General features: G+C 41.4%; 2 protein-coding genes, 1 long non-coding RNA gene, 3 other non-coding genes and 1 pseudogene across 16 annotated transcripts; 3 read left to right on the top strand and 4 right to left on the bottom strand.

Annotated features, from left to right (window-relative positions):
* Nucleotides 1–6,705: 6,705 nt before the first annotated feature.
* On the bottom strand, nt 6,706–9,918 carry Lbx1 (ladybird homeobox 1). Its single transcript, XM_020171257.2, has 2 exons — nt 8,997–9,918; nt 6,706–8,304 (listed from the first exon to the last, which is right to left on the bottom strand). The coding sequence occupies exons 1-2, from the start codon at nt 9,319–9,321 to the stop codon at nt 7,784–7,786; spliced, it is 846 nt and encodes a 281-aa protein (XP_020026846.1). The 5' UTR covers nt 9,322–9,918; the 3' UTR covers nt 6,706–7,783.
* Nucleotides 9,919–45,691: 35,773 nt separating this feature from the next.
* Nucleotides 45,692–46,034, top strand: LOC109691341 (ATP synthase peripheral stalk subunit F6, mitochondrial pseudogene; annotated as a pseudogene).
* Nucleotides 46,035–46,588: 554 nt separating this feature from the next.
* LOC141424615 (uncharacterized) lies at nt 46,589–64,202 on the bottom strand. The gene is made up of 3 exons (XR_012449489.1): nt 64,141–64,202; nt 46,848–46,918; nt 46,589–46,749 (listed from the first exon to the last, which is right to left on the bottom strand). It is a non-coding gene; the product is annotated as an uncharacterized lncRNA (long non-coding RNA).
* A 3,086-nt stretch (nt 64,203–67,288) lies between these two features.
* On the top strand, nt 67,289–67,392 carry LOC141425174 (U6 spliceosomal RNA). Its single transcript, XR_012450266.1, has one exon. It is a non-coding gene; the product is annotated as a U6 spliceosomal RNA (small nuclear RNA).
* Nucleotides 67,393–115,226: 47,834 nt separating this feature from the next.
* Nucleotides 115,227–283,638, top strand: Btrc (beta-transducin repeat containing E3 ubiquitin protein ligase). 11 transcript variants are annotated; one of them, XM_074078473.1, is made up of 17 exons: nt 115,368–115,382; nt 151,553–151,680; nt 153,056–153,114; nt 164,835–164,942; nt 198,101–198,178; nt 212,277–212,366; nt 246,376–246,607; nt 249,776–249,962; nt 254,534–254,630; nt 255,136–255,273; nt 255,743–255,861; nt 257,789–258,038; nt 259,387–259,505; nt 260,863–260,973; nt 263,986–264,064; nt 276,734–276,926; nt 279,118–283,638. In XM_074078473.1, the coding sequence occupies exons 4-16, from the start codon at nt 164,841–164,843 to the stop codon at nt 276,893–276,895; spliced, it is 1,764 nt and encodes a 587-aa protein (XP_073934574.1). In that variant the 5' UTR covers nt 115,368–115,382; nt 151,553–151,680; nt 153,056–153,114; nt 164,835–164,840; the 3' UTR covers nt 276,896–276,926; nt 279,118–283,638. The 11 variants fall into 11 exon arrangements, with proteins under 11 accessions (XP_073934581.1, XP_073934573.1, XP_020026839.1 ...); XM_074078480.1 differs by lacking the exon at nt 151,553–151,680 and having other exon boundaries at nt 115,227–115,382; XM_074078477.1 differs by lacking the exon at nt 198,101–198,178 and having other exon boundaries at nt 115,367–115,382.
* LOC141425252 (U6 spliceosomal RNA) lies at nt 160,573–160,683 on the bottom strand. The gene has a single exon (XR_012450332.1). It is a non-coding gene; the product is annotated as a U6 spliceosomal RNA (small nuclear RNA).
* LOC141425389 (small nucleolar RNA U13) lies at nt 181,915–182,017 on the bottom strand. Its single transcript, XR_012450440.1, has one exon. It is a non-coding gene; the product is annotated as a small nucleolar RNA U13 (small nucleolar RNA).
* Nucleotides 283,639–288,358: the final 4,720 nt, after the last annotated feature.

The following is a 288,358-nucleotide window of genomic DNA, read 5'->3' as shown; positions in this document are numbered from 1 at the left end:
TGCATCTTTGGTTTTAATGCACTAAACTGGCAGCTAAGCAGGGAGCGAGCAAAGGAGGGGGGTGGGAAGCCCCCCCCATACATCGGCGGACACACCGGCACACAGCACAAACACCCCTTCAACACCCTGTGCCCCACGCCCCGCCCTGCCCCCCCCACCGGCGGAATTATCAACTAGAATTTGATTAATATGCAAATCGCAAGCAAACAGCTCCATATAATTCTTTCAGTGGAGAGTAATTAATCACCAGTTAAAGCAAATTAATACATATATCAATTTTGTCAGAAACATGCTTAGTTCAATCGCCCGTAAAATTGAAGTTTGAAGTATTAAGAGGCTCTGCAGAAACGCCAGGACTAAAACTTTCAAATTGATCCTATTTAGTAATCAATCAGGCTCTCCCCTCAGGTTAATCTGCCTAATTTTTCATCTCAAATCATACACTTTACTGACACGCCATCTAGCAAACAGTCGATAAAAAGTTAACAAAAATGATAACGACTCCAGCCAGAGCCATTGTGCTGGGCGGGTGGGCAGCAGAAGGCTTTGATTGCATTTCTGGGGTGGTTGGGGGTTTGGTTTTTTTTTTTTTCCCTGGGCCAAGGGCTGGGAGCTGCCCCAGACAGCCAAGTTTCCCTATCCTACCACCCTTGTCTGCTGTCAGCTGCGCTCTCAGCTGCTGGACTCCCTTCAAAACACCAGCATCATTTCCATCGAAGTCCTCTCAGACAGCTAGCTCCCTCCCCACTCCTGTGCTTACTGTCAGGAAGCCTGTGCCTTGAGTGCTTCCAGTAACTGTGTCCTGTGCCTCTGTCCCTGTGCCTGTATTGTATGTAGAACCGTGGTGACAGCGTGTGTCTAACAGCGAAGGTTTGTCTGTTTAATTCCTGTGTATGTGATCAGCTGTCTGCATTTGGATCAGTGTGCTGTGTCAGTGTACACAGGATGGCACTGTGTCCAGGCATCCTGCGTGTCTGTGTCATTTGGGATGCATATAACTGGGTATCTGCCTTGTAGGTGTCTGCCTTGTGTGAGAGCCTGTAGGATTGTGTTGTGAATACTGTTGTTTGGCTGTGGGCCTGCCTGGGCCCTCCCATCATCTACATGTGGATCTCCAGCAGCAGGATCGATATGCTCTGTCACAGACATCAGGAGAGGAGACAGTCCCTATGGAGACCCAGACTCTTTACCTTGAACAGCCTCTGGGAAATGGAAGGGGTCACCTCTTTCCCATCTAACCCTCCAGCTCAACCTCTGTGTTGGGGGGATAAGGAAGAGGAAGGAAAGATCTCCATTTCTGAGCAGAGGGGACTCAGGCCTGGATCCCCTCTCCATAGAGCCCTAGATCCACTGCTTCTGATATGGGCCCCTGAATTTGGGAGTGCAGACACTCGGGGGTGCCACATCCACACCCAGATGTTCAGCTCATCTTGAAACCCTGTATACACATGCTGATAACTAAACCTGTCAGGTCCCAGGATACATACAGGTAACCAATCTTCCTTCCACACAGCCTCCACCACACTCAAAGATAGCTAGCAACATCCAGTACTCCATGGCCATGTCCACATGCCAAAACTGATTCCAAAGTAGGCAGGACTCATTCACTCCCAGTCTGCTGGGAGCATGACCCATTCCACATGGACAGCTATGCAATTGCCATGTCTCCCCCAGTTTGGGCACAGCTGAGCCCCCACAAGGAAGAGGAACTTCCCTTGAGTGAGGTGGGGGAAGCTAGGCCACCTAAGACTGGTGTTTTCAAGAATTGAGCCACTGATCGCTCCAGAGATATGAGGTCAGCCTTGTGAACAACTTGAATGAAAGGGGGCAGCAGGGCAGCCAGGGGACAGCAGAGGATACCAGCTCCTCCCCAACCCATTCCTTAAGAAGAAGAGCCCACACCTTCATAGTTTGCTGCCCCCAAAGTAGACTCACACCCCTGTCCAAAGTTCTCTGTCTCACCACTCACTCCTCTTGTAAACCACCTTCTCTTCAAGTCAGGTGCCTTTTGTCCCTGCTCCCCAGGTGGCACGAGTAAATTTGAGTAGCCAGCTTGGTCAAGCCGTTTGGAGCTAAGATTCCTGTTGTTTGTAGCTTCAGTTCCACATCAATGTTCACTCTCCCAGTTATCTGCCCACACCAGCTCCCTGAACACAGCACACACCTCAGCATTGCTCACCCACCGGTCACATCTACCCCAGTGACAGCCCGATTCTTTTCCTCTCCATTGCACAAATTTAGTCACACCTAGTTGCACACATTAGTTTGAGACAATCGGCTACACAGAATACAGCAGCATACACCTAGTCGCCCCCAGTTGCAGTGCTCTGTTTCCATCAATAGCTGCACATGCTCAATCTCTCAGTTGCACACACTCAAGAAATGCACCCTTGTTGGTCCCCACTAAGCTCACAAACATACCCTCAGCTCCATGCCTCTCCCAGGCCTGGCAACTGTGGGGAAGAGAAAGAGTGAGTTACTGATGGCAGCTGGGAGCCTGGGAGGGCAGAGGTGATACCCCTACTGGAAACTGAAGGTGGGAATTCTTCTTCCAGGTTTTACCTTTCCGTGCCCACAGGCAATAAAGCCCAGGAACCCTCAGTTCCTTTACTCTGGTCCCAAGAACCTGTCTTTTGGGAAACTGAGCCTGTGGATATGCCCAGAATCCAGGCTCTTAGGCCTGCCAATGTTTGCCCCAGCCCTCCCTACCTGCTCACCATCAGTCTTGAGATGCACCCATTTCCCATAGGATCCCTCACCTTTACAGCTAGCCCAGTCACCAGCACCTAGCTCACCCAGCTCACTCACCACACACACCTGGAGCCACACATGCTTCTTCATTTTCCCCCAGTAACCCTCCTCACCTCAGCTCCCTCAGGTTCCCTGTTCCTCTTCCCACATGCCTTGCAGTCCCACCCTGACCCCTTATCTGACTGCTCCCCTTACATCTCCAAGATTCCTTTATATCCTCTCCTAGGTGCCAGTGTTTGGGGAGCATGCATATTGTAGGCACAGACTACTTCCTGCGCACCAAGAAAAGGGGGCTGTTTGTTGGGGATGGGGAGCGAAGCCTAGGCACGCCTGGGTTCCCATAACTGGGAAGTGGCAGGACGGAGTGAGTGGACTTTCCTGGACCCGGCGGCTCAGAAGGGTGGGGAGGAGGGGGTCCCCGCGGCGTCGGGCAGGGGCGGAGGGGAGGCATGCGGCCCCAGCCCGTCCCTTTCAGGGGGGACTCATGCATCAAACTTCAATTTTCCGGACGATTGAATTAGTGATTTTTTTTCTCCTGAACTAAAATACACTTAAGTCTTTGGGATTAATTACCACGTTCTGGTCCCTCAGACTGGAGTATTACTTATCGGAGCTGCGTCTGACACCAGCCCGACACCTCGTAAAATAAGGAACTGCGCCTCCTGGCCTCACCCGGCGCCGCCCGCCAGGCCGCCGAGCCGGGAAGGCGGAGCGGAGAAAGCCGAGGCAGCCGGCCCCAGCCGCACTGCTCGGCCTGTCCGCGCAGAGTAGTGACCAGCTCTGAGAGCAGAGACCAGTTGTGTCCTGGGACTTGGCAAGCTGCGCCGAAGCCCCGGGACCCAATAGGTAAGGGTGAGAACAAAGCCTAGCCGTCTCCCCTGGGCGGCCGGGAACCGAAAGTGGGTCCGTAGAGAAGCCAGATTCCTGGGGAAACTTATCAACAATGGCCCTGGGCAGTGATGGAACTCTGGCTAAAGGGACGAGTTTAACGAACTTCGCCCAAAGAGTGGGCGTGGGGCCTACAGCCCCTCACTCAATTCATGCCACATTCAAATTTACACTCAGATGCAAAGAAGAGACACCAGTGCATATGCCCCGCTTCCACGGAACCCACTCATGGGCACACACACTACACACAGCCAAGACAAGGCCTAGCAGGCACCCGATAAGACCAAGGCCCTAACTTTGAGTTCCATGCCCTTCTCGCATCACGAGTCCCAGCGGCAGCACCAGAGGCCCAAGGGCATTGGGCAAACCTTGACCGCGAGCGGGTATCAGCCGTCATCAGAGCTCGTAGAGCTAAGGAGAGATGGGCTAGAACTCAGGCCTCCCTGGATCCTAGCCCCTCGCTTCCGCCTATGGCCAAGCCTCTCAGCTCTAACTCTCAGTTGCCCACTTCCTACTGCCCCTTGCTTAATAGAGCCTGGAGGTGAGCCCCAAACTGCACTTCTTGGGCCTCAATCACCTCAAGGGGTCGGTGGGGGTCCTGAAGCCCAAGGGCATCCTGTCGAGGCATCGAAATAAGCAGAGTAGAGGTGACTGTGGCTCGGGTCCACTCCCAAAATTGTGCGGGGACCCAGCGTCTTCCCCCGCTGGGGCTCAGCCTAAATAAGATCCTTTTGTACACCTTCCGTCCACCACGGCCAGGTCCTCCTTCCACTTGTCCTTCTTTCTAGCCTATAGAAACAACGGATCACTTCTGTCTTTCAAGGCCAAGCGAGGTCCCATGCCACCTCCTCCATGAAGCCATCGCCACCCTGGGACCCCAAGCAGTCGCTCCGAATTTTTCCTTTAGCTCTGCTCTGCCCCGAAGCCATGGTCTCCTAGTAGAGACCAGGGTGCTTCCGGGCCTGCCCACTAGACTGGGAGCTCCTTGAGGGCAGGAACTTGATTTGGTTCGTTTCAATTTCCCTAGCTACCTGCGCATAATAAATATTTGCTGAATTGAATTGATTTCTCTGTTTATTTCATTAATCTTTTTCTTTCATTTTTTCCTCTTTCTTTCCTCCTTCCTTCCTCCCTCGTTATTTTTTATTTCTTGGTTATATTCAATTGTCATGTTTTTCAGGCTCATTAAATCCATTTAGAGACAAAAGAATAAAAGGCAGAAGGGGAAGGGAGGGGGAGGAGGAAAGGGGGAGGGGAGGGGAGGGGGAGGCCAGAGAAGCAAACAAATAACCCGCTTTAACTAGACGGGCGGATAAATGGCCCCGTTTCTCCTCAGCCCCGATGCGCCTGCTTAGCTGCGCGCCCCGCGGGCGCCGCAGCTCGGGTGGGCTCAGCCCCGAGGCCGCCGCCCCCAGCCCGAAGGGACCCAGCAGGGCCCAGCCCAGGGCCGCGAAGCCGGGAGCGGCCGGAGGTGCCAGGGCCGCTTCATTGGGATTCATGGGCGTGTTGGGCGGGCGGCCCGGGGCTCCGGGCGCGGGGCGGGGGCCGGGCGGGGGGTGGTGCGCACGGCGGGCGCAGATGCCCGGGTGACCGCCGCGCCGCGATCCCTGCGCCGCCTTTGTGCCGGGGAGGCGCGCGCGGGGACCTAATCCATCAAATTGTCTACAAATTGTGAAGAAAATTCAAAAACCATATGGTCGCCAGCGCCGGCGCGCTCTGGGCTGCGGAGGGCCACGGCCGTGCCCGCACCGGGAGCCGCGGGGGGCTGGGCCCGGCTATTGTCGCCTGTCAGCGGCCGCCCGGGCCCATTCGTCCCGGCCTTCATGGTCCGCGCTCCGAATTACAGACCCATCCATCCTGAGAGAGGGCGATTTATGTCGCCCGGGAGGAACCGGCCGCACACCCGCGCGGCTGCCCCGCAGCCTCCTTCCTTCTCCAGTCCTCTTCTCTCTCTAATCTCTCTTTCTATTCTCTTTTGCTCCCCTCTGTCTCTGTCTCCCTATCTCTTTTCTCTTTTGGTGTTTATAAATTGTCCTTTCCCCCTCTCTCCTCCCTGTGTCTTTGTGGCTCTCACAGGCTCGGCTCTGGACTGTTTTTCTGTGCTACCGTGTTTTTTCTGTTTCTGGCTGTCTCTTAGTTTTCTCTCGGACACGCACGTTCCTGACTCAGGCCCGGGGGCCCCATCGCCTGCCTGAGACCAGATGCGCATTTCTCACATCAATTTTGAGGAGAAAGAGAGCCGAGCGGCCCGGAGGCGGGACCCTACTCTGGTGACAGCGGCCACTCGCCAGCTCAACGACAACAAAAGCTCAGAGAGAAACCCTCTCTGTCCTGGAAAGTGAAAGCGGCCTGAGTCCCCACCCCCGTCCAGTCACTCTCCCAACGCTGCAAAAATCCAGAATTCCTGAGAGATCCATTTCTCTGTCTGGGGCCCAGAATTTGTGAATGTTACTAGAAATTCACCCTAAATTCCAAGCTCTTTGGGTTCACACACTCAGTGCCCATGTGTGCAATTCAGCCTGCTCTTGTTGCCTTCATCTTCGTTCTTCTTCACTGCCCCCCCGCCCCGCCCCACCTCCACCAAGGATGAGGCTCTCAGGATGCGACCAAAACTTGGAAGCCCCCAAGCTCCACCCTGATGTCCCACTGAGTGACACCTGCCTGTGCACCCCGGGCTTAACCTGTGTATGTGGGAACACAGGTAGAATGCAGAGTCAGGAGTGGGGCACAGAAACGCAGGACAAATTTCCTCTTCACCCTTTGCCCACAGGAATTAATTTTGTGCCATGACGCCCCCCACGTACACACGCGTTTTCTGCCAGTATTGCAAACCTTGAGTTTTACCCGGACCTGGCGAAGCCTGCTTCTCCCCGCCATTTAATAGCTGCTGGGTGATTAGGGACAAGAAGCACCTCCTCCCATTGCTTCTCTTTTGCACCTCCTTCTCATGCCTGCCCTGAAATTCCCCCCAAATCTCCAAGGCTGGGGTGACCGGTTTGAGGAGAAGCTCAGCCTACCTCTGCTTCCATGAATTGAGCCTACTCACTCAGACACGTTGTTCACCGGTTGTAATAAAATGGCAAAGACTTTATTTATCGGAGAAAGAGGCCTCGGGTACAGTCCGGGGAGGAGAGGGCAAGGCAGGAGCAGGGAAGGGACATACAAGACCCACCTTCAACGGGCCACCTTTGTCTAGCCAGGTTGAGCTAGGAGCAGGGCGTTGAAGATGGCAAGACAGACCCAGAATTGCAAAGGGAGGTGGGGGTGAGGGATTGGGTCGGCCTCCTCTCTGTCTCTGTCACATGCAAAAAAATTCTAAAAAGAGTAAAAAATAATTCTAGGGCTTTGGGTTCTGTTTTCGATGGTTGGTTGGTTGGATGTCCCCCTGCTTTGTCCCTAAGAGCCGGACTCCAGCAGTCAGTCTGAGAAAAGGCGGAAGGGATGGAGGAATCTTAAAAATAATGTTAGTGGGCATTGGGAGGCAGAAATGGCATCGAAAACAGACTTCTCTCGCTGGGGGAAGGAAAGATCGATTTTGAAACTTGCAAGTCAGGACCCGGCTGTTCCCCTCACTCCCTTCCCACGCAGGGAAAAAAAAAGGCATAAGGAAATAAAAGAAGTCAACTGTGATGGGCCTAGCGAGATGAGGAGGGAGCGGGCCGGTACATTCGCCACATGCAGAGAAAAATCAAAACAGCCAAGCTGCCCCCTTTTCTAACCGCGAGGTTAGTGTTCGCGGGTCTCGATTCTGCCTCACCCCGGGCCAACCCGGCAGCCCGGGAGCCTTGAAATCATCGAAATCTCTGAGATTTATATTTTTTAAAGAACGAAAAAGATCAGGCTGCAATGGGATGGACCTGCTATGCAGGTCTAAATATACAGAAGCCATACAGAATTGCACGGCCAGGGCTCCCAGGCGGCGGAGGCCGCGTATGGCGGCCGGCTCGGCCGGCCAGACCGGGTTTATTGCTTCGAGAGGGAAGAGGAGGCTGCCATGGGGCCGAGTCCGCGCCCGGGGACGTGGGAGGAGGCGGGAGTTGCAGAGGAGGTCCCAGCTCCCCTCAGCGGTCGGGTCCGAGATCCAGGAGGCGACGAGCGTGCGGGCGCTAGGGGCACCGGGCCGGCGCAAGATTCTGAGAGCCGCTCAATCGTCCACGTCGATCTCTTCGTCTTCCTCATCCTCCGAGCAGTCCTGGCTGCTGGCCCGCTGGTCCGTGAGAGGAGAAGCGGGAGAGAGCTGCAAGGGCCCGGCGCCCGGGGCCTGCGGTGCGCCTGGGGGGAGCGTCGGAGAACCGGGCCTCGACTTGGCCCTGCCACAGCCGCCGCCACCGCCGCCTGCGGCCTCCGAGTTCTGCTCGAGTTCCGCCAGTGCCACGATGTCCATCTGCCCGCTGGGGCCCAGTTTCTTGGCGGACTCCACGTCGGCCTTCATCTCCTCCAGGTCCCGTTTGAGCTTGGCACGACGATTCTGGAACCAAGTGATGACCTGTGCGTTGGTGAGGCCCAGCTGCTGCGCGATTTGGTCACGATCTGCCGGGGACAGGTACTTCTGGTATAGGAAGCGCTTTTCCAACTCGTAGATCTGGTGGTTAGTGAAGGCTGTGCGCGACTTTCGCCGTTTCTTGGGTGTCTGCCGCTGCCCAAAGATGGTCATCCCATCACGGCCTGGAATGAAAATGACAGTGTAGGTTCGCATCAGGAGAGAGCAAACCCCACCCTGGTTCTGGCCGGTAACTCCCCACCCCACCCAGGCCCAAATCGCCTTCAGTCTACAGCTGTTGCCTTTCCAATTTGATTTCGCCTCCCAGACCAGAGGAAATCTGGGCAACTGCAAATCTCCTTTTTCTGGTCTCCTGGAAATCCGAAGGAAAATTTGTTTTGGTCTCTGCCCCTAGGTATCTAAGAGTTGGTTTGAAAGATCCAAAGTCTCTGAGAACAGGAGAAAGCCAAGTCAGTGAATCCCCGATTGTGGTGCGAACTGTTGGTTCTCCATCCCTTTCCAAATGCCAGACTCTATCCTACCTGGAAGGTCCCAGCAAAAGATTCCCCACACACCAGGAGTAAGCCTGGGAGCACCCAGGCCGCTGGGAACCAGACTGAGCCTGGCAGAGCACGCAAACTGCGGAAAGAGCTTGGGTTCCCACAAACCTCAGATCATCCCGACTCTGGCCTACCCACAGGTCCCTAGATAGCAAGGACTGGGTCCTGTCCCGCCTAACTCCACTCCAGCGGCTCAGGCTGGAGGGCCCTGACAGCCGACGTGAGCAGGGGCGGGCACAGGCTTAGGACACTAACTGCACTGAGCAGGGCACTGAGCGCGAGGCACTGGGGCAGGGGAACCTAGCGGCGGTGCCTACCTTCGGCTGCCTGCAGGACGCTGACCTCCAGCCCCTTAAAGGTCTTGCTGGCGAGCTCCTCCAGCGCGCATAGCGGCGAGGTCTGCGAGAGCAGAGCGCGGCCAGCCAGGGGCAAGCCGCCCGGCGCGTGCTTGTCCGCGGCGGCCAGCAGGTGCGCCGCCCCGCACAGCGAGTAACTTCTCCGTACAGACGGCTTGTTGAGGATGTCCTCAATGCTGAATGGCGTCAGCGGCTTGTTGGAGTTGGCGGGCGGCGGCAGGTGGTCCAGCGGGCTGCGCCGCCGCTCCTCCCCCGGCGCCGCCTTGCCGTCCTCCTTGGAAGTCATCTGGGCCTCGTTTGGGGGCCCGGCCGGGGAGGCTCGGGCCACGGGGACCCAGCCCGCGGGCAGTTCGGACGCGGGAGGGTGCGGGAGAGCGACGAGGGGAGGGAAGGAGGCCGCGTCCGGCAGGGCGCGGGTGGGCACGGGGCTGATTAGCGCGGTTGCTGAGCCAGGCAGAGCCGCGCGGGGCCCCGGGAGGAGAGCGCTGACGCGGGCGCCGCCGCCGGGGCTTCCAGCAGTCCGGGGCCGGAGTCGGGGCGCGCTGTGCTGGGCTCCAGTTTCGCCAGCCCCGGTGCTATTTAAAGGTGTCAGGTGGCTCCGCGGCGGCTCCTGGCCCCGGGTCCTGGCGGCGGCAGTTGGAAGAGCCGAGGCGAGGGCGCCGATCCCGGACTGCGAGGGGAGGTAGAGAGACGGGGCAATTGACTATTGCTAACAAGTTAGCCTTGATCGAGGAGTAATCAATTATCTGCAGCCTCACTTCTCTCTTTCTCCTTTCTCCCTGCTCTCTCTTCTTTCTCTCTGTTCTCGCTCCCCCTATCCTCTTTCTTTCCCTCCCTCCCTCTCTTCTCTCCTCTCAGCTCCCCCCGTCTCTCTCCTTCTCTACCTCTCCCTCGCTCTCTCTTTCACTCTCTGTCTGTCCAATGCAAGCGGCTCTAAGTTGGGAAGCTCATTAATTAGCGGGCCGGGGGTAGGAGGAGCCGGCTGGAATTAGCCTGCCTAATGCGCCTGTCAGTCCGGGCTCCGCGCCGCACTCGGCCCGAGCTGTTTGTAAATTACATTAGCTGCTCCTTTATTGCACCCGAACCTCGGGCGACTGAAAAGCCACCGCCCCCACCCCAAACTGAGAGCCGCGCTCCCTGCGCACCCGCCTCCCGCCGGCCTGGCTGGGATGCCAGCGCCAGCCCGGAGGTCTCAGGATCGCCAGCCCGGAGGTCTCAGGATCTCCAACCCGGGATTTGGAGCCCGAGAAGGGTGGCAGGAACTCCAACCGGGTAGGGACTTGGTCGCCGCGCGGGCCAGGTAAGAACAGGAGCCGGGGTGGGCCCCACTGCTGCCCAGCATGGACTTCTTCGCTCAGTCGAAATCAAGAACCCAGCACCCCTGTTTCCGGACCTTCTTGCCCCTCACCCCAGCCTTGAGCCATGCTCCTGCGAAAGGGGAATCTGAAGTTCCCCCGGGCTGGCCCGCGGGAGATCAGAGCCAGCTTCACAGCCCTGGGTGGGAGACTTGGGGCCCCGGGTGAGGATCCCAGCGGATGGGGGAGGTGGGCAGTCGGATGGCTTCAGTTTGCCCTACGCTGAGAGCGAGGACTAGTTGGTGGCTCTGCGCGCTTCTCCCTTGGCCTGAGCACGAAGCGACCGTCCTACCTTCTTCCGCAATCTTGCACACTCTCTCCTCGGGTCACGGCTCTCGGGGCCCGATAGGGCCACCGCTCATCTGATGACTGGCGTCCGAAAGCTACCCGACCGGGTGCCGGGACTACCGGGGCCGACTTGGGCTTTCCCGCTGCGCTCCGCTGGGGCGAGGGACGAAGCCGGGTTGCCGGCCCCGCCCAACCCAGCGCCGGGCTAAAGTGTACCGGCCGGCCGACTCCAGCTGTTCCGGATGCGGGGTGGGGGCCGAGATGGGGCCTGGCCACCGCTGGGGCTGAGCTCTCAGAAACTCGCAGGGAGGCCCGAGTTCCAGTGAAGCTGGCGACTGAGGACCCCGTGGCCTGGAATCTGTGAATATAAGGCGAGCATTTTGTGTGCATCGTTATTTGGAGAGGTTTATGTTTTTGAATATGTGTATTTGTGTGCGGTTCTCATGTGGGATTTATGAAAACGTATGTGAACCTCTGGGCATAAAGGCAGGTTTGAACCTCAGCAATGTCTTCCGTTTACCTGAGGCACGTCAGCGGGACTGTACCTTCTTTCTCCATACCCTATCTGGTTTGGGTGGAGGCCCTAATTTTCCATTTCTGCCCCTGGAGAACGGAGAGGGCTAGAGTCAGGGGAAGAAGAGCTCTTTCAACATTCGGCAGACACAGACCTCACGGCTTTGTTTGTAAACTCCTGGGTGACAGTGTAGTCTGGCCTCTCAGTCTGGACCAAAGAGGCCAGTTGGAGGACTTGTAACCCAGGGTAGAGGTTGGAATGTGATGAATGGGACTTCTTGCCTCCCCCTACCCCATCCCACCCCATACCTGCCCCGGAGAGGGAGTGAACTCAGTTGGGTTATGGGGCAGGGAGCAAATTCTGTCTCCTCTCCATGCCTCCAGCAGAGGGGTCTCTGCATATCAGAGATAGGTTTCTTTATCTCACATTTAGTTGTGTTTAGAATCATGGCTTGCAGCTCTCAGGAGTAAAAGAGACCGATAAGAAGAAAGAAGAAAGGATTCTTGTGTGTGGGCCCCAGTGCTGACCCAGTCCTGCTTGGGAATGTTGGAAGAGAGTAGGATACTCTTTGCCCTGAATTTTTTTTGGGTGGTGTTGGGGGTGGGGACAGGTGCTCAGGGGATCTCAGTTCCCTCAGAACTGCAGATCTATCCCTAGGGCAGGTGGCATCCCTGTTTCAGATGCATCCTGGCTGCTCTGGAAGCCATGAGGGGATGCTGGGACTGGTGGAGAGGAGAGGGTGCCAGGGAAGGCTTGGTAGTCAGGGAAGGATGGGTCTGTTCTCTCCTGTTACTTCCTGCCATCAGGATCCTGCTTCAGCCTTCTCCTACCATAACCCCAAGCTCCCCACACGAGCTCAAGGCCAGGCACCTGTCCCCCCATGCTAGCCAGGAGGCTTCTATAGGTAAGCGAAATGGGTCCTGAGAAGGAGGGACAGAGGGATAGAGAGAGGGACAGAGGGATGGATGGATGGATGGAGGGAGGGAGGGAGAGAGAGAGAGAGAGAGGCTTCCTCCAATATACCCCCCTTTCCTGTCCTCCTCATTCTCAGCACCTATCACTAGCCTGCAGGACTGGACCTTAAGTGCATGCCCAGCTTCTGCTGTTGTTCACCTCCTAGCCCCTGAAGGCCAGTGTAGTTTAGGGTTACAGGGAGGCTACCAGGAAGGGGTGGCATGTGAATTGGGGAGCAAAAGGGTGCTGTTCCCTGGAAACTTTAGTTTTTGGTCACCCAATGTCAAAGAGGGGGACAACATTCCATGATCATTTATGGTATGGTATTATGTCTACCCATCTCCCCTTCCATGCCTTGCCTGTACCCATCCCTTTGCTGCTTTGGCTTCTTTAGCTGACCTCTTCTCTATGCTCAGGAGCACAGCATGTTTAGGAGCGCATGGTGCCCCTGGTGTTTTGTTGTTTCAGTTGCCTTTGCTGGAATCAGCTGGTCCAGGCCATCTTCAGAAACCAGCCCAACTGTCCCAACAACCTTTTCCCACCCTATGGCCCTACCCCATCCCCACCCCCAAAAAACTATGTGTAGCTGTAGGATCTTCTGGATTCCTAAAAGCCCACATCTACTGGCCTCCCGTACCACTCCTTTAGAGCAATAAGCTATATTTTGGATTTTTGGTTGGACTCCTTCTTCCTCCCACAAGACTTTGAGATCCTCGCAGGCAGGAACCTGGACCTAGGGATTCCTTGCAGCCCAGATCTATCCAGGCCCTGGGGGGACACCCAGCTCTTACCTACCAAATATTGGTTGAACGAGTTTCCATTGAGCAAATAGGGTATAAATGATTATGTAATATAGAGCAAGATGGCTCAGGCCCAGACTCTGCCCCCTCAGAGGAGTTTAGGGATCTTGAGAGAAAGAGGAGGAAGCCTGAAGGAAGATAGAGGTAAGTTGGAAGGAAACCAGCCATCTAGATTTTCTGCCCAGCCCTCTGCTGGGACTACCACACCTGGTGAGGGAGACTCTTGGGCACTTCCCACCCTGAGTCTGCTGGGCCAGTGTCTTTTTCAGTTGGGGCTGGAGGCAGCTCCGCTAGTCTTCTCCAGAGAGAGAATATCTGCCCTCAGAGCCTGACTCCTGGATTCTGCTTCACTGCCTGTTAAGGCTAGGTTCTATTCTCATTCCATCTCCAGTGAAAGGAGGAGGGACTATTCTACCAAAAATCTACTTGCCCTCCCCCCCAGTTTTAGGAATATTCCAGACAAAGTGGAGGAAAAGAACATTGTATGAATTGCCATAATGAGGACCCTGCACACCCAAACAAAATGAGTTATTCCTTCGCACAGAATAATTCACTTGAACCCTCCAGAGGCTCCATCGGATTCAATCCAGATTGTTTGGACAGCCCCATTTGTTTCTAGGTTCTTTGTGTAAGTACCATCATTGGTCCTCAAGCTAGAGTTCCTTCAGAGGAAAGGATCTGACACCTCTTAAAAGGAGTTAACTTGACCAGCAGTCCGGATCGCTTTTGTCCCATGGAGACTGCTACTGTGACAGTCCACATGGAATTCAGAAAATATTTCTTCTGCTATAGAAGTGGATTGCGATAGATGGCCTCCTGCCACTCTGGCTGAGCCAGGACTGCCCATTTGGTTTTTACGTTCTGCCCTGGGCCACTGTCTGTAGTAACAACAATAACTTTGACAATAAATACCATAAGTCCTTACCTTGCCTGACTCCAGGCTGTATTATTCATTTTATTTGTTACTCAGAATCTTTTGAGGAAGCTGCTGCCGTTATCTCTATTTTACACATTAAAAAAAATGGGGCACAGAGAAGTTCAGTAACCTACCCAGAATCACACAGCTTGTATTGAAGTAGTTCAGATTGCAACACTTTTTTTTTTCTGTCTCAAGTCTGCACCCTTAATCCCTGAACTAGGAGGTTCTTAACCAGAGGCCTCCACTTTAAATGGCCTTCTGTTCTACCAACCCAGGATATTGTATGTACTCCAGTACATTTTTCTGGAGTTAGTGTTACCTAACACATTGGATTCTCAAAAGGATTAGAGATTCAGAAAAGGCAAAGGCCAGAATCAGGCCAATGGGGAATGGGAGGGAAGCTGCCTCCTCCCAGGTCTGGGGGAGCAAGGAGCCAGCAGCTCCAAAATTCAGGCTGGGCTCCAAACCTCCTTCTGAACCTGCTTCTGAACCGGCCAGGCCCAGCTTTCCAGACCTGTGCTGGTGTCAGGAGAGGTGGGAGCAGGGTCTGAGGCCAGGCCACTCTTGAAAGAGCCCTACTCCTGGCTCCTCCTCTCCCTACTTCTATTGAATTGAAAGACTTCAAAACACAATGTCAAGGTGGCTTACCACGTGGATCATCCTCTTTCAGGCACTTGAGCCCTGCACAGAAGAAGGGATTGACTATCCTTTGGAAGAGGGGGAGGGAGTGACAGAGACAGGCAGGGCTGGGAAGAGTTCTTGGGAGGTGCTCAAGGTCTGGGTGCCTCCTTCAGATCAGCCTCTTTTTTGCCCCCCTCATCCTAGGCAGAATGGTCTTCCCTTCTCTTCCTGGTGCCTCTTGCCCTGCACTTAGTGCACGACTTGTCTCCTTGGGGAAACCTTCCCTGTCCTATCCAAGTCCTCAGCACATCCCCCTTGGAATCACTGTCACATTGTCAGGAATGCACTGGTTTGTCTGTTGGCCCTTTTGCCTCTCCATCTGGTTTTGAACTTGCGGAGTATGGGACCTCAGTCTCCTCTCTATGCCCCTATGTCGCATGTATCAAGGACTCCCCAAGCATTTGTTGAATGAATAAGTTAAGTGGATAAAGAAAAGACAAAGAGAGAGAGCCAGGAAGAGAATTTAGCCTGTGCCTCAGAGAGAAGCCTAGAGGCCCAAACCAGGCTAGGTGTATTGTTTTTGCCAGCTGTATGTGTGAGGCACCCTGCTGCTCACATCACATACAGAGGCACACACAGACCTCATTCTTTAATGCTTTTTTGGCTTTGGGATGGGAGCTGGGTTCTGGATCCAGTTGGGGTGCTGTGATCTGACTTAGAAATGGGCTTTGCTAGCTGGGTGTAGTGGCTCATACCTGTAATCCTAGCTACCCCAGAGGCAGAGATTGGTTCAAGACCAGCCTAGGCAAAAAAAAGTTTTCAAGATCCCATCTTAACCAATACAAGCTGGGCACTGTGGTATGTATCTGTCATCCCAGTTTCACAGGATAGATTCCCAGTTGTATAGTTAAAAGGAGGATGGCGATTCAGGACACCTGGGCAAAAACCTAAGACTCTATTTATAAAATATGTAAAGCAAAAGGGCTAGGGTCATGGCTTATGTGGTAGAACACCTGCCTCAAGACCCCAGCACCACCAAAGAAAGGGGGAGGGGTTCTTTTTTTTTTCTTGGCAGTACTGGGAATTGAACTCAGGACTTCACACTTGCTAGGCAGGCATGCTACCATTTGAGCCACTCCACCTGCCCTTTTTTTGTGTTAGGTATTTTTGAGATAGGGTCTCATGAACTATTTGCCCAGGCTGACTTCGAACTGCATTCCTCCTAATTTCTGCCACCTGAGGAGCTAGGATTGCAGGTATGAGCATGGCTGTTCTTTTGTTTTTGTTTTTTTTTTAATTGTGGTACTGGGGTTTGAACTCAGGGGCTTGCATTTGCTGGGCTCGGGTCTCACTTTTTTGTTTTATTAGGTTTTTGTTGTTTTGTTTTTGTTGGGGCTGGAGTTTGGACTCAGGGCTTCATGCTTGCAAAGTAGGTGCTCCACCGCTTCAGCCACACCTCCAGTTCATTTTGCTGTGGTTATTTTGGAGATGGGGGTCATTTGAACTACTTGCCTGGACTGGCCTCAAACTGAGGCCCTCCTGATCTCAGCCTCCCAGGTATCTAGGATTACAGGCAAGAGGCACTGGGTGCCTGGCTAGGTTTTTTGTTCGTTTGGTTTTTGGTGGTAATGGGGTTTGGACTCAGGACCTTGCTCTTGCTAGGCAGGCACTCTATCACTAAGCCATGACCCAGCCTTTTTTTTTTTTTTTGAGAGAAGGTCTCCACTCTCCTCCTCCTCCTCTTCCTCCTTCTCCTTTGAAAACAGGATTGATATGCTGGAGTAGTGGCTCAAGCAATAGAGTTGCCTGCCTTGAAAGCGCAAAGCCCTGAATTCAAACCCCAGTACTACCACCAAATTAAAAAAAAAAGGAGGGGGGGACAGAATTGATTCCTCATCATGTGTTGGCCAGAGCAGACAGAAAGAAACTGCAAACATGGTGGTGGTAAAGGGCAGGCAGGAATAGCAAAACAGATACCCATCCCACCCTAATAGCCTAGGGGGATCTGTGAAGAGGGTAAAGGAGCCTGAGTGTGGGTGCATGGATCTTGGTTCTGTTCCTTAGTGGAGGTGCATTTGAGTTTAACTTTGAAAAGCCAGAGCATTTGGGTGAGTGCAGAAGCAGGGACCATTTTGAAGGCAGGAGAATAGCCAAGTAAGAAATGCCAGGCCAGAAGGAGTCAGGGTGTCCCTCTGTCGCCTGGGTGATGAGCTGCTGGGGTCAGGATGAAACCAAGTCCCTTGTGCACTCCCAGCATGTCTGCAGCCTGGGGACAGGAGCTGTTTAGGGCTTGAGGGAAGGGTTTAAGAGAGGATGCAACCAGACCTGTGAGTGGACAAGCAATGGGGGCTCCCTTCTCCTTGTTGCCTAAGAGCTCCAAGAACTGACCTTCACTCTTACTAATCCAGGCTGCCCAGGAACTCTGGTTCGGTGCAAAACTGCCAATAGTGTGGGCGCCCTCCATTCTGCAGACACCTCCCTGCCTTTGGGAGGACTCTAGGCAGCAGGGACTGGGCTGGGCCAGGTGGAAAGGCAGAGGGACCGAAGGTGGAGAGGCCAGGAGACTGAGGAGCGGGCCGCCTGCCTAGGCGGGCACGGGAAAGGCCTGAGTCAGGCTTCTGGTAATAAACTGCACGTGAATAATTCAGCAGCTGCGCACAGGCTCATTGCATTAGCGCCTCAACCGCCCTGCCTACCCGCCAGTCCCAGCCAAGCGCCTAGCGGAGGGGGCCACTAAGGGGCATGAGAAAAGCAGGCGGGTAGAAGACCCCCTGCCTTCTGATGTGGAGAGCCTCAGGCTCCAGGTCAGAGGCCTCCTGGGCAGTGCTGTCCCAGCAGAGGCGCTCGTAAGCCCCAAGACCCTGGGCAAGAGATGACAGGAACGACTGAGGCCAGAATAGGGAAAAGAGAGATGCGGGGTATCTGACCTGTCGAAAGCCTGCCACCCGAAGTGCCCAACCGCAGGGCGATCGTTGGCCAGCGTGGCACTAAACAAAGTGAAGACCGGGTGGGTCCTGTGCTGGGAGGCGGGATGTCTTGACGCTGCTTCGTTCTGGCCGGGATTTTCCTTGCGATCGAAACGAGGCGTGCACTAGGGAAGGCGCAGGGTCCTCCACCTGCCCTGGACCCAGGTTTCCTGACCTGTGCTCCCGCCTCTCCCAGGCCAATTTCGGACGTGTCAGACGTGTCTACCTGTACCGCGGCACTGGTCCTGATGCGGGGAGGGAGCCACGTAAGTCCTGGTTCCGTTCCCAGTGGGGGTGACATTTTGAGTTGAACTTTGAAAAACGTTAGGCTGTTGGGCCTGGGAGAGAGGTTAAATGCTTCACGCCTGCAACCTTATTTCGTTTGAGTGCAACCAGCTCCCTTTGGCCCTTCCTGCTTCCTACATGCCCTAGGGGTTCCTGATCTCGAGGGATCATATACATCTCATCTCACATACACCAACGCCTCCAATTCCTCCAGTTTCACCGATTCCTCCAGTTCCTGTCCACTTCTTTCACTTCCATTAGTCAACCCCACCCGATCTTCCGCTGCCGGATCCTTTCCCACGCAGCTGCAATTCTGCAACTTGGTGAGTCTCTGGCCGAGATCCTCCCAAGAAGCGCGGAGTTGGGCCCTACCCTGGTCTTCCTTGTATCCTGTCATTAGGAAGGCAGCCGTCCCCCGCCTCTGTCCCCATCTTCCTCCTCTGTCGCTGCCTCCTCCTCTTCCTCTTCCCTGGACCACTACGTATTTATTTTGGGGGGCCGGTACTGGGGTTTTAACTCAAGGCCTCACACTAGCTAGGCAGGCACTCTGCCACTCGAGCCACTCCGCCAGCCGGACTTACTCCTTTCGTAGTGATTTTTCTTCGTTGCATGAGGTACCGCCGGGGCAGCCCTGGACTGGGGAGAGCCTGGATTTACCCTTGCGCTGTTGGCGTTGGGTTCTCTGCCAAGCTCCAATGACTTCTGGGAGAATCAGCAGGGCAGCCCAGGTACTTCTCAGACACAAGTGAAGTAGGCTGATGGCAACTTGACCTCAGCAGACCGCAGCACAGCTGGCTGGCTGTGTGATCTTGGGTGTTCTTAACCTCTCTGAGCCTCAACTGTGGCAAAGAGCGTGAGAGCTAGGGAGGGTGAGCAGAAAACTATGCTTTTGCTAGGAGTTGGGGCCTAAGGAGGAAATGGGGAGAGAATTCTAGGTCTGAAATGGCCATTTACTTTAAGGAATAATTTTGGGAACTGCTTCTTATTTGTTCTTATTTATCTTTTACAGCTGACAGAGTGCCAGGCATTTGAATCCTTCTCTTCAATCTTCGCCACGTCTCCATTTTGCCAAAAGGAAAAGGAAACTGAGATTAAGGTCGAGTGCTTTGGTCAACTCCACAAGGGAGATTGGAGCCCAGATCCCGTTGGGAACCTCTCTGCAGTTTAAGCCACGCAGTCTCGGGTGAATTGAGTCCTGGCAGGACATGGGCCAACTAAGCAGAGAGAGAGTGGGCTTGAATCTCCCAGTGTTCCTTTGTTTCGACCCCGGGAAAGCTTTGAAATTCTTATTTTCAAGTAAATGATTTTGGCAGCGCTTAGAGAAAGACGGAAGTAAGACTCAAGGAGGGACTTGTAGCAAGTTATGGGAGAACCCCCAGGGAGGTGTCGGGCCCAAGATCACTCCTGGATTTGTCCTTAGAGTCGATCCATCTGCTCATGAGTTTGGAGGTCCTGTAGGACCTATGTCCCGGGCATTCTTGGATTGAGAGAGAGAAGGGGCGCAGGGCCAGTGGCTGTCCCAAATTATCCCACCCCACACACACACACACTTTCTCTCCAGGGGCTCCATTTTGAGGACCCCTCCACCCAAGTGGCTGTAAGGGAGCAGAGTGGAAGCTGGAGCCTGGGAACCTCTGGGCTGGCAGGGAGGGGCTGGAGCCCAACTCCCCGACGACCCCGTCCTGGGCCCCAGCCGCGGGATCGCCCCGTGGCAGCCCCTACAGGCCACAAGTCCCTCCCCACAAGTCCCATTATGTTGTATTTATGTTTCTCTTTATTGTTTTTCCCCCTCTCTTATTATGGTCTCACTCTGGGGGAGGCAAAGGATATAATATATTCATCTTTATTATACGAAATCTGTGTGAAGCATTTAATAAAACGCTGTTTCCACACAGTCAGGGATATTAGTGAGAGCCATTCTTAAGTTAATGCTCCTGTACAGAGGGGGCCTCCGTCACAGCGCCTGCTGCTGGCGGAGCGTGGGAAGCGCAAGCCCTGGTCGGCTTGCGCACCTTGCCCACCCTGGGTGGCTCTTCTCACTGGCCTGTCCCAGCCCCTTTGCCCATCCCAGGGCATCTCTCTGTGAACCCTCGGGCTCCAGCTTGTCAGGGGGGTTCAGAGCAGCCGAGATCAAGCCCCGTACATTCTTAACTCTCTGTGAGCCGTGGTTTGTGCCTATGAAAAATGGGAAGAAGTCCATCGTTCCCTCCCTCTTGGGAGTCTGAAAACACTGTGAATTGAGTCCCAGCACTGTGAGGGTGAACAGGATTTTATAACAGGAAAGAAAAGTTCGAGGATCTGTGTGGAGGGGATATATGAGGGCCAGAGAGAAACCAGGGGGCTGCAGGAGTGGTTCCAGGCAACTTAGACTAAACTAGACCCCAGGGGAGCAAACAGGGCAACTCCAGTTTGAGGGGAGACCAAAAGGTTTCCCAATGCCCACCTGGGCCTCACTCCCAGTGAGTGAAGACTGCCAAACCTAGAAAGGATTTTCATCTGTCACCCTTGGCTCTCAAATAGTCTTTTTTGTGAACAGAAAAATAGTCTTAAGTTCCATTTACAGCTAGTAAATTGAGGCTCAGAAAGATCAGGTAGCTTGTTTGAGGTGTCCCATCCAGGAAGTAGTATAGCAGCTCATGCCTTCTGCCAAACTCAGTGTCCCTCTCCCCCCAGCCCTCCTGCTCCCTTCCCCTACCTCCACATCCATCCTCCAGGGTTTTTCATGGCCTGTAAACTTTACATTCTGCCTTCTACACACACACACACTCCTAGGGATGTCCATGGTAAGGAGAATCAATCTCATAATTTTCCAGATCCAGGCCCATTGCCCTTTAGAGATTACTGGCTGGTGCTTTTAGGGCCCAGATTTAGTCTGACTTAGGCTGCTTGTGCCAATGCATCAGGGAGAACCGGTGGCCAGGTCAGACCAACAGAATTTGGGCAGGAAAGGATTGAAGGGGGCATTGAGCCTCTATGGTTAGGATTAATTCCCTCCCCCAAGTCTCAGTCCTCTCTGCCCTTGTCACCCATCATTGGGGTAGAGGCTAAACCAGATCACCCACATCCTAAGGGCTGCTGGGGGAGCTTACTGGAGGCTGAAAATACTTGAAGAATCTGACAGCTCCCACCTGGGGCTGGCTGGGAGAGGAGGATACAAGACTAATTTCATCATAGGGCTAGGACTAAGATGAGACAAGTGAGGTGCCTGGGACCCCAAACTTAAGGAGGCACTTTCTCTCTGTGTTGCTCCCCTTAAGTTTTGTGCCTTAGACATCTCATCACCCACCCTTATCCCAGCTCTGTTGTGTGGTCCCAGGAGATAGAATCATGACCCATGAATTGCTGAGAGGTGACTGAGAGGATGAATTCAGCTCATCTTTGTGGTTTTCTGAAAGGTAGAATTATAAACAATGGAAGGACCCACCTTGTGTGGGAGTGAGCTTCTGCCACTACATGGAGTGTGCAAGCAGAACTTAGAACTTGCTGAAAAGGGTCCAGATATGGTAACTCATACCTATAATCCCAGCTACTTAGGAGATGGCAATCAGGAGGATTAAGGTTCAAGACCAGCCCAGGGAAAAAATTACTGAAACCCCATCTCAACCAATAGCTGGACATGGTAGTACATATCTATCATCCCTGCTATGAGGGAGGTATAAATAGGAGGATAAAGGTTCAGGCCAGCTCAGGCATAAACATGAAACCCAATCCCCAAAATAACTAAAGCAAAAAAGGATGGGGACATGGTTCAAGTGGTTGAGTGCCTGCCTAGCAAGTGCAAGGCCCTGAGTTCAAATACTATTACTGCCAAAAAAAACCCCCAAAACTTGCTGAAAGGATAATAACTCAGGTTTATCATCATCTTCCCCATTCTGCTATCACTTACTTCAAGTCAAGTAAGAGCTGTACCTACATTATCTCATGTAATGTAGGATTACAAGATATCAGTCTCTGACCTTTGAGGCCTTTCCAGCTCTAAGAGTCTATGAGAGCATATTGGGTAATTTGGTTGGTCCATGGACTTGTTTCATGACCTGTACCAATGGGTAAGCTCTTCAAAGGCAGGACCTGAGTCAAATCTCATTTTTTATATCATGGCCTCTCCAATTCCATGCCAAACACAGGACTGGATGCATAACAGGTATTTAATGTATGTGTTTTGAACAAAACTATGAGTCAATGTCTAAAAGCTGTCTGTCTACCTGGCCATCTGCTTTCCAGGTTATGATCATCAGAGCCACCAGGGTGGCCACTTGGGGAGCCAATATTAACTTTTGTAGTCATTGTTCTTCCTCTACAGATAAGCTGAGTTCAACTAGTCTCCCCTTATCTTGTACACCCAGCTGTATGCTTGCATGTGGGTAAGACAAGGGCCAGCCCAGATTCTGTCTGGTCAGAAATACATCAGGGCTCAAATTGGGAAGAATTCATGAGAAGCTATTCAGAAGAGGATGAGGCTTCTGAGAGATCATGGTGGGGAAGGGCTAGAGCCACAAAGTCTGCCTGGAAGAGCTTGGTCTAGAGCTAATCCTCAAAGGATGGGACTGAGTGGTGGGAGGGGAGAAATAGAGAGTTCTGAGTGTGGGGCCAGCAAAGCAGCAGAGGCAGGAGCGTTCACAATAGTTTGGGGGGACAGGCATGCTGACCTGATTAGAGTGCTGAAGGATAACTGGGAAAAGACATTTGTAGAATAAAGCTAGAGACTAGAAAATGGAATCCAGAAATTAGAGTTCACATCATAAAATCCAGAAATCAGGATCTAGAATTCAGAATCCAAGGCCAAAATCCAGGACCCAGTTTTGTCCAAAGCTGTTTCCTCAGTTGGTGTAAGAAGCCACCGTGGGAACTCCAAACTCATGGGGTATGATCTTACTAGAAAACAAGATGGACTCTTAACCAGGAAACCCAAGCCCAGTGCCAAGAGCCAGCCCAGGTTCACCTGAGTCATTCCCTCTCCTCCCCACCCCAGGACTAGCACAAGTAATTGTGTGGGGTCCCCCAAATCATAGTCGGAAGTCTGCAGCCCAGGCACCCTGAGCTGGGGAAGGAGTGCCCACTACTATACATACCCACAAGCCTCCCTCCTCCCTCCACCCTCTGGTTAAGGTGGGATCTGAGATTCTAGCTGGACCCAGCTGGGCCAGGCCGCTGGAGGGTGGAGCTGTGGTGCCTGTGGCGGTGCCAGCCGAGGCAGCGTGTAGGCGTCGCTGTGCCGGCCTGTCGCGGAACACGAGCCTGCCAAGGAGCCGGAGCGCTGTGCCGCGTGGAGGGTGTCAGGGGTGGTATTGTCGGCGCACAAATGCTCAACTTTATGTACTTTTAACTAGAGGTGTAACAGATGGCCCCGTTTCTGTCCAAGCCAGGGAGACTGGTGCCCATTCCGGCTGCAGCCAATCAATCGCGCCACTCTGGGGGGAGCTACAAGCTGGGCTGGGAGGCCTGGAGCCAGCAATCGCACAAGGCTGTCTGCTCGGGCTGGCCCAGCGCTGCCTCCGCCAGCCGCTCAGCCACGGCCCGGGAGGTAGGAGGGCAGGCAAGTGGCATCTCTTTCTGGAGCCTGATCAGAAGCCTGTCTGGGAGGGAGAACCTGAACCCACTTGTCAAGCCCCAAACGGCCAATGAGGATAGTCAAGTCCCTAACAAGTCCCTCTTAGTCCTCATTCTACTGGGGTCCCTGCTCAGCCCCAGCACCCCCCCTCCCCCCCCCATCTCTATACTTGAGATGTTCCAGCTCCTCTGCAGTGTCTCCTCTACGTTTTGGAGGCCAGGCACTATTTGACACTGTGGGCTAGGTGTGGGCTCTGGTATCATGGGGAGAAGTAGTCCTCCACCGTGGAGGACTTCAAGAAATGCCCAAGAAAGTGAGAGAAGAGAAAACAACAGGCTCGGTGATCCCAGAGCTGGAAAAAGCAGAGTTAATACATTCTTACATTCACATTCAGTCAACAAATACTTAGTGAAAGCCTACTATGGGCCAAGTCCTTTGTTAAGCATCAATAAGACATAATTCCTGTCTTGATACCTTCTAGTGTAGGGGGGAAGCCAGACAAATATACAGGTGATTGGAGCAATGAGATAACTCACAAATCTGCGAAAGACCTGTGGAAGCACAGAACTAGAGCATTTAACCTTGCCAGGGGGATCTGGGGTAGATGCCAGCAGCAGGTTGACTCTGAGGTGGCCCTGGTAGGAGTTTTCACAGAGGTGAAGGCAGAGAATGGCACCTCAGGGAGAAGGAACAGCATTCACAGAAAGCATGGTGAAGATAAGAAAGAGTCTGAAAAGATGCGGTTTGGAGCACAGGAGGGGGAGTAAAGGGGATGAGGCTGAACAGAGGAGGGGACAGTCCTGGTCTCCTTTCCACAGCCTGGCAACAGGACCCAGTGGGTCTCTTCTCTCAGTTGCTCTCCTGTCACTGTACCCTTTATCCTGGGTCCAGAAAGAATGAAGAAAGGAATAGGCTAGGCCTAGAATCACATAGGCAAGGCCAGAACTCATGAGAGGACACTGCTCCATCAGTCCCTCAGGGCTACCCTAGTTCTGCCTTCCTCTTTTCCTGTGCTGAGGAACATACAGTGAGCCCCTCTTCCCTAACCACTGGACTTCTGGCCTCCTAAAAGCAGCCTCTCCAAAGGTTCCCTAGAAAAGATTTGGACTCTATTCATTTATTCAGTCAGTCATTCATTTACTGAGTAATGTGTAGCAGCTGTGTTCAAGGCCAGGTGGGAAACTGAGGCAGACAGTGTAAAGGGCACAAATCCAGACTTAAGAAGATGACAAGCACTCTGGGCGGGCTCTTTCCCTTTACAAGAAACAGGTGTTCTCCCATAATTGCAAGGAGAGCTGTTTGTATCAAAGCACATAGTTTTTCATTGGAACTGGGCCTGAAAAGCACTCAGAGACAGAGGATGCCCTGGGAACTTCTCTCTCATGGAAAGGCCCAAAGGCATGGAGCCTCTGTTTTCCGTGTGTCTCTTTCCTCATTACTACTAACAAAATAAATAATAATTGTTGTTAAGGATAAGGAATAATCATATACCAGTTCTGAGTCAGGCCCACTGGTGTCCTTGTTCATCTCAGTTCTCTCACGATGAGGCTAGCTAATGTCATCATCCCCATTTTACATAAGAGAACACCGAGACTCTAGGAGGTTAGGTCACCTGCCCCACGTGCAAGCCAGGAAGTGGCAGACTCAGGATTCTCCCTCAGGTTGGCCTCCTGAGCCCCAGCTCATAACTGCTGCTGACCCTGGTGCAGCAGCAAGAGCTTCCTGGGTTTCCTCATAATTTCTCATAACTGTGACTTGCATTTGACCAGCCGGCCTCTCTGAGTCTCACTCTACATCACCTCTGCTAACTGCTCTGGTCTCTCAGTATTTCACAGTTCAAATTCCCAGGAGAGGAAATCAGACTGTCCCAGCTCATCTTTTAATGCCAGGCCACGTCGTAAGCAGCTGCCCAGCCAAAGAGCTGGCTAGGAGTGGAGCACCATGTGCACTCAGATCAGTTACTTGGAGGGAGAAAAGTGTAGAAGTAATTCATACTAAGAAGGAAATGCAACGTGCAAGAGAAGGATGAGGGGAGCCTTCATGGAGGACAGTGTGGTTGGGTCTTGAAATAAGGATGGGGTTTAAAGAGCAGAGTTGGAGCCAAGGAGCTCCCGAGGGAAGAACCATCATGAATATATAGGCAGAGGAAGGCATGCATCACAGTCAAGGGCAATGCATAGTTTGGTTTGTTAGGAGAGTGGGTGCAGGGAAGGAGCAGTAGAGGAGAGGCTGGAAAGGCAGGACTTGGAGCCAGCATGAGAAGTTCTAACCTAATTCAGTGGGATTCACTGAAGGTCTTTGAGGCAGAACAGGGATGTGATGGAATGTGCTTTAGGAAGGGTAACCAAAAGCCCAGGGAAGTTACAGGTTAAGCCTCTTGTCTCATTGTAACTATATATTTTAATCTTAAATTATTGTTATGACTTTACAGAGCCTTCTTTCATTCTCAAAAGCTGAGGCAGGAGGATGGAGAGTTCAAGGTCAGCCTAGTCTACATAGCAAGACCTGTCTCAAAAAAATAAATCAATAAAAGGACAATTCAAAAGCCTCCTGGTTTGAATAACAAAGTTTACAGTCACCCCAGCTTTAGGGCTGATGCTATGGTAGGATCAATATGAGTGTGGCATGATGGATGTGGATGAGGAAGTGTCACAGTTTGGCAAAGAACAGACCAGAGGGGCAGAAAGGATAGAACTAAAGAGAATGTGGGTAAGAGACAGGGCCAGTATAGACCTGGTTGGTGGAATTGATTAGGGAGAGAAGGAAAGAGGAAGGTGGTGCCCAGTGAAGTCCAATTTTATTGAAAGAATATGGAAGTCTGAGGCAAGGGTTGTTGGAAATAGTGGATGGGGGTACTGATTAAAGTTACGATAGTTTAAGGTATTCCTTAGACACTCCAAAATGTTTAGCAGGAAGTTGAATATTCCAGGCCAGAACTCAGAGCTGTCAGAAATTCTTCCAAGCAGATGGCTACTTGTAGCCAGTGAAATGGTGAGCTTGCCAGAGAGAAGGCAGGGTAAGATCAGACTGAATCCTGGGAGATTCCTTCTGTTGGAGGAAGGACAGAAGTCAGAGAAGACTAATTAGGAAGTTAGGAGGAAAATGAAGAGAGTAATGGCCCAAAGATCATGGAGGACTCTTAGGGAGAGAGTTGGTATCAAATTTTGCAGAGGACTTGGGGCATAGCTCAAGTGGTGGAGCTCTTGCCTAGCAAGCATAAGGCCCTGAGAAAATCTTGCAGAGCCATTAGTGAAGAGGACAGGGTGAATGGCCAATGGGCTTGGATATTTGCAGTAATAGGCTACAGTGTGGCGAAGTTATGGAATGAAGAGTGAGTGGCAAAGAATTAGAGATGGTTAGAGTGACCACAAGTTGTCTGTCTAGGAGAAAACTGGGAGGGAGAACCAAGAGAGACAAGATGTGGAAGATACTGCTGGAGAAAGTTCTGGGAAGATTCTTTAATAAGAAGGAACTTCTCAGAGACAGCAGGGAAGGAGATCAGGTAAGATCAGGTAAGAGTCAGAGATCCTTAGGCAGGCTGGCAGGAACCACAGGGCTGAAGTGGCTGATATGGGCCTGGGTCGGAAGGAAGGAAGTCAGGCCAGCAAGGGGGTGACGGTGGGGAGAAGGCAGATGGTTTAAGGGCCTAAAGAACAAGTGAGTAGGAATAAGAGAGTGAATGAGGTAGGAGTGTAAGAGATTGGGCTCAAAGAAGAGATTTCAGACCCCGAAATTCTAGAGTTTCCAGGAAGAGAAAGATCCTGACTACAAAAACTGGACTTAGCACTGTGGGCTCCTCACCCCATGCCGGAGACTGTGGAGGCTGGGTGGAATGGCTGGGGATTAAGTTGCTCTCAGCCTCCTTGGTGACAATTAAGTTTTGTTTTTTTTTTTTAAATCACACAAGCGGTGTGTGTTTGTTTGTTTTTTAAAAAAGAACATTCAAATAATCAAAATAAAATAATCCATAATTCCATCTCTCAGAAATCACCAGTAATAACATGTTGGTGACTGCTATCCAAGTTCTTGATAGAAACATTCTTTTTATTAACTTTTTAGCCTATAAATGACAGAAATTTACTTCTCAGTTCTGGACGCTGAGAAGTCCAAGGTCAAGCTCTGCTGATTTAGTGTCTGGTGAGGGCCTCCTTCCTCATAGATGGTGCCATCCAGCTGTGTCCTTATATGGTGAAAGGGCTATATATTCTTTTAAAAAAACAAAATAGGAGCTGGGCAGTGGTGGCTCATGCCTGTAATCCTGGCTACTCAGGAGGCAGAGATCAGGAAGATCGAGGTTTGAGGCCAGCCCAGGCAAATAGTTCATGAGACCCTATCTTGAAAAAACAAATCACGGGGGGGGGGGGGGGGGAAGGGGGGAGAAATGACCCAAAAATTGTATGCACATACAAATAAAAGAAAAAAAAAAGACCCTGAGATTTAAATAAATAAATAAATAAAATAACAACAAAAAAAACAAAAAAGAAAAGAAAAAAACAATCACAAAAAAGGGCTGGTGGAGTGGCTCAAGGTGTAGGCTCTGAGTTCAAACCCTAGCACCACAAAACAAAAAAGGAGATCACATTATATACAGATAATGCTTTTAAAAATAAATTTTAATTTTGGAATAATTTTGGGTTCACAGAAAACTTGCAAAGACACTGCAGGGAGTTTCCATATACCTTTTGCCTGTTGTTAAAACATCTTACACACCTGTAATCCTAGCTACTCAGGAGGGAGAGGTCAGGAGGATTGTGGCTCCATGCCAGCCCCAGCAAATAGTGAGGCCCTATCTCGAAAAAACCCATCACAAGGGAAAAAAAAAAAAAAAGGGCTGGTGGAGTGGCTCAAGGTGTAGGCCCTGAATTCAAACCCTAATACCACAATAAATAAATAAATAAAACATCTTACATTACCATGTGCATTTGTCAGAGCTAAGAAACCAGTTTGGGTACGTTATTATTAACTGAACTCCAGACTTCATTTGCCTGTCACTAGTTTTCCATTTACATCCTTTCTTCTTCCAGGATCCAATCCAGAACACCACATTGAATTTAGTATACACACTGCTTTGCAACTGCTTGTTTTATTCAGTGTTCCGCGGCAAATGCCTTTCAATGATGTTAAACATCCTTTCACACCATCCTTTTAAAGGCTACATTGTATTCTGTTGACCCTGTGCCATTGCCAATCCCTACTGTGGGACATTTAGTTTGCTTCCACTTTCTCACTCTTACAAACAAGGCTGGGATGAGCCCCTTGAAGCTACATCGTCTGGACTGTCCCAGTTTATGTTCTTGTAATAAATTCTGAGGCATAGCATTTTTGGAGCAAAGAGGATACACCTTGTGAAGGCTGTGGTTGTATCTTACCCAACTTTCCTTCTAAAAGGTTATACAAACTCACCCTCATGCCAGCCTCACTCAGAACTTTTTTTCTTTTTCCTTTTGTGTTTCTGGGGATTCAACCCAGGACCTTACACATGGTAGGCAACTTTTTCTTTTAAGTTTTTTGACAGGGAGGGGTGTGGGTGAAGACGGATCCCTAAGAGGGGCTGTGTTTTGATACATGTCTACCCTCTGCTTTTCTCCAGGACACCAGCTCGATTGGCATTGAATGCAGATAGAAGCCAGAGTTGGGGGGGTTGGGTACCCAGCTATGCCTTGGGCTCTATGGATACTTCCTGATCTGGGAGCTGGGGAGGGGGCCTTGAAAGCTGCCTGGGCTTTGTTCTTTTACCAGGAGTTGAGCTGGCGGGGAGGAAAGGGATAAGGAGGGGCTGTAAGGGGAGAGGGAGCCCTCCTCTCCCCCCTGAAAGCTGAGAGGCAGGAGGGCAGCTCCCTGAGCCAGCCAGTGGCGGGGGTGGGGGGGTTGGGGGGGTGCAGCAGACGGATTGGGAGAAATGTAACCTCATGGAGACGCATGCTCCAGTTCAAGCGGGAGGCATTAAGGATGAAATATCTCCTGAGCAACAATTCATCTCTAACTGGGAGGAGAGGGACTCGCTGACATTTAGTTGTGATCAGGGGCTGCACACGCCTGTCTCTAGAAGCCTAACAGGAGCGTGGCTGCTGTGTGTACAAGGGACTCTGCAAGGGGGTTGTGTGCACATGCACGTGAGATCGAGGAACTGAGTGCAGCTGTACTGAAGCAGTAGATGTGTGAAAAAACATGTGTGAGATGGGATATAAAAGATTACAGGTGACAGTCCTAAGGCTGTGTGTGCACGTGTGACAGTACACATGGGAGAAGCTTTGCATGATGAAGTGTGTGGAAGTCATGTCTGTAACAGGGTGTTAGAGTTTCTGTGAGCCTGTGTGTGATGTTGAGTACATGTGATGATTGTGCAAGTGTGTGAGAGGGTGTTGTGTGACACTCTATTGTGACTAAAATGGATGCTGAAATTGGCCTTGAGCCACCATGAAACTGGGTATGAGATGGCAGGTAGGAAACTGGCCCGCTGACTAGGTTGGCTGTCAGCCACTGCCAGTCCACGAGGGGCTTTTGTGAGAATTACAATAGAAAAGCACACCAGTGCTTGCTTAGGCAGCACAGATACTAGAAAAATCACCTCCCCTTCGCCACCAATACTTAGCCCTCACCATGTTCTCAAGGAACTTCCCAGACAGCACACAATCTGCATGACTACCTGAACCCACCCCTCTCCCCACCAACTTTTGAGGCAGGGTCCCACTATATAGCTCAGGCTGGTCTCAAACTTACCACCCTCCTGCCTCAGCCTCCTGAGTACTGGAATTTCGGGTGTGGGCCATGAAGCCTTGCCTATCCACTCTCTTTTCTTATCATCCAGTGGAGTTTTGTTTCACTGTGGCACTTATTATAATTTTAATATCACATTTTATGTCAATATTTGTTTGAGACTCCTCTCCTCTGCTAAGATGTAGTCCCCATGTCCTCCCTAGTATATGCCAGTCCTGCTTGGGTGTTCACATGACTCACTCAGGTAGTCATAGGATTCCTTTGCCTTTCTGAAGACAACAGTTCCTTAGCCTAGTCCTAGTCATGGCTAAGTGAGAAGGAGAATTCTGTGACCCTGGATTTTGAGGAGATAAGCATGGGAGGATACAGAGATGAAAAGAATTGATTTGGAATAGAGGAGATCTGGCAGGGAGGTTGGCAGGAAAGTAAAGAGAAAATGAGCTAAGAAGGCATGAAAGGGGCAGAAAATAAAAGTGTTGATGGCTGAACAGATTCCAAGTACGGCAAGAGGCAAATGGCTAGGGACAAAGGCCTTACCATGCCCTTAGTGAGAACTGGCGAAGGATGAGAGGAGTCTGGAATTCACCAGGGCCTCTAGGTGGCCATCAACTCAGTCAACCTTACTTCTGCCCCTGAAAAGCTGAAACTGTCCCTGAGGCCCACTCACACTGTCACTCTCAGGACTGAGGCAGGAATTTGCTCAGCTGGGGAAGCATGCTCAGGGAGTCCCTTAGGAGAGAGATGCTCTGTCTCAGAGCAACTCAAGGTACCACAGGAAGGGTGATTAGGAGAGATCCAAGCTAGTGACTGTCCTTGTGTGACCCTGGCCTCAGTTTTCCCCTCTAAATGAGAGAGGACCAAGTGCTCTGCCAGGTTTCTTCAAGTTCAGACTGTGCTAGTAGAACTCTAATTATTATAGCAATACCTGAGGGTTTTGTCCCCTCTGTAGCTGTCCCTGGCCTCCACTTTCCCAGCAAAGGCTCAGACAGAGGTGCTGGGGGTGTTGTCAGGCTCTTGAAGCCCCCTCCCCTAGCCCACAGGGATTCTAACCTTTTACCCTCCCCTCCAGCTCCCACCCCCATCATTTCCAATCAGAAAAGGCAGGCAGCTTGCTGTTTGCTCTGGAATCTGACCTGAGGAGCAAGCAATCCCCTGCCTCTGGCCTCTGCCCTCTGTCCTAGGGCCCTCAGTGCTTCCTGTCTGGGGGTTCCTATCCTCTGCAGAGACCTGCCCAGTCAAGCAAAGAAGCAAAATGTATTATCTGCTATGCTCATGGCCTTAGGAATTGACACCTATCTACCCCCAGGGGAATCAAGATAGGTCCCTAGGCCCAGACTAGAGATGGAGGGGCTGGGCCTATTCTCCCCTGACACTGTCCTCCCTCAGTTTTCAAATCTATTTGGCTCCATATATGACTGGAACCAATTGCAGGTAATGTCCTGTCAGGGCATAGCTGGGATCATCCATTACCTGCTGAGATCTTGCCTGCAGCCCTCTCAGGGGACTGGCTCAGGCATTCAGTTGACCCTTGACAAGCAGAAGGACCACTTTCTTTTCCTTCCTTTCTTTTTAGCAACAACGACTTGATCAGATTGTAGTCTCCTTAAGGATAAGAAGCAGTTCTTGTTCATGGAGGGTCTCTGTGGTTCAGTCAGTTCTCAGCATATGGTAGTCACTCAGTAAAAACTAGAATAAACGAATGAAAAAAAGAAAGAAGGAGAAGAGGACGGTATCCCTTCGCTCTGTGGTGGCAGCAAGGAGGAGATTGCACTTGTTAACTACTATATCTATGCCATGAGGTCTTCTAAAGGCGGCCAGGGAAAACTACCTCCTTTCCTCCCACCTTGCCTTCCCTGAGTCACTTCATAATCCATTTGCCCTGCACTGGGTTGAGGTCACTATTAATGAGCACTGGACCATCACAAAAGTCTAAGCAGCCTGTCCACATGTCATAAAGCCACAAATCGCATTCTCTCTGCAGACAGGCCAGGCATTGGTCTCAAAACTAAGATCTAGTTCCCTTTTTCATCTTAGCTCTCAACCCTCTCAATTTTATTCAGATTTAGGGGTTAAGAAACTCATTACTTTTGGGTTACATGATCAGTTCAAGAGATGCACTTTGGCATCTGAACCCAATCCAAATGCACATCTCAGGACACATCTGGGTCTTTTCCCTCCCTATACAGGGAAGAGAGCCATGTGCAGCTGGAGGAATTGACTGCTTGCCAAAAACCTGGGTGCTGGGTTGGGGTGTGGCTCAATTGGTAGAGGGCTTGCGTAGCAAGTGCAAGGCCCTAGTTTTTTCAATTCCTAGTACAGAAAGAGAGAGAGAGAGAGAGAAGGAGGGAAGGAGGGAGGGAGAGGGAGAAGAGATCTATGTGTATCTGGGCACCCCTGGGTCAGTAAAAGGGTGACAGGAGTGACTGTGGCCACAGTGCAGGAGAGGTAAGAGGTGACAGCTCCTGCTGCCTCTGACACAGCCATGCCATCAGTAAGAATAAAGGAGGACCCTCTCCCCAAGGCATATTCAGACCCCAAGATCTCACTGTCCATGGAAAAGCATAGGCTATCAAGAATCTCTACTAAGGAGCAAAGTGTCTCTTTATTCTTTCCAGGAACAACTTGAGAAATATATGGGCAAGAACAAGACTGTCATGCTCTCCACTAGACAAAATGCTTGACTCCTGCCCCCAGCTTTTCTCCTTCCTCTGTACTTTCTATGTACCAGGTTTATTATAGTGGTAAGTCTTGCCAGGAAATACCCTTTCCCAGTTTCCTTTGGGCTTGAGAGTTCCAAATCACCCTTCAGAGACCAACTATACAAACCTAGCGTGTTTTTGCTCAGCAAAAATCCAAGAAAAGATGTTGGCAGGATGTTAGTTCCCTTCAGAGGGCCTGGCACTGCTGAGCTCCCTGGGCCTAGCCAGGCAGACCACTGTAACTGATGGCAGAATGGCCAGGGTTAAGTAGCCAGAAGTTAAATATAAGCCAGGAGTCTAAAAGAGCATTCAAGAAGGATCATACATTTTAATAGATACTGGTCAGGACATGCATGAGTCCAAAGTCCAAAAGGTCAAATAGGACAATGGAAAATTGATCTGAGGCAAGAAGGATTAAGTGAGGAGGATGCTGGTGGACAAGGGATGCAACAGGTTATTTTGACCAGAAATTATGGGTATACTCTATGACTTCTAGACAGAAAAAGGACAGCTAGGGGAGGGGTGTCCAAGGTGGTAGAGATGTCAGATGTTCTAATACTTCTTATTATGGGATGATAGATGTGAGGTATGGAATGTTGTAGTGAGGCTGATAATTAAAGGGATTGTGGTGATTATTGTAATAGTAGAATGAGGTGGTGAGTGGACATGGTGCTGTTGTAAGTGAGTGTTGCCATGGTGATAAAAGGAGTAAGTAGTAATGACTATCATCAAGGGGAGTGGTGATATTGAAGCTCAGAGCAGCAGAAAATTTGGGGATTGAGATAATATTGGCGGATGATAGTGACAATAATTATGGTCACAAGTGAAGTTTGCCTGAGGTTGTGGTGATGAGAAAGATGTTAAATTTTTGTTCAAATGAAGGCATTAGTGATAGGATTATGTTGTTAAACATGAGTGCTTTGTACTGTATTGTTCCTTCTTTAAATTCCCAAGTGTCTGCAATTAGCCTGATCCTTTAGATGAGCTCAAAAGTAACATGTCCTAGCTCCAAGTTCCCCTGAGTGAAATTCTTCTGTGATCAGACAGGTACTACCTTTCCTGATCCACTCTGTTCTGATTAAAGGCAAAGAGGAGGTTGGAGAATAACCCACATTCTAGCTTTCCCTTCTCTTTCTCCATCTACTTGCTTCCTGAGATAGTCCTGTCCCAGGGTCCAATATGGGAAACTAAGGCATAGAGGGGTCTCCTCATGGGCTGAAGCCAGAGCACTCCGGGTGTGCCAAGCATCTGACTAGAGATGGGCTAACTCTGCCAAAGGCCCTCCTTGCAGCAGTAGGAACATTGGTTACATAGCTGTTACTCTTAACTCAGGCTGGCCCTCAGTCCTTAATTGGTTTCAGCCTCTAGCAGTTCCCTTAGATCTGTGCTGTCACTACCAGCCAAATGTGGCTCTTGAGCACTTAAATGCCTCTAGCCCTATTGAGATGTTAGTGTAAAAGATACATTGATTTTGAAGACTTAGTACGAAAGAATGTAAGCTAACCCTTTATTAATTTTATATATTGTTCACATGTTGAAATATTTTGTTAATATGAAGTTAAATAAAATAAACATATTATTAAAATTAGTCCCACCTGTTCTTTTTCTTTTCTCTATTTATTTATTTAATTTTTATTTTTGAGACAGGGTCTTGCTATATAGCCATGGCTGGCCTAGAACTCACTATTTAGCCCAGGTTGGCCTCAAATTCAAAATTCTCTTGCCTCAGTCTCCTGAGTGCTGGGATTACAGGTATGCACCACTATGTCTAGCTTCTTTTTCATTTTAGAATTTGTTTACTAGATTTTTTATGATACAAAAGAAAACAAAGTAAGATGGAGCTATCCTTTATTTTTGCACATTTTGATGAAGAGGTTTCCAAAGAACAACCTTTCAGTGGAACACAGACAACTTGAAAATTTGCCTCTAATCGTCAGTGCCCGTTCTGTTCAGGGTCTGGGCTCCCCCTTGCCTACATGGTGAGGTCGGGGGGAGGTGTGCTTCCCTTATTTTATTAACTTCTCCTGCTTCTGGATGGTCTGCATGCATTTTATCATTTTCCACTGAAGCAAACATTCTTTGAGATCATCAAGTTCTGTACTGCACTCTTTTTGTGCTCATATACCACCAATTCTATGTGTGCATTCTGTCCTTTTTCAAAAGCCTGGCAAATAAATTTGGAATCTTGAAGGGTTGATCAGCATTCTGGATTAGTAAGTGACGATCTAGACTAATGCTAAGCCTTTTTTTCCTCTCAGTGCCCTTGTCTTCTCCCCAGACGCAGCTTCAGGACAACCAGCAAGCGACACCATTGCCTGCCGCCTGTCTACTAGATTTTAAATATTATATGTGGTTCATGTTATACTGTTCAGTGCTACCTTTGCTCATTTGCTTTTCCTTTGCCCTGGGAAGAAAAAGGAAAGAAATTAAGTATATTCCAAAATAACAGTGGGAATTGGACATGGTGGCAGCTGTTATTCCAGCACTTGGGAGGCTAAGGCAGAAGGATCATGAGTTTGAGGCCAGCCTGGGCTACATAGTAAGTTCCAGATCAGCTGTGGCTACTTAACAAGACCCTATTTCAAAAAACAACAGCAAATATAAAATAAAATAAAAATATACACAAAATAACAATGGGTTAACTATATAAGTTTATTTCTCTTTATAATAAGTTTGTTTCTCCCCCAGAAACACTTGGGGGTAGATTATGGCAACTCTACCCCAGTGTCAAGGGCCCCAGTCTCCTTCTTTATAATGGCTCTACCATTCCTTAACACAAAGCTTCTGTCTTGAGCTCTAAGATGGCTGTTTTTTAATATCCAGTGAAAAGAGGGAGAAGAGGATATAGAAGCTCGGCTCCTTCTCTGCAGGAAAGAGTACAGAAAAATAAACATAATTCTGCTAGCCTTTCATTGGTCAGAATCTAGTTACCTGGACATATCTAGCTGCAAGGGAGTCTGGGAAATGTAGTCCTAAACTGAATGGCCATGTTCTAGCTAACAGTAGGGGATTTTAATTATTGAAGGAAGAAAAGAAGAATGAATACTGGGGAACAACCAGCAGTATCTTCAACACCCAAAGAAGGGCTATCACCCAAGACTCATACCTCCTCCGAATCTGAGGAACAGCTGGCATCACTGGCAGTAGAGTAGGTAATCATGGAAAGCCTGCTCCTTTTAGAGAGAAGTCTTTAATAAATAGAGCTCAAATCTCAGCATATTTCCAGATGTTCTTGGACAGGAAGGTTTATAAGGGAGGAAAGAACAAAGACAAGAAAGAGAAAGAGGGAGGAAGAGTGCATAACTTGGAATTGTTTGAGATCTATGCTCTCTTGCTGGACAATAACTATGATTCCAATATTTTGGACATTTATATTCAAAGTTTTCATTGGTCATATGGCATAGGAACAATGGCTCCAAGCATTTGTTAAGTAGGTTCTGCTTGCTAAATTCCATTTACCCGTCTTCTTTCCTTCTACCTCTGACCTTTGTCATCTCTATTGGGTGCCTAGCACTGACAGGGAGTGGACCCTGGAGCTATACAAGGCCTGTATTTTAAGGGAATGGTATGACTAGGGAGTCATGAATCAACCAGGGACAATTGTCCAAACAACCACTAAGTGTGCAACAGCTGGGCCAGACACACTGGGCATAGCTCTGGCTTTCTCTTTGATCCAGATCATCTCAAGAAAAGTAAACTTGGTCTCCATGAAGAGATATACCATGTTCACTGATGTAAACCTTTTGCCTGGCACACAGTAAGAGTCTGAAGAGCATTTGTTAAATAGATGAATGAACAGGGTTTGGTTTACTCTGGAGTCAAATTCAAAGTGGAGCTGTGAGGGGAGCCTATTAGGAAATTATTTGGGTTTGAAAGTTGGGGACTCCATAGTTGCCCCCCATCTCTACCTACCCTTCCTCTTCAGTAGCCCAGACTCTGGGGCTTCAGCCCCATCATTCCCAGGATCTTTGCATCCACTGCAGCTGAGCTGATGTTTTAATTTCAGGCTGAGCTGCTCATAGGGACTGGATATGTCAGGCAAAGAGTGGACAACTGTGGGCATTTTCTAGGAGACTGGCTTCCCTCAGAATCCATCTCCTTAGTTGACCCAGCTTTGTTCCTGGACTCACACAAGGCTTCCCTGACTGCCGCCTGCTCTATGCAGCACCTTCTCTCTCAGCTAGGGTCAGATAAGGAGACCACAATCAGCCCTAGGACAAAGCCTGACCTGGTAGAGGGGCCTGCAGCCTGGACTTCCCCTCCTCCCATACATCTTGGTGTCAAACACATTTTATTTCCTCACGTCTGGAGACCCAGGGGCTTCCCCTCCAGGATTATTTCCTCCTCCGGTTTATTTTCCAGCTGGAGATTCTAGAAGCCCCACGGCAGGGGGTGGCTCTTCAACTGTGGCCCAGAAGGCTTCAAAGGGCCTGGAGTGGAATGCCAGCTGGGAGACTGCTGGCCTAGGAGGAAGGGGCATTACCAGCCCAAGGAATAAGGGCTCTGGATGGAGTCCCCTACTCATTTTCAAGCTGCCCCTCTCCCCCATTGGCTAAGGAGCTATATCTATGGGCAGAAGTTGACTTCAAAGGTCAGGAATATGGGACTTCTTGCCACCCCTTCCCCCAAGGCTCAGAGGGGGCCAGGAAATGCCCCCCACCCCCACCCCATGATGGATTAGGTGCATAAGAGCCATGGCAAGCTCATAGATGGAGAGACCTTCTCCCTTTTCATGGGGCTCAGATTTCACGATTTTGGAAGGGAGGTGGTGGGTGAAATAATTAGTAATTTGTGATTAAGTCTTTTCATGGATATTTTGTTTCTTTGTTCTGTGATGTCGCCTGGAGCCATTTAAAAAATGACTTAATGACAAAAAAAAATAATTGCTCTTTGTAACTAATGACTGTGTCAGAACTTAGAAATCACCAAAGCCTCGGAAAGTAGAAACTGAGACACGCACGGGGGTGGGGTGCTGTTCTCCAAGGAATTGAATCAGCAATCGTAAAGTAGCCCAGGATCTGTTTGCACCAGGATGGCCCCCTGATCTCCTCTGGAGTCAGCCAGCACCCCCATGCTTGCCCTCAGTTTAAGGGCTACAGGCCTCAAGGACCTTAGGAGCCTTTGCCTTTGGCTAGCAGGGAATAGTCAAAACACCCAAGGCCAGCTACAGGGTCCCAGCTTGGCCTAGCCTTGTAGGTACCCCTTCTTCCATAAATGCCTCCTGGAGAGAGTCATCTCTACTCCAGGGCTGGGGGACAGGGGAGTACTTCTCCCTTCCATCCCTGCAGCAGCCTCACATGGAATCTCATAGTTGCCCTGGCATTCTGAATTCTTCTGGGTCTTTTAAAATAATGTTCAATTGTCAAATAAAGATCAAATATATTAAAGGTGTACCATGTGACAATTTGATAGACTCTTCTGGATCTTTATTACTCTTGTCTCTCCAACTATTCTGGGCACTTCTTGGGACAGAAAAAAGCCTTCCTCTCCAGATGCTACTGCCCCTCCTCCCCTCCAGGTGAGAGGCAAGTGGCTTCTCACCTACAGGTTCACCTTGGGCCTCAGACCTACGGACTCTGGGTCTCCAAGTAGGGAGCTGCCAGGGCCTACACCCCAAGGGCTCAGTGCATCTCCCTGCCTCCTGCCACCCCCAGTGCCTCCTGCAGCCTCTGGGGACCGGGCCAGGAGATGGGGAATTGCTCACGCAGCAGATTCCTCTCCTGTTCCCTTCCCAGCCCTCGCTCAGATCTCTCCCAGGGGGAAATGCTAGGGGGGGAAAACCCGTTAACTTGTGCCTTCTATTTGGTTTTCCTCTGGTTATTGTTTAAAATGCAGAGATTATGAGGTCAAACTCTCCCAGCCAATATTTTTCTAATGAAAAATGTAGTAAGGCACGACTGAGTAATCTAATCTATAAGTTAAGCGTTCCACACAGCAGCGATTTTCACCGACAGAACTTCAATAAATCTTGTTTTGAGAAAAATGATATGAGGCTGATGTTCTATTTTTGTCAATTTGAATGGAGTCCCCTGCCCCCCAGTCCCCAGAAACACTGCATTGCACCTAGCCAATCTCCTCCTTCCATCCCCCAGAGCTGGCAGGATGAAGGGGGACAAGAATGATAGGTGGAGAGGTGAGTTCTGATCTAGCTCAGCTCTGGAGGATCTGGGGCTGGAGGCATGTGCTTCAGCCCACCTGGTCTCTGCAGCTCCCATCTTGGGTAGGGAGGTGGTGAAGGGGTTAGGGTACTAATGTCTTTTTTCTAAGGCAAGGAGTCAGTAGCCAGGCAAGTCTGTCTCCTCTAGCTGTCTAAACGCTAAGCAAAGAACAAACAGTAGATCTCAAACCTTCCTCAACTCCCAACAAGCCATTGATAGATTTTGCAAGAAATGCCTCACTAGAGGCAGAAATATTTAAATCTATCCTTAAAACTGCTGCTTCCCCTTAGTCTGACTTGAACATGGTGGAGGACACAGAATGTGATACTCACTCAACAAAGTGTGGTGTGTGTGTGTGTGTGTGTATGTGTGTGTACCTGTATGTACCTGTGTGCACCCACGTGCAGGACTCTGGGAAAGAAGCAGGGCCCTCTTGATGAACATGTGGGGTGGAAGGTGCTCATGGGTAAAGGCTTCCATGACTAAAATCCAGAAAGATACTTCCAGCCCCGGGAATATGCAGGAGTCCAGGAGAGAGAATATGGGGAGGCTGTTTGAAGAAACTGGCACTGCTATAAGGACAGCCAAGAACCCCTCATCAGTGAGAAATCAATTAGGAGAGGTAGAGGTTTGGAAATGAGGCACTCTTCTTTCCTCCTCCTGACAACAAGCCACCCCGGGAAGCCATCAGTAGACAGAAGTGCCCAGGAGAGGCGGAAGTTGTATTGGGCAGAGGAAGAGCCAGAGGCTACCTCAGTCTAAAACCTGCAGGTGTGGAAAATCAAGACATGGGAATTTTGGTCTTTCAAGGTCCAGGAAAAGGCTGGAGTTGAGTTCCAAGACTAGAAGACCTAGGTTCTGTTATTACCAACCATCTGACTTTAGGCCTCAGTTTTCTTATCTGTACAATGAGGAAAATAAGACCCATCCTACCTATCTGTTAGCAATGTTAGCAGTCAGATGAGAAGATATTTGTGAAAAGGCACTGATTAAAGTACTGCACAAGATGAGCTGTGATAGAATCGTGACTGCGTTGGACCAAGGAAGGAAACCTAGCAGCAAGGCTCAAAGCCTCATTAGTCTCCAGGCAGATCAAGCTAAGTGGCAAGGTTGGGCACCTGACCTTGGCCTGCCTCCAGGATCTGGGCTTAGAGATTTCCTCCTTCAGAAAATAAGGAGTTTGCATGTTTTATCATTGCCCAAGTGTGCCAAGGATCTATGACATGGAGATGACTCTGGGGAAGGCTTTGAGTGCATGGAGGTGAACAGTCAAGACAGGGACCTTGGGGCTGAGAAGAGGGCCTGGGACAGGAGAAGTTCTTGAGGGGGAGGTAGAAGGAGAAAGGAAGAGCCGCAGCTCATGTCTGCTAAATCAAGTCTGGATACCAAGGTGTGCCCCTTTTTTCCCAAGCCTCACCAATCCTTCCTCCCCCAGGTGTCATTGCAGGGGCCATTCTGAGGCTTCCAACAGCAACCTAGGTGGGTTTTCAAAACCTCAAACAGCAAGCATTAGCTCCAAGTCTTCTTCCATTTGCTGACCCCAATCTTTCATTCCCTTATTTGATCACCTAACTGTTCCCAGGAAAGGCAGCCAGAGCCAAGGGGAAGCAGGGAGGTAGTTGGGAGATGGTGGGGGCTGGTTAAAGTGACAGAAGCTGCCTTAGCAGGCTCAGAAACTCTGGCTTCTCACTTCCCAAGGAAAATGGGAGGTGAGACAGGGTAATGACTTTGTGTATAACTAGTATGAGAGGATGAACCCAAAGCAAAGATTCCCCTCTAACTTAAGTGTTTGGGTGTAGGATCTAGCTAGAGCTAAAGAGGTCTGCTCCAGGGTGAGTTTGAGAGTCACAGTGGCCTGGCCTGGTCCTCCTCTTGCCCCTAGAGAGGTCCCAAGTCCCCAGCTGGAATAGTAGCTGAGTTATAGTTCTATAGATCATGTACTAGAACCCCTTGAAAACAAGGGGGAGGTGTCATGGTTGGGAGGAGAGGTGAGTTTGTGGACCTAATAGTACCTCATATTCATTAAAAATCAGCTTTTCCAAAGAACATTTAATCACCCAGGAACAGTATTCAGGACAGAATAAGAAAAAAAAAATACAAAGCACTAAATCTAGAATGATCCCATTTATGGAGCAAAATAAAGCTATAGATTAAAAGAAAAGCAAGAATAAGACTAACAAAATATGGACAGTGACTATTTTTGGCTGTATATGATTTTATTTTCTTTATACTTCTCTAGTTTTCAAAGTTTCTACCATCAACTTTCATATTTAGAATTAAGACATTATGAAAACAGTAAAGAAGGTGATTCTAGGATTATTATGCTGACCTCAAAGGTAGATCCAGAACTTTTGCAGGCCCCAGGCCCACGGCCTACACTCCAGTCAGTTTTGATGATCCCTGGCTGGCCCCCTTGATGGCAGCCCATGGGAGTGAGGGAGGTCAGCAGCTGGGAGTCAGCTGTGCCTGGAGACAATCCGTGTCCAATGGGAGGTGGAGCTCATTTCCGAGCTGGATGGGGGCCAGGCTTAGGAACTAAGTTTGTCAAACAGCAACCTGGAGAGCGGTGTTCACTGATTTCCCAACCTCTGCCCCTAAAAAGAGGGCCAAGACCCCAGAGTAAGCCTCTGCCCAAAGGGTGACAGGTCCTGGCCTGTGAATACAGAAGAGAGGCTAAAAGTAGCCTTGCCTCCAGTTCTGGGATTAAGTGGAGATTTATGGAGAGACATTCAGGTTTGTAGTAGACCCCTGCCTGCCTACCTCTAACCCAGGGCTCCTGAGACCATGGACACTGTCAAGGGAAGAAAGCGGCTAATGTGAGTGGGGAACCACCTCCCGCCCTCCATGCCAGGGTTGGACCAAGGGGTTGGACCAAAGAGTCTCAGTTAATCCCAACTGGGAGTTAGTAAAAATACAGCTAAGAAATTCTAGCCTACCTTCAAGTGTTCAGTTGTGTTAAAGAAAAAATTTACACATAAAAAAAGCTCTTTACTTATGAGCACATGTCAGAGTTTTATTCCAATCTTGCTGCAAATGAAGAGACCTATAGGAGGCAAAGTGAAGATGTCCTCTCCGGAGACAAATTTCAAGTCAGAATCATTATTAAAGTGGACACACAAAAATAACGTCTGGATAAAATTCATCAAACTCTTACAGTCGGTAGGGCAGGTGGGAAATGTGTCTCTGAGAAGAAATCTGAATCTATTTCAGAAGTTTTTCAGAAATTGGGCCAGCCAGGTAACTAGTGGCTCACACCTATAATCCTAGCTACTCAGGAGGCAGAGATCAGGAGGATCGTAGTTTGAGGCCAGCCTGGGTGAATAGTTTGTAAGACCCTATCTCAAAAAAACCCTTCACAAAAATAAGGGTTAGTGGAGTGGCTGAAGAAAGGAAGGAAAGAGAGAGAGAGAGAGAGAGAGAGAGAGAGAGAGAGAGAGAGAGAGAGAAAAGGAGGAGGAGGAGGAGGAAGAGCAGGAGGAGGAAGAAAGAAAGAAAGAAAGAAAGAAAGAAAGAAAGAAAGAAAGAAAGAAAGAAAGAAAGAAAGAAAGAAAGAAAGAAAGAAAGAGAAAGAAACAAGAAAAGAAAAGAAAAGAAATTTGGCCAATCTGGTGGTTCACATCTGTAATCCCCGCTACATGGAAGGAGGAAGGTCTGAGGCCAGCCTTAGCAAAAGCCTCAAGACTATCTGAAAACAAACTAAAGCAAAAAAGACTGGGGCATGGTTCAAGTGGTAGAGAGCTTGTCTAGCAATTCTGAGGCCCTGAATTCATTGCCCAGTATTCCTCCCCAAAAAGAAGAATATCATTTTAGCATTTTTATCAAGAATACTGATTTCCTTCCAGAAGAAAAAAAATGGGATTATATTTGGCATAAAGATTCTATCTCATACAAGTTTGGGATACTTGCCTTGGGTTGAAAATTCTGCCCTTGACTCCCGCTCCAAGGCAGAGACTCAAGTGTGAAGTGATCGGTATGCAAATTCCAGGCTTCTGTGGCCTAGCCTGAGCCAGGCACCAAGAGAAGAGCAAGGTGGGGGACAAAAGGTGCATGGAGGCAGAATCAGCACCACACCAGGGACTCCTGACAAAAGGATCCATCCAAGCCAGTGCCTCCAGCATTTCTGAGCTCCCTTGTGTTGGAGGTAAGCAAGATGGCAGAGGAGGAAGGCAGCCTCTAGTTTAGAGCTGTTTAATCTAAGTGGACTCTGGCAGAATGCCAGGTGATCCCCAATGGTTGTTGACAAAATGCTAAACCACACTGGATCTCACAGCAAGAAAGTTTTTTCCTTGTCAACTCTTTCTTTCCCTCTTTTCTTCCATTAGAACTTAGGTCCGCAGAACTGGGTTAATCACGTCATGACACTCTCACCATTTGTTTTTGCACGGAATACTTTATTATATATTTAGTTACTTCTCTTTATTATTTGTTTAAAAATAATAATAAATGCAAACCATGAATTTATCACCCAAAGCAAAAGCTGAGCGATTGACAATGATTGACAACTAACTAAATGGTCCCCTATCCTGTCCCTGCTTCCACAACCTGAGGTAGCTGACATCTTAAATCCTGTATTCACTACTCCAACTTGCTTGCATTTTAATATAATTTTCTTGGGCCTATACTTATTTTTAAAAATTATATTTTAAAATTTTAATTGTTTTAGCTAGGCATGGTGGTACATGCCTATAATCCCAGCACTTGAGAGGCTGAGGCAGGAGGATTTCAAGTTCAAAGCCAGTTCAGGCTACACGAAGAATTAGAGGCTTGCCAGGCACTGGTGGCTCACGCCTGCAATCCTAGCTACTCAGGAGACAGAGATCAGGAGGATTGCTGTTTGAAGCCAGCCTGGGCAAATAGTTCAAGAGCTCCTATCTTGAAAAAGCCCAAAAAAAAAAGGGCTGGTGAAGTGACTCAAGTGATAGAGTGCCTGCCTAGTAAATGTGAATTCAAACCCCAGTACAAACAAAATAATTTGTGGACAGCCTGGGCTACACAATGCTAACTGATGGGGAAGTGCTATCTTTTTTTTTTTTTTTTTTTTTTGGTAAAATACACACAGCATAAAATTTTACCATGTTAACAATATTTAAGTGTACAGTGGGGTTAATTACATTCTCATTGTTGTGGCAGTTACCATCATCTACCTCCAGCATCTTCCTCTTCCAAAACTAAAGTTCAGAACCCATGAAATGACAATCCCCTCTGCTGCCCACTTCATCCTCTGACAAAATCAAAACATTTAACCCTTTTTAATTTTATTCAAAATGGCACCAGGCTGCATATAACTTTTTTGGACTGTCTCACATATTGTTAGGTTGCTAAAAGTCATCTGCATTGCTGCATGTTTTGTTTGTTTTGTTTTTTAGTGGGACTGGGGTTTGAACTCAGGGATTTGCGCTTGCAAAGCAGGCACTCTACTGTTGAGCCAGGACTCCAGTCCATTTTGTTCTGGTTATTTTGGAGATGGGGGTCTCATCAACTATTTGCCTAGGATGGCCTTAAACCTTGATCTTCCAATCTCAGTCTTCCAAATAGGTAGGATTACAGGTATGAGTAACCAGTACCCGGAAAGTCCTTTGTTTTGATTACAGTATATATTTCATTGTGTGAGGTTACCTCAGGCTATTGTAAAAATATCGCTTTCTCTACCCCCTTAATTGCAGTATCCAAGGTGGAAGCAACCCAAGTGCCCCCCAGGAGATTAATAGATATACCAAAAAATGGTACATGTCCATGTGGAATATTATTCAACATGGATGAGTCTTGAGGATATTATGCTAATTTTTGAACCATCAAGAGGATAAGCACATCAGGTACCTAGAATAGTCAATTCAAAGAGACAGAGTAGAGAGGTGGTTGTCAGAGGATGAAGTGGGGAGCAGAGGGGATTGTCATTTCATGGGTTCTGAACTTTAGTTTGGAAAGAGGAAGATGCTGGAGGTAGATGATGGTAACAGTCCCACAAAAATGAGAATGTAATTAACCCCACTGTACACTTAAATATTGTCAACATGGTAAAATTTTATGCTGTGTGTATTTTACCTCCAAAAAAAAAGATAGCACTTCCCCATCAGTTAGCATTTGGGTTGTTTGATTCTTCCAGTTTTATCAAAGAGAATATATCAGTTTGGTACAAGTGTATTTTTCTTTTTTGAGATATTGAGGTTTGAATTCAGGGCCTTGAACTTGCAAGGTAGGCACTCTACCACTTTGGCCACTCTCCCAGCCTGGTACTAATATATCTTTAACACCTAACACACATTTCTTTTCCCCTTTTTAACAAAGACAGAGGAGGTCTTAACCTAAGCAAGCAGTGACTATTCGACTAGAAAAAATTTTAAAACCTCATTGTTTTACTTATTTTTATAATTACTTTCTCTTTTTTGGAAAATTATAGTTGGTTTTGCTGTTACTGTAGTGTTATAAAGTATCTTTTAATAACACATACTGGAGTAAAAATAGTACATTGATTTAAAGAAAACTACCTAGTAAATAACATAGGTAGAATATGGATGTACCATGAACTGTGAAGCAGTCAATTGACACTGGAGTTTGGGAAACACGATTTTAGTGACTGCTCAAATACTGGTTGAACCAGAGAACACTGTGGTCCTTCCAAGGTTAACAGTCCCAGGTCTGGCGATGTGGCTCCGTGGTTCAGTGCTTGGTAGCCTTTGAGTAAGGCCCTGGATTTCATTCCCAACACTGTAAAAACAAATAAGGTTAGCAGTCTCTGATATTCTGGATGAACAAAGGTCACAGGAGTGCAGCAGGTGCTGGGTGGTTAGGGAAGGCTTGGTGTAAGAATTGGGACATGGGCAGCTTGGGCTGAATGCAAGTACATAGAATCACCACGACTCTGCAAAGCCTCGTCAGGTTCTCCTCAGTCATCCGGTCAGCAGTCTCTGTCCACATTTGGAGGAGTGTTGGGGTTACAGCAGTTGCATTTAATAAGGAACTTGATCCTGTACAGAAGCTCTTCATGGACAAGATCAGAGTGTACACATCAAAGTGATAGACACCTGGAGGACCTGTTGATACTGGCCAGAATATCAGCAAGGGGTGGAGAGACAGCTTTTTAAACTCAAATGGATGATAAAGGGGACATGCCTATGTTCCCGAACTTCAAATTTGAAGATTCCCAATTTGAAGTCATTGAAAAACCCCAGTCCTGAAGAAATAGTGTAAAACTAATCAGGCAATTTGTCAAAAATTAATCTGTTAATCTGGTAGTTGTACAACTAATGAGAAACATTGTAATAAACATTTCACAACTGTCAAATGTTCTAGAAAATTATTTGGTAATGTTGACTATATGCTTGAATGCATTAAATTCTGTGTTTAAAAAAATTAAATGAATTGGGATATGACCTTGGCCTTCCAAGATGGAGTGAGGAATTTGAGGGACAATGAAGAACAAGGAGAGCTCTTGCAGGTACAGGGAAGGTGTGAAGGTCACACTGCGCAAGGTGTGTGTATGGGCAAAGGCTAGTGATAGAAAATAAAATAAATCCGGAAATCCTGAGAGATCCAGGAGAGGATTTCAGTCTTAGATTGTGGAGTCATAGGGAGCCACAGAAAGTTCTTTTTTTAAAAAAAATAACATCTTATTAGCATATATTAATTATACAAAATAATGGGTTTCATTGTGACATTTTCATGCACACAGAGCACACTTTGATCACATTCACTACCCTCTTACCCTCTTTTATCCTCCCTCACAGAAAGTTCTGGAACAGGTAACTGACATGCTGAAAGAACACTGACCTTTAGCAGGTAGTACCTGGCTTTTGGTGAAAATTCTCTTCTAGCCCAGCCAGAGACTGCTGAGTACTTCATTCATCCCTTAAATATTCAGTGATGCACACGAACTCCGCACCCTCTAGTACTCTAATGGGTGGGCCAGACATTAAATGAAATAATCACATCGATATAAAAGTACAAGCATAGTAAATCCAACAAGGAGGTGTTCCTGAGGACATACATACGGAAAGGAGGAGGCTTATCTGTTTCGGAATCCAGGCAAGGCTGTTCTGAGGAAGCAACTTCCAAGCTGATACTGGAAGGATAAGAAGGAAATAAATGGGTGAAGAGCAGAGGAACATCCTCTCAGATAGCTGAGGCAGGAACCAAGGCCTTGAGGCCTGTAGAGGAGACTTGGAGAGTCCAGGAGTAGAAGATCCCTGTGTCTGGGACTCTGGGCATGTAGGAGAATGTGGTAAGACAGGAGGTGGGAAGTCAGCAAAGCCCAGAGCAGTCTGGAGCCCAGCAGGCTGTAGAAGGTTTGGGCCTTCATCCTAGAGGAGAAGGGTGTGGTGGACCCGGCTGTGATATAAGCAGAGCAGCATTCTAGAAACAAACAAACAAGCATTCTGGCACTTATGAAAGGGTGGGCTGGTTGTGAGCGGCTCTTTCTGAGGCAGCCCCAAAGTTTCCCAGACTCTGGTGACTGGAAGCCTGAGTAAGGAGAATGTGGAGGAGGGTTTGGTGGGGGGAGTGGCAAAGGGAGGGATGGTTGTAAGGGTCAGACAAAGGATAAATCAAGAAGGGAGAACAAATGGAACTTGCACAACTGTGGGAGGGAACCAGAGAACACTCATGGGCAGGTCCCTGCTGGCAGCTGGAGACAGGCCTTCCCTTAGAGGATAAGGCTGAGCCCAAGTCCCTCACAGAGGCATGAAGCTGCAGCAGTAACAAAATTTGCCCAGAAGAGGGCTCCACCTTGGGAAAATGGCTAATTCTTAAGGATTCAAATGATCCCTTAGGTGTCCCCAGAGAAAATATGTCCAAGGATAAGGGGTTTGGGAAAGCCCTGACATGCCTGGAGGAAAGGGACAATGACAAAAAGCAGGCCAGATGGTGATACTTGAGCCAAGACATCCAGTTAAAAGTGAGAAGGGGACCAGGAAGAGCACCGAGCTGCAGTGACCAGGGTGAATGTGGGTGTCAGCAAGCCAGGGAAACCCTGGAGGTGTGGGCTCACCCTTCCCTGGGGGAAGACACTTTGGTGTGATTTGCTTGCTCCTGGATATGGGTGTGGGGACAAAGTGTAGAGGGAGGTGGAAGCAGGTAGAATATTAATCAGAATGATGGGAGCTGACCCGGAAGTGGGAGTTCCTGCCCTTCCCTCCCAATCCTCCTCCACCCCAACTTCCTTCAAACCACCCTTGGCTGAAGAAAAATAGGGAGACTGAAAACTTCTCTCTTAAATGAGCCAAACTGTAGAGTAGGACAGAGAACAGAACCCCGTGATGCTTTTATGTTTAGGAGTGTGGAGAATAAGGTGTTTGGGGGAACAGAAGGCTTGTGTGTTCAAATCATATACATGTGAGCACACACATACATGCTCCACTCAGACACCTTTCTCTACACATGCCTTCTTCTACACGTGTATACACACAGCATTCATTCACACACTTACATGCTAATCTTGTAGCACATTCAGACACTCACCCACATATCTTATCCACACATTCACCCACGTTCAACACATGTTCCCACCTCCCCCACACTCAGCCCAGGAGAATCCCAGACAGCTGTTCACAATGGTCCATGGGCTCCCTGAGTGTGTCATGAGTACCCATTAGCAGAGGCAAGTGGCTCCATCATGTCCTTGTGTCTTTGTAAATAAAAGATGAATTTCGGAGGGGCAATTTGTGGGTAGGTAGGGATCAGAGCTATCCCAAGATGTGACATATGTCTCTGAGGGGTGTGTATAGTAATTTGTATGCTTTCCCATTCAATCATTCACTCAGCAAGGTTTGGGAGACGCCACCATGTCCCAAGTCCTGTGCTTGGCTAATCAGTGCACTACTCCTGCTTACAATCTATTGGGCTTCAGAAAATACAGGCCTTTAAGACACAGCTGGTAAATGCCAAGGTAAAATGACAGGGGAGTGCCCCACGTGCTGTGGGAGTTGGGAGCAAGCTGGATGGCCAGAGAATGGGGTGTCTCCCTTAGTGGAGCAAGCAAGGATGGTGAGCTGGAGAGCATCCTCAGAACATGAGCTGCATGGCAGCAGACAGGAACATGTTTGCATGGGGTGTAGGTTGAGAGGTTGGGGTGTGATGTGTGCATGCGTGGAAGGCCATGTGTGTGCATGGGAAAGGGTGAGGTGTGTATCATTATCAGAATTACCAGAGCAAACCGGCTCTTTATTGCGTGTATAATTTCCCCGAGTCCCATCGGGTCCCTCCATGCAGGGGGAGCTGGAGTGGAACTAAACCAAATAGGGGCTTTAGCAACTTCGAGGGACTTGCAGCAGAGCTCAAAGTGCTGCTGGTGGATGGTGATGGCAGGCAGGGAGTGGGGGGATTGTCAGAAGCCATAGTGACAGAAGAGAGAAGGGAATGTTGATTGGGCTGAGGGCAGGGTTTAATGCAAGGAGGAAGTCTGGGGATGACCCTAGGGACTAACAGTCCCCTACAATACCTGGGGGGAAAAAAAGGATGGAGAGAGAGGGGCCCAGCACAGCCAGGTCCTGCCTGGGTAGGAGGTTCAGGCCCGCACACATGGCTGCACACCATGCTGGAGTATTTCCTGTACCTCACAGGAGTGAGAAAACGTCTAATCCCACCATCAGAATCAATTATAAAAATTGCTAACATTTCTTGAGTGCTACTATTGTGGATGCTTTGGGTGCTTTATTTCAACCTGGGAAACAGGGACTGGCATTATCTCCACGTATAGAAGCAGCACAGAAGATAGCTTGCCCAAGACTGCAGGTTAGGAAGTAGTATAGGAAGGAGGCAAATTCAGGCAAATGACCTTTGCCTTCCCATCTTTTAGCGATTCTGTTTTCTGAGGACTTTCCTCTGAGCTTTCTATAGCCACCTGCTGTCTTAGTTGAACATGACCTCTGTCCTTCACTTTTCACATACTTAATACATTTTTCCTTTGTCTCCAGCACAGTGCTGGGCCCTGCTGGATGCCCAAGGCAGGTGGAGAAAGGCATGTTCCAGGGCCCAGCTTCCAGCAGTCCTGCAGCAAGGGCCAGAGCTCAACTCCCTTGCCCAAGATAAGGCAAGGCAGAAGGACACATGTGCCCAGCAGGGCTTGGGAAAGAGCCTGCACCCCTTCTCCTGCCCACCCCCATCACAGCACTCTGGCTCCTCCTAGAGCACAGTCCTGTCACCCAAAGGGCCTGAGACCCAGCATTTCAGAGCCCTGAGGATGCAGCAGGAGCATAGAGTCTCGCCCCAAGTTCATCATCACAGTCTAAATGGCAATCCACTATCTGCTATATGACTTGCCTAAAGCACACTCTATGACATCCTGTGCTGCTCAAAACTGTGACACCAGTTATACACAAACTTCTCAGCTGGCATTGGGAGGTACTTGATGATCTAATCTCAAACCTGCCTTGTGGCCTTCTTTCACCTGCCACCCTTCATGCAGTGACACCCAGCTGGAAAACTCCCTTGTTCTCAACAGCTTTTCCTTCTCTGCCTGTCCCTCCAGTCCTGTACGAAAGGCCTCTTCTTACCAAACCTATCCTGATCACCCTCCCAAATGGAAGGTCTACCAGGTGTACCCCTCCTTTTGAGTCCCATAGGACTTTCACTCCTCTCAGGCTCCCTGGTAGAATAATGATTTTTGGTGGAGGGGGTGGGGTGTGTGTGTGTGTGTGTGTATGTGTGTGTATGTGTGTGTGTTTCTGGGATTTGAACTTGGGGCCTTACACTTGCTAGGCAGGCACTGTACCACTAGAGCCATGCCCTCAGCCTGCACAATAATTTTTAAGATTGAAGTGCAACTTACATATAGTCAAGCCCAGTAACATTAAGTAAATTTTAAATGAATTTTTACACACACACACACACACACACAGTTTCCTCTAACTAGTTGAAAACATATATATTTTCTAGCATACCAGATGATCCTTTGTGCCTCTTTCCCCAGTACCTCCTAGCCTAACATATCATCATGGATTAATTTTGCTTGTTATTAAAACATAAATGAATCATAAAATATATACTCTGTTTTTGTCCGAGATGGGGTATAGTCAAGTAGCCCAGGCTGGCTTTGAACTCAAGATTCTCCTGCCTCAGCCTTCCAAGTGCTGAGATTACAGACATGAACCACCATGTCCAATACACACACACACACACACACACACACACACACACACACACTGTTTTATGTCCAGCTTATTTCATGAAACAATGCATCTGTGAGATTTACCTATATTATTGTATTTTTCAGTTTTCTATTCTTTTCCATTGCTTTGTAGTATTCCATTGTAAGAATATACCAAAACATATTTGCCTGTTCTGTTGTTGATGGACAAATTGGGCTGTCCTGGCTTGGGGTGATTACAAAGTCAGATGCTGTAGGTGTTGTTTTACATGACTTTTGCTGAACATAACCACTCATTTGTCGAGATGCCCATGCAGGTGTGCTGAGGAGTAGGATATGCTTACCTCTAGTAGCACTGTCACCTATTTGTCCAAAGTGACTCTACCAACTTACACTCCAGCAATGCTTGTGAGTTCTAGTTGTTTCAGTCCTGTCAGCCTTTTAGTCATTCTAGCCAAGTGTGATAGTTATTTCTTTGTATTTCACAATAATATTTGCCACCATTTGATCAAATATGGTGCTAGAAACATTCATTGCCTTTAATCCCAACAACTCTAGAAAGTAGGTGTTTTTTTCCTTTTTTACTCCCGCCCTCTGAAAGTAGGCATTATTGAATTTTTAGACATTTCTTTTGGTGCTAGAAATCAAACCTAGGCCCGTTTGCATGCTAAGCATGTGCTCTACCACTGAGCTACGCCCAAGCCCCCCCCAAAAGTAGGTATTACTGTCTCCACTTTACAAGTAAAGCTCTGGGTGACTAATGAGTTGAACAAGATGACATGGATGATAAGTGGTAGAACCAGTATGAACGCAGAACTGTTCCAAATGTGCTATGTTGCCTCTCTCTTGCCACATAGTAGGGAGCAAGAGCCTCATCTTACTCCTCTAGAGATGCTCTGTAGTGCCTAAGCACGAGCTTAATGAAGGACTGCTGAGTTAAATGAACTGATACACCCAATTCATTGAGGCTGTGCTCAGTGCAAAGGAGAGAGTTCTTGCACCAGGGATGTGCATTGAGGTATTCTAATGCCAGTCACTGACTACAAGCAGATTAAATCAGGTGACATGTTCTTTGAGAAAGAAAAAAAGAAAGGAGAGGGGAAGAAGGAAGGAAGGAAGGAAGAACAGACACTGGCCTTAATCAACTTGAGTCTCAGTTTTCCCATCTGTAAAATGGAGATAATAATACCGCTCTGGCTAAATGAGAGTATGAGAGGCAGTGCATTGTCATTTGTAAATTATAAGAATTTTTTTCCAGACAGGGTCTCACTATGTAGCCCAGGCTGACCTTGAACTCACAGTCCTCCTGCCTCAGCCTCCCAAGTGCTAGCAAATTATAATTTTTTTCTGGTACAGGGGTTTGAATTCAGGGCCTCATGCTTGCTAGGCAGGCACCTCATCCTTGAGCCACACCTCCAGGCCTATTTTGTGTTTTGTTTTGGGTTTTTTTTGAGATAGGGTCTTGCTTTTGTTTTCCAGGCTGCCCTCAAACCTTGATTCTCCTGATCTCTGCCTCCCAAGTAGCTAGGATTACATGGTGCCTGGCAGTTATAATTTTAAAATTGATAGAGGTTTCTAATGATAGCCATCACTTGTGGAGTTTATAAGACATATTGGATTCCAGAGGCTCATTTCTGGAGACCCAGGTTGGCTTGATCTGGGTGAGCCTGGGTGTATGTATCTTTTAAGAACTCTAGATTAATTCAGTGCTCTGCTAAGGCTAAGGCTGAGGCTGAGAACTGCTGGGGTGAAGATTGAGGATATCCCCATTATGTTTCTGGGGTTGGAAGACTTTCAGGGAAGCCTTCTGTAAAGAATTTAGATTCAAGCCAGGTGCCGCCAATGGCTCATGCCTATAATCCTAGCTATTCAGGAGGCAGAGATCAGGAGGATCTTGGTTTGAAGCCAGCCTGGGCAAACAGTTCACGAGAGCCTATCTCAGAAAAGCCCTTCACAAAAAAGGACTGGTGGAGTGGCTCAAGTTGTAGGTAAGCCCCAAGTTCAAACCCCAGTACTGAAAAACAAAACAAAAAAACCACTTAGATTCACCAGAAGTCCTTAAATAAGGACTACTGCCAATGTCTTCATACCCTGCCCACCTCTGACCTGGAGTCTCAGAGGCAGGTTCAGGAGTGTGTGTGTATGTGTGTGTGTGTGTGTGTGTGTAGAGGGGGGGACTAGGGACAGGAAGAGTAAGCAGTCTGGTCCCTGGGAGCTCCGGTCTATGAACTTCATCTCAAAAACCAGCAAAAGGGTCCCCAGGCTTGGTTCCTTGAGGAACAGTGGCTACTCCTGTCACCCAATTTGACCAAAGCTGCAGGTGGGATAGTCAGTTCTCACCTGCCTTGCCCTGCCCTGCCCTGACTGCTGACTGAGATGAGGGGCAGGGACACACCTAGGAATCTGGCCTGAAAACCCAGAGCCAACTCTCTTCTTCCTGTTAGTGCCCCCCCCCCACTTCTGATCACCCCAGGACAGAGACCTTCTCTAAGAAACCAGAGAGGCTCAGAGCAGGGCAAAGACCACCCCACCTACTCCTTTTCTGCCCAGGCCCTCTGGCCCTCTGGGCTGTTCCCTATCCAAGACATAAGACCAGGCTCTTGGTCTCTCCTACTCTTTATACACAGTGTGGGGGAAGGGGTGGGGGGGTGGGAGCCTGTATTAGGGCTCCAGCATTCCTGGAGTGGGAGGGAGTAAAGGTCCTACTTCAGCTCAGAAAAGCCCATGGGAAGAGAAAAGTAGAAATAAAATAGGGGGCAGGATTAATGAAGTAGCTTCAAAAGCTAATAGTGCATTTACCAACATCTCCTCCTCTGACTCTCCTATCCCAGGGGAAACTGGCCACAGCCCCCGTGGCAGCCAGTCCAGCTCCCAGTCTGCCTCTTAGGGATCCCAGGGCTGGAAAGAGGCAGGAAGTCTCTCAGGATCATCCTGAGACCATCTCCTTTTACACCCTGGAGTTAAAACCCAGATGTCCACCACTTCTGTGAAACACAGGCCCATTCTCAGAGCTGCCCAGCTCAAAGTAACCAATGGGAGGTGCCTTATCTGCTGGTGCTTTGAGGACAGTCTCCCCCAGCCTTGGCACCTTCCATAGTTTCTTTTAGCTCCTCCTCCTCACATACCCTCCTCTCTCCCAGGGCTCCCTGGAAGCTGACCTGAAGCTGGATTCCCAAATAAACAGTAACTAATTGGATTAGGAGCTGATAATATTGTTGACCTTTCTTAATGTCTGCTGGCTGTCTTTCCACCACACTGAGGCTTAATTGTATGGGGTGGGGAGGAGGGTGGGGGACTTCCAGGAGTGAAGCGTGACCCCTGTTAACCTCAGATAAAATGGGCTCAGCGTCTTCCCAACTGTCTGTCATCCCCCATGGAGCAGGAAGACACACATGCTCCCACTCTCATCAAATAATTACACAGATGATACACACATGCATAGGCATGCACGCAGAGATGCAAACACTCCCAGAGGCACTCAGAAGTCACGCATGCGCACACATGACTTTGACTCTGGATCCTGTATGTGTACATGACACACTGAATGATATACATGCAAAATTACATCTGCATATGCATAAACACAGAGATAAACAGTTGCAAACATGTAAGTGCAGAGATACATATAGACAAATGTAACTGTACTGATGATGCAAATACATAATGCACACAGATAAATACACAAGAAAGTAAAGATACGCTGACAGGCACACACATACTTTATACATCATGTCTGAATAAATGAGCATACAAAATACATGACACATGTGCATGCACACCTATGTATGCACATACCTTTGCACATTGGTGGACATCAGAGCCCTCCCCCTCCCATATACATAGGCAGTTTACCCCATCCCACCCTCCAATTCTTTCACAATTTCTGCTGCTTCGGTTTTCGATTTGTTCCCGAGTTCCCTGGCTGTGTTTCTGGGATCCTGAGTTTATGGGTCTCTTGGAATTCTGGCCCAGCCCCTCTGAATGTCTCCATCTCTCGCTCTCTCTGGGGCCCTGTCTCTGTGCAGATGAATCTCTCTCATCCTGGGATACTGACGTTGAAAAGGATGGTGGGAGGGGACATAAAAAGAGAGATTCGAAGGGGAGGATTGAAGAAGGGAGCCAGCGAGGGTGGATTGGAGGGTCGGGGGTGTGTGGGGGAGTTAAGGACCGGGAAAGGGGGGAGCGGCGAGGGGCGGGGGAGGGGCGCCTGCCTGCGCACAGCAGATGTTGCCGCTCCTCGGATGGAGCTGTTAATGTAAGTGGAGTTTCTGCAATGGTAATTAGGAGGGCCCTCATTACCCTGGCGGAGCCGGCTGAGAGCCGATAAAGCCGAGGGGGAGAGAGGCCGACATCAGGGTAATGGGGGAGTAGGGCCATTGAGGAGCTGGAGCCGAGCCGGGGACCGCTCCGAGCGCAGCTGGAGCCCGGCAAGAGGGCCGCGGAAGGGGGGCGCGGACCCGGCCCGAAGCCCAGGGAGGAGCCGGGCAGAGAGCGAGGGGCGCGCGGCTGGGTCCGCCCTGTGGCTTCAGAGGGCCTGGGAAGATCAGGCACCGCGAGGTGGCCCCTACTGTCTGCCTCGCGTGCGCCATGGTGGGGAAATCACTTAGGCTTCTGCACCTAAAGTCACCTTGATGGCCGGATAGAGACAGGGCCAGAGGAGGGGAAATATGGAAGGGACACCTTCCCCCCTACAAATCCTGCCCCTTGTGCAAGCGTGAGAAACCAGTACTCTGGTCTAGGGTGGCCAGAGCATGGACTAAAATAGTCAAGATGGAAGTTAATGTCCAAATGGAAGGCTCCAGAATGTTAAGTCAGATTCTGGAGGAGACCAGCACACAGAGGTAGAGGCATAAACCCTAAACTCTTGCATCCTTGGGGTTAAAGGTTAGTCCCTTGTCCTCACTTTAGGGGTCATTTCTCCTTCTCCTTTCTCTGCACACACACACACACACACACACACACACACACACACACACACACACACACACACACATATGAGTCCTAAGCACCTTGCTTTCTCCAGGATTTAGAAGGGAGAGGAAAGGCAGGCAGGAGCACACACCTGCAGCTCTGCTCCCCAGCCAGAATGCAGAAGCCCTTTCCAGAATGGGGTTCAGGGTGGGAGCTCATTTTGCTGCCTGTACCGGACACCCCATATCTTTCATGGCTGAGAGCCAAGCCCTGTTTCTGCAGTCAACTGAGAGCCCTCTCTACAGAACAGACTGTGCCCACTTCCCCTCCTACTCCTACTGCCCCAGGCCAGAGAACCCTGGGAGACTTCCAGGAGGCAATGAATCTGCAACCCCAGGCGGAGAGGGGAATTGTGGGGGATCTTTGCATTCAACCTGCAGCAGAGGACCCATTGCCCCCTTTTAAAGTTCTTCTTCTCACAGCTCCCCCCACCACCTGCAGTGCCTTCAAAAGTCCAAGGTTATCAGCCCCACTGCTCTGGCTGGCCAACCTCTCCAGGACCACCTAAGCCCCTCCATCATGGAAAGGGTAGAATAGAGAGAGGGGCTGCTGTTCCTTCAGGCAATGGGGAGGGCAAAGGAAAATCCTGCAGTTGCCCACTACAAAGATAGCCGCATCTCCCAGAAGACTGAAGGAAATGTGGTATATCTGAAGAGACCAGAGCTGGAGGGGGGACTCCGGGACCTGGGGACAGCCCCCAATCTCCCCCCTCCACACACACACACACACACACACACACACAGTTGCAATGGGAGAGCAGGGGTTAATGGGAGAGGCTTCAAGGCTGGAGCAGGCGGTGGCTCCCGCCTTCCCTCCCCACCCCCACCCCCCACCCCAGAGTTGCTGACTCTTCTTTTTTGTTCGGGCTGACAGCAAGCACCTGGTGTGCTCCTGCTACAATATTGCTCCTGCCTCCTCCCCCCCAGGCCCCAGGCTCCTTTTCCCCCCTCCCGCCAGCATCCTTCCCCTCTGCCTCCTCTTCCCCTGGCCCTCCTGCCTGTGGCCTCCCAGGCACTACCCCCCCCAACCACCACAAGCACCGACCCTGCGGTGTCAATAAACACAACATATGCTGCCATTAATGTGAAAATCGTGCCCTCTACTCCATTCATCCCCTCAGCCTGCCTGCCCGCTGAGGTGGGGGGTAGGAGGTAGGGGGAGAAAGGTCAAGTGGGAGCCATTAACTACCCTCCTTTTTGATCTGCTCTGTCCTTATCCCCACCCCAGCCCTGAAAGAGGAAGAGGACTTAGGAGAGCCTGGATGATGGGGTAAGGTAAGGAGTTCTGAAACCCATCAGACAGGCCCTCCAAGCCTCCCTTAGGGAGACAGGTGTCTACTACAGGGGCTGGTAAGAGCCAGGCAAGTGACCCTCCCACAGACAGCCATGTTGCTGACTGCTTCTCTTTGGGGGATGGGGGAGGTTCCCATTCTCTTCCAAGTCCAGCAGTTAGTTCAGCTTCTGAGGACTTCTGTCTGTCTGTCCACTGGATTATAAAAGAAGAGCCAGAAGCTTTCTCCAGATGGGCCTGGGCTTCAGGAAGCTCTTAGGAAAGGAACTCCATGCTTTAGGTGGCCAAGGAGGGAGTGGCCTGGCCTTAGTCTCCTCAACTAAATCACTCGTTCCAAGACAGCAGGGAACAATAAAGATAAAAATAATAGAATAACACCAGCTAACATGTATTGAGGGCTTATTTATGTACCAGGCACGTTACAGACTTGATCTAATTTGCTCCCCACAAGACCCCTATGGGGAAGTTACAACGGATATCCCCATTTCACAGCTGAGGCAAACAGGCTTAATAGGGATAGCTAGCTTGCACTGCATGCTTCCTGCATACTAGACCCTGTACCCAGTTCTCTTAAGTACAATGTCAATGACCCAAGAAGGTCAGCAGCACTATTAGTGCCATCTTACAAAACAGGAAACTAAGGCTTGGAGAGGTTCAGTAACTTGCCCAAAGTCACACAGCAGGGCCCAGCACAGTGACTCACACCTGTAATCCTAGCTACGTAAGAGGCAGAGATTGGAAGGATGGAAGTTTGAGCCCAGTCCAGGTAAAAAATTAATGAGACTCCATCTCAACAAAAAAGCCAGGGATGTTGGTGCGTGCCTGTAATCCCAGCTACATGGGAGGCATAGGTAGGGGGATTCCAGACCGAGGCTGGCCCTGGGCAAAAAACACAAGACCCTATCTGAAAAATAACCTAAAGCAAAAAGGACTGGAGGTGTGGCTCAACTGGTATAGCACTTGCAAGTATTAGAATTTAAACTCTAATACCACCACCACCAACAACAAAAAAAAAGTCATACAGTCAATAAGCAGAACTTGGCCAGGAAGAGAGATCTGTCTAACATCAAAGCTTGTGACCTTCCCCCCTACACTTTCCTGCCTCCTTTTCCTATTTTTTCTCTATCTCCTGTAACCTCACAACACCACACCTCTCGAAGCCATACTTCGTGGGGTTGGACACACAATAGGACAATGGGGAACAGAAAGCCAGTGAGTGGCCTGAACATAAGACAGAGTGGACTCTCATTCTCTCTGCCCAGCTCCTCCCTTGTTCCGTTGTCACTCTTTGCTTCCACAGAGCTGCGCCCGCCCAGCCTGTGTGCTTGCTGTACCCCTGTGTCTTGCTCAGCCCCATTCTGAGGGTTCATTGTGAACAAGCAAAGTGCTCTGTTAGGCTCCCCAAGCACAAAGACATTGTGCTTGGCTCTGCAGCTCCTCACTTCTGAGACTCCAGTTGCTTTATTGATATTAACTTACCCCCCCACCACCACTTCCCCACCTTCCCTGGCCCAGTCTGACGGGCAGAAATCTGCTGCCTGGGCACCACCCTGACCTCTCTTTTCCTCTTTCATTATCCACTCCAGGCACTAGGGAGCCAGCACCAAAATTAAAACAATAACTAAGCCCGAAGCGGACCCAACAGCCCCCACTCCCACCCCAAGGGAGGGGGGAAGAGGCCACGAAAACACCTGGAGAGGAGAACAATCAATGGAAGTAGAAGGGACCTACTCCCATGCCGGTGCCCCCACCTGACTTAACCCTTCATCTCCTGCAATCATAACCAGGATGTCCTCACCTCGTTCCTCTCACCCATCCTATAACACAGCAGCAGATTCAGGCAGCTGCTCAACCATTTGGTGCTTTGGGATTCGAATAAACAAACTTGGGACAGTGAGGTCCCCAGCCACCCATGTCCAGGGGTTAAGACCCTAGAGAGCTCCAGTTCTGCCACAGCAGGAAGATCCTTTTTGTGCAAATTCTTGGGGAATTGGTTGATCACTTTCTTAGTGATCTGTAATAACACTTCATAAAGTGTGCTACCTTGTTTCATCCTCACAACCACCCCACAAAGCAGCTCTCATTTTTCAGATAAGGAAACAGGCTAAACAAGTTAAGTGACTTGCTCAAGTTATAACAATCACAGAATCAGGCTTCCAACGAAACTCAAACTCAGGACTCTGTTTCTGGAGACTATGGCTTCTCCATTTTGTGCTGATTTCTCCCGAGTGTCCCTGGAATCTGGTTAAACTGGTAGGCCTGGTTCAGGGATGCTGTGGTCACAAAATGGGTCTGTTGTAAACTGTCATCTCATCTAAGAGCCGCCAAGCCAGCTGGAAGGAAAGGAGACAAGGTAAGGCAGGGCCAGGTCTAGCACTGCTGAGACCAGCAGAGGGGGCTGCTGTAGCTAAGGTCAAGTGGTGGGAGAGGGAAGCTGGGAGAGGTGCTTCTTAGGAACAGGAAGGTGCTGACTATTCCTATGGCCTCCTCATGTAGTCCCCTTGGGCAGCTCCAAAACAGCAGCTTCAGCAGGGGGCACCCTCCAAGGAAGAGGGGTCAGTCCCATGTGCTGAGCTTGCCCAGAGGACTGCTCTGCCCACCTTCAGCTCTGCTGGTCCACCTCCTCAGCTCACCTAGAAAGATGCTGTTTTGCTTCCCACACTGGGCTTCCCACATCCTCCAGCAGGCCCCTGCCCTGTTCTTCATCCTACACCCCAGCCTCTTAGGGGCTTCTGCCCACCCGATTATCTTGTCCCCGATATGAACAAGTTCTTGCTCACCTTATTTCTGCTGACCCAGAGACTGGACTTTTCCTGTAGGGGAAAACTGAGAGAGAGAAGAGCCAGCACGTCTGGTTAGTCATGATTGTCCAGAGCTGTTCTTAAGGCCTTCATCTAAAATTTGCACAACAATCCGAAGTGGTAGGCATGCCTATTCTACAATGAAGGAAAGCAGGGCCTGGGAATTCATTAACTCAAGCTAGTAACTAGCATAGCCAGGATTTGAATACAGGCAGTAAACTCTTATGCAACACCTCTTTTTGTTCAAAGAAAAAAAAAATTCGAACTCTTTAGACTCTTTCAAATTCTTTTTTCTGCATTAGGCTGTAAGTTCCCTACAGTCGTGTTTGCCAATCATTACATTCCTGTAGCATAAGGATAAGTGGTTCATCCTTAAGTAATTCTAAGAAAGCTCAAGGTCCCGAGGACTGATACTTCCCTTGCCTTGACCTTGGCTGGCAGGGGTGCTAGATTCAGCCACACCCCCTTTAATCTTCTCATTGGTCTCCGTAGACCCTACAGGTGTTGACACAGTATTGGCTCCACAGCTAGTCCCCAGAGCCCCCAAATGTGGGTTCCTACTTCCCTCCAAAGACCAGTCATTCTTCACAAGTGCCCCTAATGGCCCTGCCCTCATCAGGCCCGGCTCCCTCTAGTTCTCAGTCCTGCCTGTCATCTTGTAGCATATTTGTGGTTAGGGCCAGCCCTGCCCTTCAAAAGCCTCCTTTCCTTATCCTGCAGCCTGGTTTCAAGGTGTCCTGAGTGCCAGGAGCCCCTCTGTTTCACAACTGCCCCCAGCCCCCAGCTCACCAAAGACTGTTTTGCTGCCCCCTCAGCACAAGCTCTCTATTGCTTCTGTTCCTGACATGACAATTTCCTCCAAATCCCCACACTGCCTCCTGTGACCCACTTAGAATCCTAACTCTCAGGACCTAAAATAGAAAGTACTCAACACAAGCTTTTACACTTCCCAATAACTCTGAATAAAGGCTGCGCCTTTAGCAAAAAAAAAGAAAGAAAGAAGAAAGAAAGAAAGAATCACCAGAACCACTGACGAACAGTAACAATTGTCCAGCAAATTCAGAGCAAGGGGTGGGGAGAGGGATTCATTTGCCCTGCTACCCCAACCCACTTCTCACTTGCCCCCAGACTGTATTCATACATTTGGGTCTCTCAAGGTGTGTGACTGTGTACTGTGTGTTTTCCCCTCCTTGGGAAAAACTCCAAAGCAATGGCTTGCCCAGGGCTCATGTGTGATCTCAGGCATTGATTGGGGCTCATTGATAGCTGATTGTTTTCACACGTGACTCGGTCACATTCCTCTAATCTCCATCCTTCTGCACAGTTTGCATGACAAGAAGCGGCCTCAGTGGGGAGAGGTCGTTCACCTCTGACCAGGATATAATTGGAAAAAGAAGGTCATTGCCGCTTTTGCTTCTGGGGCAGATCAGCTTCGTTCCATTTGTGTCACGAGCTCTCGCCAGCACATATTCTCAATGACATGGAGACAATGGCTGTGCCCCACAATGGAGCCCACAGAGAAGTGTTCAACACGACACAAACACACCAGGGGACCTGCACTTGCTCTCATCAGGACAGGCATGTACAACAACACACACACAATAGGTGCTCTCAATAAATGCTGATACGACCACTGACATACAGAAAGATGCATATGGAGTGACATCACCTACAGAAGATGCACAAAGAGATGCATAGAGCATTGCTTCCCAAATGGCACAGGTACCCAACATTTGCACACAGTGACATCTGGTGAATACACCAGGCTGAGTTACCTCACCCAACATTGAAAAAAATACCTTTCTTTAGGCAATGCCCATGGAAATGTATCAGGATTACCTGGGGAGCTTTGACAAAGTGCATGTTTGCAGGATCCCTGTTGGCACACATACACCCCTTACAGTGAAGTTTGTGGGTAAATACATTTATGTTGAAAAGCCCCCAGAAGTAACTGAGGTCCAGAAGCATTAAAACCTCTCCTCTCCTGGGTGGCAGAACTTGCTGGCAGGGGTGGGGGGCAGTATTTTATTTTCTCACTCAGTTTAGGATGGGGAAAGGCTGCCAGCTGAGAAAAATATACATCAATGCCTAGGAGATCAGGGGATCCGACAATTGCCAGGAGCCTAAAGAGTTAAAACTAGATCTGATGGCATTGATCCCTAGTGACCTTGGCTGGCCTCATTGGGAACTCTTCACACCTGGACGGTCCCCAAAGACTCGCCTGAGCTCCTCTGCCAGGATTTGAAGGTCCAAATGCCAAACAGCTTCTGAAGCCGCGTCTGTCGCAACCTCGGGTATTTTCAGGGAACGTTGACCAGCCCCAGCCTCTAGGCACTAAACCGCCCCAGGGCCCAAGGACGCCCTGCTCAACACTGTTAAAGCCAGAAGATTGCTCCTATTGTGGCGGGGGCGGGGGCGGGGGCGGGGGCGGGGGCGGGGAACCGCCCCAGGCCCACCCCTGACACGCGGGAAGGCCTCCGGGAGAGGGTAGAGAGGGCCGCGCGGGGGCCAGACGTGGGAGGAGACAGGTCACTCGGGCCCCAGCGAGGAGGCTCGGAGATCCTTTTGGAGCGCAAAGGGTCGAGCCGCCCCCTGGCGGCTCAGAAGCACAGTTAAGGTCCGAGAAGCAGGTGACAGTGGGGTCGCCGAGCTCCGGGACAGGTTCCTTTTTCCCAGCGGCAAGGGGGCGAAGGATGCTGAAGAAACGCCCCCACGAGGACTGCCTTATCCCTTCCCTTGCCTCTCCCTCTGTCACCTTCTCCTTTTTTCCTCTACCATCCTCCCCTCCCCACCTCCTCCACTCTTCCTGCCCTCCTCCTCCCTCCTTTGCCCACCTCCCTTTTTTCTCTCATCCTTCGCCCACCCCCTCCCGCCCCCGCGGGGCAGCGCCTCGGTGCGCCAGCTTGGCAGTTAGCCCATTAGATCTCGTACTATTGATCCGCTTCTGAGCCGAAGCTGACAGCCCCCCTCCCGGTCTCCCCCTGTCCCCATTCCCGGCGCCCCCCTTCCTCCCCCCATCTGCAGGCAATCCTGGCCTGCGCCTCCCCCCACCCCCACGCGGGCCTCACCAAAGTCTCGCCCTCACGAAGGACAAGAACAAATGTAATTAAAGCGACCGGCGAGGGGGGTGCGCCCCTACCAGCATCGACGCAAGCGGGGGGTCCCAGCGGCCCGCGATCTGCCCGCCACCTCCGTCCCCTCCCCCTCCCCACCCCCCGGAGCGGGAGCATTTGGGTTGAGCGGCGCCTGTCCTATAAATCCACATATAATTCTCGCCTTTCCTGTTCAGCTAAGGAAAATAAACGTGTAAGGCTGTTTCTGGGAGCCCAGCTCAGGGACCGCTCTAAATTCTCCTCTTATTGAGTCGAGGCTGGAAATCATTCAGCTCGGCAGCGCGCCCCAGACCCCCTCACCCCCCACCCCATACTCTAAGCCCGGGCTCGGGCCCGCGCCCGCCGCGCACACGCACGCGCGCGCACGGAAAGCAGGCGCCCGGTATATAAATATCTCCAGCTCTCCCCATAGCCGGGCAGATTTATTCCGCTGCCAAGCCTGCAGAAAATTGACTTGTTCATGGAGGCGGCTATTGACACATCACCGGGGGGAGGGTTAGGGGAGAAAGCAGTGGAGCCGGCGCCCCTCCATTATACGTTAATGTAATCAGCAGTGTGCGAAATGACTGCGCGGAAAATAGCATCACTGACATTTATATTAGAGGATATTGATGGCAGGAGCTGTGACCGCATCACTCTGCCTCCCGTTTCCACGGATTGACACAGGAGCCTCTTGTTGGCTCCATCCACGCTTGCCTCCCCTCCCCCTCTCCCTTTCCCTTCCTCTTTCTCCCTCTCTCCACCCACTCCGTATCTCTCCAGCCCTCCGCCTCTTCTTGTCTCACTCCCACCCTCGTTCACTCTTCAGATCATTCATTTTCCAAGTAATTCTTGAGCACCTACTGGGTGCCACGTTCAAGGGTCTCTCTCCTGTGCCTCGCCTAGGTTTCTCTCTCTCCTTCTCCCCCACCATGCCCTTGCCCTCTCTCTCCCGCCTCCCCAGCTCTGCCTCCCCCTCTCCCTGCCTTGGCTCCGTGGCTGGACTGCTGCTGTCACAGCAGATAGATAATTGAAAAATGGGCCTCACCTTTGCAGCCAGCAGGAGTGGCTCAGGCGGTTACCGCCAGGGTTACCTACTCCATCTCAGACCCAGGCTCCAAAAGAGATTCTGAGGAAATTGGATTTTACATGGCTGTTTTATTCGGGTAGAGGCTTTAGTGTATATAAATACAGACAAGGAGGCCTTGGCAGCAAAGATGAGTGAGGTGAGATGATCCCCATCCCGCCTGGGGCTGGGAGGCTCAGGGGAGGCAGGCCAGCCTGTGGTGAGCTCCAGGTTCCAGATCTGGACATCTATGCATTCCCCCTCATCATCTGGGACTGAAAGAGGTTAATTTCACTCAACAGCTCCTCAAACGCTGCCTTGGGAATGAAAGTGTGGTTGTGGGGGTTTGGCAGGTTGGTATACTAAGAAAAGAAACTGGAGAAGTTTGAGGGCTGATTCTTTCAGTGAATATTCAGTGAATCTGTACTTTGAGGTACTGTGTTTGAGGTGCAGGACAGAGTAGGTTAGGTATGACTGCTGCCCTCTAGGATAATTAGTTTGGAGAATGACACTGTGGGGTTTCAGGTTAGGAAGAAGGAAAGGGAAAGGTAGGGAAAATGGATACTGAGATTCCTTCTCTAGGATCTAAGCAGGGGAGTTTAGATGAAGAAGAAGAAAGGAGGGGTTGGCTCAAGCAGTAAGGCTCCTGTCTATCAAGTACAATCCCTGAGTTCAAACCCCAGTACTGCCAAAAACTGGGCTGGAATATAGCTCAGTGATAGAGAGGGTTTTCCTAGCAACCCTCTTCTAGAAGAAGAAGAAGAAAAAAAGTAGAAGAACAAGAAGAAGAAGAAAGAAGGACAAGGAGGAAGAAGAAGAAAAAGGGAAATTGGTAAGGTTGGGAGTCTCAATCTTCAGTTTTACCCTCCCCTTGTGTCATAATTAGCAGAGCATCTTAGGAACATTTGTATATCAGTGGCCACCAAATCTGTAGGCAAGTTCACACACAAGTGTTTGCAAGTTATCCTGGTGAGGGTCTCTGGAGGGCTAGGATGATGCATCACCAAGGACCAAAGTGAGGCCTTCTAGAAACACCAGGTACAAGGTAGAAAGAGCACCTGTGTGAGGAGCCCTTTAAGGGAAGCCTAATGGAAGGCACATAGGCAGGTGGGAATATCAAAAGACTAGGGAGAGGCTGGTAGAGTGGCTCAAGGGGTAGAGCATCTGCTTAGCAAGTTTGAGACCCTGAATTCAACCCCCGAAACACCAAATAAAAGAAAGTGAGAGAGAAAGTGTGAGAGAGAGAGAGAGAGAGAGAGAGAGAGAGAGAGAGAAGAGACTTATTCTGGCTCATAGTTTTAAATAGTGAGTCCATGATCAATTGACCCACTGCTTTGGACCTGTGGCAAGGCAGAAGATCATGGCAGGAGTACAAGACAGAGAAAAACCACTTATCTTATAGTCAGGAAATAAGAAAGAAAAATAAGGGCTCAGTGGTAGAACATATGTCCAGTATGTACAGGCCCTGGATTTGATTTCCAGCACTGAGAAAGAAAGAAAGAAAGAAGAAAGAAAGAAAGAAAGAAAGAAAGAAAGAAAGAAAGAAAGAAAGAAAGAAAGAAAGAAAGGAAGGAAGGAAGGAAGGAAGAAAGGAAGAAAGGAAGGAAGAAAGGAAGGAAGGAAGGAAGGAAGGAAGGAAGGAAGAAAGAAAAGAAAAAAAGAGAGAGAAAGAAAGAAAGAAAAGGAGGGAGGGAAAGAGGAACGAGGGAGGAAGAGAGGAAGCAAGGAAGGAAGGAGGCCAAGTTCAACAATTCCCTTCAAGATCACACTCCCAGTGACCTAAGACCTTCCAGTAGGCCCCACCTCCAAAAGATTCTTTCACCTCTCACTATCACCATCCTGGGGACCAGGCCTTTAACACATGGGCCTTTGGGGGACATCAAGATTCAAACTATAGTTAGGTGCTGGTGGCTCATGCCTGTAATCCTAGCTACTTGGGAGTCTGAGATTAGGAGGATTGCAGTTCAAGGCCAACTCCAAGCAAATAGTTCACAACACCCCATCTCCAAAATAACCAGAGCAAAATAAACTAGATGTGAGGCTCACAGGGTAGAGTGCTTGCTTTGTCAGCCTGAAGCCCTGAGTTCAAACCCCAGTCCCACCCAAAAAAAAAAAAAGATAAAGAGATCCAAACTAGGAGGAGGGAAAAAAAAAAGATCTAAACCATAGCAGGGAGGGAGGAGGAGATAGAGGGGCTTAGGATAAAGATTCTCGGTATCTGCTCCCTTTCTCACAGGAAGGCCTCCATTCCAGTCACAAGCAAGGTCTTTACTGTGATTAGGGTCTGTGTGGCTAACAGATGCAGCCCAAGTCATTTCTGTTCCTTGGAATGAAAGTTCTTCAAGAGCCATCCATGTCAGAGACTGGAACTGACATGGTGGACCCAGGCTGAGACTGCTCACCAAAGTCACCAGGGACTCCTTTTAAGCACAGAATAGACAACAGCTGCCTTATCCCAGCCACATCACTGAAAGCTGGACCAGTCCCCCACCAGAGCAACACCCTCCTCTGCCACATTGTTGTATTGTTACATCATTAGCTTTGGGGCAGGACAGGTGCTGGATAGATCATGACCATCCTTTCAGCTGCCCTCACACATCCAAAGCACTCCCAGATGGCACCCTGGGAACTCCAGTCCAGCTGTAGGATAGAAATAGTCTGGGGTAAGTGGATTCCCTCTCAGAACTCTCCATCTTACCCCCCCATCAGCATCTTCCCTCTCGCCTATAGGTCTCATTCATCTTGACAGCCAGTGCAAAAGGAACCTTTTCCCAGCTGTCAGGGAGCAAGGCTACTCCTATTTGCCTTAGTTACCTGTGCCTCCCCCTCATCTCTGCCCTTAGAGAACCACAGGAACATGTGTTCTCACTCTCTTCCCCCCAAATCCAGCTCTGCATTTGTTTTTTCTTTCTAATGACTCATTTAGCATATGGACTTTGAGATTCTGATCTCACATCTAGTTTAGAACCGTGGCATGGTCTGGATGTTTGTGTTGCTACAAAATCCATGTTGAAAGTTAATCCTCAACACAATAGTGTTAAAAGAGATGGAGCTTTTAGGAGATGAGTAGGTCATGAGGTACCAGGGGGGCCTTCATTAATGGGATTAATGCCCTCATAAGAGGACTTGGGTGCTCAATTCAGCAGCACATATACTAAAATTTAAACAATACAGGGATTAGTATGGTCCCTGCACAAGGATGACACACAAATTCATGAAGTGTTTCATATTCTTTAATAAAAAGTTTTGTTTTCCAAAATAAAGACTTGGGGGAGCCTTTTTCTCTTTTCTTCCAGGTGAGGATGTAGCAAGAGGTACCATCTATGAAGCAGACAGGAGCCTTTATCAGACACTAAATCTGTTGATGTCTTGATCTTGGGTTTCCTAGCCTCCAGAAGTGAGAAGAGGGCTGGTGCAATGGCTCAAGTGGTAGAGCGCCTGCCTAGCAAGCCTGATACCCTGAGTTCAAATCCCAGTACTAAAAAAAAAAAAAAAAGTGAGAAGAATAAATTTCTATTATTTTAATTTACCTAGTATAAGGTACTTTGTTATAGTAGTAGGAGCAGACTAAGTCTTCTTGAACAGGCTAGTGATGAGAATATGAGTACATGTGTGTGAGTACATGTACATACATGTGTGCTCACTTAGGCACTGCACATTCAGGGCACAGGAGACTCCATTTATGGAGCAGCCTTGGTCCTGCCCTGCCATCCAAATTAGAACATTGACATTTTTTTAAAAAATAAAGAGTAGCAAGGGGAGTAGCTTCCCACAAAGGAAAAGATGACTCCTACTTCTCCAGGCCTTATGAAGATGGACTTCTGGGAAGTCATTCCTCCAGGATCACCTGCCCAACAGGCCATTAAACTACCCAGGAAATGGGGGGGTTGAAGGAACTGGAAACAGAACCACATAAGGCTCAATAATTCACCGTGACTCATTTCTTTTCCCTACATGAGAGGCTGGTTGGAAGTAGAGATCAAAGGAAAATGAGCCTTTGAAAGATTGTCAGCCTGTTTCTGGGGGCAAAGAAAGCCATCAGGAACTGCAAGGTTGAAGGTCTGAATGGGGAAGCCAAACTTCACAGAGGAGCATTTCTGGCCTTAGTAACAAAGCTTGTATTCACTGTGTAGCTGTGACCAGTCACCTAACCTCTCTGGGCTTCAGATTCCTTGTCTGTAAAGTGAACACATTATTTGGTTCTAATTTCTAGTTATGTAGTGGGTGAATATGTTTGGAGAGCCCAACTTGGGATGAAAGAAGGAATTCTAAGGCTGAAGATCCAAACTCTTCCAAGAGGGATGAGGAGAGGTAACTGTGGTACCAATGGGACCTGAAATTCCTCAGGCAACAATTGGAGGCTGGGAACCTACTGATACCAGAAAAAATACAGAGTAGGAAAGCAAATCCAGAAAGTGGTGCCATAACATTGCCTCAAGGTCAGAGTCTCTGCCCAGGATCTAGCTTGCAAAGCCCAGTGACGATGGGTAAAAATTCCAAATAGCCAGGCAGCTGTCAACCAATTCAAATGACAGTAAATCTGTGCACTCTTGTGGTCTGTGCTTTGGCAAGGAATGGACGGGAGGTGAGGATCTTTGCTTTGTTTCTCCAATTCCTTTCTTTCTTTCTTTCTTTGTGGTTCTGGGGCTTGAACTCAGGGCCTTCACCTTGAGCCACTCCACCAGCCCTATTTTTTTGTGTGTGAAAGGTTTTTCGAGATAGGATCTCAAGCACTATGTCCCCGGGCTGGCTTTGAACCATGATCCTCCTGATCTCTGCCTCCTAAGTAGCTGGGATTACAGGTGTGAGTCACTGGGGCCGGGCTGATTCTCTGGTTTCTTAGTCAAGTTTCCTACTTGAGACTCCTTAGCATCATTTGGCTATTAGGATGGAGGCGGGACCAGGGTGCCCCTAGTGGCAGAGACTGGTCATTGGCAAGACAGCACCTCCTCTAAGACTTGCTGGAGGGACTGGAGACAGAGTGTGAAGCAGGTGGAGGAAGGCAGTGGGGGGCATTGAGTGTAATAGAGATTCTCCCCCGTTATTGACTTGGCAAGATGAAACAGAGCAGATCACCAGGGAGACTTGGATCAGAAAGCCACCTTGGATGATTCTCCCCAGAGGGAAGAGTCTAGAAGCCCAGAGCATAGGCAGCTAGAAGCCAGCAGGCAGGGGAAGAGAGGTGAGGAGCAGGGAGGGAAGGTATCCCTTTCCACGGATGTGCCTTGGCCCCTGACCAGGCAAAGAGGGGCAGATTTTCTGTCTTGTCCCTAGCCCCTGCATCTGCCACCTTGTTTACCTCGAGTCTATTTATAGTCACAGGCTCCAACCCTGGCATGGGACTCTGCGATTTATATGACTATAAACCTCCAAAGGGCACCAAGAGCTGGCAGGGATGGATAGAGACAGAGGCAGGCCTCCCAAGGTCAAAATGCCCACCCTCCCACCTGGGCTGACCTTAAATCCTATTAAAACGGCAAGAGGTCATAAGGCCAGGCACAGGCAAATAAGAAATGAGCAGGAAGCCACATTCACGCCTTTGATTATTTTTACCCTGAGCTTGTCCAGTTTAGGATTTGGAGCAAGCTAGAGAGGACCTGCTTTAGTCTGTCCACCCCACCCTTTGGGAGGAGGCAGGGAAGCTCAGTTTGGCAGCTTGGATCTCAGCAGGGGTGACTGAATTTGAGAGAGTGAGCAAGTTCAGCCTTTTAAGGGGGCAGGCGTGGGGGAGAATGGGAATCAATAGCTCAGTTCCCACTTGCCCTATCCACTGAACAGAAGAAGAGAATTGTGGTTGGAACACTGTTGTCCCCTGGCTTCCTCCTGGGGTTGACTTTGGAGGCCTAAACTATTCCACCTCTTACTCAAGACAGGGAGTGCTGAGCCCAAAGGTCTGGGCTCCCACTCATGAGATTCTTTTTGGAGGCAACCCTGCTTAACCTCAGGCTGACCCCCAGCTTTCCAATTCATCTGCCCCTCTATCATCTTTTGCCCCCCACCCCGACCCTATGTGTTCTCACCCTATTTCTCCCTGCAAAGTGCCTATACTGTGTCAGCTCGCCCTTCCCCCTCGGCTGACTATTCCAGACTCCTGCTGTGCACTCCCCATCCCCAAACCCTCCACACTGATCCCCCACCCCATAATTTGTCATATGAGCATTAAGGCTGGACATAACTCAGTTCTCTCTGTGTGTAAGAATGTTCTCAGTAGGTGGATCAGAGCGATAGGCCAAATAAGTATGAATACACAGGAGAAAGATGCACATGACATTCTCCTTGACTGTTTTGTTATTTTCCTATGGACTACGTCTACTGGACTGAATCTGAGGACTTGGGCAGGAAAGTGCCTCTCTTAGAGCCCATGTGACCTCCCAACCATTTCTGGCCCTCTTTTGGTCCTCCCCTCCCCACCACCATCTTGGGTTTTAGGGCCTTAGTGAATAGATAGATTAAATCTGGTGGAAGGTGGGTAGAGATGGGGACAGGGGTTGGCCAGCTTGGATCAATCCTTTAGTGGGGTGAGGGGCAGAAGCGCACTGTAAGATAGGGAACTACCAGTTAACATAGATCCCCACATGGGCCTGGGCTTGGGCTTGGCCTGACCCAGGGATTAGCCCTGGATAATGCCATACTTCAGGGAAAGGAGGAGGCCACAGGAGATGGGCTGATTCTTAGATTCACTCTGCTCCCCACAACTTAGCCCATCCTTGGGGACGGAGATGCAAATGAGTAAGCCAAGTCAAAGTTCTTTCCCTCTCTGAGGAGGAAAGACAGGGAATAGGGAAGATTCCAGGTTCCAGCTCACCTACTTTTTATCAGGTGCTTTTTTCTGGAGTTGGGGTGGGGGTATCAGTGTAACGTAAACTAGGTATGAAGATGGTATCATGATGGTTAATTTTATGTGTCAACTTGACTGGGCAAAAAGGTTGTGGGGGTTCCAGAGGAGATTAGCATTTATCAGAAGGCCCAGGAAGATCTGCTTCAGCTGGGCCCTACTTATATCTCCTCCTACCCTGGGTCTTGGCACTCCTGGTTCTTGGGCCTTCAGATTCCCAACAGGACTTGCACATCAGCTCCCCTGGTTCTCATACCTTTGGGCTTGGACTGAAACTATATGGTGGTGTAGTTCTCCTGGGCCTCTGGCTCACAGATGGCAGATTATGGGACTTCTCAGTTTCCATAATTGGAAAGCTAATTCTTCACAATAAATCTCCATCTCTATTTCTATATCTCTATCTCTACCTATCTATATCTCCTATTGGTTGTTTCTCTGGAGAACCCTGACTAATAGTGTCTGAGAACCTGGGAAGAAGTCCACAAACTTGGCAGGGTGGGTACAGTGCCCAGGAGCCAGGAGTTGCTGGGAGGAGGGTGGAGCTCCCCTCCTGCCCTCTCCAGAGGGAGGCAGCAGAGGACCATGGGAATTGCCCTATCCAGCTATTAGCAGTTCAGTTCCCTTCATGTCCTCTGTCCACTACGGAGCCCATATTGAGGGACTCATCTGGTGTGAAGTTTCTGCGGTTTTATCCCCTGCTTCTCTGATGAAGGGAGACCTTAGAGAAGCTGGCCTGTTCTTGATTTAGCTGCCTACCCCAGCTCCTCTATTCATGTCTGGAGCTTAGAAAACATACTTTTGTCTACTCACCATCTTCATACACTTTTCAACCTCCTCAACACTCCACCTCCCACATTCCCTTGGGGACCGTGATACAACCCTGTATCACCACTCTATCTGAGGGTGCTGCCCGTGCCCACTGGGCCATAATCATGACAAACATTGTCAGTTAGCATCTGATCCCAGTTTTCCCCAGGGAATTTCACATGAAACTCAAAACTGACGTCTCTTGTCCCCTACTGCTATTTAGGCACTCACCAGGCCTACTTCCCTGAGTATGAAGACCAGGTCTGATCCTGGAGATGTCCAGGAAAATAGTCCTGTGCTGGGGGTTAGGCCAGCACAGGGGAGCAGCAAACTGGAGAAGATCTGATGTGTGACCTTGAATGACATGAAAATTCAATGCCTCTACCTACCGGTGTGGTTCTACTGGTCCCTCAGCCTGATTGGACACTAGGGAGTTGGTCTTGGGTTGATCAAAGGCAGATGGGGCAGAAGAGTAGTGGGTGAGGGGAGGGCACAGGTCAAGGAAACTTACATCTCAAATACTGGCTGCTCAAAGTTAGGAAGCTGGAAGGAGCCTCAGGCTCCAAAGTTAGACACTGGGGCAGAGAGAATATGTCCTGCACAGGGGTGGAGGGAACTAGGGACAGAATGATCTTGATTTGAGGATGATTTTATCCAAAAGGAAGTAAGAGTGACCAGGTTGTAAAGAACGGAGAGGAATAAGGAGATCCTTTTGAGCTCTTACTGGCAGAGTGACTCTCAGAATTGTAGACCCAAACCCTAGGAAGCAAAGCTGAGATCCCAGCAGAAAGGAGTCCTGTGTCAGTGACCAGTACAGCCACAAGAAAGGGGGGAAAAGGGGGAAAGTAGAAGATTGCTTCTCATCTTCCTTACCCAGTCACCTGTCATTGCTTCCAAGAAACCTGGAGCTTAGAGAGTTTAAGACAGGAGCTTTACAAATCGTCTGGCCTAGAAACCATTTTACAGAATGGAAAAGGGAGACCCAGGGAGGAAGGAAAGCCTTAGGTCTCACTAGCCTAGTTCTCAGACCTCAATTTGGCCTCAACCCATGGAGCTCTGGGCTGATCTGCCTCTACCCCATAGATTTTTTTCCCAGATTAAGTGCCCCCATCTCATTATCACTCTATGTTTGATCCCTCCAGACCTGTCTGGTGGAGGAGTCCTAGTTGTGAAACCTCATCTCCCCTTTCCTATCCCAGACTAGAGCTTCTCAGGGGCTCCCTTTGCAACTTGTGATGTCACTATCTTTCTATTACAATGTCTTTCCCATCGTTCTGCCTGCCTTTCCCCTTTGCATCTCCGTATCGCACCCCTCCCCTCCCCCTCCTCCCCCGCAGTCCCCAGATAGAGCGCTAGAGCTGCTGAGCTGGATCTCTGAAGCTTCATGGTTCTGGCCTGTGTTCTTGGTAATTGAGTTGTGCTCTCAGATCGTGATGTGATGGGGGAGGGGCCAGGGGCCGCCTGTGGGTCCAGCCCTTCCCCTGCAGCTTAGCCCACCCCACTGCGATCCAGCAGAGGGTTTGGAGAGTGGCAGGATGCTTCCTTTTCTGCAGCTCAGCCGCCTTCTCCAGCTCTGTCTCCCCCTCTCCCCCTCACTGCTTCATCTCCAGCACAAATCACATGGTGACAGCCCCATCCAACCTTTGGGGAAGGGTTTGTAAATGTGTCTTCCTTAGCTCTGATCTCCAAATTGTTCCTTTTATTGCATTTGTCACGGTGAAGATTAAAGTCCCTGGGTGGCCTACACCACAAATCACAGAGTCTGCTCAGGGAGCGGCTGCAGGTTGGGAACATGGAGGGGTCTGGCCCCCATTACAGGGTGTGCACATATGTGCACACTCAGACACACTCCCACGTGTGATAGGGACCTGTACTCAGGAACAGAAAGATGTGCTCTTGGTATTGTCATTTGTAGCTGCTGGCTCCCTCTGTAGCAGTGTGTGACCTTTTCCTCCTGTCTTCCAGGATATCTCTGCTCATTCGGGGGCTGGAGATGTAGCTCAGTGGTGACATGCTTGCCTAGTGTGCACAAGGTTCAATCTCCAGTGCCTCTGCTCATTCTGTAGTGGGCATTGCAGCCTATATTTGGTCTCTTTTGTCTCTTCCACCGGACAAGAAGGAAAGCTATGATCACATCAGAGATCTCAGATCTCCCTCCGGATCTCAGGCCATGTTGATCCTTACTGCTCACCCTGGCAGCACTTTGAGTGGGTCAAGGGCAGCTCAGGTCCAAAGCACCCAAGGATTCATATCCAAGCCCCAGAGGCACAGCTGACCTTTCCCTGCCCCCACCCCTAGATCCTGACTTTCTTTCTCATATAGGACACAACTGAGTGCAGAGGGGACACAGCTGAGACTGAGGAGACACAGCTGAGGAGCCAAGAGGACAAAAGCTCACTTGTACTGAAAAAACAGTCCCTTTCCTATCCTTATGAGGTGGGCTTCCTGCCTGTCCCTCATGCACATTCATAACATTCAAATTTATGCTGTAATCTCTGCCGCTCCATATGTATGAGCCTTTGATGGGTGTTTGGGTTTATGGGATGCACCCAGCCCTCCGTTCCCTCACCCGCCCACCGCCTCCAACCACTGCAAAGACGCTCGTACATAATTGACATCGGCAGATTCTTTCATTATACAAGATTTAGCATCTGCTCGGGGATCGCTCGCTCCTCACTCACTATAGATGACTTTTCCCCGCGTTTCCTATTATCAATTCAAATTAGCCCCATTTCCCCACCCGACCAGTGCAGCGTTTACACTTGACAGTGAGGAAACAGCAAGGCTATAATGGGCTTCTCAATTATTTAGGCCCAGTTAGGCCAGGACCCAGAAGGCCTCAACAGGGGGGATAGGCTGGGGTGGGGTCATGAACAGGAGAAAGATCGGATAGGAACAACGTGGACTCCAGCATTCTTATAGCCTTCTATCTTCTTATTTTCTATCTTAGGGATCTCCTATATCTGGGTCTCCAAGGGCTGAGACAGTCCCTTCCTGCACCTACCCTCAACAGGAGCTCCTTTCCCCCTTCCCCATATTTGCCCCACAGGAACACCAAATGGGCTACTAGCATAAACCAAAGACAAGGTTGCCATTAGCACAAGCCAGTTTAGGAGGGGTGGGGGCCTCTCCACTTAAGTCAGAGCCCTCTTGTAAGGTATCTCTATGAAGATGTGAGGTGGAGCCCTAGGATTTCAGAGGTTCAGCGAAAGTGACATAGAAAAGACATAGGAAGGGAGAAAAATACAGACCCAGAAATGGAGACACACAGGAGAGCTGAGAGATGCTGCAGGGGCTTTGGGAGAAGTTACAGCAAAGCAGAAAGGCAGGGGTGAGGCCCTTCTTCAGACCACACAGCTTTGCAGAGCTGTAATTAGGTCAGCATTGCCCACCCGCTGGTCTGGCTAGTCTAGGCCCAGCCTCCTGTAATAACTCTTGGGCCCAGTGGCTATTCAGGACTCACAGGCTCTCCCGAGTCCTGTAAACGGCCCAAGTACAGGGACAGAAACTCAAAGTCAGCACCAGGGCCAAACCTGATTCCAGCCAACACTCAGCTGTCTCAAGCAGATCTGCAGGCAGCCAGCTCAGCTCAGCACAGCCCTGGGCCTCTCCTGCCACCCTCCCCTCTCCACTCTAGCTCAGATCATTTTCCAAAGGCAGTGATGGGGGAGGTGACAGGCAGGGGTCTGGGCAATTCTGGGATTAGAGGTGTCTTTCCCATGCTCCATTTCTGCAAAATCAAAGAATTCCTTGGGCTGATCGGATTTACCCTAAGTCACAGGCGTGTGGGACTGTCTTTCCCTCAGCAACAGCTGGAAATGGCCCTAAATATGATTAATTAATGCTGTAAAAAGTCCTGGACACAATTAAGATTTATGTGTGTGTGTGTGTGTGTGTGTGTGTGTGTGTGTGTGTGTGTGTGTATGTTTATGGGGGGGTGGGCAGGAGGTGGGTGGATTACTAACCCAACATCCTACAGGGCTCTCCAGGGGAATGGAGGGACATTTCCCCAGAGACATTTTTTGACATCCATCCCTGACAGGGGTCATTATATCCTGCCTCCAGCTTTTGACAGATTAGCCCCTTCCTCTGTCCCAGTGACACTGGGCTATTTTCTCCTTTCTCTTCTCTGATGGGGGTGGGGTAGTTGTTCTGGGGCAGGTGCCTTATCTCTCTTTCCTCTGCCACAAGTGGAATGTTCTCTGCCAAACCTCAATTCCTCTTGCTGGGTCATGCTAGGGATCAGCCCAGCATGCTGCTTAGACATAAGCCCAAATGGGACACAAAATATGGATCTCCAAGGAATCAGAATAAATGAATGACCAGCCAATCCTCCTGCCCTGCAAGTATCTCACTTTCATCCTCAAAGTCTCATGTCTCCAAGACAAGAAAGAGGTCCTTGGACTCTTCTCTGCACCTGTAAGAAAGATGACCAACCATTATTCAACTGCTTTCTCCTGCCTCTTGACCCACCTCTGTATGATTGGATATTCATTCCTTAAGTTGTGGACATCCTGGCTTTGACAAGATGATGGTAATGAGCAAACTTATTTATAATCATGAAAAGGAGGGGGCAGGAGCACAGATAATTCCAGTGAATCACACCCAAAAATCAGTTCTCAAAAATCTTTTAAAGAGTACTCTTTGTTTTTTTTCTTGTATTTATTGCAAATGACTGACCTGCCTCTGTTTTGCTGAATTGGTTAAGCCCAGCAAGAGGTTGCTTATCTAGCACTGATGGTCAAAGACAAAATGGACTAGAAGGAGCAGAAATCCTTTGGGGTCAGTGACCTGAATGCTTGAGGCTTCTGCTTAGTGGCCTGGCACCCTGGAAAGGAACCTAGGAAGGCTTGGAGATGTATAGGTGATCTTTGGGAAAGCGTCTTTTACATATTCTGATGGAGGTTTTTTTCTCCTTTCCTTTTCTTTTTGAGATAGGGTCTGTCTATGTAGCCTAGGTTGGCCTTGAACTCAAGATTCTCCTGCCTCAGCCTCCCCAAGCCTGGGATTACAGTCATGCATGACTGTGCCCAGCTTCTGATGCAGTTTTTACCAAGTGTGGACTTCAACCACTGGGTCTGGAGTTCAACGTCCCCATATCAAGGACAACAAAGTATGGGTACTCTATCAGTACACTGACCCTTGTCTCCCAGGAAGAGGATCACTGGTCTGGAGACAGGAATGACAGAAATGAACCAGGAAGAACTTTTTGTAGGACCCAGAAATTTTAGGAAATTCGTGGAATCCCTGAATGAGTAGAGACACTAAAGCTAACTCCAGAAGTCTAGAGCAACTGGTGAGTCCTTTCTTTGGGTAGGACTGAGGTTTGAACTCAGGGCTTCATACTTGCAAAGCAAGCACTCTACCTGTTGAACCACACCTCCAGTCCATTTTGCTCCAGTTATTTTGGAGATGGGGGTCTCAAAAACCATTTGCCTGGACTGGCCTCCTGCTTTGATCCTCCCGATTTCCGCCTCCCAAGTAACTAGGATTACAGGCATGAGTCACTGGCACCCAGCAATGATGAGTCTTAGAGAGGGTAAATGAGAATCACTTCCCTTCCTTGGGACCCCCAAAGCAGAAGGGCGTTTGTGATGACTATAGCACATGGGTCAATTGTGCACAGCGCTCCCACCCCTGCCATTTCCACTTATGCCTCTTGGACCCTACATTGTTCCACACCAGGGAGAGGATGACAAGGTTGGACGGTGTGAGCAGCAGACTTGGGTGCTGTGATGAACACGAAGGGAGAGGCAGAGAGTTTGAGGCTGGGAAGGGTTGGGAAGGAAGGCAGACAGAGGAAGGACAGCTCCTTTGGGAATGCCCTTATACTTTTCTTACAGTCTATTCCTCTGGGAACTGACATCAGTATATACACACACACACAGAGGACTCTTGGCATCTTCATGGTCCCGTGTGTTGTTGCATGTGCGTTTCCTCTACTCTTTGTCAATGCTTGGCGACTCTGTGTCTCAAGATAGGTGGGTCAACAGATAGAAGATCCAGAAACTAGCGTTGCCTGTAGTATAGTATTTGAAAAGAGGTTTGTTGTGGCCCATGGGACTGCATCTGGTGATAGCCTTCTTGTTGGCAGAGTCCCAAGGCAATGCAGAGTATTATATGGTGAGCCACAGAAAGCACCTCATCTAGTATTTGATTTGGTGAGCATAGTGTATAAAGCAAGCATGAAATTGAATGCCCTTGGGAGACACATGTGCTTTTGAGGGGCAGCCACAGACCCCACCATTCCCTATTAAATTTCACTGACTGCTTCACCTTTATACAACCTGCCTAGCACTGAGGTTTTGATGCTGTGACCTCTTTTATTTATTTATTTTTAAGGGCGAGGGATTTGGCCTAACACTCCCACCCCTCATGGAATGACTCTCAAGTAGACTGCTCAAACTGCCCATTGTGTGGCTTTACAGGTAGGCAGGGCCACCTTCTTGTCTAACATATCATACCCTGGTCCATGCCTCGTCTTCCTGGGAGAAAAAAGCTTGGGAGCCCAAAGAAGGACAAGCTCCATTTTGTTCTACAAGTTTAGATGAAATAACTGGGAAGTCTGGCATGATGGTATATGCTTATAATCCCAGCACTTGAGAAGCCAAGGCAGGAGGATCAAGAGTTCAAGGCCAAAGCCAGGCGCTGGTGGCTCACACCTGTAATCCTAGCTACTCAGGAGGCATACTGTAGTCAAGAGGATTACAGTATGAAGTCAGCCCCAGGAAATAGTTCTAGAGACCCTATCTTGAAAATATCCAACATAAAAAGGGGCTGGCGGAGTGACTCAAGTGGTAGGGCAACTGCCTAGCAAGGATGAGGCCCTGAGCTCAAACCCCAGTACCATCACCAAAAATAAATGAATAAATAAAAGTTTGAGACCAGTCTGTGCTACATAGTGAGATGCTATTGCTATCTCAAAAAAAAAAAAAAAAAGTGAGATGCAGCTATGGATGGGCTTATTCTTAGTACATGCTTCATCCTTGCAATTAGCTTTCCAGAACTCTTAGCTAACCTTGTAAGTTCAAGTTTCCACCAGGGAGGGACCCAAATCTGTTCCTAGGATCCCTCTACTCAAGATCCAGGAATCTTGATACAAGCCTTTTATTTGACTTCCCAAAAGCCTAGGATAGAGATTGGAAGGGAAGGAAGAGTGACTTAGAGGGAGCATAAGAGAGTTGATATATTGAGTTCTTATTTTAAGCCAGATAGTAGACTAAGCATTTTCCCCCCTAGGGCTGGGGATGGAATCCAGAACTTTGTACATGGTAGACAAGCATTCTACCACTGAGCTACACCCCCAGCCCAGAATGAGTATTTATACCTCATTACATGTTTAGAGACAGCTGCCAATGTAGGTATATTATCTCCTATTGCTCAAATAAAGAGATTGAGGTTCTACAGGTTAAAATCTGCTTCAAAGCCACATAGCTAATAAGTGGTGACATTGGTTCTTTCTACTCTGGGGCACTGCCTTCTTCTGTAAATCAATACAAAACCTGAGCTCAATGGGCAGAGTTGCCAGATTTGGCAAATAAAAATACAGGATGCCCACTTGAACTTGAATTTCAGATAAACATAGTTGTTTTTAAAGTATAAGTATATCCCAAATAATGCAATGTTGTTTATGTGAAATTTAAGCAGTCTTGTCTTCTATCTGGTAGTTCCAGATAAAAGCCAGACCTAACTTTGCCCCTTTTTCCAAAGAAAGACCTAGAAAAATGCCCCAAGTAAGAGGGGCTGTGAGCTCTATTAGATTACTCAGGCTGTCCCTATAGCCCCTTACTCCCTTCACGAATGGTGCCTGGGGCTCCAAGGATGGGGTCAGGTTGGGAGTCTGGCTACCCTCCTTGCCCACCTCTGACTTCACTGGGGAAACCAGAGATCACGCCCATGCACCAGTCAATAGGGATAAACCCTTTTTCGCCCCAGCACTGGGCTAATTAAGAGGCAGGTGGGACACTAGCTTAGCAGAGATCTGTGAAAAAGAAATGTGAAATTTAAAAAAAGAAATCAAGAAATTGGAAATGTAAAAAAAAAAAAAAAAAGCCTCAAGTAGTAGTCATGACAATTAAAACTGCCCCATCTTCATTGTATGGATGAATTCCACAGTGGGAGTGGGAGTGGGGTCAAGTGCATTCATCCATTCAAGATTTAGGACTTCTAAAAGTCTTAGCCTTCATTCTTTGCTGCCTTTCAGGCTCTGGGTCCTCCTTTTTCTCTTCAGGAAGGGCTCAACTCTGGGTGGCCTGGGAGGGAGCTGGTAGTGGGGACAGCTCCTTCTTAACCCTTAGTCCTGGCCCATCCATGTCAAGCCACCTGCCCTGGTTCTCATCTCAGTCTTTGAGTTCTGTTCCTCTCCAACCAGCTCCAGCACCTGCTCCAGCGCCTACTCAGGCATTTGCTCCTGTTGGGCTCATGTTCCCACTCCTAGCCGGCTTGCTCGCTTGGGGCATCTCCCTACTGAAGAATTATGTTGCATAAAGCAGCCGCCACCATCTTGAACTGGCAGTGAACTTTGCTTTCTACATATAAATACAGATAGCAATCACACCCCAATCAGCGCTGAGGCTTCAGGGCATCATCTCAGCAACTCTAACTTTCCCATTACGATAATGTGATTTTCACTCAGTCTATAATATCACCAGCCATGAATAAAGCAACTGGCTCTTTCTGTCTCTCTCTTCCCTCCCCCTTTCTCTCCCTCTCTCCCACCCTCCTGTCTCCTTTCTTTCCCTTCCTCACTTCTCCCTGTCTCTCTGTGCAACCCCTCCTGGTAGTCATCCTCATCTCTGTCTCTGCATCTCTGAGCATCTCACCTGCCTCTCCCAGACTCTCCCTCATTTGCTGAAACTTATATTCCCTTAACACTAATGGTGTGGGGAGGTGCTTTGCCCCCTGGGCTCTTTTAAGTTCTGCTCCCCAGCTCTGCCATCATCTGCTTTTGCCTGAAGGTGAGAGTCTGCTGGGGGGCGGGTAGGGGAGGGGCTGGCCTGCTAGGCATCTGGAGAGGGTGAGGAAATGAGGAGGGGAAGCTAGGAATTGGTTCCTTCCCTCCTCTCTCCCTCCTCTGTTAGGTACCAGGATGACTTTCTGCAAGGACTCCCATCAAGAATGCCAAAGCCGGAGACTCAAGAACCAAAGGATCCAGCTGGGGAGATCTGAAACATTCCTGTTTAGAGGAGATCCTTGAGGCTCTGACTTTCTGGATATTGGGGAACCCAAACCCAACCAGATTCCAAGTGCCAGAATATTGTGAGTAGATAGAGCTGGTCAGAGGGCATTCTGGAGAGGCCTGGGAAGAGGCAGGGTACTGGCCCAGTCTCCTAGGGTCTCTACTGAAAGAGACTGCTCTGCAGTTCTGAGGCTGGCAGAGCAGCCCAGGCTGCAGCTGACTTTGGCAGGACATGGAGATAAAAGCCTGCAGATTCTTGATCAAGGTGTTAGCCACCTTGTCAGATCCTGGAGAGAGCTTCCTCTTTCTTTGAGGGCACCCCTCAGGTTGGTAGTGGTGTTGGCGGGGGGTGGACTCAGGTCATTCATTTCTCCACCCTACCTCACCATATTTGTATCCCTGTTCTTTTGGTTATTAGCTTTTGGCACCATGGACAATGCTCATAACTTCTATAAGCCTCAGTATACTCATTTATAAAATGGGCGTAACAATAGTACCAACTTATTGAATAAAATAATGTATATACAGTGCTTAACACAGTGCTTGGTACATTGTCAAATGTTCAATAAATGACAATTATTATCATTATCATTATTATTATTAGTTTAATGGCACTGGGAATTTTGAACTCAGAGCTTTCACGCTTGCACTTGAGCCATTCTACCAGCCCTTTTTGTGTTGGGTATTTTTGAGATAGGGTCTCATGAACTATTTGCCCGGGGCTGGCTTCAAACTACGATCTTCCTGATCTCTGCCTCCTGAGTAGTTAGGACTAATAGGTGTGAGTCACCTGCACCCCATAATGTTAGCTGTTATTATTACTACCCACTCTGTGTGTTAAGTAGGATATTATGGGGGTTAAGAGCCTGGGGTAAGGGCTGATGGAGTGTCTCAAGTAGCAGAGCACCTGCCTAGCAAGTATGAGGTTCTGCAAAAATAAATTTAAAAAAGTCTGGGGTTAAGGAGTCAGCTTTGAAGTCTCTTTGAGACTCGGTTTCCTCAGGAATCTAGTGGTCCCTAGTTCATAGGGTTGTTGTGAGGATTACTCAGGTTAATCCAATGCTTGACACAGTTCTGCCATATGACAAGAACTGTGGAACTATTAGAAAGTACAGGTCAGGTTCTGTGGATCCAGCTGCAAATGAGGAAAACACTGTACTAGGTGTCCTGGAGGTCACACTGTCTGTGAGTTAGGGATTGGGCCCCTGACCTTTTCTGTTGCCCTAGTCCATTGGTAGCCTTGACCTTTCACTCCTGTGCAGGATGAGGGCTTGCTTCAGCTTCCCTAGCTGTTGCATACCTCCCTGGGGTAGGAGGAGGATTCCTGCTTAGCCTCTTCTCTAGGTTGGGAGAGAAGTGACTCTATAATGCGTTCTCTCTCTTTTTATTTTGGAGGTACTGGGGTTTGAACTCAGGGCCTCATGCTTGCTAGGCAGGCAATCTTAGTCCTTTAGCCACTCCACCAGCCCTTTTTTGTGTTGAGTATTTTCAAGATAAGTTCTCTTAAACTGTTTGCCCAGGCTGGCCTTCCTGATCTCAGCCTCCTGAGTAGTTAGGATTACAGATGTGAGCCACTGGCACCTGGCTTGTTTTGTTTTGTTTTTGTGGTGCTAGGGACCAAACACTTGCTTAGCACTGAGCTATACCACTCACCACATGCTCAGCCCATGATTGACTGGGACATACACTGGAGAAAGAGGCTAGGACACATCTCAAAAAAGATATTCAGGCGATTAAGAAAAAATTAGAACAAATGTATCTTAAAACTTTTAGAACTAAGATGTCCAATAGAGAGTTGGAAATATGTGTACAGTGTTCACGAGAAATGTGTTTTCAGGGATTTGAGAGTTACAAAAATTGGATGGTAATTAAAGCTGTAGGAAAGATATTGGATACTTGGTAGATGCAAGTGAGAAGAGGCCAAGTATAGGCTTAGGACTATCAACACTCAGAGGAGTGCATCAGGCTCATTGAAAAACACCAGCATTTGGGCCCTACACCAGACCAACTAAATCTGATTCCCTAGGAGTGAACTGTCAAAATTCTTCAGGTTAGGTAAAGCCCCAGTACTGAAAAGCAAACAAAATTCTTCAGGTGAGTCTGACATGGAGTTGGGGCTGAGAATCCAAACTCAGGGGATGGTAGAGGAACAATGCTAGAAAATGATGCTGAGAAGAAATGTTCTGGAATATAAGAAGAGAAACAGGAAAGAGGGGTGTTATGGAGTAAAGGGAAGAGAAAGTGCCACGAAGTTAGAATTCAAGAGCATCAAATGATGCAGAATAACAGAGTTAACCTCATCCACAATACTTATGCAGCACTTGAGCTTTATGTGAGCTCACTGAATCCTTCTAGACTCTACAACGCAGGTATTATTATCATCATGACAATTGTAAAGATAAGGAAATGGAGGCACAATGATGTTAAGTACTTGCCCAGACTCACATAACTAGTAAGCAGAAGGTAGGATTTAAGCCCAAGCAGGCTGCTACCCAGCCTGTGCTATGCTGCCTGTCTTGCAGAAGGCCAAGCAAGATGAGCCCTGCCTGTGGACTTTAACAGGTAGGTGGTCAGGGTGACCTTCTATGGGACCAGCAATCCTGGTCTCTTTTTTCTTCTTTTGGTCTCCTTCCCTCTTTGCTCTCTCCTAGGTCACAAAGGCAGCTGTCCTCACCTCCCTGGTCTTCTCCTGACCATGGGAGTGGATGGAGCTGTTTCTCTTCCCTCACTCTAGGTGAGACAACAAGGTTAAGGGGTTGACACAATTGTGGGGCACTTGGCCCATAGACTTTTCATTCACCAGCCTGAGCTGAGCAAGTACCCTTTGAAGTCTCCAGAACTTGGAAGGGGAGAGGGAAAGTGGGAAGGGGTACAGAAGAAACCAGGGGTCTAATCCTTTTGGGAAGAAGTCTATGGAGAAGCAGATGCAGAGACAGACCTTGAAGCAGAAGGAGACTAGAATCCACATTTACAGAGAGGTGATGTGAGTCTGGCCTCCACGCTCAGAGTGGTGGTTCTTAACCTGCCTGAGTTACTTGGCCTTTAAACACATACCACAAAGGCTAGAGGCCTGGCTCAAGTGGTAGGGCTCCTGCCTAGTGAGTGCAAAGCCCTGAGTTCAAAACCCCAGTACTGCCAAAAAAACCAAAAACCCACAAGTACCGCCTCTGGAACCATAGGATCAGATAGAACCTTGTGTGCGGGGGTGCCTGGTCATTGATGGTTTTTATTTTATTTTTTGGTGGTACTGGGGTTTGAACTCAGGGCTTCTCATTGATGGATGTTAAAACTCCCCATGGCTGAGATCAGGAGGGTCTGGTTTGAGGCCAGCCCAGGAAAATAGTTTATGAGACCCCCACCTCCAAAATAACCAGATCAAAATGGACTACAGATGTGGCTCAAGCGGTAGAGTATCTGTTTTGCCAGCCCATGCTTTGCAAGCATGAAGTCCTGAGTTCAAACCTTCCCTCAAAAAAAGATCCTCTAAACCCTGGCCTTGTCACTTTTTAGTTGGCTAGTCCTGAGTAATCTATCAGACTTTATTGAACCCAGTTTCCTTATATCTGCAAAATGGGGATCTCAATCTTACTTGCTGCTCATGCAGGCTATTGGATGGGATATATTTTGTTAATTATATAACTATTCTATTTTGTTAATTAAGGTACTATGAGAAAATACGGTGGATACAGACAATTAAAAAAAGAAAGAAAAAACAAATAAGCACGTGTATTGCATGGGTAGGTACACTTGAGTGTACATACACACACCTCCCCCAGGGAGCTTCTGGGTAGGTTCTGAAAGCAGAGCTGTGGTTTTAGGCTTCAGAATATGCCATTAAAATATGGAGAGATGAACTGGTGTGGTAGTGGTGGCGGAGGTAGTAGTGGGGTATGTGTGTGTGTGTGAGCGTGTGAGTGGTGTGTGAGTATGTGGTGTGTGTGGTATGTGAGTGTGAGTGTGTGGTGTGTGAGTGTCTGGTGTGTGTGTGTATGTGGTGTGTTTAAATGATAAAGTGCAGCATCATTTGAGTCTGCCTGTCAGCCTATCAGAAACGTCATCTATAACCTTCACTGTTTGCAGTTTAATCTCCCCTGCCTCCCCTCGGGCCCTGTTCTGACATTTTAAACCCCATAAATGACAGTAGTGCTCTAAGCCATTTTGAAAAAAGCCAAGCATTTGGAAAAAACACACATAGAGACATCCCCCTAAATTCCCCTTTCCCTGAACACATGCTCACTCACGCTCATAAGTAGACTCACACACATGCTCACACCCCTCACTGGCCAATTTAGGAGAAGTCACAGATACTGGTTCTGGCCAAGAACTGTGCATGGGTATGGCGGCAGGACACATATGCACAGAAGCATGACTGTGTGTCTGGTGCCCACACACAAACTCCAGTGGACATACAGGAGGATGCCTCAAGTCCCAGACATTCCTCAGCCTTGAGAGGGAAGGAAGGACTAGGGTCCTTGGAAGGTTCATGTTGGGAGCTATTTCTTATAGTTTGGATTTGGAAACCAGTTCAGAAACATGGAGGCTGAGGGATCCCAAATCTTGAGAGTTAATGTCAGGCAAGGATAGGCATTAACAGGTTCAAGGTTCTCTCTAAAAACCCATGAGTAAAGGGCATTAATTGTACCTCAGTCTACCAGCAGCCAGAAAGATAGCCACGTTTGGGGAACCAGAATGAAAAGAGTCACTTAAGAAAGGGGTACATATGTGAGTGCAGAAGGACATGGTATGAGATGTGCATTATGAGCTCCATAATGGCAAAGACCTATAAGCTTCTGGAGGTACCCCTAGGACCAGGCACAGGGCCTACCACATAGCAGAGGTGTGAAAGTACTTGTTGAATGAATGATTGAAAGAACTCTGGAGTAAGCAGTAAGGTAAGGGGACTGTGGGGAGGGGGGCCGGGGGGGATGGGCAATTGACTACTTAAGGACAGTTTCTTAGAAGAGGTGGCTTCTGACTTCTGATCACTGGAAGAGAGAAGCCATATCACTTCTGATAGTCATTTCTTCCAGGGTAAGTAAGTGATTTTTTTTTTTTGGGCATTGGTAGGCATGATGAATTAGAATTACTTTTGTGTAGTCCTTGTTAACGTCCTTGCAAGTTAAAATATTTGGGCCACTCATGCCAGAGGCATTTTCCTGAGCTGGTAAACTTTTTTCCTTGCATGCTTGGCACGCATAGCAGTGGAGGAGAGGGACTCTGAGCAGCTCTGCCTGATTCTGAGGGGCTCTATGAATTCTTTGTGGCTGGCTGGTTCCTATGGCTCTCCCTCCCATCACATCAAGTCATCATGCTTTAAGGAACTTGTTTCCAAGGCAACCAATTAGTGTCAGGAAGTGAGGACTGTGACGTCAAGCTTCAAGTGAGGGAGGGGCAGGGTGAGAAACTCCATCCCCCATCTCCCTGGCTCTGGCTTAGTGTTGCAGCCTTGAAGGAAAAGCTCAGAGGAAAAGAGACTCAGGTGTTGCCCTCTTGAAGAACACAGTTCAGGGTCAGAACCAAGGAATAAGCACTGGGTGAAGATCTTACTCATCTGGCAAAGCCTCCACCCACTGCACCATTCCAAAATGCCGACAAGGCTGTGGGCCTAGGGGTGGGATAGTGCCAGTACACCTGAGGGTGAGAGCACTTGGGGCCGTTGGCCATGTTCTGCCCTGTCCCCCTGAAGGAAGTGATCTTAGACTTTCACTTGGGGGACCTGTGAGCAAGGCCCAGAAGGTAGAGAAGACCCTGTTCTTAGGCCTTTTGGGACCTTTCTCTCTGCCCTCCCTAGAAGAATGGGAGTTTTGGTCTATGAGAGGAAAAAATATACTTTAAAATAAAAGAATAGGGAGAAGTAGAAATCCATCTAGAGAGTGTAAGAGGGAAAAATTCAGTGATCACATAGCTCATTGATTCTTTGAGATGTGGGTAGCAGAGCCATAGCAGTTTGAACCCCTTGGGATCATGGCCTAGTTGGACCAATTTGAAAGGGTCATTCTGATCAGAAGGTAAAAGGCAGAATACCAAGGACCCTGTCCTTAGGATGATATAAGAAGGCTGGGCATTCACTTATTGGACTTTCTGGCCAAAGTATGCTAACCCTATTATATCAGCTGGGTAGGCCCCCTGCTGTGAGGACAACAATGATGACAATGATGATGATAATGATGACAAAGAGCAGCAGCTATATCTTTCACAGCGTCATATTTTACACTATACTATCATCTTTGTGTAAGCTCCATTGGGGAACTGGGCAGGAAATGTCCTCAGGTTAGGTCAGGAGCAGATTGAAATGGAGAATTCTATGTAGAAATTCTGGCAATGCTCTGTGCTGGGAAGGATGTGGAAAGAGGCAGGACTGAGCAGAGGAGAAGTTGGGCTGTGCCACAGTCTTCAAAAAGGCCTTAGCCAACCACAGGGGTCTCTGGAACTGGGATGGTCTTTCACAGTTATACCTAACTAGGGACAGGTGGCTGGACCTTCCTGTGTCCATGATACCAGTCACAGGTGGAAGCTGTCCTGGGAAAGAGATGTGACTTTGGTAAGGCAGCTGTCTTCAGCAGAGGCAAATCCAAGGCAGGCTGACAAACAAGGACAGCAGCTCAGGGGAAATGTCCTTCAGTGGCACCACCATGGAGGTGAGGAAACTGAAGCTCAGAGAGAGGAGATGGCCTGCCTGGTCCTGGTCATACACTGTCACACAGCAGGTTAGGGTGAAGTTACAGCATGGACAAGGGCTTCCTGTAAAACTCCTCCAATGTGACAGCAGGACTCATGCACTGAGGGAACCAGCTCCTTGAGCACTGAGATTAGGGTGGGAGTTTTTTTTTTTTTGGAGGGGGAGCTCAGTTGACTGTCTCCCCCAGGAGAGGAGCCAGGGTGCAGAGACCCTGTGCCAGACCTCCAGGGGGCCTGCTCAGTTCTGAGAGGTCCAGGAGCCCCACCCCCTATGGAAAGTGGAGACTGACCTTAATTCCTCCCAGCTCAGAGGCCACAATAGTGGCTGCTCTGGGTCACAAGAGAAGCTTTCCTGACAGATGTGTTGGATTGAACAAAAGACAAGGGGCTTTAAAGAGATTATGCTGTCTGCTCGATGCCTGACCCCTGAATCCCTAAGGAATGGAAACTCAGAGAGTCTAACTCAGGGCTTCTGGAAAGGGACAGAGTGGTGAGCAGGGATCTAGCAGTGGTCAACCTCCCAGAAGCAGCCAGATCCTCAGAAAGGCCTGGCAGAAGGCCATTGCTGAGGGGTCATCAGAGGCAAGGGAAGGATTGGACAAGGTGACTGAAAGCCAAGGCCAAGGAATAGGGAGGGACCTGGCTCTCTCAGGACTAGCCACCCCACCAAAGAAAGAGTCTCTCTTTCTCTCTCTCTCTCTCTCTCTTTCTCTGTATGTGTGTAATCCCTTGCTCTGGGTTTGGTTGCAGGCTGCCAGGGCTGAGCTGTCTAGGTACTAGTAACGAACGGGGAAGTCACTGATGAGTGTTGTATGTAGGGGCAGGGGATATGGCACCATCAGATAGGAGGGAGAAGTGGAGCAAAAAGAATCCACTTCTCTCCTGCCTTTACTTTGGAATTTCTGAGCCCACAGGCTGGGGGGGGTGACAGCCATTCTTGCTCTTTCCCTCAACTCTCCCACTAGGAGGTAAGAAAGGAACCTGAGCTGCCACAAGGGAAGGACCCAGAAGATACAAGAGACCAAAGGACCAGAACCTGATGATAGCTCCTATATCTCTCTTGGGAGACCCAGGAGGATGTACCAGAGGCACGTGATCTTTCTTGCCCATTCCTCCAGGGCAAGAATGGGCACAGCACCCAGACAGGAAAGCCCTATCCAAAAGGGATTGTTCCTGTTTTTGTGCTTAGCTCTGCCACCTTGCCCCTCCACACAGACACATTTCCCTTCATGACCTTGTGACTCCTCCATTAGGTCTCCTTTCTTCTTGCTTCAAGAGAAAGCCAGGCAGGGAAGGATGGGGATGGGGAGGGGGGCAAGGCAGGAGAGAGCCTGAGCCAATTGCAGCGTCTGCAAGGTGCAAAGCAATCAGCGGAGCCGCTGGTGAGCGGGGTCACTCAGTAGTGTGCACATCAGGGTGAAATCCTTTCAGCTCTTCGCCAAACCCCTAGTGAAAGACAATCAGGCTCGCTGTCACCGAGCTAATTCTGTCTATATAAAAGCAGTAATGAAATTCACGGCAGGATTACCCTCTCCATCCAATGGGCCAGCGTCGTGGTGACATATCTCTCTTATTGCCCGAATGTAACACACCATCTAATTTACGTCGTGTAGCGAGCAGGAATGAAATGTTCATAAAGAATTGCTGCATCTCGTCACCTTAACTGCGGCCCGGGGCTCTGAGGCATCTGTCAGGGAGAGGAGCAGGAGGAGGGAAGGCAGGCGGGGCTCAGGGAGCAGCCGCCAGGGGCAGGGGCTTCTGTGGGATGGTTGTTTCTTAATAGGGTGAAGTGGAGGCAGAGGGAAGCAGGGTCTGGGGCAGGGGCCAGGAGGAGTGAGGGGAAGGAGGGGTGTTGAAGCTTTGGGAGGTAAGGATAAATAAGGGCAGGATGGAGTGGTCTATGGGGAGTGTTTGGAAGTCTAAGTCTGAGAAGCCAGAGGCAGAGAGGATTTGTGCTTGGCTTTGAGTAAGTTGGGGGCATAAATGTGAGTGCCTAAGTGGCAAGAGGTTGCTTGGGGAAAATAGCCCTCTGAGCTCCTCCCAGATTCTGCAGGGCTTCTGGTTGCCTCTTCATTCTCTGAAAGTGGCAATCCATCCACCTCTGAAGGTTATCAGAACCAAACTTGTCTGTGAAAGAGAAGGGAGACCTATCATAAAAGTCAGCAAGGAGCAAATAGATGGTCAGAGCAAGTTTTGCAAACTGGGAAGTCATCATGGCTCCTCCCTCACCCTCACCTGCAATGCAGGTCCCAAATCATCAGTAAGCCTGACTTTTAGAATGTTCAACTCATTCTAAAATGTGTTTTTCATCCAGTCTCATCTCTGTCACCACCAGTGCCTACCACTATGCCAGTCCAAGGCCACTGCCATCTCTTGTCTAGAGATCTCAACACTCTCCTGACTCATCTCCCTATGTGTTTCTCGTCCCCCGCCCCGACTCAGCCAGGTAGTGATCATGTCACCACTACCATGTTTGTTTGTTTTGTTTGGTTTGGTTTGGTGGGGCTGGGGTTTGATTCAGGACTTTATACTTGCTAGGCAGGTGCTCTATCACTTGAGCCACACCTCCAGCTCTTTATCACTGCCATTTCCGAATTTAAGCCCACAGTGGTATTCCCTTGTTCTTAGGATAAAGAGCAGAACCTACCTCTCCAACTCCTTTGCCCCATAATCCCAGTTGAAAACTGTCCTCCAGCCATGTCTTCCTTTTCCTGTTGTCTGAATGTGCCAAGTTGGAAGCAGTCACTGAGGTTGTACATATGTGTTTCCTGTCCTTGGAAGACTCCCCTTGCTAGTAGCGGTAGTACCACCTCACTCCCACCCCCAGAAAGGCCTTAACTCCTTCACAATCACTACAGTGCTTGAGGCCCTGCTCCTTCCTTCCTTCATCCATTCAGCAAACATCTGATGAATGCCTTTTGTGTGCCTGGCACTGCCAAAGACACTGTGGCCATCATGCGAAACATGTGAAGACATAGCTCCAGCCCATGAAGAGTTCACAGTTTGGAGAAAGAGAAAGATAAGCAAGTAAGACAAACATGGTGCCAAACAGGTCCTCTGCTGCTTCACTCCAGAGAAGAGTCACAGCATCACTCACTGTCAGAGTCACCTATAAGAAATGGTTGGCTGGCATAGTAGCTCGAGCAGTAAGAGCACCTCCTAGGAAGCATGAGGACCTAAGTTCAAACCCTAGTGCTGCCAAAAAAAAAAAAAAAAAAAAAAAAAAGAAGCAATAAGGTAATATACGGGTAGGGTAGCTTAAGTGGTAGAGCACCTACCTAGCAAGCATAAGGCCCTGAGTTCAAGCCCCAGTATCAGGGAAAAAAAAAGATTGCTTCTCTGGGGCCATACAAAATCTCCCTAAACTTTCCCCAGATGTAGAGCAGCTACTTTTGGGCAGAAAATACCAGCAAATGAAAGAAAACTTATTAGAGTCATAGTTGAAATTCTCTTACCAATGATAATAACAATAAGCATTTATTGTCAACTGTGCACAAGCACTTCACCTCACATAACTCTCATAATTGTGACATGTAGGTTTATGATTCCTGCTTTAGAGAGGAGGAAACTAAGGCTGGCTGAGTTTAAATAGCTTGCCCAAAAGTTCATACACATCCAGTTAAGCATCACAATGGATGCTTACCAAATATTTAGTGACTGAATGAATGAGAAGCTAATAAGTACAAAGTTCACCTAGGCTTTCTGGCTCCAAAGCCCCTGGTCTTTCTACTCTTATTCCAAGCAGTTAATTTGGGACCCTCAGCATCAATGTTAGAGAAATACCTGATGTTGAGTCTGGATCTGTGTTTCCCCTGATCCAGACCCTTGTCTGTCTATTCATAGCTTTCCCACACAACACCTCAGAGCAAGGCAGAAGCACTAGGTCCAGAGAATTACCAGACCTCAAGTCCTCTGGGAAATGCCTGTAAGATAAGCCCTTCCTCCTCAGGCCCAGTCTTTCACCAACACACCAGGCTCAGGTTAGCTGATAAAGAGGCCTGAGAAGGGTTTTGTGTGGTAGGTGGAACCTCACTCCTGTGGGCATAAAATCAAGCACATCTTGAAATATGTCATCTTGTGCCTGAGTTATCTGGTCCTTTCTCATGAATTCAGAGGTGTTTACTCACCAGATGATACATAGCTATGTGTGCAGGTTGTATGTGCATATGTTCATGCATGTATACACCTATGAGTAAATCCATCCTTTCTTAAGCTCTCTTCTAGGCAATAGTGTCTACGTGGGTGCAGCACTGAGTCTGCACCCTGAAGTTGCCTTACCACAGATGTATATGGATCTGGGTCCCCATAGCTTCCTTTTCTACTTGCTTCTAACCTCCACTTGTAGAAACTGCACTTGACCTTCCAGATAATGCTTAAAGGCCACAAAATGGGATTATATGCCCCCATACTTCCTCTTATTTTGAGGACAGCTCTGGTCCCTAGAAGTAACTTCTTCTTTTCTTTTGTTCTTTCTTTCATTCATTCTTTCTTTCCTTTCTTCTTCTTCTTCTTCTTCTTCTTCTTCTTCTTCTTCTTCTTCTTCTTCTTCTTCTTCTTCTTCTTTTTCTTCTTCCTCCTCCTCCTTCCTTCTCCTCCTCTTCCCCTTCTATCTTCCTTCTTCTCTTCCTTCCCCTTCTCTTCCTTCTCCTTCTCCTTCTTCAGATGAGGTCTTACTATGTAGTCCAGGCTGGCCTTGAATTTTCAGTTCTCCTGCCTCGGCTTCCTAAATGCTGAGATTGCAGCATGTGATACTATGCCCAGTCAGAGTAACTTCTTTATCAAAGAGCTGATACATAGATGTATCATCACAGAGATAATGTATGCCTGGCACACAGCAACCTCTCAAGTCATGTTTGCTATTAACATTATTATAGCTCATTTGTCCTCCTCCCTGACCAGAGGGCATCACTTCTACCCACAGCCCTTCTAGAGCTGGAAATACAAGTACATCCACTCCTGCCAGAGAGCTGTGTAAGGCTTGGTGAATGGGAAAGGATCTCTAGGGTTAGAAGGCTCCTCGACATCATAATCCATATCTCTCAATAGGAGAAAAATCTCACTCATCCCTGATCTGCAGCATCACTCTGGGTTTTTTTTTTTTCACCCCATCCAGTACTGGGTGGGCAGGCACTTTAACCATTTTACCACTTGACCCTCCCCCCTCCCAATAGCCCTCATATTTCTTTTGTTTTGGTGGAACTGGTGTTTGAACTCAGAGCTTCTCACTTGCAAAGCATGTGCTCTACCACTTAAACCACATCTCCAGTCCATTTTTTGACTGTGGTCTTACAAACTATTTGCTCAGGGTTGGCATTGAACAATGATCTTCCTTATCTCTAAGTAGCTAGGGTTATAGGCATAAGCCACCAACACCTTCTTCTCACTCATATTTTTAAAAGTCTTCATAAAATAAGTTTTGAGTGTTTCTTTAGACATTGCATCCAAAACTATAAATTTCAAAGTCATGGATTGCTTCCCAAACCTATCCTTTGTAGTGAACACTTTTTCTTTTTTGCCAGACTGAGGTCCAGACCCAGTGGCCAATGCTTGCCAGAGAAGCATAATGTTGGTCATAATTCCTAACTCCCTTCTTTGGCCCAGGTGGTCTGCTCTTCCAACCAGTAATCAGTTCTATGGCTCTGCTGACATGCTAAGTCAGACCTACTTTTTCAGGTGAAGCAAGATACCATTCAAGCTGTATGGATACAGTGTTCTGTAAGTAGGAGCAGGGGAGAGAGGGAATGACAGAGACAACAGTCACAATCAGGATTCTCCAGACAATATCTGTTTGGTTTTTTTTAAAATCAGCTGGATTTTATTTTTTAATATCTGTTCTTAAAGTGGCATAAGGCACTTTTTTCCCGGGTTTGGAAAAACCCAGGGGTCTGTGCCTAGAGGTGTATTAAGGTTAAGTTTTCTTTGATTGTCTTTGGAAGGCAAGAGGGGGAAAGGAAGACTATATGGAACAAGTAAACTCGAAGAGGTTGGCAATGGATTAAAAATTGATATCAATCCTATCAATGTGTTTATTGGATTTCCACATTTCTCTACCCCCTTTATTCCCACCCCTCCCCCTCTTCCTTATGCCCGGACTGACATAAATGATACTATGATGGCTATTTCAGCTGCAACCCTATATAACCAGGGAAGCCTGAGCTCCCAGCTGCCAGCCAACTCTGATCCCCTAATCCCAAAGGAACCAGCTGGTCAGAATTCTCAGGGATGGTAGACTCCCAGTGTAAACGTGGCTTCTGCTACCCTCAGTCTCTGATCAAGTTCACATCACTTAACTTCTCTGTGTTTAATCAGTCTTAATCTTTGCCTCTTACTTCCCCTCTACTACTCCCTCCCCTGATGGTAGGAAGAAGCAGCCACAGCCTGAAGTTCTTGAAAAAGTATTTTAGAAATCCACATTTCATTTCCCAATATAAAGACCAGATCCAAATAAAGTCCTTACAAGGATTAACTTGATCTTGTGTGGGCCAGTCAGCTTCACTGCTGGTGGGGACAGCTGTTGAGTTATCGGTCACCAGGAGAAAGTGAGGATGGCTCCCTGCCCCTCAGCCCTGCTGCTTGAGTGCATGACCCATTATGATAATGGCAAAGATAATTGCCTGGCCTCCTGGCTTGTTTGAGGGTTTTGTGAGTACCCACACATACTGCATGGTTTAAAATTGTATCAGTATAAAGCAACAACCAGCATCCAATCTGCTTGGAGTTTGGTATAATGACAAGGGGTTGTCTATGGTGTAGATAAAACTGGAAGGGTCCTGCAAATGAAGACTAATTGATAATTTGAAGAAATGGGAATAAATTCCTATTAAGTGTGGGTTAACTCCCTTGTTTTCCAGGCTCTCCCAAAGCCAGAAACTCAGTGTGGTGGTCATTGCCTGCTCAGTGACACTAAATTCTCTGGTAATCTGCAGAGATGTGTAATTATGCTATAGTTAGTGATTGTTCACGAAGTAAACCCTTGGTGTAGTTACCATGTAAGTCAACAGTATTTACAGGATATTTTTTCTGCCTGTAACTCAAAGCCTTACCGAAACAAATTGGAATTGCCTTCTGGAGGCCGTTGTTATAAATTACAGACCCAACATCTGTCCACATCTGCAGTGTCTAGACAGCTTGTCTCAGCTACAAGAGAGGAGAGAGAGGAACAGAGGAAAGCAAGGGAGACATGAGGAGTAGCAGAGGGAAGCCTTAGATTCATACAATTCTCTTCAGAGGTTTACCCAATGTATGCTATGCTTACTACTGGAATAGGCCTGAACCCTCAGCAGCTCAAACCCAAGCTTGAGAGAGTTCAGGGTGTGGTCATTGCCCCGGACGTGTGGGCAATGCAGTCACTTCTGATGGACCACATCTCTGCCCAGACAGGCTCTCAGAGGTCATAGTGGGGCCTAGAAGATGAAGTTAAATACAGAGACTGATTATGACAAGATCAGGAGAGGTGGCTGCTTCTCCAAACTTCCCCATCCCTTCTCAAACCTCTAGCTGTCTCCCTGACCTGACTTAGCTTTTCCAAGTAGGGGAGAGGCAGTCTGTTGCCTACCTTTCCTGTGGTCCCTCTCCTGCACCCACGATAAGGAGCCTGCCCGTCAGCTGAATGATTGTATTTTTTTACAGTTCCTAGCACAAACCTTCTCATTTATATGTAAAGCAGCCATTAGTCATAGCTCCGTTCCCACACACTGCCTGATGTACAATCACATTTTCAGCGGATGAATCTTTCCACACAGCTGCTCTGCTATGAATAATCCGTCTCCAGGCCCATAAATCAGAAAAAAATCATGCCCCTCGTTCGCCTGATCCTTACACAAAGTCATATATTTTACATGAGGACGAACTAAATATTCATGAGTCTTACAGGCTTTTTTCATAGGCACTTGTTGGGGTTGTTTTCTACTATTGGGGGGATACCAAGGTTGTATCTACTGAGGGAAGGAGGGATTTTTAGAGAGGAAGAGGAGGAGGGGGAGACAGAATCTGTGTGTATGTTTGTGTGACTCTGTGTAAGTGTGGGGGGGGTTGTGTGTTTGAGAGAGGGGGATAAAAGAAAATGATTGAGATTTCAAGCTTTTCTCTTGGTCTAGGAGTCATGTCTGACAAAGGATTCTCTTGTGAGTTCTTAAAAACATGATAAATACTTGTTTACCTAGGCTTTCATCCTGCTCAGAGGCATGAATATTTTCTCTCTGACCTTCAAGGTCATTTCATTAACCTTTGCCCTCTGACCTGTGGAGCAAATGAATTTGGCCCTTCTCTGTGAACAGAGGTAGTTGGGAGCCTACCTAGATTTGATAAAAGCAGAATTGGGGGTCAGGAGGGGGACAGTGGGAAAATGAGCAGACGTAAGGAAACCACTCTGATGCTAACAAAACTTCCTATCAGGCTGGGCATGGTAGTGTACCACTTATGATCCAGCATTAGGAGACTGAAGCAGGAGGGTCATGAGTTCAAGTCCAGCCTGATCTGCCTAGTGAGACTCTGACTCAAAAAACAAAACAAAACAACAACAACAAAAAGCAGCCTATCACAATAGAAAGCTCCTTTCAGCTTCCCAGCATTTCCTGTGTGTCCCATTCTTGTGCAAGAGAGCATTTAAGGTGACTTTCCTGCTTTATCTCCCTCCCCTTCTCCACCTCAGTCTCATTCTCAGCCTCCCAGGCCTCATCACCATGGTCTCTTCTCTCTAGGGCTTTCTCTCAGACATCATAAGCAGCTCCTCAAACTCTCACCCTCTCCCAAAATGTAAAACCTGACCACCCAAGAAGTCTTCCTTCACTAAACAGAGGCAGGAGAGCTCCTTGCTTTGCTGTGCAAGCCCCACACTCCCACCTTCCCTCACTAACCCACTTGTCATCCCAGCCCCTCTGCTGGCAGGTGCTTTTTCATTTTATCCTGGCATTTGCTCAGCATTTGTCTGTGTGTTCAGTGGCGCTGTCTTTCTGACTCATTAATGTCATGGTCTGCAGTGGTGATGATGTGTCCTCACTTCCCTTGAAAGGGTGGAAAATTCTTACCCCGGTTTTACTGACATGAAGAACATATGCACAGACAGGAGATTTCTCAATTTAACTCCAGATCTAGAAACACACAGAAGTCCTCAGACCCTCTTAGCTTTCAGTGGGTTCGAGTGGCTATCCTCAGAGGAAAATTGTAAGGGCAGCTTTATGGGTTACTCCTTTATTTAAAAATCACTTCTCTTGACTAGCATGTATGAGACCCTGGGTTCAATCCCTAGCATTAAAAAAAAATTAAAAATAAATTAAAAAATAAAATCACTTTTCTAACAGATGGGCAAACTGAAGTATAACCTTGGCAATTTCTCAAAGTCAGGAAGCTGCAATTACATCTGAGTTCATTTTTGTGCTTTTGACTCTGGGCATCAGATTTTTTCCACCAACTTCTGGGTCCAAAAGCCTTTCCCCATTTCTCTGAATTCCATGAGTTTACCTGCTGTACTGCTGCCCCTTCTTCCTCTCCTGCTCACAACCCACTTTTGTTCCTGTTCAGGGAGAATTAAGTCAAAGATCCACAAGAGAAGAGGAAAAAGTCCAAACAATCACAGATGGCAGACTCGAAAATTTAATTTAAAATCATTCTTTATTATCCAAAATATTAAAATTAAAGCTACAATGCCCAAAGGAAAACACAGATTAAAACCCCCAATGTTTCACAGTCTCTTCCTCAGGGGTCCCCAAGACACTGAGTGCGAATGCTTTTGAAAAGAAAGCAGGAGTGCTGGAGTTAAGAGCCAGCTGTAGATCATTGAGCCAAACACTCGGTGACTGACCCAATCAGCTTCCCTTAAAGCCAAACACCAACTGTTTCATATGCAATTAATGATTGCCCTGGCAAATTAAAGTGCATCAAGTCTTCACAGGCATTATTGAATGAGAAGACACACAGCAGTCACAGGTATCGCATCCCTGGCATCTACATAATAATATTACCAGGCTAATCTAAGGCTCCAAGATTTAATTCTACAAAACACCATGCACTAAATATTTATATTCATAAAGGGCTAGAAAAAAAATGTCCACATGCTACCTCTAGGCTCCCCATTTATCTGAAATAGGCCACTGGTTTATTCACTGGGGTGTGTGGTTGAGGGTAAAGAGCACTAGTCAAATGTCAGTAGAATCCCAATGTTCCTGCCCCCCAAGTGCACTCTGCAAAAAGAGTTCACTATTGATTGAGTATTTAGAGGAACCCAAGAAAGGACAAAGCTTATTCTATCTCTACAGACACCAAAGCATAAAAGGAGGCCCCTTAATATTTCAGAGACAAGAAAGGGGCAGCAGAATAGATGAGAATGTCTGTTACCCATTCTTTGATGCAGAAAATCAAAGTCCAGAGGGGGAACCAGAGACCATTACAGCCATCTTTTATAAATTCCAAATTCTCAGAGAACTCTTAGTTACAATTCTGGCTTGGGATGCTACCATTCTTGAACTATAAAACTAAAGAACAGAAGACCACGTGTGGTGGTGCACACTGGCAATCCCAGCTACTCAGGAAACAAAGGTAGGAAGATCATGGTCCGAAATTGGCCCCTCCCTGGCAAAAACTCTCCAGATCCTATCTCAAAAGCCACTAAAAGCAAAATGATTGGAGGTGGAGCTTAAATGGTAGAGCACTCACCTAGGAAGTAGAAGCCCTGAGTTTAAGACCCCAGTCCTGTAAAAATAAAACAAATGAAACAGAGATGAAAAACAGGGTTTCTCCAAGTAAGCATAAACAAGCCAATGCTGATGGAAAGGAAAGGAAATGTGTTTTTCTTTGGCCTTCTGAATTTGTTTTACTTTCTTCTATTGAACCCTAATTTTGAGCTAATGATCTCACCTCACCACACTGCTGGCCCTGAACACCCCATCATACAAGGCATAGGATCTAAGGGTCTTGGGCTAGCCCCCATCCTCATCAGGTTGCCAACATCAGATCTGTGTCCATCCAGGGACTTTTCTCCTCTCCCCACAGCATCTCAAACTCAAATTACTCAATCCAGCCTGCTCTACCCTTTCTCTCTCCCTGGCAGCAAATACAATGATGGAGCCTGTCCGTTCCTTGTGCACACCATGACTTGAAGCCTTCAGGAGCTTTTCCAGGGCTCTGCATATTATAATCAAGATGGGATCAGCTAATAAAAATTACATTCGTTACAATTCAGAAGGATTAACCAGCCTTAAGGGTTTCATGGCTATGTGTTACACTTTTCAATTTTCCTACAATTAAGCTAACAACAAATAATATTGACAAATAAACTGCCAGATCGCTTGCTGAAGTCCTGCCATGGGAAGGAAGTATGGTTTTGCAAGTCTGGTCATTGCCTGCTTATCAGGTCCAGCCTGTGAGTTCTAGCATCGGTTGCTGGCCTTGTTCCTAAAATAAAAAATAATAATTTAAAAGAGATGAGAGGCTCCTGCCTTTTTGCCACTCAGGGGAATTTTTCTGGTTTCCACTGATTTCTCAACCTTCTGAATGAAACAGAATGAGACTATATTGTCATGAGGCACAACTATATCAACTTATTCATTAATCTGGAGTCACAAATTCAGGCCTAAAATCAGGGAGACCTAGCACGAGCACAATCTGGGAACAGGTAGGTAAGACCAAGGGTCATAAGTATAAACCCTTTCACACACAGATGCTGTGGACATCTGTGGACACCATTCTTCTTTTCTCCCTGCTTGGCTGCCTTGGCACTGAGGAGGGCAGGTCGGGCCAGAGGGCAGCATATTTTGTGAGAAAGGGAAAGGGTTTCTGGAGGTTGTAAGACATTTTAGATCCTATCTACAAAGTAAAAACCAAATTACTTCTCCAGTACTATTGCTTTCCTGGTACATCTTTATGATATTACTCAATGTTGGGAAGAAGCCAGCAGGAGGAAGGGCTAGGAGAGAACTAGAAAAGGATCCATGATCGTTGTCATTATATAATCACCTTACCATGTGCCAAGCATTGTGGGAAGTGCTTTCAAGCACTAATTAATTCCTTATAATAATCATATGAAGCTGTGTGCCAGGGGCTCAAGTCTATAAATTTTGCAACTTGAAATGCTGAGAATGGGAGAATCATGGTTCAAAGCCATGATTTTGACCCCATCTCTAAAATAACCAGAACAAAAATTTAAAAAAAATTTTTTTTTAATTAAATAAAATAACCAGAGCAAAATGGACTAGAAGTGTGGCTCAAGCGGTAGAGGGCCTATTTTGCCAGTATGAAGCCCTGAGTTCAAAGCCCAATCCTACCAAATAAAGCAAAAAACAAAACCCAAGCCCTGACAACTTCCACATAATCCTCCTTTTCCAACCACCTGCCTCAGCCCTTGAGGTGTTCTGCTTTGCTAAAAAATAACTCTGCTATCTTTTTACTCTTCAAGTTTCTTTTGCTGCACTGGGACAGCATCCTATTATATTAGACATTATACTCAAAAACTGGAACAGCTGAAACACCCCAGCCACTGATAACACCTCCACTCTCCACCTGTATTTGTGGTTTATATATCTGGGCCTAGTATGGCCCCCCACATACCATGTGTATGTACTGGGGATGGAATCTAGGGCTTTGTGCAAGCTACACAAGTGCTCTACCACTGAGCTACTCCCCCAGTCCTCTCTGTGTTTTTTTAATGTAATATTTATTTGAGTGTCATATACATGCTGAAAAGTGCACAGAATAATGTTACAGATCAATGATTTTTTTCAAGATGAATACACCTCTGTAACCAGCATGGCGCCTCTTAAAAAAATAAAGGGAAAAACAAAACAAATTTGAGTAGTTTAAGTCTTTAGTCTTTTAAAAGGGCAGCAAAAAGGGGAAATTCCATCCTAGGTCACACCTTAAAGACTTCTTATAAAAACTTCTCCCAACCAAAATACTTCTTCCTTTTTCCCTTCCTTTCGTTCCACAAATATTTACTGAATACCTTCCATATTAGGTGCTGGGGAGATAATGACAAGCAGGATAAGCCTGGTTCCTGGTTTCCTGGCACTTTCAGTCTCATGTAGGGAGACAGATGAGACACAAATAAGTAAGCAATAATTATGAATTTTGAATTACAAATTCCAAAGGAACTAAATGGATGCTCTCATGCCTAAGGGCTGAGAAGGAGCCAGCTTAGTCTAGAGGAACAGCAGGGCAAAGGTCTCAGGTGGGATCTGAGCTGAAAGAATTCTTTCTCCTCTGACTTTGATGGCATGTCTTCATCCCCCTCCTCCCACCAGATTCTCTTCCTTTCCACCGGTAGCTTTCTACCCTGTCACCTTCTCATTCCACATAATAAAAGTCCAATATAACTCCCAACTATTTAGTGAGGTTGAGAAGGGAAAGAATGCAAACTTGCACTTTGATTTTTTTTTTCCTGATTTTTAGGAGACAGTACCTGGCCCAGGCTCACCTCAAATTCATAATCCCCTTGCCTCAGCCTCCTGAGTGCTGAGATTTCAGGCATGAGTCACCATGCCTGGCTGTGGTGCAACAGGCCTGGCTAAAAATTTCTTTGCAGCTGGACATGGTGGTGCATGCCTGTAATCTCAGCACTCAGGAGGCTAAAGCAGAGGATTAGATTGGTATACATGGAGTTCTAGGCCAGCTTTGGCTACATAGCAAGACCCTACCTCAAAACCAACAAACAAACAAGCAAACACATAAATAAGTAAATAAATAAATAATTTTGTAGTACTGGGGAATTGAATCCAGACCTTTGCTAGGCAAGGGAGCTACGTCCCAGCCCAGTGGCTTTTGTTTTTTTCTCAGAAATATTTGGGTTGATGGTTGGAGGTGTGGCCCAAGTAGTAGAGCACCTGCCTAGCAAATGTGAAGCCCTGAGTTCAAACCTCAGTACCATCACCACCACCACCAAAAAAAAAAGTTTGGGTAGGAGTTATCCTAACCACTTTTTGAAGTCAACCTCAGTCTGTCCTCAATGGAGTTGTCTTTGAACTAAGAATACAGGAAGCTCTGAGCTGCCTTCTTTTTCTTGTTTCTCACAGCTGCCTCCTTTTTCTTGTTTCACTGGAAGAATCACCAAGGACCTCTGTTCAGGAGTTCAGAGGATTCGAATCCAAACTCATAGGTGCTTTGTTCCCAAGATAAGGTTGGCATGAATGCCCTGTCATTTAAGGGAAGGCAGTGACTTAGTGATAGAGCACTTACCAAGTGCATGCGATGTCCTGGGTTTGATTCCCAGCACCTCTCCATCCCCACCCCACACTCCCCCTCCAAAAAAAAAGAGAAGCAGCATAATCGCACTCCAGATGGTTTGCTGGAGCCATTCAAATTCTCACCTAGTACTGATGAATTGAATACAAATGCGTTATCCTCAAAAAGACCTGAAGGAGCCAGATGCTTGTAATCCTAGCTACTCAGGAGGCAGAGATCAGGAGGATCGTGGTTCAAAGTCAGCCCACAAATAGCTCCAGACTCTATCTTGAAAAAACCCATCACAAAAAAGGGTTGGTGGAGTGGCTCAAGGAATAGGCCCCAAGTTCAAGCCTCAGAACCATGGAGAGAGAGAGAGAGAGAGAGAGAGAGAGAGAGAGAGAGAGAGAGCGACCTAAAGACTGAAGAGCAGCTCTGTGGCTCTGTGGGCTGACTTCTGCCCACCTGGGTGTGGGACCTTCTTCTTATCTGTTGATCCTTCCAGAAGGCAGCACATGCTCTTCCATTTGCCCCTTCCCTCTCTTTCCCATCTCCATGCTCAGACCCTCTTTCTGTGCCATCTCCCATGGTCTGAAACTTTCTCTGGAGGACTCCTCAGCCAGATTCCCTGACAGGTAACTGAGTTACAGAGAATGTCAGGGGACAATCCCTCATAATCACAGGGACAATCCTGGGAGAACCCTAGAAAGATCGATATTATGGTTGGGGCATCCAGACCTCTTTGTACAGCTCTCTTGGCGCCCCTTCTCGGAGTTGTTCCCTTCAGTTTCTCAGTGAACAGGGGAGATTGGATTTAATTTAAGGGGTAATTCCCTGATGAAATCCTGCCTTTTCTCTACCTCCTGCCCCAGGCTGCTCTCACACCTCCCTGAGGCAGACAGCCTGCTGTCCAGATAGCTCTCTGCCTATTGCCTAAGGTGCTTGCTGTGGGATCTCCTCAGAGCTGAAAGCCCCCTGGATTTCTTCTGGTGTCTGCTTCTTGGGCCTCCCTGAATGTCCTGTGAGTCTGTCCATCTGGCAGACCTCATCAACCCACAAACCAATCCCATGCTGAAATCTCCGTTTTGCCCTTCAGGAGACATTCTCTATCCTCACCCAACCCTCTTTGGATCTTGGCAGATGAAACCAGATGGATTACACCAAAGATTCTCCCTTGCCTTCTGACTTCCACTTGTGTTTGGCTAAGAGAAATTAAGTCAGTGGGGAGAAGTGAAGTGATGAAATCTGATTCTTCCATATGCCTCCCTGCCAAGTTGCAGTGAAAGGGCTGCATCCTTTTTGTAAGACCATAGTGATTGTCAAGGAGCCCTACCTCCATAACTGCCTTTTTAAGGTCTTGGTAACCATCCTCTCCTTCCCCTTGACCTTTAGGCTGGTTGCTAGCCCAACAGTATACACTAACCCATGTTGAACTCCCTCAATACTGCCCATGCCTCTGTAAATAGATCCTTAATCAAACCCTCTGCAAATTAATCAAGTTTACATGTCTTAGGACTCTGACCCATAAAGACCCATGCTGTTGTAAGAGAGCCCTGATTAATACATATTTTTATGTTTTATTTCCTCTACAAAATGAAAATGCTTCTTGAAGGTAGGGTCTATTTCTTACCTTTCTGCAGAATGATGGACACAAAGTGTTTAATTCTCTCCGGTAGAACTAATCCCAGCCCTGATCATCTCTTCCTCAAATGGTGTTTTTGGGAGGGAGAGAGAATCAAATTAAAAATAGCTTCAGATGATGTAAATGTCCAAAAAAGGATAGCATCCAGATAAAGGAAACTGTCAACTTGAAGGAATGATAGTGGCAAGGTCTAACAAAGCCTAGGAAAAGGGAAAACAACCTGTACAAACTTTGACAAAAGCTGCAGACTGAAATGGGATAAATACTTTTTGTCAAGCAGTGTCTCACAAATTGAAGCACAGAAATCACAGGAAAGATAGTTTTGTCAGCACAAAAGGCTGAAAACTGATTAATCTTCCAAACTTGGAAAAACATGTAGCAAATAAAATGAACATTTTTTTTCTTTTTTCCTTGGAGGGACTGGGGTTTGACCTCAGCGCTTTGTGCTTGCAACGCAGGTGCTCTGCTGCTTAAGCCACACCTCCAGTCCATTTGCTCTGTTTATTTTTTTGGAGATGGGGGTCTTACAAACTGTTTGCCTGGGATGGCCTCGAACTGCTATCCGCCTACTCTCAGCCTCCTAAGTAGCTAGGATTACAGGCATGAACCACTGACGTCCAGCTTTTAGCTTGTTTAGACAAAGGTTTCTGCTTTGGTTACTACTGTTGATGCTCACTGCATTTAAACTCTAGAGTGAGGCTACCTATAAAAGAATTCTGGTTCCATAAGATATTGCAGGAGTGATGGAGGGGTGACTCCCAAGGCTGGGTTGTAGAAGATAATATGGCTCTTGCCTCACTCACTTGGATGACTTGCTCTGAGGGAAATGTGCCACCGTATTGTGAGGACTCTTAAGTAGCCCTATATAGACGTCTAAATGGCAAGGAACTGAAGCATTCTGCCAACAGCACCAAATTGGCAGCCACCGATGCAGTCATCTTGTTTTTTTTTTGAGACAGTCTCACTCTGCAGCCCAGGCTACCCTTGAATTCACCACCCTTCTGCTCAACTTCCTGAGTTCTAGGATTACAGGCCTGTGCCACCACACCCATCATTTGAGCAGATCTTGGAAGCAGATCTTCCAGACCCAGTCAAGTCTTCGGATGCCTCAGCTGCTGCCAACATTGACTGCAATCTCATGAGACACTGGGTAGACCCCTCAGCTAAGCTGTTCCTGAATTTCTGACACAGGTGAGATGACTGTTTATTATTGTTTTATTGTTGAGTTTTGGGGACATTATGCAAAAGTAGATTATGAATGCAAATACATAACCTGAATCTAATCATGAGGAAACATGAGACAAACCCAAACTAAGGAATATCCTTTAGAGCCAGGCTTGGTAGCATGAGCCTGTAGTCCCAGCTATGGGGGAGGACCACTTAAGTCTTGGAGTTCAAGACCAGCCTGGGCAATATAGTGGGACAGAAAGAAAGGAAGAAAGGAAGGAAGGAAGGAAGGAAGGAAGGAAGAGAGGAAGGAAGGAAGGAAGGAAAGAAAAAGGAGAAAAAAGAAACATTTTACAAAATAACTGGCCTGCAGTCTTCGAAAATGTTATGGCTGGCCAGACATGGTGGTGCATATCTGTAATCCAGCACTTGGGAGTTTGAGGCAGAAGGATTGAGACTTCCAGGCCAGCCTGGGTTGCACAGTGAATTTGAAATGAGCCTGGATTACATAGCAAGATCCTATCTCAAAAACAAAACAAGTATCATGTTCACAAAAGATTTAGGAACTGCTGTTCCAGATAGAAAGAGCTCAAAGATAAGACAACCAAATGTGATAGGTGATTCTGAACCGGATCCTGCTTTGAAGCACATTATTGGGACAACTGAAAAAACTTGAATGGGATCTGTTTTTCTTTTTCTTTTGGCAGTCCTGGGGTTTGAACTCAGGGTCATTGCATACCTGCTAGGCTTGCAAAGCAAGTGAGCCACACCTCCAGTCCATTTTGCTGTAGTCATTTTGGAGATAGGGTCCCCAGAACTATTTGTCCAGGCTGGCCTTGAACCTTGATCCTCCTAATCTCAGTCTCCCAAGTAGCTAGGTTTGTAGGCATGAGCCACTGGCACCTGGCTTATTTTATTTTTTAAGACAGGGTCTCACTATGTAGCCCAAGCTGGTCTCAAACTCAAAATTCTCCTGCCTCAGCCTCCTGAGTGCTGGGATTACAGGCACATACCACTATGCATCACTATAATCTTATTTTATGGATTAGAAAAATCAAAGAGCAGAGGTCAGTTTTGAACCCAGAGCCTAATACTGTTACCCACTATGGTATATGCACGGTATAAAATAAGTGAAATGGAGAACTGAATGAATGATCATAATTACTTATTTTATTTGAAGTCACTTGGGGCATGTATAGTATTTAGGTTTAACTATATCATTGTCCATCTTTGGACAAAGGAACAGGGTTTCTCAAGTTTAACATTATTGACATTTGGGGGGTTGTCTGGTCCATCACAAGATGTTATCAGCATCTCTGGCCTCTCCACACGAGATGCCCATAGATCCCCCCACTTTGTGACAACCAAAAATGGCTTCAGACATGGCTAAATGTTCTCTGGGGGACAAAATTGTACCCATTTGAGAGTCACTGGTTTAGAAAACATTAATGTAAGAAAAGCTACTTTTTGACCTAGCGATCCCACTTCTGGGTATATCCAAAGGACTTGAAATGAATATGTCAAAGGGACATCTGCACTGCTTTGTTCATTGCAACATCATTCACAATAGCCAAGATATGGAATCAGTGTTACAAATCCAGCAATGGATGAATGGATAAAAAATATGTGGTATACATACATATGGAATACTAGTCAACCTTTAAAAAGAAACAAACTGTGTCACTTATGACAACATGGATGAACCTGGAAGACATTATACTAAGCAAAATGAACCAGGCACATAAAAACAAACATCACCGTATCTCATTTATCTGTGGAATATAAAAAAAGTTGAATAATATATATAGTAGAATGATATTTACCAGGGGCTGAAGGTAAGAATGGGGAGGGAGAAGGAATGGGGAGGTACCCATCAAAGGGTACAAACTATCCATTTGACAGGAGTAAGATTTGAGGTCTTTGACATAACAGGGTGACTATGGTCAGTAATAATGTATTGTACATATTTTCAAAATAATTGAGTTAATTTCAAATGTCTCCCATAAAAAGGATAATTAGCTGGTTTAATCATTCCACATTGTATACATATATCAGATCACCATATTGTGCTGCATAAATTATGTAATTATTATTTTTTTGATTAAAAATAAGATTAAATTTTAAAAAGGTACAGGGTTGTGCTTTGCTTTGCTTTGATTTTTTTTGAGACAGGGTCTTGCTCTGTAGCCCAGGATGACCTCAAACTCACAATTCACTTGCCTCGTCTTCCAAGTGCTAGTATTATAGTCATGCACCACCATGCCTAGCTGAAAGCTACTTTTTGATTGTGCTAATGAAGGAAAGGGGATAAACATAATCCAGAAGAGCAGAAAATTCAAAAATCTAATTTCTTTATGTAGCAGAAATTGCTAGTTACCCATTCTGTCATCTATGAGAAGGAAACTTCTCTTTTTCCTCTATCACTTCCACCCATACTCCCCTCCTTCTGGTTAGAGGGGCTCAATCTCTACCTCTGTGCTGGATCCCATTCTGTCCTGTCTTCTCAGGAGCTGGCTCCATTATTAGCACCTCTGTTTTTCTCTCTAATGGTGTATTTCCATCAGCATTTAAATATGCTCAAATCTCTTTTTAAAAATTCCCCAAGGTTTTTGGCAGTACTGGGGATTGAGCTCAGGCCTTCATGGTTGCTAGGCAGGTGCTCTACCACTTGAGCCAACCTGCCAGCCTCCCTACCCCAATTTTTTTTGGAAATGTATCTTCCTTCCTTCCTTCTTCTTTTATCTTTTTTAATCTGTAGTGCTATGGGTCAACCCCAGGGACTTGCACATATATGCCAAGCATTTGCTCGACCACACCCCCAACCCCAGAAAATTTCAAACCTTACAAAAATTTGCAAGAACAGTTCATTGAATACCCATAACCCTTCCCCTAGATCCACCAATTCTTAACATTTTGTTGTATTTGTTTTAGTTCTCTTTCCCTTTCTTCCTTCCCCTTTCCCTTTTATCTCTCCCTCCATTTTTCTCTCTTTTCTACATACTCTCATTTCCCCCTAACCCACTGGAGAGCTAGTTGCAGTCATCATGATATTTCACCCTGAGCATTTCAGCTTGTATCTTCTAAGATCAAGGACATTCTCTGATTCTCTTAGTCTCACAATTATCACACTCAGGAAATTCAACATTGATCAAATACTATTATCTAATATACAGCCCATATTCAGTTTTTCCACTAATATTTTTTGAGTTTCTCTCTCTCTCTCTCTCTCTCTATCTATCTCTCTGTCATGTGTGTGTCCAGGGTCTAATCAGGGATCATTGTATTTAATTGTCATGCCTCTTTAGTTTCTTCTGAACTAAAGTTTCCCTTCCTTCAAACAAAACAAGGAGCACTTCCCCTAGACCCCCAACTTCTACCTCTAGCACTGTGCTAACTCTTTTCTCCTTCCCTTGACAGCCACACGTTTTGCAAGATGAGAGACTCAACAATCTTCATTTCCTTCTCTTCCCTCTTCCATTCACTGCATCATGGTACCTGTCTTCCACCCTGACCCATACTGCCATCGTTTTCCTCCTGCTTCTCTGGCCACCTTTCTCAGGCTCCTTTGCAGATTTCTTCCTCCTTCTCTGCTGTAAATCTTATGGTTCTTCAGGACTCTGTCCTAGACCTGCTGCTCTTTACTTTGCTTGTGCTATTTGTGGATAATTTCATCCTTTCCTGATGTGTGTGTGTGTTGGGGGAGGGTTTACAGTTGCCACCTATAGCTGGAGACCACTGTCTGTAGCCCAGACCCTTTTCTCCAGGTTCAGTTTCAAAGATCCAATGACATCCCCAACATCTGAATCCTGTGGAAGTCTTGCAGGCACCTTGAAGCAATGTGTCCAGAAAAGAACTGATTATCTTCCTACCACCTGCTCTGTCTGTTGTGATCCCTTTCTCAAAAGGTGGCATTCCTCATTCATCCTGTTTCCTGAGCCAGATACCCAGAAGTCATCTTTGACATGTCCCTTTGACATCATCATGATATATCTAATCAATCACCAAGTCACACTGATTCTATCTCTTTAGTGTCTCTGGAATCCGTCTACTTCTTTCTGTTCATACCACCTCCCTTATTCGGGCAGCCATCTCTCAGGAAGATTTTGGCAACCTCAGAATCCTTTATGTAGCCTCCAGCTGCACTGCATTCTAATCTATTCTCCACCCTGAATGATTTTCTAAAAATACAAATCTGACCACATTGCAGCCCTCCTTAACATTTTTCAGTGATTTCCCACAGCCCTCAGGATAAAGTCTGAATGCCTTAACTTGTCCTGTGAGCTGGTTTACCTGACTAGCTTGTGTCTATTGAATAATGGCTTGCTATAGAGCCCTATGCATTGTCCTCTGCAGTCTCATCTTAGGCCATTCTTCCCCTAAAGTCATTCTGGGATTGTTTTGGTTCCCAGACTGTACCATCAAGTATGCAGTTACCTTTGCCTGGAATATTCTTTCCTGTGGCCCCATCATCATCCCATCTCATCCCCACCCCATAGAGCTGCTCTTCAGGGGACTGTCCATGCAAAGATGTCTATGGCCTGTGACAATGGGAGCATTCACTGAGGGAACCTAGTCTGGATGGCAGTTCTCTGCTAATGTTGCCTTCCACTTAATCACAAGAACACAGAGCTGCATTGGGTCAACCCCAGAGGGTCAACAAGCTTTCAGAAGTAAAGAACTGACTTGACCTTTTATGACAACTGGGAAGGGGAGGGAGAAGGGGAAAGCGTTCTCTCCTTACCTCTCAACTAAAACACTATTATTCCTTTAAGCTGAAATACAAGTACCTTTTCCCATATCCTTCTGTCCTCTTGACCCTAGGATTCAGCCTATCAAATAGTGAAATAGTTGATGGCTTTTAATCAGTTAACCAACCTCTTTGCTTCCAGTCTAACTTCAGCTTCGACTGACTGTCTTTAGAAAATGGAGGGGTATGTTTTGTGGGGAAGGATGGAGAAAGGGACAATTCCTGTGTTTCAAGGCAAGTTAGGCATGGAGGGGCCCTCTGGAGAGCCAAAGGTCAGCAAAAAGGCTCTGGGCATCTCAACTCTAAGACAGGGCACTCAAACACGGCTGCAGGTTGAAATCATCTAGGGACCTTTTAAAATTGTAATTGCTGGACTGTGACACAGGTTACTCCAGAGGCACCTGCACACCCATGTTTATTGCGGCGCTATTCACAATAGCCAAGTTATGGAAACAGCCAAGATGCCCCACCACTGACGAATGGATTAAGAAAATGTGGTATCTATACACAATGAAATTTTATGCAGCCATGAAGAAGAATGAAATGTTATCATTCGCTGGTAAATGGATGGAATTGGAGAACATCATTCTGAGTGAGGTTAGCCTGGCCCAAAAGACCAAAAATCGTATGTTCTCCCTCATATGTGGACATTAGATCAAGGGCAAACACAACAAGGGGATTAAACTTTGAGCACATGATAAAAGTGAGAGCATACAAGGAGACACCTAAAAAATTAGCTAGCATTTGTTGCCCTTAACGCAGAGAAACTATAGCAGATACCTTAAAAGCAACTGAGGCCAATAGGAAAAGGGGATCAGGAACTAGAGAAAAGGTGAGATCAAAAAGAATTAACCTAGAAGGTAACACACGTGCACAGAAAATCAATGTGAGTCAATGCCCTGTATAGCTATCCTTATCTCAACCAGCAAAAACCCTTGTTCCTTCCTATTATTGCTTATACTCTACAACAAAATTAGAAATAAAGGCAAAATAGTTTCTGCTGGGTATTGAGGGGGGTGGGGGGGAGAGAGAGGTGGTGGAGTGGGTGGTAAGGGAGGGGGTGGGGGCAGGGGGGAGAAATGACCCAAGCCTTGTATGCACATATGAATAATAAAAGAAAAAAAAAACTTAGTAGCTTAAAATGATCAAAAAAAAAATTGTAATTGCTGGGAGTGGGAGGGGTGGGTAGGTGGCCCAAACAATGTATACACATGTAAGTAAATGTAGAAATGAGAAAATAAAAAAAATAAAATTGTCATTGCTCACAGAGCTATTAAATCAGAGTATCTGAGGGGTAGAACTTGGGTTATCAATATTTTTAATAAAGTTCTTCAAATGATTCTTATGTGCAATCAGGATTGAGAACTCAGCTGGATATAGGAAAGGGGAATGCTATAGGATGAGAAAAAGCACAGGCCTGTGTGAAATCTTTCTGGCTTCCGTCTGCTGGGTGTTAAATGCCAAGCTCAGGTTATGGGGAAGGGGTTAAGAGCAGAGTAGTGCTCTTAAAGAAGCACTTTGGCATGGGGGTTGTCATCTGATTAGAGTAGAGAGGTACAGTAAGACTAAAGGGGAAGTGAGGTTGAGGGATCAGATTGGATAAGATTAGGAAGGTTTGGAAGCTAGATAAAGAAATGTAAACAAAGGTGAAGGAGATAAAAGTGTCATAAAGGGATTGAGCAAACTCAGAGAGGGCCTTGTACATACTAGGCAAATACCTTACCACTGAGCCACACCCAGCTCTAGAGCAAGCATTTATTTTTATTTCTTGCAGTACTGGGGATTGAACACTAGCCTTATGCTGGCTAGGCAGGCGCTTTATCACTTAAGCCATTCTGCCAGCCCTTTTTTGTGTTTTTGTTTTTTGTGGGGATAGGGGTTTAAACCCAGAGCTTCTACCACTTGAGTCCCACTACCAGTTAATTTTGCTCTGGTTATTTCGGAAATGGGGCCTCAGAAACTATTTGCCCCAGCTGCCCTCAAACAGAGATCCTCCTGATCTCAGCCTCTGAAGTAGCTAGGATTACACATGTGAGCCAGCAGCACCCAGCTAGTGTTGGGTATTTTTGAGATAGGGTCTCACTTTTTTTTGCAGGGGGAGTCCTGGGCTGGCCTCCGACCACTCCTGATTTCTGCCTCTCAAGTTGCTAGATTATAAGCCACTGGTCCCAGGCACCAGTTGTACAGTTTAGAGTTGCCAGAGACCTTTGCTTTTCAGGTGACAAAAAAGAGAGCCAAAAAGGTTTGGTTAATTGCCAACTCATTAATTGGTGAAGGGGTGAGCTAGGACCAGGTCTCCTCTTTCTTTCTTTGTCTTTCTTTCTTTCTCTCTCTCTCTTTCTTCCCTTCTTTCTCTCTCTATTTCTGTCTCTCTCTCTCCTTCCTTCCCTCCCTCCTTCCCTTCTCTTGCCCCTCCCTCCCTCTGTTCTCTCTTCCTCCCTCCCTCCTTCCCTCCCTCCCTCCTTCCCTCCCTCCCTCCCTTCCTTCCTTCCTTCCTTCCTTCTTTCCTTTTTGAAACAGGGTCTTGCTATATGGCCCAGGCTGGCCTTGAATTCTCAGTCCTCCTGCCTCAGCTTTCTGAGTGCTGAGCTTACAGACATGCCAGCATGTCCAGTAGGTCTTTTTCTTTTTTTCCCTGAGATGCTAAGGATTTAATTTAGGGCCTCTTACATCCTAAGTATACTCTCTACAACCCCAGCCCAGAACCAGGTCTTTTAATTCCCAGTTCAATAAACTTTCCTAAACCATGCTGGATACTAGGGGCTTGAAAATCAGGGACATTCTCGGATCTGTTTTGGTTTTCTGTTGGTACAGGAGATTGAACTCAGAGCTTTGCACTTGCTAGGCTAGCACCGTACCACTCTATCCATGCTCCCAGTCTAAAATCAAGGATATACTCTAGGCTGTGTGGGGGATCCCAGCACTCTACAGACAGGAGGATGAAGAGTTTGAAGCTAGCCTGGACATAGGGAGACCCTGTCTCAAACAAACAGACAAACTTCTCAACTTGGATTTCTCAATTTGCTTGATCATGAGATCAATTTCTTTTCTTTCCTTTGGCAGGACTGCAGTTTGAACTCAGAGCTTCAGGCTTACAAAACAGGAGCTGTACCATTTGACCCATACCTCTAGCCCTGAATGGTCAATTTTTAACAAAGAAGATTTAGCCTTTCCAAGGCCAGCCAATGCCAGCTCAGTTTCAATCATATGCAAATTAACTATAGCTGGTTTGGCTTCTAAATAAACACTCCTTGAGTTTGTTTTATTAATCCTTACCTGTACTGACTGGACAGAGAGGACTGTTGACAGACTGTCAGCCTTATCAGGCAATATTTTCAAAATTTCAGTAGTACAGTAGTTTAAAAGACCTTAATCTCCCTTCCAAACTGAAGCCTCCCTAGACAATACAGATAGTCATTCTGCCTCTATATGTTTTCAGGAATGGGGTGGTCCTTTCCTCTCTCAGGAGAGCTCTAATTACTATTAGAAAGTTCTTTCTTATCTTAATCTGAGCTTCACTGCAGTGTTCAGATTTAAAAATAGCACAGGCCTTGGAGTCAAGCACACTTGGGTGAGGATTTTCACCATGTAATTTCCTTGCATGCATTAAGAGAGATAAGTTACTTATCTTTCTTTCATTTGCCAAATTCTCTTTACCTGTAAATTATGGATAATAATATCATGGTTTTATATATTAACAATGAATAGGAGAGACTGTGGATGTAAAATTGCTAGTACAGTACCTGCATAAAGAGCAAATAAAGTGATAACTATTGCTGTTGTTATAATTCTACCCATTGGTCCTAGTTTGTGGAGTAACATACATATGCCTTTAAACAATCTTTTTTTTTTTTTTTGTGGTAGTAGGGTTTGAACTCAGGGCCTACACCTTGAGCCACTCCACAAACCCTTTTTTGTGATGGGTTTTTTGAGATAGGATCTCAAGAAATATTTTCCCAGGCTGGCTTCAAACTGCTATCCTCCTGATCTTTACCTCCCAAGTAGCTAGGATTACAAGCATGAGCCACTGGCACCTGGCTTTATTTTTATTTTTAAATTTAAGAGCAAAAGCTCAGCTAGACAATATTTCTAATGCTGAAGTAACTTATGTTATTCCTTAGTGTTCTTCTGTCTTGGCCTTTCTCTCCTTCGCTACTTTCCTGACTATAGTATTGGTAGAACATGGTGCCCATAACTAAAAAAAACTTCAGGTGAGGTATGGTGGCACAAAAAGGCTCCCAATCTCTTTGCTCTTCAAGCTGCCTAGAGCACCTTTAGCTTGTTTGGTAACCATATCACATTACTGCCATAGCTCTATGAAAATGTACAGAAAGTTTTCAAACAAATAAGTTCTAAGTAGTCTCCATTTTGCACTTCTGTAGAAATTTTTTGTTTTGGTGGGGTGGGGTTTGAACTCAGGGCTTTGCACTTGCAAAGCAGGTGCTCTACCGCTTAAGCCACACCTGCAGCCTATTTTACTCTGGTTATTTTGGAGATGGGGGGTCTCTCAAACTAATTGCGTGGTCTGGCCTCGAACTATGATCCTCTTGATCTCACCCTCCCAAGTAACTAGGATTACAGATGTGAGCCACTGGCACCTGGCTTTTTATTTTTAAATTTGAGCAAAAGCTTTTAATAACTGAAAACCTACTATGTATCTGATATTGTGCTGAGTTCTATGGACATAGGGATGACTAGGACAAAATATTAACATACTGGAAATGTAGGCACCACAAGTAAAGGGACTGCATCTGTCCTGTTCACTATTGAATCCACATATTTTTGAGATGACGTTTGCACAAGGTTATGTGCTTACTATTTGTTGAAAGAACCAATGAATAAAATAGCTTGCAATAGAGGGGCTGGGGTTGTAACTCAGGAGTATAAAGTGCTTGCCTGGCATAAGTGAGGCCCTAGGTTTTATCCCCAGCAGCAATAAAAAAAATAAATAAATAAAAATTTTTTCACTGTAGATTTTTCCTGTAAGTGAAAAGGCATTTTCCTAATTATTATTTTTTCTTCTAAGATAGGTCCAATTTATAAAATAAACTTGTATTGTCCTTTTTAAAGGCAAAGAAAATACATATATGCTTTACTTGCCAGATGGTCAGTATAGTCTATTGATTGAATGGCTTTTTTATGTTTGACGCTCAGTGCAGGACTTAACATCTCAGGGTTAGCAATAGCAGGCCATGACACCGAGAATTTCCTGAGCCAAGTTCTACCCGCGCGTGACTTGCTGTGGAGGAGAACAGGTTCTTGAGAAATGTGAGGCAATCGCTTAGGAGGACCTTGAAATTCTGCATTGGGCTGTGTGAGCTGCGGCCACATGCCCACTGGCTCAGTGCCTCTAGCTCGCAATCCTCCGGAAAGTGTAGATACATGACATTTGGGACGATCTGTTTCTCTAAAATCACCATTAGGAAGGACCCCTTGAGTCCTCTCACTGTTCTCGCAGTATTAGAGACACAGGTAAGGCACTGGTCGCCATCTGGAAATCAAATGCTAGGCGAGCAGCCACTAGCGTCGTCCGGTAACCACGGAGACACGCGCGTTTTCCCCGCCCCCTTCCCCCCTCCACCCCCCCGCGGCTCTCGGTAGAGGCTGGAAACTACAATTCCCAGCAGTCGATCTCATTTTTTTTTTTTTTTTTCCCCCCCACCCGTTCCCCCCCACCCCCCGACGTCTAGTGGCCGAGACTGGGCCGGCCTGCCCTGCGCTGTGGGCCGCGGGACTTGTGGTTCTCTGCACGGCCTCGCTCCCAATTGAGGGCCGCTTCGGAACTACGTATCCCGTGAGCCAGCGGGCCGTGCGCGCGCCAAGCCGCCGGTCGGCCTCCGCCTCCTGCAGGCGCCCGAGAGGTAAGAGAGGGAGGGGGAAGGAAGAGGAGGCGGGATCTGGGCTCTGCGTTTGCTGCGGCCTGGCACCAAAGGGGCGGCCCCGGCGGAGAACCGACCCAGTGGCCTCGGCGATTATGGACCCGGCAGAGGCGGTGCTGCAGGAGAAAGCGCTCAAGTTTATGGTGAGGAGACGGTTCAGGCCGGGGAACCGCGGAGGCCGTGGCGTTGGCGGCGTGGCGGAGCTCGGGCCTGGGCTGTCCGCCCACCACGGGAGGGGCAGTGGGACCTCCGGGCCGCGGCTGACGACCGACAGCTGGGAGAGACGCGACCCCGAGCTCCAGGGAGAAGGCTGGGGGTTGCAGAGGGGACCTAGGAGTGGGGGCAGCAGTTCCGCCATCTTCCGGAAGAGAGGCCGAGTGACAGCGGGAGCATTTCGTGGAGGGGGACTCCCAGCGGCGCGCGGGGTCCGGGAGGGATAGGGGAGTGGGGACAGTTACTGAAGAACGGAGGAAACGGGGTGGAGACTCTGCGAGGCCGCTGGCAGGGCCTTCCCAGTGTCAGGGTTTACGGGTAAGGCCTGGGAGGGAAGGTGCATTCCTGAGTAGGGAAGAGTGGGGAGCACGGGATAGTGGGGGCAGGGGGCAAACCGGCAGGCCTGGATGCAGATGGGTTGAAGGGTGGAGGGGTGGTGGTAGGTTGGTCGTTTGTAGGATGAAGAGCAAAATAGCCTTTGCCTTAGGGTGGAATCTCAGCCTGGCCAAACTAATGTTGACAAACTCGGTAGGGGAAGAAGCCTTACTGAGGAAGATAAGGACTGATGGGGGATGGGAGTGGGGGAGGGACGGTGGACCTAGGGCTATGGTGACAGTCCCTGGAAGGGCGTGATTCCTGCCCTGGATTCTGTAATTCCAGAATTACAAATGCAAGGAAAAGGTACATACTCTAGTTTGAAGGGAGAGGCAAAAAAAAAAAAAGAAAAAGAAAAATTGTGGTAAGGACGAGGTCATGAAAAGGACCAGGCTAATTGGTCAGGGAAACTGGGTACAGGAGGTTTGGGGCAAAATATTAATAGATATCTAATATCTAAATGGTGAGTAGTAAAATGTGGAGGCCAGGTGTTGTATAACTTTATTGGAGAGGAAAGCCATGGAGATTAGAGTTGCAAAGACCTATCAGAAGTGATGCGTGGAGAAATTCAGAAGATGAAGAGGGAGAACTTTGGAGTGGGGAAGGTGAGGGAAGTCAGGATTGGCGGTTACTTACCAGTTTTAGGTTGAAACAGTGCTAGCATGGGTTGGATTTTGTGCTTATGTTTAAACCCGTTGGAGCCTGTTTCTTTAGCTTTGTATCATGCTTTTCTTTTGCTGTGCTTATGTTTGGCAAACTTGATTAGTCTGATACCTTTTGCTTTTTTTAATCTGATGCTTCTTGTATATCCTAGGTGTAAACCAGACTCTGGTTACATCTAAAAAATTATGGAATACATAGACTTTTAGCTTAACAGGTGGCTTTAGGGACGTTGATATTATTTGCAGCCAGTTCTTGCTTTTTCAGAAATAATTGTGACCAGTCAGTCCAAATCTTATTCCTTTGTTAAATAGTTGTTTTGTGTCTTTGCCTAAAATACCACAACAATTTAAACATAGGTACTAATCCAGTTGAATTTAGGCTTTAAACTGTCTAGTTACAAAAATAGTTTTAGAGAGATTGGTCAAATTTAAAAATAATTTTACTTATTTTGTATTACTACCTTCAAAACACCTAATTAAAGTTCAAGTCTATCATTAACAAAATTCTATTGAGACTGAAGACATTTCCTGGATTTCTGCCCAGTGCTGAAATTCTAAAATATTACAAAGTGACCTTGAAATTTTTTTTGGTGTGGGGGAGTAAGAAGTAAGTGAAAGTTGCCTTATCTTTATCTGCCAGCTTCTAGATTTAAGTTAGAAAAGTGGCAGCTGCTATTTTTGTATTCCTATTTAGAAGGTTGACTCTTCATCCTAATCTTGACACTTGTGTCAGATTTATGGACTAATGTGACTTACAGATCATAAGGAGACATTATGAGATCATCCTTTTTACTCCCTTTTAGACCTCAGCCTAGGAACATTCTGAACTACTTAATATCTGCTTAATACCAGTGAGTTATGTTTTGATAATGGCCTCCTGATTGAGTTAAAGTGGACCTGGAGCTGCCCATTTAGTAGTTTTCAGCTTTTGGGGCACCATGTTATTAAATGTTGTGTCAATTTCCACGGGGAGAAGACAGTTTTTTCTTTAATTTTAGTTACTTTCATTTTTAACCTTGCCTCTATTGTGGCAACTGTTTGAGAAAAGACCAACTAGAAGACACCTTAATAAGAGAAGCAAGAATGGAGAGCTAGAGATTCCGTATTCTTTTTCAGTTCAGTAACAGCCTTATTATGAATCTGAGTAAGTCAGAACTTCCCTTTGGTGCCCTTTACCTTGTTACAGCATGTCTGTCTGAGTCATTTTGAGATAGGAATATACTTTATTTGAGCTTCCATAAAGTAATTAGTATACAATATACATAGAGGGTTTATCCTTTTAATCAGATTGAAATTTTTGTTTAGTATTTGGCTTTGTTTTCACTTTTTGAATTGCTAAACAGCTTTGGTATACAGATCCCTTGATTTCTATAGTTTTTTTTTTTTAAAGTGAAATGTAAAAATTGTTTAGAATACCAACATGAAACAGATTTACTCCTGAATTTACGTAACATCACATCAATGTAGTGCTTTGACTAGGACTTTTACAAATAAGATGGTAAGGGGAGGCTAATGTAGACATGGTCTGGACTTAAAGCTAACCCTTGGGTACTTGTGAAAAGTAGTTTTAGCAGATTGTTTAACTTCTAAAAACAAGTGATAAGTAAGCAGTAGTTTATATTAAATAACATGTGTGTTCATGTCTCTCATCCAGTTTTACCAGGTCCTCAAGGACTTTTCCTAATATTTCCTTGGTCAACAAAAGTATAAACCTCTGAAAAGATGAGGAGCTAGAAGAGGACTTGAGCAGGAAAATAAAATGATTGAGGGAATATAGACCCTATTTTTTTTTTTTTTTTTTTGTGCGTGTGTGTCTTTTTATCCACTGTATATTTAAGGAATATGTTTAAGGAATATCTGGGAGATGGAAAGATAAGAAGCTAAGGAAGAAATTGATATTTATTTATTGCAGAAGTGGGGTTTGAACTCAGGGCTTCATGCTTGCAGAGCAGGTACTCTAGCGCTTGAGCCACACCTGCAGTCCATTTTGCTCTGGTTATTTTGGAGATGGGGGTCTCTCGAGCTATTTGTCCAGTCTGGCCTAGAAACTTGATCATCTTGATTTCAGCCTCCTCAGTAGCTGGGAATACAGCTAGGAGCTACCAGCGCCCAGTTTAGAATAAATTTATTCTTGTCCAGCCAATCCTAGAATCAAGTGGGGGGAAACTTAATACTTGGATAGATAATTTTAAGACGTATAAAAATTTTTTATAGAGTTGATAAATAGTATAAAAGGTAAATATTGTTGTGTCATAAACAACCCCGAAATTTAGTAGCTTAGAGAAATAAATACCAATGTCTTATTTCTGTTAAATTTGATGGCGTTTCTGATTTTACTTAGTGTTGGCTGGGGTACCCACATGGCTGGAATTCATGAAATGGCAGGGTTCACATGGCTGAGCAGTGGTGGAAAGTTCAGCTAGGGTTAAAGGTTTTCAGTTCTCTATGAGCCTCTCTTTTTCCTTGGTTACTTGGATTTCTTTCTTTCTTTTTTGGCAATACTGGGGCTTGAATTCAGGGCCTATACTTTGAGCCACTCCACCTGCTGTATTTTTGTGAAGGATTTTTCGAGATAGGGTCTTGTGAACTATTTGCACTTGCTGTCTTCAAACCGCGATCCTCTTGATCTCTGCTTCCTGAGTTGCTGGGATTACAGGCGTGAGCCACTAGTGCCTGGCTTGATTTTTCTGGCTCCTTTTTTGTTTGCTTGTTTGTTTTTTGGTGGCACTGGAGCTTGAACTCGGGGCCTCACACTTGCTAGGCAGGTGCTCTACGACTTGAGCTACTCCACTTTAAAGAAGCTGGGTTTCTTTAAAGCATGGTGGCTGTGCTCCAAGAAAGAGCATTCCAGGAAATAGGAAGTAGATATTGCCAATCCTCAAGTTCTGGATTTGAAAGTCCAAATAGGAAAAAAACCTCCAAAAACCAAGAATGTCATTATGGTCAAATCCAGTCAATGTCAACCTAAAGTCAGAGGGATGGGGGGAAATAATCTCTACTTATCAATGTGAAGAGTAGCATGCATAAATAGGGAGGAGGGAATTGCTGCCATAGGTGATGATATTGCATTTGTATGTTCAGGCTAAACATACAAATGGAATAAGCCAAGTTTGTGGGCAATAATATTAAGAATGCTTGGGAGGTTAACTTCTAAAGGAAATAGTACAGTCTTCTGCTTGATTTGCTTCAACCATATCACTGTAGACATGGTACTGGTGGGATTAATATGGTTCCATAATCTTTCTTAGTTACTGAGAAATAGTTATCTGATGTTTTGATAAGTGCATATAATGTACTTTCATCAGATTCAGCCCCTTTATTACTTATACTGCCCCCTTTAAAAGCAATTTTTAGTGGATTTTGTTATTTTATTTTCATACATGGTATGAAGTACTTCAGTCATACTCACTGCCTCCTTTATCCCCTTCGGCTCCCCAACTGATATTATCTGTCAAAACAGTTTCTTTTCTGGATTCTCTTCTATAGAGACTAAGGATTTGAAATTACAAATTAGTGGATATTCTTTAGGCTAATTTTCTAGAATTGTGTTTGTATTTGATACTTATAATAAATTATTAAAAGTTATTAGGTATGGAGTAAAAAATTTGCTTTGAATAGTTTTCAGGAATTTTTTATTACTTAGTTAGGAAATAAACTTTCAAAAGAAACCACTTGGACCTGGGTGTGGTGGCCCATACCCCTGAGGCAGAGGCAGGAGAATCATGAGTTTGAAGCCAGCTTGGGTTACATAGTAAATTCCAGGTCAGCCTTGGCTGCATAGTGAGACTGTCTCAACCCCCCCACAACCCAAAACAACAAAACAGAACAACCCAACCTCCCCACAAACAAAGCAAAACAAATCACCAGACCACTTGTTATTTTATTTTTATGTTGCTTAAATCTTGAAGGAAAGGAAACAGAATCTTTTTCTCTGTTAAAGGAATATAGGACATTATGCAAGATTGTGACCATATATAGGTAAAATTGATTTTTGGAAAATGACATTACAATCAGAAAGAATTAGTATTTGTATAATGAATATATTCTAATAAAAATTTATATTAAAGAAGAATTAGTATGAAGAAGGAAGAAATCTTTGTGGGCCTGGTGATGTAGTTTCAAGGGATAGAGCACCAGTGCTTAGCACTGGTGAGGCCCTGGGTTCTATCCCCAGCACCTTAATCCCTCCTGCCCCCACCCCCCAAAACAAACAAAAAAATAAGGGCTGGAGGCACTAAACCCTTTCCCAGTACTGCCAAAACAAATAAAAACCTTTTTGGAATTAAAATATTCTATAATTTCATCTACCTTCTAAGAATATTTTACTATAGCACGGGAAGTACTTTCTACTTGTGTATAGTGAGAATCTATTGAGGATGAAATAGAAAATATTTACTAAGTTTAACACCTTAGTCAATAAAAAAAAAATGCAGGGCCCTCTGTTCAATCTCTAGCACCAAAAGTAAACTTCCTCTTTCATCAGTCAATCCTAGGATCATAAAATTGGCAGTCCAGGAGGAGAATCTCTAAGAGAAAGGTCCACTGTATCTTACAGTTTCAACTTGTATTCTACAATATCCACCTTTACTTGAGGAATCTCTGGATTTCTAGAAAAGCCTGAGATGTATTCTTTTTAATTTTCCAAAGCCCAATTGAGAACATTTTACAGAAGAGTCAGATAACAAAAGTAGATACTGAGGTTAATGTGGAACTAAGAATATGATTGATTTCTGAGATATTATCTTATCATCCTAGTTCCTGGATTGCCTTCATATGTGGCCAGGGTGGGGGTTGGGAAACAAAAGAGCAAAAGCCCCAGGGCTAGAAGAGAATTCCTCTCTAAAGGTTTTGAGTAGGACTTTACTTCTGAATTGCTCCTTTTTGCAATTTGACTTTCAGGGAATACTTGCCTTTCCTACACACAGGCTTGTGACTAACCCTGATGCTGTGTACCTAGTAGGATAATGCAGTAGAATGGGAGAGGTTTTTGTTAATCAGCTGTGAATAGCTAACAACTATTCTAAAGGTTTGAGTAGAACTTTACTTCTGAATTATTCCTTTTTGCAATTTGACTTTCAGGGAATACTTGCTTTTCCTATACACAGGCTTGTGACTAATCCTGATGCTGTGTACATAGTAGGATAATACAGTAGAATGGGAGAGGTTTTTGGTAATCAGCTGTGAATAGCTAACAACTATTACTCATTCATTTATTTTTCTTTTTTGATGTGTGAGGATCCAACCCAGGGCTGGCTCTTGCATGCTAGACAAGTGCTCTACCACTTGAGCTACACCCCCCTAGCCTTTTGTCTGTTTCTTAATTTTGTTTTTGTTGTTGTTTTGGCAGTTCTGGAGTTTGAACTCAGGACCTTGTGCTTGCTAGGCAGGTGCTCTACCACTTGAGCTACACCCCCCAGTCCTCAATTTTGTTTTTGAGATATGGTCTTGTTAAGTATGCCCAGGTTGATCTCAAACTTGAGACCCTCCTGCCTTTACCTCCCAAGTAGCTGGGATTACAGATGTGGTACACCGTGCTCAGCTTTCAAGTATCTTTTAATCATTAGTTGCATTGTATCTGCTAATATTCCATTGACCCAAGCAAGTCACATGGTCAAGTCCAAAAACCAAGTGGGGGTGAGAGTAATTTGCACAATAATCTACTACAGTAACAATCTACTACAGTAACAATCTACTAAATAATCTAATGTAAAATTAATTCATGGAAGAATGGCCAGTCAGGCACCAGTGGCTCACATCTGTGATCCTAGCTGCTTGGGACACTGAGATTGGGAGGATCGAGGTTCGAGTCCAGTCTGGGAGAGACTTCCACCTCCAAAATAACCAGAGCAAAATGGACTGAAGGGGTGGCTCAAGCGGTAGAGTGCCTGCTTTGTAAATGCAAAGCCCTGAGTTCAAACTCCAGTCCCACCAAAAGAAAAAAAAATGGTGCGATGCTTACTATGACATCTATTATTCTTTATTTCTGCTATCCTGACTAGCACAGGTTGTGTGGAAAAAAAGCATGAAGAATTAACGTTGGACATTGTGGCACGTCTGTAATCCCAGCACTGAGAAGGGCTGCATAACATAGTGAGACCCTGTTTAAAGAAAGAAAGAAATAATCAGCATCTCCTCTATTACACAGTGGTGCCTTGAAAAGTTGTTACTATCAGAATGCTATTCTGACTTTGGGAAGGGTGAGATTGATGGCATTAGTAACAGAATTTAAACTGTAGCAAAATTTATACCAGGGTCATACATAATGTCCTAACGACTCTCTTGGTAGCAGGTTTAGAGCTTTTTAATCCCTTCTGTACCTAAATTTAAGGTTGCAAAGATCTGGTGCTAATGGTTTTAAATGTTTGGGAAGATTTTTAAGAGTTTACTGAAAAATCATGGAGACACACATCCAATAATTGTAGCATGTAGATAAATGTTTTTGTAGTATGGATGCATGAATCCTTGCACTTAGGAAGTGGGTTATTTATGAATTGTTGGATTATGGGTAATATTTCAAAATATTTAGTGATATTCTGAAAATATATTAGAAATTTCCTAGGTGATTTTCCTTTTAAAGTTCTTTAATGTTTTCCAGGTTATTTTTATAATGAATATGTATCATATTTAGCCAGCAAAACTAAAACTTAGTATACTAAGTGTGTGTGTGTGTGTGTGTGTGTATGTGTATACTTATTTATTTATAAAGCACATACCCTAAATGACTTGTACTTGATCGTGGACTATAATGTAGCAAGTGTACTGGTCTGTATGTTGACAGTGTTTGCTTGAACAGACACTTCACTCTGAGCTCTAGTTTTCTTAACTGAAAAATGGACTATTGTTAGTCTTAGAAGGGTCTCTCTTCTTTTTTTTTAATTCATTTATTCATATGTGCATACATTGTTTGGGTATCTCTTCTTATTTTATTTTTTGGTAGTACTGGGGTTTGAACTGAAGGCTTTGCACTTGCTAGGCAGGTGCTCTACCCCTTGCCACATATATGTTCAGTCCTCTTAGTTTATTTTTTTGGTGGTGCTGGGGTTTGAACTCAGGGCCCTCGACTTGTTAGGTAGGGTCTAACCAAGTCTTCAGTCCCTTTTTATTAAATTAAATTAATTAATTTACTTTGATGGGACTGGGGCTTGAAGTCAGGACTTCACACTTGCAAAGCAGGCGTTCTACCACTGGAGACACACTTCCGGCCCTTTTTGCTCTGGTTGTTGTTATTATTATTATTATTATTATTATTGGTACTGGAGTTTGAAGTCAGGGCCTTGTGCTTGCCAGGCAGGCCCTTTATCACTTAAGCCATTCTCCCAGCACTTTTTTGTGGTGGTTAAGGCAGGTCCTTTATCACTTAAACCATTCTGCCAGTCCTTTTGTGTGGTGGGTATTTTTGAGATATGGTCTCATGAAGTATTTGCCCAGGGTGGTTTCAAATCACAATCCTCCTGATCTCAGTTTCCTGAGTAGCTAGGATTACAGGTATGAACCACTGGCACCTGACATGCTCTGGTTATTTTTTGGACATGGGGTCTTGAGAACTATTTGTCAGGGCTAGCCTTGAACCTTGATCCTCCCAATCATAGCCTCCTAATCATAGCTAGGATTACAGGTGTGAGCTGACATTATCAGCTTCTTAGTTTATTTTAAATTGTAAATTACCAATTATAAGTAAGGGGTTAAGTGGTAATGTATACCATAAAAATCTATATGTATTCCAGGTTTTCCCAAGAAATTTAGGGCTGTATGATACAAAATTGTTCTGGAGCATTGCATTTTTCTATTAAATAGGGCTTGGCAATAAAGAATAGAGAAAAAAAGTCAGTGAGGCCATGATATTTGGCATGTAATGTAATTTGATTAAAAAAAAACAAAAGTGAGGGCTGGGGATGTTGCTCAGTGGTAGAGAGTTTATCTAGTATGTATGTGATCACCAGCACTGGAAAAAATTGTGAATAGAAATTGAGTGCAAAGCATTGTATTATATTTGGGGGGGGGGGTTGCTGATGAAGGAAGGAAGCGGGTAAAGATACAAAGTTGAATAAGGCTTCTTTAGAACTTCACAATCTAATGAGTTAGGCATTTATAAATATCTCCTAAGGCACACTCTGGTAAGTGCTAAAGAAGAGGTACAAAGCAATAGAATTAAAGGAGAGGATATTAGTTTTAGCTGGTGAGATTTTAGAAGCTTTGTAGAAGAAAGCTTCATGTTGGATCTTGAAAAATAGATAAGCTTTTGACATTGTATCTGTGGCCTACAGTTTCAAGAAGAAGGAGTGGTTTGAGTAAAGGCCAGAAAGTCAGGAGATGGCAGTCCCAGGGTATATTGCAGGTGGGTAAATAGGTATGACTTGAACCTAGGGGGAATAGCAGACAAAAAGAAGATAGAGGGACTAGTATATCTGTGTACATGTATAGGTTTTTTTTTTTTTTCAGTACTTTGAACTCAGGGCCTTAAGCTTGCTAGGCAGTTGTTCTACCACTTGAGCCATGACCCCAGATTTGTGTCTATGCTTTTTATTAAAGTAAAATAAATATATAGAAAAGTATATATATAAAAGCTGCCTGTAATCCTAGCACTTAGGTTGGAGGCAAGAGGATGGACAGTTTGAGACCAGCCTGCACTACATAGTAAGACCCTGTCTCAAAAAGAAACCCAAAAAACTCTAAAAAATGTATATGTAAATATACAGCTCAATGAATTTTTACCCAGTGAACACATTTGTGTAACCATTCTCCAGGTCAGAAACAATATTACCAGCACACTAGAGTTTCCTTTCTGTCCCCTTTTAGTTACCGACTATTCCCCACTCTAAGGAAACCACTATCTTGAACTCTTTAATGTTTTTGTCCTACATTGTAAGAAGATTCATCCAGGTTGTTGTGTGACGTGTAGTATGCTCATTTTTATTGCTGTATAGTATCCCATTGTGTGAATATACTTCACATATTTTTGTCATTCTATTTTTTTCAGGGGTGCTGGGGATTGAACCCAAGTCTTTGCTTGCATATGTACCAGTAAGCTACACTTCATGCTGCAATCATTCTATTTTTGATATTTGGGTTTTTTCCCAGATTTGGGCTACATTAAATTGTGCTGTTATGAATAATGTATGTTTTTTTGAACAGTATACCTATTTGTTAGGACTAGGAGTAGGACTGCTTAGTCATAGGTAATAAAAATGTTTGGCTTAGTAGATAATCATGACACTCTCTTCCATTTCCCATTTTCTTCAGCAGTATTTGAGAGTTCTAATTGCTGCACCCTCAGTTGATAGTCTTTTCATTATAGCCATTGTAGGGGCTGAACCTGGTCTTGTACTGTTTTAATTTGTTTTTCCTTAATGACTACTGTAAATAAGCACCTTTTTAGGCTTATTGACTGTTTAGACTTTTTTTTTTTTTTTTTGGCTGTACTGCAGTTTGAACTAGGGTCTTGCCCCAGATCCTGGTGCTCTACCCATGTTTAGACATTTTTTTGTGAAGTGTCTATTCAAGTGTTGGCTATTTTTTTCCATTGGATTGTTTGCATTTTTCCTGTGGATTTGGTTTGTTCATTTCTGCAAACTGTAAATCCTTTGTCAGATGTTGTCTTTGCAGGAACAGAGTGTTTTGTTTTCAGATTTTGTCATTTAAGGTATTGATAAATGTCAAAAGATTTTGTACTACCTACAGAGTTTACAAGGTTAGCAAGTTTTTTCCTGCATACGATATGTAAAAAAGAATGATTACTATTAGCACCATCATTTTATTTTTATATTTATTTATTTGTCTTTTTTAATTGGGACTGGGGCTTGAACTCAGGCTTCATGCTCACAAAGCAGGGACTCTACTGCTTGAGCCACATCTCCAGTCCATTTTGCTCTGGTTGTTTTGGAGATGAGGTTCTCTCGAACTCTTTGGCTGGGATTACAGGCATGAGCCATCAGCACCGGCTATTTTTATTTTTTATTAGCATATAATAATTGTACAGGGGAATACATTGTGACATTTACTTATGTGCTTACAATATATCTTAGATGCACCCCTCCTTCATTCCTTCTCCTCTCTTCTTTTTTTTTTGTGGTTCTGGGGCTTGAACTCAGGGCCTACACCTTGAGCCACTCCACCAGCCCTTTTTTGTGAAGGGTTTTCTTGAGATAGGGTCTCTTGAACTATTTGTCCAGCTGGCTTTGAACCAAGATCCTACTGATCGCTGCCTCCTGAGTAGCTAGGATTACAGGTGTGAGCCACTGACGCCCAGCTTCTCCCCCCTTCTTAGAACAATTCCAACAAGTTTCTTTTTTTTTTCACACATAAATACAAATTACATCTACCACTTTCGCTCTCCTTTACCCTCTGTTTATTCTCCCCCTTCCCACTGGTACCCACCTTCAACAGGACTTGTTTTACCTTCCTGACCTTCGTTTTTTAAAGTGAATATTGATTGGTTAAGGGGGTTCTGTCTTGGTATATCAGATATATATATATATATAGTGCTTTAATCAGATTAACCCTCCTTTATTATTTGTTCTTTATTGCCCCGTTTCCCTATTATTCAATAGTTTACAGTAACATCGTTATTTAAAAAAGAACATTTCATCCTGGAGCCCATGACTGGAGGTATGGCTCAAGTGATAGAGCACCTGTTTAGCAAGCACAAAGCCCTGAGTTCAAACCCAAGTCTTAGAAAGAAGGAAGGAAGGAAGGATGGATAGATGGATGGATGGATGGAAGGAAGAAAAGGAAGGAAGGGAGGGAGAGAGAGAAAGGATATAATCACAGGATAAAGGAAACTCTAAACATGTTTTGATTAAGTGACATAATGCTCCCCACCCTGAAAATGTGAAAAGACGTCCACCTCCAGATAGCAAGAAACTGTGAATATGCTAAGTTATATGTGAAGGAGGAATTAAAATAGCAGAAGGACTTTTTGATAGGAAGATTGTCCTGGACTGTCCAGGTTGAATTCCATTTAGTCACAAGGTCCCTAAATGTGTAAGCGGGAGATGAAAGAGGAGCTCAGAAAGGTGCCATGTGGGAACTCAATCTGCTGTTGCCTACTGAAGATTAGAGAGGGCCATGAGCTAAGGAAATGTAAGCATGCTCTAGAAGCTGGAACCGGTGAGCTGGAGCCTCTAGAACAGAACAGAACATAGCCCCTCCAAAACCTTGATTTCTGTACTATAGAACTGTAAAATAACACATTTATGTTTTTCAGAGCCACTAAATAAGTGGTAATTTGTTACAGGTGGTTTTTCCCCATAGCAGATAGTTCCCTTAATTGGTTTGTGTGTGTGTGTGTGTGTGTGTGTGTGTGTGTGTGTGTGTGTATGAATCTTATATCTATCTATCTATCTGTTGTCTCCACTAGCCTTATTTTTCCCCTTCATTTTACCATAGAATTATTAGTTTCTTGATGGATTAATAAAGATCCTTGAATTAGTATTTGGTAACTACTACCAGTGCAGTTCTCTTCCTTCTCTTCCCCTTCCTTTCCCCTTGTCCTTCCCCTCTCCCTTCTTCCTCCCTTCCCTTCCTTCACTTTCTTTTTTCAGTGTGTGTATGTGGGAAGTATGTTACCCAAACTGACCTCAAATTCTCGACCCTCCTGCCACAGCCTCTTGAGTAACTGAGATTACTAGTACATTCTACTATGCCTGACTTCACTTTCTTTTAATTTTTGAGTCAGTCTCAGAATTATAGAAGAGTTTCAGATACACGTGACATTTTTATTCCTGAAGCATTTGAGAGTAAGTTGTTTCATTACCGTCACCATCATCAAATTCTGTAGTGTACATTTTCTATAAAATACATTCTGGGCAAAGCCCTGAGTTCAAACCCTAGTACTGCCAAAAAAAAAAAAAAAGACATTTTGCATAACTCTAAACATCAAAATTCAGAAATTAACATTGGTATGGTACAGGTAAGTACTTTTTTGGGGAGAGGGGGGTGGGATTTGAAGTCAGGGCTTCACACTTGTACAGCCAGTGCTCTACTACTTGAGTCACGCCTCCAGTCCAATTTTGCTATGATTATTTTAGAGATGGGTCTCGTGAACTATTTGCCTGGGCTGGTCTTGAACAGAGATCCTCCTGATCCCAACCTTTCCAGTAGCTAGGATTCCAAACATAAGCCACCGGCACCTGGATAATTTCTTTCCTTTTCTGGGGGGTTGGGGGGCAGTACTGGAGTTTTAAGTAGGGCCTCACACTCACTAGGCAGGTGCTTCACCACTTGAGTCACTTCACCAGTCCTGTTTTTATGTTGCGTATTTTCGAGGTAGAATCTTGTGAACTATTTGTCCAAGCTGGCTTTGAGATCCTCCTAATCTTTGCCTCCTGAGTAGCTAGGATTACAGGTGTGAGTCACGGGTGCCCTGCTAATTTCCTTCTTTTTTAATGATTTTATAAGTTTACAGTTATTGGATCTTTATTTTGATGGTGTTAGTCATGTCAGTACTTTCTTTGCTACCACGTTCTGTTAGGAAATTGCTTCCCTATTATAACTTGTTTCCATGGGAAAATGCAATCCACTTTGAAGCAGTTTTCAGTAATACATTGCTGAGGAAATACTGTTGATTGGTGTGACTCAGGTTTAGTGTTCAGTGTAACTTAGGAGGTGATTTAAGGAGAAGAACATTGGTGTAGCTTTCTCAAATTGTAGTTTATTATGGTAACATTTTATGACCTACTTTAATCTCTTTTGGAATGTTACCTTTGTTTTGCATCATTTGAGTTAAAAACAGACAATATAAAAGTTAGTCAAATGAATTAATTGAAGAGAATCCTACCTCATCGAATTATACCTCTAATAGTTTTTTCACACCCTTTAAACATATCTAGGAATGACAGACAATCAGAGTGGATAGCTTCCACTTACATCAACGTTTGAAACGGAAATACTTTTTATGCACTTTTGATTGTGTGGATAGTATTCTGAATATTGTGCCTTTATCTAACACATACAGATTGCATCAACAAACTGTAATCCTTATTATATTCATATATGGAGATCATGTTAAAAAAGATTTGAGTATTCTTATATGTGTTTTTACTTGTGGGAAGATATTCATAATCTTTTGAAAACGTTCTGTATTTAAGAAGAATTAAAAATAAGGTTTATCTCATTTGAATCTGTTCTCACTCTTGCTCTCCTCTGTGTTGACAGTATTGGGGTTTGAATTTCAAATTTCAGGGCTTCCTGCTTGCTAGGCCAGTGCTATACCACTTGAGCCCTGCCCCCAACCCTGTCTTTCAGTATATCTTCAAAATGTATGTACAGTTCATAAGAATTCCTATCAGATCAACTGCAGCTTTGAGTTAAACATTATAGATTATACTATGGAAGCTTGAATAACATACTCCATATTTTTTTCCAAAGAAGCTTCTTTAAATGGTTCTGTTAAGTGTAGGAATGTTCTGATGATTATCTTTTTAATTAAAATGAGAAATCTTTGTTTAAAGTGGCATTCGTTTTTTTACGACCTGTTACAGTCTCTGTAACAATCATTTCTTAAGTCTGAACGTTTTATTTCCAGGAATCCATTTATATAGAACTATGTTTAGACTTAATTAAGGAATGATTCTTACAAAGCTTGTAAATAGCCAGGAAAAAGGGACCGAAAATAAAACTGACACATTTAACAAAATGATTGTTACAAGGTATGTAGTAAGCTATAAAGATACAATAAAGCTCTTTTTATAAGAGTTCATATTTTTTGATACTTGTTTTCAAAGGTATTTAAGAAAAATATCAAAGCTCTATAAAGTGACATCTGTTTTGTTGAATGGACTAGTGATGATTTGTTTATAACTGAAACTACAGGACTTCTGCCTGTCTTGTGTGTTTTCTTTGAAATACCTTGAACTTGGTTTATTTTATGTTAGAATATAAATTTTACATTGTGCTGTAATGAAAAGAAGTCCTCATTCTCTGGTTCTACTTTCTAAGAAATCATAAGACCTTGAGTAAATTGCTTAATCTCTCTGAGTATCATTTTCCTCATCAGGAAAGGAAAGATAATACATTTGTATTAAAGAGCTATTATGAGCCCAGTGCTGGTGGCTCATGCCTATAATGCTGGCTACTTGGAAGTCTGAGATGGGGAGGATCACAATTTGAGGCAAGCTTGGACAAGTAGTTCATGAGACCCCATCTCCAAATAACCAGAGCAAAAAGGGCTGGAGGTGTGGCTCAAGTGGTAGAGTGCCTGCTTTGCAAGCATGAAGCCCTGAGTTCAAACCCCAGTCCCACCAAGGGGGAAAAAAGCTATTATGAGGAAGGACTAAGGGGAATTTTAAGTAGTAAAAGTATTTTGGGCTGGTGGTGGTAATGGCTCATGCCTGTCAGCTACTGGCAAGGCATAAATAAGAGGACTGTGGTAATGTGAGACCCATCTGAAAAATAACTAAAGGAAAAAAGGCTGGGAGTGTGACTCAAGTAGAGCAACTACCTAGCAAGCCAAGGCCCTAAGTTCAAACTCTAGTACTGCAAAAAAAAAAAAAAAAAAAAAACTCTTCGAAATTACAAAGGACTTTAAGCATCTAAGGTTTTGCTTTTACTAAAGATGAACTAGGTATAACAACTTCTTTTAATTAAGCAAGCTTCTCTTATTCATGTACTCTGTCATGTACATATGCATATCCTTTTTGCTATGACATGTTACTGTAATTTTTCTATTTCCTTTTATAACTATAAGTGATTGAAACAGGAATAGTGAATATTGCACAAAGTTGGAGCCAGAATACCTGGTTTTCTTTTTTTTTTTTTTTTTTTTTTGTGTTAGTACTGGGGTTTGAACTCAGGACTTCATGCTTGCTAACCAGGCACCCCACCACTTGAGCCACTCCACGAGCCCAAGACCTGATTTTTAAATCCTGTTTTTACTATTACCTCTCTGACCTTGGGTGATGGTAATGAAATAATAAAATAAGAACAGTACTAATGGCAGCAAACATAGTTCAGTGAATATACAGCAAGATTCTAGGTATTTTACATATATTGATTATCTTGATCCTCTCACCTTATTAGGTATATAGAAATATTGTCCTGATTTACAGATGTGGAAACTAAGGCACAAGGTGGTTAGGTTATTTCCTCAAGATCATTCAGATGGTGTTCCAACTAATATGCCATTTCCAGCCTTTGTTTCAGCTGGAATGCTTAGACATTCCAGTTCTAGAATGAGTGCTCTTCACCACTATGTCATACTAACTCTTGTTTCCTAATCTCTAGGATGGGCATCACAGGAAATGTCCTGTGTACTGGGTTGCTTTGAGGATCCAGTAAGAGTATACATCTTAAGAGTAGCTATTTTGTAGTTTGCTGTAATTTTTTTGGACTACAGAAAGTTCTCAACTTATGATGGGTCATGATGGCTTGACTTAATGATTTTTTGTGTTTTGGTGGGACTGGGGTTTGAACTCAGGGTTTTGAGCTTACAAAACAAGCACTGTATTGCTTTAGCCACGTGTCTGGTCCATTTTGCTCTGGTCATTTAGATATGGGGGTCTCTTGAACTATTTGCCCAGGCTGGCTTTGAACCTTGATCCTCTGGATCTCAGCCTCCCAAGTAGGTAGGATTACAAGTGTGAGCCACTGACACTTGGCTGTAGTTTTATACAGCCAAGTTTAGTCAGTCTAGTTTTATAAAATATCTCTTATTTGGATTAGTTTTTTTTTTCCATAGGACATAAACTTTAAAAATTTTATTACGATATATTCATTATACAGGAGGGAATTCATTGTGACAATTCAAAATAAGCTTATATTGTACATTGATAAGATCACCCCTACTTCCTCTACCCCTTGACTCCCTCTCCACCCCACTTAAAGCAATTCCAAGAGGTTTCTTGTTCTATTTCATATAAGTATATGAAGTCCATCAACATATACCCTCATCTTAATCTCCTTCATTCACCCTCCCCTGCCAGTTTGATTAGTTCTTTGTCATTAGATTGAATTGAAAATATTTTGGCAGGAATGTGTGTTGTGGGTTTCTTAATGTGTTATAGTAGAAGATATGTGATATCAATTTGTTCTATTGTTGCTAATATTGTTCACTGTAAAGATAGTACCACGGAGCTATATCCTACTTGGAGCCAGGTTCACGCCTGTAAATCTAGCTACTCTGGAGGATCCAGGTTTGAAGCCAGCCCCAGGCAAACAAGTTTGAGAGACCCTATCTTGAAAATACCCAGCACAAAGAGGGCTGGCAGGTGGCTGAAGTGCTAGAGTGCGTGCCTAGCGAATGTGAGGCCCTGAGTTCAATCCCCAGTATTGCCAAAAAGGGTAAGTTTTTTTTGTTTTGGCCTTTTTTCCCCTTTTTTCTGATATTGGACAACATCTTATTCTATAAGATAGAATGACTATTCCAGTAAGTTGAGCAGGGGAGGTTGATTTTATAGACAGAAAAAAGGCTGAGGAAAGCAGAAAGAGAATAAAAGCATTGGTTGTTTTAAAGTTACTTTTCTTATGGGTCTAAAACAGAGAGGGTTTCCTTATCTTGCTGGCTTAGTTAAACTGGGCCCTATTTGATTGGTTACTTTTTTTTTTAAACTGGCTCCTCTCAGTTTGATTACTTGACACCTACTATGAGTGAGTAACTCTTTTCTGTTCTGTTGGTATTTAGTGCAGGAGTATATTTCAAAACAATGACTTCTTACAAATTTTATCTAACAATGTATTTGTGATCAGTAAGTGTTCAGTGCACTGCACTTGGAGACTGCGTGAACATCGTTTCCCAACATTGTTTCACCCAATAGTTTGAGTATCCGTTGATGATTCTTTTATCATCAACCCATTTATTTTTAGGTAGTTCTAAGTCATTTTTTTCTGTCTCCTTGACTTTGAAATGGTGAACAGTTTACCTGTTTGGGGAAGACATTGCATGGACTTTTATCATCTTTATTTTCTTTTGTTTTTGAACTTAAACCAATTAATATTTATTTTTTGTATTATAATTTAGATGTTACATGTTTCATCATTTTTATTTCCACCCCTAGTGCTGTGTGTGTGTGTGAGTGGGTGTGGGTGTGTGGGTGTGTATGTGTGGTATTGGGGTTTCAACTCAAGACTTTGTGCTTGCTAGCAGGTACTCTACTACTTGAGCCCTGCTTCCAGCACATTTTTATGTTTAGAAAAAGCATTGTTAAAACTGCTTAAAGAATTGGGTTAAGTTTTTAGGAACTATATTAGAATTGCCTGACTGGCTTTGGGTCTCTTCTGGAATTTTCCATTCTTTAGGTCTGGGGTAGGGGCTGAGATTTTTTGAGATACACTTTGAAAACTACTGTGGCTTCTATATATCATTTGAGCCAACATACTGCTTATAGATATTTGGGCCATTTTTCTACTGGCTTTCTTTCTCTGATTCTTTCTCTTATGAGAGTGGTGTGGATACAGAATAGTGGAATAAGTTGAAGTTTGTATTAGTGGATTTTGATAAATGTTGGGAAATTTTTAACAACTGACTAAATTACTAAATTAGGATTTCATTAACCCAGCTAATCAAAATTGACTGTGTTGCTATAGGTTATTGTAAAAGTTATTGTAGCATTTATATGTTGAATTTTCTTTACTTGTCTCAAAAAATTCTGATCTCAGTTTTGACCAAATTGGATAGTTATCCATAGTGGTCATTTTCAAGTATGTAAGTGATCTCTGCAAACTCTGCAGCAGCTTGGTTCAGTCTGTGCAATTAGTAAAGCAAGTGGCAAATTTGTCATGCCATAGAGATATTTTCTGTATTATAGAAGTTAGCCAGTTGGCCTTCCTCTCTTGTTTCCTATAACCATCAGAGAGAAGAGGATGACCTTAATTTTTGCTTCCCAGACTAAAATCACAGCCTGGAAGCAGCTATTTCTCTTCAAGTAAAATGTTTTAATTTCATGCCCTGACTAGTCCTGGGATGTGCAGGTGGATATTTATTTTATGTAGCTAAACTGATCTGCCTTTTCAAATTACTTGCCAGTCAGAAGAACTATACTTTCTTATGAGTAGTTGGTAAATTACAGTTCTTGTTAGTAAGTTTTGTTTTTTAAAAAAAAAATTATGTACGAGGTGGGGATGGGAATCAGTCACCAAATTTTGGCCAGACTAATAGCTTTTTCAGAGCTCAGGGATTTGTGAGTTTGGACTAATAGTCCCAATTAATTAATTAGGAGCAGGAAAGAGTGAGATTGTATTTTGAATTGATTTGAAAATGTACTCAAAATCTAGAAAGAGTGGTTCCTTGTAGAAAAGACCTAAGAAGAGATTCACTTGTGGGGAAATACATTGTAGTTCAAATTTGATTATTTAGAGAAGCTTTAAAAGTTGAGATAAACTGAGGACAAGAATAAAGGATTTGATCATGAGTCCTTATTTTGAAGAACTCTATTCCACTGACCTTTTGGAAACTGATACGGCAGTTGCAGAAGAAGAAATACAGAGTGCTTGGTATAACAGAATGACAGATTACAGTATGATGTCATCAGTTACTTCAGTTTGCTGGACTGTTGCAATCAGCTTCTGACTTATTTGAAAGTGTCTTGGAGCTAATTAAAGGTGGAGTTATCCTTGCCTTGGTTCTGTCCTTTCATCCCTATGTGGAAAATGGTGGCAAGTGGGAGAAACTGTCAAGAGATATAGTTGGGAAGAACAAGTGAATAGCCTGCCTAAAGTGTTCAGAAAAGTTGGTTTTGTCTTTGAAATTTTCATCAAACTACTGTACCTGTGTGAAGGAGATATGTTCAATGACTTCTATGTTGACTGTATGATGCTTTCTTTGTTCTGAAACCAGTATAAGCATTGGAGAATGGAAGTCTTCAGAGTCTACCTCTAGAATCTAGCCTCCAGAAGAGGGTCTACATTCACAGTTATGTGACAGGAGAACCTTTGGGAATTTAAAAAAGCCAAAATACTAATTATTTCTTTGTAGTGTATAAAAAGAGTATCTTTTAAAAAATAAGACCTGAACACTTTGTGGACTTTTGTCAATTATTTCCTTGGTTATGGTCACAGTCCAATACAGGTCACTCTCCAATTATGATGGAAGATTTAATTGTGGTGGAGACTCATTCCCAGACAACCAATAGTCATGATTCCATGGAACCAATAAATGGATAGTTTTTAATAAAATGAAGACTGGCAATGAAGCTGTCCATTCAATTCCAAATACTGCTTATAAGGTATAGCTACTGATGTTAAGAAACCAATCCTCCCTCTCCTGCCCTGCTTTTTTTTTTTTTTTTTTTTTGATGGTCTGGAGTTTGAACTCCCTAGTATGAACTTAGGGCCTGGAGCTTGCTAAGCCAGTGCTCTACCACTTGAACCACATCCCTAGCTCTTTTTGCTTTAGTTATTTCTGGGATAGGGCACACGTTTTTTTGCTAGGCTGATGTAGCTGGGATCAAATAGCCATACCCTCAGCCCAGTTTAGCTAAGATACCTTCTTATCTAAAATGTCACCAGATCAGGTGCTGGTCACACATATAATCATAACTACTTGGGAGGCTAAGATTGGGAGGATTGGGTTCTGAGGCCAACCGGTAAATAGATTGAGACCCCCATCTCCAAAATAACCAGAGCAAAATGGACTGGAGGTGTGGCTCACTGAAAACAAAAAAGTTGCCAAATTTTCATGGCATTATAAGTTTTAGGCATTTGGAAGGATCATCTCATTCAAGGCTTTTAAACATTTTTTGGTTCATGGACCTCTCTGAAAATCTTTTGTGTGCTGCAAGATCTTTTCTCCATCATGTGCATGTATCTTCTACATAATTTTAGGAGACTGAACACCCTGGAATCCTATCCCGAGACCCTAGGTTATGACTTCCTTAAGTAGCTTTAGTTTTTGATTGTTGTATAATAATGTATTTTTATTAAAAAGCCTTTGCTGATCGTTATCTTTTCAGTATAACTAGTTGTGACTTTTAATAGGGGTTTAACTGAAAGGTCTGTGTTTCATGATAAAATGTCATTTTGAGAAGCTAATGAAATGTTGAGTAGGTTGTTTGGTAGTGTCATGAAAATGGTACAAAGATGAGTTGGCTAGTGGTTATAAAAAAAATTCTGCTGGAAATCCTGTTCTTAATATTCTCATTCCCGTAGCTACTCAGGCAAGCAGCCACAATTTATCCTTGTATACCATGATAGAATTTTACTTGTCAGGAATATGTGGATAGATAGACAAAATCTTTTGATAACTATTTTACTGATATTTCCTTATCTTTCTACTTTTATCAGTTTTACTAGAGAAATAGTATGACCAAGCAAATGCCTAGCAAGGTCAGTTTACCCTAGTGAATGTACTTTACATCTAGGAACATTTGAAATAAACTATTTTATCAAGGTCAACCTTAAACACTGTCAGCATGTTTAGTTATTTATACTCTGCAGTTCTGGGAGACCTGGGAAACATTTATCTTCTTCTCTTTTTCTGCATCCTCTTACTGTATCAGTACTGAGAATGCATCCATTTTGTTAGCTCATTCAAGAAAGAGTAGTTTGTGATCATTTTTAGATAAGCAGTATACCCTCACAAAAGACCTGTTTAGAATTTTATCCTATGAATACCACATGCCACTTGGAAAAACAATTTTTATGAGGTTTCAGTAAAAAGTGTCATGGACTACTCTTTCCTTTAAAAAAAAAAATGAGTAAATGGAGACCTGAAGACTTGTGTGACTGATCCAAGGTCACAGATGATGACAGTTTGGATTAAAGCCCGTATTTCCCAAGTCTAAGCCTGGTTGGTGCTCTTTTGACTGTTATTATTTGTGGTTGAGTTTGTGTTTCTTTCACTGGATGTGATTATTAGGTAGATTTAGGTGTGTGAGTGCATGTGTGTGTTTAGTTAGTACTTTGGTGACTTGTTTAAGAAAGCCTTCCCTACTCTGAAGTTATGAAAATAGTCTCATATTTTCTATCAGAAGTTTTATGGTTGCCATTTACATTTAGAACTTTAGGTTCTCTAGAATTGACTTGTTTGATATAAGGGATTCCATTTCATTTTTTTCCATATGGATTCCAGTGACTTCCAACATCATTTATTGGAAGAGAATTGATGCATTCTGTTCTTGAACTCATTATTCTGTTCTGTTCTATTTATCCTTTGTTAATACTATACTGCCTTTCTCACAAAGCTTTTATAGTAAGTTCTCATACCTTACTGTTTTTCTTCTTGTCTATTTGTGGCTTTTTATACCTTCTTAGGAATTTTACAGGTTGCTTGTCAAATTCAAAAACAAGTACCTAAAGGCAAACAAAATAATTAAGATTCAAGTTCATTAATTATAGGAACAAAAAATATGAAATTATTTTAAAAACTAAATACTGGACTATGGTATAGCTCAGTAATAGCGCTTGTATTCATCATGTGGAAGGCCCTGTGTTCAATCCTCCACAACAAAACAAAGCAAAACAAACTAAATACTAAAATATGAGATCCTTTGGCTAGGGAAGTTGTCTTTGCTTTGTTTTAATGTTGAGACAGTTGGATCAAGTGAAAGGACATTTTCTTGAGGCAGATTACTTATAAGGATTTGACCCTTAGATAAATCTTTTGTATGTTGGAGTTTCATGCCCTTGGGCCTTCTTTTGTTTCCTACCTACACTTCATTCCTAAGTGATCGTCTATTTCCTTGGCTTTATCTTAGTAACTCCTGATTTGCTAATGATCTTCAACTCATCCTACTCTGACTTCTAGCTTCATATATATGTTAACTGACCATCCACTTGAATGTTACAATCTTTTTTTTTTTTTCATGGTACTGGGGTTTTGAACTCAGGGCCTCACACATCCTAGGCATCATTCTACCACTTGAACCATGCCTCCAGCTTTATGATCCCCTCCCACCCCCAGTCCTGCCTCTGCCAGTCTTCTCATCCCAGTAAGTGGTACCACATTTGCCTGAATATTAAAGCCTCTTAGCTGGGCTCATCCTTGACTCCATACTTTTCCTTATAATATCCAGTTCATTATCAGATTCAATTTGTTCTATTTCTAACATTTCTCCCAATTCATCTGTCTTCACTACCATCACCTTTCTTTGGGTTATTGTAATATATTTTAGGGAAAAAATATATATCTATATTTTTTACTATTTTCCCTGTTAAATCCAATCTCCATAGGACAGCCAAAGTCATCTTGTAAAAATCTAAATTTAATATCTTCCTTTTGCACTTAGGTTATACATAGTCAAATTTTGCCAGGCAGATGTATCCCTTTCATGCCTACCTCTCTGATCACATCATGTTAGTATTTCCAGTCTCCAACTACAGTCAGGTAACACTGGCCTTTTGCAGAATTCGTGCAAGACTACTGTATTACTGTCTTTTTTATTTGCTATTTTCTTGGACCTGGACCTTTGTTTGGATTTTTTTTTTTTTTTTTTTTTTTGTGGTGGTTTACTAAGGTTTGAACTGAGGGTCTCACTCTTGCTAGGCAGGTGCTCTGCTACTTGAGCCATGCTTCCAGTCCTTTTTTTTGGATTTTTTTGAGACAGGGCTTCACTTTGTAGCCCAGACTAGCCTCACATTCTCAGTACTCCTGCCCCTGCTCCTGAGTGCTGGGACTGCTGGTGTGTACTACCATGCTCAGCTTTGACCTCAGTTTAAATGTTGCCTTCTTACAGAAGACTCTATCTAAAGTAAAGCCCCTTCCCTTTTTATTTTCTAATTATTTTATTTCCATTAGAAAATAAACTCTTTGAGAGTAAAGTTTTATTTGTTTTTCCCTTCAGTATATTTCAGTGTGTGACATGTGGTAAGCAGCACATATTTGTGCAATCATTTACCTTTCTTCATTTCTCTCTTGTAAATCGAGGCTGATGAAAAACTGCCCTGTTTACCTTGTTGAATCATTGTAGGGAGTAAATGAAATGGTATTGTTTTAAGTTAGAAATAAGGGCAAAATAGTTTCTTCTGGGTATTGAGGGGGTGGGGGGGAGACGGAGGGGGCGGTGTGGGTGGTAAGGGAGGGGGTGGGGGCAGGGGGGAGAAATGACCCAAGCCTTGTATGCACATATGAATAATAAAAGAAAAAAAAAAAAGAAATGGTATTGTTTTATGAGTGTCTTATGATAATTTTTGTTAAATGAGCTTCAAGTTTTTTTCAAAAAGACATTAGAATAAATTCAAGAAAGTAAAAACAAAAAAACACCTTGCCATCCTATACAATCAATTTGTAAATATCTTTTTTTTTCCTTTGTTGGTTCTAGGGGTTGAACTCAGGGCTTGAGCTTGCTGGAAAGATACTGTACCTCTTGAGCCACTCTGCCAGCCCATACACACCAATTTTAACTTTATATATTTTGTTAAAAAAAAAACTTTTAAGGGTTAATATAATATCTAGCATTCTTCCTTCTAATTTTTGTTCCAAGTAACCTTCAGATACTTTTAATTATTTTTTTTTGCAATGGTCTCACCATATAATCCAGGCTGGCCTTGAAAATTTACAATCTTCCTACCTCAAACTTCCAAGTGCTAGGATTAGAGATGTGTACCACTATCCCCAGCTTTACTTTCTAAGGTGTTTCATCAGAACAGATTCATTTTATATCTTTTAAGTCTTGTGGGGAATTCAGATATTTATTTTGATGACTTTATGAAAAGAGGAAAATATAAATGGTTATTATACTTAGAATTTTACTCTTGATAATTAAACTTTTTGTAAGAACTTTGCCTAAAGAACTTTTCCTGAAACTAGTGTGTTTATAACAAGGATTTCTTGTTATAGCATTCAATTTGATTTGTCTTTTAAAACAACTTGTACAGATTATTGCTTACCCTATATGGTAACTATAGTTCCTGCTGTGATTCGAATATTACACCCTTAAGGAGTTATTTCAGGTTTGGAAAATAGGTAATTTGAAACCCTGGAAGGTTTTAAATTAGAAAATGATTCTCAAAAGAAATATTCAAGTTAGAGAACTACTTTTTTGAAATTTATTACTTTGGAATATATAGTTTGGTCATCTTTGGAAATATAGACCTAATTTACTAGCAAATGGAGTTTATAAAACTAAAACAGTGCTATCTACATATAAAATTCTGTGTTTTTGTGTTTTAGGTTGATACATTATCCTTCAGTCAATTGTTACTTTGTTTCTTAACATGGTTTCAGCTTTTTTGATTAGGCTTCACAAAGTGCTTCTAGTTTGTCATGTATTAGTGGAGCTGTTTCAGAGACTACAAAAATTGCAATGTTGACATGTACTTTAATTTGCTAAATTCTTTTTAAAAAATCCAGGAAACTTGCTATCTAGAGCAGTGGCCTCCTGATCATTCAGAAAATTTTTCTGAGTATTTTTGTTAATTTTCAAATTGTATTCGTATTTTGTCATAATTAGCTACTATGTCAAAGCGTATTATACACACTTAGGGACAAATATAAATGTAAATAAACATGTATGTATAAGTTGTGCCCAGATAGTTTTCTTTCTTTTTTTTTCTTCAGTGCTGGGGACTTAACTCAGGGCCTTATACTTGCCAGGCAATCGGTCTTCCACTGAACTAAATCCCCAACCCCCGGATAGTTTTCTTGACAGTGTCTTTGGCTCACTTTTTTCACTGATGGTTAGTTTAATACTGCTTTTATTCTGGACAGTGACAAATGAAGTGCTTATGCAAAAAATTAGAAAAGGGTTAGTTGACTGTCATTTTTTTTTTAATCTTTTGGCAGTACTGGAATTTGAACTCGGGTCTTTGCTCTTGCAAAGCAGGTACTCTTCCACTTGACCTACACCCCTAGTTCATTTTGCTGTGATTATTTTGGAGGTGGGGTCTCCTGAACTATTTGCCCAGGCTGGCCTTGAGCCTTGATCCTGTTGGTCTTGCCTCCCAAGTAGGATTATAGGCATGAGATACCGGCACCCCACTAAACTAGATAATATTCTTAAATCCTGTTCACACTATAGTTTTTTGCAACATGCTGAAAGAGAAAGAATGAAGGACAGCAGCACTGCCAACTCTTTTATGTTGTAGAACTCCCAGTCTTCCATATGAACTTGGTTTGTAAGTGACATTTAATCATCTAACATCAGATCAAGGGAACCAGTGTTAAACTATCATAAAAATAGAAAAAAAAATCTTTTTTTTTTTTTTAAGCTAAAAACTTAAGTCAATTAGTTCTTCTATTTTCTTCCTACCCTTCAAAGGATCCTTTTGCGTTCTTCCTGGCATGTGCATACCCTAATTAGGAAATCAGTTGGTCTCACACAAGGGAAGAAGACTCATTGTGACAGAAATGAGTCCTTTGTCTTTTCTGTTTCTCTACAGATTTCAGATATCGTTGAAAGGCAGTTGAATGAAGAAACTAATACTTTGAATAAGCATAGCCAGAGTATTGCAGACGTCTTATAGTAAATATAAACTTTCTTAACTAAGTATGTATTCAGGAATGTACCTAGTACTTCAGGATTTTAGTAACTGAATTGCAGATCATTTTATGGAATGTGAATATTGGTTAGTTAGAGAAACATATTTCCATCTCAATTCTATTTGGGAGAACTTATTTTCGTAGGGTTAGTTGTGGAGATCTGTGACTAAAGATACACCAAAGTTTTGTTTCGTTTTGTTTTTTAATGAAAGAAAGGGATTCTTTGGTAATTTTTTTTTTTAAAGTTTTAGCAAAAACTAATAGGATATAAAGTAAGAAGATGGGTGGGGGTGGGGGGAACATCCCCCCATTCAGGAAATGGAAGTACAGACTCCAAATTTATCTTTTTTATAACATGAGAATGGTTTAAATAGCAATATAATTATATTCAAATGTAAATTTTGGAGAATGGATAGTATAGTTTTACTTTTTTTTTGCCGGTACTAGGGTTTGAATTTAGGGCCTCATGCTTGCTAGGCAGGCGCTATACCACTTGAGCCACTCCACCAACCACGAGAAAATGGATATTTTTAGATCTAATTGTTGAAGATTGACATAAATCTTGGTAGGTAGAGGACATATGGATGTTATGTATATATAGATTTCTTATTCTTCAATCATTAAATACTTTATCTCTTTACATAATGTACCTTGCCTGGCTTGTATTTCACTTTGCTTCTATTGTTGACATTATCTCATTCCTGAGTTTTTGTCTGTTCAACGAGTCAGTAATCTAATACCAAAGAAAAGCAACTTTTTCACTTTTCCCCTTGCCACAAGATATAGTCACAGACTGACCAGTTGTGAGTAAAACAAAAATATACTACCTCTGACTCTAGGAAGAGGGGGAAGAAACAAAGAAGGCATAATTCTTGAGAAGAGTAGTAGGAGCTTGTCTCAGAAATCTGTAGTTCCCTATGGAGTACATGGCTAGACATGTCAGATCAGTGAGTTCCAGCACGTGTAACAGCAATAACACAGGTCTGAATGTATGTCCATTCACACAGACAGCCCTGGAGATGAGGCCAGAGGCTCTCTTTTAAGTGGTGTTCTATTCTGAATGAGTCATAATAGTTACCAACAATGCTGGGACATACAAGCAGAAGTAATTCATTTATCCTGTCAAAACACCAGAGACATCCAGTCTGTATTAAGCAGTATTAGTATCTAAATTCACATTACTGCTTTTGATAAAATTGTATCATCTTGCATATAGTGTAGGACCTACTGACTTCAGGTAATTTAGACATCATTGCTAGATAGCTTTTGCTTGGGGAGTTTAGGCCTCACAAAAGGAGATCAGAAAAGGGTTGGAGAGAAATGGGCTTTTGTATATTATTTTAGTCCGGTTCCTTGGTTTAATTTTCATGTGAGAGTATACCCATGGCACCTATCATCGGAGTCTGTTTTATCCTCATCTTAACAAGGTGCCCCTTTTTGTTCAATACCTTCTGTGCTGCTGTTCCCTTTCCTTTAGTCCCACCTTTAAGTAGTATAACCTCTATTTTGATGAAGTTGTTTTCATTATCATTGCCTTGGAGTTCTGTATTTTCCTGAATGTGGAAAAGATGCTAAAGGAAAGATCTTGGTCTAATAATTATTTTGGCTTTTAATGTTTACAAACTCTTCCTCTCCTTAAAAAAATAGCTAAAATGCACTCTGTTAATTGTTATTTCATAGTTTGAAATAGCATGTAGAATTTTTTCCTGTAACACATGAACTTGAGAAAATGATTGCCATGAAATATATTAACTTTGATTCTCAGGTTTGGCTTAATAAATTATATTTTTCAGTTCATTGAATACTACAGAATTTATTAAATTATCTCAGCTGTGATTAAAACTAAAATGTGTCTTGTTACATTAATATATGAACATTAGTTCTCTTCTGTAAAAATACTACAATATTATAAATAATTTTCCTAAGCCTGTGGGGGACTAATGGGAATTTAGTAACATTTACATATTTTTTCCTTAAATGGGAGTAATATTTCTATGTTTTGTTTGTAAGCAATGAATATATTTATATGTATATATTCACGGCTATTTATAGGGAGTTTTAAATTTGTTTTTGTTAGCTGTCCAAAGTTACAAAGGATCTGAATTTAGTTATTGAAGCTATTAAAGATAACCTTTTGTACACACAAAGTCTTGCTACAGCAAATATCCATTGTAACAATTGAGAACTCTAATTTCTATCTCACGTGTTCCAACATGATTGTCTTAGGAACAGATATGGTGTCCCGTAGCCAAAATACTTTCACATTTTTGGGGGTGGGGGCAGGGGGGAGAAATGAACCAAGCCTTGTATGCACATATGAATAATAAAAGAAAAATGAAAAAAAAAAAAAGAAATTTGAGAAAAAAAAAAACAAAATACTTTCACATTTTTATATTGCCAAATTTGAAGATAGATGCTTTTTTTGATCTTTTTTATGAATGTGAGTTTTTATAAATATTCTATGCTGTATTTGAACATTATGAGTTTCTGAAGGATTCTTTTACCACAGAAAAGCTTGAATGTGAGGTGAAGATTTAAAAATGGAGGTTAGCTAGTATATAGCCAACTACTCTTTCTGTGGGATTCTTAATAAATGAGGTTGGATTATCACAGCAGTGTATGTGGTATAGAATATTTTCATGCTTGATCGACTTGACTATTGATGATTGATGATTGTTTTTTATTTTTGATTGTTCTAGGTATTAATAGACACTTTCCTACAGCTCATAATGGTATTGTTATCTTTTGCTTGGGGGAGTCTGTACAAAAATCAGTCACTACTAATAGTAGACAGTCTTTAGGTTTAATCATATATCAGAATTTGTTGATATCGTTTGTTTTTATATGATGGAAGTTCTTACGAAAGTAACTTTTCCCCCAAAAGATATTACAGTTAGGTGTTACATATTTAATTAAAATTCTTATATAAATTCTGTTAATTTCATTCTTTTTGGGGAAATCTAGTGTCCTTAGAATACAGTCCTAGAATAAAGTTGTTACATATTGGAAAAAAGCATAATGATTGTGTTGTTATGGCAACTCTAATGGGAAAAATGAAAACAGCACAGATAAGCTGTGTCCTGTTGTTATAGCAACCATAGTTGTGAAAATGATTATAAAGCTGTTCTAGAAAGGATGTATTGCAGCTTTAGTCCATTTAAAATAAATACTGTAAGAAAAGACAGGGAAAATTGGTTTTAGACAAAAGTTAAATCCTTCTGGTGCCACAAGTTGCTTGTATCACTGTGTATAGTCAGAGCTCTGTCCTTTCTAATTGTATTTCAACTCAGTTCTATTGCTTCAGATAATAATGATGGCATGAGGGAAAGATAAATGTAACTATATGAAAAGACTGTAAATAAAGAGATTTTGGTAACAAATTTAGAAAGAAATGAGTTAGAGATTTTTTTTCCCTAAAAATGACTTCTTAAAAAAATAGTAGTTTTTTTCCTCTTTCCTTCAATTTTCAGTTAGTGCTTAATTTTCATTCTTTTTCATACCTTCTTGCTGTATCATGTTAAGAGGTAAACTGCAGCATAAACATCTAATGTCATGGCAATTTATAAAGCATCGAGTGCTTTATAAATCATATGATTTCATATGAACAGATAGGTTTCCTGGTAAATGATATGCATCCTATAGTTGTAAAGATACTACTTTTAGCTCTATCTTCCAAACTTTCTCTGTAATCAAAGCTTTTTTTTAATTTAATTTTTATTGTTTTATTATCAAAGCTTCTTAAGTGTTACTTTAAATGCCATTATTTCTTTCCCAATTTCTAATTTGCCTGTCAAAGCAAAATGTCTCATCTAGAAGAATAGAGACACGTTTGGAATAAACCTGATGAAAGCTGTGTTCTTTGTGCAGCAGCTGGCTGGTTGCACAGGTTTTTGTGGTAATGGAATCAGAGTGTCTGTATTAGAGTATTGATCTCCTGCTACATAGGTACTGTGTAAAAGAAGTATCCCTGTAACAATGTATTAAAGTGGTTTAAGAGCAGTTTATAATACAAATGAGGTAGAGGAAGATGGAGTTCTGCAAGACTGGGCACAGATGTGTGCTATAAATATCCATAAAACTGAAGATTTTATCTAAAAACTCATGTTTCATTCCTCCTATTTTCATCCACATTTCTTTGCAAATACTTGAACATTACCTGAGCATGAGCTACATATACTAATGTCCTTACCTTTTCCCCTTTAGTAGAGGTTTTATATTAACCCCTCTTTTTTTTTTAAATTTTTATATTCTTGAGTTGTAGTTGAAAACTGGTGTGAACATAAGTCAGTTATGATGCGTGCCTAGCATGTGCAAGGCTCTGGGTTCGATCCCCAGCACCACAAAAAAAGTCAGTTATGAGAAATAATATTGACTGACCAAAAAAAGAGTGGGTTTTTTTGTTTGGTTTGGTTTGGTTTTTGGTGGTACTGGAGTTTGAACTCAGGGCTTCATGCTCCCCAGGTGGGCGTTCTTTTGCTTGAGCCATACCTCCAGTCCATTTTGCTCTAGTTATTTTGGAGATGAGGTCTCACAAACTATTTTGCCTGGGCTGGCCTCGAACCTTGATCCTCCTGATCTCAGTCTCCCAAGTAGCTAGGATTATAGGCATGAGTCACTGCCACCTGGCTGATGCATGAATTTTGAATCTCCCTCTCTTCTAACTTATCTCGGAACAGAAGTTTTTAAAACTAGTTTGTGAATCTCTAAAGGTGTTTTACATTAATATCTCATGTACTGATTTTTAGATTGATGTCTAAAAGGTTGTGCATTTGAGACGTACTAGTTTGCATCTTGGTTTATGATAAATTGAACTGGAAGATCAGGTTCTTTATTTTCCTGGAAGAAGAAAGATTATTAGATATAGTCATCATTCCCCATTTCACAATTTATTGTCATATTTTGCTTGCTTCAAAAATACTCATTTTGGATCCTTCTTGTGAATATGTAACTCTTAATGTCCTGAGAGGAAGGAGAATTTCTTATCTAACCTTGGCAATAACCACACCATCATAGAAATTGTCCTCACAACATATCAAACAATCAAATAGCCAATAAACCTATTCTCTTGCTAAATCCATAAACATCAAGGGGAGGGTAGATAATGTTCATTTTTGTTACTTACTAGGGAACATGACACTTGGTCTTTGAAGTAGTTGTTTATTTCATATATTGTAGCTGCCAATCAGCGATTTGCAAATACTGAAGTAAACACACTGCTGAACACCAGTTTCTTCCCTCTGCTGGTCTGTGTGTGGTACCTAGGAAATCAGGTGTAATATGGTTGCATTTATTTATGTAGGCACTTATTTTCTTTCTAATGAGCAAGCAATTTTCTTTTCCCTACCCCTACACAAAAGTTAAATTAAGGAGTACCCAGGAGAGCTGGGAGACTTGGTTTGCAGTCATTGAAATACTGTTTGATATTAGGGAATCCTTTCATGACTGGGCTTTCCCTCTCAAGAAGAAAGCTCTAGACAGGGCCTTTTGCACTCATTCCCCAGAGCAAACATATTTGTAGAGGAGGAGAATCTGTAAGTACTGTGTGTGCATTTGTTTCCTATTTTGTTTACTGTGTGGCTTCTTGTTCTCTCTTTGGGAAGTGAGAGGGAAGAGTTCCAATACAGTAGCCACGCTGGCCTTAGCATGTGGATTATTAACATGGTACTAGCCTTTGTTGAGTGATAGCAACTGCCATGCACAAACATGTAAATCCATCAGGAAGAGGAGGAGTGCTGCAAATACCTTTCACCAAATTGGAAGACTGCTTCAACATCTATCTACTCCTCAAGTAAAACCAAGCTTTCCTTTTCTGTTTCTTCCTTTCTTCTTCTTTCCCCTCCCCTTCCCTCTCACTTCTCTATCTTCCATCTCAGAAATACATAAAGCCTAATCCTCCCAATGAGAACTATAAGCATTTGAAATTTGTGTATAGGCCAGCTCCACATCATCAAAAATTGTTGTATAACCTCATGATTCCCAGGCCTCAGCTGGTGGCCTAGTTATTTCAAATAATCTTTAATGCAATAAATTCTAGGACAATAAAAGAATTTAGACAGTCCCTTAGAGCTTATTGCAGTGGGATTTGACATGAATTTAATACAATGAAATTCCAGTATAACCAAATACTTTTTTTTCTGGTATGACTTAAAAGCTCTTTAAATACAGGTATAGGTATTGAGTTTATAAAACCTAATCTGAGGTAATTGTAGATAGACTATTACCAAGAAAATGAACATTTCAGTAATACAGGAATTCACATCAAATAATTTTTAATAATGTGGCAAAGGAAATGTAAGTGAACATCCCTTTTCTTCAGGTACAAGGAAAATAAAGATACTACCTAACTATGCATAAATTTGTTTACTGAGTTAGTTGGTTTCCTGTTCACATGTATTAAATATTTCTTTTTAGTACAGAAAACATGTGACCTCTCAGCATTATTAAGGTGCCCTGTTGCCTGCTAATGTTGAATATTTTATGTGATTTTTAAAAAATGGTACTTACTCTTTCAAATTTAACAATCTTATAGTAAAATCGGTCATAAACCACCATAAACCTGACTAAACTTACTATGTTGACACAAGTGGAAGAAAAAAAAAAAAAGAAAGAAACACAAGAAACTAAACAAAAACCCAGAATGTTGATGTTAGAAAAAATTGGGCTGTTGTCTCGTACTCTGGGGTTCTATACCAGTGACTTTTAAGAGGTTTTGTTTTTCTGTACTAAAGCAGAATAGTGAAAATGGTTTTTATAGAAAGTTGAAAAAAGTCTGTGTATTAATTTGCTTTGGGTCATTCTAGTCTCTCTGGTAAATTCATAATTAGGAAAGCCTTTTTAAGACTGTTCTAGTCTCACAGGTGCACAGCTATTCCATATCTGGTATATCTAAATTCATATGTGAGGAGGTTATGTTTTTTTAAAGCATATTATTTACACAATTCACTGGAATGGCTCCTTTGGAAGTTGGGTGGCTCGCTTATGTAATTATGTACTTAGTAACCCTGCTCTACACAGCAGTAGAAATTCAAGTAAGAATAATTTATTGCTTATGCATAGTTATTAGAATTTTAAAGCATTTGTTTGTTCAAAATTTTAGTTTATCAGACTGTTATATTTGACTAATTGCATACTTAATAAATAATAACAAATAGAATTTATTTCAGAAGGCAGCCAAGTTTGAATTTTAACTGTTCTAAATAAGTATCAGGAGCTGCTCCTCCTCCCTGTTTCTTAAGATCATTTCCATCCCTTCAGTCCAAGTTTTGTGGTGAAATTAATTCTTATTTTTGAAATTTATATTAGAAGCATTGGAGATGGACATAAGTCAATTTATCCATTTCACCAGTGAAAAAGCATAGAAATTAGGTGAACTGCTCAAAGTCATGTAATTGATTTGAGGATAGTTCTGCACTCCTGGATTAGAGTCTGTCTTGCTCAGTTGGTGTGATTATCCAGCAGTTCATTTCATCATGTACTTGCACACTTCTGATGTATATACAGTAGTGGTCTGGGCATCCAAAGGTTATAAAACCAGTATGAGTTTGTATGGTCTAACCATAATGGTATCAAACTAGTAATATTTTAAAAATTTATTTATTATAAATTTATTTATAATATTAATTTATTTTGGTGGGACGGGGGTTTGAACTCCAGGCAAAGAAGGTGCTCTACCGCTTGACCCATATCTCCATTACATTTTGGTCTGGTTATTTTTGAGATAGGAGTCTTTCAAACTATTTGCCTCATTTGACCTTGAACTGTGATCCTCCTGATCTCAGTCTCCCAAGTAGCTGTGATTACAGATGTCAGTCACTGGCACTCAGCACAAGCTAGTATTATTTTACATTTTAATCCTAATTTGTCTAGTGTTTTCTAATGTTTATAAAAGTTAACATGTGGTTGCTATATCTTTAAATTTTATTTTTTTCCTACTAGATTGTAATCCCTTTAGAGGCAAGGACCCATTGAATATTCAAAGTCAACCAGTTTCACGTTGGAAGGCTTAAATTAAAAAATTTTGTAAGCATCGATGGCATTGTTAAAATAATGATGGCTTCCCATTGTATGTACTTTGGGGAAAATACTCATTTTGGAATTATATTTCTGTCTTAATAACTTTTAATTTCAGTGAATAGATTGCCTCATTTCCCCCTTAAGCAAGAAGGGGCAAGAATTTTAGGGGTACAGATACAGCTCATAGTACTGAATGGGAAGATGTATAGGATTCAAGGAGACCATCCTTGCAATTCAAGGGTAAGTCTCACTTGGTCATGGTAAATTGGTAAATAATCCTTTTTACATGCTGGATTCTTTTTTTTTTTTGGTTGTTGACAGATTGTAATCTCCATTCTGCTGCTATTGAGCCCATTCAGTGAGATATAAGATTTCACTTATGTTTCCACTTGCTGCTTCTTTCTGTATTGTTTATTTGTTCACACTTTCTTTCAAGAGTGGTTGAATAACTAGGTGTCCTTAGTTATGTGAACATTTTTATCCTAGCTATTTTAAAGCCTTTGTATTTGAAGTTAAATCCAACATCTGTGTTATTTTGATATTGCTATTTGTTGATGCCAGTTGGAATTTTCCTCTTTTTTGGTTTGAAAATAAATTTTGGGTTGTATCTTTGGCACTTTTGTGTTATAAAGCCCTGAGTTTTTGTTCCAATCCCATTAAGAATGTTATTTTTATTTTATCAGTTATTCAGTCCAGTTGGGTTCAGCTTGCAAGTTCAAACAGCTTTCTGTAGGGTTGTGGTTTCAGTGTCTGTTTTCCATGATTTTGTCTTTATTTTATTTTATGTTATAGTACTGGGATTGAACTCAGGTCCTTGTGCTTGCTAGGCAAGCACTCTACCACTTGAACCATGCCCCCCAGTCCTCATTGTCTATTCCATTATGAAAGCCTTTGCAGTGTCATTGAGATATAGTCTGTGCATGCTACTCAGTGACCAACCTGGGATCTGTTTTTTGCTTTTTTGGTGGGATTGGTGTTTGAACTAAGGGGTTTGCATTTACAGAGCAAGCGCTCTACTGCTTGAGCAATACCTCCAATCCCAACCTGGGATCTGGATGATAATTTGCCTTGTAGTTCAGTTCTCAGAGTCCATAGCTTGCTACTTTGAGTTATATCCACTCAGGTTCACCTTGGTAGTGAACAAAGGAGTTCATTAACCACTTTATGGGGTTGCTTTCCTGAATTTGATTTTCCATTTTCTCCTCAGTACTAACTACCTCATTCCCTAAAGCTCCCTTTTTCAGTCCTGGGGCCAGAAAGCTAGGGTTTTATTTAAACTTGCATATGTTATTGCATCAAGGGATAAATAGATGGGGGTGGGGTGGGGAGGAAGAGCAATAGGTTTACTTCTCCCTTTTAGGATTACAACCCCTCTGATCAAAAGGGAAGATTTCCATACTTCAGAGTTTTCAGTTTCTGAGTCTCTGTATTTATTGTGGGTTTCATCATGAGATTGCTTAGAATGGAGAGAATTTAAAATGTGAGAGTGACACCATTCTCTTTGTTGAGATACCCTTCTTCACTCCTTGAGCTAGAACTAGTAGGCTTTTCCTGCAGCTCTTTGCCCACACTTATATTCAGTTTTAGGTTTCAGCCTGCAGTCCAGGCTGGTGAATACTGGAGGAATAATAAAAAGGTAAATTCATTGTTGGTTCAGTACTATGTCAAAGGCTTCCCCACTCACTTGCTACTGTTTGCTTTTCAGAGTCCTCAGCTGCTGTGTTCTGCCCATTTTTAGTAGCTGTGTTCAGAGGGGGACACGGGACAGTCTGCTTACTTTGTGTGTGTGCATGCCGTACTGAGGCTTGAATTCCAGGCCTCCACGCTTGCTGGGCAAGTATTGTAACACTTGAGTTACGCCACCAGTCCTTTTGCTTTTTAGTTTGTTTTTCAGATAGGATCTTCTAACTTTCCTGGGACTGGCCTCCATCATGATCTTCTCCTACCTCTTCCAGTTGTATTTGAGATGTACCACCACACCCAGCTAAAGTGAGACCTTGGGCTAAGGTCTCATTTACTTTTGCCTAGGCTGGCCTTAAACTGTGATCCTCTAGTATCCGACTGGTTTTTAATTTTTGTGGTACTTGGGATTTGAGGGCCTTGCTCATGCTAGACAAGCACTAATGAACTATATCTTCTATTTTGTTTTTCACTATTTTGAAATTTTGTCATTATTAGTACATATACTTTTAGGATTGTTCTTGATTAATTGATCTCTATCATTTTGCAATAATCCTCTTGCTTGCTGTTGTTAATACTTTGTAAGTGTATTTTGATGTTACTATAGCCATCCCAGCTTTCTTATAATGACTGTTGTTACGTTACATCTTTTTCAAGCTTTTCATTTATTTCTATACATGGTTTAACAGTATACATTCTTTTAAATGCAACCTGACAATCTGTCTTTTGATGCTTAAAGTCCACTGTTCAGTATAAATGTTAACTGCAGATACTAACCAAGTCAGCATATATAGTTTTAAATTTTAAATAATTAAAATTTTTCTTGTAGTCACATCAAAAAACTAAAAATAAAAAACTGAAATTTTAATAATATATTTTTAACTCTCTACAGTTTATCATCTTAGCATGTAACCAATATAAAATTATTGATAATATTTTATTTCCCCAACCTTTTTTTTTTTTTGAAAGTACTGGAGGTTGAACTCAGGACCTCACACTTACTAGGCAGTGCTATACCATTTGAGCCACTCCACCAGAAGTTTTTGTATTGGTTATTTTTGAGATAGTGTCTTGCGTTTTTGCTTGAGCCTCCCTAAACCCCATCTTTGTATTTGTACTTCCCAGTGTAACTGGGGATGACAGATATGCACCATTGCCCCCTGCCATTGATTGAGATGGGGTCTCATGAACTTTTTTCAGATAATGGCCTCAAATCACAAACCTCTGGATCTCTATCTCCTGCATAGCTGGGATTATAGGTGTGAGCCACCATGCCTCATTTAAAATTAACCATTTTATTTATTTATTTTTTTTGTCTATACTGGGGTTTGAACTCAGGGACTTGTGCTTGCTAGGCATGTAGGTACTCTACCATTTGAGCCATGCCTCCAGCCCAAATTAACTGTTTTAAAGTGAACAATTGTGTGGCATTTAGTACATTCACAATATTGGAAAACCACTACTTCCAGTACATCCTATGTAAAATCTCACATCCATTAAGCAGTTTCTTTTCATTCCCTCCCTTCAGCACCTGGCAATCACCAATCTACGTTCTGTCTATGGATTTGCCTGTTGTGGATATTTCATGTAAGTGGAAGCATACAAAATGTGACCTTTTGTGTATGGCTTCTTCTACTTAGCATAGTATGTTGGGATCATCTGTGTTGTAGCATATGTCATTACTACATTTGTTTTTATGGCTGAATAATATTTCATTGTACATACACTACAATTCATTCAGATATTTGAACCGTTTCCACCTTTTGTCTATTTTGAACAATGCTATTATGAATGTAAATGTATGTGTTTGGATACCAGTTTTAAATTCTTTTGGCCATATAACTAGGCGTAGAATTGCTTGGATTGGTAATATGGTGATTCTATGATTAAGTTTTTGAGGAAATGCCAAACTGTTTTCCATAATTGCTACACCATTTTCTATCATGCCAGCAGTGCATAGGCTTCTGATTTTTTCGCATCCTTTCTAGCACTTGCTATTTTCATCATATAGGGTTACTTTATGATAAAGCTTCTTTTAGTGCATCTGGATATCGTGGCATATTTTTCTCCTGAACTGTCTTATGACTTTTGCGTACTAATGGGCTGTGAAGGTATGTAGCTTGTGGATCTGATTTCCATTTTATTGATGACTGATGATGTTGAGCACCCTTTCCATCTGATTGTTGTTCATTTGAATATATGCTCTTTAGCTAAATGGCTTTTCAAGTCCTTTGCCCATTTTAAAACTGGGTTGCTTGTCTTTTTGTTGTTGTTGTTATTGTTGTGATATAAAAGTGTTCAAACTCCTTGACTTAAGTGATCCTTTTGCCTCAGCTTCTGGAGAGTTGGAACTACAGGCATGTGCACCATCTGGCCTAAGAGCTCAAGTGATTTTGTTTTGTCTTGTTTTTATTTTGTTTTGTGGTGCTGGGGAGCAAACCCAGGGCCTCATACATGCTAGGCAAGTGCTCTATTACTGAGGTATATCCCCAGCTCAAAATTTCTTTCTATATTCTAGTTATTAGACCCTTATTAAATATATGTTTTACCAAACAATATGTATCTTTAGTACATCAGTCTTTCTAAAATATTTCATTTCATACAAACATTTCCATTTTCTACTCCTTGGTTATTATTGCTTCCAAGTATTTTATATGGACAGTACAATTCATTTTTTTGTTTAAATTGTTTGCTTTTTAAAAAGAAAACTTAAAGTGTCAAAGTTTAAAAACATTTAGCCACATTTGTATTTTTCTGGCACTTTACATACTTTTCTATAGGTTATATCTGTCTGTTGCTTTCCAAATGTATTTGGAAATACATATTTTTCAAAGATATTTTTTGCGTCTTGTTTTTCTTCTCCCTCCCTTCCCCCCCTTCTGGTTTTTCTTATGTGACACCAGTTATACTTACGTTGGACCACTTGGTAATTTCCTACAGGTCACTGAGGAGAATTGTTTCACTATTTTCTTCAATCTTTTTTCTTAGGGCTTCATTTGATATATTGCTGTTTCTTCAAATTCATTGTTTGTTTCTTCTGTGTTTAGTCTGCTATTAATAGCATCTCATGTTATTGTTACTTGGATATTATATTTTTCTTCTGGTAATTTTATATGATCCTTTTAGGACTTTGTAGACAAGATCTCAATATGTAGCTCAGACTAGCCTTGAACTCTCCATGTAGCCCAGGCTGGCCTGAAACTCAAGATCCTTCTGCCTCAGTCTCCCCAATATTGAAATTATAGGCATATGCCACCACACCAAGCTTAGATTTAGCTTTAGACATTGTGTTATATTATTAAACGTCTGTATTTTGTTTTTTTGTTTTGAGACAGGTCTTACTATATAGCCCAGACTGGCCTAGAGCTGTCAGTCTCCTGCCTCAGCTTCCTTGTATTTTGTTTACTTTTTCTTTTCTTTTCTTTTTTTTTTTAATATTGGCCTTATTTCAGCTGACAGTTAAGCTTCTTGCAGATCAGCTTTATGCTGTTGTGGTGGATTTTAAGATATATTAGGATAGGTTTAGTATTGTAGACTAGTTCATTATTACCACTGACTTGTGAGCTTCCTGTGGTCTCTACTGAGTGTTCATTTAGGCTTCTACAATCTGGCTGAACAGAATAGAAAAGATTGTGATTTCTAGTTGTTGTGCTTATATCTCTATGACAGTTACTTGTCTGGTCTTGTGGAATTTAGGACTCAACATTCAAGATCAGGCTTAAGGGGTCCCCTGTTCAGTTATTTGGAGGGTTTTTCTGCATAACTCATTCAATACTCTGCCTCAACAATTTTAGTCTCTTTGACCTCCATAAATTATTCTGTTTCCTCAAATAAATAATCCCATTGTATTGTGGGTCATCTCCCCTCTCTTTTGTGGCAGTACTGGGCTTGAACTCAGGGCTGTGTGCTTGCTAGGCAGGTCTCTATCACTTAAGCCACTCCCCAGTCTGGTTCCCCTTTCTTTCTTTTTCTTTTTTCTTTAATTTTGATGGGACTGGAGTTTGAACTCAGGGCTTCACACTTGCAAAACAGGTGGTCTACTGCTTGAGCCATACCTCCAGTCCATTTTGCTCTAGTTATTTTTGGAGATGGAGTCTCTGGAACTATTTGCCTGGGCTATTCTTGAACCTCTATCCTCCCAATCTCAGCCTCCAAAGTAGATGGAATTACAGGTGTGAACCACTATGCCCAGTTAGTTCCCCTTTCTTAATGTTACAGATTAGAAACTACCTGCACATAAAATGCTAATACAATTTTAAGGGTCACCTTATTTTTTTCCTGTCTATCAGGGATTATAATCTGGCACTGTTTATTATCCAGTGTCTTAAAATACCTGCTTCACATGTCTAGTTTTCTTGTCTGTGGTGGGAGGGCAGTTTTGATATCAGTGAGTCTTCTATGGTGGAAGGTGAAATTGACTGTTTGGCTTTTATTCACATTTCTATTTACATTTAATGTACAAGAAGTCCTCATTTTGCAGTTTTGATCTACACAAATTTTAGTTATGATGGAGTAGTTAAATAATGCAAGTTCCACAACAACGTTTTAAATTTCTGTTGCCATGGTATGTTAACTGTAACTTTGTAAAAAGTACACTTCTTTGCTAGCGCACTAGTCCAGAAATCACTGTATGAAACCATGTACATCATGGTTAGTCACTTCCTTCAGAGTCTGATGGTGATAGTTATAGCACATCTGTTACTAAATTTATGTGTAGATGACAATGTGCTGTCTCCTCCCACTTTGATATTTTACAGAAATAGATAATTAAAAGTGGGAATTAGACAACAGATGACAAAGATGTTAACAATTTAATTGAAGTTTGGGTGAAAAATGAAGTTAAAGAAGAATAGTTGACCATTATAATGAACACTGCCATCATTTGATGGTTTCTAGATTCTCAGAGGAAGTTAGTAAAAGTGAATTTATTAATAAAATGAGGAAAGTGGTTATTAGAAAAGTGGTTATGATGAAGATGTTCCAGAGGAAAATTTTGCCGTTGAAAGGAAAAAAAAAAAACCTTTGCATTAAAAGTTCTCCTGGACCTATTTCACAATATTGAAAGTACAAAGTATAAAATGTTAGAAGCTGTTCTAAACTAAACTTAGAATAACAGTTTGCCAACTTTTTTTTTGTTTACAACTTTTTTTTTTTTTTAAATGACACTGAGGTTGGAATTTAGGGCCTTATACTTACTAGGCAGGCACTCTTACTGCTTGAGCCCCTCTGCCAGCTTGTCAAGGCATAGAAAAGGTGCTTTATATGTTTAAAGAAATTCTTGCATCTGTAGCTTGATAATTTTAATCAGTTTGTGAAAATTTGTGCTAGCTCTTTAAGGGTTCCTTTTGCCCATTCTCTTTTTTTCTTCTGGGAGTTCAAATATATGTGTTCACTTTTACACCTCTGGGGTAACTGGCATTGCAGGAGAGAGCTGCTGTCCCAGTCCTTAACTGTATGATTTATATTTCTAACAATCTTATCATCACTTTTCTGTCCTTTATCAGCACTGTGACCTCCCTTCATTCATTTTTTTCTTCTCCCTCCCTTCCTTTCTTCTTTCCTCCCTTCCTCCCTCCCTCTTTTATTTTTTCTTTCTTCTGTCCCTGGTACCATACTGAAGCTTGGTGGGGGCACCAAGGCAGGTAGAGCAAGGTGATTTCCTGATCTCCCTATTAGTGATTTTTTCTGAATCTAATCTTCTCTTAAACCAATTTAATGCATTTTTTAATTTCAACTTTTGAATTTTTAAATTATAGGGTCTCCATGTTATATTTTATAATTATAGATTTCAGTTTATGGTGTAATTATTCACCTTTTCATCTATTTTCTTGAATGCCTTATATATGCCTTTTATATATATAAAACCTGTGTCTGGTAATTTTAATATTTATCATTTTGGGGACTATGCTTTAAAAATTGTGTTATTATATTGGCTGGGCGCCAGTGGCTCACGCCTGTAATCCTAGCTACTCAGGAGGCAGAGATCAGGAGGATCACAGCTTGAAGCCAGCCAGGGCAAATAGTCTGAGAGACCCTATCTCAAAAAAGCCATCACAAAAAGAGCTGTTGGAGTGGCTCCAGGTGTGTAGGCCCTGAGTTCAAGCCCTAGTACCAAAAAAAAAAAAAAAAAAAAAAATTGTGTTATTATATACATAACATAAAATTTCCCTTTTAACCACTCTTAAGTGTTCAGTTCATTAGTTTAACTATGTTCACATTATTTTGCAACCTATCTCTAGAAATTTTTTCCTTTTGCAAAACTAAAACTTTATACCCATTAAGCAACAGCTCTCTATTCTGCCCTCTTCCCAGCCTCCTTTCTGAATTTGACTACCCTGGGTAGCTTTTTAAAATGAAAACGTTAGTAGCTGTTTTGTTTTGAGACAGAGTCTCCTTTGTAGTCCAGGCTGGCCTCAAATTCTCAGTTCTCCTGTGTGTGCCTTCTGGGTCTGGTCATGCCTGGCATCCAAGTGTTGTTTTTACACTTTCCTAGGTAACACTTTACTAGGTAGTCAGTGTATCTAGTATTCAACACCATCTTTGACATTTGCTAGGTACCCTTCAAAGTTTGGTAATTCATTTAACCTCTCAGGATCTTATTTTTACCTTACCAATGGCTATTCAGGTGAATTAGTGTTGTGAAATAACTTTATCCAACACATACCTTCCAGTCCAGCTAAATCAGTCTCAATAAAGCAGCCAATGAGTTATTTTATCAGTAATATCACTCCTTAAGCAGTGTTTCCTATTTTTCTTTGAGACATAGTTGTCACTGATTTCTCAATATTGATGTTGCGGGCCAGTGTTCAGAGTTCTTGCCTTCACAGGCCGAAGAATTGGCTCATGAGGCAGTGGGTTAACTCGTGGGACAGCAAGGTCAGCACACAGAGTAGGACTTACTAGAGGAAGAAAAGGCTACAGCTAGAGCAGGTGAAGCCTGGGGCTTTTTATGGATGCTTTAACTGGGTTAGGGTAAGGATTAGGTGGGTTCTTTCCACTGGCGGTGTATTCGCATGCGGACTGTCTTCGATGAGCTGGTCTGTTTGCCCCTTATTGGGGGAAACAACCTTGAAAGTATTCTGTTTATCAGCCCTGTGGCCGATTTATGAGACTATGTATCTCCGTCTCAGGGTGTAGGGCTCATAGTGCTCTCCATGGGGGATGGGCCACTCACTTATCTGTCTCTTAGGTTCCCATACCCAACATTAAGAACACATTTATTGAGTATGTACTATGACCAGACCATGGAGATAAAACAAATATAAGACAGACTTATACCTCTGAGCAATAGTTTGGAAGCTGAGGCAATATATAATTAAGTTACGTGCAATAACAAGAACTACAATAAAACTAAAAACTATGTCTAAATTTTTCTTAATAGTAAAAAATGTAACATAGCATTTATTGTCTAACACAGTTAAGTATATTACTGTATTTTTTTTCTTATAGTTACTGTTTATATAATTGATCTCCCCAAAAAGACTATGAAATAGGGCTAGGGGTATAGCTTAGAACATTTGTCTTGCATATACAAGGCTCTGGTTTTGATTTGCAGCATTGGGGCAAAGGGGGAAAAAATAAATGGAGTGTAAACTACTTGAGAGCATATGTTTGTGGTAGTGAGTCTATGGATTTTGGCCACACTGAGGCCTTATTTTTTGCCATCACCGTTTAGTCATTGTAACTTCTCTGAACTCATTTACTCTTATGTTAAAGTAACAGTATTAACACTTCTTTGAAAAAAGTAATGATTAAATGAAATAATGTACAACGTATGGCAAACAATTTTTGCCTGATAGTTTTTAGATCTCTGCTTGTACTCCACCTCTGTCCTGTCTAGTCCAGAAAAATAAATAATTTGATTGGTGGATAAATTTATTGTTTTTATGAGCTCTAGTTCATAATGCTATCCCAGAACATACCCAGAAATGCAATTAACATTTATAGCAGCCTGTTCTTGGTAGTGATGCTACTTTACTTTTTTTTTATTTTGTATTATGCAAATTTTGGAATACTTATTTTAGTTTTTCAGTAAATGTGCAATAAGCTAGGTAGATACGATCATCCTATATGACAGGTGGGAGTTTCATTTTTGGAATGAATTAAATAGGGTTTCTTAAAGGTTATCAGTTTATATAGGCAGAGTCTGAATGCTTTGCAAGATCTTCTGTGGTTCTCTTGGCCTGGATTTTAGTTGATATAATAGTGACAAGGGAATTCTTCAATTCTGTGGCTTAAGGATACGTAAACTCTCAGCGCAGCAATCTTTTTATTGTTGATTATTATAGCTTCTGTTACTCCTAGAAGTTGACCAACAGGGACCATAGTTTAGGAGATTTTGTCATTCAGTTTTCATATAGTAAATGCTGAGGCCAGTCCTTTGCCTTCAGGCCCTCAAATCAGTGAAGAGGATCTGTGACATTACTTAAGGCAGTCAAGGAGTGGGGGGTGGTGAATGGAGGTTTTCAGTGTTCTCTTTGTAAATGAATTTTTACCATTGATTCACATAGGCAGTAGATACTATATTCTTCTTGAAACACCCGTGGCCCTTTGTGTTGCAACATTGCAGTCTCTGGTATCCCCATTCTTTCAGGGAGTGGACACATGTTCATCCTCCCTCCCCAAATGTTATAAATGTTTTTTAAAAGCATGTGAACTTGGACAAAAACTTCATTTAAAATAAATTATTATATTCTTCAGCTTTCTTCAGTTTTTTTTTTGTTTGTTTAAGTACTGGGGTTTGAACTGGGACAGGAGTTCTATCACTTGAGCCACTTCCCCAGCCAACTTTCTTCATTTTTATGCAGGAGAGTCATTTGGGGTATGGTTAGTTGGAAAATGAGCTGAAGAAACAAGTATGTGCTGTGGGGCTCAATTTATGTAGAATGGAGGCGTATCTGTTAACTTTGGTGTAAGTAGCTTTTGAGATTGCATAGAAGAACCATTTAAGGAGTATGTTAAAGTTCTTAACAGAAGTTAAATATTTAAACACGAGAATGTAGTTGTGGTGCTGGATTACAGCTTAGCCTTTTCTTTTTAATTAAAAAAAATTTTTTTTTAAATACGAAACTTCATGAATTTGCATGTCATTTTAATGCAGGGGCCATGCTAATCTCTGTATTCCAATTTTAGTATCTGTGTTGCTGAAGCATGCACTAAATTAAAGTAAGGGCTGATGGTGTAGCTCAGTGGTAGAGCACTTTCCTAGCATGCATGAGGCCCTGATTTAATCCCCAGCACATTCTCCTTCCCCCACAAAAAAAAAGGTATAGAGAGAATTTTAGAAATTTAAATATAATGTGCAATAAGAAACAAGAAGGGCAACTCAAATGTTAAGTAGAAAACTGTGTGCTTTTCAGATGTTTTGAAGGTAGAATTTAAAGGGCATTATTAATTGAATGATGAAGGACAAACAATCTTTACATCTTTGGTAGAAGCTGACTGATCAGAATGGCCCTGAAATACAGAGAATACATATGGGGATGTAATTAAAATGGCAGTCTTTTCCACTCTCTTGCTTTCCCCCCAGATTTCCTTTGAGTTTTCCCTTCTTCATTTAAAAAATGTTCCTAAATGTGAAGATAGAAGGGAGAGGAAAGAAGTAGAGTAAAAGTTATAGCCTACTTCATTTATTTTGTAATTGTATTTTTTCCTCAAAGATTTTAAGTGGCATTTGCCAGTACGAGTATGATTAATTTTTACAATTTGAAAATTAGTTTTTAAATTGAGCCATAATATATAAAATCTTACGGTAATGTGTAGATTTGACTATATTCAAGTGCAGTTTTCATACCCACACCAATTGTCATGCAATAATCAGGAATGCATCCTCTGTGTGGTGTTTGCAAGTTAATGGTACTTTGAAGATCACACTGGTATATCTAGTGGCTTCCCAGGGTATATGTGGCTCATTATTGATCATAATTTTATTTTGGAATTTCAGTTTTAGGAGATAGGGTAAGCCCTTTCAAATTCTTAGTTGTTAAAGTTTTGATGGAGGATAGGCATGCAATAACGAAAGAAGAACATTACGATGAGTAAGGAAGGAAGCTCAGATAATAATCCATCAGGTACATATTGCAAAAATAACATATTCTTATATAAAGCAGAGGAGACAATTAATTTACAAGAGGAATGCCTAAAAAACTTATCATGGAGCACTGTACTCACAAATAGAAATAAATACGTGCATGATAATAAGAAAGACGAATTCCAAGTCTCTGGATGAAGGGCTTCTGGTTGCTTCTAGACCCAGCTGTGCTGTGTGTACATCATGCAGGTGACTTCAGAATGGCTAAAATATGTGAGCCACTGAGTTCCTCTGAAAGCACTAGGGAGAAGTGACACGCTATCTTCCAGTGCCTACTCCATTGCCCTCTACTATTTCCTTTTTTCTTCCTGTTCTATATCTTCATACTCCCTTTTTATTTATTCCCGCTTTTACCTCTACTGTTTTTCTCAAATTCAGGAATAACTGAGACATTTTTCTGCTCATTTTACACAGAACTTTAACCAACAGCTTAATAATGTACTGCATCCTTACTAGTAATAACCTAACAATTCATAATAATGAGTTTCTTTTACATTATGGATTTTTAGTACAGAAGGATTTAAGGTTGTTAGTAGAATGTAAATTCCATGAAGAAAGAGATTTTTTTCGGGCTGGTGATGGAGCTCAGTGTTAATGTGCTTGCCTAACATGCATGAAGCCCTGGGTTTGATCCCCAGGACACACACACACACACACACACACACACACACACACACACACACACGTAAAGAAAAAGAAGAAAAGAATTTTGGTGTTTTTTTTCATTATTCAAGAAATACTTGTTTGATTAACAGCAGTCTTAAGAAAAATAATAATTATTATTTTGTGGAACTGGGGTTTGAACTCAGGGTTTCATATTTGCAAAGAAGATGCTTTACTGTTTGAGCCACAACTGAAGTTCATTTTGTTCTGGTTATTTTTGAGATGGGAGTCTCATGAACTATTTATTTGGACTGGCCTCAAACTGCAATCTTCTAGATCTCAGCCTCCTAAGCTGAGGCAGGAACCATTGGCGCCTGACCAGCCTTAACAACAAAAAAATTTTTTTCTCAGTATTGGGGTTTGAACTCAGGGCCTACCTGGAACCACTCCATCAGCCCTTTTTTGTGATGGGTGTTTTTAAAATAAGGTCTTGTGAACTATTTGCCCCTCCTGAGTAGCTAGGATTACAGGTGTGAGAGACTGGCTCCTGGCAAGAAAATTTTAATATGATTTACTTACAAAAATTATTTTAATGAAGCATTTTTTATTCATCCAGTGTAGAGCAGATATATGAGTGGATCAATGATTCTCAAGGGGAAGGAAGTCCCCCTCTGTTTTCTTTTGCATGGTACTGTAGATTGAACCCAGGGGCTGGAACACTGGAGCTATACCCTCAACCCACAGGAAGCTTTTCAAGTCCTTTTCTCCCCTAATCTCCTTTCTATTGGCTTCTCCTTCCAATATGATTATCTATTGGTAACAACCACTGAAAGAGACTGAAATTAGCATTCATTTCAAGAAGACAAGAGGTAAATGTAGATATAGACTGATAGAAGAAGGAGAAGGAAATTACGAATTTAAAGGTGTTAGGGCTCAGGTAAGCATTTGAATAGAATATTAAGGTAGGGGACCATGCATTCAAAACACGAGAATGTGTGGGACATTTCATATTCAGACCCTCACAGCTGTTGTTTGTAAAATGGTTTGTAGCTTACAGTGAAGAAACACTGGGAACAGTGGAAAAAAAAGTCACATTGCAGCAGTTCAAGGTGATTTAATTGTTTTGGTTGATAGGTCATCCAGCTGTGCCTTTAGCGGATACACTTTTTTTGAAGTCTGTGGCCCCTACTTTATGACCTAAGAGTTCTCTGTACTAGGTAGGCCTGGATTCTCATCCCTACTTTTCTGTTTTCTAAATTCATGAACATGGATGAGTACCTAATTTCTCCTAGGGATTTATTGCCTTAACTATAAAATGAGGCTAATGATCTGAAAGTACTAGTGTAGCTCAGATCATCTTTTAGAGTATTTTGCAACCCATTATCCTTATATCAATGATATGAACAGTGAATACCATACCCAGTATTAATTCCTATTAGAAAGTTTAAAGAAAAAGGATAATGATGATATACAAAATTTCAAATTCTCTAACGTAATGTTTAGTGCTATGTGTAGTGACTTCTATATTCAAATATATGTATTTATTGAGAATGTTGGATTATTTACTATTTTAGTTTTTATTAGACTGAAACAGCACTCAAGCTGGTGGACAAACCAGCCTGAGATACTTTTGGAGAAATATGAAGAATGTTTTACAACATAGTGTGTTATAAAACTAAGTGAAAAATACTAATATCGTTATTGTTTCTAGAAATTGTAATTTCTACCCCCTTCCCCTTTTATTGCTACTAAGTACACTGTGTTTACACTTATACACGCTTTTTTTGTTGAGGAGATTTTAACTCCACAGCTTTCCCAGTTCTTTCTCTCTATGCCCATCTTTCTTTCTTTCTTTGTTGTTTTCTCTTCTTTTTGGGTGTTTCTTGCCCCAGCTCCCTTTAATACATCTGGAAAGATGAAGAGGCAGCTGCTATGGTAAACTCTGCATTTTGGTTAATGAATAGCAGACTAATAAGATATATAAAACGTATGCAAACTGTTTAGTTGATGTCAAAGCCATAGAGATACAATACTTTTCCTTCTAAAGAATACTCAACTTTCCTGTGGTATTTTGTTTTCTAATTTGCCATTTGTGATATTGTAATGCTACCACAAAGTATTCCTCTTTCTGCTTAGTCTGCTCAGTATTTCACCTTGTGGTATACTTATAGGAGTTAATTTAAAGTACACAGGGAAAAGAATCTGTCAGCTGTGTAAAGGACATTTCCCTTAGATGCATAAAGAGAAAAATGCATCTAAAGAATAGGAACAAAATTTTCTGAAATATTTATGGTTTTGACATAACTTTTTTTGGGAGGGGCATTACTGGGAGTTTTAAACTCAGGGTCTCATGCTTGCTAAGTAAGGGCTCTAGCACTTTAGCCATACCCCCAGCTGTAACTTTTTTGTTCTCTTGTTTTTTTGGCTACTGGTACTCTTTTTCTGGGTTTCTTTCTTAGGTTAGAAACAGTAAGTAATATACTTCTTGAAAATGTTTCTATCATAACATCCAGCTGCAGCTGGGTTATTGCTTTCAGTCAAGCCTTGAAAATTCTTGTAATCTGTGTCATCCTGTCTCATACTGTCCCATCTCATAGTTGTCCTCTCTCTGCAGTGCTCTATGCCCAGGTCTCTGTGGCTGGGCTGCTCCAGCCTGGCGGACAGCATGCCTTCACTGCGGTGCCTGTATAACCCAGGGACTGGCGCACTCACAGCTTTCCAGGTACTTTCTCTGTCTCTATGGGTTATTTGTGGGCATTAGTTTTGTGTGTGTGTGTGTGTGTGTGTGTGCTTAGTTCATTATTATGTCCCTTCTTCCCATGTTTTATTTGTGTGTGTGTGTGTGTGTGTGTGCTTAGTTCGTTATTATGTCCCTTCTTCCCATGTTTTATTTACATTCATCTTTTTCCTTCATATTGCCTGTATTTCACATCACTCAGTATTCTTTTAATGTAGATCCAGACTGCTTCACTCTTTAAGACATTTTTATCATTACTGGTTTGTCAAAATGGGCATAGAACAACTTGACTATTGATTTGCAGATCTACTGAAGTGTGATAGTTATTTTTAAACTAATATCATTAAATACTAATTCAAAATATAATGTTTGCTCTGGACCTACATAAAGCCAATTAATGTAGTTAATTATAATCAGTTGCATGAATTGCTTATGTTTTTCTTATGATTATTAAAAACTACTATTCAGAGTATCTCTTGGTTATATATTTCCTCTCTGTCTGTTTCTCTCTCTCTCTCTCTACATATGTATGTATATATATATATATATATACACACACAGACACATATACACACATATATGTATGTTTATAAGAACTGTGTTTTATTTGTTTATTAATGTTTCTAGTCTCAAGTTGGGAAGAACTTTAAGTCCTTTGGGTACAGTACTCAGTTGAGACAGTCTGTTTGGTCTTACATGGGTTAATGGATTCTAACTCACCTTAACCTTTCTTAGAGGCCAGGAGGTCAATTCTAGTATGTGAGAGAAAGCTATAGAGGAATAAAAATAGAATATTATAGAGGAAAATGAAAGAAAGAACTTGGTGCTCACTGCTTATGGATTGGAATACCATGTATGATGATTTTTTGGCAGAAGTACTACATTTACCTCAGATATTTGGAATTTGTATTTAACATTTTATAGTAATATGCAGCACACTAGTATTCTATTTGCTTGTTTTTAGCCTTATATAATTCATGGTCTGTTTAGAAGTAATTCAAAGCTAAGCTTTAAGTAAGGATCAGTTAACGGAGAAGAACTTAAGTGCCGACAGTTACTTTATGATACTGTTTTAGTGATGATAATGCTGTATTTCCATTTTCCTTTGCAGAGTTTTAATATTAATCTTCCTTTGCTTATACTGAGACATAGTAAAGCATGATGACTCTAAAAATAGTTAAATCATGTTTTACAGTCTTTTTTTTTGTAAATAGTACTGGAGTTTGAACTCAGGCGCTCTACCACTTGAGCCACTCTACCGGCCCCTAAATCAAGTTTTAAATACAGTTCTTGTCACGTAGTGTGGCCTTGAGCAAATTATTTTACTCTCTAATACTCATTTCCCACATCTGTAAATAAAGATTACAGTAAGGACATGTGGTAATGGTGGCTGCTTTTGTCATCTTCATAAATATATTGGTATTATTATTATTAGAAAACATCGATGTCCTGATAGTGTCAACTTGCTTCAGAGTGAATTACCTTACCTTTTTTTTTTTTTTTCCAAGCTGCACAGTAACCCTACCTTTATTGCACATGGTTTTGACCATGTGTGGTCAAAAAAGTCCCTGCGTGTACATTACACAGTGTAGTACATGTTCTGTGTTACTGCCAGTCGTGTTTACACTCTATGCAGCCTGAGCATTTATGGTTTTTCCTAAATGGTGGACTCCTTGGAATTATATTCACAGACAGCAAGGGTCTGCTGTGTATCATACTGACATAATGTTCTGCTCTCAAGGAATCCATAGTTAACATTGTTTTTTGATTTTTGGTTTTTTTAATGGTTGTTATTTGTTTGTCTTGCTAAGTAGTCTAGGTTGGCCTGGAACTGGGGATCCTCCTGCTTTAGATTCCTGTGTGCTGGGATTATAGGTGTGTACCACCATACCTCACTAGCCTATTGGTTTTTGACCTTTTGAGCACTGCCGTGAATTTAGCCAGTCTGCATTGTCCCACTTTGGGCACCACTGGCAAGTGTAAGGGGCCTCCATAACCACTCCTAGGTTTGATAACTTGTTAGAAAGAATTCAAAGAACTCACTGAATGCAATGGTGCAGTTTATTACAGGGAGTGGTTACATGTTAAAATTAGCCAAAAGAAGACACACCTATAGGGTAGAATCTGGGAGAGGTTAAAATGTAGAATTTCTTGTCATCCTCTCCCCCACAGGGTCATGGATGTTGTTACTGCCTCTCAGCCACAGTGTATAACAATACCTACAAGAGTATTGCCAACCACAAAACAGAAAACTCACTCAGACTCTTAGTGTCTGTAGTAGTTATTGGGACTCAATCACTTGCTGCCATATGGCTGACCTTTAGTCTCCAGCTCCTCCTGTAGGTCATACTAATGCCTTTAGTCTCTGTTTCTTCCTGTTGTTGGAGCTAATAAAACGTGGCTCAAAGCTCTTGATATGGATTACATTTTTCCAGTAGCTAATGTCACCAGGCCAACAGTGACATTCATATCATGATAGATCAGAAGTTCCCAAGTCCTAGAGACCCCCCAGTAGCCAGTGGCAAAAGCCAGATTTCCCTTTGGATAAAGTTAATTCTTCACTACATAGGGGTCACAACCCCTTTAAGAATTTAATGAGAACTGTTGGTCTTCTAGATAGATAGACAGATAGATATACACATACACACACACATATATGTATATGTAGGCAAATTTTTTTTTCTTTTTTTTTGGCAGGACTGGGGTTTGAACTCAGGGCTTCGTACTTGCAAAGCAGGCACTCTAGGCAAATTTTAATCTAATAAAAATTAGATAAATTACACACACATGATTTTTACATTTCTATTCCACTGTGAAATGAGCAAGAGTGCTGTTAAGCCACATGATTCCAAAGGGATAATCTCCCAAACTGATAGATTTTATGATGGAAATGTGCAGGGAGTCCTAAGAACATACAAAAGAGAGACTTGGACTAGGAATATAGCTCAGTGGTAGAGTGCCTGCTCAGTATGGATGAGGCTCTAGGTTTCATCCCCAGCACCACAAAAAAATATAAATAAATAAATAAACAAACAAGAGGTCCTGATCTAGCCTGAGGGTTATGGAATGATTAAGTAGTCAGTGGTTAAGATCTGAAAGATGAGTAGGAATTAACACTAGGAACCTTTCAGGCCTAAGAAAGGGTCAGTGTAAGACCCCTAAGGTATGTCTTGGGTGCATTTAAGGACCCTGTAGAAAACTACTGTTATTTCAGAGAATATAGAGAAAGGGGTGAATGGAGTGAGAAATGACTAGGGAATCTAGGGCTAATCACTTAGGACTTATGGGGCCATGAATAGAATGCTGTTGAAAGGATATGAACACAAGTTTGACCTGGTCAAATGTGCATCACTCTGGCTATAGAAAGACAGATGATTTTAGTAATTGAAGAGAGAAGTGATAGCAGTTTTGTTTTAGTCTCAGGACCCCTTTACCCTCTTAAAAATTACTGAGGGACCTAAAGTGCTTCTACTTATGTGAATTACATTGATTGCTACCATATTGGAAATAGGACTGAAAAATTAAATATTAATTTATTAATTCATTTAATAAGCCTATGGCATGCTAATGCAAGGGACATTTTATAGAACACTAACTATAAAACACTGGCATTTTGTTACACTTTTACAAAATCTAATGTCTGGATTAATTACAGGCAGCTAGATTTTCATATCTGTGACTGCATTCAGTCTATTACGGATGTTTTCTTTGAAATTTATGAAGACTACTTAGTTCTGCACAAATACATGGTTTAAAAAGAGAGGAGGTAGTACACGCCTGTAATCCCAGCCCTCGGGAGGCTGAGGAAGGAGGATTGTGAGTTCTAGACCAGCCTGGGCTACATAGCGAGACCCTCTCAAAAAGCAAAGAAAAGAAAAAGAAAAAGGAAGTTCAGAGGTCAATGTATGGTGACTAAAAGCATGGACCCTGATACCAAATTATGTTCGATTTGAGCCTGGCTCTGTTAATTTCTAGCTATGACCTTGTGCAAGTACTTGACCTGTCTATATCTCAATTTTCCTATCAGTAAAATGGAGATGATAGTAGTATCTATCTTAAATATTGGGTTGATGTTAAAATTAATGAGTTGATTTATATTAAGTCCTTAAAACAGTAGTTGGCAGATTAATGAGTTTTATATTATTAGAAAGATGTACAGAAGACTTTGGAGGTTTTCATCAAATACTGTTTTTTATATTGTTATTAAACAATATACCATTAAATGAAATCTTATTTTTCATTACATACAATTCAGTTCTGGTTTTTGGGTAGCCCACCTTGGTTGAGAAAACTAACTTTCTTTCTTTCATTCTTTCTTTCTTTCATTGATAATGTCATTATTATGAATTATGTAGCAGAAATTGGAGAAATTTGACTCTATATGCTGGTTTTATCCTACTAATTCAGTAATTTATTCTGTGTCAGGTTGAACACACTGGTGTTCAATTTTGCCATTTAATTGGCTGAAGCAGGACTTAAATCGAGCATTTTCACTGCTGGAATTAAAACAATATTAGTACATTTGCATTTTTCTCATTTGGATTTTATTTTACTTATGCATTTGGATTTTTCTTTTTTTTTTTTTTTTCTTTTTTTTCTCGGTGGCACTGGGGTTTGATGGGTTTTTCTTAAGTAAAATTTATATGCAGTGAAATACATGTTTTTGTTTTCTTTTGGTGTTACTCGCATTTGAACTCAGGGCTTTGTGTTTGCTAGGTAGGTGCTCTACCACAAACCACTCTGCCAGGCTGGACCCAGGGCCTTGTGTATGCTAGGCAGTCATTCTACTGCCTAGCTACCTCTTCACTCCTCTGCTTAGATGACTTTTGAGAAATTATGCTTTTGTGTAATCTATCCCCACTCTCAAGGTAATGAACATTTCTAATATCAGAAAAATTCCCTTATACTCCTTTCCACTCATATGCCATTACTGTTCTAATGTGTCATCAAGAATTAGTTTTGCCTTTTTTTCTTGGTGGTACTGGTGTTTGAGGCTCACAATTGCTAGACGGGCACACTACCATATAAGCCATGCCTCTAGCCCTTTTTGCTTTGTATTTTTTGGGTAGTTTTTTGCCCAGGACTGGCCTGACCCCATCCTCTAACCTATGGCCTCCAGCATAGCTGAGCACGTACCACCATGCCCACCTTATTGGTTGAGATAGGAGTCTTGTTAACATTTTGTCTTGGTTGACCTCAAATCCTCCTGATCTCCTCCTCCCAAGTAGCTGGGATTGCTAACATATGCTACTACACCTTACATAGCTTTGCTGAGTTGTAAAACTGCAGTTATGTAGCATATATTCTTTTGTGCCTTTTTTTTTTTTTCTGAATGTTTTTGGGATTTTCTTATGTTGTATCAGTAGTTTATTCTTTTTCATTGCTGAATATATTTCACTGTTTAGTCAATTACATTTTGGGGGGGGCAGTACTGGGGATTGAATGCAGGGTTTGGCGCTTGCAAGGCAGGTACTCTACTGCTTGGAGCCATGCCTCCAGCCCCAGTAAACCACAATTTTTCCATTCATTTATTGATAGATATTTAGATTGTTTCCAATTTTTTTGCCTATTATGAATAAAGCTACTATAAACAGTTTTGTATAAGTTTTTAGCATAAATTTTTATTTCTCTTGGGCACTTAAATTTAGTAAGTGTATTTTTAATTTTAAAAGAGACAGACAGGCTGAGTGCCAGTGGCTTTTGTCTGTAATACTAGCTACTCAGGAGGCAGAGATCAGGAGGATCATAGTTCAAAGCCAGCCCAGGCAGATAGTTCACGAAACCCTGTTTGGGGAAAAAAAAAAAATCACAAAAAGGGCTGGTGGAGTGGCTCAAGATATAGGCCATGAGTTCAAACCCCAGCACCACCAAAAAGAGAGAGAGACAGAGACAAGAGAGAGGGAGAGAAAGGGAGTCAAGTAATTGCTTAAAATAGGTTGTCTGAATAGGAATATCCATTTTTATTAATAGTGCCAAATATGCTTAAGGAAACATCTCAGTAATAGTCTTATGGCATTTTTTTCTTTGAATTCAGTGCATTCTTTAGTAAGTTTGAAGCATGTTAAAAAGTCAAAATTCTTGAGACAATAGAAACAGAAGAGCTGAGGAGTTAATGCTGGATTTGTTGATTATCCTGAGTAACTCAGATTGAAACTGCAATATTGATACGGTTTGGTCATTGACATTTCATCTAGGGACAGAAAAATAGATTCCATGAGATATGTTTACTTTGAACGTTTTTTCATTTTCTATTGACTTATTCTGGAACGTTATGGGTGATTAAGAGGATTTCTGTTAATTAAAAGTAGATGTATTTTATGTAATGATTTGCGCATCCTCAGCAAATGGTGATCGTACAGTCTGCAATATTAAATGAGAATGAGCTGTGGAGAGAAAGTGCTTAAAAGTAGCTGAGTAAGACCTTTTATTATTCCTTAGACATGGAAAGAGAAAAAATGAAATTCTAATATAAGTCGATTTATAGGAACTTAGAATATTATAGGTGTCAAGCATGGCTAGTAATTTTAGGGAATCTTTTTTTGTTGTTGTTTTGTTTTCTTGAGACAGTGTCTTGCTATATAACCAGGCTGGTCTTGAGCTCTCAATCCAATTGCCTCAGACTCCAAATGCTAAGATTACAAGGATGCATCACCATGTTCACCTCAATTTTAGGGAAAAAAATTTGGAAGTGGGGGAAATCTTGAGCTAAATCCACAATATAATTTTGTTTTAGTGGGACTGGGATTTGAACTCAGGGCTTTGTGCTTACAAAGCAGCAGTCCATTTTGTTCTGGTTATTTTGGAGATAGTGTCTCACAAACTGTTTGCCCAGGCCAGCCTCAAACTGTGATCCTCTCCATCTCAACCTCCCAAATTACTAGGATTTATGGACATGAGCCATCAGTGCCAGACTGACTGATTTTTCTTTTTTTGAGGCAGAGTCTCACTATATAACCCAGGCTGGCCCTAAACTCTTGATTCTCCTACTTCAGACTCCTGAGTGCTGGGATTACAGGGGGGTACCACCATGCTCAACTTCATATGATATTTTAAAAATTAACGTAGGTCCCTAGTCAACAGTTGAAATTGTTGGGGGTTGAATTCAGGAGCGAGACTGTGTTTTATTACTTATAAATGCTTAGAAGTCTGCCAAGTCATCTACAAAGTAAAATGTTAAAATTAAACAAAGCTAGGGAAATTAAGCAATACTCAGTATTATAAAACTTATTATAGGACTTCATTTTATGGTTGAGATTTTAGGGGACTATGGGCATCATACTGAATCTATAAAAGGAGAATTATCCCATGATAATTCTTGGGATAATCTTGATATGAAAACACATATCAAGACATAACTCATGCCCCCTGTTGTATTTGAGTAATTTCAGTACAGCACAATTACTGTGTAATAAAGACCCAGTTCTTTTTTGCATATGTTAACATTTGACTCACTTTCTTTTCCCAGCTGCATCTCTTACATTAGGGGTACATTAGGAATTTACGGAATGACAAGTCAAAGATGTTTTTGCTTGTTATGTGAGGAATTTCTTCCCTATTTATACAACTCATTTTGCAGAATTTGTGAACTATTCCTGAAATATATAAATCAGAGAGCACCACCCATAATCCTTCTCCTTTAAGATAATCATAATTAACATGTTAGTTTACTCCAATCTGGAATGACTTACCTGTCCATCCATGCAAGCATGTTCACACTCAGGCATGCTCGGACAAGTAATAGCTTTGTTTTTAAGTGGTTTTATTAACACCATTTAATATTTTAAATATAAAATATGAAATTAATATTGTAGAAAGTACAGAAAAGTAGAAGGAAATGTCTCCTCAGATGTTGTTATTTTATTGATGCTAGTACTTGTGAATTTCACATTTACCATATGTTTGCCTACATTCTACACTCATTAGCTGGTAACACCTACACTGGCCATGCTTTACCTCATGAACAGTTTCTCATGTTTTTAGATTAAACACAGTTTGAACCTGGTTTGCATCCCACCACTATGTTCCTCCTGTGTAATTCTCAGCCACTTCAAAATTTGCAGTTCCCTGCAGTACAAGATGGGTAGGATTCCAGTTGTTTGAAAATAACAGTGTTTGACCAAAATTTCTTTCTTTCTTTTTTTTTTTTTTGATGGTACTAGGATTTGAACTCAGGGCTTCAGGCTAGGCAGGCACTCTACAACTTGAGCCACTCCACCAGCCCCCAAAATTTCTTATGCATCTGTGTTTTGCATATCCTGTTCACCCTGTCTGGAGAACCCTACTGCAAACACCTGTCCTCCCTTATGTTTGTTTCCTGATTTTTATCTATCTGGATATTTCCTAATCTTGAAAAGATCAGCTTGTGTTGAGCCAGGATAAAAGCCTTTCCGATCCTTACCCTTTCTCCCTTAAACTAGATATTTATTCCAGAGTATGCAGTAGATTACTGTGATAGCATTAATATGCTATTGTGATTATGTGTTTGTCTCTGTGTCCTATTAGACTGTGAGTTCCTTGAAGGCAGGGCTATATTTCATATTTCCAGTGTCTATAATACTTATACTTTTGCTGGATTAATGAATGAATAGACTTAAGATAATTTGAAGAAAACTGTCAAATTTGCATATGTGGGGTGGGAAGAGAGAAAACATAAATTGCTTGTGGTACCTGCACAGAAGTTTTGTATTCAGAAAGAAGTGATAAACAATCATTCCAAAGACTATACATGTACACAGACAAAAGAAAAACATGCTGAGTCTAGTTTATGTGCAATCCTCAACTCACATTCTGATGGTCCCCTCTGAATTAGATTCTGTATGCTAAATTTGAACTCTTGTTGATGAACAAATGCACTTTTCAAGCTATTAAATAATGGTGCTGCCAGCCAGCTAACAGTTCAGTTTAAAATGATGTCAACATCTTTATCTTTACAGCAGTGTATGTTTGTGCAATTATTTGACTATTTTATTGCATTTTACCTTTATTCTGTAAAAGAATAGACATTGGGAAAATGAAAATGATGATGGTGATAAGCAGCTGGCTAGAGAAAGGATGCAAATTATACACTGACAGTGACCCTTTAACCTGGGTTAGGCCCAATATTAAAGCCCATGTACAAAATGTTGGATTTAAAAACATTTTAGCTAACATTGAAATTTAGTGTTAATCTTTTTTCAGTACTAAGAGTAGAGATGACTTGAATTTGCTACACTTTATCTTGGGAATAGTGTGTTTTGGAGAAGTGACATTTTGGGCTGATTTGTCTTTCCAAATACCTGCTTGGTCATTTAAGTATCCTTAATTATTTCAAGTTGTTAATAATTTCCTCTATTGCTAGTATTTTGACATGTTTGTGATGCATCTAATGTTCATTTATGGGCTAATTTGTGACATTAGTTTTAGAGTAAATTAAATCATCTAACTGTGACACAATCAGATTTCCTTAATTATTTTATTCTTCATGATGGATCTGTAAAATTAAAATTATTTTAATTTTTTGGTGGTACTGGGGCTTGAACTCAGCCTCACACTTGCTAGGTAGGGGCTCTACCACTTGAGCCACTCTCCACCAGCCCTGTTTTGTGTTGGGTGTTTTTGAGATAGGATCTTGAGAACTATTTGCCTTGGCTGGCTTCAAACTACAATCCTCCTGATCTCTGCCTCCCAAGTATCTAGGATTACAGATGTGAACCACCTTCGCCCAACTCTGAAAAATTAAAATCTTCACAAAGAAGGTTTATTTCTTATTTTGTTTATGTTGAATAATGTTGGGTTTCCCCAATTACCCTAACTCCAACAATACTCCTAATGGTAGAAGGGATAATACAGATGCCCCCATGGGGCCTGAAGTTGTCCCAGTGCACAAATTAGAAGAACAGAATCAATAGGAACTTTTTTTTTTTTTTTTTTTTGGTCATGGGCCTTCCACCACGTAAGCCATACCCCCTAACCCTTTTTGCTTTTATTACTTTTCAGATAGACTCTCACATTTTTGCCCTGGGGCTGACTTTGAACCAATCCTCCTACGTATGCCTCCTGCATAGCCATATTTACAGGTGTGTACCATCCTGCCCAGCTTGTTTGATGAAATGAAGTCTTGTTTATTATTTGCTGTGGCTGGCCTTGAACCTTAATTCTACTTATCTACTGCCTGAGTAGCTGGGATTATAGGAATGAACCACTGCACCTAGCTTGATGGGAACTTTTAAGAGGATGATGGGAGCCTCTGTGGAGATAACCTCTTAAAGGCAATTTTTTTTTCTTTTTTTGGAGGGTTTTGAACTCAGGGCCTTATACTTGCTAGGCAGGCACTCTACAACTTATCCATGCCCCCAGCCCAAGAGACCAGTTCTTGCTGTACTCACCTGTATTCTCTGGAGAGGTACTACTGCTTTCTTTATATTCTATAATTCCTTGTTCCGGCCGTCTTTGTATAGTAGATACTGATGCCATAGTACCACAGAAATTCTTTTGTGCTCTTCAGGTTTTGTGACTGCCACAGCCATTTCTACCTTCTTTCAGTATTGCTCTGTTTTATGTAGTATTGTTTTATTGTTTTGTTGTTCCTCCTTGTGGTAGTCTATAGACTTGGGATTTATGTGGACTGCCAAAATGGAGAAATCTTTCTAGTTAGGCAGCATTCAGGAAACTCTCTTCTCTTTTATTTAAGCCAGGTTATTTAATAATGCTTTATTTAAAACAAGCAAGCAAATAAAATAAAATAAAATAAAAACCCAAGCCAAAACCAAACCAATCTTTTGACTTCTTACCTGCAAAGGCTTCTAAGAACTGCAGTACTTTGCTGTTGGGAGCTGATGATACACATGAGTTTTGTTTTTCCTATGTGATGTTGAGTAGCTTTGAGTTCTTCTATAGTCTCTTACCCAGTCCTCTAGAGATCGATCAGGTCTATTATATTCTGCAATGGTTATTTGGACCTGGGCTGTAGTACATCATGATGAAATAAGATTTTGCAGTGTACCTTGTCCTACTGGGTTATCTTTCATCTGCTTTTTAAAGTTCTCAAATGTACCATTTAAATCTTCCAGACCTTTGTCACAAACCTAGTATCTGTGGCTTCATATAAATTAAATTGGAATTTTGTGTCCTATAAAATTGAAATGAAGAAAAGTATTCATTTGTATACATTAACCTTGAGCAAAAAGTTCAAGTCTTAGCTTGATTTGGTCTTTTATTGTTGTTTTGAATTAGATCATCATTAACAGATGTAATAGAGGGATAAGTAAAATGATTTTATATTTTTGTTACATAGACACACTGCATACTATTTCAAACTAGTAAATATAAAACTTTTGTATATGGATATGTTATATTTGAAAAGAAAGTATATGAGTAACTTTATTAAGGTAAAGGAGCTACTGTTCATTATAGTTTCTATCTTTTGCGGGAGCCATTGTTTTGGGGAATACCAATTTCTTTGCTGGTAATAAACTATAAGGGAAATTTTAGTATGACATTAGTATTTCTGCTAGATTTTTAAACTGGCAGATTAATTTTTTAAGCATTTCAACTGTAGTCCATTGAGAGAAACTGGAAAAATTAGGATAAAATGGGTACAGGATTCCAAGAGCTTCAAAATAACACAGTATTTGACCAAAATCTCTTTTGTATTCCCTCCTCTGGTTCTATTCCAATATTTCTGGAAATGTGCCTGTGGACTATTTACAGTGAGATTTTAAAACTGAATCATGATTTTGGTGAATAGAAGCCAGAGCATGTGGCTTCAGCACCCCAGCTGGCAGTAAGCTCTCCCTAGGTTTATGAATGTAGTTAGATGGCCCCCAACTGTTTACAAGACAGCAGAGGTGAGGTCTTTGATTGACAAGTCAGAAATGCATTAGATCATTCTCTCTGCCAGTCTCTGGTTCATGCTGTTAAAAATGTCAGCCTCCAAGTTTGAATGGCAGCCTGAGGGCCTTAGAAGCTTTTTGTTTTCTGAGATGGAAACACAAATTGGATGTGTGCCTGAGCGCTTCATCCTGGGCTGTAATTTCATCTTTTAGCTAAGAACCACAAGGTACACGAGCAAAGCACCCTGTAAACAATAATACTGTGGAAAAAAAATAAACAAGGTCGTGTTTCTGGTACGTTGATCCAATGGTGTCCTGACCTCTATCACGTTGAACATCTCCAGTCTGATTGCTGTTCCCTTTGGCATTACAATGAGAGAAAGAGAGACTGACATAGAGGAAAAGATTTAAAGTTGCAGTGTCGTTGCACATTCCTTGTATTGGCTATGAAATATTGAACTGTCAGAATGTGACACTTGGATTTTTAAGCAACCTTTCTTGTTTGAGGTGTTTGCAGTTCATTCCTTTCCTCCCCCATTTGTCTGCTTTCATTGATAGGGTTGGAAGTAGTTGCCTTAAATGCATGAAAAGGGACAATGTTAAAGAGAAGTGGTGCCAATAGAGCCAAATAAACTTAACACTGTAACATAAATGCAGGCTGTGAGGTGTGGGCAATTGAGATTAAAGATGAGTTAGTACATGAATAATGGGGTTCCCATTATAGGGAAGAATGACCTTGGGTCCTAGTTACTTTTTTGTGGAGCCAGGGTGTTGGGAAAGCTGTAGATAAGTACAGATGAGAATTGTGATTATGTCATTTGTTAAACTGGTAGAATACTATTTGGCTGTGTTGCCAGTCAAATCAAATTAACCTAGCTATTTCATTTATTGTTCAAATTATTCAGTGTCTTTGATAGTGATAAAATTATGAAAGACTAAAATTTTAGTAAGAAAAGTAAAATTTTAAATGTGCAAAATTTATGTTAATAGTAAGAAGGTTCTCAAATAGGTAATATGGAAGAACTATTATTAGTTCAACTTAGCGGTAAAAAATAGAAAATCTTTGTTGTAAAACCCACTCATATTTCTTGGAACATATTTTCTAATAATAGAGTGAAGTTTCTGTTTCTTATTTGTTGTAAATTGCAGGGGTTTTGTTTGTTTTTTGGTGGGACTGGGGCTTGAACTCAGGGCTTTGTGCTTGCAAAGGAAGCACTCTACTACTTGAGCCATGCTTCCAGTCTGTTTTGCTGTGGTTATTTGGGAGATGGGGTCATGCAAACTATTTGCTCAGGCTTGCCTCTTAACTGTTACCCTCCCATTCTCACCTTCCAAGTAGGTAGGATTATAGGTGTGAGCCACCTGTGACTGGCTAGTTGCAATACTTTTTAAAACAATGTTTAAAGTTTTTCTCCTAATTTCAAACACTGTTGTTAGATGCATTCTTTTATCATCATCTATTTTGAAGGCATAGAATTTACAAGTCAAGTTTTAACTGAGAATGACCTTTTGCAAATCTTCTGGAGTACAGAAAGTAAGCATTTGTGTTGAAAGTACTTCATTTTACCCTTACTGATGGTTTTAAAAGACAACCTACTGTCTTAACTCAGTTGGGTAGTTTTCAAAACCCATTCTTCTAGAAATTGATTTTTCATTGGCTGATTTCCAGAGGATGAATGAAAATAAACATTCTTTTCTTTTCAATCTTGTAAGACTAACAGAGTTGCAAGTAAGTTTATCTAAGAAATGAGACTAGAAATACATGCAGTTAGAGAATCTCCTAAGCCTACCAGAGGGAAACTACAAAATTTCTTCTTCCATTGGTGTATTATTAATGCATTAATTATTTTGAAAACATGTCATACATCTATAATAATAATTAGCTTTATTACTTACATTCCAGGCTTGCCTCATGCATAAAAATAAACATATTTGTGAAACCACAGAATTTCAGCCTTGGAAGGGACATCAGAGAACCATCTGGTCACATTTCATAACATAAGAATCCTTTATGAAATGTGTTTGACAGGAGTCCATCAGTCTGTGCTCAATTACCACCCTTACTGGTGAACTGAATACTTGAGGTTTCTTATTTTCTTCTTTGTTGGTTCTATTGGAAAGATTTCCTTCAAGAAAGAGCTAAATTTTATTCACCTACTGGTTCTAATTCTGCTTTTAGTAGTAAAATAAAGTAATTGTTCTCTTTTTCATAAACAGATGGCCCTTCATATCCTTGGGTTCCTCATTTGAGAATTCAGCCAATTATAGATTGAAAATGTAGTTAGGTTTGTGATGTTGCCTCTGTACTGAACATGTTCATACTTTTTTTTTCTTGTCATAATGTCCTTAATACTATATATCAACACAATCATACTGTATTAGGTATTATAAGCAGTCTAGGGGTTTAAAGTGTATGGGAGAATATGCATGGTTTATATGCATATTTATTAAATATTTAAAGAATGAATAAATTAAAGATTTATGCTTTACACTTAACTTTGCCATTTTATACATAATACTTAAGCATCCCTGGATTTTGGTATTTGGTGTGGGGGGGTAGAATGGGGTCCTGAAACTAATCTATGGATTCTGAGGGACATTATATTTATATGTTGAGGATCCTCAGGTTGAATGTTTCTGGTTCTGTTAAGTGTTTCTTTGGAAAATATCAATAATCACTCCTGCCATTTTCATAACCTATTTTGATGTTACTCTGATTGTCCTTCCTTAAGAATACATCCCTCCTTGGAATTGTTCTCATTGCAATGTTACACATATAGCTAGACGCAGTAGGATGGGGAATTTATTTCGTTCGTTGGTACCATGCAGGCCAAGCACATTTAAGGCCCTGGGTTCAATCCCCAGAGCTGTTGGTGGTTTTGTTTTGTTTTTTAATGATACAGCGTGAAAAAAGTGTACAATAATGTAGACTATTGTGTATATACATTTTTTTTTTGAGACAGTGTCCTCACTGTGTGGACCAGGCTTGTCTGGAACTGCTGTGTAGTCCAGGCTAGACTGGAACTTGAGAATCTCCTGCCTCAGCCTTTCCAGTGTTTAAAATGATTAAAACATTTTGCTTTAGGGCTGGCAGAGTGGCTCAAGTAGTAGGGCACCTGCCTAGTAAGTGTGAGACCTGAGTTCAAACCCTAGTACCACCAAAAACCAAACAAACAAACACAATTTTTAAATGAAGTTTGAATAATGTAATTTAATGATTGCAGCCTAAATTTGTACATACTTCTTTGCTAATTTTTTTTGTGGTGGAAACCGGAGTTTGAGTTTAGGGCTTCACACTTCCAAAGCAGGCACTCTTTATCACTTGAGCCACTCCATCAGTCTGTACATACTTCTTTGATAATGGAAAATTTTTCTAGGATCTTAGCCTGGGTTTGTTCTTTCACTTTTTCTTTTAAGCCAGAAAAGCATATGTGAGCACTTTGACAAATGACATAATGTAGTGGCATATATGAGTGGTACAGGTATTTTAAACCTAGCTCCAGTTCCTGAAGATGGTGAACATCTGCTTAGAGGTATTGTAGAGCTCCACAATGCACTAATTGAATTACTCTTTTCTGAGTTGCCGACTGCACTAATTGAATTAAAATCTGTGTGTGTGTGTGTGTGTGTGTGTGTGTGTGTGTGTGTGTGTGTGTAAGTAAGTGTAACTGAGGTAATTCCAACCTTAACGGAGAGGTTGGGAGACATGACTGATGGTGTGTACTGGTGCTGCTATCTAATGGCAGTCTATGGAATTACCTCATGGTCTCCAGGGAAGAGAAAGCAATCATCTGATCTAGTGTGACCTCAGCCTAACCCCATCCAGTTTAACTCAAAAGGTCTTAGGATGTATTTTTGTAATTCTAAATTGATAAAGAGTGTGATAAATTTCTTCATTAAAATTAAGATGTGCTTTATTAAGCATAAAGCTTTTAATGAAGTACTAAGTTGCAGATATTCAATAGACAAAGTTTTTGAACCTTTAATAAGTGAAGAAAATCAAAACTGATAATTGACCATGTTGTTTCTTATTTTTGCTTTCCATGGACATAAATGTAAAAAACAAATTATACTTTTGAAATGTCTTAACATCATAGAAAGGATGAGTGAAAACATTGTATTCCTAAATAGCACGCACTTCTTTCTAGTTGTTAGAAATATTAAGGTCAGTTTAAAAGTATTGGAAAATCTTGCATATATATGATTACACTTACATAAAATGAAAAATTGTTATAAAAATTTAATTATAGTAGTATCAGCAAGTTTTAAGAATCTCTATTCTACTTGTTTAAAATTTAACTTTATCACAAATTTGGGCAAGTTGAATCCTTCCAAATGAGTAGGTAATTTTGTCCTTTTTTTTTAAAGGACCCATTACTTAGAATTTAATGATTTTTAAAGATAGTATGAAAATACAATTCTTTACATCATTAAAAGCAAATATACCGAGGACAAGTCAGCATGAACTATATTTTGATTCATCTTAATTCTAGGCATTCTAACTTGTAAAATAGCCCTTTACAAAAAAAATACATATATAATCACTCTACTTATGAAATGTATACATGTCTATATATACTCCTACTTCAATAGGAGAGGGTTGTTATCTTTCAGAGCTTTTAAAATGATCTCTTCGTGTTTAATCATTAAAAAACAAGTATAGAGAAGTTTTATTTTTTCTTTGATCTTCATTATTAAAGTATATGTTAGAATATGCCAATATTTTGTACGCATTTGGTTTTTATTGTAAGATTTAAACTATCTAGGTTTCTTGTACAAATAGCTTTCATTAAAATGACAAGAATATGATGTGTGTTTTTATATAAACCTTAAATCCATTTTACTGAGTTAGAAAATGCCTTTGACATCATATAAATCTAAAGCTTTTCAAGTAACGTGTCCTTGCATAACTATCACCAATTAATTCATACACAGAGTGCCTTCTGCAAGCTTGGTAGTCTATATAAAGTATTAGATATAAATTAAGATTGAGACCCTGCCCTCAGGAGCTTTTAGTTATTTATTAGACATTTATTGAGAACCTGTGTATAAGTCACTATGTATATAATTTGAGGGAGGGGATGCTGTTAGTTTCATTTTGCTCCCATTCATTGAGCTGGATATCTGTTTTTTTTTTTTTTTTTTAACATCAGAAGGGTAATGTGCCAACATTGTAACAAGGTTTGAGGAAGGTATGTGTCACACAAGACAGGAATACCCAATCATCATGCTTATGACCCCAAAAAGGATCTAGATACCTGGTTTTCTCCCCCATTGATTGAGCTAGATATCTGGTTTAAGATCAACCCTGAAGAAGGAACATACTTGTGTTCATACCAGACGTAGCTCATCTTAGCAAAGAGTGATACACATATTTAAGACTAGTTTGTCTCTTAAATAGTTTTCCCCTCTGCCTTTATAAGATAGCAGAGATGATTTCTATAGTTCCACATGTAGCTTAAAAAGAGATGGGTAACATTTGTTATAGTGCCTCCTGCAAGTAGATAATAGATTTTCAATCCTCGTTGTCTCCACTGTTGGTAGTGCCCACTTGGGGTTTGGCAGCTAGTTCAGGACTTCTGCCAAGGCTATTGATGGAAAAGAGTATTGCATACATGGTATAAAGTACTTTAAACAGTTTATTTCTAGAGCCTAAATTATCCTGGGATTAACTCTTAATATAAAAATTCATAGAAACCTGTTTTTTACAGAGTGTGGTAACTCCTTGCCATAGTGCTGTAGTGTTAAAATTCACATTGGCCAGGTTGTTCTGTAAATTAAACACTGACAGCTACCCTCAGGGGAACAGCCAATGTATTTATGATGATGTGCTGATTACACAAAATACACTGCAAGCAGAAAACAGCTGCAGAGAACAAACCTCTTAAAAAGAATACAATTACAAATAGCACCCTATGTAATTCTAGTAGTGAGTATAGAATAAAGCATGCTAATGCAGGTTTCTTAGTCTGCCCAAAACCAAAAAATCTGAAGGAGATAAGTTAAATCATGGTTGAATGCACATGTGGTTCCAACATAGCCGTGCACACATTTTTTCTTTTTTTAAGACTATGACTAGTAGTACACAGATTTTAGGTGTGGAATAGTTTAAGTACCCTCCCTCCTATCTCTTTGATAGTAGGCTTTATTAGTTTTTTACGCATATATAACAGGGCATGGCCTTGAGGTGATGAGGGTTCTAAATACTTGAAGGATATTACACAATGAGTTGGGGCAAGAGGATATCTAAATTGTGGTTAAATTTTTCTGGTAGAAACTTCAACGTGTTAGGGTTTGGACATCAATATTTCATTTGAAGATACAGCTCTATAGTTTCAGCGTTACTAATGACTTTGAAGCTGTTTGTCCTTGATATTAATAAAAGGAGTCATGACTCTATCTGTGATAAAGTCTTTCTGATTTCTTAGATTCCATTTTTTAGGAATATTGTGTTTTAGGACTGGAATAGCTGAGTGGGTGCATATTTTCAAGAGAATCAGCTTTCAATCTCAAGTATAACTCATTCCTGCAAGATACTGGCCATATGCATATAGGTAAGAAAATTAGAAAAATTTTAGTTTTCCCTGTTTTAGCTTCTCTCTGTTATAGCTAAGGGTCAGTATCTATAAACTATCTCAACTGCTGAGCTTGCTAACTTTTGTTTAAATAAGTAGAAAATATGGTGGTCTTCAACAACATAAATTTACTTGAGCCAACTGTAAGGTATATTAGAGGGACATAGTGATTGGAAACAGTTCATTTCACCCGCCTGAAACTAAGAATCAACTCTTCAGTATATGGATCACTGGTATGTAATAATCTACTATTATTGGTCTGTCTGTTGGTCTTTTTTTTTTAAATCAGTTTGGAACCTCTAGGAGTTATTTTCTTGCTCTGCTGACATCAGTCCCATGTGGCAGAGGAGTTGTGTATGATCGCTTTGGTTTAATCAATAGAATAATTGATAAACCAGATAAGATTTAAACTGATTATAGCCCCAACAGAATTCCCCAGAGGCCTTGGACTCTCTTAATTTTGACATGTGTGTTGTGTACCCCGAGGATGAAGTGCAGTTTGAATTATCTGTTTTTATTTGCTTAATGACGGGGAGGGTGTTAAAGTCAAATGTTTAATTAACCCAGCAATGGGCTGCGTTGTCACTTACACACAGCTGATTGAGATATCTCATGGAGAATACTGAATAGGAATGATAATGTGGCACTGGGATGGAAGATTGCTTTTTCAATCCATTTGCTGGGTCACTGCTTTGAATGTCTTATTGGATGAAAGGCATTCAGCCTGGAGAAAAAAATTCAGCATTTAAGTACATTTTGTTCTCTTCTCCCCCTGAAACCTCCTCCCTACCCAGAAGTTAACTAAAACAGATATGTTCTAGGTTTAATAAGCCATTCATGTACTAGTAAGAGACCAGGGTAGTCAGTAGCCTCGAGCTACATAATTTCCTGTGGAAACAGAAAAATCCTACTAGTCTCCAAGGTATTCTAAATGTGAGCTCTTTTGTCCCTCACATCCCTTGTTCTTTGCTATCATTATGGGGTTGTCTTTCGTTACTTGTCCCTTGCCTTTTTCTGTAGTGCTTGCTAGATGTACTTCTAGGACCACAGGAAGACATTTTTCTCCTAAAGTAGATCTCTAGCACATTTTTGCTATTTCATGCATCTGGCTTCTATTTGGTTATATTTTTCTAATCAAGTATAATCATGAGACTTGAACTATTCAGGTGAAAATTTGAAGTGAGTTTCTTGTTTCTTTTGCTAATGATATTATATAAATAATTGGTGTCAACAATAAATAATTGTTGAGGGACAGTTGTATGAACTAAAAAAAAAGTAGGCCTAGAAAGAGTCTAATAGCCCACGTCATCAAAAACTCAGTCTAGACAATTGGGATTTTAATGATTTGCTGCTCACAAAATAAAAAATAAATACTTTAAAAATTCCTGACTTGGCTTATAATCAAATTAAAATATTTTGAAGGCCTGTGAGCAAAACTTTTTTAAAAAGATAGTTGTCACAACTTTCCTTCTTTATAGTTCGTATGTTTCTTTCTTCTATCCCCCAAAGATATAAACCAGGAATTTACTAATTTTTTCTTTGCTTTAGTCATCTGTATTCCAGAGAGCACAATCGGGAGAAGGATATAAGATTGATTTTTTTATGTGTGTCCTCTTGAAAGCATAGTCTGGTGGGATTTACAAAGCAATAGAAGCATGCAGCTAGTGTTCAGGCACAGGTTGGACTTTTGCAGGTCAAGGCAGACCAGATGAGTAGCTTATCTTGAGGGACACGAGTAATAGACCAAATATAGAGCAGCTATTTCAGGAATCATGTAGGTCATTTAATTATCCATTATGATTGAGTGGCTAATGCTCTTTTGGCAATTACATGACCTCTGTTATTCTTGAAACCTTTCCAGGCCCTCGTGGGTCGAATGACCCACCAGTCAGTGCTCTCAGACTTCATTCCACTCAGAAGGAAAGGAGATGTTGGGAACCACTGGCATTTAGAAATGACTGTGCATTCTTTACTGACCACTGCAACCAGAATGTCCTTTGTTACAGCAGTCAGTGATAAACAATTGGTTTTGAATTCAACTGTTTCTTTATTGTCTGCTGGAGGGAATTTTAGCTGGACAAACATACCAAAATTATCTGTTACAAAATTCATAACTTCTGTACTGTTAAAACAAGTACTGGGGTATTAAAGTTAATGTTTGATATCTTTAAAATCTATCATCCACTCTCAAACTTTGAAGATAGTGAGGCAATTTTTTTAATTCCATAAAACAACAAAATCCTGTTGGTGATAGCTAATAGCAGATTTTTTTAAAGTCATTGGTTAAAATTAGCCTACCTTGAATTTCATTGTTAAAATGAGTATTAAGTTGAATGGCCACTTTAAACTGAGGTACTGATCAAAATCAGGATAACTCAGGAATATCTGAATTAATGCTTTTTGCTTACTTTTCTTTAGTCCACAAAGGATCATTAATATTTCTGAAGAAAATTTCTTATTCCTAATAAATGATAGTAAAATTTGTTTTTCATAATTGTAGTGACCTAGGGATAATTCTGGGAAAAGAAAGCACTGTAGATTTTTTTGTGATTCTATAGATAGAAGACTACCATGACATGGAACATAATGTTAGCGTATTGTAAGTATAGGATGTCAGAAATGCAAACAGTTCTGTATAGTAAGCAAAATGGAAGACTTAAGAGGTATACAGGCTCTAGCATTCCAGTAATTTAAGACTTTGGCTTAAGAAAAGGAAACCATTTGCATTGCTACAGAAAGTTATTTTTATTAGAGAAAAAAAATTTTTTTAATCATCAAAGAACATTGTTTTAAGCAATAGCAGTAACAAAAGCCCCTACAAGATTATTTATCTTTAGGGCAATAAAATTAACCCATCTTCCAAGATAAATTTATTAAGTTACTATTTCCAAGTTAATCTATTTTGGTTTTATTTTCATTTTGCTTTTTGGTAATATTAACAAATGAAGCATTGAAGATATGAATTGGTATGCATACCCTTGAACCTTTAAAAATAGAGCCTTTTCACTTACATATTTTAAATCCATTAGGCCAAATTACCCTGGTGTTTGCCCATTTAGAGACCTATGAGAATGAAGTTGATGTAAGTTTTTTTTTTTTTTTTTTAAGTTTTAGCAGGGATTTATTTTTAGTATAACAAGGTAAAGTTGGGAGAAGTGAGGAAAAAAAGGAGAAACATTTCCTGATGAAGGGAATGGGAGAAAAGACTCTTGATAGAAGTTTTATTAGCTGTTCTGTGTTTTAAAATATTTTTTTCCTTCAGTGGAGAAGAGCAGAAAAAAAAAAAGCAAGGATTTACATTAAAAGTAAAAGTTACATATTAAGCTCAAGCATCCTAAGTAAGGAATGTAGTCTACTCATGATTTTGATTTTGAAGTGTGCTCCCATTCTTTAAAACATATACTTCAAGACTTTTGCTGGGATAAGATAATGGAATAAAATTTTCTTAGCAGTAAGGGGGAAAAAGAATGATTAAATAAGGGGCAGTTCACAATAGAAACATTCTTAACCTAGCAAGTCTGGTTTTCAGCAGTGTAATTATTTAGTTGGGGTATCTTTTTCATTCCTTTTTTGGAGATATTATAGCTTACCAAGTTAAAGGTATCTTAAATTTCTTTCAAGATATTGTTAAACTGTAATAAAATGGTAACACCAAAGCAAGGATGATATTCAAGGTGAGGAAAGTCATTTAGCAAGAAACAAAACCAAAAAAACACCTCAGGAACAGGTATAACAGAAATAACAATTCATTAAAAGAAAGGATTTTGGCACACATCCTAAGGTTTCTATAGTTCTCAACCCTACTTTGAGAAATCAGAAAGATCTATATAATGCAGATGTGTTTGAATTACAAAAATAACCAGATGTCTTTATTAGTAGAAGCAAATGTTTGCTATTTAATTTGTATTACATGAATATGAGGATCCCTGAGTAAAATATATAAGTATAGCAGCAAAGAAAATAGTGGCATGATAGGATTTGGCCTAAACACATAATCATGAAAATAATATCTTGAAGGGGGTAAAGCATTCTTTAAAAATTCATTTAGATTTTAAAATAAGATTGATGTAGAAGTAAATTAAGCTAGTTATATTTTTTGTCACATGATAGGTGTGCTTAACTTACGATGTCTTTCTAGCCCAAATCCCCCTGATGAATTTGTATTCATTTTACTGTGCTTATTTATCTTTGTGCATTGTTATTATATTTTAAACAGTATAAACATATGTATGTGTGTGTGAAGGAATGGTAGTCTTAGTCTAAAAAGAAAAATAAGCTGTGGTAGTATATAGGTGTTTGCTTTGCAAACTTACTTGGAATTTTAAAATATTAAGCCATATTGTTACAGTTACGGTTTGGATACTGCATTGTCATGTTAAGCAGAATAAAACTTTAAAACTTGGAAGGTTTTGTTTGTTTTTAAATCAAGACTTTAAAACCAAAAAAAAAAAAATTCAGAGTTTAAATGGACTATTACTTCTGATGTGGAGCATATTAACATGATTACACATTCTTTTGTATACTAAGTCATTGATAAGTTGATGTTAAAACCTTTGATTAAGAAGTCACAAAGCTGAATATGTTCCAGCAGCTGTGTAATACCTCTTCACAAAACAGAGATAATTGTTTTAGCTATTTTGGGGAGGAGTCCCATGCTTGTTCTACAAATTTGTCTTTCTCCTATAGCTAGACTTGTAATAGTAAATTACTAAAATGTTGTATTTGTAGTGTTCTGTGACTTGAAAGTTAACAAAAGCAACATTTCATTCATGCCCTTTCCTTGTCACTCCATGGTGCAGTTCAACTCTTCGTCCTTATCAGAGCATCTCAGTGCTTAGTTGAGCTTGTTTATCTTAAAAGAGCAGGAGGCAGGCTTTTAGGGAGTAAGCTACATGTTCCAGTATAACAGGCACCAATGCTGTTTGACTTGAAAAGCATTTGATCTCTTACATTAACAGCCCATGTCACTGTAATAGGGACTACAGCTGGGCTGTTGTTCAGCTATTATTTTACCTTTGAAATAACTGTTAGTGCTGCTCCACAGTCTCCGTGTATAAAATTGTATATTCGCTGTCCCCCACCCCAGGACTTGTAAGTAAACAAGGTTATATGTGGGGTTATTTTCTTGGCTTTGTTTTAAATAATAATCATCCCCATCTAAAGTTGGGTTTTGTGTGATACTTGTTGGTGTGCTTCATGACTTTGCTTGTGTAAATATGCAGACCTAGACATATCTTAAGGAAATTTTTGTTACTTCTATATGTAACTATTAATTATGTATCTATGAATTACATAACTATTAATTATGGGCTTGTATATTTTCTTCTTAATAAATGAAGCATTTAGATTTTATGAAGCTTAAGATTCTGCACAATTTCTCTAAACAGTTTATAGCATTTACTAAATATGAGCAAGAAAGAATTAAGAGATATGTTTGTTATACTTAAAATATTATTTTGCTCTTTAAAAATATTCAGTTGGTGATTTCTATGTTGGGACTAGTTTGGCAGTTGTAATCAGGTAGCAGTATTTAAAAAACAGAACATGGGGAGAGGGAGGGGGCGGAGTGGGTGGTAAGGGAGAGGGTGGGGGCAGGGGGGAGAAATGACCCAAGCATTGTATGCACATATGAATAATAAAACAATTAAAAAATAATAAAAAACAGAACATAAAATTCATGATATCAGACTGTTTTCTGTCTCAGACTAGCTCTTAATGGTAGAATGACAGCTTATTGTAACTGATGGGATGGCAGCAGGTAATTTTAATCTGTTCTTTTCTCCCTCCCCTATTTTCAAGGTTCTAGTTTATTTACCCATTCTTTTTCTTTTCTTAACACTACCAGGCGACCAGTAACCTAAAACACACACTCACTCTCTCTCTCACTCTCTCTCTCTCTCTCTCTCTCTCTCTCTCTCTCTCTCTCTCTCTCTCTCTCTCTCGGTTGAAAGGCAGCCATCTATCTGGGGAGTTCTTCTAAATACTGAATGTGTCATGTGTTTTGACATGACATATCTGTAATATATTTGAATATAGAAAGCACTTCCTGTGCTAGCTGTAGGTGTTAGTGTGTTTTAAGATATGTTCTGTGCAAATTCTGGCTTGTGAGGTAATGACAAGTGTTTGCCTGCATAGACAATATATTTTTTCCCCTTGAGGTCCCCACACACCTAGTTTCCCTCAAGCTCATCATCTCTGTCAGGTTAATCAATAGGCACCGTATGGCAGAGGGTCAGTAATCAGTGTCATCGTGCCTTTAAATCGTGTTGAAAATTTGCTTAAAGCCTGGGCCAATTAACATCGAGATGATGAATGGATGGGAAGATGGGAAGAGCCTGCCGCTTAGGGGCTTTGTGAGGAGGAGATGCTCAGCTGTTGAGCAGCAGACACCAGCGAATAAAATCAGCCATTCATGTGAGCTCAGTCCACCCACTCTTAATGATAATGTCAATCTAGCAAAATATATACACATTGGAGTTGTCATGAGTTCATAAATCAAAGGAGTTTGTCAAAGGCATTCAGATTAACGAGGCAGCAGCAATAACAAGTCAAATTTGCATAGAGAATTGCTCGAATCTCAGTAAATTATGATCCTGTTTTTCATTTGATTATTTGCTAATGTCTCAAGAGGGAGAATGATTATATTAGCATGCAAAATCTACTCCAGAAGTAGAAATCTGAGGTATAGAAGACCAGCACACTATGACAATTAATCAGTTTCTGCATACTAGCATAAATGCACAAGGCCCAGAAATGAACTTCTTTTTTATTATTATTTCTCCTTGCTACTGATCCAAATGGTTCAGCTTGACAGAGACTTTATATTGCTTTAACAGTGTTCTGAATTGTGCCTGCAGGCAAGACATAGTTATGCAGCTATAACCAACCTATCCATCTGCCAACCAGATTGGAATTCTCCTATCCAAGGCTTCCATTAACCCCCACTGACAGCTCCAAACAGGATTAAGAATTTGGAAGCATAAAAAATAGTTGTTCTTTGCAAATACACACAGTCCCATTGCATTTTGAGAAAGGCTGCATCTGTAGTGTTTTATAATTAGTGTCGGACAGTGTAGAAGAGGAAAAAACCTACTTGGCAGTTTTTTGACTTCTGTCACAGAGAGTAAGGCAGTACGAAAGGAAGTCCTGTTTAGTTGTCCCAGTGAGTGCTTTCCATTCTGTCTGGTTCCTAGCACTGCTTGGATTGGTATATTGCTAGAAAATAGCACTGCTTGAAAGCTTTAACTGGTGGATCTGTTTTAGCAGTCTATGCAGGCTTTCATGTGGTTGTGGTTTGTTTAGTACAGTATTCAACATGATGAATGTGCTGGAGAAGCACTGTGCATTAAAACATACCAGTGAATATTATCTTATGAGGACACTTAAGGTCTTCCCCTAACACTGGTTCTTGAATAGGAAGCTTCTGAACCTAAGTGGCCCAAGTTTCTCCCATTGTATCCTACAAGGGTTAATTAAAATTTGTCCAAATACACAAACTCACACATACAGTGCTTTTTAAAATGTCATCTTCCATTGAAGAGTTTACAATTTTATTCATGTAGCCAAATTACCTTTTAACCTGGTAAAAAATTATACCTATTTTTGTAAATTGCAAATCTGTGTATATTTGGAGCTCCAAGTCACATAAATTAATGGGAAAAGTATTAATCCAGTTACTAACTTCTCTTCCCCTAAAGCTCATTATATGATGTGTACAACTAATTATTAGAAATTAGTCTCAATTTTTTTCATGCAGGTTGCCATTCTGCATGATGATGAGCAGTTTGAATCAATTTTTTGAACGCATTTTTAAAATGGGTTCAAAATCACTATAATAATCCATCACAGTGTACCAGTTTTGCTAAATGGTAATAATTATCACTGTTACAGAGTCCTTTGAATTCTTCTAATGAAGGTAGAAAATGTTACTTCTAGTTTTGGAACTGGTTATTTTACTTGTAACAGGTGTCTATTCAAATAGGCTCAGGGTGAATTATACCATCCAACTTTGAAGCAAAATGCTTATTCAAAGATTATTTTAAGTTATTATGAGTGATTTGACTTTTTATCACTGAGTAAATTAGTAGCTTTTTCATTTGATTATATAATCAACTTTTTTTTTTGTGGTACAGGGATTGAACTCAGCCTCATGAATGCGAGGCAAACAGTAAACCACTGAGCTATATCCCCAGCCCTATAATCAACTCTTAATTATCCATGTTATTAGGATATAATGTATTCAAATAGATAACTGAAGACAGTAAATAAGCCTCTTGCTGGATCTTGGAGAATATTGCCCCATCTATGACCCTATTGATTGCTACCATGAAAACATCTTTACTTCGTGTTTGGGGCCCAAAACAAAAACTCTACACTGTTGAAAAGTTAGGAATGTTTTGTCTATGCACAGAAGGCCACAGAAGAATATTTCCTCCTAAATCAAGGTTTGGCAAACTTTTTTCAGTAAAGGGCCACATAATAAAACATTTGGAGCCTTGTGGGACCCCTCATGACTACTCACCTTGGCTATTACAGTGTGAAAACAACCATAGACAAAAGATATATCAGTGGGTATGGCTGTGTGCAGATAAGACTTCATTTGCAAAACCATGCTGCAGGCCAGTTTGCTAATTCCTGCCCTAAGTGATTATACTGGTATTATAAGTAGTAAGATGGTGGGAATGTAGTTGGGCTATTACTGAAGTTTATGACAACTCTTTTTGGTGGTTTTGGGAGTTGAACTCAGGGCCTTGTGCTTGCTACGTGGGCACTTTGCCACTTGAACCACTCCACCATCCTTTTTTTGTTTCGTTTTGTTTATTTTTAAGATAGGGTCTTACTTTATGCCTGGGCTGAACTGGACCCTGATCTTCCTATTTGTGTTTCCCTGAGTAACTAGGATGGCAGGTGTACGACACCTCACCCAACCATTAATTGAGGTAAGGTCTCCCGTACATTTTGCCTGGAATGACCTTGAACCGTGGTCCAATCCTCCTGATTTCAGCCTTCCGCTTAACTGGGATGACAGATGTACACCACCACACCTGGGTATGAAAACCATTTTTTAAACTGGCTGGACAGTGTGGGTGTAGAGTTTGAGTTGTTTATTGAGCAGCTATTAAACCTGTTATATAATGTGTGAGGGATAGAGGGTGCTAAGACTCTCCAGTAAGCTTTTCATTTTTAGTTGAGAGTAACAATGCAAAAATGTATCTAATTGAGTGCCAGATTTTGTGAATCAAGATGAAAATGTTAAAGAATATAGTTGAGTAAGATGGAATAATTGTGAACTTGAATAGGTTAATCTTCCTGTGTTTATAATTATCAACTGAACTAGACTAGAATTAGGGATCCCTCCAGACTGAAAGTTTCAAGATCATATTACACATGTTTGTAAGGCCTAGAGCTTCATTTTTGATTTCATGGAAACAAAAAGTCACTAAAAGTTTTTTGGTAGAAGACTACTACATTAATGGTGTTTAAGAAAGATTAATTCAGAAATAGTATTCAATCCAATAAACATTCAAAATTCACATTATGCTGTCTTTGTGTTGAACTACTGGAACATGACAAAAAAAATTTGCCCCGCCCTGACAGAACCTACAGCAATGGTTAGGGTGGAAAGCATGTTCATATGCAGATAGGACAGAGTGCCAAATCAGAAATAAAGTGTTAATTCAGAGAAATTAGTTCAACTGGAGATTTGGAGTAAGGGTGCTTCTTAATAAAGGTATCATTTTAATTGACTTGTTAAAAATACATATGTTTTTTTCTTTTTTAGTTGACTATTTTAGTAGATAAAGAATTTGGGAAGGAAGACTATTTGACATTGAGGGACTCGAATTGGCAAAAAAGCAAGATGGGCATAGTGATACATACCTATAATCCCAGTACTCAGGAGGCTGAAGTTCACAAGTTCGAGGCTAGCCTGTGCTACATCACAAAACCCTGTCTCAAGAAAGAAAGAACATAGAATTAGCAAAAGCACAGGGAAAGGGCTGGTGGAGTGTGTCAAGTGTAAGTGCTTGCCTCGCAAATATAAGGCCCTGAGTTCAAACCCCAGTCGTCCCCCCCACACACACACACACAAAAAAAAAATCAACCCAGGAGAAGAGAGTGTTTTCCTTATTTTGATGAATGATAAGTAATAGCATGTAAGTGATGCCAAGACTTTGATGTAAAGATAAATTAGCCACATTTTGATATTACACAAGTTACTCCTGTAATCCCAGCTACTTGGGAGGCAAAGATCTGGAGAATTACAGTTGGAGGTCAAACAGGCAAAAAAGTTAGCAAGACCCCCCCATCTCAATCAGTAAGCCAGATGTGGTGGCAAGACGGTGATCCCAGCCTCCAGGGAGGCCATAGGTAGGAGAATTGTGGGTCTGAGGCCAGCCCTAAGCAAAAACGCAAGACCCTATTTGAAAAATAACTAAAAGCCAAAAAAGGTTGGGGGGCATGGGTCAAGTAGGAGAGTACCTACCTAGCAAGCACAAGGGCCCTTTGTTAAACTCCAGTATCATCAAAATTAAAAAAAAAAAAAAAATCCAAACAAAAAAACCCAAAAACTAAAGTTTGAGTTTATCCTGTAGATAGATTCCAGGGAGCTATAAAGTTTTAATCAGGAAGTAACCTTTTCAGAATGACAATTCTGACAGTAGTGTATAGAATGTGTTAGATAAAGATTTAGGCAAGGATATCAGAAGCTTATTTCAATAGTGATAGCACTAGTAAGCAGCATTGGAGATCTGGTTCAGAGGAGAGATGATTGAAATGCAAAAATAGGGTCAGATATATTAAACTAGATTCAAATGAAAAATTTATAGACTGGAAACTGGTTAGTTCAAAGAGGAAAAAAGAATGAGTGAAAGCTGATTCTACAGACTTTCAAGTCTGGGATAAGAAGAAAAGTTGAAAAGAGGTAACCTAGAAAGGGTTAGAATGATAAAAGAGTGCCTTAAATTTGGATGTGCTGATTTTGAGACAGTTTAAGATTATCATTTGAATACTTTTGCTTTTTACATGATTGCCTTTTCATCCCAGGTTATTTGTGAAAACATTTTATCCAAAATACATCCCTGAGATCTCCTGCCTGAGCTCTAGCAGACTTTTATCTTTTGGCTCTTCTCTCTTCATACCTCTGTTACTTGTGTCTATAGTTGTTACAACCTGAAAGCTTCCAGCTTGAAGTTAAACTCAAAGTTGCTAGTGAGATTTTATTCTGTCCCTTTTAATTCTAAACTGTTAAATTAAGCTAAGAAATAGCTATTTGGTTTAATATAAAAAGGTAAAAAGTTACATAGAATCTTTTTCAGAAGTAATTCAGAAGTAGTACAAACATACTCAGCACATTTTACTGAAATGTTCCCTCTAAGTGTTGAAGTGACTTCTCAGTAGTAGGGTTTATGTAGGGTTGGCTTAGTATGTGATAAAATAAAAGTTTTAACTATATTTTATGGAATTTTCCCCTAATACTTTTCACTATGAGAGTCCCCCCCATTTCATAACATTTTATTCTAGATTTGATCTATTGTTTAATTTTTATTTTGACTTAATTTTAGATTAATGGAAATGTTGAAAGAATAGTACGTAGAATCCCCTTATACTCTTCGCACAGATTGCTGCATTTACATTATTCCATATAAATACATTCAATATGTTATTTTTATTTTTTTTGAACCATTTGAAAGTTACAGACATAATCTCCCTTCACCCTTAAATGTTTCAGTGCATGTTTCCTAAAAACAAGGACATGGTTTTAAATAAACACAATACAAAAGACCAAAATGTGGAAAGTTAATGGGTAAACAAACTGGTACATTCATGCAATGGAATACAGCTTTGGCAGTAAAAGTGAAAGAAATGTGAATGTATGCAACAAAATGAATAGGTCTCAAATATATTGTGGTAGGTGAAAAAAATCTAGATTCAAAAAGTTACACACTCTATTAGTCAATTTATACAACATTCTGGAAAAGGTAAAATTAGAGCTAAAAATACCAGTAATTTTCAGTAGGGACAGGGTTGACTATAAAGGACCATTACAAGGGAATTTGGGGAGTAATAGAATTGTTTCATACTTTGATTCTGATATAGTTATATAAGTATATGCTTTTGTCAAAACTCATAGAACTATACGGTAAAAAATGAATTTTCCTGTATGTAAATTTTTAAAGTGGGGTAATAGTCTGGAATTTAATATTGACACGGTGTTATTAGTGCATCTACAGACTGTACTCAATTTCCAGTTGACCAAAATGTCCTTTTTGGGAAAAGGAAAATCTCAGATTACAATCAGAAACAATTGCTTTGTCTTTCTTTGTATTTTATGACCTTGACTTTTTTGTTGTTGCAAACTCCAGACTAAAAGTATTGTAGTATGGCCCTCTATTTTTGGTTAGTTTGATGTTTCCTTATGAGTTGATTTAGGCTTTGTGTTTTGGACAAGGGTACCTCAGATGTGATGTGCTCCCAGTATAAAGAAACACATAACATTGAGGTGGTATCTACAAGATTTCTCTACTGTAAGGTTACTATTTTTCTTACTAAGTACCTTATAGGGAAATAGTTTGAGATTATGTAAGTATTCTGCTATTAACATTTGCCTGCTAATTTAGCAGCCATCAGTGATTTTTGCCTACCTCCACTAGTTTTACCCTTAAATAGAGTTTATTGGATGTAATTCAGTTTGTTGACCCAGCTTGACTCCCACCTTGGTTATTGGGATTCCTGATAGCTAAGGATGCGAGTGGTAACTGTGTGGCTCCTGGGTGATATTAGAAAGGCTTTAAGGACTACCAAGATGATCACTTAGGTATTCATCATTCCCTGCTACCCTCAAGATTAGAGCTACTCTTCTCCTACTCATTGGCATTCCTTACCATCCCTTCAGTATTAGGAGGGTACCTGCTTCTTGGCTGTGATATCTTGACTTTTTAGCATTCTTTTTTTAAGTAACACTTGCATTGGATTTATTGTTTTGATTTGGTTTCTCATTGTAAGTGGGCCAGAGCAGAAGTGTCAGGTTTACCCCATCTTAAAAAAGAACTAGCTCTAACATTGTTCTTTGAAGTTTTCTTCCTTTTTCCTGTTTGTTAAGAGTTACTCTTTTTAACAATACCATGTAGTTTCCTCATTTGTCATGCTTTCTAGTCATTAACCCAACTATATCCTTCCTCTATTTTTGAGTAAATAGTCTTCATTCCTTTTCTTTTTCCAGTAGAGAGGAAAAGAGGCTACAACTCTGATGCTCTTGCCTCTCTGTCCATTTTGCTTGTAATACAGTATAATTTTTCTTTGTCTTAATTTTAGGGACCTTTACCATAAAGTGATCATCACAAGTATAAAATAGCAAGTTAAACCTTATAAGAGATTTCTACCCAACAGGAACACTTTGGGGTACTGATCTGTCAAGCCAACTAAAGGCAATACACAAAGCACCTAGATGTTAGCCACAGTAGTGGTGAAAGGGCTTTATAATTTCTTTATTTTAAGAAAGAGCCTTACTGTGTGACCCAGGCTGGCCTTGACCCAGGCTGGCCTTGAACTCTCATCCCCTGCCTTAGCCTCCCCTGTGCTGGAGTTACAATTGTGAGCCACCACACCCTGTTCTTAAGTGTTTTAAATGATAATATCTGAAATAAGCCAAAAAGGTATAACTTACATGTAGTAATGATTATATTATAATAATTTCATACTTGTATAAAATTTTCAGATAAATTCATGTTAGAAATACCTTAATTCAAAAATAGAATGCGATAACTATAATGTAACAATAAGCCAACCAAAAGTTTTAAAATATTAGTGTTAATAAGTGTAGTTACAAAAAAAAGAACCCAAATAATGAAGTAATATGGTCTTCCTGTATTAGCCTTACTGATAGTGATATACATTAGGTTGTCTAGCAGATTTTTAGTACTTTTGAACTAGTTTTTAATTGGACTGTTGTTTTTCATCTTTTGTTATTTTATTTTGTTTTTTACTGGTTCTGGGGTTTGAACTCAGGGCCTCATGCTTGCTGGGTAAGTGCTCTACCACGTGAGTCACCCCACCAGCCCTTTCATCCTCTTCAGTATATAAAAATTCCATTGACATTTTAGGGTCTTCTAGCTGGTGTTTAAGGTGATAGTGACAAGGAATGCACTCTATTCCTAAAACACGATTAAATAAATGTTTCGTGCCAAGAATTATGCTGCTATTATTGAAGAAAAGAGAATCAAATCTGAGGAGAGGAAGGAGAGAACTGTCTATTTTGTTAGAAAACAGACTGTATCAACCAAACATTTGCTACTAGTCTGGGAATATGGCTCAAGTTGGTAATGTGCCTGCTTAGCAAGTATAAGGCTCTGAGTTCAAACCCCAGTAACCTCCCCTCCAAAAAAAAAAACCCTAATTACTTAAAAGAGAAGGTAATAGTCATGGTTTAAGTTTTCATCAGCTGAGTATGAACTGGAACTTTCTTGTGTCCAGTGTTAACCTGTGTTAAAGGGTGATAAACTAGGTTTCTAATCCATGTGATCTTTTTGGGTATCCTAAAACATAAATGAAACCTTCCACCCAGATCTCTACATACATTTATTTATATACATAGGCATGTATTTCCTTTTACATATGTTTATGTCTGAATGTATATAAATCTTCAAATGCATAAATTTGCATGATATTCTAGCTTATAGAATTAGAAATATAATTCAGTTTACTCCTACAGAATATGATTGAAGATAATGAGAACTGAATTAAAGCTTACTTTCTTTCACAGAATTCCTCAGAGAGAGAAGACTGTAATAATGGCGAACCCCCTAGGAAGATAATTCCAGAGAAGAATTCACTTAGACAGGTATGAAATTCAGTCTTACTTAAAATAAAAGGCTTTGAACAACAAAACAAAAGACAAGAAACACTTTATTTGTCATTCTTTGAACACTGGAGCTTAAATTACAGAGTCCTGTGTTCTTAAATTGTTCTGGACACAGCCATCAATTTCAATCAGGTAGTATTTTTGCCCAATCATTTCAAAAACATCCTAGGTACAAAAGTACAGTACAAATAATATGTAATGAATATTAAAATCAAAGGAGAGATTTCTTGTTCAGGAAAAAATGATTTTTTTTTTTTTTTTTGCCGTACTGGGGCTTGAACTCAGGGCCTACACCTTGAGCCACTCCACCAGCCCTTTTTTGTGAAGGGTTTCTTTGAGATAGAGTCTTGCGGAACTATTTGCCAAGGCTGGCTTTGAACTGCGATCCTCCTGATCTCTGCCTCCTGAGTAGCTAGGATTACAGGCATGAGCCACCAGTACCCAGCAGGAAAAATGACTTTTAAGTGCTTTCTAAGTACAGATACTAGTATAGCCATGTTTTCCTGTTAAGAGTCTTCATACATTTTCTTTTCTTTTTTTATGGGACTGGTTTTTGAACTCTGGGCTTTGTGCTTGCAAAGCAGGCACTCTACTGCTTGAGTCACACCTCTTTGTACATATTGCTTTGTTTTTTTGGGGATGGGGTCTCACAAACTATTTGCTCTGGCTAGCCTCAAACCACCATCCTCCAGATCTCAGCCTCCCAAGTAGCTAGAATTATAGGTATGAGCCTTTGGCACTTGGCTTTTTTTTGTGTTTTGATTCAGGGTCTTGTTGTATAGCCCACTCATGCTAGCCTCAAACGTGCAATTCTCTTGTGTCAGCCTTCTCAGTGCTGAAATTACAAGTGTGTGTCATCATGCCTGGGTAAGATTCTTTATACATTTTTTAAATGAAACAGATCTGTCTAAAATTAAGTTAGTTCCTTTTAGTTTAAGCAATATTTTGCTTAATTTTTCTAGAAGTAAAGGTCACTGTTGATGATTACTTTAAAATTTTTTTGCTCATCTCTGTGCTCCTACTTGTAAAAGGTAACATTTTTCTTGTGAAAGTTCAATTCCATGGTGATTTTATTTTTTAAAATTAAAATTTCCAAGGGCTGGAGGCATGGCTCAATTGATAAAGTGTCTGCCTAGCAAGTGCAGGGTCCTGAGTTCAAACTCCATTTGGTGGGGGAGGGGTAGTCCAAAATACTAGTTGAAAAATTTTAAACTATAGAAACCTCTAACATCTTCCTGACTTAGTTGGGGACAAAAATAAGTTCTTAAGTGTAGACATAAAATAAGTATGTCATCTATTCATTTTTTGTATGAAATGGATAGAATGAACACCAGCAGTAAAAATAACTTTAATTTACTGGCATTTATGGCATTGTTCTAGGGCATAAAAGTTCTAACATTTGTTCAGTACCTACCACAAATGTGATACTTGTTTAATTTAATCCTCAGAATAACCTTGTAAAGTTGCTAGATACGTGATTTCCAGTTTATCCATGAAGAAAATGGAGGCCTGGAAATGTTATGTTTGACTTGAGCTAGTCAGTGTTTTGAAACTCAGACCTTATTATTGCCAAAGCATTTCTACTTCTGCCTTCTAATTCCACTTTGCGTAGCATTAAACTTATAGGAAAAGTACTTGAATCCATGACACCTTCATTTTTAAAATTTACTATGTTAACTTTTTTTGAACATACATTTTCCCCCTTTTTTACAAAAAACAATTATTTTAAATGGGATTGAGTCAGTTCAATAAGCTTTTCAATATTGATGTTGAGACAGTTACATACAGTTTTAATTATTTGGAGATAAATACCTGACCCATAAATCTAAGTCAGTAGGGTAATATTGAATAAGATAAATTTAGAGGTGGAAACACTCCGCCTCCTATGCAGAAAAAACTGTCAGAAAACAGTGACACAGCAAAAAGTTTTGGCAACTTTATTTAAGCTAACAAACGAATTTTCACTCTGCAAAGTTATAAATTAATTTTAATAGGCTGATCCAGATGGTCCATTTGGAAAATGGATAGGCTGATCTGTTGAAAATTAAACTAAATTTATCTCTCTCATACTTCAAACTGAAGCAAGAGAGAGAATCATGCCTATTAAGTCCAGCTCATACAGATGGACCAGCAGGTCACACATGGGACTAATCTGATTCATTTTAAAAATATATGCATACATTATTGAATCATTTTCTACTTGCAAGATCTGTTGTGTGCAGAAAGAGATTTAGTGGGGGTTTTTTTCTTTCTTTTCTTTTTTTTTTTTTGGTTGCTGTTTTAGCAGGTTCTCTTCATCCCCTCCGCTTTAATTTAGCAACCTTTTTTTTCCCTCCTAGTGTTCCACAAAATGATTTTTTTGATATCTGTCATTCAGTGTTGAGATCCAAGCTCTGGAGATTAATTAGGTCATGAGGCTTTTCCCCCTCCCTTCTTTGTAAAGGGTTTTATCTCCATTCTCTTTGTGAAGAGCATGAACTCAGTGTTCTTGGAAAGAGAAATGGCCTTTAGAAACAGGGAAGTAGGAGATCCTCCTGGGGCCCTCAGAGTCTTTTAGCTTCTGGGTGTTTTAACAGCCCCATGAATGCAGATTTGTAAATTTATTGCAGTGCCATCTGGTTTTTTGCTCGAACCAGATTACTGTTGGCTTGTGTGTGTCTTTTGTGGTGGTCACTCCCTAGGAGTTTGCCCTCTCCATCTCAGGGAAGAGTGATGAATAGCAGGGGTCAATAGAAGCAGGTCACAGGGCAGCTGTCCAGAACTGCCCTGAACTTGATTACCCCACTGCTGAGTTTTTAAAGGTAGGATATGATATGTAGGCTGTTTCAACCCCTTTTCTCTGTTACATATGACAGTAAGGTGCCACTTGCTGTTTTGCATGTTTGGATTTTTTGGTAGACAATTGTACCTAGGATTGATGTAAGTAGGATTTGCATCTTGTAAGCCAGTCCCTTAACTTGAGATTCTTTTGCAGATATTTCTACTAAATTTCAGGAACTCTCTCACTATTTATTATAAAAAGTTTATGTTCCAACAATTTAGCATTGTGCTATTTTTTTAAAATTATTTTTATTGTACCGAGGGGTACATTGTGACATTTACAAAAGTTCTTACAGTGTATCATAGTTGGATTCACCCCCTTATAGTTGTTTTAAACTAACTTTATAGTTTACATAGATTATTCTAAAACAGTTTTGACAGTGTTGGGACATGGCCATTATATGTTAATTTGGAAAATATTTAAATATTGGAGGAGCAGAAAAAAGGGTTATCACTATAATTCTTACAGATACTAACATAGTAATAATGGGATATTTATAAACAACTTTTTGCCATTTCAACTGAGATGAAATGGACAAATTTCTTGAAAAAATATGTCTTGCCAGAACTAACACAAGATCAAACAAAAGTTGAATAACCCTGTCAATGAAATAAAAATTTTAAATAAAAAAATTTAATTTTAAAAATGCTTATGATTTCACTTGTGAATTCAGTAAACATTTAAAACAGAACAATAGCTGTCTTAAAATACTTCTTGATTTGTTAATACAAATTATAATTAAAGTCACCATAACAGCAATTCCAAAACCTGACAGAGAAATTACCAGAAAAGGAAACATTAAATCTACTTTTACTTCTAAAATGTGAGGCCAAGGAGACCATATCCTGTTTTATTCATACCTGTTAGGGAGGGCAAAGCCTGAGAGGATACATGAAAGTTCTTACTACTTTTTGAAAATGTAGCATTATAGCATACAACTCTTCTTTGCTTCTCATTGGTGCTAATAGGATCTGTCAACCCTGCCTTTCTCTGTAATTGAGTAAATTGTGACTGCTGTCTGATCCTTCTCCCATCCCCCATTTTCTTTGTGCATGTGTCCACTTACCATCCTGAGAACGTGGGCAGTGATAAATAAAGCATTGAGTGGAGCTCTCTCAACTCTTTGAAAGCAGCATGATGCCAGCCCTCTAGTTATATTTCTCTAAGTGTTTACGTTTTTCTGTATTCTTTCTCTTGTGTAGCTGGAACCCTGGGGATGCAAAGCCATGAGAGAGGCCAAGAAGCTAACAAAGTAGCTGTCTCCCTTGTTAACTTGTTCCTTTATTCTTTAAAAACAAGATAAAAACCATCTGGCTCAGGGCATTACATTTTCCTCCCCCATGCACCTCTATAGATGGAGATTTCACCTGCAGTGAGGGTTTACATTGATTAGGGAGGGAGCAGTAATTCAAGCTTCCATCCTCTTCAAGGATACTTTGCAGTCTGTAAAGGTGCTGACCCACTAAGTTAAACTGTCAAGGAGGATAAAAAAGTATCTTCATCCCAGGAGGTAACAGCTGCCAGGTTTTCACCACCTTGCATACTACTAGAAAAATGTCACAATTGTCAGCTGTAAGAAAAATGACTCTGTTGTCATCTTCTGTTAATGACTGGGCCTTATAAAAGGAACTACATAAACCTTTTAGAAGGAATAAGTGTTTTCCTTGCCTACCATATCCCCCTCCCCTCACAAAATTCCTATGTTGTTTTAAACATCGCCTTGGAGTAGATCCACAAAAACTACCAGTGAGTTAAAATAGCCAGTGTAAGCACGGAAGTCTGATGGACATAGCCCCTTTCTACAGTTGGATGAGTTAAGAGTAAAAAGCACATCATGGACACAGAAAATGACATTACAGTATGTATTAACAAAGCAACAACAACAACAAAAAGTCATTCATAAGCCAGAGAACTGAGAGAAAACATACAGTATTTCTGTTCTTTGGAGGACAATTTGTTTTCAAGAAGCATCCAAATGGGTAAATACCACGACATTTCTTTTCTTTTTTTTTTTTTTTTTTAAGAGAGTCACTTCTTTACTCCCTTAAAGGGGAAAAGAAAAATAATCAAACCTCACATAATTTACTTCTTTTAATAGCTTTGTGATGTTCATATATGATGGCATTCCCTTCTTTCTGATTTGATTGATGAGGGAAAAGGTTTAATGAAGTCCCTGCTATCAGGCAGGCAATTTTTTTCTGTTTGTTTTAGGTTAGTCATTTTAATTGTACTGAGTAATTAGAAGGTACACACAGCCAAGGGAGCTTTGTTCTGATAATTGCTCAAGAAAACCCATTCCCTATCTGCCATTGCTTTGTGTTAAGACACTTCTCCCTCTAGTGGCAATAGTAAGCACTTTGGCTTGGCAGTAGGCAAGGTGTAATTGCAATATGACAAACTGTGCTTAAGGGACTATCTTGTAAATACTTTAGTTTTAGGGTTTGGCATTATTTCATTATATATGTGTTTTTTACCCTATGAAAATTCCCACTTCCTTTTTTTTTTTTTTTTCCCTAAAGTGCTTTGGGCTTTGGCTGGAAAAAAAATTGCCTGAGAAGTTTATTAAAAAAAAAAAATCACAGTGCATTCTGGGTAATGTTTTGCAGCTTGACTTAATTTTAGTCATCTGTTTTAATTACCTATTTATAAAAATGCTTTTGCATTCATAGACATTATTTAATACTTTGAAAGAAGCACCTCATTTGAAATAAATAAATAAATTGTACCTATTTTAAATAGTCCATGTAAAAGATCTTAAAGGTAATTAATGTAGGTCTCTCAAGTAAGACAAAAGTGATCTCTCTGAATCAGATGAAGCGATTTGTTTGTATAACTTTCCTACTTCTGCTGTATCCTTCAGAGTCTAATAACATTTTTTTAAAACATGGTTTGGCAATTTGTGCCTAGCTACAAAAACCCTTGTTCAAAAGAAGCAATTTAATAACTAGCTTTCTTAAAATTACTTTGAGAAAAGAAGACTGCATAGGGGGTTGGTATTTTGTTTTATTTTTATTTCAGTGTAATCATTCTTTGATAAATTGTGTAATCACTGACTTAGTAGAAAAATATTATTGAACTCCTGGGTTCCAATGACCATAAAAATGTATTTTCATATAGAGAATTGAGATACAGTGAATAAATTATAAAGGAAATAGCTTATATGCTGGTCAAAGTCCATATGGACCCAATTCATTTTGTGTTCAGTGCTTAATCTGGATATATCATTAAAAAAGAAGAAAAAGAAAGAAAAGGGGGAGTGGGGGGAAGCCTATTGTTCAGCTGCATGAATCCTAAAAAATCTGTCCATGGAACATCAGATATAGCTCTGCATCTTTGAATGAGATTCAGTAGCATCTGTGTGCCATTTTTAAAGCCCAGTTCCAGTTTCCCTAGATGTCCCTTTCTAGTTTGCATTTTCCATCCCATATTCTTGCTTGGACATGATTTGATGCTGTTGTATATCTGAAGGTCCCTGTTTCCCCCATTCCCCCACCCCACAATCACCAGCCAGTTTCATTATACTATATCTTGCTTTGCTATAGGGCTGCTGAACAGATTTCTTAAGCAGCTTTTTGCAAGGTTAAGAGAATGCAGTCTGGTAACAAGTTAGTGTCATTTTAAATATATACCTTCTAGTAAATAAGGAGAAGTCTGGCAATCAATCCCTTTTAGTGTGTTATATGTTTCACCTGACAACTAAACCTTCTATTGATTAGCCATTACTTTGTTAGATAATCCTATGTCATTGAACCCATTGTAAAAAATTAAACTCTTTAAAATGTTTTACCCTAGCAGCAGTGTGAAAATTGAAAACTTGTTCAGAATTACAGCCTGCTTTCACAAAGAAGGTAGTTTTTAGCAAGGCATCTTACTGGTTTATGCTTATGTGCTTTGTATGCAATATAAAAACATATTAAAGTACTCCAACGCAGAACTCTGCCTCTGGTTCAGCAATGAAGCTACCTTTTCAAATGTTGCATGGGGACAGAACACATCTTGCCTGCAGCTATTATATTCACTAGTTTGATTTCATCTGGCAGAAGTTTTATAATAGTAAAATATTGAATGTTTTAGCCTTTTTAATTTCAGAGTGGTCGAAGACTGTGACAAGTTTTAGTTTCCCAATCTATGTTACTTTCTTTGGAGACAAGTAAAATCATATACCCATTTTACAGATAAATCGTCAGAAACAAAAGCCTATATTCCTTGTGGTTCCCTGTTCTGGCAGTTCCCTCAGTCCTGGCACAGGTTTTGCAAATCTATCTAATGCTCCTCTAACTGTGTTATACTCATTCATGAAGGAGAAAGATGATAATTCCGAAGGAAAATAAATTAGTGTTTCTATCATTGGAACTTAAAGAAAAAAAGAAAAAAAAAAAACCTTTCTTTTTTCTTTTTTTGGTGCCAGAACTTGAGGCTAAGCCTTCATGTCCTCAGAATTTAATTATTTTCAGGAAAATAGCATGATATTTTATTAATTGACAAAGCAAACCTCTATAATATTTTTCTCCCTAAAATGTTGGCTGCATGCATTTTTATGTTTCATTGAAAATTTCACACAATGAAACAGTTTTTGTTGTTGTTGTTTTCTGGGTGGTACTGAGGTTTGAGCTCAGAGCCTCTTTTGTGGTGGGTATTTTTGAGATAGAGTCTCATGAACTATTTGCCCCAGCTGGCTTTGAACCATGATCCTCCTGATCTCTGCCTCCTGAGTGGCTAGGATTACAGGCATGAGCCACTGGTACCCAGTTAATTCTATAGGTCTTAATTGTATAAAATAATGAATTTTTGATAAAGCTATCCGCCTGTATAATCGGCCATCCCATTAATCTAGGACATTTTCATTACCCAAGGAAGTTCTCTTGTTCTCTTTCCTAGTCAGTTTTTTACCCTCTCGCCCTGCCCCCCCCCTCAAACATTGATCAGCCTATTGTCACTATGGACTAGTTTTGCCTTTTTTAGAATTTCATGTGGGCTGGTGGAGTGGCTCAAGTGAGAGCACCTGTCTAGCAAGTATGATGCCCTGCGTTCAAACCCCAGTGCTGCTCCCCTCCAAAAAACCCCAAAACCCTAATAAGATAGAATTTCATGTAATATAATCATGCATTTGGGGGGTCCAACTATTACTTAGTGTAGTATTTATGAGATTCATGTATGTTTTCTCTGTGTACCAGTTATTCTGATTCTGAGGGTTTTGTTTGTTTGTTTGTTTTTGAGATAGGCTGGCTTCAAATGATGCTCTTCCTGCCTCACCCTCCCAAGTGCCGGGATCACAGGCGTGAGTGCACCACCATACCTGACAGGAATTCTTACTTTATTTCGTTGAATAAATATATTATACTTTGTTTTCTGTTCTCCTTTTAGTGAACACATGTGAGCCATTTCTATTTTTATAAATGAAATTACTATGAATGGGTTTTTTTGTTTTGTTTTGTTTCTGTTCTGTTTTTCTTTTTCTTTCTTTTTTTTTTTTTTTTCTTTCTGTCTGTTTTGTTTTGAGAAAGGATCTTGCTATGTAGCCCAGGCTGGTCTTGAAATCGTGATGTTCCTGCCTGTGCCTCCCAAGCTGGAATTACAGGCACACACCACCCTGCCCAGTTCAAATGGTCTTTTATAAACCTTTTTTGTTTGGCTGGTTTTGGCAATGATGGGGATTGAACCCAGGACCTCATGAATGCTAGGCAAGGACTTTACCACTGAGCTATATGCTTTTTGATAAGCATGTGTTGAATACTTTTTTCATTGTGCTTGTTGGCTGTTTGGATATTTCATTTTGTGACATATCTGTTTAAGTTTTTAGGCATTTATTTATTTAAGTCTCATGATGTTAATTAGAAGTTTTTAGATGTCCGTTATGGGATTAAGGAAGTTTCCTTTTATTCCTATCCGGCTGAGCCTTTTATCATTATCATTATTATTAATGGATGTTTAATTTAGTCAAATGCTTTTTTTATATCTAAGAGTTATCATATAGTTCTCCCCCCTTTTTCTTTTAATATGGTGAATTACATGACTTGCTCTTATTAAGAATTTTTGTGTCTGTTGTTCATGAGAGATACTGGCCTATAGTTTGTTTGTTTTTTTAATGTCTTGGCAGGTTTCAGTATCAGGGTTATGCTGGTTCTCATCGAGTTGAAAAGTCTTCCCATTCTACTCCATTTCCTAAAAGCATGTGTGCTTTTAGGTGTTAATTCTTTCTTAAAATTACTAGATTTCCCTTGTGAAACCATTTGGACCTATAGTTTTCTTCATGCAAAGATTTTTTTTTTAACTTTGTGGGATGATTTTTGTAACAGTTTCAAATTCTATTTGATTAAAAAAAAGTAGATTCTATTTGTTAAAAAAAAGTAGAGCTATTCTAATTATTGTTTTGCATTGTGTCAGTTTTGAGAATTTGTCTTTCCTGTCTTATTTATTCAACCTTTTTAATATTCGGATTGTTTCAGATTAGCTAATAAGAAACCCTTTAGCTGGCTTCTGGCCCTTTGATTTATCCCCATCATTCTCTTGAGTATTTCCAAATTCATCTTGTATTATCTGTGTTCATTCCTAGAACCAGCTATTTCTCCAGGGATCTTTTGTTCCTTTCAATGAAGGATGGTATTTAGAAGCCAAAACTTTAGTACTAATTTTCTTTTACTTCTGTGTTTATATAGTTTTAAGACCATGAACTCACACTGATACCTCTAATTCCAACCAAACCACCACAGAGTTTGTTCTAGATTTCTTCCTTTCTGTATTTTAATTCCCTTTTCTAATGTAAGAAACCTGGTCTAAGATGTTTTTTCTTTCACACAACCAAAATGTTCCCTTGTCTTCTGTTTTTCATTGTTTTATGCTGTAAAGCCTGCAGTAATTTATAACTTAACTAGCTATTTTCTTTGTCCACTTTTAAGGTTTTGTCTTTGCCACTGCTTTTCAGCCTGCCTCCTGTTCTCTCTTTCTTTCGTGGTACTAAGGTTTGAACTCAGGGCCCTTTTTGCCCAGGCTGCCTTCAAACTTTGATCCTCTCAACCTCTATCTCCCGATTAGCTAGGCTCATAGGTGTGAGCCACCACACCCAGTCAGTTTATATTATTTCAATTGATTGGTCTAATAATTTATTGACCTTTTTCCTGCCAACTCAACCTACTTGCACTGTTTTTTTTCTTTTTCTTTCTTTCTTTTTTTTTTTGGAGATGGAGTCTCAATAAATAGCCCAGGTTGATCTGGAACTTTTGATCTTCCTACCTCAACCCCCTAAGTACTGTGATTATAGGCATGTGCCACCATATCTGGCTTCCAATCTGCTTTTAAAGCCCATCCAATGAAATTTATCTATTTATTTACTTACTTACTTATGGCGAAACTGGGCGCAACATGCTTGCTTGAGCCACTCTGCCAGCCCCATTTTAAATTTCAGACAATGTTCTTTTTTGCAGGGAGAGGAGGTAGGGGTATGCCTCCCTCATAGTATGCTAGGTAAATGCTCTCCCATTGAGCTACATCCCCAACTGAACTTTTCAATTCTGGAATTTCTGTTTAGTTCATTTTAGGTTTTAATTTTTCTGATGAAAGTTTCCCATCTGCTTACTCATTTTGATAATTATCTTTTATTTATTACATTAAATGTATTTATTGTAGCCTCTTTAGAGTGTTTAAGTGCTAATACCCATAAGCAGGTCATCTCTGGATCTTTTTTTTTCATTTTTCTTTTGACTATGGTCTTACTGCTTTTCAAGTCTAGTAATTTTGGACATTATGAATGAAACATTGCAGAAACAATTCTTTTACCTTCCTCTGATTAAATTGCTAGCAAATAGCTATGACCTTGTGGAGGCTTTGTATTATATTTGATAATGTCAGATATGTTTTGGTTTTGTTCCATAGTTCTAAGACATATGCTTTCATCTGAATTCCTGGTCTTTCTGAGTTTCAGTGGAAACTTGTTAATGGATGCTTATTATGTCTCTCTAACTTGGTCGAAATCAAATTCTGAACTCTTATCTCCCCTTATTGGCAGCAGTTGTAGTCTTGATCAGGTGCTTCAATCTTCCAGCTGGAATTCTTGGAGTCTCCCCTGAACTTACATAGTTTGGAGGTTAGACATGGATTTGAGGGTAATGTATACGTATTTTCTGAGGCCTCCTTCTTCCCCTGTGTTTTTCTTTCCTCTCTGAGATTTCTTTTCTCACTTGCCAGTCACTGTGGTAGTTCTGAATTCTATGCTTTGATATCACAAATCAGTAGACATTGGCTTTCTAATTTTATTCACCTTGCACCAAGTGGTCTGTCAAATGCTTTCAGAGGGAAAGCACAGAAATACATCTCATCCAGGTGCTGTTGGCTCACACCTGTAATCCTAGCTGATCAGGACGATTGCTGTTTGAAGCTAGCCCAGGCAAATAGTTTGTAAGACCCTGTCTCAAAAATACCCAACCACAAAAAAAGAGAGTGGGGTGGTGGGGGCGGGCCTTGCTGCTGGCATGTGACTTAAATGGTAGAGTGCCTGCCTAGCAAGCATGAGGCCTTTGAGTCAAACTCCACTACTGCAAAAATAAAAAACCCACATCTCAGCCAGTAGTTCTTTTTCAGGATCAGTCTCTTCTCCGCTCACTTTCTTCTTACTTTAAGACAATCTCCAATGCCTTTACATGGTTTTAAAATATTATTCCATAGTTATAGTTGTTATCTACTTATCTACAGGGCTTCAGGATAAAGTAGTGTAAGCATTACATTAATTAAGCATTTCTGTCATTGAATTTAGAACACTGACTTAAAGTTTTATTTTATTTTATTAATAAATGCTGATTAGTTCACAATGTATTTTTAAAAATAATTCATGTTATGTGTCCATATATAGTAAATGTTTGTGCTATTAGTTATTACAAAAGAAATACTGAGCCCTCAGCCCAGAATATATTTGTACCTATAGTCCCTATGTATACACTAATTTCATTTGGTCTAGTTTATTTTTAAAGTATATTGAAATTATGTCAACTTAAATGATAGAAGAATAAAAGTTAAGTGGGGAAACATTTTAAAGTTTAAGTTGTTTATAAGGAAAAGTACTTTTATAATATTGATGGGAAGCTCTATAATTCCATAATTTTTTTTTCTTTTTCTCTTTTTTGCTTTGTTTTTGAGATGGCTGTCTCTCTTTATTGCCCAAGCTGGCCTCAAACTCATGAGCTCAAACAGTCCTGCCACAAGTCTCCCAAGTAGCTGGAACCACAGACAAAAAAATTTATTTTTACATACCTATTTTCTTTCCAAAAAATGGCAGTTGGCCCAAAAGAGAATTCCTTAAGATATCTATTTGTCTATACTGATACAAATAAAAAAGAAAGTAAATAAATGTGGGGAGACATCAGAACTCTTCTTTACAGGAGTCTAATTAATAAATGTAAGAAGAAAGAAATTTAAAAGTTCACCATTAGAACACTAGAGTAAAAATTACCATAGGCAAGAACCACCAGTAGATAGTAGAATTAGCAGGCAGAGGTTGAAGTAGAAGTAAAACATCTGCATTATCTCAAAGTATTTCCCCTGACATACTTAGTAATTCCTAAGGGAAAAATAATAAGTTTATAGTGGAAAATTAGACAGAGGAGACTTTAGCCACAAATACTCAATGAAAACATCTCCTGATTTGATGCTTTGAGAAAAGTACATCACCTCTGTAATATCCTTGTTAATAAATAAATAAATTAGATCCTGAACAAAAAATGGACTTCAGTGGAAAAGCTGGAAAAACTTGATAAGGTATGTATTTAATATACTACCAAGTTAATTTCTTGGTTTGCTTTGCTTTTTGTTGTTGTTGCTGTTTGGTGCTGGAAATTGAACCTAGGATCTCAGGTATGCTAAGCAAGCACTCTACCACTGAGCTACATCTCCAGCCCCAACTTTTTAGTTTTGGTAAATGTTTGTAACTTCTGAAAAAATCTAAAATTATCTTAACATTTCATAAAATGTGTTCTTTCTTATTGTTGGTTGTAAGAGATGGTCATTTCACATTTTTCATCCTAATTCCAACACAGATATTTATACTGTGTTCCCAAAGACTGTTTCCTGGGCCAGCAGCAGTAGCATCACCACCTGGAGACCTGTGTTTTAGCGGGCATACCAGAGTTTGAGGACCATAATTTATACTATTGGAAAAACTTATGATTAAAGGGAACATTTTACTTTTCTACTGTATTGGTCAGTTTTTAATAATGAGTTTGCTTGGTATAAAGTATGAACACAGTATAACCAATATTTCCTTTCCTTTTTTTTTTTTTTGGCAGCACTGGGATTTGAACTCAGGCACTTGTACTGCTTGAGCCACTCTGCTACCCCTTTGTTGGATATCTTTGAGATAGGGTCTCACAAACTATTTGCCTAGGGCTGGCTTCACACTTCATTCCTCCTGATCTCTGCCTCCTGTGTAGCTTTGCCCAGCTAATCCATATCTTATAGTTCTATTTTGGTTTTTCTCAGAGTGGCCTTGGACCTCAGTCTTCCTGTTATGTGTTTTGTGAGGCTGGGATTATAGGTCTGTACCACCGTGCCCAGCTTGTATGTTGAGAGGGGGTTCCACTAACATTTTGCCCAGGCTGGCCTCGAACTTGATCCTTTGGATTTCTGCCTCCCATATAGCTTGGATTTTTGGTTTATTGGCATGTTTCACCACACTGGCCTATTTTGATAATTTCTAATCCATTTTTCTAAGTAAGAGATATGTGCTCTCCTCCCTTCTGGCCCATTTCATCTCTTGTCCATGTTGTCTTCCCCCCATCCTTCCTTATTCATGGTCACCCAATCCTTTCAGGACTTGATGGTTTTTAAGGAAAAACAACAAAAATAAAACTCATCTCAGAATAGTAATTGCTGCTTTAAACAGAGCTAAGTGCTTAAAATTTGTTTGTAAAAGATGGTTTATAACCAGTACTCCACTTTCTACACATACAACGAAGTCACTGCTCACATTCCATAATGGCCAAACCATTGTGGGCTTGGTTTCGGTTTTGGTTTTGGTGGTACTAGAGTTTGAACGCAGGGTCTCACACTTGCTAAGCAGGTACTATACCATTTGAGCCACTATACCATCCTACCATTGTGTTTTATAAGCTCTCTCTTTGCTTCTACCTTAGCTGCTATAATTCTGAAATTTACAAATAGAATTTATTGTGTATTGATTTTGGGGAACAGAGCAAAATTTGACAGCTGTATATGTCAGTATTTCAGGATCTAAAAAAACCGTAAATTTTTCTTAAAAAATTTTTTTTACAGACTTACAGCAGCTGTGCCAGACTCTGCATAAACCAGGAAACAGTATGTCTGGCAAACACTGCTATGAAGACTGAAAATTGTGTTGCCAAAGTAAGTAATATTTCAATAATATACATTATATCACATAGCAGTGCTACATAAATAGGCATCCTCATTCAGTATTGCTACTAAAGACTCTTGTAGGATTATATATTTAAGAAAAGAATACACACAGTTATCACTTTATACAGAGTAGATTACAAGTCAGACTTTATCTCTTCAGTTGCAACAGAATCTTTTAATTTTGTACTCCAGTCACACTTTATATTGATTCATATTTGTTGCTTGACACTAGCTATAGATTATCACAAAGCAGTAACATTTTTCTAAGGTAATGTACAAATATTTGTATAAGTTCCTTCATGTACAAAAAAAGTATAGAGAACATCATTGTAAGGAATGTGAAATATTCAACAGAAAATCCAATTGTTATGTCACTATTACTACTTATTGAGTGGCTAATGTTATTGTTTTTAGTTATTTTAATCTAAGTGGACAAGTGTGTTGGTCATGCATATGGGTGACCTCTTTCATATATAAATATGTGCTATATCTATAGCCTAGATCCCAAAATAATCTTAAGTATTAGAGATCTGGAGCTTTTCCTTTCCACCACAACTTTGGCTTAAATTCAAGTGTCAGCGATTTTTGTTATCCCAAGAGTAAGTAGTATTCAGTACAGAGTGTGTTTCTAGACTGTTGCTTTACCAATCTGCAAAAATAATGCCTTTATTACCATTTAGGGATTTTTCACTGTTACAACTTTCTCAAATTTATTTTATTTTAATCAATTGTTTCATACAAGCAGGCCCTTATTTACTTTTTGTTATTATTAGAACCAGGCATCATGTTTCTAAAGACAGCTATCTTAGTCCTTTTACGGTGCTATAACAAAAATACCATAAAGTGGATAGCTTATAAAAATAGTTATTTATTTCTTATAGTTCTAGAAGCTGGGAATTCCAAGATCAAGGTGCAAGTATATTTGTTGTCTAGTTGAGGGTTCATTCTGCTTCATAGATGGAACCTTCTTTCTATATCCTCACATGACAGGAAGGGCTGGCCAAGCTCTCTGGATCTTATGTTTTAAGAGTACCAATTCTATTTCTGAAGGCTCTGTTCTCATGATTTCTTGAGGGGGAGGGGGGTCAACAAAAAAACTCAGACCATAGTAACAGCAGCAATTAAATTTTTTTCTTAAAACATGAACTAATCTCTGGGCGGCCTTAATTAACTGAAAATATATCATATGAAATATAACTATTGGAATGATCCATATAAGCAATGGCAGAATTTATTTACAGTTATAGTTACAAAAGGTAGAGTTCATCAGTCATATCATCAATTCAGTTGTCAATAATTTGCTACAAAATGTTGAGTGTTACTATAAATTAAGTTTTTTTTTAGTTATTTAATCACAATTAGCAAGTGCTAATTGACCCTGTTTTATATTCAGTATTTGTGTGTGGAGCTGGGTGCAATGAGCCTTTTTGGCCATACTGCTCTCACTTTCACCACAAACGGGTGATGACCACCAATCCAAGGACAAGGTAACAATTTTAATGAGTTTCATTGAGAGCTGGCCAAATGAACATCTGTTCCTTTTGTTTTTCCTGTACTTTATAAACCAGGATCTCTAAGCAACAGAGTTATGTTGGTATGTATGTATATGATATGGGGTGGGTTTGGTTTTTTTCTTCTCCCACCCTCTACTTCAGTGGTGCATTGTTAGAAATGTGGCATTTAGTATAAGACGTAATTTCGTCCATGTTCTTGGGTAAGGAAATAAGTTTACTCGTTATTCATCAGTCTGTTTCACTTGCTTCCAGATGGTAACCCTCTTATCCCATTCTTGATTATTTTAACGTTATTCTGACACTTCTATCCTTCCATTGTCCCCTGAAAAAGTCTAATTTAATAATGATTTGCATAATTTCCAACTGGAACATAACTAACTTCCAGGTTCCTTGTACTGGCCCCTATTCTGTCTTCTGCTCATTGCTTCAGAGTTGAGCAGGTAATCAGTTGATCAATAACAAAAAATACGTAGCTGAAAAGTTTAGATTATTTCAGCAGCCTCCACTGAGCATGCTAATAGTGAAATTCCTTTTTCTTAAATATGTTGTATCTATCTCATGATTCTATACTGTCTCTGTTGGCCTCATTTATTGCCTGACTTTTGAAAGAAATGACTTGCCATTATTTTTGTAGGTCTGCAAGGTTTTCCTTATTTCCTGTTCTTGATTTTAGCCTATAACAATAGTTTAATCTGCTATAGAGATGTGGGGCTGCAGTGGTTTTTCTTCAAAACTTGATACAAGTGTCTTTGTTGATTCAGATTGTGCTCCAATGTGGCCTTGAATGACCAATTATTTCTATGTAATAACAATTGTAACACAGTGATATGAGCCATTTTTGTCCTATAGTTCAAAGCAATTGAATTCTGATCAAGAGTGATTTTTTTCTCCTTTTATTTAATCACTTTTACATTTACTTACATGTATATACATTGTTTGTGCCACCCTCTCCTCCCACCCTCCTACCCCAACCCTCAAGATTAGAATAATTTTGATTTGGGTAGAGATACTAATTACAGCCCAAAGCCTTTTCAGTGAACATTTTTTATGTGAGTTTTAGAGAAGACATTAATACCAGTCACTTCCTTGAAAGCAGAAATGTTATGTTCAGACCCCTTTAGTATAGTATGTGTAACTCTCCATTGCCAGGTATCTTATTCTTACAATAGCTCTATAAAAAGAAGGGTATACATTACTTCTCTTTAGAATATAAAAAAACAAAGCTATGAGACAAACTATACCTACTCTAGATTGACAATAATCTTCTTAATCTTTAACTTGAAGAAAAAGATTTAAAAATTAAAATAGGGAGGGGTCATTTTATCAATATAACTTAATCCAGGTAGTAATCAGAGGCATTAAGGTGTTATTTGTTTATATTTTTTGAGAACCTTTCTCCTGGTGATAGCCCTGTAGTTTATGAGATTTGTGTTTGGAACATGATGAGGTCTATATATATTATTATAGCTTTAAATGGACAGTCATTATTGACTATCAACTTAGTCTTAAAAATCCATAATCACATTGTACTTAATTGTCATTGTTTGTTTAATTAGGAAACAAAACTAACTGGGAGATTAAAGAAAATTAAATTTTTTATGTTATCTTTTTACAAACACATATAGTTAAAATTGAATTGTTTGAATATATCCACCTTGATTTAAGGCCCAGATAGGAGTAGTTCTGTGGTTTTATGCTTGGAAATATCCCATATTTATATCCTATATAGATGTTCTGTATTTTTCTTGTTGTTGTTACTGTTTTTTAGTTGAGACTAATAATCTGTTTGAAACTGACTGAGACAGAAAAATGTGATGTTCCTTTCCATTCACTCCAGATTTTGATAGAAGACTTGTTTTATTTATTTCCAAAATTATATCCGCAGGAAACAAGCTGTTTAAATTCAGATTATGCTGAAGCAAAATGGTCCTGGTATGAGAAGCAACGTGCTGTTTTACGAGCACAGAGTCCCTTTTCTCATAACTGATTGATAGTAAATATTTTCCTGAAGAATTATTGCCAACCATGAACAGTGCAACTGTTTCACTTTTTTTCCGTGCTACTTGCTGTACCAGCCATTGTCGGTAATTAAGATCTACAATTCACAATGCAGACGTTTGCACTTCCTCTGGGTCTGCGCTATTTATAAGGCATTTCAGCTGTTCAGAGTTTCTTTTGAGTTTTAAACTACATGTTAACAGGCTTCTTTAATACGCTGTTCCACAAGTAGCATGTCAGATGGTCTGTTCTTCACACAGGCGCCTCTGTCAGGTCTGTACATTAACTTTGTGGGGGATCATAGAAGATTTAACCATATCATTGAGGCCAATGTGGTTGGGAACACTGGAGTGCAGTGTGTTTACACGTTAGGCTCATGGCTTTTTCAGGAAGCCAGAAATGAAGTTCAGAAGTAAAATCTTTTCTTTCATCTTTAAATGTTCCTGTGAATTTAATGTGTTAATTGGTTATAAAGGTCTTGAAAAATATACAATAAAGTGACTTTGCCAATGCATTTTGAATTAATAAGAGATGCAGGTAACCCTCTTGTTGACTAGATTTGTCTGTCAGATTAAGGATGTAAAAATGCATTCCCTTATAAGTTTGCATGATATTTAAGAATACAGACATGGGCACCAAAATAGATCAGCAGATTGCACATTTGTTGTGTAATCAGCTTCAGGAACCCTAAGTAGCATGTACCATTGATAAGGAGATGTAAACAGGGATCTTTTCTCTGTTAAAATTGGTAAAATTCAAGCCATTTCATCCCAGGAGAGAGTTAACGAAAGAAGAAGGAGAAGAAGGAGGAAAAAAAATAGTCCACACCCCAGCCCAGAATCTTCATGAATGATGCCCTAGAATTAGAGTAACTGCGTGCACAGTCTCCTTGCTACTGGCACTCATTGTTAAACATACAAGAAAAAGAAACAAGAAACTGAAAGCTGTCAACAAAATGTGTTTAAAACTTTGCCTCAAGTAGGGATCAGAGTGGCTGTTTTTAAGCCTGAAGTCCAGCTGCATTGATTGTGTACATTGGCCGCCAGCATCTTTCAGCAGAGCAGATCTGTTCAGGAAGAAGGGTGCAGGTTTCAGTGCTGATTCTTGATGGCTCTTGAATATAGACAGAGCTTATAACAAAGCCATTTCAAAACAAAACCTAAAACTTTCTGCAGTTTTTTTTTGAACTACAGGGCTTCTGTAAACTTCTCTTTCTCAGTGAACTCTTTATGAACCTTTTTTAAAATAGCATGGTTCAGCTGTTGGGAACCACTGATCTATCTGACTGAGGCACTTCAAGATGCTAGAACCTATTCACATTTCTGTCTAGCCAGGGAGCTAATAAGATCGAGTTTGTCTTTGTGGATTGATCTAGATTATCATGAGATGAGCCCAGTCAGTGTCTTCCTCTGTGAAAAAAAAGGAAAGGTTAGGGGCAAAAGGGGTGAAAGAAAAAAGTTCTTCATCAAGAATTGACTGCAGTATTGCCTGCTGATGCATGTCGGATCACCCGCACAGAGAGATCACATGGCTTCTCCAAAAGTCAAACGATCAATTCGCCTCATTTTGGCTCTGTACTTAATGCACAAACAGTGCGATCTGCGGGGCTGTAATTGCATTGTTAGGGCCAAGGAACAAGCCTGTGCCTTTTCAGCAGACAGCTGGCAGGGAGAGAGGCATGTTGTTAGGAAAGAGAGAGGCAAGGCAAATAAAATTACTGCTAACGCTCAGAGATCGGCAGGAGTCCTACTTGCCTAATCTTACCGGTGGGAGCAAGCGGCTGTTGTAATCCAATTATAGCAGCATAAGCAATTTGTTAGACACTCCGCATAATGTAACAATTTCCCAATAAACTCTGACTTGTAATAACGTCGGCAAGAGTCCGCATAAATCTGCCCGAATGGTGGGGGCTGGAGCATTCGGCTGGGGGCTTGTAATTGGCGCCATCAGCACGTTTTTTGTGGAGTGCAGTATGGTGCAGTCTTTTAGTGTAGGAATTTTAAGGAGAAAAGCATGGTACACATTTCTTAGAAAAAGGAAAGTGGCCATTAAAAGGGGAGTAGCAAGAAGGGCATGCTCTTTTGCCTTCACTTTACCTAGGAATCTTAGTGTAGAAAGAAAACAGGAGGAAGCCATGTTTCCTTCTAATACTAAGGGGGTGGGGTGGGGAAAGTGTGTGGATTAGTTAAATTCATTCCTTTATTTAAAAGGCATCAATTTCTATTATTTGTATCCTCCTCCAGCACCCTAAAATGCTGTTCAGGCAGCACTTAGCTACATTTTTACAAAATGTTCTTAGCCAGGCAAGCCTAGAAATGTCACATTTTAATATATTTTCTTCCTGAAGTTTAGCATTTTTTTATTACAGGAAAATACATCTTTGTGCCTAGGAAAAATGTTTTAAAGATATTATCTCACTGTGTGCCAAATCTTTTTGTAGAGTTCAACCGTCTGCTTTAAGAAACCATTACTTACTGGAAGGTTTTAAACCCAGCTTGTTTGCTTAGCTTGCTTTACTGTGCTGCTTATTTTCTAATTCTGAAATACATTGTGAATATCTGATGCTAAGGTTACTAATCAGGCTTGTTGAAAACTTACATTGTATAAGAATAAAATCTTATTTAAAACTTTAACTGTATGACCACTACAGAAATAATTTTGATTCCTAGGTAATAATAGTTTTGTTTTGTAAAAATATTCCTCACTGTGTAGAGCAAATTAGAGCTACCCTCATTTATTGAGTGGCATTAGTAGTCACTAAATAGGATTTCATACTTATACAAGGTATAGGAAATGAAGAGTGCTTATAGATTCAATAGATAGTTTTTCATGCTACTGAGTGTGTATTAAATGTTGCCTACTTTCTTATGCCAACCCAACACTTCATTGCTGCATAATGTGTCAAAATCATGCTTCTGAAACAGAATTCTTCAAAATATCCTGTTGCTGTGGGTATTATTGCAATAAATATTTACTTTCAGTATACACACTTCCTTCTATTGAAGCAAATACTGCCTTGTTTGACTGGAGCTGCATCAATAAACTGCAGTACCTCTAATAAAGCCACTCAGTGTCTGGGTTTAACTAATGGCTGATTTTCATGACTTTGACAGTGAGCTGTGTGCATTATTTTCTCCTGATATTGTAAAAATAATGAGAGCAAATTAGAACAATCAGTTTACACAGATAGCTCCTGATTGGAGGCGATGGGCAATATGGCAGCAGGTAATCCATCTTCCGGCTCCTGTCACATTAACTTCAGCAGTGTGAAAAGATCAGGTGGGGTAAGCAGGGATCCTGCCCAATCGGAACACTGAAATTAATGAGAAGAGCATTGTTCTGTGATCAACCTTTTAATTAGCAAGACTAGAAATGGAGGACATGATGAAGGCTGCACCACAGCTGCACAATGCCAGGCACAGTTTCTAAAAGGAGAAAGAAAAGAAGCTGCGGATTTTATGTTTCCCTTTTCCTGCAGTGTATAGGCATTTCATTTCTATTCTAAATCTCCTTTACACACTTAAGAAATACTGCCTTCTTTCCAAAGTAATGTCACAAATATGGTTGATGTATTAATAATCTATAGACTGTGATTCTATTGGGGTCATTTAGTATTTAGATTACCAGTGCTTTCTTTAGCATTATACTCTGGATTTTGTGTTTTGATTTTTTTAAAAATCAGGTAACCATTGGAATTGAATTTTGTAAAGTTCTGCCTTGTCAGCCTCCCCCAACTATTTCCCTCCCATGTAGAGCTTTCCTTGCAAGTAACATAAGGGTTTTCTGGTTTGGAGCACTTCTGTCACTTTGAATTATTTAAAAGAGGAACAAAATCCAGGCAGTAAGCTATGACATATTTAAATTGTGTCCCTTTCCTGATTCTATTTATTAGGAAATTTGCTGTTTTGTTTGTTTTCATATTTCCTATGCCATTGACTTCTCAGTGTTGGTGCTGTGTTACTTCAATTTATATTATTGAGAATCAAATATCAATCAAGAATGTTGTTTCTAGGAAAAAGAGAAAATCTATGAATCTGAAGGCTGATTCATCCATATAAAGTTCAGTTACACTAAAATTGTAGCCTTGTTAATCATCCTTATAATACAAAAGTGATATAAGGTGATACAAGGTATTAATGAGCTAAAATTAGCACATTTTCTAGATTTCTTTTTGGAAGGTTTTAACTCTGGGAAAGTTTATGATGCCATCAGGTCTTGGCACTGTTTTAGTCTTTATACCACAGACCATTGGTATGCATGGGCATATAGTTCCAAGGAGACTACCATGGAGTAAAAAACATGAATGCTCAAAATGCATACTGTTCCATACTGTACTTGATTCATTTTTCTCGTAACACACCCAGTTCTGCTAAAGGCATGCCACCTTTCTACAAATCTAAAATTTTTACTTTATCACTTAAATTAAGCACATTATGTGCTTCTTTTGGCTTGGAAGGATTACCATACATTACCTTTCTTTTGGGGTGCCACTTTTTGGGAGGCATATTTTCACAAAATTAAGGGCAGAAAAATATTCAGCAGATCACACGATGATACAAACACCACTGACAAATGCAGGACTGACTGAGTTCCTCCACATCATCTGAGTTGCATAATGTATGTAGGGGGGATTTAAAGTTTTGGTTTTTGAAATTTCTTTTTCTTTTTCTTTTATTTCTTTTCACCATTCTTGGTTAAAAACACATGTAATAAATATAAGGTGGGCTTGCTGTACTTAGCTTGTTGTAAAAGCAAGTAATATAATATAGGCCAAGTGATGATTTTGTAGTTTCCAAAGATATATAAAACAAATTTTATTTCTTTACATTAACAGTTAATTGGCTGTTATTTAAATATGTATAGCTGGTTATCAGATACTTGTCTTAGTATAAAATTAGTAGGAAAGAGCCTAAAGTCTAGCATGAAATATTTAGGTTAGGTATAAAATAATCTGTTCTCATCACAGCTAATAGGACTTGTTTCATCATATTTATTACTAATATAGATTATACCTGTCATTATATATAACTCTCTAGCCCTGAGCTGTAAGATACTGCACTTACAGAAACTTAAGCCACTAATGTTATACTTCCATTCAAAACTCACATCTATATCCCCATTATACTGAACTCCCCTCAAAAAACTATTTCGTACAGCTTGGGATTCTGTCACAGAAAAAACTAAAAAAAAAAAAGCATAATAGTGAGCTTTTCCTGAAAATATTAACTTAGATTTGTACAGATCAGTATCTTCGTAAATAGTGTTCAGGACTCCCTCAACATATGCCTTAATACATGGGTGCAGCTGTGCATATTACTCTTTCAAAGCCCATTTATTAAAGTTTTTCAGCATACTTTTTATTGTTACTTAATCTGGAAGAGAAATTTTTATTCTTAAAGCTATTATAGATTTTGTGGCTGTTAATGAGTGTAAATATTCTCCTCTCTCCTAGTTTGACAGTTTCAGAAGGCTGGGCACATAAGCTCTCCATGGATAAATATGTTCTTAGTCATACGGTGTAAAAAGATCACTTCCAAAGCTTGTGAAATCCGAGCCCTCCTTTTGAACCTTTTAGTACCCATGAGCTCAGGATCCATACATGTAAAATTTTATTCTTGTATCGTGACTTCAACTTATAAGGCAAATAAGCTGAATTTAAATGATAATCATGCTCTGTGCCAAGTTTCTACAAAAATAAAATTGTATTTTCCTTCTTTGCTCAGAGTATAGAGTTTCTTCTGATTTGTTATCCTTTCAATATTTGTTGCTGTTGTTGGGTTTGTTTCTTAAGATCAGTGTTAATGTAGACATCCCATTTTTGAGGGCATCTTATTTGTTGCTGTTTATACTAATAATCTCACAAATGTTCAAATGACCAAGAAACACTCTTTTAATTTCCTATTAGGGCTAAATTACCTTAAATTCTACTAATCCCACTATAAATCATTGGACTCACCTTGGAGAAATTTTCATTAGTCCTTTGGACTCACCCAATACACCCTTAGTTAAAATTCTTACCTATGGTACCAGATGAATCTATGAAGCTATTATAATCCTAACCACCCCCCCATCATTTTTAGTTTTTGTATACATTCCTGTCCAGAGATTTTGTTTGTTTGTTCTTTTGTTTTAGACAGAGACTTGCTGTGTAACCCAAGCTAGCCTGGAACTTTGTAACCTTCTACCTCAGCTTCCTGAGTGGTAGGATTATAGCTGTGATAGGTGTGTGTTACCATGCCTGGTCCCATATAAAGATTTTTTAAATATCCATTTTCTATCTCATACACCTTCAGATAGAAGAAGTATATCTTTTTTTTCCATTAATTTTGGTTTTCTACTACTCAAAAGGTTTGAGGAAAAGATAGAATACATTGATGTTTGTTGAGTCCCTGTGTCTGGGCACTGTAATGTTAGCCATGCATTACCTGTTTCATACTTCATGTGAACCTGATAAAATAGACATCCCCATCTCACAGATGAGGAACTGGAAGCTTCTCTAAGCTAAATCTTTACTTTGTGACTTTATTTTTTTGGTGGGACTAGGGTTTGAACTCGGGGCTTCACAGTTATAAAGCAAGTCCATTTTGCTATGGTAATTTTGGAGCTGGGTCTTGCAAACTACTTGTCCAGGCTGGCCTCAAATCACGATCCTACCGATCTCAGCCTCCCAAGTAGCCAAGATTACTTGGTAATTTTTTTGAGACAGGGTTGTTCCATAGCCCAGGATGGTGTGGAACTCACTATGTATCCCAGGCTGCCCTCGAGCTCACAATCCTCTTGCTTCAGACTTCTGAGTGTTGAAATTACAGATGTGCTCCACCACACTTGACTCTGTATTACTTTTGACATTTAGCAAAAGTTACTTCTTCTACCTGTCACACTTTACTGCTTATAAAATATCTTGTCCAGGTTAACCTGAGCCAAGTACTATAATCAGAAAACTTTCTCTTTTTCTGGGCTACCAAGTAATGACTATAGGTCTTTAGCTACTTATCAATAACAATCATTTACATTGTAAACATAGTATAAAGGCCTTTAAAAGATCTAAGGTGACTTCATGGCTCCATGTTAAAATGCATAGAAGGTGATAGGACAGTATTAGACAACTGTTTCAAGGTGGTGACTCATACCTTAGTAGTTGTTTTAAAAGTTGTTCTGGTGTAAAGCCCTAACTTCAAACAATAGTCCCACAAGGGAGGGGGAGGAACTATGACAAACTAGAATATTAAAATATTTCTAATAAGACACACAAATTTAGTTTTTTAGTTTTTTTATACCTCAGATATCATTTTTCTAATCTACATTTCTAGGAATATCTGAGAGCGTAAGAAATTTAGTCATACAGATTAAAAAAAAAAAAAAAAAAGCCTGAGAGCAAGCCAAAAGGAAAATATATAGAGAAAACCATGTTTCAAAAGTAATGGTTCCTACAGTGTTAACTATGGACTCTGTAGCGTGACTCTGTAATGGAATATCATGGTAGGGGGCATAATACTGTAAATAAGATGAATATGCCACTTGTGGATTAATGGGCAACCTAAAGAGTGGCTTTATTTACATCTGTGTGTGAGGTTCGTTTTCAGTTTGTGTATTTTTTTCTTATTCTTGTGACTGGAGTTATTACAAACCTGACAGTTTAATTAGAGAACTTAAAAAAAATCTTTTGTATGATTAATGCAGTGTCATTTTAGAGTTTCAAATTCATAGGTTGGAGCAGTTTTCTTTAACTTTTTCTCTGGATAATAACTTAAGGCAGAGAGGTGGTTACTGAAATCTGTTAAGTCCATGAATACAGCTATTTTTCATGTTTTGTTCTAAAAGAGTTAAGTATAGACACCACATGTATCCAGATTGCAGATGATTCCATTTGCAGTGGATACGGCTTTTCTGCATTTGGTTGCTTTTCAACCATTTGGGTACTGCTTAACATAAACTTGAATACAGCTAGGAGCTAGGACACTATAGGAGCCATTACTTGTCTCAGCATTGTAGCATGGTAACTTGAAATAAGGGTAAGTACTAAGCGACAGTTTTATTATATCTAAATTTTTATTCAGCTACTTAGGTTGCTAATGATTACAAGTTAATACTGTTATTTAGTGATCTTGAGATTCAAATTGCTAAGTTACACCCTGCTTTCTCTCAATTGAAAATATATAATACAAGTTACTTTAAAAGGCAAATTTTACACCAAGGTAAATTGTAGAGTTTGCATAAGATCAGTTTTCACTTGCACAAAGTTATGGTATTTGTTGAGTCTGATTGATTTCAGACAAAAAAGTTGTTAAAAGTTTTTAAAGTACTAACATCCAAAGATTATATCATCAAATTTGATAACCTTTTTGCACCATTATTTATTGAACATTTGTAATGTGTCAGACATTTAGCTAATGGTTGTATAAACGTTTTTTGCTTTGTATAATCCATTTTACATATGGATAAACTAGAACCCAAATCAAGCAACTTGCCCAAAGTCATTTAGTGAGGTGGAGAATTAGCATTTGGGTTCAGACAGTCTATCCATATGGCCCAGTGCTTTCAGCCACTGTTTATGAATTTTAGTACATAGAAATTAGGGTAGATGTAGTAAGGAGGGTGACTATTTAAAGAGTTCTCTACGATGCCTATGAAATGTTAACAATTTACTGACAATAAGCCGGAATTTAGAAATCACAGCAAAATAAATTGGTTGTATGAAAGCACCATACAGTAATACCTTTTAGATTTGCTATTCTTTTCATGCACTCAAAATATTTTCCTTTTCAACATTCCATATGAGATGATAAAAGTTAAAAATACTTCAATTAGCAACCACAAAACACTACAACTGTTAATTGAACCTTGTAATCTCCTCTTGCTGTCTGTTAGGCTTTTCTTTTCAGGCTTTGATTGTATGTAATAAAACTGTTGCTTAATTAATGCCAGGGCTCTGAAGCCTTTGGTTGCCACAAAAGAGAGTGAAATAGAGAAACCAAGAGGCAGCATCCAATTGCTTTCCTGTCGTGTTAATTTAGACCTGTCATTCTTGTTCTAGTTCATGATATACAGCTCCCAACAGATACTAGGTGAATTGAAAGAGAAGCTGTAGTGAATCCCATCTTAGGAAAAACACAACTCATGATTGAGGCTCTCAGTAGGCTAATGAATAACTTTTCAGATAATATGTCACCCCTATTTTGAGCTGCTGTTACAATGAGTGTGGCCATGTTAATGTGACCAACAGACAGGATACAAAACCAAACTAAAGTGGTGAATTGGAGTCTTGTTTTTGTGGTATGTGCAGGAAAGATCTACGGTATCCACAGTATACTGTCTTTGGCCGAGAATACTTGTCCATAACCAGAGCACTAGAGAGGAAGTCATACTGACTGGTGTTAACCTTCACTTCTAATGCGAAAAAACAAAATGGTAAAATTTTCATTTGCAAATTGCTAAAGCTTCCTTAAATTATAGATGTGCTTTCCGACGGATTCCTATGCTTAAAAAATGGCTAATAAATGTTTTCTGGGCGTGGTGGCCCCTTTGCTGTAATCCTCACACGCAAAAGACTGAGCACAGGAGGATTGTAAGTTTGAGACCAGGCTGAGAACTCAAATATTTTCTTAACTTTGAAAATGCAAAAGATTGAAAAAAAAAAGTCATCCCTAAAAATGAATTTACTTATAAGGTGACTCCTTCCTTCTTTCCTTCCTTCCTCCCTGCCTCCCTCCCTCCCTCCCTCTTTTTTTTCCAAGGAACTATTAACTACCTGATTTTATATGTGTATTGATTTTAACAAGAGTGTTGAAAAAGCATCGTTTCAGAGTAGGGGGAAGACTTGAAATCAAACAATGAAAAATGAAATCCCTTTTATTTCTGGCTGCATTCCCAGAATGGGTGTGTATATTATAATTATTGAACTTTTAGCACCTGCTCTTATTCTGTGTGGATTGCATCATCATATCTAAAGTATACTTTCTGGTGATACCAAAGTATGAAGTAGACATTGTTGGGTGGAAACATTAGTGTCATCATAATTAACAATGGTTGAAGTGCTAGTGAAGAAAGGAGTTTACAAACAAGGGAAAAGGATACCTGCTTCAAGTTCAATAGCTTTTGTTGTTCAGGGGGTTATTTAATGTTAATAAATACTTGTTTTAGAATAGATGGAACTAGGTTAAGTGTTTACAGCCAAACCTTTCCATTCTCCTCCACCAAAGAGCAAGGTTCTCCTAATGCTGGCCTACTTTGCTCTAATACAGTGCCATAGGTACAGTGGTTATGCATTCTTGAAGAGAAAAATAGATGAGACTGAAAAGATTTTTTTAGTATGAAGTGCTTTTAGTGAAGATTTTTTTTAGTATGAAGTGCTTTTAGTAGCATGTTTCTTTGTTGGTGGGACATAATGTTGCCATAAATCATGAATAAATATTCCAAATTCTCTATTATAGCGGTTATAGCCATTTTTAAGCATCCTTTCTAAGTAGATATTTCTCTCCTGGCTTTCTGTATTGTGAACTTTACAAAACTGGCATAGGCAGCCTATTAATTATTCATAACATAGCAACAATTAAAGCAAATTAAAAATAAAAATCACCATATTGCAGTTAACCGTGGGCAGCACCAAACTGTGTCAGCTCTGTAAGGGCCTGTGGTGTTTCCTTAGTTAAAAGTGCTAGAGGGAGCTCTAACCTTGTTCAGAGGGTGTCGTTTGGGAACAATTGGCTGTATGTGGCCACAGGGTGGGTGGGAAGTAAAAGATAGACACTTAGGTTCTTTTGTAGCAAAAATTTAAATCTTTTTTATTAGAAAATAATTTCCTTTATCAGAAAATAAAGGATAGGATGGTCTATCAGTAAGCAAATAAGACATTTTCACCCTTATCTCCGTTAGTAGGAATATAATCTCCTAGCAGTGATAAAAAGATTCTTGATTTAATGAATTTTCACTGTGAACATACCTGTATAACCTCAACCCAGATTTTTTGAAAGAAAAAAGAGAAAGAAAAGGAACATTAGCATAACCCACTCCTACCCTCTGTAAGGCACTTCCCTTCTGAGGGTAACCATTATCCTCACTTTTAACTCCACGTATTTATTTTTCCTAGTGTTGAGCCTCATAACACAGTATGCATTCTTTACTGTATGACTTCATGTGGCATAATGTTTTTGAGAACCATTCCCATTGTTGCATATAGTTATAATTTGTTTATTCTTATTGATAATAGACTTTCAGTATAGATATATATATCACACTTTGTATATTTTACCATAAGTGCATTTGGATTTCTTTCAGCTTTTGCTAGCTAATAAAAATTTTTGTGCATATCTCTTTATGTTTTTGAATGGATATGTAATTAAGAGCAGAACTGACCTTTCCAAACTCATATAAATTTATACTCCTGCAGCAGAGAACCCTGGAGTTCTATTGTTCCTTTATTTCACCAACCAGTACTGGTTGGTGAAATAAAGGCAGAGATGTTGCCTGACCTCTGCATTGTATCATTATCACATATCATGTTGTGGGGTTTGGTTTGGGGTGTGTGTGGGTATGTTTTTTTCCTTTTTTCCTTTCCCCAGTGCTAGGGATTGAATCTAGAACCTTTCGAGCACTCTACTGCTGAGCTATATCCTCAGCCCTGTTTTGTATTTTTAAACTGGGGGGCGACCTTACATGACAAAATTAGCTGTCTGACCATTTCCGATTATATAGTTCAGTAGCATTAATTATATTCATTCTGTTGTCGCATTTTATTTTTTAACTTAAATTTCTCTGAACACTATTAAAATCAAACATCTTTTTATATATTGATTGGCTACTTGGATTTAATTGAGTTTTATGCCCTTAAGGATTTGTAGGACTATTTTTTTTTTTAATATATAAATTCTGGGTACAAATCTTTTGTGTGATTGTATGTAATGCAAATATATTATCCTACGTTGTGACTTGCTTTTTCACTTTAAATGATGTCTATTAGTGAACAGATCTTAAATTTTAACATAGTCCCATTTATTGATCTTTGCTTTACATAGTATTTTTATATTCTACTTAAGAAATCTAGCCAGACACTGGTGACTCGTGCCTGTAATCCTAGCTATGTGGGAAGCTGAGATTGGGAGGTTCAGGTCAAGGCCAGCCTGGGCAAATAGTTTCCGAAGCCCCATCTCCAAAATAACCAGAGCAAAAATGAATTGGAGGTGTGGCTAAGGCTGTAGAGTGCCTCCTTTGCAAGCGTAAAGCCCTGAGTTCAAAACACCCATCCCACCAAAAGAAAAAAAATCTGTACCTATCTTAGTGTCATGAAGAGCTTTTCAATATTTTTATTGTTTTACCTTTCTTACAGATTTGGGTCTGTTTGATTTTTGTGATGGTGTGAGGTAGATGTGAGGATTTTTTCTTTCAATGTGATACCCAGTTGGCCCAGCACCATTTATTGAAATGTTTATTTCTCACTGTATTTAATTGTTTCCTTTGCCATAAATTATGTGACTATGTATATATGGGAGTTTATCAAAATCTTGAACTCTGGTGTAGTAAGTCCTACAGCTTTGTTGTTATTCTTCAAGGTTACCTAGGTTGTTCTCAACCATTTGCATGTCCATATAAATTTTAGAACCAACCTGACAGTGTTTTCCTTCTGCTGACCTTTCCATTGTCTAATACAGTACTTGCACGTGTAATTCACCCAGTATACTAGCTTAAATATATTGAAATATATAGAGAGATATTTGTGAAGGAAGAGAGATATTCCTGTACACACACAAAAAACATTCCCTACATTGTAGTTCCCTTTAATTTTGCCTACAACCTTTTACCCTGGCTCTCCTAACCTGCTCTGACCATCTAATATGCATATCTTAACATTTCTTTCTTCTTTTTTCAATTCTATCCCCAATCCCAACCAGTAATGGTGGCCATACAAGTTAGCATATTTGAAAAGTATTCTAACTCAGAATTTGCTTTTCTGGGGAACTGGATAGGAAGTTTCAGTTAAAACTCCAGCCAGGTGCCAGTGACTCAAGTCTGTAATCTTAGCTACTCAGGAGGCAGAGATCAGGAGGATTGCAGTTCAAAGCCAGCATGGGCACATAGTTCTTGAGACCATATCTTGAAAAAAAAAAAATCACAAAAAAAGGGCTGGTGAAGTGGCTCAAATAAGAGCGCCTGACTTGAAAGCATGAGGCCCTGAATTCAAATACCTGTGCCACCCCCCAACAACAACAACAAAAAACCCTCCAGTTTTGCCAGGCGTAATGCCTATAATCCCAGCACTCAGGAAGCTGAGGAAGGAGAATCCCAAGCCAGCCTGGGCTACATAATGAGATCCTGACTCAGAAAAACCAATTGTAAAACTTGATGGGCAGGTCCTAATATAGCCTTAATTGTTGAGATTTTTTTTTTTAAGACAGATGTATATATTACATGTAATCAAAAATTTTTTTACAGTTTTGAGCTAATGGAGTGGCTTAAGTGGTAGAGTACCTGCTTAGCAAATGTGAGGCCCTGAGTTCAACCTCAGTACCACGAAAAAAAATTTTTTTTTGTACATTTTTCTTAACCATAGTTGTGGGGGAGATTTTATTGTGATATTTGCATATATGCTTGCAATTTATCCTTTTTTTTTTTTTTTGGCGATACTGGGATTTGAACTCAGGGCCCACACCTTGAACCACTCCATCAGCTCTGTTTTGTGATTTTTTTTTTTTTTTTTTTTTTTTTGAGATAGGGTCTCGTGACCTGTTGCCTGAGCTGGGTTCGAACAGCAACCCTCCCGATCTCTGCCTCCTGAGTTGCTAGGACTACAGTCAGGAGCCACTGGCACCTGGTTTGCAATGTATCGTTTTTGATTCATCCCCCTCCATCATTCTCCCTTATCTCCTTTCCCCCTTTTTAGAACAATTTCAATAGATTTCATTGTTCCGTTTTCATACACATACACAAAGTTTATCAACCATGTTTGCCTTCCTTCACCCTCTCTGTTTACCTTCCCCTTCCTACTGTTACCCACTTCCCAGACAGGACCTATTTTACCTTCCTGTTCTTTTTCTAAGTGTATATTAATTGTTAAGTGGGGGTTTGCTATGGTATTTCATACATATGTACAAACTATGAAGTCTTTTCTCACTACCAAGGTTGCCACTGTCTACATATTTGATGCTTTGCCTATAGGTTAATCTGGCAATCCTTAATCTACTTTCTAAGATTTGTTTTGAAATTTTTATATAATGCAATGTTTAAAATATTACTATGCTAATATTTTTTTGAATTACTGGGGTTTAATCTCAAGGCCTTGTGCTTGCAAACTCTCTACCACTTGAGCCACACCCCTAACTGTTTTTTACCTTGGTTTGTTTATCAGATAGGATCTTGTGCTTTTTTGGCCTTGGATGGGGGTGGGGTGGGAGTATCCTACTTTTGCCTACCATATAGCTAGGATTACCAGCATGCACCACCATGCTGCACTGTAGAGACTTTTTTCTTTCAGATTTCAGAGGTCATCAAAATGAAGTCTGGTGTGATGGTGCACACCTGTAATTCTAGCACTCAGGACACTAAGAGAGGAGGCTCCCAAATTCAAGGCTAATATTGGGTGTATATGAATTCCAGGCTAGCCTAGGCTGCATATATATATACAGTGAGACCCTATTCAAAAAGAAAAAATAAACTCCATCAAAGTGCCTACAGTGTCAATATACTATAACTAAACACAAACACAGGACCTTAATTTCCATTTTAAAGAATTTAGTTTGAACAAATTAAGTTTCATTGGAAGTTCAACAGAATTTGTGGTGTCAGCTTCCACAGTGATAGTATTTTTAAACAATGAACAATCTAGTGGACCTGAGTCAGAAGTAAGTAAAACTGAAGAGATGGGCTGATAGAATGGATACAGACTAAGACAGCAGCAGGGAAAATGGGGGTTCAGGAAGGGCAGAGAATCACAACACTTAGAATCATACCAAGAAGTCAGGGCATTATTTGTGGAGCAAGTAAGACAAATTATTATTTTAAAGTTAGCACTACATAAAATCACAAGCCTAGGATCAGGCCCAGTGTCTGTCACATACAAACTATGTAAGCCTGAGCAAGCTAGTTACCTTCCTTAAGCATCATGTTTTTCTTTTTCTTGCAAAGGAGGCTAATACCACTTATTTCCTAGGGTTGTTACAAGAACATATTATGAATACAAAGTGTTCAGAACAGGATCTAGCACATGCATTCTGGGGAAAGGTAGCTGTTAGAGTTTCTTTGTTTTGTTTCGGTTTTTTTTTTTTTTTTTGGGTGAGGGTGTTGTTTGTTTTTTGAGACAGAGTCTTGCTGTGTAACCTGAGCTGGGCTCCAACTATTGATCCTCCTTCCTCAGCCTCTGGAGTGCAGAGAATTATAGGTAGGAACCACTATGCACAGCTTGTTACTGTTTTCTAGTATCAAAAAAAACCATCTCAACAATTGAGGTTATGTGTGTTTGCACCACTGTGCTCCCCTAAAGCAGTCTCCACTCCTTAGTTCAGTTTGGATTAAAATTTTAGTTTACCAGATATTTTTGAGCTGCTGCTACAAAAGATTTATGTCAGTCTCTGCCCTCCCCGGCTTAAAATGTAGTATATAAAGGTTTCTGGTTTTGTGCATGTGTGTGTGTGTAAGTGTGTGGTACTGGGGTTTGAATTCGCCCTCATGCTTGCCAAGCAGGCAGTTTACTACTTGAGACACACCTCCAGCCCAGGGTTTCTAGACATAAAATTAGTGTAAAAGTGAAGGTGATATATTTAAAAGAGTATTAAGCTGACTATAATCAGCACCTATGTGGGTTATACTGTTGTACTTAAAAATCATATGGCAGTTTATGCCCTTATTATGTGTCAGGCACTGTTCTAAATGCCTTTATGTATATTATCTTACTTTTATTCTAACAATCACACTTCCAGCTAGTACTGTATCAGCATTTTATAGATGAGGAATTTGAGATACAAAGATGTGATCACACATCTCTGAATGTTAGAGCTGATATAGAACCAGTGCCAAATCATAATGGTGTGTGTTTGGGGTTTTTTGTTATTGTTGTTTGGGGGGTTGGTTTTTTTGTTGTTTTGTTGGTGGGATGGTATTTTGAACTCAGGACTTAAAGCTTGCAAAGCAAGCGCTCTACCACTTGAACCAAACCTCCAGTTCATTTTGCTCTGGTCAGTTTAGAGATGGGGTCTGAGGAACTATTTGCTTGGGCTGACCTCAAAGTGTGATCCTCCCAGGGGAGTTGTTTTGCTTTGCTTTGACTATTACATAAACTTCTACAGAGGAACATTTGAGCTAGCTTCATATTGGTACTTGTGGTCTTGGTTCCCATGTAAACCTCTTTTAGTTATAGAAAATACATTTTTCCACCTGTGCAAAGCAGTCCTGGTCTTCTGCATTTACTGTCATCATTGACTTGAGGAGCTACACTGTCATTAAAAAGAGGAAGCGCCACAATTTCATTTTAGCAAAACTGTACAGCTTATGTAACAACTGCATTTTGAAATTTAGTCTCAATTCTGCTAATTTATGTGAATCTGAGCAAGTTATTTTCATCACCTCTGCTAAAAAAAAATAAAAAACAGATGCTGCATCCAAACTAAGCCTTTCCTGGATAAATTAAGAAAACAATTACTGAAGTATTCCAGAGAGAAATGTCTTTAGTCCCTTGATGCTCCAAGGGTTATTAAAGTTTTACCTGCAGATAACTAAGACTTCCAGAAGTTACAAGTCATTTACTCCATTCACTGCAGCTAAGAGAGGCCTATGCTGCTGCCTCATAGGATTATTTCTTGCTGCATTTAACATGCATTAACAAGCATTTGGAAAGAGTTGGATTTCTTCTAGAAAGCTGAGTTGGCTTCTTGAGATTCTATCAAAAGGGGGAGGAGAGAGTTTTGGATTAAGCTTTCTTTAGGAGCAAGTTTTACCTAGTCACCAAGACCTTTTTATAATACACAAAAAAATCCAAGGATTAGAGCACGAAGAGGAAAAGGGTAGTTTTTTTTCTTCTTTATTTAAAACTGACTGTATTTTTCCCACCTACTTTTAAGTTATGTTTTAAGTGTGTCTCTTTGTTTTCCTCTGGCAGGTCTGCCTTCATCATTCCTCATTATTTATGATAGAAGTTAACTTTCTGGTGGTAAATAAGAGGAGGATATATGAGGATGCTGGGGAAGTTCCTTTAAACTTTAGCCATCACAGAAACTTTATTTTGGTTATGTTAGTATCGTTTAATGTCCAGATAAACAACCTTTACTTGAGAAAGTTATACAGAAGGAGCAACCAGATTTCAGACAATTAAACTTACTACTCTGCCTGAAAAATTAGGTAGTGGGTTGTTTTGTGTTTGTTTTTGTTTTGTTTTGTTTCCAGTACTGGGGTTTGAACTCAGGGCCTACACCTTGAAATGTAGTGGAGTTTAAAAAGTAGTTTTGGGGCTGGCAGAGTGGCTCAAGTAGTAAGTGCCTGCCTAGGAAGCATGAAGCCCTGATTTCAAACTCCAATACCACAAAAAAATAAAAGGAAAGGCCATTTTTCCATCTTCTCTCCCTCTTGATGTTTATTATTTATTGTGTGGGAAAGTACTTGTTTGTCCACTAAGTATATTGCTTCTCTTAGAACCAGAGAGCTTGATAATGCTAGGTCCCTTTTGCATTGGGTTATCCTCATTACGTTCCCCTCATCTTTCCTCTCCTTCTAACCCCCCTCCATCCCTTACTTTATCTCTTCTCAAGCTATCCCCTCTACCTCTTCTCTAGGCTGTCATCTCCCCTTTCCCAGTCTCTTCTCTACGCCTCATTATTCCCTTTCTCCATCTGTTTCTGGTCTCTTTCTCACACACACACACACACACACACACTTGTCCCCTAATTCCCACTCTCCTTTTTCCCATTCCCAGTCTCTTTTGTCATTCCTCTTCCTGTCCTACCCCTTCGCTATCTCCAACCTCTCTCTCTTTCCCTTCTTGCTGCTTCCCTTCCCATACTTCCTTCCTCTTCCCCTTCCCTACTCCCCTCATCTCTCCTACTTCTCCCTCTTCCTTCCCACAATCACAACAACCTATGATTCTGTATCCCGTAGGATCAGGTCTTGGAGATTAGTTTTGCCTGCTCTGTTAATTTTTCAGAAAAATAATCCTCTAGGTGGCATAAAAACACCCTGCCCTCCCTCCCCATATATATCAAATAATTGACTAGCAATTCATTCGAAATGCCAGAAAGGTAATATAAACATCAAAATGTGAACATTATCTATTTACTAATGGTGAAAATTCTGAGCAATGTTTTTTGAGGCAGAGTTTCACTGTATTATTTAGACCCGTCTAGAACTCCTGGGCTCAAACTATCCTCTAACTTCTGCCTTCAGAATAGCTGAGACAATAGGCACAGGCCACCACCACCCAGCCTTGGCTAATTTTTATGTTCTTGGGCTTCTGTGTTTTTCATATTTTCTAAATAATGTCAATTATAAATTCTGTTTGTTAAAAAATCAGTTGATCTCCATTTGCCTCCCAGTAAAGCAGAGCGAAAGAGATTTGATTCTGTAGTGAATATGAATTTTGTTTGCTTATTTTGACATTCAGTTTTGCAGATCCTCCTACTTTTAAAATGGTGGTCCTTTGGACTGTACTAAGCCTTCAGTTCATTGGTTCTGTCATAGCACATGGTGGATGTTAAATACAGTCTCATAAGTGAGGCTTAACTCTTAAGTCTATAAAAGACCTTTCCTGACTTTATCCTCCCCCAATTTTACCTTTTTTCTATAGTATTTCTGTATTATGAGAGTGATCAGTCTGATAGTCTTGGCAATTTATATACAAATTTGTTTTCATCCCTGTTATCACTCTTGTGAGTGGTAGAAACAGGCACTGGTGAACAGCAGTTCTTCTGTTATTATACCTCATTGTTACCTGTATGTGGTCCTCGGTACTTTTGATTATAAAAGGCTTAACATTCATGCTGTACTAGGCCATGATACCAACTCTGTATTAAATGGTAAAATTGCAAGCTCACATTCAAATTTGACCAAAAGGATAACATTCATCAGAAAATTTCTCCTGATTACCCTTGCTATTGAAGACAAATGTAAGACTAGATGAAAGGTTCCAAACTAAGTTACTCATTTCCTAGATATAGCCATCTCCTTGTTTTACAAAGGGTTAACTGGTGGTGTAGTTAGTGAATGGCTTTCTAGCTGCAGGGTTTTCAAAAAGAGATGTAGGAATTTAGCTTTTAATTGAATTCTTGAGGCATGAACCCATGGTCATTGAAAAATTTTGATTGAACAAAATTCTCTTGGTTTCCTCCCAGTTCATACAGTGTTTTAGAAGGCCAGAATTATTTTATTATTTTTTAGAAGATACTATGCCCACTTATGCTGATTAGACATTTTTACATAATAAGCACATTTTAAAAGATCTTACACAATACATTTGGCCCCCTGTGTTGCCCTTCTTTCTGTGCTTTGATCTCTCACTTCCCCAGGTCTGCAACACTAGTGCTTTTTTCCCTATCTCATGAGCAAAGTTTTAACAATATGTAGAAAGTTAACTGCCTAGAGTCTTTTAAATATAAGTAACACACAACCAATAATAAGCTGTTGGGTTTTGTTTTGTTTTTTTCTGCCTGCAAAGAAACATAAACACAGCGCTCATTTCTGGCAGGTTTTTACTGTCAGAGTTTCTCCTATTATATTTATCTTACAATTTGCCAGGGGGTGAAGTTATTAAGTTTTAGCAGCAGCCATCGATCAAGTTCACAAGTTAACACGATAAAGGCTCTGTGCCGCTCCGATCCGGGGAAATGATGATCCTCACTCGGTAATTAACTAAATGAGAAAGTTAAATCTTACTTGAGAGCTGGGAGAGATGAAAGAGAGGTGTTTGTCAGTTTCTCAGTGGAAATTAGAAGCAGTTTTCTGCAATTCCCTAAGCTGCTGCTCTGTCATATTTTACATAAGCACTGGGAAAACGTCTTGTAATTAGTGCTGTCATGGAGGATTTTTTTTTTTGCTGAAGGATGTTGGAATAATTCATTAGATTATCAAGAAAGGCTTGTGTCCTGAAATGATTAGCACAGTGAAATTTAAACCATTAACGATAACAAGTTTAGAGCTTGCTGCAGTGCAGAGGCACCCGGGGTATGTCTGTGCCTATTTCAATCATTTCTTATAATTAAACATTATGTCCTTTTTTTTCCCCTCGTCACTAGGACCCATCCAAAAATCCTTTTAAGGTGGCACTGTCTACATCAGTAGGTTTACCAGCCTTGGAGGTGTTTGTGTAGTTAGTAGCTATAATAAGGCAGCAGTAAATTAAACTGCTTTGAGTTTCTTGGTTTAGAACAAAAGAACCCATCACCCTGGAAGCCATAAAGTTGCTTGAGGGAGCCCACTAAAGAAACAATCTCAGTTTTGAAACCTAAAAATGTTAAATGACTATCTTGTCCCTTTAACTACATCAAAAACTAGGAAATAATCAAAATGCCTTTGTTTTGAATTGGATGAATTTTATATATGATTTTTTCTATAGTTAGTAAATAAAGAAAAAGATTGGCAAGTATCTGCTCTTTAAATAATCATGTATACTGGGACATTGTGATTTCATTTCTTAGTGAGTTTTATTTAAAAGACTTAGAATGACTGCAAGCTTTGTCTTGTTGGTTGTTAGAAACCAGTTAGATTCATAATGTGAACTTTCTCTCTGCTGACAAATCTGCCCCTTCCTGTCTTCCATGTTCACTAATCAGATCTGACATATTTATGAGTTCACCTAATATATAATCATATTTAGTAGAAGCTGTTAAAATATTAATGCAGTAATTCCACTGAGAAATGTGGTGTTTACTTCTGTTAAAATGTATGTCCCATTCTATATGTTCAGCCATCATTTTTTCATTTGAACTCCCACTACACACCCTTCCCCCAAGAAGGTAAAGGATTACTTTTTGATCCTGAAAATAATAACTTTTTGGTGAATTTAACTATTATATATTGTAAGAACTTTGTAGATGTCACAGTGTACCCCCAGTACAACAATCATAATTTTAAAAAAGAACTAAAAATTAGGGAGATACCACGGGGACAGGGAGAAAACTAAAAATTAGCATGTAGAAAGCTATGATCCTACATTTGAACATTCATTTGCCTTTTCTGTGCTTGGCTCAAATTTATGCCCCAAATTTTCATTTTCTCTTGGTTCCCCTTGTAAAACAATGGCCAGGTGCTAGTAGGTTCCTTTTCTTTGCTACTCTAGCCTTTGAGAATTCTAGAGCTGTTCTGGATCTCCCTGCTCTTACCATCTCCCTCCCTAGGTATGCTTACTTGTCCCTATCTTTCCACCCTAATCAAAATATAGAAAACCTCATTTCCTCTCAATTCAACCAAGATAATACTGGTTTTTTTTTTTTTCTAGCAAATGGATTTTACAAAGAAAATCAGTATTTTGGGGTTCTTCACACCTCCTCCCTCCCAGTCCTGTAGATTCTTATTCAACAAAAAGCTGGCAACAACCTGTAGTACTGTATAGGCCTCTAAAAACCTTTCCTTTTCCTCCTTAAAACTCTGGCAAGGCAAGTATGGTGGTACATGCCTGTAATCCCAGTGCTCAGGAGACTCAGGCAAGAAGATCAAAAGTTTAAGGCCAGCCTGGCTACTTAGCAAGAGCCAAATAAAACAAAACAAAGAATCCCAGCAAATTTGACAGAGTTTCTCCTGCCCATAGAAGCAAGAACTGTAATTCTGTCCCCACCTGGGTTAATGTTCCAGACTTAAGTATCTAAAGGGTCAACCTTAAGAAGAAGTAAATCATTATGTGAAAATAAATGTATAACCCAGATTTAATTATCAACAGGCCCTTTCTCTTTTTTCCTCTTTTGTGAGAATACAACACCTTATTTTTCTCAACACTTCCTAACCCGTCTTTTTAAAATCCTGGGCATGATCACCTCTTTCCTGGTTTATTTTCTCAGCTTTCTAATTGGTCTTCCTTCCTCTGTTCTTGCAACTTGCTCTTATTACCTCCTCCTCACTTCTCCAGCACCTGGTCAGTTCTCTAGGTGGCAGTTCGTGTAAATCAATCTATCTTCCTTCCTTTTCTTCCTGTCCTTCCGTGCTTTTCTGTCTTTCTTGGTGGTACTGGAGTTTCACTTTGGTCTCATGCTGGCTAGGCTGCTGCTCTGCCACTTGATCCACTCCACTACCTCTAGTTTAAATATCTCTAAGGCACATATCAGATGATGTCATATTTGACTCTTCAGAATTTCCTTTACACCTCAAAGGAAATCCAGACTCCTTACCATGGCCCAGGAGGCCTTTATATGAGCTGGTCCCAGGCTACTTCATTTGTCTCCACTTTTTCCCCATATTATTCACACTGGCCTTTGTACTTGCTTTTCCTTCTGTCTAGAATGCTCTTCCCCCATGTCATCACAAGACTTTTTCACACAGATCTCAGCTCATATTTTGCCTTCTTTAGAGTTATTTCTTGACTGTCCTAGTTAAAATAGCCTGAACTGTTCACTTCCTGTTTTATTTTCTTTACAGTCTATATTAATTTCTAAAATAAGCATATTTCTTCTATGTTCTCCCCTCACTCCTCTCCAGAGAAGGCAAAGAAACTTGGTATGCCTGTTCAATAAGTTTCCCTAACATCTGATAAAATTCCCAGCACAGAGTAGTCACTCAATATGTGGTGGGTGGTTCATGGGTAGCATCAACCCTTAAGAATTCTTGTCCTATCCCTCCTGGGTGCATCCTCATCGCCAGCATAACCCTTGCTCATTTTATTCTTAAAGCAATTCATCATCTTAATTATAATATCCCCTTTCCCCTACCATAATTTCTAATGCCAGAGCCTTTCTCAAAGCAAAACGGAATCCTTAAGATGCCTTTTGTCATTTGCACCTTGCTAGTCCTAAATAGTCCCTTCATCTAATTTTTGCAACCTGGATTACAAATGGTGTTCTACTTCTGAAACATTTTTTCTTCCCCTTCCCTTACCTCCTTTCCCCTCCCTCATAGCTGTTTATTGTAAACAGAAAATCAGAAGAGATGCGCAGGGGTGGCAAAAAAGTTATTGTGTTAAACTGAGGCTATTTGTCAGCTTTCCTAGACATTTGAACAGGCGTGGTTGAGTCATCAGGCTTTTGTTGGAAAAGCCAAATCAATTCTGGTGCCATCTTTTTCCCATACACTTCAGTATACCTTGCAGGTTTTTAATAGTTGAACTTTTTCACTGTGCCCTCGTGCATTTTTAGAGTTTCTCAAATTGAAATTTTACTGCATGTACTTTAGACATCTGTAGAAATATGTATGGGAGAATGGTAAGAGGCTTACAAACAAAGACCTCATCTTCAGTGTTGGGTTTTTTGTTTGGTTTAGGTTTTTTTGTTGTTGTTTTCTTTTCTTTTTTTTTTTGGTGGTACTAGAGTTTGAACTCAGGGCTTCATACTTGCTAGACAGGGAACTCTACCACCTGAGCCACTCCTAGACCCATCATCTTCAGAGGTTTTTTGTTGTTGTTGGTTTTTTTTTTTTTTTTAAACAGTACTAGGATTTGAACTCAGGGCCTATACCTTGAGCCACTCCCAGTCCTTTTTTGTGAAGGGTTTTTTCAAGATAGGATCTCAAAAACTATTTGCCAAGGCTGGCTTTGAACCGTAATCCTCCTTAGTAGCTAGGATTACAGATGTGAGCCATCAGCACCTGACATCTTCAGGGTTTTTTAACAAATGTAACATCTTAGTTACAAATAAAATTTAGATAGATAGATACAGATAACAATTTAAATCTATAAAATTTATAACAATTTTACCAATTACATATGCTTGTGTAACAAGATGTACAATATTTTCATTGCCCCAGTAAGTTCTCTTGTGCCCTTTCCCAGTCAGTCCCACTCCACATCTAGCCCAACACAACCACTGATCTTTTTTGCAATAAGATTTAGATTTGTTGTTCTTAGAGTGGCATATAAGTAGAACCATAAAGTATATACTCTTTTGTTGACTGTGGCTGCTGCTTTTTTTTTTTTTTTCTTTTTTTCCATTGACTGTACTGGGGTTTGAGCTTATGGCCTCAAGTTTTCAAGGCAGGCACTCTTACTGCTTTAGCCGCTTTGCCAGTTGTCCATGGCTTCTTTCCCTCAGTGTGTTTTCTGTAGCTCATTTCTACTACTGCATTGTATAAATACATAAAAGTTTCTCAGTTCATCTCTTGATGGGCATTGACATTATTACAGTGTGGGAGTATTATAATTAAAGCAACAGAGAACATTAATGTACAGGTCTTTGTGTAGAAATGTGTTTCACGTTGGCAGTGAGGAGAGATGGCCCAAACAATGTATACACATGAATAAATGTATATACAATTTTTAAAAACAACAAATATTTCTCCCAATTTGTGCCTTTTAAATTTTCCTTAACTATTCCTTTTGGAAATCGGAAACTTTGTATTTTGTTACATGCCAATTATCATTTTTTTCTTTTATTAAAAAAAGTTTAGCTCTCTCTCTCTGAAATGCTTGCCAATCCCAAGGGGACCAAGGTTTTCTCCTATGCTTTCTTCTAGAACTTCTATACTTTTAGCTCCACTTAAGTTTAGGATCTTCTTAAGTTGAATTTTGTATATGGTGTGAGGTAAGGAACAAGGTTCATTTTTTTCAGTATGGATATCCAGTTGCTTTACATCATTGGTGATACATACCTGTCATCCCAGCACTCAGGAGGCTGAGGCAGGAGGATCATAAGTTCCAGGCCAGCCTCTGGGTTGCATGGTGAGATCTTGTCTCAAAGAAAGAAAAGAAAAAGTCAATTGGCCATATATGAGATGAGTATGTTTCTTCACTCTGTTCTGGTCCATTAATGTATACTTTTGACCTTACACCAAAACTACATTGTCTTTTTTACTGTTGCACATCTTGAAATTCAGTAATATGTGTCCTCCATCATCTTTTTATTTTTATTTTTCACGAGTGTGATGGCTGAGTCCTTGCATTTCTTTAAAAAATATTTTTAGAATCAGTGTGTCATTTTTCCTGCTGAGATTTTAATTGATATTGTCCTAACTCTGTAGATCAGTTTGGGAAGAATGAACATCTTAACAATATTGAGTCCAGTTTATGAACATAATATATCTGTCCATTGTTTAAGTCTGTTAAAAATTTCTCTGAGCAGTATTTTGTAGTTTTACAGGTATTGTACATTTTGTCGAATTTATTCCCAAGTGTCAAATGTGTTGTTTTTGTTATGTTACTGTAAGTTATATAGACTTATAGTTTTCAAAAATGTAGTTTTAGCCACGCAGGGTGGGTGGCACATACCTATAATCCCAGTACTTTGGAGGCTGAAACAGGATTTCAAGTTTGAGGCCGCCTTGAGCTACATAGCAAGACATTGTGTCAAAAATGAAATGAAGTGAATACAGTGGTTATTTTTAGGATGTCTACTAACCTGAGAAAAGGTACACTGAATGAGCTCATGAAGCTCAAAATTATCTCTTCCTTGATTTGGGTGCTGTCTATATGTATGGACTTTTCAACTCATGAAAATTCACTGAGCTGTACACTTAACATTATGCCCTTTTGTGTATAAAATATTTCAATATAAAGTAAAATTATAAAATATATATTACATAGTGAGAAAAAAATGTATCTTCAAAAAGAGAGAGAAAACCCAATTCTAATAGTGTCATAAGTTATTAAGAGTATTGATTTAGGGTTGAGAAGGTAGGTTGGTGGTAAAATGCTTGCAAACCCAGGTTTGATCATCAATATGGGGCATAGGGGTTATTGAGTACTTCCCTGTGTGCTAGGTGATATGCTAAGCATGCTTTTCATGGTTGGGTTTTTGTTTTTGTTTTGTTTTGTTTTGTTTTTTTGATTCTCATAAAAATCCAATGAAATCGATCCTATTTATTGTTCCCCATTTTTACAGATGAAGGAAACAGATACAGAAAGGTTATTTACTACTAGCCACACAGCTGGCAAATTGAAGAGCTAGAATTTGAAAGTAGGTGTTTTTATTCCTGGGCCAAAGCTTATTTTTTTCTTTTTCCCTTTGGTGAGATGAGGTTTGAACTCAGGTCTTGCAAAGCAGACACTCTACCACTTGAACCGCATCTCCAGTCCATTTTGCTCTGGGGTGTTTTTGTTTTGTTTTTAATAGGATCTTATGAACTGCTTACCTGGGGTTGGCCTTGAAGCATGATCCTCCCAATCTCAGCTTCCCAAGTCTGGGCCAAAGCTTTTATAACAATTCAGTGTGGAGTTGTAATTAGGAATAGCTCATTTGAAGTGACAGAGGATCTCATGTATGTCTTTCTTCATGAGGAAATATTCTTATTTTGAAGGATAGTGACTAGATTGCAGTAGCAGCTAGAATCACCCTCAATAGTTGGGAAACACTTGAAATTTCAGTTTACTCTTCATTTCTAATAACTGAATGTTTTATGTTCCATTTATGATTGGAGCACTGAAATCATAACAAAGCCTTTACTTGAGGTTAGCTCCTCTAGTCAGATTTGTTAAATTCTCAGGCACCTTTATCTGACAGCCATTGATGAAAGCATGGCTTCCTGTGATTATAGAAATAGCTGGTTTGTTCAAAGTATAAACAGAATCATTTCATTACCTTCTCGACTGTTCTCTGTTACTGGCATTTCTGGGCTTTAACCAGAAAACAGTACTCTTAGTATCCATTTCTACCTTTTAAAAGACAAAGAGCAAATAGTGGAAGGTTTTGGTTATTGGGATGAGAAGTGTCATTTGCTTATAAACTCATATTTATTAGCTCTCTGACTCCAAATTTGATTTTCCTTTGCTGAGGTGAAAACAAATAACTTGTACAAAAAGCAGCCCTGAAGTCTTATGTCATAGGCAACAGTGGACTGGTGGAGTGGCTCAACTTGTAGAGTGCCTACATAGCAAGCATGAGGCCCTGAGTTCAAACCCCAGTACCAACAAATAAATAAATAAAGACAGAATTTACATGTGATCCAACCATAGGCAACAGTGGCATTTATGCCAGAAAACCTCCAACTCTGCGTACCAGGGCTTGCTGTTTATAGGTGTCAGCTCTTTCATTGTAAGCAGATGACTGCATGCCATTCTTAAAAATATACTTATTCAGTTGTATATCAGGTGCCATTTGTAAAGAGGTCTGTGTATAGGATTTAACATTGAGAAAATAAGACGGTCCCTTAAATGGCAGAAGTGGATTATCCAAATTTGGTACAGTCTTAACAGCACATGCTGGTAACATAGGTCTCCCTACCAGATTGGGGTTGCCTAAGGCAAATATGCCAAAGATTTATCTAATTACTTTGAAAAGAACCCAGTTTTACTTTTTAATGGTATGCTTTATTGAAAAGCATATTTCTTCAAATCAGCAAAAGTTTCCGTTGATTTCTAAATTTTCTCCCAGTGTCCCCAGGCTTCGAATCTGAATATGATCCTTCTCTCCTTTTCACATCCATATTCAGTTCATCAACAAATTCACTTGGATCTGCCTTCAAAGTACACCAAATTTGCTGAGCGCCAGTAGCTCACGCCTGTAATCTTAGCTACTCGGGAAGCAGAGATCAGGAGGATTATGGTTCAAAGCCAGCCTGGGCAAATAGTTTGTGAGACCCTATCTCGGAAAAAATCCTTCACAAAAAAAGGGCTGGTAAAGTTGCTCAAGGTATAGGCCCCGAGTTCAAACTCCAGTACCAAAAAATAAATAAATAAAATCCGGATTATTTCTTTCTACCACTTCAGTCCAAAAGATTCTTTTCTCTTCCATGGACCATTGAAGGAATCTCTTAATTGTCTTCCTTACATCTACTCTTGTCTCGTAAAATCTGTTCTCCTCACATGTTCTTCTTACATGGTGGCTCAAGATTCTAAGGAGTAAGCAGAAGCTATCTGTGCTTAGTTGTCCCAAAATGTGACTGCATGTCCCAGAGTCAACATAAAGTCCTCTCTTGGTGAGAGGAGCAGCATTCATGTAGCAAGAGGGCTGAAATTATTTGTTGACATGTGTAAGAGGTTAGCTATCGCCGCCTAAACAACCTGGATGACATGACTCAAACTACTTCAATTTTATTTCTCCTTGCTTAGTCAATTCCAGTCACACCACAGAATATACCGTTATATTCCTTGAGCATACCAGACAGACTGCCTTCCAGGACCTTTTAATCAAAATTCCCATTGCCTAGACCACTGTTCCCCCATAATAAAATGTTGATTTCCTTCATTTCTTTTGTCTCAAGTTCAAATGTCATCGTTTTATGAAAACTCTGACTAGGTAGATTCAGATAACTACATTGCTTTTTAAGTTCCTATAGAACAAATTGTTACAAACTTAGCAAGTTAAAACAACACCTATTTATTTGCTTATAGTTCTGTAGGTAAGAAGTCTGGCAAGGCATAGCTGTGTTCTTTGCTTAGAGAACTGAGGCTGAATTAATGCATTGGCTAGCCATGTTCTTATTTGGAAGTTCCTGAGGGAAATCCTCACAGCTCATTCTTATTGGCAGAACAATTCCTTACTATTACAGTAAGACTGGAGTGCCCCCATTTCCTCACTGGCTGCCAGCTGAAGACTGCTCTTAGCTCCTACTCTGACCACATTCTCCTTGCCACAGGCCCCCCTGCCTCTTCAGCCATTTGGAGAAGGAAAATCTCTGCCTTTAAAGACATCATATAATGAGATCAGACCCATCTGAGTAATCTCTTTGTTTTTTCTTCCATTCTTGAAATGGTCTGCATAGCCCAGTATGGCAATCTCTCAATTCTCCTGCCTCAACCTACCAAGTGCTGAGATTACAGGTGTGCACTACCACTCCAGGATTAGTAATCTCATCAGAACAAGTACCTATGTTTGTGTTTATTTGAATGACTGATGGGGAAGTATGTGTACAATGGGAAATTTAGGGAACCATCTTAGAATTTTGCCTACCATGATAACATACATACACTTGTATTTTCTCTTTATTCAGCTTTTTCTTCCCAGCATTATCTATATTTGCTAATTATTTGCTTATGCTTTTAGAATGCCTTTTACACTCAAATGATAGACTGTATTGTTTTTATTCAGATGATAGACTGTATTGTTTTTTGTTCATTGTTGTATTCCTAGCACCGAGGACATTGTAGATGCTTAGTAAATAAATGAATCAGTTGATAAAAGTTTGATGGCATGTAATTTTGATGACTTCAGATGGGATTTTTGGAAAGAAAAGATACCACAGTCTTTTTTTTTTCTTTTATTATTCATATGTGCATACAAGGCTTGGGTCATTTCTCCCCCCCTGCCCCCACCCCCTCCCTTACCACCCACTCCGCCCCCTCCCTCTCCCCCCCACCCCCCTCGGCAGAAACTATTTTGCCCTTATTTCTAATTTTGTTGTAGAGAGAGTATAAGCAATAATAGGAAGGAACAAGGGTTTTTGCGAGTTGAGATAAGGATAGCTATACTGGGAGTTGACTCACATTAATTTCCTGTGCGTGTGTGTTACCTTCTAGGTTAATTCTTTTTGATCTCACCTTTTCTCTAGTTCCTGGTCCCCTTTTCCTATTGGCCTCAGTTGCTTTTAAGGTATCTGCTTTAGTTTGTCTGCGTTAAGGGCAACAATTGCTAGCTAATTTTTTAGGTGTCTAACCTATCCTCACCCCTCCCTTGTGTGCTCTTGCTTTTATCATGTGCTCAAAGTCCATTCCCCTTGTTGTGTTTTCCCTTGATCTAATGTCCACATATGAGGGAGAACATACGATTTTTGGTCTTTTGGGCCAGGCTAACCTCACTCAGAATGATGTTCTCCAATTCCATCCATTTACCAGCGAATGATAACATTTCGTTCTTCTTCATGGCTGCATAAAATTCCATTATATATAGATACCACATTTTCTTAATCCATTCGTCAGTAGTGAGGCATCTTGGCTGTTTCCATAACTTGGCTATTATGAATAGTGCTGCAGTAAACATGAGTGTGCAGTGCAGGTGCCTCTGGAGTAACCTGTGTCACAGTCTTTTGGGTATATCCCCAAGAGTGGTATTGCTGGATCAAATGGATACCACAGTCTTAAAATACTCATTGGTCTTTCTTTGCATAGAGAACTTCTTATTTGACCATTAAAAAAATAAGTTGCAGCAAGTAATTGTTTAAGTGTTATATATGAGAAAAAGCATTTTTTTTTTTTTGCTTACAATTAAGCATAATGTGCTTTTGGCTTTCAGTTTTCATCTATATGTCTCTAGAATAAGAGTGTTTTCCTGTGAACTTTTGAGAATGGATTCTGTCTTCCAGCAGTGTGTCTGATTTGCCACCTTGCCGTGTTGTATTTCTGAGGATTTTCATGTAATTGTGGTTCACAAATGTCTAATTATTAGCAAAATAACAGAGTGGGCTTAATGATAAAGACACATTGTGGCACACCAGACCAGAAATTTATATATATTTCCTTCATTTTTAAATATTTACTGTTGTATGTTTCTTTTAATCCTCCCCTTTTATAGACAAAACTTGCCAATGGCACGTCCAGCATGATTGTGCCTAAACAGCGGAAACTCTCAGCAAGCTATGAAAAGGAAAAGGAACTGTGTGTCAAATATTTCGAGCAGTGGTCAGAGTCTGATCAAGTAGAATTTGTGGAACATCTTATATCCCAAATGTGTCATTACCAACATGGGCATATAAACTCATATCTTAAACCTATGTTGCAGAGAGATTTCATAACTGCTCTGCCAGGTATGTGTACATGTATTTTGTAAACCAGTAATTTGCTATAGTGGTAATGGAACTGATTTTTGGCCTTATTGTTCTGTATGAAAGTCTTTATTGGCTTGATTGTCCAAATTAAGTCCTTTAATTGTATCCTGTTGGTAAAAATAGAAGAAAAATCAAGCTCAAGAATAAAGATTCCCCTTTTCCCCATCTTTTCTCATGCCCTTCTCTTCAGCCTTTTTTTACCTATATGTAGGTCCAAATAAAATCTTTTCTGCGGTGTCATCTGATTTGAGATATGTCTTTTATAATGTGCTTTACTTTGGAGATATGTTCATTCATGTACTTGGATTTGGGTTTCTTGTGAGACTTTATCAACAGAATATTTAAATTAGAGATATGAATTAGAAACATTTTTGAAACAATATCTCAAGTCTTGTTATGCATATATATTTGCACACACATACATAATGCAATACTTAAATGCTTTCTTTTTTCTGTTGTTTTTATTTTTGTTTTTACTACTAGGGCTTGAACTCCAGACCTCATACTTGCTAGGAAGGCACTGTACCACTTGAGCCACATCTTATCTCCAGCCCTTTTCACTTTAATTATTTTCTAAAAGATTCTCACTTTTATACCCAGACTGGCCTGGACTCAGTCCTATTTACACTTCATGACAGGCATGCACCACCATGCACCACCATGCCTAGCTTTTTATTGGTTGAGATAGAGTCTTGCAAAACTTTTGCCCTGCTGGCCTCAATCCTTAATCCTCCTGATCTCCATCTCCAGAGTAGGTGGGATGACAGGTGTGAACTACCATGTCCAGTCTAAAACACACTTTTTAATTGTTCCATAGTATTCTTCCCAATTGTTTAGATACATATTATTTGATTCTTTCATTGAATATTTAGATTTTTTTCTATATAAATTTTTCCATTGTGGACATTCATGTGTGTGAATGTTGTGAAAATGCCTGAAGTGGAATTACTATACTTTTTTTGTTTTTATTGGGACAGTGCTAGATTGAACTCAGGGCTTCTCACATGCTAGGCAAGCACTTCACCATGGAACAACACCTCCAGTCCAAGAGGATGAACATTTTTAGGTCTTTTAATACATGCTGATAAGCTATTCTCTAAGAAAAATATACCAACTTATACTCTTCTCAAAACTGCATGCTAGTATTTTGTTTAATCTTTGCCACTTATTTCTTTAAAAAAAAAAAACCTTTGCTTTTCTAAACTTAGAATTTAAACTAAATTTCCCTTTAAAGAAATTCTTATTTATATCTTAAAAAAATAACCACTTTAAAACTGAATTTTATCCATATCTTTTGTTAAATAGAATAGATTTTTGCCCCCTTGTAATGCATTAGATTTTATTTTAGCCAAAGGCAGTTTTCTTTGAACAATCTGAGTGTACCTAATACTGTGTTCTTCCCAATCACTGAGACATGCTACTATCTCAAGTTTATACCACTAAGAATTGAACAGGAGTTGATTAGACAAGTGTATTTTGCCTAATACTGATCCCTAGTATGTATGTGCTGACCACTCAGTGAGGTATTAGATCATGTCTAATGCTTTATGGCCATTTAAAGTTATAAACCTATGCCATCTGGCTACATTTAGTAAACCAAACTACTTCAAAAAACGCCTGTAATCCATTTATGTAATGGTTTTGTTTGGAGTGTTAGGTGAAATTACTTCCAACAACTTATTACAGGTACATAGTAAATGATCAGGAACAATTTGATGGCAGCCATTAAAAATATAGGGATGCTTTGGAACCTTCTGATGGTATAGGATGTTTCAATAAAAATATTCAAGAATTGTATCATGACTGTATTTTGCATGAAGAACTAATTATTCTATCTTTAATTGGCTTATAGTCATATTCCTTTAATAAGAATTAGGTGATAGATGTCTCCATCTGCTTATGCTTAAGGATGAACATGTGATGCCAGCCAAACAAGATCCATGCAATGATTTCTTTCCCAAGTCTGCTGGAAAATATGACACATAGCCATACAATTTTTATAATTATAATAATGTTTAATAAGCATACAGATATGCTAGTGTTGTCTAAGAGTGTGTCTGTATGATTCTGGGAAAGGCACAAAGTGAAATGCAGTATTCTCTTTTCTTTTAAGTTTGTGCCTATAGGAGACAGAGTGAAGGAATCCTTCCTTACTGTTTAAGTCTTTAGAAAGCCTCTGATTGTTTCCCTCCTAGAGGAGTAACTTTGAATGTTTTTGTCTTGTTTGTGAACTTAGAACAGCAGCCAAAAGAATGCTAATTAATTCAATCATCCTATTTTATAGGATCTTTTCCACCAAGGTTTCAGAATAGATTTGGGTCATGTACAGTTTTAATTGGGAAGCCCTCAATTTACACATCCCAAGATCTGCTCACAACTGTTATCTTCTGCACATCCTATGAAATATTCTCTGAAATACTAACCTTATTATCTATTGGTCTAGGAATTTTTTTTCATTTTTGGTCAACTGTCACTTAGGTTTTATAGCAACAGCTGTTTTCAAATACCATTTTTTTAGCATATGAAATTAAACTCATCCTTGAACTTCAGTATACCTCTGTGTTTTTCCTCTCAGGATGTTCCTATACCAATCTGTATTTCCTTCTTTCCTTTCTGCATGTCCAAAATTCTATAACCCAGCACATTCTGACTTAGTGTCTCTCCCCCAGTACATTTAAAGGATATTTCTTTTACTGAATAGCTTTGGAACTGTAGCAGTAATAGAAACAGAATGAGAAATGGACCTAATATCGACATTTCGGGTGGGGGGGGTCTGAGTCACAGAGCTTGAGATGCCATACATAGAACATCCCCTAGTGCTGAAATCCATATAGATAGATGTGAATTGTTTTCTGGAATCCTTTTTATTTTTAATGTCTTGGGGGGTTTACTGGTGTTAGCTTTAACTTCCTTATCTAAAGGAAGATGGAAAATACTGTTCATTTTTGTAACCTTATAGAAAAATTATTGATACTCATTTTACCCAAGCCTCAGTTTGAAAAAGAAACTGGATTACACAAGGGACAATGATGTGCCTTCATAGCAGAACAAGTACTGTTCTGTTTTAAAGGACCTTTTTGTTTAAAAAAAAAAATTCACCCATCCCCTCTGTTCTTTTTCTTTGCCTCCCCCCTCCCCCACTGAAAGCTCGAGGTTTGGATCATATTGCTGAGAACATTCTGTCATACTTGGATGCCAAATCACTATGTGCTGCTGAACTTGTATGCAAAGAATGGTACCGAGTGACATCAGATGGCATGTTATGGAAGAAGCTTATCGAGAGAATGGTCAGGACAGATTCTCTGTGGAGAGGTCTGGCAGAACGAAGAGGGTGGTGAGCCTTTTAACTTTTTCCTGTTACAGAGCTTCTTGCGTACATGGCCATTCAGAATCACTGGAAGATTGTTGGGAACTAGTGAGACCACTTATCATTTAATACGGCTATTTTGCTGACTTATATTTAAAAATGTAAAAGAGAACAGTTCATGTACTCACAGGTTTTCTTCTGAACAATCATTCATAAAAATGACATAATATTGTGGTAATGCTGCTTTGCAAAAAAAAAAATAATAATGGAAAACAGACTTTCCTCCTATTTGAAGCATTCTGCTCTCTGGGCAGAAATTGGTATTCTGCCAAAGGGCTGATGGGCAATTTACTTATAAGTAAATAAGTTTGAATCAGGAAATAACTATCAGATCTAGCTTTTCCCTAATCTAGGACAAATTATTATTTTCTTCTTAGAAGATTTCTTGTGTTTAGCCCATGCTTCTGGCATTTTATCACCTTTTTGATAAAAAATTATTTTTATGTCCAGCTAGAATCAGAATGATAACTATCAAAATGAATGAAAAATGAAATTTAGTATACATCATTGTTTCTTCTTAAGACTCATATTTTCATTAGATTTTCTTGTTTAATTCTGAATTCCGAAGGCATTATATAGTTAGACAACTAAAAGACCACCTATTTTGTTCTCTTAAAATACTGGCTCTATTTTATTAGAACTTTAGAAAATGTTTTTCTTTATAGAATTTTGTCTCAGAGTATGTCTCTAGGATGTCACTATGAGAAAGTCAGGTATGAGTAGTTCATAAATACAGTAAAGGTAGCATATTGAGTATTATAGTGGATAGAAAAAATGATAATAGACATAAGCATCAGTGATAGTCTTCAAAATTAATTTTATCAGTTGTTTTCTTGGATCATGAAAGAACTGCAAAGCAGTAAAGAATGTTGAAAAAAAGCCTGCCATGGTGGTATAGACCTGTAATTCCAGCACTTGGGAGGTTAAGGCAGGAGAACCCTGAGTTCAGGGCCAGCTTCAATTACATAGCTAGACCGTCTTTAAAAAAGGAGGAGATAGAATGTAAGATAAATACTCAGGATCAACTTGGCTTAGAATTTTCACAAAAATATAGTTGGCACCCTTCTTTGTGTCTTTAAAATTCATTAACACATAAATATAAAGATCTCTAAATAAACCAAATCAGAAAATTCTGTCATTTTGGTTATTAGGAAGATTTTTAACTTTTCTCTCATTCAATTAAACCAAATGGAAACAATTTTTTGATATAATAAAAGAATATTGATTTTTCTTATTTATTTCATTATGTAGAAAAATAGAAGCGATCTTTCTTAACCAACTTCATACTTTTGAAGTAAACTCTTTGATAGTATAGCAAAGCATATAAGTATATAGTTACATGACATTTGCAATCCATTACTTTGCTGAGCGCCAGGACCAGCTTTAGCAATAGAGCAGACAGTTGCTTACATAGAAAAATTTTAGGGCAGCTGGGAAGATTTCTCTATCCCTTAGGTAAAAGAAAAGAAACTCTCCTTCAAATAACTTCTGACCCTAAATTTCAGTTGTGTAGAATTATTCCCTTAGCTATAAAGGTTTTAGCTCCCTGTTAAAATGCACTCTGTCCCCATTTGTACTGTAAATGACAGTAAACTTCTTACATCAGACATTGGAAGTTGACCAAGTCTTTTTTTTTTTTTGAAGGCAAGGAGAAAAAGAGGTAAGTGGTGGACAGTTTGGTATGTGAAAATGTCAAAGATAAAAGGAGACTCTACAATTTTGCTTAGGGTTGGCACTAAATAGCAAGATCTTTCATGTTAGTTACAAAGACAATAAAAAATCCATCACTGAAAAAAAATGTTTTTCGTCTTTTTTTTAAAGGTATATAAAGGTATAGCTGAGAAATATTCCAGGATGTAGTAGTTACTGCTCTTTCCCCTTCGTATCTCTTCAACCACAGAAACCCACTTCTGTACTTCAGTGTATGCTCATATGCTCCATAGTTCTGACTACATTACCTTGTCTTTGGCCACATATATCCTCGTAACTTGATATAGCAAATACTCAAAATTTCAAATACTTGCTCACCCTTTGTTTGCCTCTCCCAATGTCTCCTTATGTTAACTGGTCCTCCCTTTTTATTCGTTGGTTGGTTTTTTGTTTTGTTTTGTTTTGTTTTGACATAGGGTTTCATTATGACAGGTTGAGGCTGGTCTCAAACTTGATTCTCTTGCCTCACCCTTCTGAGTATTGGCATTATAGGCATGCACTGGTCCTCCCTTTAAAAAAAAAATAATTTATGAGTGATTTCTCTCTTAAAAGTTATCTTAGCAAACCTGCTATGCCAATAAAATCTGTCTGTATTGTACCTTTTTCCATATGCTGTCTTTGAAAGTATCTCCCATTTCTTCTAACCAAAGATAAACAAGTAAATACAGTCATCCAAAAAAACTTTGAGCTGCCAAGATTTAACTTCCACTTTGCTACTGTATTTTATACCTAGGTGGATTTCACAGTCTGCCTGTACTAGCATATGAACTTTGTCATTTTTTCTCTTAAATACTACTGAATATGCTCTTTCTGCTCAGTAATGGTAACTCTTAAAAGTGTAATAAAAGACCACTTGGGAAAAGTCCATTTTTTTAATCAGCAGATCACATTTTATGTTAACATTCTGAATTTAATATTTCACATTTATCATGTACTCACACTCTCATAAGTACTAGACACTTCACATAGAAGCGGTCTCTGTTGTCAAAGAGCCTCCATCAAAAAAGATTTTGGCTTAAAATAGATACAGACTGAAAAGCCAGTTTTCAACAACTAGCCATTCCTTTTACAGAAACTTTGATTTGAAGAAATTCAGATATTTTAGTGAGGTATAGTAACAACAGTGGAGTAGAAAATAACATCAGAAGTTCCTATGAGTTCTGTTTCCTGAGGATGTAAAGAGAATATCATTGCATATGAAAAAAAATCCTGGAGTGCCAGAAACTAAAAGGAAAACAAGCATCTCAGGAGCAGTGGTCATCAAGAAACAAAGTTCTTAATTAAGAGTGGGGGTTCTGGAGTCAGACCTAAAATTTTCCCATTTAAAATCTTATTTGAATGCAGAGTGTTCATAGAATAAAACTGTTCAGATGTATAACTTTAATCCAGAATTGTTTCTTAAAGTATTTTGTTTGCCCTTTCCTTTATGCTGGTATACCATGTTTCATTAGTCCCCTTTTTAAAAAGTATTATCTTTGCTTCTCCATTGCAGATTTTCTTTTCTACAGTAACACAGAAGTCAAAACTAGCTACCTTCTTGGTAGAAAATTTTCTCAACAAATTTTCAAGGTGTATAAAGGAGAGAGGGCAAGGGAGAAGCACTCCTAGAGACATCAAACAATTAATTATATTGTAATGGAGCTATAGAAGGAGGGAGTGGATGACTGGCCCAGAGAAAACATGATTTCTCTGGTGCCAGGATTACACTCAGAGGCATTTCTGCCTATCTCCACTTTGCAAGGCACCATGCCAGTGAGAACAGCAATTAGTACACCCATAGTGGGGTTTACTAGCTTCCACACCGTGTTTGGTGGGTTTCTTAACTTCAGGACAAGGAATTAAATTTTTTACCCAGCAGGAAGTGATTGCCATTTACTGATTGGTTTTTTTGGTACCAAAGATCTTCCTTGGGACACGAGTATTCCAGAAATGTGCTGTCATAAGGAAGAAGATGCTAACAAATGCTGCTCACTGGAATCAAGGAAAAGTAGTAAATGTATTTATGTGCATACTTAGCAAGGAACACATCTATGGCAGTTTCATACCTTAGATTTGACACACAGTGCTTGTAGGCATTTCTTACCTTCTCGCTGCTGGACATTTGTGGGATAACTATGTTTTCTGTTGAACTGAATTGACCCTTTTAGTTATGATCTCCAGCAGCCTGTGTGACTGAGCAACCAACACACCTTACCCTCCATGATAAAGACCTGGAAACTTGATCTCTGTGACAGGCATTGCTGTCTGTCACAGCATTCCCATCATGCTAGGCTCCTCTGACACTGGCACAAGTTGCCTCAGGGAAAAGACTCTTGGGCTGTACAAATTGAAAAGTAGTAGTTACGGGTTGGGGATGTAGCTCAATTGTAGAATGCTTACCAAGCAAGGTTATCAATCCCCAATACCAGAGGGGGAAAAAGTAATAGTTACCATTACTAAACAAAATTTTCAAATGATAAGGTCAGTGCATCCATTGTCAATAGACTGGCAAAATATAGTAAATTGCCAGAAGCTTAATAGATCAATAGATGAACTCTGATTATATATACCGTTTGTCTCGCAACATTATGATATCCCAGAAGGCCTAGTACTCTGATGTTCTACACTGGAAATAATCATGTTTTACTCAAAAGCAATACAATGTCAGTCATAGTCCTCAGAACTCAGAAAGTTACTCCCTTACATGGGACTCCTGAAGTCTTATCTCCATTCTTCTCCAGGATAGTCCTAGATATTATAAGGAATAGTCACTGAAACACTTTGAAGAAATATGAAGGTCTTTGTAAATGTATAATATTATGATTCACTGGAAAATATTTGTTTTTTAGGGGACAGTATTTATTCAAAAACAAACCACCTGATGGGAACGCTCCTCCTAACTCTTTTTATAGAGCACTTTATCCTAAAATTATACAAGATATTGAGGTAAGGATTATGTATTTTTGGATATTTGCCAAACAGTGAAGAATCATTAGTATTCTTTAGTTATAGCATTGGTTACATTAAAGTTTGTCAATGTGAGTTAAAAAAAATCAGTGTCTTTGTAAGTGAATAAGATTGGTAAAATACAGTAAATTGCCAGGCAAATTTTGTAAAGCTTTTAAAAAAATGTTTACTGATAGATACGTAGATGAGAGAAAGCAAGAAAGAGGGATTTATGCCTTCTTACAGTAGCAGTGAGACTATTAAATTTACAATCCTCAGCTAACATTCACAGGTCTTGTAAATTGAGCCTTCACGAAAGTTCATTGGTAGAAATAGCCATTATGTATGTAGGAAGAGCTCTAAGCACACAATCTAACTTAATGCATATTTTTTATTGTCTTAAGTTATGTGTTGCATAAAGTGCCATTGGTTGCCATTGTTGTCAGTAAGAGTTTAGTTTAGGTCCTTTCCTAATTAACTGCCTCATTCCATTCCTTCTTTTCAGACAATAGAATCTAATTGGAGATGTGGGCGACATAGTTTACAGAGAATCCACTGCCGAAGCGAAACAAGCAAAGGAGTTTACTGTTTACAGTATGATGACCAGAAAATAGTAAGCGGCCTTCGAGACAACACAATCAAGGTGAGGTCTCTGTAGTTGAGGGAGGTTATGTTCGTAAACAGTCTGAAAGGGACTACGTTCATGAAGCAATCTGAAGCATAAACTCCTAAGCATTATTCTTAGAAAAAACTTTAGATTGGTTCCAGTACCAAAGCCAATGTCATTTCCTTAAAGGACATTTGCCTTCGCCCAGAACAGCATGCAGATGGTCCTAGAGTTAAATTCCTTTCTCGAACTTCACTGAGGGGGCTCTTACCCTTTTGGCCCTCATAATTATAGGCTATTCCTGTACCTTAATGAAAAGGATCAAGTTTGCATTAGAACTGAAGCCACATATATATAGATACTTAACTATACCTGTAAGAAAGAATGCATTCCACACCACCCTGGGCTTTGATGCTTTTGGGGAATCAAACACATAATAGAGCCAACAAGTCTCCACAGTACCCCATTATCACAGTGATCAAAAGGATCTTGTTTGCCATCCTAGATCTGGGATAAAAGCACATTGGAATGCAAGCGAATTCTCACAGGCCACACAGGTTCTGTCCTGTGTCTCCAGTATGACGAGAGAGTGATCATAACTGGATCATCGGATTCCACAGTCAGGTAGAAAACTTCAAATGTTCTTTTGAACTCTGAAACATCAGATTGCCCTATTCTTTATCACAGATAGTAATTTTGTATAAATTTGCATGGATACATGAAACTAAAGATGAATAAACCATCGGCTTCCTCCCATAATTTGTGTCAATCTAGAACAAGAACGTGATTTAGGAATGATTGGAGTAAGTTTACATTTTGCACGTTTAAGAAACTACTAAAAAAAAAGAAAGAAACTAAATATTCTGTCTTAATATGGAAAATCATCCATTTTAGAAACTTTCCTTATCTTTGTATTCCTTTCAAAAACCATCTCTCAGGGGAATGACAGCAATGCAATGAAGGTTTCCTTTCAGATGGTTTTAACTATAGTACAGGCACACATTATCTCTTCAAAGTATGTACAGGTGAACAGTGCTCTCTCCCTGGCATCCCATCCCCTGCCATCCCTGCAGTGTTTAATTGCAAGCTTCATTCAGGGAGGGGCCCTCAGTTTCCAGAGGCATTAGTGATTTGATGACACAGCCATTATGCTGCTGGAGTCCAGTGTAGTTCATGTTCTGCGTATCCACAGCACTGCCGGAAACCTATGTTAGGAATTTCGCCTTAAGCTAAAGGATTTAACAAGCATAATGCATCAAAAGTAACTTAAAAAAAGAAAAAGCCCTAGGGGGAAAAAAAAAGCAGTTAACTGTGTTGTAAAATTCTCTGAAGTTAAATGTTTATCATTGGAAGTTATTCTTTGTAAATAAAAAAGGCTGCTCCTGGTTCTTGTCTTTTGACTTCAAGGCAATAACAAACCCATTGCTTGCAGTTGTCCTCATGGAGTTTATGGAGTGCATCACAGGAGTTGCAACATTGTATATGCTTACATCATTTATAGACTAAAGGGAAATGATCTCTCCCTCCCCTGCCTGAAGAGGCATGAGGGGATTGAACCTAGGGCCTCACACATGCTAGGCAAGCACTCTTCCACTGAGCCACACCCCAGGCCAGAAAATGATTTTTTAAGGAATGAAGGAGGTGTTAAAACTGGAAAAAGGAAGTAATTTATAAAGGTAAAATCAGTACACAAAAAATAGAATTCTCAAACTATTCATGTTCTGCTATGAATCCCATATTTACAATGAAAGGGCTATCCTTGACTTCTAACAGCTGGAAAGCACAGAAACAGGGCCTTAGAGTTAGAGTTTATATAATCTTGCTCCTTGGCTTAAATGGTTAAACCTACGATCCCAGGAAACTGACGGCCATATTACTGTGTCTATGACAGAAGCATCTGGTTCCTAGGGCAGTCAATGGAACAGACATTAATGCTGTTATTAAACAGATTCCTCATTTATAATGTGTCTTCCTGCTAGGTATGGTGGCATACACCTGTAATCTCAACCTTCAGGAAGCAGAGGCAGAAGAATTTCGAGTTCAAGGCCATCGGCTACCTAGCAAACTCATGGTCAGCCTGAGCAACATAGTAAGACCTGTCTCAATCAATCAGTAAGGTGCATCTTCTTCATAGTGTTAAATTGAATATCAGAAGTTTTGATTTGGTCTTTGGTTTTTTGAGACAGGGTGTTGCTATGTTGTCCAAGCTGGCCTAGAATTCACTATGGAAGTGTTATAATAACCCTGAAGTCTGGGCCAAATTATCAGGTGATAGTGGTTGCTGGTTTATCCTTGCCTCCGCACCTTACCCAGATTTGAAGTCTTAAGGATTGAACCCTGGGAGCTTCCCACCCCCCTTCTTCTTATTCTTCTTGTCCAGCCCTCTCATCTACCTCTTCTCCATGGTCCATCATTACTCTACTTCAGTGCTGCAAAAGAAAGTAGAGTGTAACACTTCCCATGAAAGTATTGGGTGGGGAGAGCATCATGGTCAAATATAGGTAACATATTGTAGCTTGAGTACCTTCTAACTCTCAGATATCCCTTCCAGAGTGTGGGATGTAAATACAGGTGAAATGCTAAACACGTTGATTCACCATTGTGAAGCAGTTCTGCACTTGCGTTTCAATAATGGTATGATGGTGACCTGCTCCAAAGATCGTTCCATCGCTGTATGGGATATGGCTTCCCCAACTGATATCACCCTCCGGAGGGTGCTGGTAGGACACCGAGCTGCAGTCAATGTTGTTGACTTTGACGACAAGTACATTGTTTCTGCATCTGGGGATAGAACTATAAAGGTAATAAAGCATTTTTCAGTAAGTCCCAAAGTTAGAATAAGGAGTTTATGTGACAATTTAATCGAAGGCACCACATATTTAAGCATTACTGTAGAATAACTTAATATTTAACTCAGAGACTAGTGTATGTTAAAAAACTAATGAGTGAGACATTGTGCAACAATTTTGGTTAGATATTTATTACTGTAAATAATGGTGACATGCTGGGAATGTGGCTCAGTGGTAGAGTGCTTGCCTTTATACACAAGGCCCTAGGTACAATTCCCAGCATGGAAAAATAATAACTGGGTACTGGTGGCTTCCGCCTGTAATCCTACCCTCCTCAAGAAGCAGATATCAGGATTGTGGCTTCAGGCCAGCCCAGACAAAAGTTCAAGAGACCCTGTCTCAACAGAAAAGGCTGTTCATGGTGGTATGCACCTGTCATCCGAGCTTCTATGGGAAAAATAAATAGGAGGATCTTGGTCCAGGCTGGCCTAGGCAAAAAGTGGGACCCTGTCTCAAAAACAATCAGAGCAGCTGGGCACCAGTGACTCACACCTATAAACCTAGCTACTTGGGAGACTAAGATCAAGAAAATCAAGGTTCAAGGCCAGTCCAGACAAATTGTACATGAGACCCCATCTCCAAAATAACCAAACCAAATAGACTAGAGGTGTGGCTCAAGTGGTAGAACACCTGTCTAGCAAGTACAAAGTCCTTCAAAACTCCAGTACTACAAAAAGAATAATAATGAGTTGAGAAGGACAAATGTGTGTTTCAGGTCAAAAAAATGTCCCTTCAAGACCAGACTAACCTTGTAAGAGTAAATCAGTTTGACAAATTCTCATTGATATCAGCTAGCTTTAAATTAGCCCTATATTGTCATGAATTAAACTTGTCTTTTTTTGTTGTTGTTGTTAGATTTTAATTTCATCTTCAATGTGGGTCTTAGGGTATAAAAATCACTGGTTTTCAAATCATGAAATCAGTTTACTGGTCCTAGCAAACATGATTTTTAAATAAAGTAGATAGAAAATAGCAGAATATATTGTGCATAGTATTAAGTATCTTAAAATTTTTTTTTTCGGTTGGGTACACAGAGGCACACATAAGTTTGTGAGTGCTAGACATCAGTGTACTGTATCTCTTAATGTGCATCAAAAAGAAATTTGAGGTCTAGATGCACCTAAGGTGACTTCCAGCTCTAAAACTATGTGTAAACTTGTCTTTTCTTTTGCTTTCTTCTGCTTGGTCAGTCGAGTCCCTTTGAGTCTCAGTTCTGTTTCCTGCTTACTCAAGACTAATTGCCATTAATTTTACTATTAGCAGCATCAGATCAACTGCTCAGTGTCATTTTCTGTCTCAGGTGTGGAACACAAGTACTTGTGAATTTGTAAGGACCCTAAATGGACACAAACGAGGCATTGCATGTTTGCAGTACAGAGACAGGCTGGTGGTGAGTGGGTCATCTGACAACACTATCAGGTGAGCAGCAGTTGCCTTTTCCCAGAAGGGACAACATTATCCTATTATTTGCTCCTTGTGTACAGATCTTATGCTCTTCAACTGTGTTTATAATAAAATATTTTTCCTTTCTGTAGCTTCATACAGGACAAAAGTTTTCCCCAAGCAGAGAGGCAGCACAACAAGCCTTTTGTTGATGTGTTTCTTTTCCTGTAATAATTTTATCACCAAATAGACTTATTTCAGAGGTACAGCTTATGTAAGGAATTAAGCAAGAAAGACAACTAGATGGAGGTTAAAGGGCCCTCTTTTTAAATTTCTCTTGATTTTAGTTGAAAATTCCTAATAACTAAAGGCCATTTCACTTTGTCACTGTTGTTAAAATCAAAAAGAAAAAGATTTCTCTGCTGGAAATTAAGCTCTTTTTCTCATTATGTAATTGGCCAGAGAGTTACCAGTCTTTAAAATTATGAAGATTACACAAGTCAAAGTACTTTACTTTTGTATTTTTCCCTTCACAAAGATGTATGGCACAGATATGATTAGAATTCAGATTTACTCATCCTTTCCCTTTCTGTAGTGAAATACTGAGAAGATGAAAAGGCCATTTAAAAAACAACAGATAGGGGGCCAAGGGAAGCTCAAGTGGTAGAGTACCTGCCTAGCAAGCATGAAACCCCAGTACCACCAAAAAAAGAAAAATAACAAAGCTATTGGTATAGCTAAGGAAATTATCATTCCTAGAAATCACTTGGATTGGTCTGGAAGCATACAGTTTTTTAAGTTATTACAGAAAACTTCCTGAGAACTGTCTTGACATTCTGTTAAATGAAAAAGATCATTCTAGCATGGATAGTAAAGTGTTATCAGGCAAAGATGAAGGTGCTTTGTGAGATGTCACCGATGGTACCATTTTTAACTGGTGATTTCAAGAGAGCATTACTCTCTTGAACCTGGTCATTTCCTGCTTAAGCAACTGTGTGCTTTGCGGGGTTTTTTTGTTTGTTTGTTTGTTTGTTTGTTTTTTTCCCATACTGGGGTTTGAACTCAGGGCCTTACATGTGCTCAGGCATGCACTCTACCACTTGAGCCACTCTGCTAGTATCTCTGTGCTTTAGTTTCATCCTTTTTTATTCCTGGGAGAAACTACTTACACACTTACATAAAGCACTGTGCTTTGAAAATACATACTATGTTTGAATTTAAATCATACATTTTTCTGCCCAAGTTATATGGCAGAAAGGAAGTAAATGATGTTGAAAGCATACACTTTTGTATAAGTAGTGACTGATCTTATTTTTAAAAGACATATAGAATATATTATGCCAAGCTTAGAAAGAATACATGAAAACTCACTTTGCTCAATTTTCTCTTCCAGATTATGGGACATAGAATGTGGTGCATGTTTGCGAGTGTTAGAAGGCCATGAGGAATTAGTGCGTTGTATTCGATTTGATAACAAAAGGATAGTCAGTGGCGCCTATGATGGGTGAGTTTGCTATCAAAGTTAAAAAACAAATCCCTCTGAGGACAATGGTTCACTGCTGTAATCCCAGCACTTGGAAAGAATAGTGAGTTTGAGGCCAGTGTGGGCTACATAGTATGACCCTGTCTCAAAAAATCTTAAGGGCTGGGGGTATAGCTCAGTGGTAGATCATGTGCTTAGCATGTGTAAGACCGTGGCTTCAATCCCCAGTGTTCCCCAAAAAAGTCTACATCTTAATTCTTTCTGGTTTGTGATGTTAAATGTAACCTTCCCTTGTCTCTAAAAGCTTATGTATTTTACAAAAAGGATCTAACTTTAATCTGTGTATCCGCTGTCTTTTGTATACTCTTTTCTAAAATATTCCTCCAGAAAATTACTTGTCTTTAAAATTGTGAAGATTCCACTTCATTTTATTGCACTCATCTTCACTCTTTTGATTATTTGATTATATGTCTATTTTGCCCTATAAAGCAAAGATCCAGACAAACCCATTGTAACAGGATATGCATATAAAATGGTAACTTATTTAATAAAATGGAAACACTAGAGGGTAATATCTTTGAGACTTAGAGTAGTAAGATCTTAAATTTTGATCTCTTTGACTTTGATCTCTTCAAGCGATTCCTATAAGTACCACTCTCCCATCGTTACTTCTACTGTTTCATTTATAATGAGTTATTTTTTTCAGTGTAATTTCCAGTTGTTGTAGATCCATTTGTGTTATGAATGAATCCAATGTTTTGCAATACCACGTACAGAATAAGTTTGTACAAAGTATGTTCACTTAGCAAGGACCGTCTTCTTTTTTCTTACCAAAATGCAGGGGGTAGAAGTTATTGGCAGCTTTTTTTTTTTTTTCATATGTGCATACAATGTTTGGGTCATTTCTCCCCCCTCCCCTCATCACCTCCCTTCCCCCCCACCCCCTCGCTCTCTCCCCCACCCCCTTGCTACCCGGCAGAAACTATTTTGCCTTTATTTCTAATTTTGTTGTAGAGAGAGTATAAGCAATAATAGGAAGGACCAAGGGTTTTTGCTAGTTGAGATAAGGATAGCTATACAGGAAGTTGGTTCACATTAATTTCCTGTGCGTGTGTGTTACCTTCTAGGTTAATTCTTCTTGATCTCTAGTTCCTGGACCCCTTCTCCTATTGGCCTCAGTTGCTTTAAAGTATCTGCTTTAGTTTCTCTGCGTTGAGGGCAACAAATGCTGTCTAGTTTTTAGGTGTCTTACCTATCCTCATACCTCCCTTGTGTGCTCTTGCTTTTATCATGTGCTCAAAGTCCAATCCCCTTGTTGTGTTTGCCCTTGATCTAATGTCCACATATAAGGGAGAACATACGATTTTTGGTCTTTTGGGCCAGGCTAAGCTCCCTCAGAATGATGTTCTCCAATTCCATCCATTTACCAGCGAATGATAACATTTCATTCTTCTTCATGGCTGCATAAAATTCCATTGTATATAGATACCACATTTTCTTAATCCATTCATCAGTAGTGGGGCATCTTGGCTGTTTCCATAACTTGGCTATTGTGAATAGTGCTGCAATAAACATGGGTGTGCAGGTGCCTCTGGAGTAACCTGTGTCACATTCTTTTGGGTATATCCCCAAGAGTGGTATTGCTGAATCATATGGTAGATCAATGTTTTGCTTTTTAAGTAGCCTCCAAATTTTTTTCCAGAGTGGTTGTACTAGTTTACATTCCCACCAACAGTGTAAGAGGGTTCCTTTTTCCCCCCGCATCCTCACCAACACCTGTTGTTAGTGGTGTTGCTAATGATGACTATTCTAGCAGGGGTAAGGTGGAATCTTAGTGTGGTTTTAATTTGCATTTCCTTTATTGCTAGAGATGGTGAGCATTTTTTCATGTGTTTTCTGAACATTTGAATTTCTTTTGAGAAAGTTCTGTTTAGTTCACTTGCCCATTTCTTTATTGGTTCATTAATTTTGGGAGAATTTAGTTTTTTAAGTTCCCTATATATTCTGGTTATCAGTCCTGTGATGTGTAGCTGGCAAATATTTTCTCCCACTCTGTGGGTGTTCTCTTCAGTTTAGAGACCATTTCTTTTGTTGAGCAGAAGCTTTTTAGTTTTATGAAGTCCTATTTATCTATGCTATGTCTTAGTTGCTGTGCTGCTGGGGTTCCATTGAGAAAGTTCTTACCTATATCTACTAATTCCAGAGTATTTCCTACTCTTTCCTCTATCAACTTTAGAGTTTGTGGTCTGATATTAAGATACTTGATCCATTTTGAGTTATAGGGTGATATACATGGATCTATATTGGCAGCTTTTTAAGTATCATAACATTATCTTAGTACATGAGCTACCTATACTGACACATTAACCCAACTCAAGCAGCAGGAAATATAGACAACTCACTTTCTATGCTTTGAATTAGCCATCACTGTCACATCCTTGGGAAACTGTTCAGGCTGTAATATCATATTCCAGCAGGTCAAGGTTACACTTTTCTGGCTCTGACCTATACTGACTTTTTTGGGGAGTTTTGATTTTAGAAGGGCTAGATTTCTCTAACATGAGGTTTTATTTTCTAAACATGAGGTTTTGCTTACTATAATGCCCAGAGCTCTTAAATGAACTCGTCTCCCAGTACATGTGACCTGGGCCATTCTTAGAATAGACCACACAGAAGATTCCTCAGAATTGAATGTTTCTAGGTCTAAGTGACCTCTTACCATTAAGAAGTCTATGGTACAGGATTTCCTCTTGGCCCCAAAGTGTGGTATAACTTTATGATTAATTTTCATTTTGGTAAAAGCTAACCAATTTCTCATTTTTAGGTTAATCATATACATTTCCCCTTGTTAAAACCAATAGCCTCTACCAAAGAAAGAATGCAAGAACCAAGTCTCCAAAACAAAAAGTTTATATGTATTGCTGTTAGCTGGATTTGTAATATAAACTATATTCATCATTCATAATTAATTTTTCCATATGTTCCCTTTACTTTGCTTTTAACTAAGACTTTGGTCCCCTTTTTGATCTTTAGAAAAATTAAAGTGTGGGATCTTATGGCTGCTTTGGACCCCCGTGCTCCTGCAGGGACTCTCTGTCTACGGACCCTGGTGGTAAGAGCTTTGTTGTTTAAAGGGAGTTGGAGAACATATAGGGGAAGAAATTGAATGTTGATGTTGAATGTAGAATCTCAGAAAATCTACTACTAAGTGAAAAGGCAACCAATGCATGCAATAAAATATGTTTCTACTGCACTTTTCATCCAAAAGTGCTTTAGAGACTATACAAGGAGAAGAATGTGGCAGCTGTTTAACAGCTGCATGGCAATACTACAACAGTATAGTACAGGAAGTTAATAAGAATTCTGTATCCACCAGAAACAACAGGAGGTACTAAGGGAGAAAGAATATAATTACTCAAATTGGAACCTGTCCAGAATCTGAAGACCTGCACACCTGTGCCTGCAAAAAGTGTCCTGAAAAATCTCCTGGTCAGCTTGTTCTGCATCCCACTTGAGGGATGGTTCCTCCAGTAACTTGAATCTCATCTTTGTTATTCCCTGTATACCCTCTTTTCTGAACATCTTGACATTAGCGGAAAGAAGTGAGTCAAAAGAAGGAATGTCACCTTCAAAAGCACTAATTATTTACCTTGTTGTTAGCCAAGGGCCCAGATTGACAAATGCTGCTTTGGTCAGAAAATTAAGTGGAGTACTAGTGCTGGCAGAATCTTGTACACAACTCAGGGAAAAGATGAAAGCAAGCATTCAAAGCCCAAGTTAAAATTCTGACTCAGTTTTAGGCAATCTCAGTGCTTGAGAAGAGAGGTTACATTTCCTTGTTGTGTATGAAGCACATTTTTTCAGCAACAGACGTGCTTTACCTTCCTGTTTCACACGTGTTTTTTCAAATATGTAATTTCTGAACTGGACATGGCTGTGTATGTTTTTAATCTCAACTTTTGGGAAGCTAAGGCAGGAGGATGATGAGTTCGTGGCCACCTTGGGCTGCATAACAAGACCCTATCCGGGTGTGGTGGCTCATATCTGCAATCTCAGCTACCCAGGAGGCAGAAATGTTTGAGACCCTCATCTCAATCAATAAGCCAGGCATGGTAGTGCAGGCCTTGGCTGAGAGCGTGGCTCAAATAGTACAGCACCTGCCTAGCAAGCCCAAGTCTCTGAGTTTGAACCCCAGTACAGACCCCACACACATACACACACCCCAAAAAAAGTGCCAAGTGCTGGTGCCTCATGCTTGTAATCTTAGCTACTTAGGAGGATGACTTCAATTCCCAGCCCAAGAAAATAGTTCATGAGACCTCCCCATCTCCAGAAATGGCCTGGAGGTGTGGTTTAAGCAGTAGAGCACCTGATTTGCAAGTTCAAGATCCTGAGGTCAAACCCCTGTCCCACCAAAAAAAGGAAGTGCATTCAAAGGCAAGACATAGTGGTACACACCTATAATCTCAGCACTTGGGAGGTTGAGACAGGAGGATTGTGAGTTCCAAGGCAGTCTGGACAACATAGCTAGGCCCTATCTCAAAAGACAAAATAATAAAAGCCAGGCACCAGTGGGTCACACCTGCGATCCTAGCTACTCAGGAAGCAGAGAGCAGGAGGACCACAGCTCAGCAGCATAGTGGCTCAAGTGGTAGAGTGCCTGCCTAGCAAGAGTGAGGCCCCAAGTTCAAACTCAAGTACCACCAAAAAATAATAACAATAATAAAATGTGTACTTTCATTCATTTACAATTACTCTGACAAACTGGTGTAGGGGGGTTGTTTTTATTTGGCAATGCTGGGATTTGAATTCAGGGCCTTGTGCTTGCTAGTTAACTACTCTGCCCCTTGAGCCATACCTCCAGCACCCAAGTCTGGTTTTTGAGATATGATTTATTTATTTTTATTTTATTTTTCTTGCAGTACTAGGGTTTGAATTTGAGTCCTCGTGCATGCCAGGCAAATACTTAACCACTGAACTACATTCCCAGCCCCTTGCGGTATGATTTACGTGCAGTGAAATTTACCCATTTTTTAGTGAGTTTTCCAGTTGTATAACTGCACTGCAGTCAAGATGTAAGATCCTTTCCATTATTCCCAGAAGTTGTTATGCTTCTTCACTTCAGTATACTCCCTCAACTCCTATCAACTGGTCCTTTGATTTCTTTCTCTTTGGTTTTAGTTTGTTACGAATATTATATAAATCCTATAGCACGTACCCTTTTTTTTTTTTTTTTTTTTTTTTTTTGGTGATTCTATGGATTAAACTCAGAAGCTCACACTTGATAAGAGCAAGTGTTCTACCACTTTAGCCACATCACCAGCCCTTTTGCTTTTAGTTTGTTTCTCAGATAGGGTCTTTTTCTCCTTGGGCCAGCCTCAGACTATGATCATCCTGAGTACCTGGCACCACAGGCTTATGCCACTTCTCCTGGCTCATTTATGAGATATGGTCTTGTTAACTTTTGCCTTAGCTGGCCAAGAACTGCAGCCCTCCCATTTCCACCTCCTCCTGAGTAGCTGGAATTGTAGGTGTGTACCACCACACCCAGATCAGCATGTAGCCTTTTATTTTTAGCTTGTTTCACCTCATTTGAGATTTATGTTGTTGCACATATCAGTACTTTGCTTCTTTTTATTTCTGAAGAGTATACTATTGTGTAGATGAACCAGGTGTTTTATTCATTGACCAGTTTAAGGACATTTGGAATGTTTCTAGTTTTTGTTGATTCTGAGTAAAACCAATGATGAAATTCCTCTAACAGGTTTCTATGTCCAGAGTGTTTTCATTTCACTTAGAAAAGTATCCAGAGTACAATTTCTGTATTCTATGATAAGTGTGTGTTTAAAAGAAACTATCAAGATGCTTCCTAAAGTAGCATTTTGGATTTTACACAGGCAAAGCATTTTGAATTTTTTCTAAGTATATGAGAGCTCCATCTTTTCATATCCTTACCAGTACTTGGTATAGTTGATGTATGTTTTTTTTAATTACAACCATTTAATGTGTAGTGATACCTCATTGCTTTAATTTGCATGTCTGTGATGATGCTCAAAATTCTTTCATCTGCTTATCTTTTGTGAAGTGTCTATTCAGTTCTTTTGACCATTTTATTTATTGAGATTTTTTTAAACATTTATTGAGGTAATGTTAGCATATAATAACATGGACATATTAAAAGTGAACAGTTTTTTTACTTGTATACCAATGAAGCATCGATAATGAGGATATTTTCATGGCCCCTCATAGTCCCTTCTTCCCATTCCATCCTAGTTCCCTGTCCCCAAGTCTCTAAAAAACCCCCACTCTGCTCTACATCAGCATTAATTAGTTTGCATTTTTAGGGTTTTATAAAAATGAATCATACAATATATACTTTTTTTTTTTTTGCCTAACTCTTTTCACTAAGAGTAAAGTCTTTTGGTATTCACCCAAGTGGTTCATATATGTCAGTAGCTTATCCTTTGTAAAACTGCTGAGTAGTAAGCAGTTCATTGCATGGTTATGCCGTGTTTATCCATTCACCAGCTGATGAACATTTGGGTGTTCTCCCATTTTTAGCTATTGTAAATAAAGTTTCCATAAACATTTATGTACAAGTCTTGAGATAGACATGTATTTCCATTTCTCTGAGGTAGATGAACAAGAACAGCATGATTAGATCATACGTAAGTATATACTAGTATTTTTAGAAACTGTCAAACTATTTTTTATGTCATAGTACAGCAGCAGTGTAACATCCTCACCAATATTTAATAGTCTTTTTAATTTTAATCATTTTAATAACTGTGGTGCCAGGAGCATTACCTCATTGTGGTTTGTTTATAATTTTTGTTTTTTGGGGGGTGGTGCTGGCATTTGATCTCAAAGCCCCACAATTGCTGCAGGCAGGCACTCTACCACTTGAGCCACCCGCCCCCCAGCCCACATTGTGGTTTTAATTTGTATATTCCTAATGATTAATAATGTTGAGCATCTATTCATGTGTTTGCCATTCATGTGTTGAAGTGTCTATTCAAATTTTCCCCCTTTTTTTTGAGTAGTTTTTTACTAAGTTTTGAGATTCTTTTTCCATAGTCTACATTACAAGTTAGTATTCAAGTATGTAATTTGCAAACATTTTCTCTCAGTTCACGGCTTGTTTTTCATTCTTTTAAAAGTAGCTTTTAAAAAGTGGTTCATAATTTTTAATCTAGTATATCAACTTTTTCTATTATGACTTAAGTTATTTGCTACTATATATATTTTTTTAAATCTTTGCCTAATCCAGAGTCACAAAGATTTTCTTTCACAAAAGGGCCATGAGGCTATCCCACTTCTGTAGTTTTAGGTTTAAATTTTGGTCTGTGATGCATTTTGAGTTGAGTTTTGTATATGGTACAATGTATAGATCAAAGTTTTGGATTGTTTTGTTTTGCCTGCAAGTGTCCAATTGTCCCACTGTCATTTTTCCTCCAAATAGCCCTTGCAGCTTTATCAAAAAAAAAGAATTGAGTGCCTGTCAGAGAGGCTCAAGCAGTAAGAGTGCCTGCCTTACAAGCGTGAGGCCCTGAGTTCAATCCCCAGTGCCATCAAAAATAAATAAATAAAAACAAATTGACAATATATGTGTGGACTTCTGAGCTTTTTCTGTACCATCGATTTTTTTTTTTTCTTTGTGCTGGGGTTTGATCTCAGGGCCTTGCACTTAATGGGCAGGCACTCTGTCACTGAGCCATTTCCCAGCCCCTTTTTTTTTTTTTGCCTTTCTTGATCCAGTATAATTTTGTCTTTTTCAAAGTTTTTTATGTCCCTTGAATTTTAGAATCACTTTGCCAATTTGAACATCAGAAAGTCTGCTGGGATTTTTATTGGATTTATGTTGAATCAAGATCGTTTTGGAGAGAATTGACTTATCACCAATATCAAGTCTTCTGATCCGATAACAGAATATATATCTTCATTTGGTTAGGTCTTTTTAAATTTCCTAATAATGTTTCATAGCTTTAATGTAAAGAACTTGTATGTCTATTGTCACATTCATCCCAAAGTATTTCATATTTTCAAGGCTATGACAATTAGCAGTTTTAAACTTCAATTTGTGATTTTTCACTGCAAGTAGGGCTGGAGTTGTTTGTAGCTTGATGGTAGAGCACTTGCCTAGCATGCTCAAAGCCCTGGATTCAATCTCCATCTCTCTCTTATTTCATTACACTGGCTAGTATGCCCTGGTAGAGTGCTAAAAAGAATTGGTAAAAATGAATGTCCTTTTCTTATTTGTAATCTTAGGCAATAGACATTCATTCTTTCACTATTTTATGTATACATCTATATAGATATATGTCAGCTACAGGTTTGTCATGAACAACCATTATCAGTAGATTAGGAAGTTCCTTACTATTCCTAGATTGCAGAAAAATTTTTTTATTAGGAAGGTGCTTTTATCTGCAGCTTTTTGTATTTTTTGATTTTTTGATTTTTTGTTTTGTTTTTTTGGGGTTTTTTTTGCTTTTATTTTGTTAATTGGTATATTGATTTGAGGGGGGTAGTACTAGGGTTTGAACTCAGGATCTTGCACTTACTAGGCAGGTACTCTACCACTTGAGCCATATCCTCAGCCCTTTTGATTGGGTTATTTTTTGAAGAATAGGATATAGTGCTTTTGTTTGGACTAGCTTGTACCACAATCCTCCTATTTACACCTTCCACTTAGCTGGGATGATAGGCACATCCCACCATGCCCAGCTTATTGGTTGAGATGGTGGGGGGTGGGGAGTCTCACTTTTTCCTCAGACTGACCTTGAACCACAATCCTGCTGATCTTTGCTTCTGAATAGCTGGGATTATAGGCTCACTGATTTTTTTTTTAATGTTAAACCCTTTGCATTGCTAGTCTAAGCCGCACTTTGTCATGATGTATTATATGTTGTTGGACTCACTTTGCTAATACCGTTTTAAGAATTTGTGTCTATGTTCATAAGGGGCACTAGTCTTTTGCTTTATTTTCTTATGTCTCTGGTTATCTGTCATAGTAATGTTACTCTTATGAACTTATTTTGGGAGTGTTTCCACCTCTGTTTTCTAAAAGAGTTTGCATAGAAGATGTTATTCTTTAAATGTTTGATAGAAACTTACTAGTAAAGCACTGGAGCCTAGAGTTTTCTTTGAGGAAAGTTTTAATTGTAAATTCAATTTATTTATTCAGATTAAATGTTTCTTCTGGAGTCATTATTAATATTTTGTGTTTCAAGCAATTTTTCCACTTCATCTGTCACATTTATTAAAATAAAGTTACCCATATCTGAATGGTCAGTTAAGGCTCCTTTTCCTTTTTTTCTTTTTAAATTTTTTTCTTCCCACCTCCTTTTTGTTTCACTGAATTTTCTAGCTCCTTAAGGTGGAAACCTAGATCACTGATTTTAGACCTTTGTTTTTAATATAAACATTTGAAACTAAATGTGTCTAAAACTCCAACCACTGCTTTAGTTGTGTCTCTTAAAATGTCAGTTGAGTGAAGTTGGTTTATAATGATATTCAGAGCTTATGAATGCTTAATAATTTTCTGTTTGTCTTACCAGTTATTTAGAGGAAAATTTTGATGTCTCTCACTGTAATTCTGGATTTGCCTATTTTTCAGTCTGATGATTCAGGGCCTTGTGCTTACTAGGTAGGCACTCTACCATCTTGAGACCCTACATTTTGGCTTTTGTTATTTCTGAGATAGGTTCTTATGTTTTTACCTGGACCATGACCCTCTTATTTACACTTCCTGCTACTTGGGATCTCGGGCGTGTACCACCACACCCAGATTATTTTTTGAGGTGGGACCTCCTGAACTCTGCCTGGATCACTCTCAAACCGTGATCCTCCTGATTGCTATCTCCTGAGTAGCCACAATAAGCCACCATGCCTGGCCTCCCCTTCATTTTTCTTTTGTTTTTTGTTGGTGGTTCTGGGGTTTGAACTCAGGGTTTCACTCTTAGAAGGCAGGTGTTCTACTTGAGCCACACTTCCCAGCTCACCTTCATTCTTGAAAGATATTTTTGCTGGCTGAAGAATTTTATGTTGAGAGCTGGCTATAAATTCTGTTTCCTGGCTATAACTTTCTGTTACTTAAGTCACCTATCATGTGGTACTTTGTTGTGGAAATTCTAGCAAACTAATATACCATGCTATCACTAGTCTGGAGTAGCTATGTTTATTTCAGGCTGAGGAGACTTCAAAGCGAAGAATATTATCACTGATAAAGAGATGTTGTATAATGACAACAGGGCCAATTCATTAAGAAGATACAAAAATAAATAAATAAATAAAAACTATCTGCTGAAGACTCCCCAAAAAAAAAAAAGAAGAAGATACAACAATATTTAATGTGTATATACTAACATACAGAGCATGAAAGTATGTGAGGCAAGAGCTCAGTGCATGGCTCAAGTGATAGAGAGCTTGTATCATGTGACAAGAGTCCTCTTTTTAAGGCTGAATAATATCCCAGTGTATCTAATACCACATTTTAAGGATTCATCCATCTTTTTTTTTTTCCAGTACTGGGGTTTGAACTCAGGGCCTCACGCTTGCTAAGCAAACACGCTACAACTTAAGCCACTCGACCAGCCCCGTTTTTTGTGTGTATTGTATATTTTCAAGATAGGGTCTTACTATTTGCCTGGGCTGGCTTCAAACTGTGATCCCGATTTCTGCCTCCAGAGTAGCTAGGATTGCAGGCATGAGCCACCAGCACCTGGTAAATTCATTCATCTCTTGATGGACACTCAGGTTGCTTCAGCTTCTTGACTACTGTGAATAATGGTGCTATGTACATGGATATGCAGATCTCTTAAACTGGGCACCTGTGGCTCAGATCTGTAATCCTAGCTATCTCAGGTGGCAGAGATCAGGAGGATCAAGGCTCAAGGCCAGCCCACAAAAATAGTTCTTGAGACCCTATCTCAAAATACTCAACACAAAAAAGAGTTGATGGGGTGGCTCAAGTAGCAGAGTGCCTGCCTAGCAAATATGAGGCCCTATGTTCAAACCACAGTACCACCAAAAAAAACAAAACAAAACAAAAAAAATCCTGCTGTGAATTCTTTCAGGTGTATACTCAAAAGTGAGATTGTTACATCATATGAGTATCCTATCTTTAATTTTTTTGAGGAGCTGCCATACTGTTTCCCATAAAGGCTGCATCATTATTTATCCATTCTTTTCAAGATAAATGAGCTCACATATGAGCAGGTATGTTCACGAGAGATACTGGTCTATGGTTTTCTTATAAGTCTTTGTTTTTGTTTTTGGGGTTTTTTTGTTTGTTTGTTTTTGTGGTTGTGGGGTTTGAACTACAGGGCTTCATGCCTGCAAGATAAGTGCTGTACTGCTTGAGCTGCACCTCTAGTCCCTTTGTCTGGTTTTGGTATTAGAATAATGCTGGCTTTGTAAGTGGATTAGGAAGTATTCACTCTGCTTTTGTCTTATAGAAGAGATTGCAGAAAAATTGGTATGATTTCTTCCTTGAATGTTTGGTAGAATTCACTAGTAAACCATCATCTGGGCCTGCTGTCCTCTATTTTAAAAGGTTATTTATTATTGATTCAACTTTGATAGGTAAGAAATGTGTTCAGATTGTCTGCTTAAGTCTGAATTTTGGCAGATGGTATCTTTCAAGGGACTGGGCCATTTCATCTAGGTGATCAGATCTGTGGGCATACAGTGGCTCCAGAGTACTCTATTGTTATCTTTTTAATGTTCATGAAATCTCTTTTATTGCTGAGAGAAGTAATTTGTATCTTTTTTTTATCTTAGTCTGGTTTACTGGTTTCATTGATGCAGTCAAAGAACCAACTTTTGATCTTGATTTTCTTTATTGATTTCCTATTTTCAATTTCATTGATTTCTGCTTTTTTATTACTTATTTTCTTCTTACTTTGAACTTAATTTTCATTTCTTTTAATTTCCTCAACTAGGAGCTTAGATTATTGATTTTAGATCTTTCTTCTATTCTAATATATGCTATAAATTTCCCTCTAAGCACTGCTTTCATGCATCCCACAAATTTTAGTAAGTTATATTTTAATTTTCATTTAGTTCATACTCCTTTTCAGTTTTTCCTGAGATGTCTTCATTGATCCATATGTTATTTAGAATTGGGTTGTTTAATCTATACATATTTGAGAATTTTTTCTAGTTACCTCTCTATGATTGATTTCTACTTTAACTCCATTGTAGTCTGAAGATATATACCATCATACCTTTCCTTTTTTTTCTCTTTTTTTTTTAGGTGGTGGTACTGGGTTTAAACTCAGGGCCTTGCACTTGATAGGCAGGTACTCTACCACTTGGGCCACTCTACCAGCCCAATTTCTATTCATTTAAATTTGTTAAGATATTCTGTGACCCAGACTGTGTCTCATCTTGGTGAAATGTTTTGTGGGAGTGGGGGACGAATGTGTATTCTGCCATTGTTGGATGAAGCATTCTAAAGACATAGATTATATCCAGTTGAATAATGGCGCTATTGAGTTCAACTATGTTCTTACTGAATTTGCTGCCTGCTACATCTGTCTATTACTGTTACAGCTGTTGAAGCCTCCAACTTAATAGTGGATTGATCTATTTTTCCTTGCAGTTCTACCAGGGGAGGAGGGCAGAACTAAGGTCTGAACTCAGGGTTATATGATAAGTGAAATAAACGAGTCACAAAAAGACAACTAGTGTTTGATTTCACTTATATGAGGTATCTAAAGTAGTCAAATTCATAGAAACAGAAAATAGAATGGTGGTTGTGAGCATGGAAAAAGGACATAAGAGGAAGTTGTTTACTTTGGTAGAGTTTCAAATCTGCAAGATCAAAATGTTTTGGAGGTGCATTGTACAACGATTTTAGTCTACTGAGCTGTAGACTTAGAAATGGATAAAGTGGTAAATTTTAAATATTTTGCAGAAATTCTAATATCACTAACTACGTTACTAATTACAACTTTATTAAGTAGAATTTTTAAATATTTTTATTAAGATTTAAGTATGGTCCTGTTATTGTCCTTGTATTTAGTGACTTCACAATTTGTGAAATTATTTAAAAGGTAGTTGGCTGAACATGATGGTAACATGCCTATAATTCCAGCTACACTGGAGATAGAGATGGGAGGATTCCCATTTGAGGTCAGCCTGGGCAAAAGTTAGCAAGAACCTATCTCAAAAAACAAACTGGGAAGTGGAGAAGTGGCTCAAGCAGTAGAGCACCTGCCTTGCAAGCATGAAGCCCTGAGTTCAAACCCCAGTACCCCAAAAAATTATAAAATAAAATTAAATAAATAAAAGGTAGTTAGTTGTATGTCAATAAAAATAAATAACTCTAAAATTTTAAAAATTCACAAAATGTAAACAAATTCAATCTAGTAATGTATAAAGATTTTTCCAGGTACAGTATGTAAGGCTAATTCAACATTCAAAACTCAATTGATGTAATCTTACCAAGAAGCTGAAGAAGAAAAATCTCATGATTATATCAGCAGATACAGTGAAAGCATTTGACCGAATCCAGTGCCCATTCATGATAAAAACTGAGCAAATTAAGCACAAAAGGGAGCTTTCTTAAATTCATAAGGAAAAATATAAATTTAGACTACAGTAAAATATCACTTCAAGGGCTGGTGGAAAGGCTAAAATAGTAGAATACCTGCCCAGCAAGCGTGAGACCCTGAGTTCAAACCCCAGTACCACCAAAAAAGAAAATCCCACTACAACCCTACCAACATTAAGCTAAAATTTAAAAGATCAGCAGCATCAAGTGTTTGTGAAGATGCAAAGCAACTGGAACTCATATATTGCTGATGACGTACAAAATGGCACAACTTTGGAAACCCTGCTAATGTAGTATCTCCTGAAGCTAAATATATACTTCCTTCCAGTAGCAGCTCTGCTCCTAGGTAAATTGAGAGCATATGTCCATAAAAAAACATGGACATGATGTTTGTAGCAGCCTTTTTCTTTTTTGAGACAGGTTCTCAATGTGTTGCTCATGCAGACCTCAAACTGGTGATCTTCCTACTTCAGCCTCATGAGTGCTAAGATCACAGGCATGTACCATTGTGCCTGCTTAGCAGCTCATACGTCTACCAACAGGAGAATAGATAAATTTTAGTATGTTCATACAGTGGAATATCAACCAGTAAGAAAAGAAGAATGAGAGCTGGGCATGCTTCACAGCTGTAATCTCAGCTACTCAGGAGGCAGAAATTGGAAGGATCCCAGTTCAAGGCCATCCTGGCCAAAAAGATAGTGAGACCCCATCTCAACAAATAGCTGAGCATGGTAGATGTGCCTGTCATTCTAGTTTTGCAGGAAGCATAAATAGGATCACAGTTCAGGCTGACCCAGACATAAACTCAAGACTATTTTTAAAAAGTACCTAAAATGAGACTGGAGGTATGACTCAAGAGGTAGAGCACCTGCTTTGCAAGCATGAAGCCCTGAGTTCAAACCCCAGTACCACAAAAAATAATAATAATAAAATCAAAAAGGGCAGGAGTATGACTTAAATGGAAGAGCACCTGTCTAACAAGCATGAGACCCTGAGTTCAACACTTAGAACCACCAGAGAGAGTGAAGCAAGTAAATGAATGAGAGAGCGAGAAATGAACTACCATTGCACAGGTAGTAACAGAGAGGAATGTTATAATGTTGAATAAAAGAAGCCAGGCATAAAAATATATATATACTTTATAGGTGTGCTTATATGAAATTCAGGAATAGGCAAAAATTAGTAAGATCACACTGGAGTGAAGAAAATATTGACTAGTAAGGGTGTGAGAGTACTTTCTGGGATGCTGATCTTGAGCTGCTTAGTTACTGCCCATAGTGTGCTAAACTAGATTCATACTCACTTATGAGAGCCAATTGTTAAGTTGTCATGAATATGCAAATTAGTTGGCCATTTATGGGTAGCTTCAAATTGGTTGTGGTAGGAGTTTATACACCATGAAAATCTGTAAGTGGGTTTGGTGTGATGGAACATGCTTATAATCCTAGCTACTTGAGATACAAAGGCAGGAGGACTGACAGTTTGAGGTCAGCACTAGCAAAATTAGCAAGATGCTATCTCAAATACAAAAAACAAAAGGGCGAGGGACGTGGCCCTACGTTCAATCCCCAGTGCCACAAAAAGAAAAAAAAATCTATAAATCGTTTTACAAATTGATAGACCTGTCAGGCACCAGTGTCTTACACCTATAATCCTAGCTACTCAGGAGGCAGAGATCCAGGAAGATCGTGGTTCGAAGCCAGACAAATAGTTTCTGAGACCCTGTGTCAAAAAAAAAAATCACAAAAATGGTCTGGTGGCATGGCTCAAGGTGTAGGCCCTGTGTTCAAACCCCAGCACTGCAAAAAAAAAAAAATGACGAAGCTTAGTTGTTAAACATTTATAAGCATAGCACTTATTTTTGCTCACCACCCCTTTGCCCCTGATTGTAGAGACACAGATTAAAATTAAGGTCAGGTAGATACGAGAATATTTTTCTCTGGGCTGAATCAAGGACAATTAGCAGTAAAAAACTAGCTTGCTATTTGCCATCTTGCCTAAGTAGTACTTACTACTTTGTTTACTTTGTTCATGACATCAGCTGTCTGATACTTCATTTTGTCTTTAGCCATGATATGTTTTTGAGATAACTAAATAGTAGAGAGAAAATTATCAGCATACCATTGCCTTTGCATAGAGGTTCTTTTGAACATGATGCTAAATTTTGTATCCTTTGGTTTTGAGTAGTTCAAAATCATACCCTTTTTGTTTCTGCTTCTACAGGAGCATTCTGGAAGAGTTTTCCGGCTCCAGTTTGATGAATTCCAGATTGTCAGTAGTTCACATGATGACACAATACTCATCTGGGACTTCCTAAATGATCCAGCTGCCCAAGCTGAACCCCCCCGTTCCCCTTCTCGAACATACACCTATATCTCCAGATAAATAACCAAACACTGACCTCATACATGCCCAGGTATGGACAGAATTACGTACATACCACTATAGGTAGGAGATGGAATATTGCTGTGAGATGTCAGCAACACCTGGAAGTTTCTCATTCTCAGACCCTATGTCTCGCCAAACCCTGTAAAGCTGGGAACGCAGACAATGTGCAATGGGGCAAAGGCTACCCCAGCGGACACCGCCTCCAGTAAGGTAGCCAGTCTGCATTCTAGAGGGTCGTAGGATCCTCCTTGTATATTAGAACTAATCATTCTTTCAGCAGGATTGATATGACAATAAAATGAGGTTTGAATCAATTTGTAAACTCAGTAATGGCCCAAAGCCTATAATTTTGTAGTTTACAAATCAAACAAATGCCTACAATGGAGACCCTTTAAACCTACCAGGTAATCTAACATGTGCATGGAAATGTCTCTTGCTGAAATTTTCAGCTGACATCTCACAGTTTTGTTTTAGGCAGTGTCATTGGGTATAAATGGTAACTTTTTTATCCTCCTCCCCATTCTTCATTTCCTCCACAAAAGAGAATACCAGTGTTGTTTGTTTGTTATCTTGGCAGTATCTCTGAAGTTGGTGAAACTCTGTATCCTTTCCCTTTGGTCTCTGACCTCTCTGTGAGGCAGAGAAAATCCTAAAATACACAGGTCATCTGTATTATGGTGTATTCAGATCACACCTGGTGTCCTCCCCAGTTCAAATACATTAGGTTATTGAGAGTTTGGGAAACAATGGCACCAGCTACTAGGGAATGTTGCCATCATTAGGATTTCTTGTTTTCTATGCTTTCCTCAGTTCTTGCAACAGAAGTGAGTATTCACTTCTGTACCTCTTGTATTCCTTCTGAGGATTCACATTTCTGTACCTCTTGTATTCCTTCTGAGGATGGCTTTCCTCCGTGCCTCTACTTTCAAAGAGCACACAGTTGCTTGCTCCTCAAACCACATAGACTGTGTGCCCTTGCAAGTACATTCCCAGGCCTTCATTTCCTGATGAGTGAAATGAGGGAGGCTGAACCCATCACACAGGGCTCTATGGAAACTGTATGGAGTACTGTTTTTACAATTCTTAGTGCCTAGCACATAATCAACCCTCAGTAAAAAGTGGTAATTGTTGAGCTGAGGCTATAGCTCAGCAGTTGAGATCTTGCCTGCGTTCAATCCCCAGCACCACCCAAAAGCAAGTGGTCATTGTTATTGGTACTATAATCATCAGGTACCTATCCATGCTTTTTGCCCCAAGTTTCCTTTTCCTTAGAGTTTTGGCATTTTGATATTTGGAGTGTTAGCAGGGTTACTGGATATTGAACTAAGGATCTCACATGTACTAAGCACATGCTGTACTATTGAGCTACCTCCAGCACCCTCCTTTTTTGTGGCAGTACTTGGGTTTGAACTCAGGGCCTCATGCTTGCTAGACAGGTCCTCTACCACTTGAGCCACTTAGCTAGTGGGTGTTTTTGAGATAGGGCCTCATGAACTATTCATCACAGGCTGGCCTTGAACCTCAGTCCTCCTGATCTCCGCCTCCAGAGCAGCTAGGGTTGCAGGTGTGAGCCACTGGCACCCGGCCATTTTATTATTCTTCCCGTTTTATATCTCCTTCCTCCTCTTACCCCTACAACATAGATATCCCCTAAGAGTCTGTCTCAGGCACTTTTTACTGTCTAAGCTCCCCTTTTTTTTGGTTCCCTTATCTTTTTCCAAGGCTTTAGCTGTCATTTCAATATAGATGACTCTTTAAATTTATTTCCAATCTTACCCTCTGCCTTAATCTCCTTGCCACCATCTACTCATCTGTCCTTGATGGTACCAGGAGCACTTCCAGTGCTGATAACCCATTCTTCTAGACAGCAGAACAACTTCTCCCATCTCCTCTACTGCTTGGTCACTCTTCTTGGTCACTCAGGCAGATTCCCAGAGCTTTTCCCACCTGCTTTGTCATTCCATGGAGCAGGTGAAAGCTTGACACTACCCCAGCCATTCTTAACCTGAGAATGTCAGCAAGCCCCACTCTGTGTGCATCCCCAGTCAGACCAAGGAGCCTCTAACAGAAGCTCTTTTGTACTGCATGAGCAGAGAGCAGTCCTTGGGAAGGGTCCCACACCTTTTCCCAACTGACAGCTAAGTGAATGTTCTTTTTGTCTTAGAGCAAGTGAGAAATATAAGGAAAAGGGCTAATGGCTTTGCTCTGTTTTCACACAGGACTCATTAAAGTTGCGGTATTTAACATATCTGCCAAAACCAGGATGAGCAACAACAGCAACAATCAAACTCCTACCCGGTTTCCCCAGACCAGTGAGGAGCAGGGCTTTGAGACTCCTGTTGGGACACAGTTGGTCTGCAGCTGGCCAGGATGGTCTGCTCAGCACAGCCGACTGCTTCAGTGCTGCTATCAGAAGATGTCTTCTATCTTGAGTGATTGATTGGAACTTTTAAACCCTCCTCTCCTCTCCTCCCTCTTCCCCCTCTGCACCTGTTTCTCTCTCACTGGGTTCCAGACAAAGATGACTTATAAATATATATAGTGTTTTGCCAGAATCTCTCTTGCTTTGCCATTAAGCAGAACTAGTTTTCCCATATGGCCCACTTCAAGGGGACAGGAGAAAGAAGCTTCCAGGCAGACAGCACCTTGTGTCCCCTGTGAACTGCAGGAGTGGTCCTGTGCCCTATGCCTGGCCAGAGCAGCCCAGCCACTATGTGGAGCCCTCTGCACAACTTCAGGAAGAGAGAAAAGGAGAGGGGGTTGGGTAAAAGGAATACACACACTGGAAGAACTGGGCCTGCTGCTTCCCTCCACTGTCTGTTTCTGTCCCTCTTCCCTGCTCCCCACAAATCCTTTTCAACCTGAGAAGGCATGTGAAGAGAGTGTCTGCAGCTAGCATGACGCAGAGCCACTAGAAAATGTGACACTTGGAAGAGTTATGTGTATACGGTCACAGTTTCACACCCAAAGTGACCCTGAAACAGCAGTGGATTCATAGACATGACACTCTCATCATATTTTCAAGTCTACTCTCATCCCTTTCTTCCCCTTGCCTGTAGGGGAGGGAACAAAAATGTCCTGGGCACTGACAGTGGCTGCTTCTCCTGGACTCAGCAGTGTCCTCGATTCCATGTAGATTGTGGAAAGAAGCTGCTGATTGCATTTCCTCTCGTTAACAATTAGATGTGTAATAAAAAGCATTGTGCTTCATCTTCAATCACTAGCAAGGCTTGGCCTACAGAAAGGCTGGAAGTGGCCAGAGCTAGCCATTTAGTGTATTCTGTATCATGGCTCTCATCTCTATTTCCTCAACCGATCCTGTGAGCACCTAGGCGCCTGTAACTTCCCAGACCTCAAATGGAGTAGCTTAAGAGATGGTCAGGAGTGAAAGCTGATTCATTTATATCTAGGCCAGTAAATATCATCTCTCAGAAATCAATCTAACCATCTCATCCTTGCATTGCAGAACCTTCCTTCTGCTTCTCTCACATCCAGTAATTTGCAAAAAGGCAAAGCTGCCAGAAAGAGATGATCAGGGTGAAGTTTGGCACACAGGGTTTACTAATGAGGCAAAAACTGCCTTCTCTTTCTTTTTCTTCTTCCTCTTGGCCTTATTTTGCTCTCCACTTTTCCCAACCAATAAAATTTCTCTGGCAGTTGGTGAACAACATAAACAAATGGACCTCCTCCCAAGGACCAGACTAACCCAGCCACTTGGAAGGCAGCTGTGTGGACTTTCTAGCTGGTGGACTCCAGGTGCCACACAAGCCTGAGAGCACTGTAATTGCATCTCCAGCATGTTTCCGCAGGCATGAGTGGGCCTGCCAAGGGGTGGCCTGGGCATACCCTTAGGCTTTGAGGTCACAGTGCATTCTCCTTGTTCCCTTGGAAGCTGAGCCTTTAGGCCCATGTTTCTGTTTCTGATCCACACAGTTGGGTTTAAGAAAGCCACTTTTTAACCAGCTGCTATAAAAACAGCAGAATGGGAGCCAGTTTTAAGTGACCTGTAGCCAGGCCACCTTTAGGTCAGCCAAGAGGGAAAGGAAGAGGGGCATCTTCACTCTTCCCTCTAGTTTGCAAGAAATTCCCTTCCTAAAATGTACCTAGACTGAATGTTGTTACGCATTGAGAGGCAGGTTATGCATATGCAGTGTTTTCTTTTCTGCTTTATGAATATTTTTAAGCTTTTGGTCTCAGTTACACTTCCCAGTGTACTGATACGCTGTTGCCTGGAAAATTTCTCAGTATAATTTCCTTCCCAACTATCCAAATGCTAGAGTATTGTTTTCTACTAGCCACTATCAGGGTTCTTGTCTGTTATGTTGACCGTTAGCTTTTTTGATTGGTTATGGATTTTACTGCAGATGAAGATAGAGGGCTGTCAGCCCTGAAAAACACACAGGTCAGACATGAGAGAGGCATGGGTGTGAGGCTGTTTCAAATATTGTCTGATAGCCATAACTTTACTAGCCCTTCTGTTATATGCTGCTATTCAAAAGTGGGAGCAGGACTGGTGGATGTAGCTGAGTGTTAGAGCACTTACCTAGCATGCACAAAGCCCCTGAGTTCAGTCCCCAGCATGGGGGGAAGAAAAAAGGAGTTGTTGAATATTCATTGGTGCCCAGGATTTTGCCTCCCTTCTAGGTTCGGCTGAAGGTGCACTGTACCTAAATCAGTTGTGAAACTCATCCAGTCCATTGTGCTTGAGATCAGGGGTGGGCCCTACAAATGCGGAGTCGTTAACTCAGTTGAGGTTATTCTCCAAGTTAGCCTTTCTGCTACTGATAGAAATGGGAATGAAGTTAAGTGGTCTGAAAAACTTGAATCGTTCACATTTCTCAGCTTTGGGGGTCATTTACCAGTTCATTGTAGAAGAAATAATCAGGTAAGTAGTTCATTTCCAGAGAAGGTAAATCCCACTTACCATCTCTGCATGATTTCAGTGGGAATTGATTATCACTAATCCCCAACTGGGCTAGAATAAATGTAAAGTTTGACCTTTTTAAAAAGAAAAGCAAAACAAAGTCTCCACACATTTAAAGGGACAGCAGAAGACACTGAAGGTGTCTCTTTGCTCTGAAATTAAGTGTCCCCATTTGTAGATTAGTGTCTTCACCAAAATCCATGCTCCACTGGACAGCCTGAAAGACCCCTTTCTTAAAGAGGGACTGAAGCCCCCTCTAAGGTGGGTAAGGAGCATGTGCACATGGTTGTGCCTGCTGTGAACATGTGTGACCTCTCAGTTCACACTGGGGCTGCTTGGACAAGACCAGCATCCCTTGCTACTCATGTATGTATGTCAGTGCTGAGAGAATCCTTTTACTATTAAGTGCAATTTGAAAGTGGATGTGAATTATGGATGGGAGACCTTTTGCACTTGTCCGTTGGCTAAATTCTTTCTGATTTGTCCTAACCGTAGAGACATAGATTCTTGACAAGTAAAGTCTGGCCCTTACAACTTGTTTCTGAGCTGGAAAAGACACTGAGACTCCTAAATCATTCTGTAAGAAAAAAAAAATTTTGGTACAATCTAAAACTGCAGAGAAGGAAATAGGCACTCATCCCTTGCCATCATCCCTTTGCCATCTTGTGGTACCAGGGGTCTGAACATCTACAATTGGTCTACTCCTAATTTAACACTTGATTGTGTGGATTAGGGTGTAGAAGATTGGAAATAATTTGGGCTGTTTTTTTTTTTTCTTTCCTAGAATTGGATTAAATACCTTGGTATTAATTGACCTTCTTAGCATCTTCCTTTTGCCTTAGATGGTGATGCCTTTCAGCCCAGAAGTGGAAGCAATCCAACCCAAAATACTGCAGGCCTTAGGATTTAGATTGCAAGCTTGATTCTGAAGTAATCCAGGATACTTATGGATAGAACATGAACTGTGTAGATTCCTGAACCCTGGGACTGACGTACTCTTTGGTGGTTAGGTTTACCATATAACCTTAATCCACCTTGCTGACCTCCCTTTCCTATTTGGATAAGTTCAACAGACTTCCCAAAGGCTACCAGTGGGGGTTCATCTCCCTATGCTTCATCCACACAGCTGATCATTGACAGTCCAGAACCCTTTATTCTAACCACAATCTCCATCAGTGCCAGAAAGACAGCCATCTCAGGGGAATAAAAGTGGGTTTTGCTTCTGGTTATCTTTGATCTATAGTTAATTTATGATGTCCTTAGAGCTGTGGGAAGAAAAACCAAAAGAGCATGATCAGCACTGCCTGATTTTGGGTGGAACTTACTGCTTTGATATCTAGAAATCCTTTCTAGTCCAGCACCTATGATCAAAAATTTCTGGAGGCAGGTGACATCCAAACCAACCCAGCTGGCTCTCTTAACTGCTGAACAGGTGTGTGGGTAAGGGTGTGCCTTCCATGGACAGTGAGGGAAAAGACCAACCAGGAGGTTAAACCTCTGGGTACCAAGGAAACTAACACCTTCCCAAAGTAGTGATTGCTAAAGCTCAAACACTCATCTAAGGGACATTCAGTGGACTCCAGTGGTGGGAACAGGCCTGGCAACACGTGAACTTCCCTGAGAACTTTTGTTGGTTCAGCTCTTTGTTCTCTAGATTCTTAAGTACTGACTGCTTTGACTTTTGTGATTATGTTACGGTGATGTATAGTCAATGTACCAATATGTTCACAACCTAGGATCATGGTAACAGAATGTGTTTATGGTTTTTTTTTAACTGTTCAGAAAACATAAATTACAAATACAAGATTAAAGTGAATCTTCTAAGTGTCTTGTCTCTTTGACCCAACATCAAAAGGACAGTAAGTTTTTCGCTGTACAAATCTAAGGAATGCACAGTAGATTTAAGACAATCTCACATGAGAAAAGGAGAGCAGGTGAAATCAGGACTGGGTGATGTGAAGAAATACGGGGACCCTGGCATGCAAGTCATGTTCCATATTGGATCATATTGAAGCCAAAATGATGTCTACTTTGCAAGCTGGTTATCATAGCCAACCTGAGTCCTTAATTTAAGTTTTTCTCTGTTCCTCTAGGGGGGAAAAGACAGGTCTCCTCTACATCCCACTTGGTCTTATTGCAGAAGAGTGAGTTTGCCTTAAGAAGCATTTCCAGAGGCTCCACAGGCTGAGAGTTGACCCACCTGAGGGTGACCAGTGCTGCTCCCAAGTGAGCAGCACTTCTCCTGGTAAATGAGTGTAAGGAGGTAGGTAGGCCACCAGCATGAGGCTATCATTGCTAACATTGTAACCTGAGCCTAAGCTTAAGTTTGTGGGCCTTGCCTTCAAATAAGTGTCAGATTCCCCCAGGAATGGAGGTTTAGGGTGTGTCTAAGGAAACAGCCCTTTAGCTACCTTTCCTGATGCCAGGCTAGGCCTGTGATCCCTCTCCCCCATAAACCTGTGGCTGTGCTGCCATCAACAGTGACTGAAGGGAGGAGACCTCCCTTCCTGATTTGGCTATTGCCAGTTAAAAGCATTTTATTAGACTGCTAATTAAAGGCACTTCGTCAGCAGCGGGAGAGGCCGGTGGTGCCTGGTGAGATGGAGCTGAAGCCAGGAGAAATTGTTTTCCTCCCCCCATGGAAGCAGAGTCTCTTGGAACTGTCTTGGTCTCCCAACCTCTCCCGCTCAGCCTACCACACCCTTTGCCTTCAATTCACAGCTCCAAGGGGAGTGAGGTCATTACCAAGCCCAGAACTAGAGCCCCCATCACTACCTCAGGCCACAGGAGTTCTGAGGGACTGCTGAAGTCCCTGGACACCTCACCCAGAAGCCAACTAGCCCAGTGGGGAGAATTCTTGACACCACTAAGGAATCACTCCCCAAGCATCTGGTGTGAATGTCACATGGTCCCTGTGAATGAAGCCATCGCCAGTAGTCACCTAGCAAACAAAATGGCCAGTTATTTCATCATATGCTATGAATATCCATGCCCTCTTCCTCACCATAGGCTCATGGTATTATGTAGGACATGTGACTTTCCTACCAATCAGGGACTGTCCCCAATCCCTTTGTAAGAATGGAACCCACATAGACCCTGAGTGGGCCCAGGATGGTTTGTTGTTGAGGTTTTGTTTTTTTGTGGTGCTGGGGCAGGACCTCACATATGCTACATAAGTGCTGTACCATTGAGCTACACCTCAGCCCTTGGGGGCTCATGGTTTTAGAGTCCCAGCTGCACCCAAGAGACTCAGCTGATTCTGAGCTCACCTCAGACTTGAGGCACTTCCCCTGGATGGCTGAAGCAAGGCCCAAGCAAGCCCTTTCCTCCTGCCAGAGAGGAGGACCTGGCTGTGACCTAGCTCACGGGGGCTGGCACACAGGGTCACCAAGGACACCCTCTCCTGAGCCCTCCTCACCCCTTCACTTAACTGCAGAGTTAGCACCAGCCCATGCTGGGAGGGCAGATTTATGGCTAGGCCTGCCTCCCTCCATTTAACCCGAGGCCGGCCTGGGCTCCAGACACTAAATTAGATTTTTGACAATTAGAGAGACTAATGGGCACACGGCCATCCCCAGAGCCAGATATCCAGCAAGGCCATCCTATAATATCCACTGCTGGCCGGCATCTCCCGTGGGTGGTGTCTCTCTCTCCCATCTGTCTACATGCACTCTGGAAGTTTCTCTCGTTCTCCCTCCCTCTCTTCCTCCAGTCCCTGGCCCATGCCAGGTTGACTCTGCAGCTCTGCCTTTCTTGTCCTGTCTTGCTTGTTCTCTTCAGCTTCCTTATCCTCAGGGCACTTCTCTCTGCATGCCCACCTTCCCCAGGGCCTATCCATCTGTAATCTCCCCAGCAGCCCAGAGCAGATTGCAAGCCCTTTGAGGGCAGGGGCTGTGCCCTCTCCCCACTAAATTTTCAGCACTCATTGGTGTTTACTGTTTGTTTCCTGGAATTCTGCCTTCTTCCTCCCCCTTCCTCTAGCCCACCAGGTCTCCAAATCCCCAGTGCCCTCACCCTCTAGGCCCCAGCCCAGGATCCAGCCTGGTTCAGCTCTACTCTGGCTCAGCCTGGGACCCCCTTCCCTGCAGCCCCTCCTCTCTGGTTGGTCTTGGGCTGGGTGGGTAATGATATTGCAGTTAAGTGGCGTTGGGGGGAGCTGCTCACACTCACTCAGGCAGACTCATAGCTCTGTCAGGCTGATTGGTCCTGAGTGGAGGCACAAACGGCCCCCCACGGACACGCTGAGATTGGTTATAAAATTACAAGCATTTGTTCTGCTGTCAGTGGCCTTCCCTCCCTCCCCTCTGCCTGCCTGCCCAGCTCCCCACCATTCCCCACCCATCCTCTGTTCCCTGGGGTCAGCCCACACACTCTGAAAGACCTGGTTAGGGGCCACCACAGCAGATGTAGCTGAAGCCACCAAGCTCCTCATCAGAGCAGGCCTTCCCGCCTTGGCCCTGGGGTGATTGCAGATCTGGCTGACCTCAAAGAGATTTGAGCCTGTACTCAGGGTTTTCCCGGAGGGTAAGTGGAGCTGGGGCCTCCGCAAACAGGCCTTGGAACCCTTAGGAGAAGAAAGTGTCCCAAACATCAGGCCTTCCTGGGACAATCAGTATCCACAACTTACATGTGGTCCCAGGTAGGGGCCTGGCACCTGCGTGATAAAGGAGGGAACAGCAGAAACCAGGTTGGTCAGAGGCCATCTCTTCTCACTTTGGGTAGCTGGTCGCCTGCCCTGTACACTGACTCCCAGGGAAGGATAAACCAGCACTCAATAGAGTCCCTACCCACCCTGTCCTGGTCCCTGAATTTGTACCAGACCAAAACAACATGATACACCAGAGTTGTGGTTCCTTGTGCGTAGGCTTAGCCTCCCAGGCTCACCCCTGAACCCACCCTGTAGGGCCTTGACCATGGTCCAATTACCCTAAGCAGGTGTACCTAGAAATCCTGCTTTGTGCTCTGTTCTGCTCATCAGAGATGCCAACTCCTTCCCTGCCCTACCCCATGCCACAGGCATCAGCAGCCCCTGGCCCTTGACTGGCCCCTCAACTCCAGTCACAATCCCTTCCTGTCTGGAGGCACCAAGGTGCCCTGTAACCTACTCGGGGCTGCTGAGGGAAGGATTCCCCAGCTGAGGGAGGAGCTTTGGGAAAGAGGCATCTCCTGGCTGCTGGCCACAAGGTGCCTTCCTGCCCTCCACCATTCATTCTCAGACCAGAATGTATTTGCTGTAATTACATCTTCAATTAGGAGAGTGACGGCTCATTGTCCACCAATGATGGATCAGATCCTCCTGATCACCATCCTCCCCCTGTCCTGACCCTCTGGGTCAACTCTTCCCCAACTTTAAAGATTAGAAGGAGACTCAAGAACCAGCTCTCTTCTCACTGAGTCCCATGCATGGAGTTGTGGAGCAGCCACCAGCTCCACCCCAAGGGTGTTAATGTCCTGGACCCCATCAGGGATTCCCAAGAGAGTAGGTAGACCTGACACCTCTACCCAGGACTCCTGCAGGGAGTGGGGGTGTGGGGTGGAATGCAGGTCTCCTACTGGCCACCAGATGTCTCCTTGTTCCAAGCTGGCCAGGCATTGCCTCTCCCAAACCCCCATACATACGCACTCTGACACACACACACACACATCACCATCCGCAGATGGAGCCCTCGCCACACCTTCCTGACAAGCACATGAAGTCACAATCCCCAACTGGGCACATGCATGTGGGCAGCCCTGCTCCCCTGTGAATTACCAGGATCTTTGAAAAAGGCAGGGGCATCTACTTCCTCGTACATCTACAACCACCCAGGCCCAAGGCTGCAGGTGGTGGGTGATAAGTGACTCGGAGTGATGGTCCAGTGAGAGGAAATCCACACTCCGCATTGGAAGCCACAGGCTGATTGGAGCCCACGCTCAGCAGAGGACCTAGGATGGGCAGCAAAAGCCCAGGAACTGGAGGAGGCTTATGGGGGTAAGAATCCAAATCCTGGTTGCAACTGCTTACTGATTGTGTGGCACTGGGTAAGTTTCTTGACCTCAGTTCCTTACTTATAAAAAGCATCCTACCACATAGGATGGCTGCCCAGACTCATCCACTAAGTGATGTCCAGGCTAATTGGCACTGTGGAGCAAGGTAAAAGCTGGGCAGCTGGACAAAACTGATTCCCACCATGGCTGGGCTAATGGGCACCAGGAGCCAGGAGAGGGATTCCATGTTGGTTCAAGGAAGATTTTGCCAAGTCCAGGTTCTGTGGGCACAGGGTGGTAGGGTGGCAAGATCGTGACAGAGTGGCATAGGATGTGTGTAGTGTTGCCCAGGACATCCTGCTGAGAGGAACTGAGGTGAGGCAATAGAAGCTGAGATCTGGCCAGGCTGGTCTCAGGAAGGGGGGAAGTCCCAGGGGAGGGAGGGCCTCCAATGCCTGACAGAGGAGTTTAAGCTGTTTCTTATCTTTAGGGGAGCTGGCCTTGGAGATAACAGGGCTGGTAGCACAAGGAGATTTCAGGAAGGGCAGGGGCTGGAGGGGGACAGTTGG

Source organism: Castor canadensis, chromosome 7 (assembly GCF_047511655.1).
Source record: "Castor canadensis chromosome 7, mCasCan1.hap1v2, whole genome shotgun sequence".
NCBI classification, from domain to species: domain Eukaryota; kingdom Metazoa; phylum Chordata; class Mammalia; order Rodentia; family Castoridae; genus Castor; species Castor canadensis.
The sequence above is the reverse complement of the archived record's forward strand: the minus strand, read 5'-3'. Positions and strand labels throughout refer to the sequence as shown.

What these genes read in the sequence shown, in the direction of transcription:
- Lbx1 (XM_020171257.2), bottom strand. Translation starts at nt 9,321, where the DNA reads ATGACTTCCAAGGAGGACGGCAAGGCGGCGCCGGGGGAGGAGCGGCGG. An exon ending in CGTCCTGCAGGCAGCCGAAG is followed by an intron (nt 8,305 to 8,996) that starts GTAGGCACCGCC and finishes TTTTCATTCCAG; the next exon opens with GCCGTGATGGGATGACCATC.
- Btrc (XM_074078472.1), top strand. Translation starts at nt 115,335, where the DNA reads ATGGACCCGGCAGAGGCGGTGCTGCAGGAGAAAGCGCTCAAGTTTATG. An exon ending in AAATTATACAAGATATTGAG is followed by an intron (nt 254,631 to 255,135) that starts GTAAGGATTATG and finishes CCTTCTTTTCAG; the next exon opens with ACAATAGAATCTAATTGGAG. An exon ending in GTCAGTGGCGCCTATGATGG is followed by an intron (nt 260,974 to 263,985) that starts GTGAGTTTGCTA and finishes TTTGATCTTTAG; the next exon opens with AAAAATTAAAGTGTGGGATC.